The sequence below is a fragment of the Hetaerina americana genome, unplaced genomic scaffold (assembly GCF_022747635.1).
Source record: "Hetaerina americana unplaced genomic scaffold, ioHetAmer1.1.p SCAF_3, whole genome shotgun sequence".
Taxonomy (NCBI): domain Eukaryota; kingdom Metazoa; phylum Arthropoda; class Insecta; order Odonata; family Calopterygidae; genus Hetaerina; species Hetaerina americana.
This window is the reverse complement of record NW_027286874.1, coordinates 5168472-5382222: the sequence shown is the minus strand read 5'-3', so window position 1 is coordinate 5382222 and position 213751 is coordinate 5168472. Positions and strand designations below refer to the sequence as shown.

Sequence of the window (213751 nt, the reverse complement as noted above, 5' to 3'; positions counted from 1 at the left end):
TTCACTTTGGAAATTTCCCAACCTGCCATTTTTTGGTGTGTTTGAGGGAGGCTATACTAATTCATAACTAGGCAATTATCTGTTCGTAATGTGCGTTAGCCCAACTTGGTTCTTCGTTAGGAGAGGCTGGATTAAACTCTCACCCATGAAGGCTATGGTTCATGCTATGTATGAGAATAAGGGCCTAAGCATTTGGAACTCTGAACATTTTCATTTTGCTATAGAAGTTTTATTTTATGCTTATTTTAAATCTGGTAGCTATGATTGTGATTTTTGTTATTGTTGGGGGAAATGTCTCCATTTGCCCCTCACCATGTTGAATGTTGAAGAAGTGATTTTCTTGTATTTCTCTATTGGAGAAAAGAACTGTGTACTTACCTACTGCATCAAATTCTATGATCACTTCCAAGACTATTGGCAATTAGTCCATAAAAATTATGGAGTCAACTATCCTCTTGCGGTGAAAAGTAGTTAATAGCAGTAAAAGAAGGTTAGAAGTAATGGAATGTGGTGCTACAGAAGAATGTTAAAAAAATATAGAGATAAAAATCAAGTTATTGATTCAAAGGTAATTTGAAGAGGAAGGTTAGATACTAATTATGAGAAGAGAGAGACCATGTCCCTGAATTGGAAACACACCGACCCTCAATTGTTCACTGTAGGTCTTAATTGAGGCAATCACAGAAGGGAAGGTGAAGGATGAGTCATCAGGATCAAGTGATGGAAGAGGACAGCGCAAATAATTTGAAGGAATGAAGAAGCCAAAAGGGAAAGGGATGAATTGGAAGTGTGATGATAACCAGTCCATGAAAAGGTTACCAGGCATACCAGCCGTGCCAACCAAGTATAGCTTGAATAGGAGTTTCTATTATTTGTTGATATATTCAGATTTTCATTTCATACTCAGTTCAGGTATGAATATCCCTTTACTTTCCCTTCCAAGGAAGAAAGAACTAAAATTCAGAGATACATGGAGTAGATGCTCGTATTTTGTGGGCATGGCTGATTGCCAATACAATCTGAGATTCCACTTTTGACTTGTCATCAGGTTTTCAAGGGTTAAAACCATCAGAGCTTTTGCTACACCCATAATTGAGGTATATAGGATCCAGCAAACTTTGGGCCAGAAGGTGGGCATTTTAAGCACCTACAGAATATTGGTAGTCATGCTAGTCTTGCAATTGCTTCTGCCTGAAATTACCTTATCATTAAATATCACGATGGCAAATATTTCCATTACTCTCTTAACCGTTTCACAGCCATTTCTTGGTCACCCTACCCCTTCCTCTATCCACCCAGTCACTCTTCTCTGGTGTCTATGTTTGGCGATTCATCTCTCAATCATTCTCTGAACTTGGCTAAAGCCATTGTAGCACACTTATTTTGAACTTGTTTATCGCCAAACCACATTTTTTCTATACCAACTCATTACTCTGCCAACCTATCCTTTTTTTACTACAAATACTTCTCAAGTACCTCCAATACCCACCAAATTTAGTTGATACCTATACTTATCCTGAAATATGTGGTTGAAGAGGCTCTTGAGGTGAGGAATATTAGGAGTACCAGGCACTGAAGGGGTTATATGAAACATGAATGTGACAAATGTAAATGAAGTATACAAGGAGAGGGCAGTGCAGAATTCATTAGGAATAGGGCAAAATTTTCATTAGATAATTCAATATGCAGGTTAATTTTTACTTTGCCTACCCCAAAATGGAATGGTATGAATGAAATCTATGTCTTACATATTGAGTGGTATATTTTACTTTTTACTAGGTGATTTAAACTAACTCGTCTCTGTGGCTACATCTCCAGACTTGATCCTTTCCATGTGGCTACACGGTTGTAGGTGTTGCCTCAGCATAACTGCTCTCAGGTAAGAAAATCTATCAATTTAAAATATCCACATCATTTTTTAAATAACATCTAAGAACATATTTTCAAAAGAACAAAGGTAAAATTGAATACACAGTCCTATCAGCAGAGAATACTGCAGCAATGTTGAAAGCAGGTGCAAAATGCTACTGTCTAATATGCACATTATAGCAATGTTGCAATGAATCAATATTTAGAAAATAAAATGTTTTGTATTCCTAGAATTGTGAAATATTCATAGCATTAACGATTGCAATAGCAATTAGATATTTCTTTCAAAATGTTTTTATGGTGTTTAGTTTGGATGATTGGATTTCTTCAAGTTAACATCATCTCGTGACTATCTCAGGGGCATTGCGATTTGAAGTTCCAGTTCTTCACATTGTTAAAGTGCTTTTATGTTCTAAATATGAAAATCCAGACACTATCCTACTAAACTACAGGCATCCTCAGGCCAGAATAAATTAACACTGAGTCATTTTCATCCTGCCCTGCAGGTAACTTCTTCATAGCAGGTGTAATGTCAGCATTGCAAAATGCTATTGAGGAGAAATCCCATAATCCATTCTTCCAAATATACAGCCATTAGTTATGAAAGAGCTATCCTTTTATCTGGTGCATACCAGCATCCTGCAAGAGCAAATATATTTTCAGATATTATGATGTTACATTGTGTAGTAGGAACTTTGTACGGCAAGTGCCTGTAACACTGTTTGCACCAATAACATTATTTGCACAACCAGCTCTTCCCATTGCCTGAAACACACTGGCAATATTCGCTGCTATGTAGGAGCAGTCTACCAAGGGGGCATGCAAATATATTCATGCCAGTGAATGAGTTCAGAAATGTCATTTCATCAAAAAAGACAAAAATTTTAATAGCGTGCTGGATGGAATTGGACTGAGGTTATTCTCTTGTTCTTGTATTTCTCCAAGAGGTACCGTCATAAAAAAACCTAACTGTCTGGGTAATTGGAGGAGATTTGAGTTGATCTTCATGGAGTAAAGGACGTTTATTGGATGGAAGATCTGGATTGAGAGTTCCTGATTAACTCTGGTTCTACAGAATTAAAATTGACTGTAGACACTTTCTGTAGCAAAGGGTCAATAAACAGTCCACTAATGGTTCTCATTTTTTCTCTGACATATGTCCACCTTGGTGGTGCAGTAAGACCTTTCCATGAAACTGTTGCATACACTATTTGAAGAATTGTTTCTGCTTGATGGGTGTCCTGTTCAATAGAAGCTGCTACTTTCCATTAAGCATCTCACTTGACTTACCATTTTTTAATATACATTTAGACTGGGGAATAGTTCATGGTACCATGTTTGTCATTTCCTCCTCATTGCCAATTTTTTCACACACATAAACATTCCATATTTTAGAAACAAACTTTCTTTTGACTTTATGGCATGGCTGGATAGATTCCGGACAGTCCTTGTAAATGTAGTAATTATTTTTGGGTGGGATTGAGACTATGGAGTCTCCATAGTGTCAATGTCGCCCTAAAATAAAGATGAACATCTAGTCATCTATGATCCTCATAATTCTCACACCACGTAGTTACTATGTACACAATGTCTGTCCGGAAGCTATCCAGACATGCAATATTTTGAGAAAAATAGCCTCCCTGGAACAATGAGGTCTTAGTCCCATTCAAATTACTTCCCTTGGGACCTCACCAACTTATCCCAGCATCTCTTATACTTTTCAAAACAATCAGAAAAGTCCTATTTCAGAATGGTCTTCAGCTGCCTCATTGCATTCTCTTTTATCTCATCAACCTACTGTTGGGAAGACTGGGCTGCTTTTGCTTCAGGGTCATATCTGTAGACCAATGACTCATTTCCAGTTATGAACTATTTTTACAAAATCTGGACCATCATTTGCCGCTTGGGGCATGTCCCCTGCAACTGCAGCACGAAATTCTTGACATTGACGAGGTAAAGGAGAATGCGACAAGGCAGCTAAATGACCATTCCAAAAAAGGACTTTGCCGATTATTTTGAAAATTGGAAGAGATGCTGGAATAAGTGTTTGAGGTCTCAAGGGGAGTACTTCGAAGGGGAAAACTAAGGCCTCCTCATTGTTCCTGGCAAGCTATTCTTCTCAAAATATTGCATTGCTGGATCCTTTCCAGATAGACCTCATATAATGTTTGAAAATTTAAAATAGCTACTTTGATAATGACAAAACCTTATACACTACCTCAGCCACGAGAGATCTTCGTGCTGACTAATAGTTAACTTAGGAAGAGGGCCCAGCCAAATTGATGCATTGGTTCCTATTAGAGCAACAAAGTTAAGCAATTTTGGTCCCAGACGAGGTTTGGATGGGTGTCTTTCATACCCTTGCTGTGGTACTCTGGTCCTCTGTCTGCATGTGGAAGGCAGGTTAAAGGAATGTGTTTGGACGATAAACTAAGAAGCCTTTTTGCCTAGGGCTCCTGTTTAGGCCTCCCTACAACAGAAATAAATACTTGAAAGGAAGACTTAATGAAAAGAGTTAAACTCCCAAGTAATATCAAGGACATCCTTGCATTCTCTCTAACATTCCAATAATGGGGTCGCTATAAAATTTGAGAGTTTTGTCAAATATGTACTTAACAGCAAATAAACTTTGACAAGAGCATATTCAACATTAAATGAAATGTGAAAAAAATCAAAAATATGTTTTGTCTGACTTGCCCTTCTCCCACACCCATTTTCCTAGTCTTACTTCTTGCTCTATATTCTTAAGGAATTTCTGATTTATAATTCATGATTGAAATGTCTTTGACAGGAAAACATTTCTACCCTTATAGTGAGCACATAAAGTTATGGGTGAAGGAAGACAGGCAAGAGAAAAACTCACTTATCTGAATGAAAAGAATATGTATTAATTTGATGTTCAGCAAATGAATAAGGAATTGAAATAGAACTCAATCAATATTTATTGGCCTCCAAAATGAAGAGTCTGTGAAACTGTTGGGTGTCTACGTTGATTGAAAACTGACATGGAATGTACATATACATAGCTCTACCATGCGTAACACCTCATGCAAAACTGTCGAACATTTCAGAAAGCTCAAGGCTAGATTGCTGAGTGATTACTCTTCTGGATGAGTTTTGATCTTCTCCAGAGCAAGTTACTCTATGTCTTTGTGTTTGGGGCAATGGTCTTGATGAGAGGACTTTTCTGCAAGTACAGAGAGTGTGCTAGGGATTTTAGCTAATGCCAAATCATTATGAACCTCTAACAATCAAAGAACAAGTACTGACTGTAATAAATTTCTACTCTCTGGAAGTACTAGTCTACATAAATACAGCTCATTGCAATAAGAGGAATGGCATCCACGATTACAAAACAAGAAAGATTCATTGCACTGACCCGTTCTCCTGTTGTTCGAAAGAAAGCAATGGACCAGCATCATGTAATTTGTATGAAATTATTTTTTGAAATGTCTGGTGATGCACAAAATGAGCTTTTAGTCTAGGCTCTCAAAATTAGAGTGACTACATGGCTTATTTGTTACCGATTTTGTACCCAAACTGAGAGTGGAACTAAACAAGTTGAATACAAAGCAAACTGGCATTTATACTAAGTATATAGCATTTGTAATGCTTCTGTGGCCAATAAAACTAGTTTTGTTATAAATATCTTAAAAATGGAAAAAGTTATATATTTTAGCAGTTGCTTTGTGCACCATTATGGGTGTTTCACATCTAAAAGTGAACATAAGTGTTTCTCATTCCAAGTGACACTTTAGTGAGGTGTTTGGGATATTTTATTTATCTATGCTTTTGGTCATTTAAATATTTAAGAAGATATATTTTTCTGATAATGACTCATTGGCTGATAAAACATTATTGGAAAATACAGCTAATTACTATAAAAAATTATAGAAATACTCCTGTAGCCGAAATAATTTAGCACCACTCATCCTGCAACAAAAACTAAGTTAGTTGTGATGGTTTGTGGGAAAAGAAAAAGAAATTCCATGACAGTGACCAACCACAACCTCTCAAACCAGAATACCCTTTGTAGTAATTTGCGGGAAAGTTGCTTCCTTGCCAGTGATCAACTACAGACTTTGTTAAGGATACTTGGGTTTATGAACACATGTACACTATCCGTGGCTGTTTATGGGAATAAATTTTGCACCAGGGACAACCATAGAGCTGACCCACTCACGAGAACTAAGGAAAACACACATTCAAAAAGGGCCTCACTACAGGGGGAATATTACTCAAATTGAGGAACATCAAGAGATAAACACCAAGCAGGGAATGACAAGGATGTGTGTCGGATAAGTGTACTTCAGCCACAAGGTGGCTCTCCTCAGTGAACTGAAGGGAAGTAAGCACTTGTAACAGGAAGTGAATCAGAAATTGCACTATGTTCATTGAAAATTTCAACAAAAGTTTCATTAGATAAATTTATTCATGAAGAATGTGATTGGTCCCATACTGTTGTTTTGGAGTTGGTACAGGGGGGGTAAAAGTTCTCAGGATATATTTTTCAATTGAGCAGCTAAAAAGAACTTTAATTTTTCAGATTTCCTTTTCATTTCTCTGGCCAGTTTGTCAGCCCTATCAATGGAATTGAGAAGCTCTGCAAACACCTGAAATGATACGAGAAAATATTTAATACCTAATATTCATTAATACAAATTTGAATCTCTTAAATAAGAAAAAAACAGAACCTTGGCCACTTCACATTTCTGCTTACTTGAGACTTTGGATTCATCTTCTTGATGTTACTTTTCATCGTGACCTCACTGGTTTCTTTGGCTGAATGATGTTCTATTCCACTGGCGCTGGGGGAAAGAAATGTTTTCATTCACAGTGCAGCCTTTGAAATAATCTATTTAGGAAAATCTGGGAGGTAGGAGCTGGTGACTGGAGCCACAAGCCAAAATGTAAAGAAAAGATAAATATGGAGAGCAATATTATACAGCACGGAGAGCTGGTTGTTATGGGGAGATGACAGCTATCTTTTTGGAACCTTTTAAAATGCAGATGTGGAGAAGGATTGCAAATGTGAAAACGGGGGAAAGGAAAGCAAATGAGGAAGTGACAGGTATGTTGAGAGGGATAGAGAGAGGGGATTGCTGATAGAAATTCAAAGGAAGCAGGTGAAAGATGGGTGCAGAGTATCTTAATTGGCAATGGGATGTCAAAGACCATGATAGAGGGAATAAAATTAGGCAAGCAAGGTACAGGAAGAAGTTTCAAGATTTTAGCAATAACTTTTCTGTATCACAAATTCCTTCTATTTTGTTTGAAAAAATTGCTAAAATTTCTCATGCGTAAGCATGACACCAGAGGTTAATATCATAAATGATGTGGGTTGCTTGTACATCAATACTACTTATGTAGACCTAGTGCAGTTCAAACTCGCTCATGTACAAGGAGGAAGGAGAGGAGAGCATTTTCCCAAAAGAGTCATTTTGAGAGTCAATAGGGATAAAGAGGGACGTGTCTGAGCTAAAAGAAAACTCAGTCATGCACTGACCAGTGTTTTGTCAACTTCAGCTCCCTATGCGCCGTACTTCCAAGTGAATTGAAAGTTTATGAAGGACTTGTGCCCCTAGCCTCATGATTTTAATGAGAAATGGTGACTCTCAAGTTGAAGGAACTGATCCCCTCGCCATTTCAGCTTACTACTTAAAGAACTCCAAGTTTTCTCAAGGGGTCAGTCATAAAGGCATTCTAAATGAATAGTAGCCATTGAGATATCTTGATCATTGAGGTTTTATTCCAACCTTTGCCATGCACATGCATCATTTCAGGGAAAATACCTTCAAAGATTATCTTGGTAATTTTAATGTTATAACAGTTTGAGACACGGGGCTGCGATGTCTCAAAGCATAAATGAATGCTCAAATTATTGTTAATTCAATGGTTTAACCAAAAAAAGCTTACTCATGGTTAATATAAAACAAGAAATAAGTTATATAAGATAATGAAAGAGACAATCATTTTTATAAAAAGACAGATTGATAATGGCAGTTAAAAACTCACTATCCTAATATGTCAAATGGATAATGCTGCTCATTTTTTCATTAGCAATTCAAATCAAATGAAAACATAAACTTCCATTTACTGGATGTGATAAAATTAAAACATACTTGACTTTAACTGTGTCTTCTGCCATTACATCTTCAGCCAGAGTCCTGCTGGAAGTTGACTCGAGGGAGGAGAGGGTGTCACTGCCCTTAGAACTGAGCATTTCCGATGGTTCTACATGAAAGGAAGAGTGGAAGAAGTGATGACATCATTGCCTTGAGAGGGGAATATGGTGAATTATCTTTTATAATTAAGGTTTAATTTTGAAATTTGAATTTCCTAAACTCTACTCAGTCAATGCTGACCTTGCATGTCATCCTTCAGACCATCTCCAAGCATTATCCTACCAGAGGAAATATTAATGAAGGCATGGGAATGAAATTGGGTAGCAAGATGAATGAATTAATTAGGTTTGCAGATAGCAACCAATATTTAATCAGGCAACCAAGGGTTTTAAGTTATTATTGAGTGGAGCAATGTGAGAGGTATGGGATGAAGATTAACTACGAGAAAATGAAATCAATGAGATTCTCAAGGATTACTTGAGAAAGCTAAGTTGAATATTAAAGCTGGGGGGAGTAAAAACTAGAGTAGCAAGGAGCAGTTAATGTATTTGAGTAGTGTTTAAAATGAAAATGGGGAATGTTGTGGGGATATTATATGGAGAAATGAGGTATCAAAAGAAGCTTTTCCAAGAAGAGAGTTGTAGATAAGTATTATTAATTATAGATATAAAGATATCAGCACAAACCTCGATATGGAACGCAGCACTTAATTACGAGGGTCATCCGGAAAGTAGTACCCGTTCGTGCCGTATGAAGTGCTGACGACGCGAGTAGCCGCTGGACGAGGTCAGATAGCTTCAGTGGCTTGTCTGCCTTCTCTGAGCCAAGTTGCGTGACGCTAGCATTGCCTGTGTTGTTTCTGTGATTGTTTACAATGTTTAAAAAAATTGAGAACGCCGCCAGTTGTGAAGTGAGGGCAGTGATTAAATTCCTCAATGCAAGAAACGTTCGCCCATGTGATATTCATCGCCAATTAAAGGAGGTGTATGGAGACAATGTAATGGACGAGTCGTCTGTTCGGCGGTGGTGTCGCAACTTCAACATGGGGAGGGGGAACACACACGACGATGAGCGTTCGGAGAGACCGTCTGTCATTACAGACCAACTGGTGAGCTCAGTTGACGAATTCGTGAGGAACGATCGGCGCGTCACAATTGATGACATCTGTGAGCATTTTCCCAATGTTTCTCGAACAATTGTTCATGAAATTGTTAAACACCATCTGCATTATGCAAAAATTTGTGCAAGATGGGTCCCTCGCGTATCTCAATGAGCTGGCGGCGAAGGACTATGCAGCAGGAATACAGAAACTTGTCACACGTTATGACAAATGCCTTAATTTGCTTGGAGATTATGTTGAGAAGTAGTTTAAAGTATCCTCTTTCAAATAAAATTTTTTATGTTTGATAATATATACTTTTGTCTTTTTATTTCACGAACGGGTACTACTTTCCGGATGACCCTCGTAGATCTGAAACCTGGTTTTTGAGGCCGGATCATAAATTGGCGATTCAAGAAATCTGGCTCTTGAGGATGAGCATAGATGGTAAGTTTTTGAGATGTGTGAAGAATGGAAAAAAAAGATTGGACAGAGAAGAAGACAAATACTGAGGTTTAAAATAGGGTGGGCAAGGAGAGGAAGCTGCTCGGGGAAATCTGATAAAGGCAGAGAAAATGGGGGAAGAAAATATTGAAAGGTGGTGATTGTGCTGGGATAAAAGGGAGAATCTTGGGTAAGCACAGAAGAGGAAGGAAGAGAAGAGATATTTTAGACAGGCTGAAGTCAAGCAGAAGTTACAAAGAAATGGAGGAGGAAACAATGCTGGGCAAACAAAAGGAAGGTCTTTGCTATTTGTAGAAGATAGTTGTTGTTATGGACTGTTCGAAAACTACCCTTAATTAAGTAGAATATCTTGCATGACATCTTACTGCTTGCCATGAAAAAATTGTAAAATAAGAGCAATACCCTTAAAAAACTTCAAAACAGTAGTGAAGTATTAAGTGAATGTGGTCCTGCAAAATGACTGTGCTTTTAATATTTTATGGTGCAGTGATGATGAATTTTGTGTTGTGTTACATGTCAAGGAAAAAAGCAGAAGTTTAATGGAAATATTACAGAATAATATCCAGATTTTCAAAAGGGAAATATGCAGGAAAAAGTCATGCATTGAAAAATCATATACCCATGTGGTAGTTTCTATTACAAATGAATAACAAAGTAATTTAAAGTAATATTTGAAGGCAGATAGGCATACTGTTTGAATTAAAAAAGAATTTTGATTGAAAGATCTTAATATTCCATTTCTTATTTCATACTTACACCCACTTTTGTACTTGTTAAGTCTTAATTTTCCCTTTTCAGTCCTTTTCTATGGTAATAGAAATATGGTCACTCTAACCATGGAGCAATGGCATAGCCAGGGTGAAGTTCAGGGTGCAAACCAATCTGATGTGATACATCCCCCAAAACATTTAATTCTGTTATTAGCAACATGCTAGTAACAGGAATACCTTGCTAAAACTTCACCACTGATACCCTAGCATTATTCATTAAATTGAAAGCATAGGCACCTTTTAAGGAGTGGATCCTGAGAGCCCATTAGTTTAAGGAAAGGAGCAGAAGTTAAAAAAAAATCAACTTTGAAAAGAACTTTTGTTGAAATATTTTCCCAAAATGAACTCAATTAATGACATGCAATAGTAGAATAGCAATAATACAATTAAATATGTCAGAATTAAAAGTCATTACTTGTTAAACATAATGATGATTATTTCATACCTCTTGATTAAGGTTCACATTTTCAAATATATCTTTTGGGAAAGCTAATGGATAAAGTTTAAAAAGTTTGCATTCACAAAATCTTTTAAATCGTCAATTCCACTACACAAATACAGCAGATTTGGGAATCCACCTACCTTTGGAAGGCATGAAATATTTTTTAAAAGGTCATTTATAATATCAGTACCTGTATGATGCTTTATCAAATAGGATAGCACTTTTTTATTTGACATGTGAGTTACGAGGGTTATTTAAAAAGTTTTCGGAATGGAATAAAAATAAATGACTAACATTAGTGAAATTTTTTTATTTTTCAATGAAGACTCCGTGTACACTAATGCAATTGGTCCAGAGGTGTTCCAATGTCTTAATCCCATCTCAAAAATTAGATTCCTTCAGACCTTTAAAATAACAGTTTAGTTTGACTGTTAGGTCTTTGTTTGAAGAGAATCTCCATCCACTTAGGAAAATTTGAGCTAGGGGAAGAGATGAAAATCTAATTGAGCCTAATCCGTCAGAGAAGGCAGATGTGGCAACAATTCATATCTTAGTTAATGTATTTTTGCCATGCAACAAAACTTGTGAGTGGGCGTGCATTGTCCTAATGAAAGATGACTTTCTTCCTCGCCAAACCTGGCCTTTTTTCATTTATCTTCTTCTGTAGTTGGTCTAGGAGTTTATCATATTAAAGATAATCTATCAGCAGAATCCCTTTCACATACCAGAAAACTGAAACCATCACATTTCCCCCCGACCATATTGCCTTTGTTTCCTTTTGGTGGTTAATCAATGTGTTTCTACTGCTTTGACTGCTATTATGTCTCTGGGCTATGTTGGAGGACCAAAGTTTCATCTGTGGTCATAAACCAGCACAGAAAATCTTGGTTGTTCCTCTAAAAATGGGTCAAACATTTTCTGATGCATTTGTGATCCTGCATCTAGAGTCGCAGTGGCACCCATTTAGCAGATAATTTACTCATATCCAATTCCACTCTTAAAATAAGATATGCCTGTTCTGATGACACCTTAACAATTTCAGCGATTTCTCACACTTGTAGTCGGCGATCCTCCATGACCATTTTATTCACTTTTGCAATCATTTGTGGGGTAGAGACACATTTTGGCCAACCACTATGCGGATCATCATCTAAGCTGTCCCAACCAAACTTAAACTTGCTTGTCCGCTTGACAGCAGTTGAAGGAGCAGAGTCCCTTAGTGTGTTCTGAAAGTCAGCATGAATTTCCTTAGCTTTCATGCCTTTCTTCACCAAGTATTTAATCACTGCTGGAATCTCAATTACTTCATTCTTTACAACATGACAATCATAACAGAGTGGCATCAGCAGATCAGATCTCTTCCCAGGGCAGTGACGAATTATGTTTTTACTCATAAAGGATTACCTATTACTATGCAGGAAACTCATTGTGCTGGCCCTGACATCTGGTACATGCTGGCATCTCAAACTACCCTCGTATATGCCAAACTCCTATGTGAAGGCTACAGTATCAGTGCTGAATGATCAGTTTGCATTACCTAAAATCATTTACGTATAATTAAACAGTTTGTCGAATGATGGAATGATGTTCATGGGGAGAATGCCCCAATTGCCTGTGTTGATGAGAGGGGAATATGGTCATATGGCAAGCAAACGTAGGGGAGGGCATATGGCAGGTGTTGAAGAATTTCAAAAGGAGTTTTGGAGGGAGAGTTTGGTTTAGTTATTGGACAGAATACAAATAAATTACGCCTTGCGTATAGGGTAGAGAATTTGGTTTAATTGTTTCCCGGGTCCTAAATGTTCCCTTAAAGGCTTTGTGTTCTTCATCAAAGGGGAATATTAAGCAGCTATTGTAGTCACCCTTGATACAATTATTAGGTCAAGACATCTACACTCCTACCATCTCTCCCCTTCCCAAAATTAATATTGAACATCATTCCAACCATTAGAAAATTAGATCAATGTTGAGTAGAATCAAGCGTGATGTGGTTGTGTTTAAGCATACTGAATGACTAAAAGGCAAACACTGCAAAAAATGCACATTAACTCGGGATAAAATAGATCATTCTATTCAGCAAAAAAGCACATATTTTGATAACTCAGCAAAAATAGAGAGCTTACCGGAACAAGTTTCAAATTGGCTTCCGTCTGCAGGAGTTTCATCATCTTTGGTCTCAAAGTGTATTGGCCACAAAAGGGCATATCTGTAGTTTGAAGGATTCTCCCCTATTTGATGATTATTAGTCATCAAAATAGTTTCATCCCTTCCATAGATAGATTCAAAGCACAAATCACTCAAAGCTAATTTTGGACTGAGAGCTCCAATCAATTTGTTCGAAGAGTCAGTCTCTGTGATTTCCAAATTACTCAAGGTCCTTCTCCCATTTTGAGGTTTGAAGCCATCTGCAGAATGTAATTCTTTCAAATGAACTGTTCCTTCTATGTGGGAGTTGCCATGTGAAGTGTTTTTAATAGGTTTCAAGTTGTAAGTAGTCTCTGTGACGTCTGTGAAACTTGGTCTCACAGTCTGCGGGATATCTTCACTTTCTCCTCTTCCTTTCACTAAAACACCATTTTGATTCTCAATTATTTGAAAGATATCTCCATTGTCCTCCTTCAAAAGGTCCTCATTGAAGTGCATAGGCTTCCAGATATCTCTCCCGCTTGCGTCCAAGGGCACGTCAGCCAGTTTTAGAGACTTGAAACAGAAAAGGCAAGCAATTTATACTGATATCCAGTAAGAAAAGCCCCTGAGATAAAACTTCAAAGTGTGAGCTAATGAGGAATGCCTAGAATATTAATGATTCATAAATGTTGGCATTAATTTTCTTTTTAGCCACATGCCTACATTTCTGATTACTTGATGTTTTGCTTTTTGCCTCCTGGAATACTCTATTGATTTCCCACCCTATTGACTACAACCCCAATTTGTTGCAAGGACAGGCATATTTCGATTCCCCCTAGATTTGCATTGCCTAGAGAAGTTATTGTTGCCGCTCATAAAAATGCTGCCACTCATAATTGAAGCACTCTTAGTATTACTGTGGTGGCAATTTACTGACCCCAAATTTTTTTTTCCATTTCATTTATTTTATTGCAATGTAGCTGATTTTAATGATGAATTATGTGAAGTTTGGCAATATTAAAAAAATATATTATTTATTTCGCTTGGTCCAACAATACATATCTCATTACGATACAAGGTTAATGCTAAGGCAGTTAAAATTTTTAAAACTCCCATCAAATACTCTATTCCCATCATTTGGGATATTAGATTCGGTAGCATGATACCAATAATAATTGTGACTGTTTAAATTTTGATGTTTATCATGTTTGTGCTAGCTGGGTAACTATAGGAATATAAGATTTGCAAGTAGTTTTATCATGTGAATAGACAATTTTTTGTTTGATTTTTATTTCTAAAAGCATTCTCGCTAAATTAACCTAATTCAAAGAGGTGCAATGGGGAGAAATTGGGGATTTAAAATTATGTTTAGTCCTCAATAGGTAACTGTTGCTGGAAGTGGATTGTAGTTGTAGTTTGTGCCTATATAAAATTTACCTTTTGTGATATGCTACTGGTAGATATGGAATCAATGGATGATATCATTTCTTCATTTGAAAACAAATCCAGAAATGGAGCGGGCTTTGCGTTGGTCCCAATATCATTCTTGGTGATGATGACTGAGCTGCTCTCATGAGCCAGAAGACTAATTTTGTGGTCGACCTTCCCCAAGTCTGTTTCTTCTGTTCCGCAGTTATTTCCATAGCCTATTGCTTTTAAGGGAAGTTCAGCAACATCATGCTGCAGAGGCTCAAATTCATGCGCAAAGCCCAGCTTCATTCTGTCAATTGTGTTCTCTGCTTCTGCATATTTGAGGAGCAATTTCTGATAGCTCTTTTGTAGCTCACACAATAATAAATCTTTTTCACTTGCAGCACACCTTTCCATATGCAGTCTGTTAATGAGCATTTTAATGAAAATATTTTCAGAATTGTTGTTTTCTAGACGAAGCAAAACAGAGTTCTTAGGGGATTTTTCACTCTTAAAGCTTCCTTGGGTTCAACCATTAAGTCATATCATTTCTTGATTTTTGTCTTGCAAACCTAATTCTTGCCATTCAAACAAATATTTGGCAGACTTGAAAATCTCATGGGCCTGACTAATATCACAGTGCTGAAAGAATTAAAACTATCATAAAATGAACCGAATGGTAATACCCGATATTCATTGGGAGGAATTTTGAAAATGGAGCTCTGTAAACTGGCCAAAGGAATTGGAGAAACTCTGCTGAGATTATGTTTATCATTCCTTTCGGCGTTAATTTTGTATTTGACGGCCAAAATGAACCTGACCATATAGTTCCCCAAAATCTAGCAATGTCCCGTAGAATCCTCGCATAGGTGCTTCTCAACAATTATAACCCATTCTGCCACGTAGTCACACTTTCGTCTCCCACCTTCCTCAATCACGGTTTCAAAGAGTATCATTTCTTCTTATTTGGAGTCAGCTAACATTTCTGTTGGTCAGGTGTCATCAAGGTTAGCAGTGGTAAATTGATTAGAGCCATCACACAAATATAATACTTAGCTGTACGTTTTCTTGACTGAAAAATTGGCCTGAATTCCCGCAAAATGCTCCTTTCAGATCAAATTATCATGCATCTCGCATAAGAAGTGGCATTAACCACTTTTCTCGCGATAATTTGGATGAACCAACGATTTGAACACTGGAAAACTTCTCTGTTGCATATTCCTCGAATGGAATTCGTAGGCGTGTTACGTCAGAGACGTCAAAGTGTCGACGTGTTTCCATATATTCTTGCTAGATGGCAAAACCTTCGTTGCCGCTATGCTGTTTCACACATTAAGTTAAATAACCTGGCGGTAGATGCCACTACAAGTCTCGATCTTTCTGGACAGGTGTGATTATTGGAGTGATTCACCTGTTGAGCGTCGACTGGAATCCGATTAATCGAGCTGTCAGTTTCAGTAGGGATATCGTGTCGGCCGTGAGCGGTCGTGTTGTGTCGGTCACTAGAAGAAACGGACTTAGGCAAACAATATTGTTGAAAGCGAATGGTACCAGCTTCATTGGAAAACGTTGTCATCTTTTTTTAAGAAATTGAATGGATTTGATTTCGTGACCGTTCGATTTTCTGTGTTGTGAACAATGTGAATAAGTGAGAGTTAGTTGACATGAAATTCTAAACCTGATTGTGTTTGTGTTATGTTGCTGTTACCCAATGATAAAGCAGTCATTGTTTCCGGTTATTCCTGTCGTCAATTGCGAGAGTGAAATACATTGTAAGTTTGAATTTCTTCAGGCACCTTGATTTTATGACTAGTGAATTTTTTGGTCCATTCAATACGAATCGCGAAAACTTCAATGTGGTGTGGCGGTAATCGAGGAAAGTCTTCAAAAGCAATTGTTCTGTTCGATGGCAAATACCTCTGGTTTGAATTTAAATTGTTATTGAATTTTGGGTGACTTATCGCTGGTGATGTGCATAGTGATCTCATAGCGATCTGGGCCCGGCTTAGTTAAGCACTGGGGGGCAATGACCCCGCCCACTATGACCATTCATTCAAACCTTTACATTGGATGTTTTGATACAATGGCCTTCAATTCCGGTGGTAGATTTGATGGTATTTTATTCCTCTTCTTGGCTTTATCACCATAAGTGTTACCCCTGCGGTCTTTCTCAAAATATTCTTTTTTTGTATTCTCCAAAAGACTTTCTTTGATGCACGAGCGGGCTCTTGATTGATACGCCAAGCACCATTGCAAGTAACATGTTCTTCGAACGCAGTTACTTTCAATTTGTAAGATTGGTATTAACCAAGTTTGGTCCCTCACCAAGGGCCATCATGACCTGCAGTTGTTACGTGAATATTTCGACATTTCATTAGTGCACGTGCAATTCGGAGCCGACTCCGAGTGATTGAACCGCAATTTTGACGCCGTTGTGCTTTCTGTGTTTATTTATTAATGCGATCTTTTTTTTGTTTCTCCAACAGGAATAACAAATGTCGGATTACGAGCGCATCAAGCGTTCGTGCGTGAAACGGGGAGAGCTATGGGAAGATCCCGACTTCCCGGCCGTGCAGGCATCCGTCTTCTACCACCAGACACCCCCGTTTCAGTTCGTCTGGAAGAGGCCTAAGGCAAGAATCACTCACTCGACAAATACCCATGGTCTTTTAATCGTGCCTCCCACTTGTTTTCCTTAATTTCCGTTTGCCATGTAATCGTTGGTGTACCATGGTATACGGGGACGCAGTGTGTCGACCTTTAATCTCTTAAACCAATCCGCCAGTGCACTAATCCGTACCTTTTGAAATCCTTATATCGGAATTCACCCTCTGTTAACATCTTCAATGATTTCCCCTCACCCGCCATGGACATATTGGGTTCAGCATTGTTTTTGAAACGGAGACGACCTCGCCACTCCCATCCAAAGGGTGTAGATTCGCTAAAATCAGTATACTAGTAAGTCAGTGTGGTACATTTACGTACTGTAGATATGATCGCTCTACTGTTGTTGATTTCTACATTTAGAGATAGGTATGTTGATTGACGAGCAATTGACGACTTAGCAGTCGTGGGATTGAAGCACTTGAATTCATGCATGTATTGTCTCCGAGAGGCTTGCTCACCATGATTAATTCGTCGTCCACAGAAGTTGGACCTGCCTCTAATTCGTCGTTCATTTCAACGCTCTCAACTTACCAAACAGGTGAATAGAAAAAAACGTCTACCCTTTATTAATCCTGTTATGACAATGTGGAGTCTTGGGTCGCGGTAGCCTAGTGAGTGGATCGGAGGACACGGGTTCGGTTCTCGATGAATTTGGAAACCCCAGCTTCATGACCCAAGCTGTGATGTTGAGAATGATGGATCTTTCTGGGAAACCGTATGTCTGCAAATGGGAATGGAACTGAACTCCCCGATTATTGCGTCAGGGTGTGGATTTCACACACACTGTGTAAGGGTTTGAATACAAGAGAGAGGCACCAGCCAACCTCCCAAATCTCAAAAACAACCTACGCGTTGATTTTGTTTTTTTTTTGTTTTTTTGTAGAACTTAGCAAATTATTGTAGAACCAAGGTGGTAAAGTTCGCTGCTCCATTCCAAGGAGAGGCGGAATTACTGCCCTGGCCAGGACAATTACATGGCCGTGATTGCACCCAAAATAGCCGCAGTAGGTGATCAGATTATAAACATAGAGGCCCCTGGTCATGGGTTAGTGTTCGATGGTACAAACGGCGGTAATTTTCCCCTTCATTCATTCATCTTCCGAACCTTTATTCCAGTTTCCATGCCTTACTTTCTTATTATAGTTCCTCCCCCTGCATCCTGAAAGCCCCCCGAAGTACCTCTCTTCTGCCTCCCTCACCTTTATCCCTCTGTCGCCGGCTTCGCCCTTATTCTGCCTCTAGATACAATGGACCCCGCCCTCTCTCTGTTTCTGCCGTATTCTAATTCCTCCCGACACCTCCTCCCCCACCATGTGTAACACTGTATTTCGTTTTTCCTCTGAAACGAGATTATTTCGTCGTGCTGTCGGTAAATCCACACATTACAAAAGATTCCCCATATTGCGCTCATCTTCATTCAATGAAGACGAAATTCAGCAGAATATTGGCAATGACGTCCGAAACTTTCTATTAAATTCATAATCAAGTCGGCCCTTGGTTTATTAAAATATCAATTTAGATTCGGAGGATAATTCGTGTAATCACATTCAATGTCGTTTCCCAACGTCTCCCTTCCCAACAATCACCCCATCACAAAACAAGAAACCATCGCAACTGATAAACAATTTGGAAAAAAATCAACTCATAATTGGAAAGAGAAGTCTTGAAGTGCAGAATAGCCATAAAATAATTAAAAACTAAGTGAATTCGGTGGCTTAATGTGTAAATGTGCTCCACGCCTGGATTCTTCCTTTGCTCTCTGCTGTGGACGCGCACCTTGATCTATTTAACACTTGTATTGCTGTATTTTTAATCGATTTTATTGCATATTAACTCAGTGCTACGTTCATATGTCCCTCCTCTTGTAGAGGCTTATTTTGCCAAAGCACTTCTTCCATTACTATCCACGCTTGTTTTCTCCCGCAATGCTGGCAGAATATGTGAACTATTATTCATAAAATCTGATTTGTTCGCTTCCTATTGAAACGTTCAATTTATCTTTCCGACATGGGATTCAAATGTTTCGTCAAACTACGATCGATACCACCCTCACTTCACACATTGATTCCAATAATGAACTCAAAATGATCATTCGTGACGGAAAAAAACGTCACTGGCTTGCTTTGACAGAAACTTGAACTCGGCATAAGTATACGTAGCTACTCTCGTCGACAATAAACGTTCAAGAAGTCACAAGGTTGGTTCATCGTACCATCCGACGGAACATCCGATGGAGTGACTTAATTGCCTGTTGTTAATTTTAATCCGACAAAAATAGTACTCGTCTTAAGAACCTGTTTGGGAATTAATGAGTTGAGATCTTGGTGTCTTGATGATTGCACACATTGGTCCTTATTCTAAGAGGTCGTGAGATCGCAAAAGTAGCTGTCACCAGAAGTTCTCGACGGTCGTTCAAATCCCCACGATCGATGCAAGTCGCGGGATGTGGATTTCGTGCGTTTGCTCGGGCCATCAATCAGAATCCCGTGGTCACCCTTTCGTTTGTGAGTGTCTCAGGTATACCACAAAGTAGGAATACAAAAATCGTTCGCCTTGACCGGGATTCGAACCCGAATCCCTCGATGTCCGCGGCATCTTCCGCAATTTCTTGGAATTTGTTAGTGGTGAAACACTCCTAGGGCTTAAATTTGGCTCTAACCTCGTGGATTGTGGCACATGGTGCACGGCTACGAATGTACGGTATTTCGTGACAACATCTTGTTCCTTTAGAAGCCTCCCCAAATCTCTGGGTCTAAGAGAACGTCTCGGTAGCTTAATTGGGTTAAGCACTCGGTCGGACATCGAGGGATCCGGGTTCGAATTCCAGTCAAGGCCTATTACTTTTACGCACTGAAATTTTCGTATCATGATGCACGTTTAGCGGATGACTCCGCCAAATGTTTATGTTGAACTGGCACAGGTTCGTAATGTTACTGGCGCAGGTCTTCGTAATTACTCCGAGGCATGCATTAGTGCAGACCACTTGTTGCAGTGGATTTGCATATCCTTCGTACGAACATTTTATTGCTGGTCGACTAATCTGATAGAATTAATGAATGTGTATATCAGAAAATGGGAGTCGATTAGAGGGATAGGGGACTTCTATGTGAGATTTTTAATTGCCTATCCTAAAGTAAATGAGTGATTTATTTTTTCGAGGTAAAATATCTTTTCCCTTCCCGTGCGACAATGTCTCTGTCTTGCCTCGAGACTGCATTTTTTCCTTTTATCGGATATTTGCACCTATGTTAAAATGGTGCGAAAGAAAAACCGTTAGTTGCAGTTTCTTTAGTGTAGTACATGTTCGTTGGGTTGCCTAACCTGACTATTGTTAGGATACTCGTTTGGAATCTGGATTTTGATATGAAACTTGCGAATTTGTGGATGAGAACGATGTTCCTTTTGTTTGAGACTTCAGCTCGCGTTTGCTTCTTCGCCATCGCACCAGATTAAGTCTAAACCGTACTATTTACACATTTTCAAGGCGACTAAAACAATGCTGCCCTCAGCCTCCACCGATGGCGTTTTCGTTGAGGTGTGGCGCGTTGGTGATAGAGAACGTCATCATTTTCCGAGGATATTCGTTTCATTTTCCATGAATTGCATGTTCCGCCAAGGGAGGGTTCACTCTAATTATACTCGCGCGATTACAGGAGAATGTAAAGACACTACCGTTCCTTTCATTTCTGTAATCTGCCATCAATTTTATCGACACGTAACCAATATTTACCCAAATATAAACTTGAATTGAGATGTGAAACTCCCTATAAAACTGAATGTACAAGTATTTACAGAAAAAAAAACAGGAAAACTCGGGGAATATATTGATAGTTGGAACACATTCTAACCGAATGTTGAATAACAGACTTAAGGTCTTTTTTGTGTCAAATGAATTGTAAATCAAGAAATTTTCTCTAGTATTGTTTAATTTCCTGGTGTCTCGAAGGTCTCTTATTAAGTATTTGGATTTAAATCAGGAGGTGCCTATATCTAATAATGGTTCTAGCCAAATCGTACCTCGTATATTCTCCTGATCCAGGAGTTCCGCCTTGGCATGAGTAGAAACTTCTCGAAATCTTCCCCATCGGTGCTCTTGGGTGTTCAGCGACATTTTGTTTCAAATCTAGAATTCACTCTTGAGTGCTTCGACACGTCTTTTTTCCGGGGGAGCGCAAGAATGACTGCAATGAGGCGTGTCCGTTGCACGAATGGAGCGTGGCTCCACTTACAGTTAACCATCTATTTCAAGTAAGAATCACTCGTGTTCTCACTTTCATCACTCGGCGCCGTTAATCACAGGAAAAAATCGGTTTTTAGCGAAGAAACCCATCGATGCGTCGATAAAGAAAGATCAGAGAAGATTGTCTACTGCAGAAACAGTCGATGGTCAGGCGGGAATCGCAAGTTTACCACGAGCTACGAGTATTTGAACGAACGTTGTTGTGTATCCATTTGTTTACGAGTTCGATTGCTAAGTGTCTGAAACAATAGTCCGTTTAGGAAAAGGAATGATTCAAATGCATTAGATCGAATGAATATGTTGGAACCTATGACCCCCTCTCCCAAGGTTTGTCAAGGAGTACGATCTCATTTAATCCAGCACTGCCTCCTTCCCAAAGACACGTGCAATCTTTGACCCCGTTGTTTCCGCTTGCAGGACGCAGAAATGCTGGAGAGCATAAATAGAAATGTTTGCGTTCTACACGAGAAACCATTATAACCTCACATGTTTTCATTAGCTCGAGACTTAAGGAGAAAAATGTGAACAAATAGCTCCAAGAAAAAGTGCCATACCTATCTAATTTTCCACAGTCATCATTGGCAAATTTACCTCGCGCAGCTTTATTGAGGACTCGTCAACTCAAGTATGTATGCTTGCATTTAAATGACGCTTTTTTCGTCTTTTTATTGAGATTTTATTAAGAACGATTTTCTTGCATTTAAATCATGCTTTATTCGTCTTTTTATTGAGATTTTAATGAGAACCGTCTTTTGTTATGGCAAATTGACAATATACGAGATTATTCCTGGAAATTTTATCGTTTTATGGTGGTCCACTTGGCATGTTTTCGTAATTATCCGCACTGAAAGAAATGGCTCCCTCATTCCATTACGATGTTTTTAAACATTGAGATAGGAGAAAAAAAATTACATTCTGATCGTTCGGAACTTCTTATTTCGGGACGGCGATAGTGAAATGATTGTTTTAGCTGGCAACAAAAATTACCGTAATGGAGAATGTGATTACTCAAAAGACAAAAAATTCGGAAGAAACCAATATCTTAGTTTCAGTTTTAAACTCCTTGCGGCTTTTAACGGCAAACAGTGCTAGGTTGGAAATACGGAGGGTAGTAAGTACATAAAAACCTACGTACTATGTTCGCTTTTTCACCTACGTGTTCCGAGGTTTATGTACTAACCTGCGCTTGAGAACTTCGGAACGCAGCTAAGACAGAGAAAATGAGTAGAAGCGATTTAAATATGGTGCTAAAGAAGGAATGAAAGACTGAGTCTTATGTAGCAATCGAGGAAATACTCTTCGAAGAGTGGGTGAAGAATCATGACTCCGGATAAGGAGTACCCTGGATACATTTCGAGATACGATAGTTGATTGAGGACTTAAATGATGAGGAACTTCACAGGAGAGTAAGAGCCAAGGAGGAAGGCCTGGGTTGCATTGCGATAAGCAGACCAACGCCTTGAAACTGTTTATGAATAAAGATATTAGCAGCGAACGGAATAGCTTGATGGGAGACATCTATTTTGGTCGTAAACGCGATCAATTAATCTAAATAATGTATGTAAATAATTTATCCTACTTCCCAAGTAGCGAACAGTGAAAAAAGCATTGTTGAGTCACTGGTAATTTGACAAAGATAATTACGTATGAAAATGTGGGATTCGGCCTCACGCAATACCGTAACGATGACCTTCCGCTACCGTATGTTTAAAAAACAAGTTGGCCCTAGTAATATGGTTCAAAAATTAATATTACTCTCATTCGATTTAAAGGCATACTCTATAATTATTTCGGCATAGTTCACCGACATTAGGAATGGGAGTTCATAGCATTACGCACTTCCGGTATTTGTAGAGTACCTGACTGAGGTTACTAACGTATTGCTTTCCAAATAAATATCGATCCAATTTTAAATGTGTATAACTCGTTACGAGACGTCAAAATGCAATTTTGTTCATGGTTTACTCTGTGGCATAATGAAATCTTTCTCCTTATTTTTGTGCATGAATTAATTATTGTCCGATTGGCGATGATAAATGCATTCTCATCAACTCATATTGATTTAATTAAGTACTAAAGCAACAAATGATTAACTTACTATTCTACATGATGTTGACTACTAGAGTAATCAGATAACATTGATACTTTAAGAGGTTCTCATTAAGCATTCACTCATTTTGATTCCTTTAGTTTCTTTACGACGGTAAATTCATTCCGAAGCGCAGGTTTTCCTTTCAAAGAGGACGACTGTAAACTGTTGTTGTCGTAAACATGACGCGATGAAAGAAGATCGAAGGGAAGAGCGCGCAACCGAGAAATGCACGTGCTGTGCAATGGAACGGCTGGGAGACGACGCGAGAGATTTTACCGCGAAATTGGCGGGTGTCCCGCGAATCGGTTTCAAGTGAGTCAACTGTTCCACGTACACGCGACTGTGCGGTTTTCGAGGTAATGGTTCGCGGTATGACGTGTAATGTGATTGGGTCGCTTGCTCGCCCCGAGGCGTTGCGGCCTTGAGCCACGTGATCTCCCCCACACCCTACCTTCGCGATTACTCGAGTGGGCGGCGTGTTGAACTCTCTTCCTCGAGAAAAAAAGACGAATGAAATTCGAGAGAGGTGGGGGAGGGGACGCTAACATACATTCCCGACGGTCTAAAAAGGTAGCTTTGAAGTTTTTCTCTCGGTCGTAAAACGCGGCGAAAGAGGAAAATGGACGTATAATCGGCGAAATGGACCCCGGAATCACTTTATTGTATCCGAATTGAATGGAACTAATCGAGGTCCGTCTTATACAGCGGTCGATTTAGCGCCCTTGTTTCCGATTCGAATTTGACGATTTTTTAATGTCACCTTCACGTTCGACTGCGAGTTGTGCGTAGAAATTACTGTAATTTCGTGTTCTTCTAAGATGCTGGTTTTTTTACGTAATAGTGTGAGTTTGGCATGACACCACCTAATAACGAAGGATTGGTATGGTCCCCTTCTTGCGAGTGTCGGGTCAAACACGGACGCCTCCACTGACTCGACCCGTCGTCCCAGACCATCCAGAAGATATCTGCGACCATCATCGATTTGTCATAGTCGAGTCGCACGGCGATGGGGCATTTGACATTCAACCTATTCTGGTCTTTGGGTTCTAATTGAATGGGAGCCTTTCATGGTTGTGTGCATCTGTTCTTTCTTTGAATCTCATTTTCTTCTTCGATTGATTTCTTAGATATAAATTATTAGCAACCATATAAGTATGTTGCTAGGTGTGTGCCGTGTTGAATGGTAAAGACGGCAATGCCTACTCCTGGGAATGGACGCAAATTAGTGTGAAATTGTCCGAAGTGTCGCGTGAAAATGAATATTTTTCCAGATTTGGATAGAATTTTGAATGCTTTTTTGGCTCTGCGCGGCCCATAATTTATGTTTTGATTTCGTTTAAATTTTAGGAAGAAATGAGTGCATGATACTAATGCAGTAATGAGGTAACTAATAGAGAGGAACATAAAATACAATCCGGATCCATTTGTCTGTTTCGTAGATTTCGAGAAGGCGTTTGATAGAGTGAATTTTGAAATATTAATCAATGTATTGCAGAAAAGAGGAGTAGATTCGAGGGATAGGAGTCTTATCCTCAACCTGTATATGTCTCAGACTGCTCAGGTACGAGTAGCGGATGGATATTCCAGATGGGCAGTGTTAGAACGAGGTGTAAGTCAGGATGGTCCGTTATCACCTGTACTGTTAAACTTATATGTGGAGGAAATGGCTAAAGAGGTATGGAAAAAACTGCAGAAGGGAATGAAAGTCGATGGGAACTTAATAAAATAAGTTAGGTATGCAGATGATCAAGTATTACTTTGTTAGTCAGCCGTTAGGAGTTTCAGGCATTCCAAAGCGAATTGATTAGATCGGAGGGATATCCGCAAGCTGTGCATGTCTCAGACTGATCAAGTGCGATTGGGGGTTCGGAAGAAGGCAGTTGAAAGATTGATGCAGAGTATATTGATCGGCAGCAGGATGTTGAAGATTGTGATAGACAGAAGATGTTAGGCAAGCGAGGGAAGGACAGGAATAGGATAGGGATTTTGGACTGAATGATGGGAGGAAGGAAGTATTCGGAATTAAAGTAGGGCTTATTGTGCGACTCGTAATGTCGGATGTAGGGTTGTGTTTTGAAATATGGAATGAAGATCACCGTCTATACGCAGTCGTGTATTGGTGGACCTTTAAATACAAAATTTCAATGAAAAAATCAAGGGTTGACTTGTGCACGAGAGGTATTTATAGTTATTTAAAAGAAAGTGTTATTTGAGATGCGAATTCAAATTCTAAAAGGTCGCATTCCGAAATTCACCACCGTTACCGCCATGTAATAATAACCTCAGAGCTACTATGACTTTCCTTCTCACAAAAATTACTGCGGCCTCCTAATTGCAAAAGTTAAACACGGTAAAAGCAAACAATTCTATCAGCAGTTCTCACGGCAATGGCGGTGACTTCCGGAACGAATTCAAAATATCACTATCGACGAAATTTGAAAAATAAGAACTTACGAAGTTTTTATTTATCAAATTTCATTATGAAGTTGAATAAAATTAAGTTGACTACCATTGTACTCCTCAATATCAATGATATTGGTCCATAAAATGAAACAATCGAAATAAATATGGATTATTTACAACTTCATAACTACCGTTTAAGTTAAATTTTAGCACTTGATCACTTAAAAATATGCATCTAACAAAAGTTCACTCGTTATAATTATAATTTATTCGCCGGAATTAACTTAGGAACATTAAATAATTACGAAAAAAACTAGTGATAGATCGTAAAGATTTGCGTATTTAACGGGATGCAGAGCATCTTTAATTTTGAACTCTCCGTTGGATTAAGGGGAAGCGCAAAATACTTGCACAATATTGATAGAAATGAGCTCTTACGGCGATTAATATTGAATGAATGTAAAACTCCAATAGCCGTAAAAACTTGCACAATGCGTGAACTCTCCGACACTGTCGTGTGCGATGCCAAGTAAGGGATACTTAATTAGTTGTAGGATAGGCGACTGACAGCCAAGGTCATTTGCGCCATTAGGGATGGGTGGGAAAGGAGAAAGGGTGGACAGAAACCCGGCGTTGGTATTAGCCGACTCTTATCGAACGGCGCCCGAGGGGTCCGCAGCTTAACGTCCCATCCGAGGGACGGCTTACTCGCTTAAAGTACTCCCCACGAAGAACCTCAAGTAGGAATCGGGATACCTCTGAAAAATATTCAACACAGCAATGCATAAAAAAAATGAACACTGGACTGAAATGAGCGACCCTACAATGTAAAGAACGTAGATAAGTGGAGAGTACCCTCCCAATTGTTGTCATCAGGACGTATTAATTGCCTCTCTGCGATGGGAGAGAAGTTCGCGCCTTCGAATTAGTGGCTATTCTCGGACATTTATATCACTTATCGCCGATACCCGAATCTGGGACTCTCGGATGCCTCGCAATGATGATTGAGGAGCAAATGCCTTTTCCACTTAAAATTGTCCTTCTTCCGTTTTTTCCTCTGATATAAAAAAATTTGGTTTTTCTATGATTTTTTTCGGTGAATAATTTGGTTCTGCCTTCGAGAGGAATAATCACATAGTATATATTTTGAATATTTCACCGCAGTCCATCAAAGTACGACATAGCTTTCTTCAGTGGAATTACAGATATTTACGCTTCGGAAGTTACCTGTCTCATAATTTTCCTTCACAAAGGGTGTTTACACGTTGACCTTAATGTTTGATCGTGGTTTAATCATAAAAACATAATTTCTCATGCGAAGGAATAGCCCAGTTTTTTGAAAGAGTGGAATTTGTCAATTTTATTAGAATATTATCATTTTCGTGAAAAACGACACGATTACTCGCGTCGAAAATAAATTCTTAATATTTTATGAGTTATCGTCGTGGCTGGGAAAATGGCGCCTTGACTCGAATACTGTCAGCAATTATTGTTGAAAGCTATCCGTTAATTGTACAATTTATTTGGCGCTGTTATTGTTACTATTAAGATGTATCTGTGACGAGTAATAATTTGATTAATGTAATATTCTATGATGCTATTTGTATTCAATTCTATAAAGCGTTTGCTGTCGAGCCGCATATATATTAATGGCATTATTTTCGTTATTTATTTAATTACAGTAACTTATAATTGAAGACTTGCCGATCAAAAAGTATTCGATCGCCATCATTGGCTCATAGCTGACGGAATTTATAACTAGTTACTTTTTTAAATCTATGCCCTCCCTATTTTTTCTGAGTGCCATTTTAGCTGTTTTTTGCAATATCATGGACAGTTACGTCACTTTTAGCTGTCTGATGGGCCGATTTTGAAAACTACCGGAACAAATGGGGGTTCTCTCTCCATGGAAGGAGAAGCATTTAGAAGAAAGGAGTTCCTGAGGAGGCGGGTGATTTGGGCGTCGGGTCTTACCCAAGCGGCACATCGACAGGGATGCTGGCGCACACTACCGATGTTTTTTTTCTTTACCCCCTTCATGCCTCGTGTGCGACGAGACGACAGTGATCTCGTGGGGTTTTTTTAAAAGTGATTTTTTTTGTCGTGATGGTACGATGGTCTTCCGCCCTTTCGGTAGTTTAGAATGGAGGAAATTCCGGGTTCACACCCCGGTCAAGATGAATCATTTTTTTTCTCTTGGCGACGATTTACGCCCATCTTTGTGTGTTAACCGTTTCATTGCATTCTTCTGCGCGCAGTGTACTGTCCACGCTTCTGCGTCCATTTTCACAGCTGCACCGCAAATGCATATTGGAATTAATTTCCAAGGAAGCTGACTGTATTGCATAATTTTTCCTTAAGCCGTAAAGGGGTTTATAAGCTACTGTAGAAGGAAAAAAGGAGGGGATTATTAAGATTGGTGTGATGATTGGCGGGGAATTTAATCCCTCGCCAGTAATCAGACACACATTCAAAATCGTAAGACGCTCGTATATAAGGAGGGGTTTCCCGAATAGGTTTACAAGGGAACTAATCCTATCGCCAGGGATCGTATTTGGGAACTTACATATACGCACTCAGTAGTAGTAGATATAGGGAAGGCGACCGACAGCTGAGGTCATTTGCGCCGGTAGGGATGGATGGGAAAGGATGAAGGGTGGAGAGAAACCCGGCGTCGGAATTAGCCTACTCTTAATGAAAGGTGCCAAGGGGTCAGCAGTTTAACGTCCCATCTGCTGGACGGCATACTCACTCAAATTGATCTCCTCTAGCACCTCAATTAGCGAAAAATATCTGCCGTCTCCAGGATTCTAACCCGGGCCCTCAGAGTGGGAAGTCAGTACGCCAGGCGCTGCTCCATCAAGATCCCCTTACACTCTTAGCCACACTGGTTAGCCTTAAAGTGGTTTTTGGGGAAATATTCCCAGCGCCAGGGACCGGATCTGAGCTACCATAGCCACTTACGCGTTAACTAGGAAGAGACCGAGTTGGTTTGTGAATAAATTAATCCAGACGCCAGGGACCTACTTCAGCGAATTTAATAATTCACACACTCACGCATTAACTCTTACTTACTCCGTTATTACAGAAAAGCGATACCAGCCCTAGGGACTATGACGTGGACAAAATATTTGATGCCCTCATGGCGTTGTCGGACACGAAAATGGTAGGGAACTAAGCGCTTCAGTTCAAGAAACAAATTGTTAATAAAGGAAGAAGGCAAAATAACATAAACCTTCAGCTAGGCCGTGATAGGCACTTGTAGATTGAAACATATCGTATATTTATAAGCCCCTGTTTGATTTACTCTTCTTTTTTGAGCTTCCCTCGTTACCTCGGGGTAATGGCCTCGTCTGTTTGCCCAAAGGCGTGGCTTTGAATCCCTCCTTATTGAACTTTTCCTCCTCCAATTCCGGTTTTGGTGTTGGTGATTGTCTTTGTCGTCTATTTATAGTCCAGTGCTTGTCGTAGAAAGACCAACTTTAAGATTTTATAGTGTTGGAATTACTCCGCATACATAGGTCAGGCTCACTTGTTGGCGTGATCGGTCGTTGAGGAGGTGGGGACGGAAGGGGAGCAGAGGGTACAAGTGCCGAGGTACCTAGGATATGTGTACCATATATACCGGTAGCAAGGTGCATAGGATATGTGTACCATATATACCGGTAGCGAGGTGCCAATGTCTAGCTTTATCTGAAGATCAATATATTTATAAGGAAACTGTGGTAGATTGCAATGGGTTTCCTTGGTGGGAGTCCTGGGTGGTGGGCACTTAACGGGTGTGACGGTGCCCTGGGAATCGAGGTGTAGGGAGGAGTCCGATGGTCTCGCGCCGTTTTCGTGAACATTCCCGCGGTCGTCTCCGTTTAAAAAAAAGCTTCTTCGCTCAGTTTTTTCTTCCGCCCCAGCATCAGGCGACCGATTCCTTTCGTTGGTCATTTATTTATAAACGTTTTGTTGTTTCACGTAACTGTATAATAAAAGGAAAGAGGTACGTACGGCTTAAGGATTTTGAGGCGAGGGAGGGTTGTGCCATTTCATCAGGTTTCCTTGCCATCGGGGGTTTGGGAGAGATGGAATATAGGAGGACTCTCACCTAAGATTTATCGTTGAATTGTTGTCAGCGATTTTTTGTTAAGAAGCACTTTTAATTAGTATTGACACAAGTAAACATTTGACAAATATGCACTCACTCTTAAAACTGTCGTTTTAGAAGCATATAAGAATTTATTGACCGATTCAACAATTTTAGAGTCTAAAAAATCATTTCTCATGACCGGGATTCGAACCCTGATCCCTTAATGTCCTTCCGAGTGCTTGTGTCCGAATTCCAGCCTAGGCGAATGATTTTTACTCTCTGAAATTGCTGTATTGCAATTCATATAAGCGGATGACCATCAAAATTACTGTCGCGACATCTCCCGCCGTTTCTTGCAATTTATCGACCGATTTGAAGGTTAGAAACGTTTGCTTAATTTCACTGTGTGTGCCTATTATGAAACCACTAAAATAACAAATGTCATCTTTCAAGGTTTTGTTTTCTCAGTACTAACACCTAACCGAACTGGTCAGTAGTTACACTGTAAAACGTTTTCTTTAAACAGAAATGCGCTTCTTTTCCCGTAAAAAATGGTACCTGTTTGATATTAAGGAGGGTGCCGATAATTACTCAAGGGACGGGGAGGTAGAGTTCCTTACGGTGCCTTGTAAGAAGGTGGGGTGAGGTAAAAAGCGCCGAAAATTGCCTTGGGTAATTGAAGAACTGCCCCGTTAAGACGACCGACGTCCCGAAGTTCATCATCTACTCCATTAGGGATCAAATGCGGTTATTGGGGGGATGGCGAAGGTTGCTTGGCAACGGTAGTTGAGTAAGGTTGAAGAATGAAGTCTCATCCGCGATATATATTGACGTAGGCTTTTTAACACTTGATTTTCCTTCGTTTGCACCGTTGTAGAAAGGTTCTACTCAAGTTTAACTGAAATCCATAGAAATACGATAAACATGGAGTTTCTTTGCCGTTTTCTGAATTTTTACATACATATTTGATAGATTTCAAAGGGAGTTCATGGCCTCTGGAGTGATTTACTTATGACGGCGTTGGAGAGGAATGGAAATAATAAATTGGACGGAAAGCAAGGCTAGCGAAGAAGTTTTGAATGTGGTGAGAGAAGGAGAGAGGAGTGTTGCTTGAGAAACTTGGGGAAAGTGGTTGCAGGTACGAGCAATAATATAAGGTAGTATTGGGGTGTTTTAAGACCATGATGGCAGTGAGAATGTTGGGTAAGCAAAAGGAAGCGGAAGGGATAGGGGTTATGCTCATTGGTCGGCGTGAAGGCATGTAGAGTCACGAAGAACTGGTGATGGGAATAACCCAGGGGTAACAAGGGGATGTTCTCGTGTTAAATGAGAGGATAATAATCATGGTGGACCGTCCATACCCTACTTTTGATCTATACGGGATACAGGAAGCCTCTAAAGGAGGCGGTGGCATTAAATTTGAAACGGAAGAATTTTCGATCCGTTTTCGTAGATAGAAAGTCGAAAATCGGTTTAATTTGCTAAACTTTGAACCGATTCAGTGGCCACAATTCACTCTGCTATAGAATACTGTGTGTTCAGGAGGCAACAAGAATTCGAAAGTGGTGTCGGCCAAATATGTAAGTAGTGATCATTTAGAATTTTATTGAAGCAAAAATAATATCACTAAGCGTGAAGGAGGGGAGCAAAGATCACATAGCCCGCCATTGAATCCGCCCCTGTCTTTGATTGGCAGATAATCTTTTAATAGATGTAACGGTCCGAGGAGGACGTTCTCTAGGAATCGAACGCGTCGAGAGGGAAGAGGAGGGACATCCTGTGGAACTTTCGGGTGGCATTCCCGCGGTCGTCTCCGTTGAAAAAAGTTTCCGCGTGTTTTTTTTACGTTTCGTCTCCTCCGCGGGCGACCAATTCCTTTCGGTACGGTTCGATGCGGTTTGGTGGCTTTGCTCGTGGACTTCCGCGATTGCAGCGTCGCCCGTCGAGATCTCCCCGTCGCCCGACCGCGGCAGCCGCTTCCGGTCGGCCGGCGCCTACATCAATGCCCGCCACGCCCCCTCCAGCGGCGGCAGGGGGGCGGACGGGACCCCCTCCCCCCGGTGTTTGATGAGTCGTGACTCCGCGGCGTGTCCGGCCCCCCGCTTCCCTCCCCCTCGTGCACCTGTTCGTCCCGACGGGTGCTGTTTCGTTGTAAGAGGAGCACCACCGATTCCCACCGCCGTGGGTGTGCGAGACCCATCCATAGGATGTGATCGGGACGTGACATCTTCCGCGAACCCTCTCCCATTAACCCCGCCACCCCTTTCCGAGTTGGCCCTCAATGTAGCCAGAGTTTTCAGTTGAACTGAACTGCAAAATCATATGCAATATATTTTTAACGGAGCCAAGTCATAAGTTAAACGCCTGGCAGTTTTACGGGGTGATCCATAGGTCGAGGATTGGAGTCTCGTCCTGGTTTTTCCGTAAACTTTGGTGGCTTCTCATCTCGGACACCAGATGGCAAACCAAGAATGGCTTGCTGAGATCGCATGGAGGTATAAGGACCACCAGAGGCGTCAGGAGAGCCCGAATGTAGTCCCTATGGAATTACTTTGTAATGCTAAATCGGAATTGCCTATGAAGTTGATTCTACAGTTAAATAAACAAAAACTATTCCATCATGTCGAAAAATCGTCTAAAAATGCTTATATTTCTCAAGGCAAATTTGAATCATTATGAAAGCCATGAGGGGATTTGCCTTTATCTGGAGGTAGAAGTCTGTCTTCTCTTTCTCTCCGCTTGTGTCTCTCACTGTTGCACTCATTTTTGGTGGTTGATTCCAAAAGGCACCAAAACTTGGAAAATTTATGAAAGTGAATTTCCGCTGGCCCAAATACGGATTTTATATTTTCTTTCGCCTGGTAACTGGAATAACATCCCATCCCCGGGATAAGCGCCACTACTCACCAGGGAAATTCAAATATTCCACTCAAGGTATCGCCCAACAAGCACCATTGTCGTCTATTTTTTAAAAAATATTGTTGTTGGCACCTAATTTTTGGAAACAAGCTCCATATTTTGAGCCTCTTGTGCGTCCAAATTGCGACGGGAAGGGAAAGCGAGATCTTTACCTGCCAGCTCACAAAGTGAAGCAACCCTCGATTTAAGTACCGGCCAAGTTGCTAACGTCAAGAGGATTGGCTTCATCTTTTGTGATCCTTATTTACGTAAGGCCGCTTATCCCTGCATTCCTACCTATTCAGCACGCATAGCGATTGAAATCCTCTGGTAATCCTTCAGCAATGATGAAAGACTCTTCCACATCTTTTAAAAATGTAATGAAAACTTTTTCTGCCATAACTCGATCATTTATCGCTGATTTTTCCAATCGAATGATTTAATTTCCCTATCAATAAATAAATATATATATATATATATAAATATAGGTAGGGAAATTAATTATTAATAATATATCGTAATATATCATAATATATACTATATATATAATATATCATAATATATATTATATATATATAATATATCATAACATACTGTACGTACAGTGATGGAGCTGGATGGATAGTTTATAAAGCACTCGGCTATAATCTCGGTTAAGAAGACCACAGGCAAAAACGATTCCGCCCCGAATAGCACTTCTGCATCGCTTGAATTGTACCGGACGATGTGGTCCCTGTTGGATGGAAAAAACATGGCAGACAATGAGTGAAATTGATTTAGAAGAACTTGGTTTAACCCAATGAGTGATTGCATTAAATTAAAGTCCTAGCGGATGGAAGCGTAACAATTAATGACTCGTAGTTCATGAAATAAACATGATCCAAGTGAAATCAACAATTTTTTTCTGAAGAAAAAGGCATATCTGAACGTCGCGCTCTAATAATGAGAACTAGAAGCTGGGACCAATTATTGTAAGTGGGCCCAATAACTGCTTTTCATCCGTAAGCTAGATAATCTTTTGAAAATAGTCCTGATTTTCGTGATAGTTCGGTGTTATTTCATTCACCTCGGGAACTGTCTTTATCCAGCCGGCGATTCCTTCTATTATGTGGAAGAGGACGTGTTTGACTCCTCTCTCTAACCTAAGGATGAATATTAATAGTGTAAATTTTTTTTGAAACTTTATTTCGTCTCATACACTACTGAAAATGGTGATTCCGAAGTGAATGCATACGTATATCAATATAATAACCGGAAAGTTGTTCTTGTTGCATTCGAGGAACAGAAATGCTGTTCCGCAAACACGCCATCTTGTTTATTTGGAATATATATTTTTTTACGTTGCTGTCATGGATATATAGCTGGGAGTATTTTTATAACAAAGTACTAAAAATAATTTATTAATAGAGAAAACACCCAAATAATGAATGTTCCATAAATGAAACAAGACAACCGCATTTTTGGGAAATTCTCATAAGTTTATTTTCACATCCCTCGATAAAATAAATGTGTACATATACAAAATGCCTTTTTTCATAAACACCATCTTAGCTGGAAATCACTAATAGTTACTATTGTTGCCATCAACTGAGACTTGTCTCTCATATGCTTCCAAGCCTGAAATAGATGCACGTCAAAAATAAGATCAAACAAATACACAGCACCACTAATATGCCCACTACCTGGCGACGTCGAATATTCAGGAGCCCGGAAAAACGGGAAAAATTCACGAAAATGCGTTCCTCCCATCCTTTTGTACACGAGTAGTAGGTTGAAGTGTTGATCTCATTGCAAACCGAGAATTGGATAGAGAGATCCACACATTGTGACAGGACAATAAGAATCAGTTGCATTTCTAGTGGCGTCTGCGGTTTTTGAAGATGATGTGGCTCTCAAAAAATCTTGTGCAAATTTGTTCATGTCCAAAATTACTAGGGATCGACCCCGGGTTCTCTGATCAATAGGCGATCTACCTCGACTACCATGTCCATATAATTAATAATAATTTAAATATATGTGCCAAAAATAATTTACCAAAGAAGGTACTGCCCTCATTTTGTAACAAGAGCATGGTAAAGTAAACGTTCGCGAGGTCTGGTCTTTTGGACTGGTCAGAACTAAGAAATGATTAGACCACACTGCCCATCCTCGTGCCGAAATTGCGAGATACTGGCTCAGGAATTATCATTTGGAGGTGACTTACACCATGCGATGTTCAGTAATCATAATTACCGGTATATACAGGTACTGTATTAGTTCTGTAATTTCCCTCTTGTGATCTCAGATATCGAAAATTGTTATCAAGAAAAATTTCGTGGTAGTGCATTTTTTTGGTTGATGGATGATACTAGGCAAGGAAATACTGTTGAGACAACGAACTGCTCTGCTCTACGCAGACAACACTACGTATATTCTCGAGATATACGAAGCGTGGAAACCTTCGTATTTGTATTCGGGTTTTCTCGTGCGCGCGTGAGAATTTGCGTGTATTTCTGGCCGTTCATTCTGAAGGGGGAAGTTTTAAACTGGTGTGAGAGCATGTGTTGGCCTTCACTGCGAGTATGCCTGTGTCTCTCCGCCACCACTCGTTCCAATCGTCCTTAGCCGGGAAACCTTCGGGACGGGACTCGTCGCTCCGGAGAGAAATTTCGGTATTCGTCCGAGAAAAGTGCTCGGGGCGAGGCGGTTTGAATGGCTGTCGGCTACTGGTTATTGTAGGCGGGGGGAGGGAGTGGTAAGGGTGCTGGAGGGAAGGCGTTTGTAGGCACCGCTGCTGTTTGAGGTGGGGCAAGGTCGGAGCGGTGGCAACAGCTGTGTCTGCTCACGACGCGGCAGAGCTACGGACGTAGAAATGTCAGCGCGGATTTCAGTGAAAGGGTGGATACTTCCCCCCTCCCTTGATCAGCGTTTCTATGACGATTAAAAAAATGTACCGCCGTTCCTCCCAGGTTTTAAATTTCACGACCTGAAATGAAGAGTGTAAAAGCATTAAACGACTTTTTTTCAGGTTCGGGCAGCTCTTAAACCCATATCCGCTCTCTTTTGAAAAGGAAGATGTCCTCCATGTGCCAAACTTTCTTTTTCGTTCATCCTCGTGGTGGGGGGTGCGATGGGATTCCTTGGGAAGAAGACAATTTCATTCCAGTTCCTTCATTGCGGTTCCAAACCTGCTCTCTCCATGTTTGTTCTACTCCACCGTTCCGGTTGATTTACTCAATGGTATATTTCGTGATGAACATTAAATGAACTGCTCCATGTGCACCTAAAATAATTACTTGGAACAGTTAGAAGTAAATGAAGGGCTCCATTTGGCACGCAGAACATCCCTAGTGAAGGCTAGGCCACCCTCGAGAGAGTTTTAGGGTCCGAAAGTTATTTCGATGCTATTGCTACACCAGTACCTATACACAATATGAACTGTCCAATGTGACGTCAGAATATCAGATAAATTTTCATGAAAGCTAACTCTTGGAAAAGGCATGAAATGTTGCATTTGAATTATTGTCGATGAATTATGTTTAGTATCTATCAAATTATGGGTCGCGGTAGTCCAGGGGTAGAGCGTTGGACTGCTGACCGGAGGGTCCCGGGTTCAATTTCCGGGCAAGGCACTCTGGGCACCTGCTGCTCCACCCAATCTAAAGTGATTTTTCGGGTACTAGATCTTCCTGGGAAACCATAACCGGCACAGGGAAAGGAACTGGCCCCCCTACCCTGATGTGTGAATTTCACACGCCGTATAGGGCTTAGTACTGGGTGAACTCTACCATCACCTACTAAACCGACCTTCGGGTTGATTACTGTGTTTATGATTTTTTATCTATCTAGTTAAACCTCCAACAAGGACTGCGACACCTTCCAGAGAATTTTATCCTATAAAATGATTGAATAGCGGCATTTTGTTGGTCCCTCGGTGATATTTTTAACGTTTTAATAGATCTGTTAATACCGTAAAGAATTTTATCCAGTTTATTAAAGAGCGGAAATATGGTTGCACATGTTTTCAGTGTATTCAAGGCTCACACTTTTGAGTTGTTTTATAATTTTGCATTTCTCACCTTTACTCAATGATGGGAAAGATAATTTTCGTATAAATTGCCTTTATTTTAGTGGCACTCTAATAATATTTCTCTCTCGCCGATTGGTGTTCTTACAGGAACTGTGCAGTCATCCGGTCTTCGTCCACGATGCCCCGGCGCAGTTCGACATCATCCCAGGCAAGATGGGTGAGTCTGGTATTTCCAATAATCCTTTCGTGTCCCTCGGGGATTTTAACGAGCGAAATGACCTATTTTTCATTTCTTGACCAAGACAAATTTCTGATCATGCTCTCTCTCATTCCGTGGGAATTCACTTTATAACCTCTTGCAATTCTGACTTACTCTTACCCTCGAATCATTGTTTATTCGTCTCATCCAGAGCCTACTTATTAGGAGACTTCAACGCGCCTTTTGCATCGTACATAACTGGGGCTCGATTATGGACCCTCAGGATTCTAGCGTGTTGTCACTATGTTTGATTTCGCGAAACCCAAGATAACGCGATTCATGGCGCGAACTAGCCACCGTTGGAGCGGGTCGCAATACATGCATGCGTTGAACAGGACAGAAATTAGCGAAAGTCATAAAAATGAAAGAGAAAATATCGCCGCTCTAATTTTTATTGGGTGGTTTTACCAGGCACTGCTTGATAATATATTTATGCGCAAATTTTGACCCAATTCTAATTTTCTGCTTAAGGGCTCGTATCTTTTTGCCTGCTAATCCAGGAGAGAGTTGTGATCGCATCGTTTTTTTATGCGTCCGCGAAGGCCTTGAGATTTTCTAAAAGTTTTTCATAGGCGTTTTACGTAAACTGTGTTTTTATAGTAGTTGATTGAAAATATTTTGAGGCATTGATTTACCGTCATTGTAGCTACGCTCTGCAAAATCGCAATTAGCTCCACGCAATGATAAATAGAAGCACAATGGGACACTAAATTATAGGTAGACAATATTTGAGAGCTGGTTGAGGCTGATACTTTGTGGAAATCATTTGTAAAGGACGAAGAAAGAATCGAATACTTTGTTTCTACAGGAAAGAATTTATTGTTGCCGACTAGCGAGTGTAGCGAAACTTGTCGGAAATAATTAATTCTTTTCTGTAGAAACACAAAGTCTTTGATTCTTTCTTCGTGCTTTTTATAGATATACCACATTATTTACAAAACAATAGAGTAATGTTTCCCTGGTTATGAATTTGGGACGTCATTTTCAATCGATTCGTCTCTTTCATGGTGTATTCATTTTATCTGGATAGTAAGTATTAGCGTAACGTCCGTTCCTCAAAACTGCTGCTTTTTCAATAGTTTGGAATGCAAGCCACTCCCCTGCCTGGCGACTTGGCCTCCTCAGTTTTCTTTCCCCATTCTACTGCGTTGTTTCCTTGTCATCCTTGAGTCCCCCCCATGGGGCAATCTGCATACTCCTATCTTTTCCTTCTTTGGTTTGCCCTCCTGTTCTTTTTATTCCTTTCAATCAGGCCATATGAAAGCATTATTTTGATCCAATGATTACGCATATGCCTTGCGTGCGTGTCATGTCCTGCTCAATAAATAACGCATTGTCTGAAAAGAGACCAAGAATCAGTACCTATTGACTCCATTTCGCCGTGTGGAGGATCATCTTGGCGATGTCCGAAATGTTTTGAATCGCTAGGACGACTTGGGCTCGCGTTGGAATGGGATTTTAAATCCTCGAATTTCAGTCGATCTCTCGAGTAATATCTGACAATTACATTTCAGGACTTCCTTTAAATGATCGACGTTTGCCAAAAATAATGCAATATTTATCGATCCATAACTCAAGTCCGGCTCTTTGATTTTGTTCCCACATTTCCTAGAAATTACAATTGACATGTATGCGTGCTGCCGTCGACATTAGTTTATGGCAAAATTGATTACTACTAACATTTTTACAAATAAATGGATGATTCCGATTTCGTGTGATTTCAATCGTCAGCCAAACTTTTGATAATCCTTCGTTAGATATCTATGCAAAAATAAAACACTCAATTTTAAATGTTTTGCGTACATCCAATCTGCTGTCGTTGCCATTTCGATTTCTGTTAGAAATTTAAATAAAGAACCAGTGGCTTCCTCTTTTTCACGGATGGCGGCAGTCTCCTGGCAGCCACGCTTTCATAAAATTTGGTTTCTTCTACGCGCATGCGCAAAATCAAAGAAGTTCTTAATATGGTCTCTCTTTGGGTTTAGTTTGTTTTGAGAATGTCACTATTTAGTTTCTTAGGTTAGAATGAGATCGTGTTTGTTTTTGGGACAAATTAATTTTTCTGTGAACAACGCAACAAAGCAGACGCCTTCCTACAAACGGCTTGAATAGTTTAAGTGCAGCGTGTTCCAATTCAGGAGGAAAGGGATTAAACCGTGGACCGCATGCTAATACGTCTTGATTTCAGCCGTAGGCCGCATGTGCCATTCCCGACCCACTCCCTCCCTCCCAACCTCTCTCTCCCCCTACCAGACGCCGTCTCCCGCCGCCTCATCTGGGCTAAGGGCACGAGGGAGACCCAGACGATGTCACCTCAACGGCACCATTGACCTTCATCTTCCCTTTATAAGTCGGAAGTCGCGTGGGAATCGTTAATGGATGGATGGGGAGGATTCCGCCTCGTCGACTTCAAGTCGGCGTTCACGCGTTGGAGTTACGTAACGAATCGATTTTTTATCTGCTTGATCGATTTCCAAGTCGACCGTACGTACTTGCAAGGCGAATAATATTGATCGCGCGCGCAGAAATATCGTGGAAAACGTTACCATGGTAATCATGGTTAATCAAGCGCACACTCGTGAAATGAACGAATATAGATAAATACATTTTCAATATGATATTTATCGATGATGATTGCTAACTTATCAATTCAATCAATGATAAAAGCAAAAAATAATATCATGTTTAAGAGTATGGAATGGCAATCTCACCTCTTATGATCTCTAAATTGTGGTATTAGTGCGATCCGAAAGGTTTGGTTCGAATTAGGGGATCGGGATGGTGGCTAATGTATTTGCTTCCCACCCAGAGAACCCGGGTTCGATTTCTGGGTGCAGCAGATATTTTTCAGTGGTATCCCGATCCCTACTTGAGGTGCTTTGTGGAGGGCACTTTTGAGTGTTACGCCGTCTGTCGGATGGGACGTTAAGCTGCGGACCCCTTGGCGCCTTTCGTTTAGAGTAGGGTAATGCCGACGCCGGGTTTCTCTCCACCATTCCTCCTTTCCCGTACATCCCTGATGGCGCAATTGACCTCAGCTGTCGGTCGCCTCACCTTAAACTACTACTACTAGGACGGCTGGATGCCACTCGTATTGAAGTATCGAAGCCGACCGTGGTCGATATTGAACTCGTATATCTACAGGACAGTGGGCATATGCGATCGAAGTCGATTGTACTCCTTTCCGAGTGAACTCATCCGTTGGGTCGCAGATTGATGTACAGGGCTTCGATCTGTGCGCTATCAAAAGTCTTCTATCGCCATCTAATTTCGTACGCCTTTGATGCCTATGTATGCAACCCGGATTCGGATAAAACGACGTTTCTGATGCGACGCGGATTCGCACACACCGTGCGCCTTACTCCCTCGCGATGTTGCAGCGAGAGGGTTTTCGAGTTAAATATTGTTCCACTGTCGTGTCTGTTCGTATTCCGTTCGCAGGAAAAATTTCACTTCCTTGTAACTACTACATACACGTCGCAAACGGGAGAAGTTATCGTTATGTCACCTTTTAGGCAACGCGAGGTTTTCCCCTAAACTATACTCATGCTAAAAACGAGGAAGGGCTGGACATGGGGGGGGGGAAGAGGAAAGATGATTGTTGGGAGAAATGAAAAAGAGGCAGGGCGGATGAATGCTGAGCGTTTTAATTGGCAGTGGGATGTTGAAGACTGTGATAGATCGTGACATGATTCGTGTACAGTGACAACGCAGGAAAATGATTTTCAGGTTCCTAGAAAATCTGCGAGATGCTGAAAAATTTTCGGCATCATTTATCACAAGCGGACATTCTGATAACGCGTATTTCCACGCGAAACCCCGCGGCATACGCAGGGAGTGGTGCAGGCGGGGTGGGCGGGGAATGGTTCGTTCGCTGCGGTGGTTATTTCTGTGAGTTCCACCCCAACGACCGTGTGCGAATCTCCAAGGTTACTGGTTCTTTTGTTTTCACCTTTCGGAATTTCCATGCTCATTAGTCTTGCTGTGGTAACTGAAACGAGAAGCGGACCACCTCGCACTTTCTCCTGGCGACTCCAGGGAGTCTTGAAGGCCGTGGAAAAACAAATGAGACCTATGAATAGCAAATAGAGAGTGTATCATTAGTTGATTGAATCTGTAGCTTATGATTTCTTTGGAGGAAAACACTGATATCTCTCTCATAGCCTGATTTATGAAAGTCTCTTCCCTTAATCATGGATCAATTTTTGTAGATTTTACCTCCGTGAGAGGCTCAAGATGCAACCCGGAATATGGAGCGTGCTTGAATGGCCGTCGCAGAGCGGGAATATGATTCCTAAGATGGCCGTAATTCTCGACTTCATGCATTATTCGCGAATCGGGTCGCAGTAGGAAACTGATCACGGATAAATCACGTTCCTTACGAAGACTTAAAAGAAATGCTTCTAATATTATTGTGATTTTTTTCACTTAAGGGGTCTGCTATTGTTAAGTCGGTTCGTTCCCGAGGCTACGGATCTACAGATATGTGTGAAAAATAGCATTGAACCCAAAGTTGATTTTTGTGCCTTTAGTTTTGCAATTAAGACCGGCCTGAGTGAATGAAGAACATTACTCAACTCACAGCTAACGTAAACTCCACATCCTTTATCGCTCACGACGGCGGCGTGTGTTTATTAAGCTCGACCAATTATAAACCTACCTCCTTACAAGTTATTGTCAAATATGGAGGCTCCAACTACTTCTGTTTTGTCCCTCGTTAATGGTTAACTTAAACCATGATTGGATGACTCAGATCCGTAACAGATGAGCATTGATACTGTCATATAATAGGATGCGGGCTGACGTATTCCGATTCCATGCTGATCTATACTCGTAATGGGTCTGTGGTCCCTAGTCATAAGTCCCAAGACTATTACGTATTTCATAACTGCGGGAATGAAGTCGTAAGTCTCGACATAATATGGTTATATTTTATTTCCTACTGATATTTAATGTTCTTTATTTTTTTGGAAATGGCTGCGGAACTAAGATTTATTTGCTATTTTTTATACGTTTATCAGTTTAATATAAATGCCATCTGTTAGCTATTAGCGGCTAAAGGATTACTTTGAATTTTCTGCTCAGTTATACAAGGCTAATTGTGAACGTTTTTGGGCTAGCCTCAAAAATATTGTAATAGGTATATAATATTGCTAATGAATTTTTCCATAAACGGATATTTCTTTCGGCGTTTCAAACAATTAAAAACAATCGCCAGCAGCGGTAAGTAAATCGATCGATAATTTTATTAATAATCTTTCAGCAATTGATTACTTACTAATATCATTAATCAGTAAATTTATTAGCACATCACTGCAATTTTGAACGAGGATAAATTAACTAATTTGGTTTAATTAGGTTTTTTGGGTCTAAATTGTGCTGATGAAATGAATTCCAGCGGTAGCACGTAATCAATCGCGAAACTCTTCGAGAAGAAGATGACAAATGAAGCCGGAAGAGCGAAGTAAGACGCGTTCGCCGCTGTTTTTGTAATGAGTGGCACTTTTCAGCATTCACGAGACCATGTCGCACTTCTTTTGTTTACGCAAATCATGATTTGCCGAATGTTTCCCCTGATTAGTACGGAATGAGATTATGTGGGGCACCATCGAATCCAGTGCGTCTTACCAGCGTGCCGGGTCGGCGGGTTGGACTATTTCACCGAATGTGTTTGAATACATTATAAAATTATCTGTAATTTAAACATCAGAGCATGAGCAGTCCACCTCTCAATGCGATTATCGCATCGTTTCGAGATGCTATCATGGATGGTTCGTTAAGCGGCCCAAAATGTTAGAGTAGTTGCCATATCGGGGATTATAGCCAGAAATCACGCCACCCAGTGTTCTCTCGCGTTCTAAATTTAGCGTGCAACAGTTTGACTTCAATCTAGATACAAAATATTTTCATATACAAGAGTATTTTGGTTCTCCGTTGCGAATGAAGAAACCTCCGCTTCGGTAATAGCATGGCCACTTGTCGTTTCCGAAACAAATGGCGATCGATATGGAAAGTTGTTGCCATCTGCGCGTGGAGAGTCGTTCAGATGTCTGAGACGTGAAATGATTTTTTCGAGTTGAGCGTAATGTGTGGCTTGCTTGTTTCTAAATTAAACTCATGAATACATCACGATTTTCAGCATTTAATAAGTACGTATATCGGTGTCAAGATCCATTTCGCGCCCATCTTTGGGAGATTTTGTGGTTATACATTTAATAAATGCCGAATCTTAATTTCATTCCCTGAAATGAAAGCCATGGTCACGCCACAAGTGCGATTGTACTCATAATTGTGACTTATCAATTTTAAGCGAATCGGTGGTCGGTATTCTCGTGGTACACGACAGTTAATAATGAGTGTGTGAGTATGTAGACGTGAAAAGTGTTATAAATTGATAATTTTTTATCACAGTAGTATAAAAACGATTTTATCGTTAAATAAATATGATCTAGGTGGCAAATATAACAAAGCATATTTACTTGATTCATAATTTGACTCTATTAACGTTTTACTTATCACGAAGATAATGTCTTCATAACATCTTCGCTTCTGTTTTTTATCCTTCACTTCTTCTCTGCAGAATAACTCGTTAGTATTGCGTCTTAGGTCTTATGAAAGGCGTGCGGCCTCTCTTTGAATTGTGTTTAATTTAAAATGTCATTTCTTTTGCATGTATAATATTGTAGAAATCCTTTACAAGCATGTCGTCTATGATGAGGAGGATCTGTTAATTTATTATTTTGTTTCAATAAACAACGCAACAAAACAAAGGTTGTTACTATGAACGCAGTTAATACGCAGAAATTAACTAACTCATCATAGGTGATAGATTGCGGCTGTGCTGGTACGACACAGACACCGAGTCGAATGCATAATCGACTTAATTTGGAAGGTAAATCTTGTTTCAAGGTCAATGTTATCGTTAAGCAATGTTACTATGGCAGCTTTGGTGAAACTACCGTCGCCTTCAAGCATTAGACGTACTATTATGAATGGACCAAATATTCTGCAAATTAATTACTCGTTAACAATTAATGCCTCATTAATTTATGTAGTGGTCGAAGCAAAAGGGGGATCGAGATGGTGCGGGGGCTGACGTACTGGCTTCCCACCCGGAGGGCGTGGGTTCAAATCCCGGCGGTGTTGAATATTTTTCAGAGGTATCTCGATCCCTACTTGAGGTGCTTTGTGGAGGGCACTTTGAGTAAGTACGCCGTCCGTCGGATGGGACGTTAAGCTACAGACCCCTTGGCGCCTTTCGTAAAGAGTAGGGTTATGCCGACGCCGGGTTTCTCTCCACCCTTCATCCTGTCCATCCCCTATGGCGCAAATGACCTCAGTTGTCGGTCGCCTCCCCTCAAAACTACTACTACTACTCGAAGCAAAAGAATAAGTGAAAAGTTCGAAATGTTTTCAATTGGAACGATTCGATCCGAACAAATCGGCCGAATCAGTCAATCGTTCGATTGATCGAACTCATTTGATTGCATTGCGCATAGAAGCGTGACCTCATGCGATACGCGTAGCAGCCCTTAGTGCCTTGTATACTAGTACACCAGCCATTTTAATGTAACTTTAAAGAAACATGTCACGACGTCGGTCATCCATAGAAACTCACGACGTGGTCCCAATTAAATAGAGCGCACTTACTCTTGTTTTAAACAATATGGCCACGGTGCTCTTTTTGTTTAAAGACTCGTTTTTTTCTTGTTCCTCGTTCTTCGTAGAAGTAGCAATGTGTGTTCAAACACAATAAATGTCTAAAGTGATGAATAACAATTTCTAATTTTTTTGTCAATGCTGAGTATTTTTGAGTGTATGCATACTGTGAACTCGGTAAAGAAAATGGTGAAAACTCGATCGCTATTGCATTGGAGTGTGATATATCTTCAGATAAGCTGCATAAATCCACCACGGAAAGTTTAAATGCAAAGATTATTTTCGTAAATACAAAAGTCTCAAGGAATAGATTGGTTAATGTGGTTCGTGCTTCTCAAATGTTTTCGAATTTATCTTTGTTTTGACTGCCGTAACATTTTTAGTGCGCTGGTGTAGAAGCACATTTTTTATTGAAATATAGTATTATGGGATGTATCTGAATAGAGCGTGCATTTAATTAGATCGGTGACGAAGGCAGGGCAATGGCTGATGGCAGAGAAAAGGTCGTCAGTTTCGTCGCGAATGAAATGAAATCGCTAGCGGCTCGTTTCATGATGTTGTTGAGATTCGGACCTGTTTATTCAATGCCTCCACCCCTTTTTGTGTGCGTGCGAGTGTGTTTAAAGCCGTCTGTTGTTCATTCCCTGGGGGAGCTTTCGGCTTAGAAAGTGAATCGCGCTCTTTGGGTTAGACAAAACAAGGTCAATGTGTACGTAAACCGGTCTATTCCTCCCGTGGCTCCCCGTTGGCGATTTCCAATCCATTTCGAAAAACCAGGTTAGAGCTCCCTCGAGTGTTTGGCGCGCCCAGGAATTCGTACTCGGAAGGGGTCAGTCAGTCTAGTGCACTATCTCCCCCCCCCATTTTTAAATTCCTCTGCGATTATATTATACGCCTTCTCGTCATTATTTCGTTCCCCTTCCCTTCCCAAATACATCCTCCATTTCGGGGGCGACCCAATCTCCGTGGAATTCCGTGGAGTGTTAAAAATTCTCCCCCTCTCTCCCGTATCGGATGATTTGAGACATTTAAATTGAAGAAATAACCATTCCGATAGATTAATTTGGTAGGTGAGGGTTAGAGCTAACCTTACACTAAGCCCTATCCGGGATGTGATATTCACTCATTGACAGGGTCATAATCGGGTTCAGTTCCTTATTCCATGCGCCAAGTTCTAGTACCCCAAAAATTCAGGTACAACTTGGGTGAAGAAGGGCTGAGTGTGTCCAGAGTCGAACAACCTAGAATCGAACCGGTCAGTAGTAGCCCAGCACTCTACCCACCAGGGAAATATAATTTCACTTAAAAAATGTTATTATCTCATGTTGTTAGCCATCCTTAGATATTTCTTAAGAGTATTTATTGGTTCGGAGGTGCATTCTGATTGGTTCATGAGTTATGGTATGTATATTTTTTTCAATGTTGAGATTGTGAAAATCGTGACAAATTTCGAGAAGAGTTTTCACTATTCAATTGTTAATTTTTTAAACATTTTTGTTCTATTTTCATGAGGATTATTATGATATTGTCGAAGTAGCCGCCGAGAGATATGAACGAACAAGTGCAAGTCCAGAGCCGAGGTGGCCCCCTTTGCCGGAATGCAAACCGTTTAACGTGAATTAAAAACGAAGCGTGATTCGTCAAATACGTATCTTCAGGTCGGCGTAGATTATAATAATCCCCCACCACCTCCATTATGGAGGTTTCTTCCGGGCTGGTTTCAAGCCTGTTGTTAATTCTTCATTTGCATTCCCTTGCGTTCCTTTGGTTGGGGGTCACCATTTGCATGACAATTAAGTCCAGATAGGGCCCCGTATGTATTATTATTATTCAATGCGAGACAGGAGAACTGGATATGCTCGAGAAAGAATCAGAACCGACTTTTTAGCCTTGACCGTTCAATTATGTGGGTGTACGAATGTCTCTAATTTGCCGACGTTTATTTTTTTTAGGTATTTTCATCTATTTTTCGGCAGCAATTTTGATTTTCTCGGTTGCCTGTCTCTCCGCACAGCACTTTTACGGATATGTCGTCGGGTACTATGCATAAAGCGGAGGAGCGTCAAGTTTTTTTCCAAGAGCACATTTTGTCCCTTTTTACATGCACATATATCGGTGTTTATCAAAAGAAGATTTTAAGTACCGTGGCTTGTTTAGATTTCCATTTTCATTCGAATTTTTTTCCGCTTATTTTCGTGAAAATATTAGGCATAACGGTCCCTCGTGCACCTAACATGTTTGTGGTAGCCGCGGATTTGAGGAGTAGTTAAGCTATCTCGGGTCATTCTGGATTATGATTTATCGCAATTTAAATTAACGGAAAAGTAAGATGGGTTATATTGGGTCTTGCGTTGATGCATATTTTTTAATATTCCATCGTATATACAGTAAGCAACCTTAATATAAGACTTAAATTCATGGAGGTATTTGATAGGCGCGAAGAAAATGGCCTTTCCGATTATGTTGATTTTCGATGTGAATAACTTGAAGGTGTTTGCTCGGTGTCGCAACCGAATGCCGGGATAAAGTTAGATTAGATTAGATAAAAAAAATCAAAATTGGAATTAACTCGACGGTTTTCACGAGAGGCTATGTTTTTTAGCTCGCCAAATGAGTCCTTTGGAAATATTCTGCCTCCATGCAATTGTCCCACCTGTCCTCTATTACGCTAATGGCCTCGGCTGTAGTACCCACGACGGAATATGTAAATACGCACGGACTCAGCACACACGGGCCCAAAATCATTCATTCCCTCGGCCACTCTAGGATGAGGAGGGGAGCTCGAGAGTATGAGATGTGGTATGCGTTCCAAGAGGTCCCAGAGGGGCTTTTTAAGGGTATTCGGAGAGCGGACAGGAATGCGCGGGAGGGCAATAATACGTCGGATCGGAAGTTGGGTGGGGAAGGGGAGGAAGAATGCTGGAGGCCCCCGAAGAAGACCGTCCATCGCCTCCCGCTCGACTGACCTCGAGACGCTGATTGTTTGCCCCCGCGGAGGAGAGGAGTGGAGTGAAGGGGGGGAGAGAGATGAATACGCTTCGATGCTCCCTTCCACAACCCACCCCGCAGCGAATTCCTGAACGAAACGGTCTTCCCTCCTCTCCACCCCCGTTCCCGTTCCCCAACTCCCTAGGGCGCTGCATTCCTCGTTGGAATAGGGATGAAGAGATGGATGGATGCCTGTGCACGCAACCTTCGATTGTTTCGGAGGACACACAATTGACGTGTCGGATGTGTTCGACGTGGCGTCACAATGCGAGTGAAATTGAAGCCCGTTGTTGGGGATGATAGCGCCCAGCGACGGCGCCATTGTTGATCGAACCCCTCGAGGAACTACCACTTTTATTTTGTTTAGATTAAATATCTTTTACCAGTGATGATGATTTGTACGATTAAAACGAGTATAGGCAATTGGGAATACTGTTTTGAATGTCGATCACTGGATTCATCGAATCAAGTGATCGATAATCTCGTTTTTGTTTTCTCATCTTTCCTCTTTGAAATATACTGTAAATATAAAGTTTTGATTTAAGTCGTTTGATGCATTAATTCCTTGTTCCATTCAGTACAGTTTTATATCACTTCATAATTGCATAACGTTTATTTATTTCGTTAATTTTCATGCCTTTTTCTGTGTAATCATTTTCACTTTGCCACAAGGTTTTCCCATATTTTATCTCTGCCTTTCTGACCAGCATTATCCGAGGGCAATAAGTACATAACATAATATCTAAAGGTTGGACGATAGAGCGGGTCTAGGATATGGCATTTTCTCTTAAACAGTTCTCAAGGGATGTGACATAATGATGCGCGGTGTAATTGAAGTGTCGATTGCGAATGACGTTAGCCTAGGAAGACCTTCATCTTGTATAGGGTACTGTGTACGATATAGGTAAGTAAAAATGGTCAAAGTGGTAGGGATTTAAGGAGAAGAATTGCACTTGGGTAAGGGACTTTCCCATGGAGGAGGGTGTAGTTGACAGGGACGCTGAGTAAAGATGTTAGCTCGTCGAAACCTTGGTATGGAGCGTGGTTTTGTACGGCGCGGAAACATGGTCATTGAAGCGGGATGACATAAATAAATTGGAGGCTTTTGAAATTTGGGTGTGGATTGGGTTAAATGGACGGAAAGTAAAACAATTGACTAAGTTCTAGGAATGGTGGGGAAGAAGAAGTGATTATTGAAAGAAATCATTGAGAGAGCCAGGAAATATGGATGCAGATGCATTTCGATTGGCTATGGGATGTTGAAGACTGTAATATAGGGGAGAATAGTTGGCGAATGAGGAAAGGGTATGAATGGGATAGGGAATTTAGACGGAATGAAAGGAAGGGATTATTCGCAATTGAAGAGGGGCTTAATGTAAGGTTGTGTTTTGTTAAGAGAGAGAAGACAATTGTCGCTGTATGGTTTGGTTGCGTGTGTCCATCATATATATATATATATATACACCTACCGTAACCGGTAGATTACCGATAATAATAATAGGGAGGACATAGGATGGTGCGGTGGCTAACGTACAGGCTTCCCACCGTGAGGGCCCGGGTTCGTCGTCCTGGAGGCGGCAGATTTTTTTTCAGTAGTATCCAGATCCTTCTTGAGGTGCTTCGTGGAGAGCACTTTGAGTGAGTACGGCGTCCTTCGGATGGGACGTTAAACTGTGGACCCCATGGCGCCTTTCGACAAGAGTAGGCCGATGCCGACGTCGGGTTTCTCCCCACCCTTCCTTTCCCGTCTCTTCTATCCATCTCTAATGGCGTGAATGGCATTAGCTGTCGGTCGCCTCCCCTAAAACTAATACTACTATAATAATAGGTGAGTTTTATCCAAACTGTCGTGAATTATGCGGCTATTGATTGGTGACCAGCTCAGTTTTGATTTGCGCGTGTTGAAAAAAAAGCTTCCTCCTTCTGGAAACGATCTTCTTACCGAAGAAAATACGGGAAGAATCTTTATATTTCTATTTTCAAACCGGACTAATCTCGAGCGGATGCCCATTCTTTATTGAGCGGCTGAAAATCCGATTTACGGCGTTGGTCACCGACGGGTAGTGCTGTCGGGAAAAGGACAGTCATGCCGTACTCAAAGAGTGGCGTCCGATGAATAGCTCTTTACTGAACGTTGTTATTATATTATACTGTACATCGTCACAGTCCGTTAATCCGCTTGCTTAATTATTCCTTTCCGTTAATTATGATTTCCCGTTGGATTTTACAGTGTCGGCAATACGTTAAATGCTTATAAACCTCTTTTACTTTCCCGTCGCATTTCCAAAAAAGTCATTTAAGGGCCCGTATATGCCCGGCCGGACATATACGACCCTTCTCAACGAATGTGACTCCCCCCCCACCATTTCTACTTATCTCCACTTTCGCCTGAGGTTATTTTACAATCTCCGTTTAAGGATTGTGGTGACGCGCTTGTCGTTCAGATGGCGCGCATTATTGCGTATATTTACCATTCGGGTCTGTCACTAAGCTAAGTTTATTTTTGCCACGGTCGTCGCTGTCTATTCAGCAGGTAGAATGTGAGAAGATGAGTGGAGAAGGTTTGGCTCTAGAAACGCGGGGATGAGAAAATAACTGGTGTAACTAGGAGAGGTAACACCGCGAGAGACCATCTATTTGCTGTAACTTGGGTGACTGGGACTTCGGATAAACAGTTAAAGGCCTTTCTGGAAAACTGCAGGCGACACAGGGGAAAGATTACTTCATTCCTCTTATTGTGGTGTGAGTGTGTGAAATATTCACGGCTTAACAGGGTTGCGGTTCACCTCCGCGTATCGAAACCAACCTTTCGGGTTGATTACTGTGGTCAGAGTGGTATGTCAAGCTGCCCGCTGGCTCTTCAAAGGATTTTTCTTTTCCTCTTTTTCCCGATACTCAAGAGAAGTGGCGGGGGATTTAGCAATGGCTATAATTTAGTGTGGTCGCCAGCTGTTTTTCGCGTAAAATTTAGAATTTTCATGATTTAACGAAAAAAAATTCACCCAGACCGGGATTCGAACTTGGACCGCCTTCGATTTTTCTTGGAGTGCTTTCAAGACAGTAGAAATCGCTAAGGCGTTCTTGTGCAGCCTCGCGCAACCAGGGTTTTCTATCGAATTACCTTGCAACAATGTCGTCCTTAACAACAATGATGTCAATAATGCGTTCAACAGTCCAGAAATGTCAAATGCCGCACTCAACTATAACGGGCGGTAAATCGTCGGGATAGTTTTTTCCTTTCAGAGACCTTTGGATGGATGATTGGATGTGGTAATTTACGGCTAGTCAGCAATAAGTCATTTGGTGTCGACGCCATTGTACTTTATATTGTTTTTTTATCAATGAATGAATGAAACCCAAGTGGAAAAGCTACCTAACGTTAAATTCAGCGGTACCAATTTTATAGAAACATTTCCAACTTGGTCACTGTCGTGTGCGATTAATAATATGGGCATTCGAGTAAAATTCGAAAAACGTTAAATATCAAAGCTTGTTTATTTCATTTATCAGATGGTCAAGTTTACCATGGGAATCTGATTTGTTAATTGTTCGTCCTTCTGAGAAAGAAAAGTAGATCAAACTTTCAAGCTGTCATAAAGGAATTTCATGAAGGAAGGAATTAAGGAAGAAATAAAACGAGTTTTGCAAAAAAAATCATTGATTCGAATTTTATGGCTTCGAAGAGTAGAGCCCAGAATACAGCTGTCAGAATTAGCGTTATCGGTGCAGGTATAGAAATAATTTCTTGAGTAATCAGCGCACTATCATCATGTAAAGTAAAAATTTGAATCCTAAATATACTATTAAGCCTGAGTTTCCGACGCCTTGGTCCGGAGTGAGTGTAGTCGGTTGATGGTGGGACTTTCTTTTTTTTTTGCGGAAGTTTTACCATCGAACTGACTGCATTTCGAACTGCATGCACGTCCGTTGTTTGCAATGCCCCGAGTAACGAAAAGGCGTGCGTCCGCGCGGCGGCGTCTGGATGCCATCACGCTCCGGTTTTGAGTAAAAGTGGGGCTAATTGGGAAAAGCTCGTCTCGCGATGCGACGACGGTTTCTTCTTTTCGAAGATCTTCCGGCGAAAGTTAACGCACCTGTCGTCCTCGTGTCACTCTGAAAGGACGCCCCTGGGCCGAGCAAACGGTTCCGCGTGGAAAGTAAACTCAAGGAAACCGAAGAGGGTAAGAGGAGACTCAGCAGCAAGGATACGTGTGGGGAATGCTTCGAAATACTACATACATGATGCAAAAAAATGTCAGTTTGCGAGTTAAATAGTCCTAATGAGATTTTTTCAATATAACCCTTATCTGATTTCCCTATTTGATATAATCATACAGAATAATGGGCTAGACACAGGTTCCCAATTGCTATTTCAAAGCAAGATGGTCTTAGCTTGAATTCAGTAGTAGTAGTGGGTACACAGTTGCCTTTTTAAAAAAAATCAAATGCATAAATATGAACTATTAATGATAAAGTTTGGAATATGTTGCCTTGTAGAATGTTAAAATGTGTTTTTTCTTCCATTTCGATTCAAGAATGGGAAACAATCGGATTGGTACTCGATTGGAAACCTTGGTTACCTCTCGTTAGACACTCGATTAGATTCGGTGTCATTTCAACTCCAAATACTTTTGCGATGTTATTTCGGTAATCTCAGCTGAAAAAATATACACACAGTGCCTTTGACATCGAATGTAAGTAATATATATTTCTGTGAAATATTGATCGGCCCAAAATTTTCTTATCATCATGTCAATAGACGATTTGAGGCTGAGTTCTAGCATTTTACAAAGTCTTTTTTTTCATTTTTACGTGATCTAAATTATTATTAATATTTATCATTATTTTTTCAACTCTTATCTTGGAGAAAGCCATTATCAATAATGGCATACAATGCCTTTACAAAAAGATGTGACTGGTCGTTCTACGTACGAACTGCTTGACGTATCACAAATATTGGTATCTCGACTTCAAGCGGCGTCTGTGAGAAGTAAAACACCGCTTTGGTCGTGGCCTTATCTCGACTTGTCTCCGCACAACAACGATTCTTGTCTGAGATTGCACTCGCTTGCTGTACAAATTCATGTGTAGGTAAGAATGAAGATGTTGGAGTAACAGTGCGTGTGAATTGAATTTTGTTTGAACCCCGGGAAAAGTGCAACTGGAACTTATGCAATGATTCAATAGGCATTCGGTAATGAATCTTATGAGTCGGGCACAGTCTTTTCGTCGAAACAGCCACTTCCAGCATGTATATTTAACTTAAAACTAATCGCACATGCGTGAAGTCGAGATGTTTCCTTTATATTTTGTACAATTGCTAGACGCGTGGGGTCCTGTCCAGATCGTCAGTTATAGGGGGAGAAAGTTAGGAAAGCGAGGGAGGGGTAGAAATATTGGACGAAATGTGAAGGGAAATAGGGCTTCGTATGGGGTATTGAAGAACGTTTTAATGCAGCGGCGGAAGTCAGGTTGTGTTTGGTTGGGAGAGGCTAGTAAACGTAATGTTGTTCTGTCCTGTGACCACACAAAGTGAACCTCGATTGGCATATTAACGATAATAATAATTAAAATGATGGACAACTCTCCTCAGTCATCATTCAAGTATTTTGTCTGGTAATGCGGATTCCCAATCAGAAACGGCCAATCGCCAAAGGGAAGCCATGAAGCCGACCACGGAGTAGAGAGAAAATGGACGATGCGATCTTTCAAAAATCACGTCGCATCGCGATTTCGTGTTGTTTGCATCTCCTTAAGTGATATTTTCCTATCTTATTTTTTTGGAAACTAGAAGCATCCGTTCGAGGTGTTTTATGGCCGTGAAAGGCATTTGCGATTAGGGGCATGCGTGGTTATCCCCTAAGGGATCTGCCAGCGACGACGCCCGCAGATGTGTTTACAGGGATCCATGGATGTCCCCAAGCTGACATTCTAATATTCCCTGCTTCTCATCCTGGACCGCTAGACTTGTCTAAGTTCCACAAGTTTTCTGCAAGCGGGTTTGAAAATGTTGCGCGCCAACATTTTCCCCGAATGATCGAAACCACCACCTTAAATTCAAAACGGTGCAATTTTCACGGTCGCTGAAACTTGGATGGGAAACAAAATATTGATTGGGAAAGGATGTGATAAGTCTCAGTTTAACGCGCACCAATAGTAACTATTATAGAGTTCCTAATAAACAAAATGGCTTGTATCAGAAAAGGCATTATATCTTCGTATGTATTTAAATTATCGAAATCTGTGAAATTAAGCTTATAAAAACTTCCCAAAAATTCGGTTTCCCTTTTTCATGAACGGAATTAGAGTTGTTCCTCCATTATTATAACTATTTTTAGTTGTTTACAATTGCTCTTAGTTATATCCATGGCAATGATGAAAACAAATATAGAATTCGAAATCAACGAGATGGCGTGTTCAATGGAACGGCATTTTCCATACACACGCGCTAAACTCGTTAGCCCTGCTATCACGTGAATTAAAACCGAACATAAAATCAAAAAACATGTGAATTTAACTAAGAAAAGCAAAAAAATGAAATAGGCAGTGAGACTAGAAGTGGAAGCAGTAGAGACAAAATAAAAAAGCAAAAAATAGATATATTAACTAGAACCTTTTAAAGAAATAGTTCTTCTCTCCGTAATTGAATCCTTAGTAGAATTAAGTCAAACCAAAAATATAAAACCATACAAGGCTAGATTAAACCAACAGTAAAAAGCTGACGTTCAAGGTATGCGACTAGAAAACCGTCCAATGAAACAAATCTCTTAGTGGTCATCAATATTGTGAATAAAAACGCCATTACTTGCGGTGAGATGTTGCAGTCGCCTAATTGGGTTTAGGCCTTGGCGGTCGAATTCCACCCTCACTTAAATAAAATCGGAATTCGGATTTATACTATGGTCTTTCCGTTTGGCTCAGATCGCATATTCAATGTCATTTCGCAGACGTGTGGCGTAAGTGAAAATACCTTTTTTCTGCTTTTACTTACCTTCCGCAATTCAGGAGAGAGAGAGTGGGTGAATATGGTCAGAGATGTTCTGCGTGGAAGTGGATGAAAATCGTATAAAAATGTATGCCAAAAAATAATGAATGGCGCACTCTTTTTAATTTCCTTTCAAATTGTACACAAGTCCCTATCAGAATTGAGCTTGGCGTGGAGGCGTGATTGTTGATGACAAAAGAGCGCAGCAGCGCGAACTGTAACAGAGGCAGCAATACCACACGAATCTAAATACGACGGTTTTTTTACTAAAGTTTGAACAAATTTTTTTAAAGTTCCATTATGCATTGCTCAAATATTTAATTTTGTTTCACTGTTAGCCTAATGTGTGATGCATATGTGGCTCAAGCTTATCTGTATTTACTCCATTATTGCGTCAGCGATAGTCGTTGCAAGTTGAAACAAATTCAGTTCATCTACGACAGCACACTGATTAGGTTTATACTAGCATAACAAATAATAAAATTAAATTGTTGAACAATGAATGGTGGGGTTTTTAAATTATGATCACTCCTTATTGAAATCGGAACTAACACGACTCGAAAATATTCATCCGCAAGTGGGAGGCGATTATATCCATTCTTTGAAATATCATCGATGAGATCTGTTGCAATAATCCCTTCAAAGGCGTCCTGTTCGATTCCTTCAAAGTTGAATCGTGTTAGAGGACGTTGAAGTCGCAATCGATACGAGTCAGGCTTTATTCCTCGGAGCAAAAGCCGTAAAGAAACTTGCGACCGGGTGGCAGATACGGTTTTATTTCTGGAAAATCTTCGAAGAGTAAAGTGTGCGATGATCTGATTGTTCCGAATGGAGACGGAAGGGCCTGTCTGATTCATGTCGCATCGTCGACCAAGGCCCCGCAAAATACTTATTCCATTCGCGCAATCTCCCATTGAGGTAGTTCGCTGAGGAGTGAGCTTGAAAAAAATGCTTCTGGCTGTGGGGCGAACGAAATCGGAACAGGATACGGGAATACTCGGAATTGATTCCCGGGTAACAGGGGCGCCGAATTCCCTTTTGACTTCCAGTGCCCTCCGGCGAGGGTTGGGGTTGGAGTGGGGGGTTGGTCGGCGAGGGGATTGGGGGGAACCACTCAGGAGACCGGTCTTAATCACACCATTTTTCGGCCGTGTTAGGCTTCTGAGGAGAGGAAGTCGTGTTTACATTACGCGTCCCAGATTCCACAACTGCCGCGCCTCTTGTGTCTCTGGTTTTTTTTTATTTTTTACGTTTTCTTTTTTTTTAATGGTTTTTTCTTCACCGCCACGGGGCGACTTCCCGGCAGCGCGCCACTCTCCCTAGGTCAAATTGCCGATTCGCTGTTCTCCCGTGCGACCGACTTCGATTCACCGCTTCGCTTTTTTTCGGCATCTCCTTGCTTTCGCCGTCGGAGGAGATTAGTTTCGGCTAAAGCGATGAGTTCCTTCCGCGGAAATTTCGCCTTTCGCTGGGTGACAGACTATTGCCTCGGGAAAGGAATTGGGTCACTGTTCTTGGGAGAGAAAACGAGAAGTTGGCGATTTTACGAGTATTAATGGGGAGAAAAATCGCCATTCCCAGGCGAGAGGTTTTTCATGTTGCCAGGAAGAATGCATGTTATTGTTGGAGTATGCATGCGCAAAGTCATTGCATAATAGGTGTGACGTGCTTCAATTATGCGGCATTGCCAAGCGTTGCACATTCCCGAAATACGAGTTTTCATCTAAGCGGCGAGGAATTCAATTCGATGTTGGTATTTATTAGATCGGCAATATTATGCAATATATTGAAATGTCTAACATTAAACATAGAACACAAAAAATGATACAATCTCACACATTGCTTGACGACACCCCGAACTGTCTTCATCAATGGAGTAAATTACCCCCCTCTTCTGAGAAAGATAATTCTCGTTGTCGAAACGTCTAGCGTTAGTGTCCTCTTTTTGAACGCTGTTAAATATATATATATATATATATATATATATATATATATACATATATAATATATAAATATATATATGTATGTATGTGTATATATATATATATATATATATATATATATATATATATATATATTTATATTTATATATATATATAGTGTGTGTATGTACGAGGGTGGTCTGAAAAGTTTCCGACCTAACAAAGATACTAGACATTTTTTCTGAAATTTTCTACTTACAGGTGTGTGTGTTTGTATGTGTATAGAACTTCCCAATTAGGGAAGGATTCCTGCATGGAAAAGTGAAAAAATGGTGGTCGATCTTGGTGAGAAAATTACATGCGTAGGGTTAGAAAACATTCGAAAAATGGTGCAGCGTATTTAATTAGCGGAAAATCAGATTTAAAATAGCTAGTGAAACAATTACCGTCGTTAAGCATAAACTGAATCTCCACTTCGCAAATAACTGAAATTTGGTGTTGGAAGCATTTTTCATTGATCTATTTAGCTGAAGATATTCAGCTTTTCGTTTTATTGATTTACTTTGGGGGAAATCTTGTTGGCTTTTCCTCGTGATAGAGAAAACTTTTCCTCCACTGGCCACAGTCGACGAGTCGGAGACCGTTTGTATATCTTTTCTCTAAGAGGGAAAATTTAACAATTATGTTTCGGTACGCGAGTGTGTTTTAGGCCATGAATATGGCGTCGACCCGCAGTTTGTCTCTCATATTTCGTGCGAGAAGGCTTTTGAGTATTTGCTGTTAATTTCGTTAATTAAGGAAGGCGAAACGGCATGTTCGTCCTACGGAGCTCTCTTGTCACCTTGGCACTCGCGGTCGACTGTCTTCGTTTGTTTCTCCAAATGTTTTGCCCTGCCTCACGAAGAGACGGCAAATCCCCTTCGGAGGCTCGCGGATCGATACTACCACGTCACAATCTACGCTTTGGCGCAAAACTTGATATTCCACCACGACGGTATCGTGAGCGAACAGAAAACACTCGCGGAAGCACTGGAAATCCTGAATCGGAAGCCACTGGAAGCGCGCGAAGATCACATATTTACGACCTAAACTTCTGGATAAGTACCAGTCGTGTGTGTGGAATTTATGCTGAGGGGAATAATTCTGTCCCCGATACATTAAATTGTTGGAGAAACAACGACGATGGGATGCTTAGGAACACTGACCATAGGACCATTTAGGAAAATTGGCCGTAATATAAGCCCAACATTGGCCAATTTTTCCTCCCCAAAACTTCGTCACCACAAAGGCAGGGAAGGTCACGACGATGACTCCTATCATGGAAAATTAAATTATAAGGAAAGCCTAATGACCGCCGATTATCCCTTTAGCCCGCCCCCTTGTGTCCTGATTTCAGGTTAATAATAATTTCAGGAGCAGGTTTTAGTAAGACGTCCTATTGGCTCGTGATTTGGACTTCCAGATGTTTGGTCATATTTGTTTGTCGAACTCTGTTCACCGCTTACTCCAGTGGTTGTATTTCCAATGACCTGCAACGCTAAAGACTCATCATATCGAGTTTCCCCTTCGCTGGAATGGACACTGCCTTTGGACCAAGGCAGCGTCGAAAAAAAATCAACTTTCGCGTCCCCGACAGGAAGAGGAGAGAGCCTTTCTTCGAATGAGCGATTCGGAAGGAGAAAGGAGTCTGACGGGCGAGTTAAGTTTCATCTCAGCGCGACACTGAAATTTTGGGGCTTTTAAAGGAACTAGATGTTATGACGAAATACCGTACATACAATGTCACATGCATTCGGAGTTTAAGACGACGCCTCGGTAGCTTAAGTGGCTAAAGCACTCGACCGGATATTGAGGGATCTGGGTTCGAGTCCCAGTCAAGGCGAATGATTTTTACGCTCTGAAATTGTTGCATTGAAATGCACATTAGCGGATGACTCCGTTAAAAGTTACTGTTGCGGCATCTCCCGCAGTTTCTTTGGAATTTGTCAAAGGGAAAACACCATACGTGTTTAAAGTTGGGTTTAACCTCGTGGACAGTGGCGCCTCGCGCACGACTACGAATGCATGTTATGTACGGTATTTCGTCATAACATCTAGTTCCTTTAAAGGGTGTGATGTGGGTTAGTCTCTCTCAGCACTTTCCCACATTTTATTTCGCGTTCTGTTTCACCAATCAGCCTGCCTGAGATCCATCGACCTTACCTAATGATTCGATCGTGGTTCATCCACGTCAAATTTTGATCAGTGAACATAAAATCGTGAAAGAAAATCGATCGCCCAAACCAGGAACTCTGCATTCTATCCAATTGATAATTCCATTGCACCATCATTGCCAAAATTCTGCAGGCAGTCAAGACCACGCCGTAAATTGGGCAAAGGGTGAAGTTTTCGTTATGTTGGTATTCTTTGGCTGACGGGTACACCGGTCTCTATAAGAGACGTATAACAATCTTTTGCTTCAAATACCCGCTACTAAATAGCCAACATGACGAAGAACATATTTGCCTTTCTTAAAGTATCTTGTACGCCGTTGACTTCTTACAGAAGCTTGTTAATGGATGTACGCCCTCCTAGCTGCTACTCATCAGTCTTGCATTCCATTTTACTTTGCCCGACCGTATATTTGTCTTTCGGCATTCCTCCTGCAACCTTCTCGGATGATTTATATTCATAAAAAGTCTGCATCTTTCCCTGCAGGATTGCGAGGCAGGAGATGTTAGGTTGCCGTTCAGTTGGGGTAATTGATAATCAATAGCATTTTGGATCAGTTTACTATCTGGTATTCTGCATTTTTGATGAATCCTGATTGATTGCAGCCTTCTGCTCATCCCTTTATTTATTATGACTCCCTTGCTGTCCCCGATGGCTCCTCTTCTGTCCAACATGTCACTCTTTACCATTCCTTCGCTCATGAATATCTCTTTCGTTTTCTTATTTTTATGATTTTTTTGTAAAAACTCGCGTCTTCTATTTGAGACTTCTGACATTTATCGTCACGAGAGTCTATTTTGGCGCATCAATCAATCTGTTAACAAATCTAAACATTTGACAACCAAAGTTTTTTGATTTCGTTATTTGTCGACCTGTAATTCGACTCGCTGATCGGAATTCGCAAATTAAATAGATGCTTCAACTTGATTAATGCGTGCATATGTTTGAAACAAACTAAATTTAAATTAATTGCGTATGCGCCAGTATTTATGGAAATGACCATACGCACCTGGAGGAATAGCTTTTTTCTTGGAGGTCACTTTCAATCGAACTTGCGTCCAATTATTTACTGCGTTAACGGAATTTTTTCCTAGTACACTGCCTCTCTCTGATGGATTCTCATTCTGAGCTTCTTTCACAATAGATAAGGAATTTCGGAGTAAATATGGGCAGTTCAAGTAAGTAATCTCAAGGGATATGTGTAAAACGAAGGCGTAGACAATAATGAAAGGGGAAAGTTTTTTTGATGGCAGGGAAATAATTTAGTCCAATAAGTCTAAAGCAAAACCTGTTGGCAGCCGTCTACGTGTAATAAGACGTTATGCGAAAACTATTTTAATCTTGGAACGTGACTTAACAATGGGATAGTTTCCAGGATTTTTTTATTTTCCTTAAACAGACCAATATGAATAGGGACGAAAAAAGTTAGTTATTTTTTGCAAAATTTGCTACGTTTCGAAATGAATATTTTACCTACTCAGAGAGAGGCTTAATAGACAGCACCTTTGCTGGGAACTGAACACATAAAATGGCGTACGCTGGTACAGGATTCTTGCGTACGGTATCATAGGCTTGGATTTTCGATTTTCTGATATTTTCGTTTGAAATATACAATGGTGGCAAATTACTGGTTATTCTAAGCGGATTTGCATGGTTCCATGCGCGGTCCTTATTTCGGATGTCTTCAATTACAATCAGATCGTGGCGTAAGTTGACAATATTTCTTGGGAATACAAAACTACGCGATGAATGGTGGTAATGTAAGTAAATATATAGTTGTAAATTTATTTTACAAGATTGACGTGTCCACGAAAAATTCGATATAAAGAGTATCATACAAATTTGGCACGCAGGTGGCTCGTATTGTGCAGAAGTCACCACCGAATTTGAAAGCTTCAGCTCTAACCTATAGATTACGAATTTCTTAATCGCCTCATTAAATTTCAAATTATTATTGTTTTAGCGATGATCAGTAATGCCAAAACATGGTTGTAACCATTGATCTGGGAAAGGTTAATCCATTAAATTACTTCGCTTCGATTTTCAGTAGTTTTGCCCACTGGATTCAAACCTGGAATGCTTCATCTAGAATCCGTAAGTCAAGCTCTCACTCTGCCCCTCCCTTTCTGGCAAGGTCGCTGCGCCACCCAAAAAAATATGAGTGTCTAACCGCGCGGTTCTCTCACGTTGTGTGGAGGACGGTGGAAGGGAGTCACGATCGTGATTTTGCGACTGTGCCATTCGCAAGACGGGACGATTCGAAGCAGATGGGATAGGGAGGGTGGGGTGGGGTTATTGGAACGCACTTTCTGATTTTTAAGACGGCCGATAAATTCCGCCCCACTTTTTTGTGTGTACAGAGAACGTCTCACATTAATATTTTTTGTAATCGGCTGCGTCTTCAAGGAATGAGCTGGATTTTCCTTTTTTAGGTGCTCTTCTTTCAATCTCGTGATAACGACAGGTTCCGGCGAGGTGTGGGGGAGGAGGAGGGGGGGAAATACAATCTGCCATAGGGAGAGGAAATGAGCGTAGATTAAGGATCTTTTAAAGATATGGATTTGAATAAGAAGTGATCGAAATTAGTTGGAGAGAGAGGAAAATTGTCGAAGATGTTTTAAATTGGATGGCAGAAGAGTAGAAATATCTCAGTAAATTTGAAGAGGCTAGAAAAAAGCGTATTAGTGAAAATATTAGAAGATGGTTTGAGCAAGCAGGGAATTGGGAAGGATAGAGCATGTCTTTTTGAGCGAAATGGAGGCAGGCAGAAGGTATGATTAAGGAGGTTGGAAATAATATAGGGAAAAACGAGAGGAAGCTCCAGTATACCTGAGGATGGCCCAAAATTTGCTTTTGATGGGTAGACTAACTATGATGACGTAGGTTTGAGGAGTGGGGTTAAAGAGCTCGGTTGCTGACCTGAGGGCTCGAGTTTATAGTCGGATTTCGCCGCTGGACCTCCTCAGTTTCATCTACAAGCTGTGTGATTTCTCCCTGCTTAACTACAGTGTGCGGCATAGGGGAGGGAACGTTTCCCCTCCATCCCCTCATTAACTTATTAATGCGTGAATTTCACACGCCGTAAAGGGCTTACTATATAGCGCGAGGACGAGCTCTTCCGACATTCATCAAAACGGGCTATCGGGGTTGATTGCCCCCCGTGGTGATGGCAGATCACCAATAAGGATGACTACAGACGCTTAAGTCGGTTTGAAACCACAGAAAAACCTGTTAGAAGCAACATCTGCATAGCGGGGAATCGTGCAAAAGTTGGAAATATCCGGATATAAATCCGTTTTTCGCAACATGATTGGCCCTCTCAACGGTGACATCGGAAAGACATGTACGACGGGCATTTTTTGAAAATTCCAAGAAACTGCGGAAAATGCCGCAACAGTAGCTTTTAACGGATAGATTGGATGCAACCTCCACCCACCAAATTTCAGGGTTTAAGAGGACGCCTCGGTAGCTTACATGGCTAAAGCACTCGGCCGGTCATCGAAGGAGAAGGTTTCGAATCCCGATTAAGGCGAATGATTTATTCTGTGAAGTTGTTACACTGAAAGCATTTTTTTTGGTGTGAATAATTATAATTTTTGTCTTTGACCGCGGAAGCAAAATTTCAGGCGAGAAATATATTGTTTATTGTATTAGGCGATCTAGTTTGGGTTTGGAATTTTTCAACTTTCAATCTTCACCTGCAGTCACCCAAACTCATTTCCATTTAAGTTACCAGGGCCTCTTTACGTGTCGTTTTTGAAGAGAAAAGGTGTAATTAAAAATAGTCCCACTTATTTCTTTTTATTTTTGTCCGATATATCCAAATCCATACGCCTACTGTAATTTCAATGGAAACGCTATCTATCCCAAACTTAATTTGGAAACTGACGTCCGCACTTTTCGTGTTCATATTAATAAATTTGAAATTACAAGGGTGCAGTATCAGAGGACTGCAGAGAAAATCATGATTGAGAGAAACGATCTGAGTACTATTGAGTAAACATAGAAATATATAAAAAATGATAAGGAACGCCCAAAAAAACTATTGAAACTGTTAATAGGCAAATGAGGAGGAAACCATGAATCGCGGATGGGTAAGGGAATGATAGGTAAGGGAAGGAAATGGAAGAATGTAATCTGAGAGTTACGTAGAAAGAAGTAGAAAGAGTTAATAATAAATTGAAAGGGGTGACAAATAGAGCAAACGAAGCGTGGTGAAAGACGCAGTGAGAAGATGTCAAAAATGCTTTTGATAGAGTGAATAGGGGAAAACTGATGAGTAAATAGGAGAAAATTGGAATAGATTGGAGGGACAGGAGGCTAATCCGCAACCTGTGCATGTCTCAGACTGCTCAGGTGCGGTTGGGGAACGGGGAGTCCGGATGGGCAGTGTTAGGAAGTGGTGTAAGGCAGGGTTGTCCATTATCACCGTTGCTGTTCAACCTGTATGCAGAGGAAATGATTAAAGAGGCATGGGAAGAACTGGAGGTAGGAATGAAAGTGGGCGGGGAATTCGTAAAATCAGTTAGGTTTGCTGATGACCAAGCTTTAGTTTGTCAGTCAGCCAAGGGGCTGCAAGCATTGCTGAGTGAATTGGAAATTCAGTGCGACAGGTATGGGATGAAAATCAATATTAGTAAAACGAAATTTATACGATTTTCCAAAAAGAAAAAGGCTAAACTAAACATTAAAATAGGAGAGCAAAACTTAGAGCAGGTGGAACAGTTAATGTATCTCGGAAGTGTTTTGGACCAACACGGTCAAAGTAGTAAGGACGTAAGGAGAATAATTGCGCTGAGCAAAGAGGCTTTCACAAGGAGGAAGGAGTTGATGAGAAGGACGTTGAGTAAAGATATTAAGAAAAAAATCGTAAAAACTTAGATATGGAGCGTAGTTATGTACGGAAGGGAAGCATGGTCACTGAAGCAGGATGATAGAAATAGATTGAAGGCTTTTGAAATATGGGTGTGGAGAAGGTGAAGTGGTCACAAAGGAAAACAAATGAGAAAGTGCTAAGAATGGTGGAGGAGGAGAGGGGATTGCTGGTAGAAATCATAAGGAAGCAGGAAAAGTGGTATAAAGCATATTCATCGGCAGTGGGATGTTGAAGACTGTGATATAGGGGAAAATTTTGGGCAAGTGAGGAAGGGGCAGGCATAGGATACGGATGTTGGACGGGATGAATTGAGGAAAGAAGCACACAGAGATGAAGAGGGTCCTGTTGTAGATTATGATGTTGGGTTGTGTATAATTGGCAGAAACACACATTACCTTATACGAGGGTCATCCGGAAAGTAGTACCCGTTCGTGCCGCATGAAGTGCTGACGACGCGAGTAGCCGCTGGACGAGGTCAGATAGCTTCAGTGGCTTGTCTGCCTTCTCTGAGCCAAGTTGCGTGACGCTAGCATTGCCTGTGTTGTTTCTGTGATTGTTTACAATGTTTAAAAAAATTGAGAACGCCGCCAGTTGTGAAGTGAGGGCAGTGATTAAATTCCTCAATGCAAGAAACGTTCGCCCATGTGATATTCATCGCCAATTAAAGGAGGTGTATGGAGACAATGTAATGGACGAGTCGTCTGTTCGGCGGTGGTGTCGCAACTTCAACATGGGGAGGGGGAACACACACGACGATGAGCGTTCGGGGAGACCGTCTGTCATTACAGACCAACTGGTGAGCTCAGTTGACGAATTCGTGAGGAACGATCGGCGCGTCACAATTGATGACATCTGTGAGCATTTTCCCAATGTTTCTCGAACAATTGTTCATGAAATTGCTAAACACCATCTGCATTATGCAAAAATTTGTGCAAGATGGGTCCCTCGCGTATCTCAATGAGCTGGCGACGAAGGACTATGCAGCAGGAATACAGAAACTTGTCACACGTTATGACAAATGCCTTAATTTGCTTGGAGATTATGTTGAGAAGTAGTTTAAAGTATCCTCTTTCAAATAAAATTTTTTATGTTTGTTAATATTTACTTTTGTGTCTTTATTTCACGAACGGGTACTACTTTCCGGATGACCCTCGTATATTGAAATGTACTCGTATATCTACTTGTATATAAAAAAAATGGGGCTCTCGGTTAAGTGTCCGAATGCATAAGAATAGGTAATAGCTAACCAGAGTTAACTATTACATATCCTTATGTTTTCATGTTGTGTGAAAAGGCGCACATTGTTGTCGAAACCAGTAACACAAGGTATCTGGATCGTGGATCCTTTCAGTGTTACCGTGGAAGTTAATGGCAGACTAAATTCCTTCATTTGGTTTGCAACGATCAATCAGGAGCAATCGTAACTTGAAGGTGTGGTCAATAATTAGAAAAAATTGCTGCAGTGGAAAATGACAGTTAGGTGGCTAAATCCGAATTTGCTAAAAAATATATCTAGAAGTTTGGAAAACAGCAAAGAAATATTAAATCCCCAAGTGGAGGAGGAATTTTCACGCCTTTTTTACATCAAATACAAGAATATATACCTTGAGCCGTTGTATGCCATTTGCTCCAAGATTTTTCGTCTGATATGGCGTCTCGAGAAAAGTTGCATACGGATCGCCTGGAACGCTTTCTCGGGCGAAACTTTGTGCAGCAACTTGCCTCCCCTCCCCCCAGTGTTACGAGGCTTCAGCGGACGCCCCCGTTGTGTACTCGACCGATCGACCGACGCGCCCATGCACGTGACGCCGGCCAAGTCGACTCCGGCATTGACCGCGCCCCTTCCTCCCCCTCCCAGAACCCACCCCTGCCCCGCCGACATTCTCACGCTGCCGACTGGCTGAAGCGAATGTTTATGCATGTACATAAACGCATAATTATGTATGTGCCTGTGTGTGTATACGTATACATATGTATCTATATACCTGTATGTGTATGTGGGTCGCGGTAGTCCAGGGGTAGAGCGTTGGACTGCTGACCGGAGGGTCCCGGGTTCAATTTCCGGGCAAGGCACTCTGGGCACCTGCTGCTCCACCCAATCTAAAGTGATTTTTCGGGTACTAGATCTTCCTGGGAAACCATAACCGGCACAGGGAAAGGAACTGGACCCCCTACCCTGATGTGTGAATTTTCACACGCCGTATAGGGCCTAGTACTGGGTGAACTCTACCATCACCTACTAAACCGACCTTCGGGTTGATTACTGTGTTTATGTTTATGGTTAATAAACATATAAACATATAAATAAATATATAAATATATATTTATATATTTATATATATATATATATATATATATATATATATATATATATAAAATATGTGCGTGTATGGGTACATGTGTGCGTGTGTGCGTATATTATATATATATATATATATATATATATATATATATATATATATATATATATATATATATATATATATATATATATAATATACGCACACACGCACACATGTACCCATACACGCACGAGCTCAGTATCAACCTGACGGTCGGTTTTGTGGGTGATGGTAGAGTTCACCCAGTACACTACCATCACCCTGTTCACCCTGTACCACGTCCGACGGCGTGTGAAATTCACACACTAGGGTGGGGGAGTTCTTTTCCTTGTGGCGGTAGTGATTTCCCTGGAAGATCTGATACCCGAAAAATCATACAGCTTGTGTGGCGCTGAGGTTACCTAGGGAGGCTTGCGGAATCGAAACCCGGCCTCCGCTCAGTAGTCCAACTCTATACCCCTGGACTGCCTTTACCCATAATTATACGTGTGTATATATATATGGTATGGATATATATATATATATATATATATATATATATATATATATATATATATATATATATATATATATATATATATATATATATGTGTGTGTGTGTGTGTGTGTGTGTGTATATATGTATATGTGTGTATATATATATATGCATATGTATATGTTTATACACACACACGCATCTTTTCCGTTCTCAAGGTCTCACCGTCTCCAGCTGAGAGAGAAGCGAAAGCCGGTTAATTAGACGGACGGAGGCGATTGCCGATTCCCTCCCAATCTTCTCTCCCACCTGTAGACATCGCTATCTTTCATCCCCCTCCCCATTTCCCATCCCCTCTCCCCTTCCCTCCCCCAGTAGTCCATTGCAAGGGCGGAGGGCGGTTTTTGTAAACCCGATCTGGTGAGCAACCAGGAGTGTCCGGGGAGAAAGTGCCGACTAGAGTGAGGAAGAGGAGTGATTCGATTTATTAATGCGCTCTTTTTTTTCCTAATTCAATTGTCCGGGAAGGAAGATATTCGTTTTGCTATATCTTCCCTTGGCGAGAGAGAAGAGAGAGCGGGCGAGGAATGGAAAGGAGCGTTTGCTTTGAATCGATCCTAGCCCGGGAATAGTATGTGCAATTGTGTATGGCGCCAACATCCCTCGCCGAGCGCAGAGAAGACGTGCATACTTGAAGCACGCGGTTCTAACGAGCTCAACACGACGGTGAAAGCTCTGCAATAAAAAAATAAATTAAATTTTCTTTGATCGCACCAACTAAATGGTGGTTGATTCGAGGATGCTTTCGATTCATTAGAAAAGGAAACCGTTTATGATCCGGCTCTGACGTATTTACATTGGAGGTTCAAAGTTACGACCACCAATTAAAAGAGAAACCGAGTTAGTTTTCTCCAGTATACTTAATATGAAGGGTGATTTTCGAATAATTCAACCAGCATTATTCCTCGATGCGTTTTCATTTGATCCGGAAACCGAAACTGGTAGTGGTGAAATCTGACTTTAATGTTATCCTAGAAATAACAAAAAGTCAACTCCTTTTATCAATGTGGAGATCTTTGGTTGTTAATGTTCCAGATGAATAAAGAGAGTTGATTTTGAATTTCCAGTGTCTGAAAATAAATGAGAAAAAAGAATGCAGCGGACGACAGTGGATGGGAGGTGGTAGTTGGATGTGAAAGCTGAGATCGCAATGCAGACAATTGGTTACTAGTATCATCACGCACGGATGGGCAATTGGTTTCTTTTTTCTAGGCGCCCTAGGCCGAGCGGTGATGGTGGCCCAGTGGGTTGCTTGCTTACTTACGTATTTTACTTGGCTCCGGGGGGCAGAACACCAGGAGTCGAGAGTATTTCTCCTTGGCACGCAGCAATCGCTCCGCGCTCCTTGGGTATAGGCTTTCCTTGGCAACGAAAGCACCGATTTTAATCTTTTGTGTAGTTTCGACCATTGAAATCACCGTGACAATTCTCATGCAGTGCAGATTCGGCCGTTGAAATCACCTTGATAATTCTGCTCTTCCAGTCGAGTTACAGTACATTTCGTCCGAGGAAACTTTCCATCGGATTTGCCTGCAACTTATCTCGGATTATCATAAATAAGATACAACTTTGAGAAAATTGCGTTCCACTTGCCTCTTCACTGGCAGATCTAATAATACGTATTTTTATGGAAGTGTCCCCCTATGTCAACTTGTGGACAATTGACAAGCGTGGCAGAGATCAGAGGTCAGTCGTTATTAGCTATCACGCTTTTGTGGCATTATCGCTTCTGATTGGAAGTGGCATACAATTCGTGGGGAAAATGTGAGTATGCCCTATACGTACTCATTCTCACACAACGTCTCGCACTGGTAGCATGCGAGTAATGTAGAATTCGACCATTCTATGGGGTTGTGAGTGGGATGAGAACTTGGCCTTTAGGCGTGAGGTAGGCGTTTTATCCCATTCATCGCTGAAGGGAGTGGCACTAGGAGTCTCCTCGCGACATTTCATCCGGGAAAATGACCGATCCGATCTCCCCTTACTGGCATGCCCTCGCAAGATGCGAGTCGACTGCAAATAGTTTTCAATTACTGGAAGCATCTTTAGCTAAAGATTTCATTTTGCGTAGGTGGTAAAGACAAGACTATTTGACCCCGTTTGGCGATCAAAGCTTACTTTTAGTCCTTCCTCAAAATTACTGAGCGTGTCCCATTGCCTCTTAGCGCCGTCGGGGATTTTTTTATCACTGTTTTTTTTAAGGTTTCCTTTAGTTATTTCGGGATTTACTGTCCGAAGTAATATTTTTGAGTTAATCAAGCTCTTTTAATTTTAATAATTGCATTATCATAGATTTTCTTGCTCAGAGTTGCATTTCAATCCAGTATTCATTCGTATTTGGAGTGGTGTTTTCGTATCCACCTCTTTATTGCGAAGCTCTTTTGTTGCTATTCGCCGTTATGCCTTTTCTTGAGGCTCTTGTCTGATTAGTTGTTTCCTTGTAGGGTGCTTAAACTTCAGTTTTGTGCAACTTCCGGCACAATTTAGCGTTCGAGTGATTCTTTGATGCTGGTTGTATGAAAATTAGCCAGATTGCCCATCCCTAAAGTGTTAATCGTGAAAATGAAACTTTTTAGTTTACGCAGACGACAGGACGAGGTCATTTATCTCGGTCATCATCTTATGAGTGGCGAGAAAATGATCTGAGAGTTTGACTCGTTGCTGTTGGATGATTTTCTTATTATTAGACAGTTTGGAACACCTTCGCAACTGACTAACTTCATCTTTAACGCTGCCGCCATCGTCGAGGCTAAAAAAATCGAGGCTCGTAAAATGGTTCCCATGTATAACCCCGTCAACAAGGTTGTCCGCCCAAAATAGAGAAACAAAGCGATATTATTTCACGCACTCAATCTCTCTGCGCATTCTTAGGGCTCATCTTCTCAGCACCCACATCATGGGCACGCCAGGATCCTGCCGTTCTCAACAGTCGTCGTTGAGCTAGAACGTCGAAGGTATCGATTATCTTATTTTTCCGCGAAAATTTCGCGGTGATTACGCGATAGTAAGTGAACTTTTTCCTTCCTTTCGCAACGATGGCATAATCAGCAGAGCACGCTGCACGAATTTTCCGACTCTCTAAAAAAATCACGATCCATGGTGGAAGTTGCAACTCTTGAAATCGATCGAATTGTGGGCGGAACCTTATCTTTTGTAATGGACATTCGAGGCGGCCTTCCATGTCGGAGAGGAGAAACGTATGTTAAAGCTTGTCCGGTGGTTGCATGTCTCAATTTCCGACCGTTGATATTCCTGATAGTGAAAAATTCTCTCGATCGTGAAGATGCTTTGATAACTGTTACGATTCGACTTCGATTTTCCGTAATCGATTTCGAATGGACAGAATCATACGAAGAGAATGGAGGACGATAAATTTCTTAACGGTGTGCATGCCTCGCGTTTCCACGGATTCGAGGAAAGCCTCTGTGTTGATTGTTTAATATTGTATTTACGAACTTTCGTGTTCCTCCGAATTAATTCCAATTTCTCCCATAGGCCGAGAAGCATTTTCGCGTAGTTATTTGCGCAATATATGTACACTTGGTGTATGTTTACTCTCCCTCTCTCTGTGGCAAACATGGCACAGAATGTCTCTCTCGTAACGGCCTGTTCCGTTTCCGACTACGGCATGGAATGGTTCCTAAATATGGAAGGGAGTTGCGGAAGAGGAAGCGGCGATTAAAAATGGACCAGTCGACTAGTGAAGGGACCCACCAAAAAGGTCGACTATGGCGTTCACCGCACACCCACTAGACATTCCTCAATATCTTTTCCACCCTCCATGATCGACACGGCCTAGTGGGACGAGTCCCATAGTTGCTAGGATTCATTGTCTACTTGTTGCAGTCCGTATTATTATCATTGGAAAATAGTTGGTGTTTTTTTCTTTTTCTTTCGTCAATGGTATTTTTAAGGTGGCTTCATTAATTTTAAATGGCCACCTCAGAGAGGCACAAACGCTTCGTGGACTCGTCTGATTCCTACCCTGGCATCTTGTGCATACCTGGAAGGATTATCAGTCCTCATTTCGGTGCAGCTCAAGGCATTATCAGAACTCGCTGGACCTTGTGCCCTTACAAGGCCGTGGTCCACAGGAGTCTCTTTGAGTATCGTATTAAAGATTAGTGTACTCTAAAAGGCCGTAATTAAAGGGAAAATTTAAGGTAAAGAGGCAGAGGAAAAAAGAGAACAGGGAGTTTAGACGACATGATGGCAGGGAGAAAGTACGGAGACCTATAGAAGGAAATAATTGGGTAAACTAGAGTACGCTCTCGTGAGAATAAAATAGTCGCGAGAGACCGTCCAAAACCTACCCTCTATTGGGAGATTTCCCGTGCGAGTTCGATACCAACCACGGTCTAGTTTGATACTTTGACTCTATAAAACTTCAGTCCTGGTGGGCAACCACTGAGTAAATCTTCGGTTATGTATACCAGGAAAAGTATTGTGTGTCAGAAGTAGCCTGGGGTGTGTGTCATCGCCTCCTGCCACGCACCCTACCGGTGGCTTGTACGGTACCGTGTATGTGTGCATGTAAATCGTTAGGTAAATAAGAAACTAATTTTTTGCTCTGGACTAAAATTTATCTAATAATTTAAATAAAAATATTAGAAAGTCTTTAACTCTCGCTGATGTTTTGAGCTGGTTCCATCGTAGTTACCATGGCGAATTTTTAAGATATTTTTTACGTGTAGTTGCTGACCACTTTCCAATTTCATTGCTCGATTTTGGCATTCGATTCGATAAAAATAAATGTATTAAAAATTCGTCTCCTGCGTGTGCATCTGGGATCTTGTGTTAAAAATGCTAAAGGATTCACAAAGAGATGCCATCAATTAAAAAATCATAACTCTGGGGGTGTAATTAGAAAGAATATCTCATTTTGGAAAGCATTTCGTTTATGAACGTCGTGGTTGTCAGTGGCCTTGAAGAAAGCCATGATTCTCCGGGTAAGTCGAGTTCATCCGGCATGATATTCGCGAATCGGGGCTGGAGAGTGGGCATGAATGAGGTCAGCGCCGCTGTTGTTTGCATTTGGTTACCGAAGCGGCGTGACCATTGGCCTGGGGGCCCTTGGATGAACTCCGCGGAATGCCTCTGGGCACAAATCAGCTGAAATCGAAGCAGTCTGGTTTGATTTGGAGTATAAGATACGTATCTTCCTAGAGAACCGCATGCGGTCCAAGGAGAGCCTTGTACAGTGAATGCCCTGCACCCTACCCTAAGGAAGTAGACACCATTTTTGGGGAACACTCCGCAAACTGTTTGCGTTCAACGATGTAATCACCAGGTTTTTATTTTTCAATACGATGCTGCTCTACATTCTGCAACAGAGAACATATATTACCTATTTTATAACACTCCCCTTGATTTTTTTATTCTGAATATCTCTTGAGAATAAGATTTCCGACGTAATGAGAAAAAATCTATTAGTCGGTGTTTAAAAAAATTGAATTCCTTAAATTGTGATAATTTCATTTTTTTATCTGTTCTAAAATTTCACGATTCAAAGAATTTCTGTCGGATCAAAAGTTTTGTCGCAGTGGTAGAACGGGAAATTAATATGATTAAAATGTACCATTTTTACTTTCAATTTCGTTACATACGTAGTTAGTTAAAACGAGAACCATGTTTTTCACGTTGGGGGTTTTCTCAGTCACGTCTGGTAAATTCGTCCACGAACTGAGCGCATACAGTTCATCTGGGATATGTAGGTTTTTATTTATTCTTTCATTGAAAACCACTAGAGTGTCGTTAACGGTGAGATTTAAAAAAATATCCCTTGGGAATTGATCGTTGTCTTTAGACAAAATATCCGTAAACGCATTACAAGTGTCCATCAATTCCTCTCAAATGTACGTGTCCTCTGCAGATGTCTCCAACGCAGAGTGTCGCGCGCCAATCGGCACTCGTCTTGGCAATAAGCGCCGTTCTTTGCGCCCTGTTTACCTCCCCGTGTCTGAATCGTAACAGTCTGTTTCCTTCAGGGAGGCAATTACCGAAACAGTCTCTGCCTTTTCATCCCAACCTCTCTCCGGTTAGTTCCCCTCGACGGGCACAGCTCGTAGCATTCGCTGGCCGCCTCCCTCCTCGCAGCGGTGGATTGCCAATGGATGCGTGGACCATGCATCCATTTTCTCTTTGTTACAATTACGCTGTACCGTTTTACATCTTCAAGTGCGGGTGTCATCCTTGGAATTAATCTTACAATTTTATCCAAACCCGTATAAGAATTATGGGAATGAATACAGCTGAAATGGCTAAAATATATATTTCTCTAGAATAACCACCACGCCTTTGAATCTCTTGCTTTGCCTCAGCTTCTTCAAGTGGCCATACCCTGGAGTTATCTCGTTCAGTTACGTCCGCGAGGACTCTTCGCTCTAATTGTTCGTGCAAAACAGCACCACCCTCGCAAAACTCATTCCAAATAAATTCTTTTGGCAACTTGGCGAAAGTTATATCATTGAAGCTTTTCAGTAATTTGTCTACCGTCAAATTTTAGCGTGCTAAAAATATTTTTTCCGATGTTATTACTTTCAACTTACCCACCTTTATCTGCCATCGTCTGCTATAGGGGCTATTTCTTGTGAAGACTGCAAGGACAAAAGACGTAAGACCCCCGCGTTTTATGTTTCTGCGTGTATTCTTATTTTTTTCTCACTTTCTCCGAGACTTTTCTGGAGAATCGGACGTCACGTCTGTCAATAAGTGTCTCCGACCGGGTGACAAGTACACTGGCTGTAAGACTTGAGGCAAGGCTTCCACACTTGGATTTATCCTCAGTCAGTGTTGGCATCCATTCTTTTTGTCCGGAAGTTCAATTTGATTGCGGAGTTGCGCAAGTATCTGGTCGTGGTGAGCTTTGCGCTTCAGCTTCAGACATATGAATGCAGCGTAATTCTCTTCTTATGTGGATTTTATAATTTATTTTTTTATTATTACATTTTATCCAGCAAGTCACTGCTAGGGTGTGTGGCAGGGGGGGGGGGTGATTACAGATCAGACTACTTTTGATTCAAAATACTTCCCCCTCGCCCTAGCACGGCCGGACAATGCTATTCCAATCCCTTAGTCGTTCGTGGTGGAAGATTGACATCTTAAATCTATCTGTTCTGCAATTGATCTTTCTAATTTTATTAAGATGATATCTTCTACCGTATTTACGATCTGACCATTGCTAAATTTCCAGCATCAATACTTTGACGAATTAATGCAATCTTCATGCTGTAATTTGTGGAATTTCCATTCATTTGATCCATTGTCCCAATAAGTTTAAAGGGTAGTGGCGCCAAAGTGAAAGCGCAATACCTGTGGCAAGTATGGATGTGAATAATAGCTCCTTGAGTTGTTCATTGCGTCTAAGCCGTTTCAGGATTTACCAGAATCGTCCAAAATATACGCCACATGGCCGAATGATCTAGGGATTTATATAGACAAGGTAGTTTTCATGGCGTCTTATTATTTCGATTCAATGCCAAGGTTAGGTTTTCCTTCTAGATTCGACGTGGATTCATTCTGAGCAGTATTCTATAATGTGCCTATCTTGGCCTTCGTGCCTGTCTTTTTCCATCTTATTATGCCCCAGTTTCCAATATGCAAACTTAATTACATTTAAAGATAGATATTCGCTCGCTACCGTTGAAATATATTCGTCCGATCCAAGCGAGCGTGTAATGAATCGATGAATTGATTACCCTAAAGGCGTCATGTGACTTATTTTTTGCTAGGAACGGATAGAAACATTTTCCGTTTGCTAAATGCCTTCTTTGTTCGCTTCGGAAAGTCCCCTTCACCCTTCACAACCTTGTCCTGGGAAATGGGCAAATGTCCGTGCTAGAATATGCTCTAGTAAATTACATAACATTTTTCCTTTCGCTTAAGAATTATGGAAAATCTACTTTGGATTGCGAAATGCATATACGTATCAAACTGGCAATGGATGTAACTAATGCCACAGTAACCTTTTAATTTGTTTGTTTCTTAAACAAGTGAACAATTTAGTGGGAATTACTGGTTAATTAAAGTCAGAAGTATTTGTTTTCAAAGTTTAAATCGAGTATTACGTAATTCTTGCCAATATGGTGGCGTATTCTGTCAATCATTTCTCTGTGAATTGGAAGGTACACTCTTTGGAAGTTCAGACGAGAGGAAATCTGAATCAGAAGTGCGCATTTTCAGAACGCTATTTGACACGGAGTTTGTTTTGACACGCGAGGGTAGACTTCACTCCAATCGGCCCCACGCCCTTCGCGGCATGTGAAATTCATTGAAAGGCACTGAGAGGGGAGGGGAGCTCCTTCCCCCCGTACTGCCATTATTATTCCTCGGGGAATATTATTTTCTGCCGAGAAAATAAATGAACTAATAAAAAAATCGCTCAAGTCATTAAAATGCTCATTTTGAACCTCTCCTTGGTGAAGTATATACGTGGAAAATGTGGACAAGATAACAATAAACTAGGATTTATTAGAAGAGTGCTGGGTAAATGTGACGAAAACGTTAAAAAGAAACGTTATTGTTTCGTTAGTTTGGCCTCATTTAGAATATGCTGCTAGTATATGATGAAATCCTTATGAAGTTGGATTGATTGCCGAATTGGATCACATGCAGCGTAGAGGAGCTAGATTGGTAAACCTTGGTTACGATAATGTAATTAGTTGCGTCCGATGATTATTAGAGGATTTACGCTGGGAATCATTCAAGGAGCGAAGGTTAAGCTACAGATTAAATCTCTGGCATAAATTAGAATGATGTCTGTTTAGCGATGATGTTGAAAATATATTATGACCCCTAATGTATTACGGTAGGAGAGACCATGTCGATAAAATAAAATAGAACAACATAGAGAGATTAAGTGCAAAACAGATTTAAAATGTCGTTTTTCCCACAAACGATAAGGGATCAGAGTAAGGACATCCGACCGTGATGGTGGAAAATGTATTTTGGGTCAAAAGTAGTCTGGAGTGTAATCATCCCTTGCCGCACACCCCTAGCGGTGGCTTGCGGGGTGCAAATTATGTAAATACTCGGATGTACGCTTCTCTCGAAACTATTGGAAAAACTCGAGTTTTTCCAATATTTCATATATGTTAATGTAATGATAAGAATATTTATATTCAACCAAAGTTAAATATAAACATTCTTGTCCAATCATTAAACCATTGTAGCCACCATAGTTACAAAAACCCGAATAGAATTAATGATAATTGAATTTCAAATATAACGAAAAATATAGCGATAAAATATGTCACACCTTAAAAAAATCAACACTTTCTCATAAATAGTTAACATTTAAATATTCTATTTGTCGTCAAAATAGGATATGACTTCATTTGCAACCACTCATGATTTAAATAGGTACTAGAAACACATTTTGGAAATATAATTGGGCACCTAGTTTGCTAATAGGACTCTCAGATAATATTGATGGGTAATATAAGTGGGCTTTACCAAACCAAAATTCGCTCGTATACCACTGACCGTTGTTGTGTTCGTGAATATGTGCATGCATTGGGCATTTCAAATCGCACGTCGCCCATACAAATGCATGGTGGGAAGAGGGGGGAAAACGGCTTATGCAGAAATCATTTCAAAAATATAAGAATATGTTATTGGCCGTGAAAAGAGACGCGGGTAAGGGGGGAGAGTCACGTACTGTTGCCGCTCGCTTTCCGCGCACGCGAGGTCGAGCTGCAAAAGCACGCGTGCCCCCGGCCCTCCGCTGCCTCTCCGCGTCCCTCCACCCCTCTTCCCTCTCTCCCTTTCGCCGACCGCTTCCGCGTTCGCACGCTCTGCTGTGTATCGTTGACCCACTCGGACACGAGAGGGAGAGAGAGGAAGGGAGGGAGGGAAGGTGGAGCTGCTCATTCCTTCCGAGGACAACTCACGGGGCGAAGGCTTAGGCGGAGTTTAGGGCTGCTCGCCTCGAGAGAGGCGTGGAATCAGAAGACTCAACGGAGCCCGCCTTTTTTTACTGTTACGTGATAATGAGCTCTTTTGTTGCGCGACATTCCGCTCTGTTGTTTGCCCGTATAATTGGGAATGCATTTTGTGTATGCTAGTTCATGTGGGTTGTTTTATTTAAATAATTGTCATACATACTTTAATAAAATTGAACCAGCATGATTAAAATACGAGACTAAAACATCGCGCAACATCTAGCTTCCATCTTTGATAAAAAATCAAAGGAAAACTCATATAGTCGTAATAAGTTAGCGCCACTCGTCCAAAAAAGAAAACTAATTTTTTTGTGATGTTTAGTGGGAATTTCTTTTCCCACAAATCGTCACAGCAATTTTAGTTGTCTTTTTGGGACAAGTGGTGCTAACTTATTACGACCATAGGACTTTTCCTTTAATTTGCTATTCAACAAGGTCGTAGAGCTTAAGTTTCCTAGATTTCCATCTTGATATGTTTAGTTTTCTTTGAACAGATAGATAATCGCTATTGTCCAGGAAGGAGTAGAACCGGAAAGAGAGATAACTGAAGGAGAAGTACAGGTTCTTAATAGTTTATTGTTAGGTCACAATATCCATGCAAAATGTTGTTTTGGACCGTTGAGCGTGGGCGTGGGAACCAGTTACTTTCCCTGCTGGGAAATTATTCGTCCTGATGATCTGATGGACTGAGAGTCTCGCCGTTTTAATTTTCATGGATGCGGTTGCCCGAGGGCATTTGAGGCGGGGATTTAAACCAGACATCATTACTCACTTTATCCGCACACTGCTCACTAGGCTGCTGCTGCCCTTTAATTCGCTTATGCTAGATGGTTTAATTACTGCGTCTGCTACCATATTCCGCCTCAGCGAAAAAATATGAATTTTTATGAGGTTGGACAATACCGCATTATCAGTTTATCAATTTGTTTCGTTATCTGTGAATACCTTACGCCCGCTGAATCACTATCTATGCAATGCTTTCGATGATTGTGAGGTTCAAAACAACAGCTCTCCTTATGCACCAGCTCTCCATATGACCTCTTCAATTAGTGATCGTCACGTGTCCTGGTAGCGCGTGGAAATCTCCGATCCGTATCGAATGTCTCCAGTGTCATTGGAAGGATTGCTGAGAGCGTTGTTTAGCCGCTTGTCGAGACGATGACTGCACATCGAAAAGGGCTTGCTGGAATGTTGATTTGGCGAATCAGTGTCAGGACGACGTCATCGCATTCCCCATTGTTGTCCACGGCGTGTCAAAACGGGTGGTTCTGGCAATGTTTCTCCTCTGAAAATGGACGGCATCGAAAACTTGTAAGAGCTCTGTTATAATTTCAGTCTGGAAAGAAGACTTTTTGAGGGAGCAGACAGCAAAACTTCTGAGTTTAATTCCAAAAGAAGGATTCAAGGAGAGGAGTATAGTGGAAGGATATTGTAAGGACATAGTATATAAAGTAAACAGACATATTTGTTAACATAGTAGGTAGAGACTTCGCAGGGTGTCCCCAAAAGCCTGAAGTATCTGGCAATGTCCTGGAAAGCTACGCAAATGCCCTGAAATTCCATGTGCAATTGAGGTGGCGTGTTTTGGGTCATTCGCTAGAAAATCGGAATTGTATATCGCCGGGCGCGCTTTCCATTTTTCGCGTTAGAATAATTCGCGGGCGAAGCCTTGCACTAACCTTTGGTTCAAGTTCTATATGTTTTTCATTAATTCAATTTTTTCTTAATATTATGAAGAAACCTTTTTCTGAACTTCACAAGAAATTTCAAGCTTCGTTTTTTTTTAAGAAAACGCCTCCAACTGAAATCTAAACCCTGTTTCACTATAGGGCAATGCTTTTCTTATGTTCTTTTATAATCTTATTTTTAGTATTAATCTATTGAGTTAAGGAAATCCTTGAAAAGTTAGTATCCTTTTCTGAAAAACATGGGAATGTCCTTGAAATATGTTCTAAGAAATTTGTGGCCACCCTTGTATTGCCACTAATCGGAGGGCCCGAGTTCGATTTTTAATGATTTTGGACACCCCCTCCAGCTTAATGAAGGTGTTTCTGTGATGTATTTCGGGTACAAGATATTCTTGGGAAGGAGCAGATGGCACTGGATGACGGCGAGCAGGAACTGATTTTCCCCTTTTTTCTGTTCACGTGTGACTTTCTCACGCCGTAGGGTTCAGGACCTCTGCTAGCAAACAAACCTTCGGCGTGATCACCGTGTTCCTTTTGGTGATTTATTGATGCTGCCATCCGTAGTTATTATAATTACCGTTAGGGTTTGCTTTTTCTGTTTCGATCAGTCTTGTGTACCTCGTGCAGTGTTTTAATCATTCTCTGCACATGTCACAAGATTATCATCTTCGAAGAAAATACCTTTCGCTTCCAACACCTTCTAACTATAGAAAGACACACACAAGTCTGCGGAAGGAGTGGTCGAAACGTTGAAAATGAATCGAGCGCCAGCAGTTCGGGCATCAGCAGTTCCCAAATACCGTGGCTGAAGGAAGATTTGGATGGGAAGGCTCGTATTACGAAGGCCAAGGTCGATTCGAACGCTGGGAATGGTCATTGGGGGAGACGTTTTATTTTTTTTTACCCGAGGACCACCGTCGACTCCGTAGTTGCTGGAACGGAGAAATCTGGGGGGCGGGGGAGGAGGAGTCGATCGTGGCTCAGAATGGAAAGCTGGACCAATCGAGCGATGCCCTGTGATGACGCAAGTGAGGTATTCGCATGGCCGTGCGCATCATTTTGGGGGGGCGGGCAAGTCGCCCTGAAGGAGGTCGGCGACCTACGACACGAGGAGAAGGCGGACTGGGAGGAATCTGTGTCCGCCGCAGCGAGCGTGCTTCTGAAGAGTCGTGATTCTCGAGTTGTGTTGCTGGGCCTCCTCTTTTTCTTTTTTTTTCTTTCTGCTTAGAGGTCAACTAGGATGAACCGCTCTCTTCTTCTCCTTAGCATCGTGACCGGGAATCGAACGTGGTGACCTCCCTCTCCGCGATCCATCTACACGCGGCCGCGTTATCCAGTTGAAAGTGGTTGCTCTCAATGGACCAGAAATATATACAATCCTTATATTTTCAGTGCTGATCAGCAGCCCAACGCTCTACCCACTGGACTACCGCGACCCACACATATGTATGTATATATATATATATATATATATATATATATATATATATATATATATATATATATATATATATATTATATAATGGTAGGTAATGTATCAACTTTGATAGTGACGGAAAAACTGTTTTTGATTGAACAAGTAAATTTATTGCTTTAATAAAAAATTAATGCACTCCTTCTTGCGTGCAATGAACGTCTTTTGAGATGGAGCTTGAAATTCGCCGTAAAATCCAAGATCGAAGAAAGCTTTCCCTCATTTCGTCAAAATTTTAAGTTAAAGAAATAATTCTTTGAAATATTGGCAGACAATTAAATTTACTTTCCAATGATAGCGGAAAAGCGCTTCTCACTCTTTCCAGTGTTCACCAAAGTGTACTGAACCTGAAATAGTTGGGGACTTTCATTAATCAGCATAAGGAAGTTAAGTGGCTGTACAAGTGATGTAGGTTAATAATCATTTGCCAATGGTCTGAGCGATTGAGGATTTTGTCCTGGTGTCAGAGCTATTTCCCGTCATTCAATGGGAGTGGCATTTAAATCAATAAAGCGTGCGTTGCTTTCCAATTTCGCCCCTCACGTATTTTCTTTCAGAGAGCAGATCGTAGAGTACCGTAGGAATGGTAAAACAGTGTCAGGAATATCCTGCGACGTCTATGCGACTGTATGCGTTCCTTAATAGCAGAAAATTAAGTTCATTCACGTATTTTTAATGCATAACTGAGTTGTGTATGATCCCATTGGTCTCTGTTGCATATTTCTTATTTTACCAATTTATTGATTAATGACCACAGTTCTTACCCGTGTGCCGCTTTCACACCGTGGTCACACTGCTGGGGCCTGTTGAATTAGCTACCTCCGTATCACTTACGTTCACGAATGATTTACTTTCTCAACAAGCAGAGGAATAAGTAATAGGCCCTAAATTCGGATGGCAATATTATTGCTGGTGGGAAAAGTGATAAAAGTAAAACAATATAAGGAAAAGTATTCAAATGACTGCGAGAGATGCCGCCATGACAGTTACTATAACGGTGTTATCCGCTAATATGGATCTAAATGGTAGAATTTCACAGTTTAAGAATAATTCGCCTCGAACGGATCTCGAACCTGGATCAAAATCACGCCTTGATAGCTTTAATGTTTGTCGAACTTGGACAGGAATCGACGGTTTCCAGTTCGAGACCCGGTCATATCGTATTATATTTACACTCTGAAATTCCTGCCTTTTCAATGGTCATCAACGGATGACTCCTTGAAAGTAAAATCCGCGTAAACTTCCGTATTTTTTTAAATGTATCTAAAGAAAAACACCTCGCGTTTTTATGTTTCGTAGTAAAGAAGGTAAGGGTTAGAAAACAATGCTAATAATGGGCCATATAGTGTTTTACGCTTCCGGGACACGGTATTTGGAGGTGGTAAAGGATGAGGAAATGCTGAGATGTGACTGTGAAGGAGGATTGATAATATATTAGGGATTAAGTGGAAGACGAAGAGAAGAGCTCTCACACATGGCGAAGGAAAGTTGTCTGGGAGAATTGGAGAAAGCGGACAGAGGAAGGCGATGTGCGTATGTATTCGTGAAGTAATTGGGACGGAGATTAGTCCGTAATATAAGGACAAAGGTTGGGCAAGTTGGCCTAGGAAGAAAATTTGCGGACGTGCTGCTGGAAATGAGTTTTTTTTATAACCGAGAAAGCTTTCCAATTGGACTGTGCGATGTATCGATTTTCGATTTTGTCTTCATCGAAAAGATCGGTGTGGATGATTTTCGATATGAATGATGCTGACGAGATGAACTATACGTAAATTGGGTGGTATATTGCAGGTACTACGTGCTCACAAATGGAAGGGAGAGAGAGTTAGCGAAAACAGTTTGATAACAAAAGAGAAGCTATCCTTGTAGTAATAGCATTGCAATACTTTCGATATTCGATAAAATGTAATGCGGTAATGAATCAACGAATGAGTCTTATTCGCCCTCTTCCGAGGTCGTCAGTCTTTCAAATTTCACTCCCACCTTGAGGTCATTTTCCATTTTGCGATAAAATGAAAGTAAAATGGCAAAGTGATCCAGGATTGATTCGAAGACGTGGTAGAGAATAAACTGTAGCTGTTATGTGTAGAATAATATCAATTTTGTCACAATGGATCAAGTTTTCGATAATTTTCGATGTATCGCCACGTCGGAATATAGCGTCACTGCTATTAATAGGCAATTACTGGATAGATAAGTTAGGGTGCAGATTCCATGCTCTGCGGGAGAGAGATGGTGGAAGAGGGGGCGTGGTAGGAAGCGGTACAAGCATAGTCATGTGACAATGATGTGTCTCGCGGACGGTTCGCAAAATTACAAACATTTAAAAGTGATTTCACGCCCAAGTTCCGATCATCAGTTCAGCTGAATCTTCGCGAAAAGCATTCGTTATTTGTCAAATTGATAGTTTCCTAGAAGCCCAATTTCAAAAACTAGACAGACATAATTAGAATACTGTAATACTGCGATTTTAAGAAAATAGTTGTGTTATTGTTTTATGTCTGCCGACCCTATCTTGGCCCTGTTATCGAGCATGTCAAACGTTGTCCATCCCTCAATTCGCCAGTACTCGCAATCAACTTAAGTGCAATGAAGAGGCACCAATATCCTATAAGTAAGAGAATTAATCTGAAATATTTGATGCAGTTCCTAGCGCCTCGTCTTAACTCTTCTTGTCTTTAATGAATTTCTCGTACATCGACGGTCTATGCTGAAAAATGAACCTCGCACAGCCCTGGTTACTATAAAACCTTTTCGGATTCATCCATCCCTGTTTCCGAATCGTATTTTGCGTAATATTGTAATTGGTAGGCGGGGGGGGGGGGGGGAGGGAGATTATTTTCCTTGGCCCCATCGAGTCCCCTTTGATGTATTGGACGCGGCAAGGAGGAAATGAAAGAGCGGAAAAGTGTCGAATTACCGAGAGTGCCGCCTCATCATTTTTCCATCTTCCTTTCAAAACCAGCCACGCCCTGAGACGAATCGAAGGGACCCGTTTTTTTCAGAATTTCTCCATTCCGTCCCAAGTGTGAATGTGTGTGTGGTGCGTTATTTACAGTTAAGGAGGGGGGCGAAGGGGCGTGTTAAAGGAATGACCCCTTCCCCCCCACCCTATAGCCTCGACCCTCCCGGAATCCGATCACGTGAATGTGGAATGGTGACAGTGGGTGAGTGGTGGTCCAGCCGGCACACTGGAAATACAAGTATTCGCGCCGTCGCTCTCGGGCCGTAACGGAAAATGTAAGCATGTGAGGGTGTGTCTGTAAAATTATATGTGCATATGCAAGTACATTAACAAACACACACGCACACAAGCGCTATATATATATATATATATATATATATATATTTATATATATATTTATATATATATATATTTATATATATACTTATATATATATTTATATATATATATTTATATATATATATATATATATATATATATACTTATATATATATATATATTTATATATATATTTATATATATATAGCTATGTGATTTTTCGGGTACCAGGTCTTCCTGGGAAACCATAACCGGCACAGGGAAAGGAACTGCTGGCCCCCCTACCCTGATGTGTGAATATTCACATGCCGTATAGGGCCGTACTGGGTGAACTCTACCATCACCTACCAAACCGACCTTCGGGTTGATTACTGTGTTTATGGTTATATATATATATATATATATATATATATATATATATATATATATATATATATATATATACACACACACACATCTGATGACGACGGTCGTGCCGTCGAAACGTCAACACTACATGTGTCATTTCTTTGTGTTTCTATGATTTTACAATCTACATCTGTGTTTTTATATATTTGTGCGTCGCCGAAGAGCGTTCCATTTCGATATATAGATAATTTTTTAAATTATATACATATATATAATGATATATTTATATACCACACATACCATGGTATATACTATATACCATGGTATATATACCATATATACCATGGTATGTATGAGATATATACCATATATATGTCGCTCGTTTTAATTATATACATAATTAAAACGAGCGGGATGTACTTGGCCAATAAGTACGAGAAAAACACTGAAGCGTTTATAGCGGACAGAACGAACTGAGGAGCCGGATGTAAGAATTTGTATACAGTTTTTTTATAAACTGTGTATGTGTTTGTGTTACTATTATTTATTGGTCCGTGGAGAAGCAAAGGTTACAAGATTATTTTTTGTTTAATCGTCAAGTATTTTTTGGAAAAGAATCGTGTTCACCGGAGCGGCTGCTCAGGGATAGTTTGCTCTCAGGGGATTGAGATCGCGGCTCATAATCTTCTCTCCTGCCGCTCCTTCCGTGGCGAAGGAAAGCACACCGGGGTGATAACGCCCGCGGTGGCTCGACAACGATCTCACTGACCCGATGATAGCAGCATAGACGATGTCCCTCTCTCCCGTGCCCTCGTAAAAGGCTATTCGTTCAGTGCCGAGACCCAAAACGTCTACAGGTAAAATCTCGGCGATTAAAAGAAAGATTCAGCCATATGGGTGCGCGATAATGATGAGAGTGGAGCGGCGAGGAAAGGAGTAGGTTAGTGAATAGTGTGAGAGTGATGAGGTTAAAAACCTCAAGGCATAAATAAATAAATGAGGAATAAGGTTATATTAATACTTTCCATTAGGTAACACTATGTAAGACAAAAATATGCGCCCTGGGTCACCGTGCCCAGGGCGCGATGCGGCGACGAGGGCGCTCTCTCATTCACCTCATAGGAATGCGGGTCAGAGAGATCCCTGAAATAATATTCATCGACTCATTTTTATGAGAAAAACTCGTTTTGTGATATTTTAACCTGATGAAGTTGACGGAGGTAAAAGGACGGAATTGGATTTGTTCTAAATAGAGACTGGAAGGAATGTTTGCGCTGTGGTGGACTTGGATTTACCTTTTGAAACACGATGTGCCTACTAGTACAAGTTTAATACAGTGGGGTGCAAATAAATACAGAAACATCCTTGCCGTGGGCACAATATGTTTTACAGCGAAAACGTTGGTTTAATTGAACAGTAAATGTACCTATTTTCCAATTCTCAAAATATAGTGAACTCTCTCCATTGGATACATGGTAAACTCGGATAACCGAAAAATATACCCTGAAAATATGGTTGTGATGGAAATGGAACTCAGAACACTTCAGAAAAAATGTCTTGTATCAATGTTAGGTCGGAAACTTTTCAGACCATCCATGAATATTTATGTATGTATATGTATATATATGTATATGTATATATACATATATATATATATATGTATATATATATATATATATATATATATATACACACCCACACATATGCATACATACATACCGCAAAGCGAATGATGCACTTACGGATTATCGAGAGTTAAATGCTGTTACTTATTTCTTATCCATGGAATTTAATTGCGAATGATACGATGAAAAAATTACTTTCGATATAAGTGCCTTCAACGGTTTCCAGCTTCCGCCTAGAAACACACTCAATAAAGGGCGACAATTTTTTTATTGAAGTGCAATCTCCAAGCGAATCGACAAGGCTTCAGCCGTTTAACCCTTGACGTTTTGGAAAAAAATTGAAGCGCTATCTTCGTCACTATAAGCGGATTTGATATGTTCAGTTTTTGCAGCTTTCACAACTCAGCTACTAATGACTTTAAGGACATGTTAATTAGAGTACAAAAGAGCTAAAAAATTGAAAAGTCTTAAAAAAAATTTTCCGGCGCCTTTCATGCACACATAATCTAATTTATTTATTCGCCCACATCTACGAACACTTTAAATTTCGAAAAATTGTGTAAATATAACAAGTTAAGACTATGGCCACTCATTCATTAGGTCCCATCATGTTAATTAATTGCTATTCGACCGGTGTAATGAGGCAATCTTTAAGCTGAATCTCGAAACATATCGTCATCCATTTTAAGTTTTAGTAGTTTCCACTCCCCGCTGTTTACCCCGTATTTCTTCCATCAAAACAGTACGTTTTATAAGCTCACAAGTGCGTTTCGTATTGATAAAGTAAAAATGTAATGTGAAGGAGTGGCTGGCTGAAAAAAAAACAATATTTAACGGTATAAGAAAATGTTTTCGTTATTTTGTCAAATGAAAATATTTTTGCCTCCCCAAGTTAACATGGGAATGTGTGCGCATTGACTCATATACACGACGCATTTGTTAAGTTAAATTCGGCCGGAAGCTAGCTGTTGGTTATTACTTGATTAATATTCATTTGAATTATTATATGAATTGTAAAAAAGGTAGAAGGTACTTTTTTTAGAATTAACTTCTGTCACACTATAATGTAATTCAGTAATCGATGTTCACGAAACGCTGAATTATTTCTGTCCGCCTAAGAATGAGCATTGCATTCTTCCCAAGCGAATAAATAATCAAAGTTAAGTCAAATGTTACATATCTCCACTATTTTAGTCGTGTCTCGTTAAATAGCAGCGACGTTGTTATCATATAAACTGGAAGGTTTGGGGAATATAATTAGGTGAAAATAAAGTCAATCTCCGGGCTCATTATCAAAGCATATACAGGTTCTTCCTTTGCGTGAGATTAAATTACTATGGAACTAATATTTTATGAAACCATTACTTCACTTTAATATGAGCATCGATTTTCCTTGCAAGTATTGTGATTTTGGAAGATGGTCGAGTCGCGCCAAAATGTGTAGGGTAGGTTCGCTGCGCGGGCAATTCCACGCCTGGAATTGCCCTCGCTGCGAAGTCATTGGTGCATAGTTTCTGGCTAGATAGGTGTGCCGAGGGTTCGCGACCTCGACCCTACTCCCCCTTCGGGATGGGATTGGGTTACCCCCCCCCCCGTCCTTCAGTGGGGGGTGGGATCAATAGCCGTAGGGGGATGGGGGCGTGAGTCATGGGAGCTGGGAAATTTCTCTTCCTAGCCATCCCCACTTGTGCCACTTTATATATCGGCGCGGGGATCTCAGATGCGCACCGCGCATGCCAAGATATTTTCGTCGGCGAAAAATCGCCCCATTTCACTATATGGTTAATAATATTTTACTAAATTGCAATCGATCGAGTTTTCCCGAAATTGTATATATTTTCCCCTAATTTCTCAGATCATTAATGAGAGGTGACTACATGGAGAAGGGATACGGACGCACAGCGAATAAAAGAAATGTTGTCAACGTTTTCCTAAAACTGAGTGAATCTCGCAAAAATATGAAAAACTCAAATGCATGAGGTAAAGCGTAATCTCGAGGATTCTCGTTCTGTTCTGGCCTAAACTGTCGTAATTAGGTCAGCGGGTAGCGGGCGTATCAAAGGAATCTTTGACGGAGGTCTGGTACTTAGGTCGGATCGTTGTTTTCCTCTCCAATGCTTTAGATTTGTTCATTTTTTTAATTTTGGTTGTTGCATGGAGTGTGAGAGATGTTGAATAAGTTTGCTATATTGCATCCATGGAGTGTCATTATTCATAATGGGCTGCTTGAAGAGTCTGGCGAAATATTAGTTGGTGTGTTCCGAAATTCATAGCCATTACTGCACCATAAAAGAATAGCCAGAGCACATTTCGGAGTGTCGGGCGTTGTGGTTATGCCTGTTAGCTTCGACTTCACTTTTTGCGGGAATTTTAACATTGCCATTTTTAAAACACTCGAGATATGAGTGGGGGAATCAAATTTTGACAGCATAAGTTGTGTAAAAAAACGAATTAAATGGTTAAATGATCATGCATTTATGAAATGTTATTCATTGGCTTAATATTATTCGAAACTATTAAATATAATCATTTTACAATTAATAACAGGCTTATTTTAACCTTTTGCAGAGATATATTTCGTTTCTTTAAGAAATTGCCCTCGACATATTTTCATATTTATGATTTATAACGTGGCATATTTACATCATCATATTATTCTCTTAGATCACAGTAGCAACGTTTAATATTTCGGCTGTTTTAACTCTCATTTTTTAATTCGAGATGTTGGAGAAAAAAAATCACTGGTTTAATTTGGAATTTAGTTCAAGACGATGGAAAGTGTTGAGATCGGGTGGAGATGCTATGATATTCAAGGTTTTAAAAGCCAGGTTTTTAAAATCTTAAATGGGAGATAACCTTACATGTGACCTGCAATCATGAATACAAGTTGTTATGCTGCAGAATGGTCTTTAATAGAGATCGGAATAGGCAATAAAAGCCTATTGCCTAAGCTCAGAACATTCTATTTCTTTGTGATTTCGCCTTTATGTTGTGAGTTGCCGTAGTGCTTAACCACAACAGATTTTTAAGGCCCATAAAATTTTATTTAATTTTTGCAGGTTACACGAAGAAGCCATTACGTACAAATTATTATTTTACTAGTATTCTTAATATTTTTTTGTAAAATTAAGGTGTCGATATTTAAATATTGAGACCGATATTGCTTGAAAAATTATTTCAAGCATAAATACCAAAAAATGATAAATGGTTCATATAGTCGTTGCTATGGTCGCTATTTTATAATTATCCTTCTCGTACCTTTACAGAAAAATCACAGAAAATTGGCCGCAGTAAAGGCGACATATTTCGTAGAATGAAACGTCATGATAAGTACTTCGTATTCATTGATCGCACTGTACCGTCATCGTTGTGTTCGGTGCGAACATGTAGCACTGGCGGCGGTTATATTCGGAACTTTATTTGTTTAATGCTCGAAGCGTTTACTTTCCATTATTATGACCCATTGCATTGATACGCATAAATTGAGAGAATTTAAAGGGTTTGGTGTACTTTTTCATGTGTAGGATGTTGAATCAATTGAATAATTCCAAATATCTCGTATAATATTCTCTGTATGTTTACTCGTAATTAATGCCGTGTCATATTCGTTAATCATCGTAGTTTTTTAAGTACAATATCTGGTCCATACGCAATACTGTGCAGTTTATTGGTTATCGCCAACCTCAGCTTCTGGCTCGTGTTTCATCTTCCATCGTTCATTAAATAAATCCTCATGATTTCGACACTGTTTAAGCGATGTGTGCGCAGCTGCTCAATTTATTCCGTCTTCAGGAAGTAGCAGCCATTATGCAAGGCGAATCCGACGGTCGGGAGTGATTTTTAAAAAATATTTACTTCGAGTTTCCCTCGCGCCCACCCGCTTTGATAAACAATTGCGAGCGCGTGGGAATAACGCCGGGATGGAAGCGTGCGAATCTATTTAATGCAAATCGAAGAGAGATTCTCGTTGATATGCGGTTTAAAAGTATTGTGGGACGTGTGCAGGGAATTTCAAAATACTGAAAAGACAAAGTCGTGAAACACAAATTGCATATTCATAGAAGGTTGAGAAACCCAGCCATGTAGTAATATCCTCTTTACACACTTGGGACTGACTTCACTCGGAATTGTTGCGTGAGTCGTTCAATCTGAGACAAAAATTCTAATTTGTTTTGTCATCCGCGTCGTTTGTCTTTTTGTTTACTTGTAATACATGATAAGTAGCAGCACCCCTTGCCTCTATTAGGTCTCTAATTATATTAAGGTTGTTTATTCAATCGTGTTCTTGTCCAACTAAAAACAATCAACTCGTTAATTGAATCAACGTCAATATAAACAAATTAAACTTGAAATCGATATTTTTTTTAAATTCACCACAATTGATTCGAAATGTGCACATATTGCTATTTAGTGGTCAAGATAGAAAAAAAAGAAATACAGGCCGTTTTACACGATGCTTATTTCAGTTCTTGTAATCTGACATTCATTTTGAGTTAAATTTTTGATAAAAAGGCGATGCTAAGTCTCGGATGGACCACTTCTAAATGATTCAACGCTCCAGTTTTGCGCATGCGCAAACGATTTGTTTTGGATTCGCCAACGGCAGTTACGCTTGAATTCAGATAAGCATGTAGTAGGTGTCATGTCAGATCATACCCATCGTTCTGACGAGGAAATGGCGGTCGTTAATGGGGCTGTCTTAATTGCCCATCAATTTTGAATTCCGAAGACGGGAAAGAGAGATGTGAACAAAAATAATTGCATTTTCTGATTAATTACTCCATCCACATACATCCTGCCAATACTTTTTGAAACTTGGCGTTCATTCTTTATCTCTCTCCGCCCAAATCCGTTCTCCACCTCACCGATATATATTAGAAGCCTCCGATCTACGCTCATCCTCTTTTTGCCTCAGTGGACCAAGGGCGCAATCGTGGTTCTTCTCAATGCGCGTGCGCGAGTTTATACTAATTTACGCAATTGATAACGGATATTCTGCCACTGCTCTTCAAATTCTGCATTCATTGTGTGACTCCGGGCGCTACCATGCATCTTTGGAACCGCGGGTCATAATATCTACCATTGCCAACTGATCTGAGGTGGACTGAATCGTATTGCGGATAGCGATAACTGGCAAAAGAACTTATTTGAACAGTGGCTTCCTCTTAGTGCCTCTTTGATGAAAATATTGAACATTTCTACGACACCGTATATTATCTTTTCAGGTCACTATTATCATTGTGTTCTGTTAGTTGGTGCATTCAATGAATGGGGAGACAGAATACTCGCAGTAGCAGAAAACTTATTCGCCTCTCTTCGATTTTATCAAAATTCTAGCATTCATTCGGACTGCCTGTAGTTCACGTGGAAAATAATTTCCTGAGTTTCGCAATCAGCCTCCTTTCGTCCGTTGGAGATGGTTTGGAGGTGGGATTCGTAAGAAAGAAGTTAACTAAATCGAACCCATCAGTCCCTCCGCGTCCCAGATGAAACGATGTGACAGTTGGCAGGCAATCGTGGTTCGCGTAATGATTTGCTGTTTATGTTTTCGCGATTTTTTCCCGGTTACCATGGCAAAGAAATAGAATAAACCATGATTATCATTTTGGGTAAATGGCGCGATGCTTGTGGTATTTATCCTTACTTGATGCCGGGCTATCTATCGACTATGCTATGCGCTCTTCTGATCAGTCTTCCCGCGTTGAGTAATGTTTCTGTCGTCATCAAATCCGTGGCGTCACTTCAAGTAAGGAAATACAGGGTGCAGCAACATAACTTCCTTTTTTCAAACGCATACGCTTTCAAAAAGGAAGTTATGTTGCCGCACCCTACTTACCTTCTAATCATTGTCATTGCGGCATTCAGCGAATTTTCGTTATACTGTTTGCGTTCGCTTATTTTCGTTATTCCTCTTTTCGTTGTTTCTCGACTCTCCCGGAAAAATGCTCTTGTGAAACAACCAAACATGTTTTTATCAGCGTGGGAATTTACGGTATTTTAATTGCATTCCGCCATTTGAATGGACTCCTTTATTTTTGCGCGGTCAGTGACCACCATCCCATTATCTCATTCTTAAAGATAATTGCGGTCCCTAGTCATTTAAACTCCAGCACGCTCATTCTCTGCGGGAATACGTATAATTCACTAATTCCTTATGAAATTAAAGAATATTTTACGCGGTATCTTCTCTCGCCATCATCATGAACTGTTTGCGTTGCCATGGGAGCTCCAATGAAACGGACGTAGAGCAAAGGAGGAAGACATTTTACAACGGAGAACGTCTCCCATGTGTGGAATTATCTTAATCGTATTAAAATTCAACGAAAAGTTTTACGAAAATTATTTTAGGGCAAACTTTACTTTTCCCTGCAATACTCATTCAACTACAGATTAGAAACAAGCATGGCGTAGAGTGATAGTTAATAGAAAAGAGCGTCGCTGCGCGAGCTGTAATCAAGGTTGACGATGGGCGACAATGTCACGATAGCGTAATTAGAAAATGGAATGGTTGTTAGCTTTTCCAAGTCGTTTAGGGCGATTTTCTTGAATCGGGAGGAAAGACACCACAAGGTTTGTGAAAATCGAGTGTCAGATAGGAAGTTTTCTCATGAGGAAATATTACGTGTAGACTTGGTCAATGTAACGTTTGCCTTAAATTGGATGCTAAATCTGGAGTGCAGTGCTACTCATCTCCTTTTAGACGGCGACTGGCGGTCGCCTTGATTCAAATCTAGACCAGTCCATTTCTAAGCATAACAGGTTCAGGTTTAGCTTTGTGGAATTCCTTCATTATGAGGGTAAAAAGGAAACTTTACACTTCCACAATAGAGATTTAATATTTCACGACCATGGTTTCGATACTGCGCATCATCATCAGGTCGTGAAATATTAAATGTTTATTGTGGAAGTGTAAAGTTTCTTTTTTACTCTCAGTCCATTGGAGCACCGAAGGATTCTGGCTACCGGCCAATAAGGCGAGATGGAAGACGATATTCAATGAAGTTTTAAAACTACTATGCTCATAACGTACTCCATGAAAAACGTACTAGCGAATTTCATTCGAAGGATTAATTAATGTAAATATTTTTCGTTATCAATGCGCGTAAAAATCATGGTCATAATTTTGTGTAAACTAAATTCACTGTCAAACGAATTTTATCATCAAGTTGTTACTGTTGCCATTACATGTGTCGGTATTATAAGTAGCAATTGAAATTAAATATACAAAATTATTACATATTCGTGGAATTAAACCCAAGTTTTAGAAAATCTTCGTGCATTATTACAACGTAGGTATGTATTAAATATATAAATATAACGCTTGGCAACATCTATTCGTTTGCACGGGTGTCACGATACTCGTATCTACGAATATTATCATTACCTAATATTGAGCATAATTATCTCCATGGATTGGTTTGTATAACATAATAAATTAGTGGAATTGGACTATGCAACAGATTTTAAATGTGCGAATACCCTGTGGATTACCAAATTTTCCATCCGCATGAAAAATTAATCCTTGCATTGTTGCCATGCGTCTACCGCATGTTTCAGTCATTGACTTGCTCAAAGAATCGCATAATTTGAAATAGTAACGTGACTATATATTTTGATATATCGATTTAAAATGTTGAAAATATTTCTAAATACCCTTTAATGATAATTTTCGCCTTATGTCAGTTCTTGAAAACGAATACCCTAACTATATCTCAGGATATACAGGACTGGCGAAGGAAGAATAGCATTCCTCGATGCTAGCCTTATAATCCCCGACGAATGTGAGTTCCCGTCAACCATAAATATCTTCATCAAATCATCGGTTTCGTCATAGAAACTTAAAGCCATCGGATAGAGGAGGCTTCAGTGCATTATGAGTTCAGAGTTGTTCGCTCCTCGCGGTAGGCCATAGCGTCGAAGACCTTAGGACTCGGGGCGATGAGGGGGGGGGGAATGGACGTGACCCTGATCGCTAGTGACCACCCCTTGGTGTCGCCATGGAGAACCTGATTTCTCCCCTCCCTTCCTCCTTCCGTCTCGAACTGCCCACCCACGCCTTCCCAGCTGCCGGAGGGGCGCTGGAAGCTGCGCCCCACTTGCGTAGAATGCACATGGTGAGGTCGTCCTTCCCGATTCCAAAGGGGGCAGTGGTGATGATATTTACCTGGTCGGGGAAGCACAGCCTTCATTGATAATATTGATGCCACACCAGGGAAGGCCGCATTAAACAAATTAATTGGTTCTGTAAACGCATTCATATTAGTTTTATTCTCCGACTTGAGGTAGGTTCTCGATGGACCCAGGGTTTGGGCACTACTACAGTTCTAAGCACCATCTGACACGGCTATGAATAACCTTTATAAAAACATTTGACAATAAATCGCTCGTTTAACCCCACATACTTCCAAACTCCCTTTTTTCCGTCCAACATGCCTTATGTTTTCCTAACTCTATCTCGTTCTCCCAATATTCCCCCCTCCAACGCAAGATTTTCAACAACCCATCGACAATCAACATGCCCCGCTTCTTCTCCTGCCTCCTTCCCTCGAATTTCTCCCGACTATCCTCGCTCCTCTCCCTCAATCTCCGTCGATTTTTTATTTCCTCCATTCTTCTCCATAGTCACATCTCAATAGTGTCCAATTCTGTTGCCTCAACTGTCACCACTTTTTAGGCAACCCACTATTTCCATATTCACTTCATAATTACATGAACGAAGAGAACTCATTGAATATCAACTCTTAAGGACTTCTTATTGACGATATTCACTTAGAGACGAGGTAAAAAGGACATTTTGATTAAGTAGTTGGAGTCATGACATCTGTTCGAGTTCTTACGCAATATACAGGGTTCGTCCGGAAAATAAGTGTACTGAGCTCAGGAAAAAAAATTTATTACACTTTTACATATCTTAAGCTAATATTCCTCAAAATAGAACCCTTGTGAGTCGATACACTTGTTCCAGCGGCGTTCCCATTCCTGGAACGCTCCCGCGAAGGCATCATCGGGAACCTCTCGAAGACTCGTCGTCGACCTCTTCTCTGCCCTCCACGAACATCTTGTGCCACCGAAAGATCATGTTTCTGGACATGGCTGACTCCCCGTAAGCCTGGTTAATCATACCGACAGTTTCGGTAGACGATTTCCCAAGCTTTACCGCAAATTTGATGGAATAACGCTGCTCCAAAAACTTCGGCATCGCGTTCCGTGACGTGGGTCGAAGCGTGGAGGTTCGCGTTAACAGAGCTCCTCACTACACCACAGCTCAGAGCCGACTGCCTTTTTCAGCGTCGCTTGCCAACATACCCCCCTCCAATCGCAGCCCGTCAGAGCGGTGCTGGGCGCGCCTGGAGCGGCGGGAAAAAATCAGTAGTCAGTACACTTATTTTCCGGACGAACCCTGTATGTACATGGAAACGTTCAATTAAATAATTCATTTTCAGTTCATTACTTTGTAGTTCGCTACATTTTTACGATCCTTGACGTGAAATGCATTCGTCCCTGCGTAATAAAGTAGTATCAGCGTATTTAAACTTTTTTCATCGGACCTTTGACGTGCGGGGTTAATTCTTTTTCGTGTTCAACAACCGCGCTCGTATTTGAAATGCAGTTCACCTAAGAGAGAGTGTGCTTACTAATGACTGTGTATGAAAGTTATTTTGTAACTCTTCGTCTCCGGTGTGATTGGTGGAATTGATTAGTTCATTATACTTTGAAAAGACACAAATACTTCTTTATTTTTCACATTTGACTTTGAATACCTGGTGCTCCGTCACATACTGTGCGATAGAACAAGAATCTTAAAGAATAACCACAACGTGATGACAAAACTATGGACGTTTTACCCGATAACCTGAATCTTCTTCAATAATAATAATTAGATTTAGCATAGGAAAGCTTTTTTTAATTCAAATTTTTTTTACCTTCACATTTTACATTCACAATTTTATATTAACGTTGAAAGGAAGTCGTGAGCGTGTTAATGAGTGCATATTTTTGACGTTTTGTCATCGTAGTCGTTCTTTTAGATTAAAAATCGTCACATCGTGAGTGTTATCTTTTATTATTTCTCGCGAATTTCGTTCGTTTTAGAATCCGTCCTCGAGCGAAGTAAATTCACCAGGACGGAGATTAAGATGTGGATTCCAAGGCTGTGTGCAAATTTCAAGCTTCGTGATCGGAGCAGGTGGTTCGAACGCCTCTTATTAAGCCATTCTTTTGTTTGCGATTATTGTGCAATCTAACGATTCCGAGTGCGTGGATCGAATCGCAGTCACAACAAATCGAATCGATCGCGATTGCTGCTTGCATAATCGATTTTCATTACCATTATACTGTACATTTTGGGATTCTTCGCATTTGCGATCGCCAATAGGCCTGCAGAATCCATCGGTGGATTGGCTATATATGGCCGCCCGAAGGTTATTTAACCTAGAGCTGAGTAATTGAACTAATCACATAAGACGACAATTCGACAAAAACGACGAATATCGTTTCTATTTCTACAGAGTACACTGCATGTCACCACTTGGGTGTGTGGCAGAGGGTGATTATACGCCATGCATTCAACATCAAAAATTAATTTTTCTTAATTTTTAGTGACAGCGTATTTCTGCAAAATAATTCAAATGAGGAAGATCATTAAAACTAGAGGTATATTCGCTACGGTATATAAGTGAGGTACACTGCTCTACGTATGCGAGAGGAAGTGTATGTAACAATCCAAGTTATATATTGTTGGATAATATTAGAAACCATGGTAGTATATAGTCACTTTTATTTGGTTTCAATGTTTGCATTTTGCGGATTTTTAGATTTCAGATAAAGTAATTAAAATGTTATAATGATTCAATATCGACATGTCACATAAATACCTGTAAATTGTCTTTTAAAATCATTATCCTGAGCGATATAGGAGGGGCAGGTGAATTTTTTTCGTGGAGTTAATTGCAGGAAATCCCGTTATTTTTTTATATCTGTGATTTCATTTTTCGTGACCGCTTTCACCAAACAGGCTCGCGCGGTGGGAACCACTCACGCGTATCCACATGGCCGCCTTGGGAACTGTCGGTGCAATGTCAACAGTCCGAATTTTAAAAGAAAAGTGAAGAAAGTCGTTTTATGTGGACACATTTTGAAACCGAGACGACCGACGACATATGTCTTTTCCCCACTCGTATGGGCCCTGCGACTTTCACCCTGGCGTCTTAGTAATAGTCAGTCATTTAGCCGGAGGAGACAAGACTGCTGAGGTCGTTTGTGCAATTATATACAACTAGGGGTAAGCTAAAAAGAGGTAAGATATTAAGGGAATTGGGTAAAAATGGGTGGAAGGAAACCTTGCCTAGGTATTATTAGTCTAATCTTAAAGAGAAAGACTAAGACTCACAATTTCCCGAACCCGGTGTACTTCACTTGAAGTGCTCTCACCGCATGTCACCCACCCCAAGTAGGGATCGGAATACCAATGAAGAAAACTGCCACCACCAGGATTGCAGTATTGGGGAATCTCAGTTCCCATATTTTTCATAAATGGGTTTTCTAGCACAGCCATCATCCTCAGTATTTCAATCCTAAGATTGGTCTGAACGACAGCCCATCACTCCTCATATCCAATGCCAATTAACGCCCGGTTATCTTATTTTCGCCCCAGCATCCCTCTCCACTTTTCCTTTACTTATTCGCTTCGGCAATCCTCGCTGGCGCCTTTCCTCCTCTGATGTTCTGGTGACAAATCCATCGCGTAGATCCCCATCCACATATTTCCCCGTCAAAGAAGGATCTGGATTCTACCGAGAACTGCGCCGAGCGTTGAGATCACTACACCGCGCTTTGAGGTCCATGCTCCGCGCGTTGAGTTAAAAAAAGTAGAATGCCATCGCCTTGGAGACGGGAAACACCTCGCGAAACGTGCGCCACCAGCCACGCTGGCCGTGTTGCCCCCCCCCCACCACACACACCACGGGTAATTTTTCCCTCGCGAAATGAATTCCGGGCTCGTCCATGCCTAATGCTTCCTTGCTCCACTCACTTGATTCGAAGAAGCAGGCGAAGTCGGAGGCAAGGGGAACGGAATCGCCTCCCGAGTTGGCGACACCGATTCAACCTTGGGGATCATTAAGTAAACGGAGACGGTGCTCCCTTAACCTTATGTGTCACAGCTCCCGCCGTTCCGAACATGGTGCTGACCACCCACCCCAAGTAGAAGTCGCGTTTCTGTCTCGCTAAACGCGGGGCCAGCCAGCCCTTTCCATCACGTGGTCGGCAGTTACCAAAGATTGTTCACTTTCAGCTCGAACATCGACGCCCTCGTTCAATATCTATTGCTTGTCGATATGAAGTTACGAAGTTAAAGTTACGAAGAGGTAAGTAGCATGATAAATCTGCGGAAAAAAACGATTATAGGCTTAACATTGCGTATGACTGGACTGACATTGCATATGAAGACATTTCCATCCCTGAGGTAAATGAGAGGACGGCGAGAGACCATTCGCATTCGCCGGAGGGTGGGAGGGAGGCTGCGCTGCCGCTCGCTTCCTTCCTATCCGCGCGTCTTTCTTGACGGCGCGTACGAAAAGTTGCTCACTCCCCCTCCACCCCATTTCCCCTCCAACTCTCTCTCTAGGTGGGGCGGAGGAGGGGGATCGAATGACCCTTTTCCCTTCCCCCACACCCCCTGTCCTCCTCGCCCCGTTGCCCACTTACCCATTTCCATCTCCATCGGCCGCCTTTTGTCTCTCTCTCCTTCCATCTCCCGCTCTGCATTTCCAGCCGGCTGGCGCCGCAGCCGGCGGACGGTGTACGCGATAGCGCTGCGTGCCCTATTCCACGCCAACCATCCATTTAAACATCGCATTAAAATGAATACTCAGGTTAAAATAGATACCAATGTAGAAGAGATGTCTACGTGGGGTTTCAATCGTGAGTGCGTTTAAACTTAGCTTTCTATATCAAACTGAGCGCAGTCACTTTTTTCCATCAGTATGACCGTCGTGCGCGCTTTGCTAATGAAATGTTGGTTGCTACATGTTCTTTGGCATTGTATCGTGTGCAGATTGAGCGCGTGTAAAAAGTAGACAAAGAGGTTGTTAATTTTTCTGCATCCTTCATAAATGATTTTTGAGAAAATATTGCGAGGAGGAAGGGACATCCAGTAAGGATAACTTCAGGCTTGGACGACTGTGTAGGTTAGTTTAGGGTGGTTCTTACTTGCGTACGACTTGGGAACAGTCATTGAAGCAAAATGATAGGCTTAGATTGGATGCTTTTAAAATGTGGGTGTGGAGAGGGATGGTATTGGTGAAATAGGTAAAAAGGAAACGAGGAAGTACCAGGCATGGTGGGAGGGGAAGAGAGGAGATTGTGGGTAGAGAAGCAAAGGTGGCTGGAAAAACATGGATGCAGAGCATTCTGATTGGCAATGGGATGTTGAAGACTGTGATAGAGGGGAGAATGTTTGGCAAACGAAGAAGGGTTAGGAGTTGGATGGTGGTGTGGGATGGAATAAAGGTAGGGAGGAAGTATACGGAGTTGAAGAGGGACTTAATGTTGTGTTGTATGTCATATTATGTTTCATTAGGAGAGGCAAGGAAATTTAGCGGTTTTGAGGTGGTGTCCAGTTTGTGTCTATCCAAACCCTATCTCAAAATGGTAGACTACAAAGTAATTATAAAAGCGAGAACAAAATTAGTAAATGAATGAAATCTGACCAATTTCACAGAATTTATTATGAATATAGTTAAAAGGTAAACGCATCTAAAAAAAATTAATTTCTTTTTTTCTAATATACTAGTCTAAAAAACTCAATTATTCTTCACTTCTGATTTCATCGGTGGCCCCTTCCGTGAGTTTGAGGCGTAGGTGTGGAAAGCACTCTGACTTAAATGCACGTTTAAATAATGTGCCCATTCAAACTTTTTTGTAAGGTGGATAAGGTGATAGAGAGCCCTGGGGATACCTGGAGGGGCAACACCCCGCTCCTGTTCACTTCCTTCTCTCTCCCAACCACCGTCGTTCTTCTCTACCTCCCCGTCCCACCCCTCACCCTCCTCCCAGCCGAATGGACCGCCCTAGAAGCTCCAACTGCCCGCCCGCTCGCCGTCCCTTGCGGTCCTCGACTCTCTCTCTTGTTATTAAAAGCGCCACCCGTCCGACCGACCTTCTTTCTAACCTCAATCTTTATTATGCTTCTATCGGAATTCCAGAGGGCGAACCCTTCTCTGTCGTGGGAATTCCTGGCGTGACGCACCATGCTCTCTGACCCGGAGCGCACTTTTCGTATAGTCTCGATCGCGCTTTTTCAGGATGAACGAGCACAGGCGCGCAATTATGCCGACGAGTGGGTGTTCCACGAAAAAAGTGGTCGTTAAGAAATTCAATAGCATCGAATAAACCTGATGATGACGAAGACTGTGTATGTCTTCCTTCCTCATAAATACACGTGTGTGTGTGTGTATGTACTCGCGTGTATGTACAAGGTCTGTCCGGAAAGGTCCCAGCCATGCAATATTTTGAGAAGAATAGACTACCTAGAACAATGAGACCTGAGTCCCCTTCGAAGTACTCCCATTGGGACCTCGCGCATGTATCCCAGCGTCTCTTCCACTTCAAAACAATCGTCAAAGTCCGTTTTATGAATGGTATCAGCTGCCTCGTCGAATTCTCTTTCATCTCATCAACAAATTTGGTACCGCAGTTGCAGGAGACATGCTTCCAGTCGCAAACGGTGACCCAGGTGTCTAAAAAGGGTCATAACTGGAAATGAGGAAACAAAACCCCAGTTTTCCCAAGAGTTGACTGACGAGATTAGGGAGGATGCGACGTGGAAGCTGACGACCATTCCGAAATATGTCTTTACTGAATGTTTTGAGAAGTGAAAGAGACGCTAGGATAAGTGTATGAGGTCGCAAGAGGGCTGACGCCTCATTGTTCTAAATAGGCTATTTTTCTCAAAATATTGCATGGCTAAATCCTCTCCAGACAGACTTCGTGTGTGTATATACTTATGTATACGAGGTCTGTTCAAAAAGCATCGCGAATTTTGAATCTTCGATTTTTTTGTGGCGTTATGTTGGTACTTATGTCTCTCACTTATGCCGAAACGTTCAGCCATTTTGAATGTTCTGTTAATTGTTGACAGCTGTTTTGCTTGCTTGTTTGGCTTGTCTTCGATTTTGCCAGTTCCAAACAATGGATGAAAGAAGCTATATGTAATTCTGTGTGAAAAACGAAATAAAATGCGCGGACGCATTCCAAATGTTGAATGTGGCATATAGAGAAGCTACCTTGGACCGAAGCAACGTTTATTAGTGGTACAAAATGTTCTCAGAGGGCCGAGAAGATGTGAACGACGAAGAGCGTGCCGTACGCCCGAGCAGGTCAACAACAGACGAAAACATTGATGAAGTGAAGAAAATATTACTGGCTAATCGTCGAATCACCATTCTATTTTTACCAATGACTTGGGCATGGCGGTCGCAACGAAATTCCTGCCAAAATTGCTCAATTTTGACCGAAAACAGCAACGCATCAACATTGCTAATGAGGTGTTGGACTCAATCCGCGAAAATCCAAATGTGCTTCCGAAGGTCTTAACTGTTGACGAGTCATGGGTTTATAGTTATGACGTAGAAACTAGGGCTCAATCATCCCAATGGAAGCTGCAGCACGAGCCAAGACCGAAAAAATTGCGCCAAGTTCGGTCGAATGTGACAGTTTGCTTACAGTTTTCTTCAGTTGCAGGGGCGTTTTTAATCATGAGTTCTTGCCACAGAGCAGAGCGGTAAATAAGGAATATCACCAGCAAGGCATGCGCAATTTGCGCGAAGCAATCCGGCACAAACACCCGGATTTGTGGAAGAACAAAAATTGGCTTTTGCACCATGACAACACCCCTGCTCACACATCGTTACTTGTGCCATCATTACTTTTTGCCCAAAAACAACACACTAATGATGCCGCAGGCGCCGTATTCCCCAGTAACTTTTTCTTTTTCCCGAAACTGAAGAGGCCCGTGGGAGGGCGACGCTACGCTACGGTTGACGAGATAAAAGACTATCGAAGGAGGATCTGAACAAGATCACAAAAAATGATTTTTTTGACCTGCTTCGAGGATTGGAAAAAGCGTAGGCACAAGTGTATAATAACTAATGGGGATTACTTTGAAGGGGACAAAATAGATATTCATGAATAAATAAATAATTTTTGAAAAAACACAAACGTCATTATACTTCTATGAACAGACCTCTTGTACACACGCAAGTGCATATGATATAAAAAAAATATATATATTTACATTTATATGCTTCAATATGTACACACGCACACATTGTATTGCATTTTGCCCTCTTGTCTGTCATGTAGCATTGAGTAAGATTTTGGTCCTGATAATGGTTTAATAATGAGCACGTGACGAGGTAATTGTCTTCTCTTTCCACTTTCTGAATTTTCATCCATAAATCTGTTTGGAATAAGGCTTTTCAGGTTAATATTCAATCGCCCTGCAACAGCATTAGAAAGTTGGCGAAAAGCTCACCGCGAGTGTATTTACACGAAGTGGGCAGGAATTCCGCTTTTCCTTTTCTCACGAATCGTTACTATGAATCAATGGCTAACATTAAGTCTTTTGATTTATTGAACACCTAGCCTATAACTTGATTCCGTGAAGTTGCTAAAATTGGATAAATAGCGAAATATATACGTAGGGTTCAGCATTGATAAACTTACGAGCTCCCCTAACTGGTAACTAGATATATTAAGAGCTATCATTTCAATGAACCATTTTTCTGCTAAGCATCTTTTACCTACATTGAACTTTCTACCACTTTCACTTGTCGAATATGGAACATTTCAACAGAGGTAAACCCAAATCAATTTGCTGCACAATTCTCCCATTACTGTCACTGAATTCAGAATTGGAGTTGCATGTGAATATCTGGTGAATTCACTTTTCCTAAGTTCTTCAAATCACAGCAATTTTCCTCCTGTCTTCCTCTGCAGCAATCCGAAAAGCACTACGTGTGACGGTGTGGACTTCACGATTTGTTAAACGGAACCAGGAAGCTAGTAATTACTAACTATCCCAATCATTAATTTCCAGTGCTTGATGATGTTACCATCCCTGCCATACGCAAACGTGGAATTTGTAGAGTGCCTTGGCAGCAACAGCCTTAGTAGTTTTGTTTTTTGTTCATCTTCCTTTCCAATTTTTTTAGTGCGGGTGTCTAGTGGCGGATCGGACTAACGGGCGTTTGACGCGCTGTCTGCCCTAGAGATAGCAGAAAATGTTTTAAACACATTCTTCGTATATTTTACATTTATGTACACTTTTAGCGCATCATCAGAACATTTATCATATTTCTTGCCCCAGCTTTACTGTCCAGCAGATAAGACAAGAATTTTCGTAATCTCTAGTCTTAGCTCGAGCCTGGGCCCACCGTAAGTACAGAGCATTTAATACCCACCTCATTGAAATATCTCACTAATGCTCCTCTTCCACAGAAACCTGTCTAGGAGTCCTCGATCTAAATGTTCTCTTGGAAATTCTCTGTGTAGATCGCTGTGATATCCCGCATTGTTATCCATAGCTGAGTTCTGGTGATCCCGTCTATGAAAAATGGCGAAACAAGAGATTATGGCGTGTGCGATAAACCTTGATTCCTCGACGTCTTCCATCTTGTGAGTGTTCAGTCATAATATTATATGGCATCGTTGCTGCTATAAAATCTTCGGGAATTACAATATATGATTTCCTAATGCTCCGAGATTATCGCCCATCTTGAAGGTTGCAATGCCTTGGGACTGAGGGCGAGAAAAGTGAATGTGAGGACGGTTTCTGGGCAATATTTTTTTATCCATTGTTCTTACCTGGCTAATAACCTTATGAGGTCGGACCTACACTTTATCGTCGTTCGGTCTCTTGGCCAACCCTCCATTACATCAGCGCCCATTATCGTCTAAGTTAGCCGCGGTGGAATTGGTGTTTGGCAGTTTTCCATTCAATTTCGAGAGTATTTACTTCATTGCCTTCATTTCTTCCTGGGGTCTTTTTTTCAGGTGATTATTTTCCAGAGACTTATTTCACCTCACTTGTGTTGTTTTTCGCTTATTTAAAAGTCGCTTATGTATCCTGATAATTCAAAAATCTCATTAGTTTCTCTAATTTTCATCTTTAAATGATGAGTCGATAGCTCCACCGTGTGCTTCTCTGTGTACTCATTCTTCCAAGAGCTACTAAAATAGCAGCTCGTGAAAGTTAGTAGCAAAGTGTTGCTTCAAGTAGCAAAGTAGTCCTTCAAGGGTTGCTTTGAAATCGTATTAGGATAATGCAACTGTAGAACGGATCAAAGTATAAAAGCAGATAGATTTTAGATAGGATAGATAGCGTAGTTTGAAGAAATGTTTGCATGCGATACTGAAGATACTGAAAATAATTCTTACCTTCCTGTGAAAATGCGGTGTTGGACCGCATGACCCGCACGCCCGAATAGAAAGATGACTATAAATTTAAAAATAATTTCGTTTATTAATATAATAAATTGCGTTTTTTCAGCTGAAGTACGAGGCGTATTACCCTTCGTTATTAATCCAAGTGGTAAAGGCATTCGGTTTCCGATCGAAGGGTCCGAGTTCGATTTGCTGGGACTCCTCTAGGCGCCCTCAACTTTACCCGAGCCGTGTTACTTTTCGGATACCAGGCATATCAGGGAAACAAACGGATTAAACAGGAACCTCCCCCCTTATTACCTTGCCAAAGTGTGAATTTTCACGCGCCGCATAGGACTAGTATTGAGCCCTCGCCTGCCAATTCAAGCCTTAGGATTGATTTCCGTGGTTTGGTAGCTAGTTGCTGACTGTCTATGGGTGTTTCGAGGCGGATGATACGTGAGTAGTGTGGAAGCAGTGGTAGGGTATCATGTAAATGTGGAAGGAAATAAGTTACTCTAAATTATAATTTGGGCCTCCTAATAATACGTGCGTTGCGGAACCCACTTCCCAATGGCTCTCGATATCATTGCTCTCTTGTGTCGCTCACACCCTCACCTCGCCTTTTCTGTGCAAATCAACTCGGTGTATGCCTTCTCCTGTCCGATGACCGACGGTGGCCAGTTTAACTGAGTCGCGAAATATTTTCCACGTGTCTCATCGGTTTCCTCTCCTTTTTTTCATCATTTAAATGTCTTGCCTTTATCAACTACAACACGCTAAGAATTCGTCTGCTGTTTCTTGAAATTGAAAATTAAGATTTTTAAATACTTTATACTCTTCCTTCGACTAGTGTAGGTAGTCTACTCTGGGTACTACATGTTTAAGTAAGTTACAGGAGGGAATAAAAAAATCTACTAGATCCAGGTGGAAAGTTCTACCGTTAATTTTAATAAAAGGAATATCCTCCTCAACCCTCTTTTCAAACAAAGGCAATTATTACCTTTGTTGGGTAAAAGAAATATTGCTAAGGGCAAGTTAAGTGTTCCACATCATATTCATGTTTCAGTTCTCGGGCTTTCAAATTTTTTAAATCTCATCGGACAAGAAGTGAAACGTCCGCCGTTCAACGTTTGTTCAATGCAATCAGAAGGCAGAAGAAATGAGTGAGGGCGTCTGGAATTTCCTCTAGATGGGTGACAGCAGGAACTTGAATTTGGAATTGTCATCACGGCTTCATAATTTCATGTAGTTGAAGTTCATTGTAAATCGTAGTGGTAGTATTTAGGGAAGGCGACCGACATCTGAGGTCATTTGCGCCATTAGGGATGGACAGGAAAGGATGAAGGGTGGAGAGAAACCCGGCGTTGGCATTAGCCTGCTCTTTACGAAAGGTACCGAAGGGTCCGCAGCTTAACGACCCATCCGACGGACGGCGAACTCACTCAAATTGCTCTCCACAAAGCATCTCGAGTAGGGATCGAGATACCTCTGAAAAATATTCAACACCGCCGGGATTTGAACCCGGGCCTTCTGGGTGGGAAGCCAGTACGGTCATTGTAAATCTAAACCGATGCCTAATAATGACCTTTTGGAAATACAATTGATGTGGAAGACGTCATCGAAATTGTCCGATATAGAAAAATGGATTTTGCATCTCGAAACAGGTCCAGTACGTACTTATGAGTCACCATTATGCCCAATCAAATGTCGTGGGTTCGCACCCATTTGGTAGATATGTGGATTCGTCCGTGAAATACCTCGCGTCAAAATACCTGGTGGGTGAATGTAATGAAAAAGTAAAGGGAAAGTGTTAAATTGCGCCTGAGGTAGGTGACTTCATGCCAGTTATACCAAATTCTTCGTATACGACAAGTTTTTGGCATCAATATGATAAACTTGAAATAAGGAATTGGTTGTATTTCAAATTTGGATTCGCTAGGTTTGGGTAATGTTCTACGAGAAGAAAGTAAACATGACAGACTTAAAGTAAGGGCTCTCAAATTTACTACTTTCACCGGGTTAAGAGTGAATACCCTATCCCTACCTCTCCTACAGCCTATGAGACCGGTTGGATTAGGTATATGAATAAAACAAACCCAGAGTACTAGTAGATTTAGACACGCGTTCACCTTCCCTTGTACCAATCGAAATTATGGCAGAATGAAGACTGAGCTCCCCTATGGAATTTCAGTAGAAAAGAAAAATCTGTCGAGGAAATTCATTCCTTGTAGGAACGCTTTGTATTCATTCAGATTTGATGATAATTTAACTCTAGTGTGTTCAGAGACCCTCTGCCACAATCTCTCGTGGTGGCTTTGGAGGGTATGACTTATCGTAAGCCACATCCGTTGTGGAGGTGCATGCAAAAATGCCGAGGAAACAGGACGCCCATGATTCGTCACGCATTACTTGCACGTGGCAATCGCAGGCGAAGGCGATCGCAGCACCCGATTGGTCCCTCCCTTCCCCTCCCTGTCCCCCGCCCCAATCAAAGCGTTAGGAAGCTTGACGCCGATGGAGACTTAACGACTGCGCGACAATTTGAATCGGAGCGCGCGGATTGCGTCAATCGGACCGTATCAAAAGAGTGGGACCAGCTTGCTTCATTACCCAGGGGTGTCTCGAGGCTTTGAGTTCCGTCACGTCATGTCCGTTTCCTCGCTGGAGGCTGATGCAACTTACGGTGCGAATATTCACCTTCGTTCGAAGAACTTCGGGTGCCGACTAACGAAATAAAATGTTGCTACTCACTAAAGAAAACCCACCGGTTAGCGTCACTGTTGCCACGTTTTTATGAACTTTGGCGTAAAACAGAAATAGAAAACATGCCAATTTGTATTACCCAATTTCATTATTATATAATACACCTTTTCTCTTCGTGAAATGCACCGTTTCGCTCATTGTGAAATAGGAGGCATTTAAGTGAGTACCCAGCAAAAGAAGTGAAAGTGTTAATTGTGGAGAGTAAGTGACGACAGGCGAGCTGTTGGAATACCTTTTCGTTTCAGCGACTACGTAGAGATGAGAATGGAATGGCTCGCTTTCAATTTCCGCTTTCGCGAACCGAATTCCTCTTAATTAAATTGATATAATTAACTCCTTAAGTGTAACAATAAAAAGTCCTTCGTGTTCTAGACTTTTGAGGATTAATCATTTATAAGTATTACTAAATAATAATGATTTATATTTAATTATAAACAATTATTCCTTATCCATTGTCCTACATTAGAAAACAAGCTTTCCTTACCTTCGCAGTCGGTTCTCCTGTTGGCTGTCGCTGTCAGTTCTCCTCTAGCACTCCCCAAATTCACGACTCCAATTACCTGTTTAAAGTTTCCCTTCATTGACCGCCCTCTTACACTGCTTTCCGTTCAATCTTCTGTCTATTACTGTCTATGAGAGTGCATGTTGTCTCAGAGGTGTCTTGTTATTTTTTCCTCCGTGGGTTTCAGCACCCATCTTTCTTCTCATTCGCTTCTCATTATTAATCCGCTGGTGAATGACTCGCCGCATTTAATCTTCATCATTTTTCATCTTCATCATGTTTCCATTTCTCAATTCTAGTCTTCTCTTGATATCATCCATTCCTCAGTCCAATTGAAAAGTTTTTATAAGTTTTCTCCTTCCTCCGTCTGGGTCCCTGAAAATTTCTATAGTTTGATGGAATCCTCAGTATAAGCTGATTGATGACAAAGCTTATATCGGTGATACTCCTTTAATATTGATTAAAGCGTCTATGTTCAACTACCAGCTGTTTTCCTTGGGGCTTGACAATCGTTCTTTGATCGATCTATGTCACTCCTGGGTTCAAACAGGTATTGGGCATACTGTTTCAATGGATGCTGTCAAATTTGTTATCCAAATAGACGAATACCATAAAAGTCTCACTTAGGTTTTCAACCTATTTCCTGTGAGGCTCGATACGATTAGGATGTTCCTGTGCTTTAAGACTACTCTACTGGAGTAACCATATGCCATGGAAATGTGTTAATTCCCTGGGCCTTACAGCCATCCTGCCTTCACTGGCGCGTCATATCCAATGTACAATATCCCTTTCGTCTTCATCAATACTCTATACTCTTTTCCACTAATTCATTTCCTCGTTGGAGGTCTTACAGCTATCGAACCTAAATTGTTATTTCGTGTAGTTAACCGATGTACCCGATCTTTCCAGAAGTTCCCTCGCATCCAAATATCCTAGGGAGTGAAGAACTCGCAAATATTTTATTAGTGAGTGCGTCTCGTTTCTGAGTTAAGAAAAATACTAGCTGGGGGAGTTTGACGAACTACTGCTGTCCTTCGATAATTTGGAGGCTTTCCGCTGTCCAGCGCATCGTAGCACTATCGCCTTTAAAGCGATTTTTGATAATAAGTTGCTTGCTCCGTTTTCAGATGATTGTTTTACTTTTAACAAACCGTATTGTTTATACGAAATTTCACCATGTTATGTTTAGGGGAACATTTTTATCGATGCCTGAACATTCGTTGTTGTTGGCGCTACTGATCTCTCTCATCATCATCTGTGTGTTGCTTTACATTCGCATCTGTTCCTAATGGTTTTCTCGATGTATTTTGGAGCTGCCATGTCTCGATGTATTTTGGTGCACAAGGCATTGTCGGTGTTGCCATTCAAATGCATTTTACGAGGGTCATCCGGAAAGTAGTACCCGTTCGTGCCGCATGAAGTGCTGACGACGCGAGTAGCCGCTGGACGAGGTCAGATAGCTTCAGTGGCTTGTCTGCCTTCTCTGAGCCAAGTTGCGTGACGCTAGCATTGCCTGTGTTGTTTCTGTGATTGTTTACAATGTTTAAAAAAATTGAGAACGCCGCCAGTTGTGAAGTGAGGGCAGTGATTAAATTCCTCAATGCAAGAAACGTTCGCCCATGTGATATTCATCGCCAATTAAAGGAGGTGTATGGAGACAATGTAATGGACGAGTCGTCTGTTCGGCGGTGGTGTCGCAACTTCAACATGGGGAGGGGGAACACACACGACGATGAGCGTTCGGGGAGACCGTCTGTCATTACAGACCAACTGGTGAGCTCAGTTGACGAATTCGTGAGGAACGATCGGCGCGTCACAATTGATGACATCTGTGAGCATTTTCCCAATGTTTCTCGAACAATTGTTCATGAAATTGTTAAACACCATCTGCATTATGCAAAAATTTGTGCAAGATGGGTCCCTCGCGTATCTCAATGAGCTGGCGGCGAAGGACTATGCAGCAGGAATACAGAAACTTGTCACACGTTATGACAAATGCCTTAATTTGCTTGGAGATTATGTTGAGAAGTAGTTTAAAGTACCCTCTTTCAAATAAAATTTTTTATGTTTGTTAATATTTACTTTTGTGTCTTTATTTCACGAACGGGTACTACTTTCCGGATGACCCTCGTATAATCTCCACTCGTCGCATGTAGTATGTGCTCGGCGTCAGGGAAACACCAATCACATCGAAACTACATCGTATTTCTCCCTCTCTCACTACGGAGTGAAGAGATGCGGACTCAGGAACTTAGCTTTCGCCCACGCCAATGTCTCCTTCGCGTCCTTTGGTCGTCTCCCTCAAGGTCGCACCCGCCGTGCTTTGCGCAGGTCGTGGGTTGCCCCCATGGCTGGGCGGGGCGAAAGGAAGTGGGGGCAAGGGGGATACCTTGCCCCTCCAACATCACTCGGCGAATGGAAAGTAAGCAAAGGTGTTTGCTTGGAAGAATGGTTTGGTTTTCGATGGACTATTACCGCTTGTTTGGCTCCGTGCCAAATTATCCCCCATAAAATATTCAAGTTTGTTTAGAGTCTTCGGCATCATCGTATTTTTGGCAAAAGAACCGTTCGGTTTATTAAATAAAATATTGGCCTATTAGGTCGCAGAAGGTAGATTCGGTCGGGTAGGGGAAGCTCGTCAAATAGTTTTGAGATGTCTAACGGGAAAGCGTTAAGTGACATTTCCTTTTATACAGTTTTATCGTTTCCGTCCGAGCGCTTTCCTTAAAAAAGAAAACGAAAGTCGTTCATTTTTTGTCTCGTTTGAGCGTTAAAATGTTTGGCGATGGTTTTTCTGATGATGGTTCTGCTTTGTGAGAATAATAGATTCATAGCATCGATTCTTAGTGGTCGAACAGAAATCCTAGAACTGTTGCTGGTATACTTTGCCGCAATGAAGCTTTTCAGAGCATTTGCAAGCCCATTAGTGTTTCGCCTGTGAATGGCATGGCACGTTCCATAATGGATTCACCAGCTGTTTGTCAATTTGGACAGTTCACTTTTAAGTTGGCATAGCGATTTTGAGGGTGCGCAAACACTTTTTTAGGTGCCTTTTCCCTTAGAAGAGGTTTATTCGGACTTCACATCGCAGATATTTGGCGTAAACATTTCGTTCAATCTAAATGAAAAAGATGAAGGGAATTTGCAAACTTGTTCCCCATGACTTTCTTCCATCATTAGTGTTCCTATAATGTTAATTTTCTGCCCGCATTGTCTGTCACGGAAACTCTCGAAAATGCCAACCGTGGTTGCCGATCCTACAAGTTTTGTGTTGCCTTGGTAACTCGCTTACACTGGTAGCATTTTTGTGAAGGGAACGCAAGAAAGGTTAAGATCTTGGTAGCGAGGGACAATGGGAAACAATTGAGTCGAGAAGTGAGCTGATGGGTCGCGTGGTGGTTTCTAGAGAGAAAGTCAGGTGTGTTGTGTTGAGTGGTGAGAGTGAGGGAATAGCAATTTACTTTGTTATTTCCTACATCTTGTCTCGTCGATCCAAAGGAATTGTCTATTTTAATTGTGGAATTCGTTTGAGGAGGAATACCACCATCACTGGTATGTTTAATTTAATCAAGTGTAGAAAAAGGAAATATTCACGAAATAAGTATGCGTAAGGTGGAAATACTATATGTAACTTAAGATGATAATTATCGTTTGTCGATATTTTCTATTGAGTGGAAACATTGGCTATTTTTAAGCCAAAGAAACAATTTGGTAACTTAGAACGTTGATAGTTGAATTGCAGGGAGGTTAAGAGAGCAAATCTCGCCGTTATAAGTCGAGTACATACTGGAAACAAGACATTCGGGAGGGAGGGCGTTGGCTGCCAATTCGTGCCGAGTTCTTGCCGTTACCGTGCATACATTGGGGAGAGAGAGAGAGCCCACCACCGCTCCCCGCTCGTTGTGTCCCTGCCTCCACCCGGCGGTGGTTGCTGGGCGAAGTTCTCCCTCGCGCCTGCGCTGGGATCCTCCCCGCCCTCGTGTGTCGGCTCCAAGTGAACGAGACGACTGGTGGGAGGTGCGCCGCGCGTTGAAATCACCGTTGCCAAAAAAACTCGTTTTTCCGCTTTCGGGCTCTTTTAACCCGTAACAATGGATTTTTTTTGCTGTTAAGTTTTTGAAATTAAAATTATGAAGAGCTCTTCGAACGGTGATAAAAGCAAAGGGGATAGTTATTTCGGTATCAAAGGGACCTTGGTCTGCCGGTAGTTCATCTGTACTCCAGATTTAAAATACGAATGCTCTCTGCAGGCAGTAAACAGGGTTTGAAACATTTCCTTTCGTCTAACTTATCAATCGGTTAAGGATCCGTTACATATTTGACGATGTTACCCGGAAAAACTTGCTTCGGCCACCTGTTCCGGAACCTACTACGCGCTCAGTGGTATGCGTCGAAATGTCAGGATATAAATATATGGCGATGTGAAAAATCCATTGCTTCTGTACATCTACTTTCAAATTGTTTCCTGGGCTCGAATTTTTTTTAAGATCGAGGTTCCCATTTTTTTGCTAAATTCCCTCGTGTGGAACGATCGCTACAGCTCAGAATTACGGATCTTCGATATTGCGTCGGGATTGCGTGCGGAATGCAATTTGAGCGTTCAATGCTCTGTTGAACGCCTCCGGTGATTTTTTCCTCGATATTATGTCTGTTATGTTTTTTTAGTATCATCCAGTAGTGTGAATATGGACAATTAAACTCGGAAATGGATGATTTATGTTAACCGACATAAAATTCCATTTATCCTCGGGAATCAGACCCAAACCATTTGGGGGTCATGAGGTCAGTATTTCGTCCAATCACTCCGACGGTGCGACACCTATGCTTGGTGAGGGACAGTATGATCATTAACGCAGTTCACTTCGTTATGGCGAGGGAGGGCAATAGCGATGCACGAAGAGGTTTTTAAATAACTCCATAAGTGGAGTGCCTTGAAAATAAATTGAATTAGTTATAAAATGTCGCCGGCGGTCATTTGATCCCTATAGTTACATAATATCCAGCGAGCCGAGGGAAGGGTAATACATAGACCTAATATCACAACGCATAGGCTCTTTCCCGATTCTTTGGAGTTCACAGACTCATCCGACTAATGGATGGGCAATGTATTAGGCTTTTCGTGTTTTTATCGATGTCCACAATTACATTGGGATCCTTTTGCCGGTGCTTGAAGCCAATATAAATACCATGACAATCATCCTTCCTCTTAATACGAAGGCGAATTATGATCATATTTTGTATGTTATAATTAAAAAACTGATGAGATCTACAGTACCTGTTGTTGAATAAATGTGTAGTATTGAATTTTTTGGTAAAGAAAACGCTCTTCCACAAACGTTAACACAAAATCCAATACTTAACTTTGCACTAACCTTTGGACAAGTTAAAAGTAGCGCGTTAACTACTTCATGGGTAATTTTCATTTGAAATTATGTCAAATATCCCAGAAAGAATAAAGTGATTTAAATAACTCGAGTCAAAAAAATGTCTTTTACAATGGAATCATTAAATTTGGAGGTATGCCCTTTTCTCAAAGTTGCAATTCACTCTGTAGGTAATTGTAACTTGCACATACGGAGTCTGCTGATGTTTATAAACGACTCAGCATTTGATGAAGGCACAAGCTGTCGAAACCAAGGACGTTTAAGTTAAATTAAAGTGTAAAATATCACCTGTTGGTGTTTTATTTGAGCAACACTTGTTACTTGCCTGCATCCGTAAAATATGCGAATTTGAAAGTTTTATTATTACGCCCAAGACTTTTCTTGGAAACAAGTAAATAGACTTTTAGCATCGAGAAGTGGGCTTTAGGCCACCACCTGATACTTTCTGCCATATACCCGCGTGGTGGCATGCATGATAAGGGGTAGATGTAGACATTAGAACCGCGTAGGTATGCATATTTTTCATGATTGCTGGAGAGTGTTTCTCTCCATTGTTGCCCCCCCCCCCTCTTTCGTTGGTTCTTGGGAGAGGGCTTGGAGCGAGGACGTTGCGCCCGAAAGGGAGCGCGTGGGGGCGTGAAACCGGCTCTCTTGCCATGAGTTGCGGGGGCGTAGGAGGGGGAGTGGGGGGCAGCACCCTAGCAGAGAAGGCGCTGAACCCGTTTTGCAGGGAGACTGGCAGCTTTCCCGCCGGTGACCATCGACTCCCCCCTCCCCCTGGTGTTGCACGCGGAGGCGCCAGGGTCGGCAAAGAAGAAAACCCTTGACGAGAAACCCCGGAGTCTTCTACTCCTAAGCATAATAAACAATTTCAGGGAGCCGCGGTGAAGTAATCACTGTTTTTTAATACTTTGCAAATAGTACGAAACTTGAAAATGGAGAAAAAAGGAATTCACCGTTGCGTCGAGTCTTAAAGAGACATGTGAACACTTTCTTTGTATGTGTTGGCATTCAATGGCTGGCAGTTAGTCCTTAAAGAGCTCATTTCATCTGGTCTTTCAGAGCGACGTACCTATATCTTTTCCCGCCCAAGTGCCTGCCTACCACTAAAAGCCACTACGCGACGAACATACCATTCACCTTTCCCAAGATTCTTGGTGCGCCGGTGAATGCCCAAAGACATTGGGTGAATATAAATTATTTTTGTTGTAACTACACCGAGCCAGTTCAATTCAGACAAACCCACGAAGAAAGTCTGAAACGGATATTTGAAGCAAAAAATTAAATTAGGCGCAGGAAAAATGGTTTTTCCACGAAATAATTATTTTCAAGTATTAAAATTTAAGGCGACAAAGAATTTAAATACTTTACCCGTTGATAACATTCGGACGTAACCCTGCCGTTTAACCCAAGGTGACCTCAGTCCTCTTTTACATATATTTTAAGGTTGACCCCTCGGTCGTGAAAGTTGAGAAATCGGGAAAAAGTCTAGTTTCACTCAAATTAAAATTTACTCAGCATCTTCGAAGAGAGCGGAATATGTATATTTCAATGTCGGGAATATGAACCAGGAATCGGGAATTCACGGTGGGAATGGATTTCCGTTTGTGAGTTGCGAGTTCAGGTGGTGTTTGCCGTGGGCCATCGCGCGCTCAGGCCTTTGCCAAGACTGGAAACTTAAGTTAAAAGATGACTTCGGTGATACCAGCGAAAATCAATGATGGTTGATCCGAGTAAAAAAATACGTAATCAGATTCGAAACGGTAAGGAAAAAAATAGAATACATTTTTGTCGTGAAACTCGATAAAATGCCGTGAATGCGAATATCTCAAAAAATGAATCATCTTCCTGTAAGTTTAAGTGATCAGAACATATTCGTGGGGAGGAGGGTGGTAAGTGAACAAGTGGTGGGGAGGGGAGTCACTCGGCTTCAGCGACCGATCCATCTACATCTACACAATACGCCGAAGGTCGCTGTAAAGGTGGTATAGGTCATGGCACCAATCATTAATGCACACACATGCATCTATGCAGAGCTATGAGAGTATATTTACCCATGAATATAAGCTCAGGCACAATTTAACAAATATATGCCTATTTACATTGTGCAATAATGGGGATGTTCAATTGAAGCTTTAAAATTATCTCCCTTGAATTAAAAATGGTGGATTATGGTAGTTTGATTTTGTTTAAGTTTGTTCATTTGAGTTTAATTTTGCTCATCTACATCTACAGAATACCCCGTGAGCCGCTACGTCGTGTGACGGGGGGTGTTGATATACTGTCAACTTAAGGTCAAATATTGGCTTGTATGTGCATTTAAATTATTATTATTATTATTGGTAGTCTATCGGTTAGGATAGGTTTTGGATGGACACAGGATAAACAGCGGTACAACGATAATTCGCGTGCATTTCCTAATGAAACACAACCTGACATGCAACCCTGAAAGTAAGCCCCCTCTTCAATACCGCACATTTACTTCCTCCCATCATTCGTCCAACATCCCTATCCTATTCTTGGTTCTTCCTTATCTGCCTAAAATTCTCCCTTCTGTATCGCAGTCTTCAATATCCCATCGCCAATCAAAACGCTCTGCATTCATCTTTCCTGCCTCTTTTGGATTTATCTCTCTCACAATGTCTAGCACTTCCTTGTTTGTTTTCCTTTTTTAAACATTTGAATAAAAAATATATACATATATATACATACATATATATACATATTACATATATATACACATATTACATATATATATATATGTATATATATATATTATTATTATTATTATTAGAAATACACATGTGCTGATAGACATTGTCAGGTGGCACACAAGTCCCAAATAATTGCAAAAGATAATACATAAAACTAGACTTCAAAACACAAATCTCTTTAACAAAAAAAGTGAATCCCCATCCCATTTACAACCATTTATCAGCAAGAAAAAAAAGATAAATTAAAAAAAAATTAAGCTATTACATATAATACCATACACCACACATCAATCAAATTATTACGTATATGCCTTACATCTATTCTTAAAAGTATACACTCTGTTAGGAAAGGGCTCGAATATATATATATATACACACACATATATATACACACGCCCAAACACAAAAATATACATGGAAAACACGTAAAATGACTGACATTTAAGATAGTTTCAGCTTTCGGCCCTGTCCTAAGCTTCGGTAGCTGAGGATGACACTGATTCGTTGAAACTAGTCATACCTTATAAAATTAGTAGAAAGATACATTGTGTTTTTTTACTTCAGAGACCTGGCTTCTTAAAGGCTGACATGTATATTCTTCTGATGTGTGTGCACACCACGAAAGGTATTTATATGAGTGTAACAGCCAAGTATTTGATCTGTTTTGAGACGCGGTAGCCTATAAATATGTATATATGCTTAAATACTACCTTGATCAAAAAGTTCCCGGAATAACCACCGTGTGGCGCTCCCATCGTTCCGATTTGAGTTCTGTTTTTTTTGTTAAATTGGTACATCTGTCGTTGATATTCCCTTTAAATCTTAGTGTCATAACTTGACATTTGCAAAAGTTACGTAGCCAAGAGTACATCTATCTCTGTGTGTGTTGGCGATTTTTTACAATTGCAGAAATGGATTTAAATTTGCAACAACGAACTTGTATTAAATTTTGCGTAAAAAACGGATTTAGTGGCGCACGGACGTTGGAAATGTTGGAAAAGTGTTTCGGCAACGATTCTCTAAAAAAAACGGTCGTTTACCAGTGGCACGAGCGGTTCAGAAGTGGTCGTGAGTCAATCGAAGATGATGAACGCAGTGGCAGACCATCGACATCGAAAGTCGGTGAAAAAATTGATAAAGTAAAAGAAATGTTGGTCAATAACCGCAAATTAACCATCAGAGAAATAGCGGAGGACTTGAACATTGCCTATGGATCCGCCCAAGACATTGTGGTTAATGATTTGGGTTTCCGTCGTGTAGCAGCAAAGTTGGTGCCAAAAGACCTCAATTTCATGCAAAAAAGAGACCGTGTTGACGTCGCAAAAGACATGATTTGCGAGGCTGAATCCGATCCCACATTCATCAAAAGGATCATTACTGGAGACGAGACGTGGGTTTATGAGTACGACACGCAATCCAGACATCAGGCAAGTGAATGGCGTTCACCAAATGAGCCGAGACCAAAAAAACCACGTCGTTTTCAGTCAAAAAAGAAGGCAATGCTGACGGTTTTCATGGATTACAACGGTGTAGTGCATCATGAATTTTTGCCAGAAGGCCAGACAGTAAACAAAGAGTATTATTTGGGCGTTATGAGACGTTTGCGTGAAGCAATTCGCCGAAAGAGACCAGAAATGTGGGCAGAAAACTCGTGGATTTTGCACCATGATAACGCACCGTCGCACAGTGCTATCATTATTCGTAATTTTTTGACGAAAAATGCAACAAATACCATCCAACAGCCACCGAATTCACCTGATTTGGCTCCCTGTGACTTCTTTCTGTTCAATCGAGTTAAAAAACCATTACGGGGAACGCGTTTTAGCAGCCGAGAGGAAGTAATGGAAAAATCGCAGGAAGCACTGATGGACATACCGAAAACCGAATATAAAAAATGTTTCGAGGATTGGATCAAGCGCTGGCATAAGTGTGTTGCAGTCGATGGGGATTACTTTGAAGGGGACAATATAGATTTAGATGAATAAACTTGTATTTTTCTGAATAAATTCCGGGAAATTTTTGATCAAGGTAGTATGTTTTGTACGTACTTGACTAGGGCGTGGTGACGTCTAAACGCGTCGTACGTACCTTGTAATGAAATTTTAGAGGAAACGTACGAAGCGTCATAATTAAGTCATCATGAATTTTAGGAAACTAGAGTATCCCACAGTATCCGAGACAAGGTAGCCTAGTGGGTTGCGTCTTACTTCTGGGTCCTGGGTTCTATTCCCGAGGGAAGCCTTTGGACAAGTTTGATTTTCTTTATCGTAGAACCTCATTAGGAATCCCAACGGTCACGTAGTAAAAGGACCAACCAATGCCATTACTACCCTGTTAATCTGCGAACCTCGCTAGTTTTCAGGATTTAAGTTCGAGGTGGGCTCTGACCTTCGCCTATTCCAAATCAACCTACCATTTGATTATTTTCATTGGCAATGGCCGTTCAATATTCGTGAGGGAGAATGCACTCACTAACTCAGCGACTCTTTCGTCTCAGTTCGTGGAATTGGGCTTTGCTCTCATGGAATATCTCCTTGCGTAAGAAACCAAATACCATTCGTCGCGAAGGTGGAGCAACTTATTTTGATCAAGTTTTGCGGATCTCATTAATATGTTCTCTTAGAATCGTGGAGGGAGAAAATTTAATTAATTTTTATTAAGAAAGTAAATTGTGTGGTTTCCTACTACTCACTTGGTTCTTTTTCAAAATCGGTTAGATTGGCTAATTTCAGTGGACTTTAGAAAGTTGCCTCTCGGAATTTTGTGTGTGTGTGTGCCGATCGATGTGAAACCAAGTGGAAACTAGGGAAAAAGCGAAAATGAAATTAGCTAATTCCATCTCCGTGTCTTTTTTTGTCGTGCCTGTGGCTAAGGCGCCACTGTGCTCTCAGTCTGTAGAGGACCACGTGACCTGAGGGTTATGGTACCATGCACCTTGAAATGTTGAGCGTTAGTTAAAAAAGTGAATTTTGCACAAATTTATTCGAAATAACAGTATAAATGTCAATTCAGGATGCGGTTACCCTGTAAAATATAATCCTTAGCTGTTCGTAAGAAAATAATTCTCTCTAAAATGACGCGCTGCGTTTTTCTATTGTTTGTGGAAGCACGCATATGTTTCTTTGCCTAGTTAATGTAAAAAATCGATACAAGATTGTGGACTTCTTACGCCTAATATTGTACAAACGGAAGAAACGGCATAATAAAAAAATTTCAATTAAAATCACAGAACCTATGCATTGTCCAATTGCTCACGACTTACTGGGGCGGAGGGAGATGTTGGAGTAATATTAGCACTCATTCTGGGAGACGACCTACTGCAGAGATCGTCTGCGCCATTTGGGATAGATAGGAGTTATTTGGTAGGGGTACTAGGGTGCGCAGGAAATAGGGAAAGAAGGGTGGAGGGAAACCCGGAGTCGGCATTCTAAATAACGAAAGACGCGAACGGGTCACATAGTTTTACGTCCCATATGATGGAGGGACGGCTTACTCACTTGAAGTGCCCTCTCCACATAGCCCCTTTCCCCATTTAGGAATCGGGATACCACTGAAAAATACTGCAACTTCCGGGATTGGAACAGGTCCCTGGGGATGGGAACACCAACCACCTCACCATCCCAATCCCATAGAAGTTGGAAGCTTAAGAAATGAAAACGAAACTCTTTGCGAGACATTTCTCCGAGATGTGCGACGAGTTTAGATGAGGTAATAACTCAAGTAAATAATACTTTAAATACTGAGTTTGTAAGACGTATTTACTCGGTTATAATATTATTGTTTATATTATTATCACAATCAATTCTATCTATTTGGCAGTAATAGACATTTCGTAATCGTATTATAAACTATTTCAGGCCGAATTAAAATTCGTAGACCGCATGTCAAGTGAATATCTGAGTAATACTACTTTTGCAAAGAAATAGAAGTATTAAAAGTTTTTATTTCTCTTCGTGATAACATAAATAGCACAACGGGGATGAAATGCAACTTATTTTACATTCGAGAGTCTGAAATTTATTTCGTACGATATAATTAAAATGAAAGCAGACCGAATTATGGACAGTAAGTAGGCTTTCGCATCGATTTCGTGACCAGCCACCAGCGCAGCAGAACTGAGTCGCAACGAACTAAGTGTTGCAATGTCGCCATTAAATAATTTTGTTTTGTTTCGCGTCTGAAGTAATTCTGTGTGCCGACGTGGTCGCGGAGATAGTTGCAATCGCCGCTTTCACCGCGTGGGTGTGCATCCTGTCTTCGCGGCGGCACCGGCGGACGTCAGTGGTCAGGAACTGTTTGGTCATCTGTGATAATATCATATCTAAACGTTCTTTTGTCTCTGGAAATATAGTTTGAATGTATTATCTTGGAGTACAGCTGTATATTTATAATTACGGTTGCCTCAGCGCAGGTATTGCCGATTGTGGAAACATAAAGTTTTCAAGTCCCAACGGAATATTATTATGTTTCTTATGAGCGTTCCAAGGAATTGATATGTTATAGTAAAAGGTGACCGCTCAGTTCTGGGATTTTTTTTAAGTTTGGGAAAGAACCGGCAAGAGGGGTTTTTTTTAATAAAGAGTAGGTACCGTGATCTAGACGATTTGAGAATGCTCGATGAGAAGGTTGTTCCATTTGTGCGGCATTCTCCCAACTCAATCACTAATGATACATCTATTCGGCGGGACCATGAAAACGGCATCGGATATGATTGGGCGAGACAAGTGACGGATTAATACTAGCCATTTTAGCATTTGCAGCAGCTAATGGTTTCGTAATTAGACATTTGCGGTGCGGGAGGTTGTTATTTGTTGGGCACAGTTTGCTAAATCCTTGGTCAGATAGAGAATATGAGATACAGGTAGTATGAGAATGGAATTGCATTGCCACTTAGCGGCAAAGAAGAGTGATAACAATGGATTCTATGATCACTGAAGCCACCCCATCCCTTCCTCCAAAGGCGACCATCATGTCTCCGTGTGTTGAGGATCTCCGGCAGAAAAAAAACATTTTGTCAACCGAGGGGTGAGATACGACCACTATCTTCAAGGAGCATCGAATTAGCCGAGGAGCCTCGCTAGGTTTTTTCTGCCCTGTGAATAATTGATCTACATCTACAACCTACCGCGTAAGCCGCCGCGACGATTTGCGGTGGTGGGTTTTTAGTGTATTAGCCATATACATACAGATACATGCACCTGTATGCAGACGAGACGGTCTTGAGTGAAGTTCACGAGGGTTGTCAGTCGCCCAATCACGAAAATTTTGCTTATTTACTGAGCCGGAGAGGTGAAATTGCGCTTCATCGCCCTCTTCAACCCTCCGCGTCGCCACCACGATATCATCGTTCTTAAAGAACGTTTCTGCGACAGAGCCTCGACGCTCACCAGACCACTGTATGGTGACTACTAAAAATGGCGTTGTTTCCCCCAGCTAACATCCCCAGCTAATATCTGGTCTAAATCGTTTGTGATCAAAGGTCGAGTGGCTGTAAGTGGTAAGTAGGATTCTTGTCAGTTTTGGTAAGATTAAATGTTTCCAACCAAGGGTATGACATTGTTTTTTTTACTTCAGTGAACATGGATTTCCACAAAGTTAAGCCTGAAAACATCGAATATATCTCTTAGGAATTTGTGTTGCATAGTGAGCTTGGTCCGATTAGAGTTGCCATAGTGATTTGCTCCGTTCCCTATCATGGTTCGCCGCCATGGGATTGTCTGTTAAAGTGTCGTTCGGATATAATTATTACTCTTGCTTTTGTGAGCTCATTCGCTCTTAATCTAAGCATATAACTCTATTGGAAGGTATATCGGGAATAAAAGGCTGTGGGAATATCGGTAATAGGGTTGGGGAAATGGGATGGATCCATCTCACAAATTAGTGGATACACCATTATATGGCTTCATGGACTTCCTTTGAACACTGTTGATCGCGTTTTATTACGTGCGTGATTGATCTTCCAGTTCTGGGAAGTCTCCTCCTCTGCGCGAAAAATTCCTGTGTGATATCCGATGCATAAAATTCCTTGGACGGGATTATTAACGTGGTCAATTGTGTGGAAAGTGGGCCGTTCGTAATTATTCCAAGTGTTCCGTTTTCTTCTCTCTCTCTCTGGTTAATTCAGGCAATGTAAACTCTTTATTTATCTGCGAGCGGATTATCTGTTTTGCGATTGAGACTCACTCCACCGGTGGGAGAGCTAGACTTACCTACCGGAGAGAACTGACCGAAATCTACACACACATATACATGTATGTATGTGTATACACGCACACACGCACGCAGGCATACATGTACGTTTACATGTGTGCGGCGCGGAAACGTGGACGTTGAAGCAGGAGAATAGACGTAGAATGGAGGCTTTTGAAATGTGAATGTGGAGAAGAATGGAGAAGGTGAAATGGACCAAGAAAAAAAATGAGGAAGTACTTTGTATGGTTGGTGTAGAGAGGGGTTTGTAGGGAGAAATCCAATGGAGGCAGGAAAAATGGATGAGGGGCGTATTGATCGGCAGTGGGATGTTGAAGACTGTGATAGAGGGGAGAATGTTGGGCAAACGAGGAAAGGGAAGGAACAGGATAGGAATGTTGGATGGGATGAAGGGGGGAAGAAAGTACACAGAGATGAAGAGGGACCTGTTGTAGACTAGGTTGCTGGATTTTGTGTTTTGTTAGGAGTAACAAAATATTTATTGGGTAGTTTTGTCCATCCAAAAACCTACCTTAACCGGTAGATTATCTAATAAAAATATATAGTATATCTTTATCTTTGAAAAATAACGTTCTTCAGCGACGACAAAAATATATAAAAACATTTGAACAGCCGAAGGACACTCACTCGGACATCATCATATATGTGTGTGTGTGCGTATCTTTGTATTCTAGTGATATTATCGATATTCGCGAGTAATTGCATCCACTTTTTATGCAATAAGTTATTACGGCATGTGTTCCCTAATTTCACGTTAATTTTTCATCGATTTTATTATTATTTTGGTTCTGTGTGCATGTCGAACTGTTATTCATCATCATCACGAATTCATTCATCTGTATTCAAATCCTAAGCTCACAGCAGCCCTCATTTTTTTTCCTTTTCAGTGTTTATTCTTTTACCACCACCCCTAATAGCTTCTCTGTTTTATGTCCTTTTATATTTGTCCCATTGGTACTTATCTCTTGGTCTTCATTTTCGGGTTCTCCCCTTCAACCCCCCCCCCACCTCTTTTTTGTGTCTGACTAATCAATCTTGCCTGAAGGTGAGTGTCCAATCTATCGAGTTCCTCTTCTCTTCTCTCTCTCACTCACTCACTCTCTCTCTCTCTCTCTCTCTCTCTCTCTCTCTCCATATGGCCATGTTCTCATCTTCTACATACGTGTCTGTTCAGAAAATGATGAAACTACTTTAAATATTTGATTTTAATAATTGCCCTTTAATCATGCCTATTGCCTTCAAAATACAGCCCTTGGCTGCCAATACAACGCTACCAACGTTTATTCAACGGCAAGCGTGCGCAAGCTCAGACAAGAATCGTTGTTTTGCGGAGACAAGTTTACTTCTCACAGACGCCGCTATAAGGCGACACCGTACCGATTGTGATCCGTTAAGCAGTTCGCGCGTAGAAAGATCTGTCTCATATTTATTTTGTACAGTCCTTGAACTTCCTCGTCTCTCACTTTGTCTGTCCATTTAATCCCAAGAATTCTCCGCAGCGCCATGTTTCAAGCGGATTTTCATTATGATTCAGTAGTTTTTGGTAATGGCCATGAAGAATTTTTCTTCGAATGCTCTCTTGTCATCGATTTTTCCCATTCCATTTCGCACTACGCCTGAATTTTAAAAACAATAATTACGTTTTCGAGGAATTGATTGGGATTTGCAATTATTTAAATCCGAGTTCCCTTGTGCTGCAGTCAATTCACTATTACCTTGTTGTAATGGATTCGGTTCTTTGGTTTTATGTATTTATTTATTTTTTTCACATGCATTTTCCTCTGAAAATCGAACTTGCATCTGCAGTGTAAAATCTCTTCCTAAAAAAATCTTCAGAATCCAGCTCGAGGCAACCTTTCGAGAACGCACTCTTTCTCGTGACAAAGGAGTAAGTCCCCAGGGTCCGCTTGCTTTCCCGCCCCGGGATAACGGTCAGCGGTCGCTGTAGGCCTCGTGGGAGAGGACGCGGCGTTTCTCGTGGGCATGGACGCGTGACTGAGATCAACCGACACTTACTGATCCCTGCGATCAATCAGTTTCGGACCTCTGGCTGACCGCATTTTTCTACTCCATTAGAATCGCGAGGCTCATTCCTTCATTTCTGCCATCTGCTTGGCCCTCTGTGAAGAATGGCAATCGCGTTATGAAATGGGTGAAGTGCGACGAATCGCCTCTCTCTCCCTCGGTGTCTACGTTCTCGAAAAAATCATCCATGAGACTTATTTTCAGAGTTCAGTATCTTGAGTTCATTTCTATCTCTATGAACTGAGAAAGCTAACTTAGAACTTTCCTGCATCATCCCTTTGAAAAGTTGTAAGGGTGGAGTTGTTGATGAGTTTTTCTCGGTAAAAGTTTAATAATTTCAAAAAATGATTTTCTTGAAGGCAGAAAAAGTGAGAGTGTATTAAGTTGTGCCCATCTCATCATTATTGTTTGGGCATCAAACTTTTGGGGAGGGGGGGCAGGCATGTACTTAAGTGCATGTGTGCCGCGATAAACATAAATGTCGAATAAATGCGTTGAGTATCAATGAATGCGTCTTAAGTATCAATGAAAATGTAAGAAACAAAAAATTTGGGCTGGGTTAACTCAAAATTTACTGTCAAAAATAAAATAAGGTCACCAAAAGCTGTTTTCTCTTGGAATCGTACTATTGACCTTTGGTATAGGAAGTGGGCGTGCCGTCACTGCACAGCTTCGCTTCCTTTGGGCGTACTTCGAAGTTAATCCTTGCTTGGATAATATCGCTGGTACTTTTCCATTCCCGAGTACGGACAAGTTTCTGATCACCAAACATGTGAGAGATTGTAGTGTAAAGGGTTTGAGAAAAAGAGATAGCAGAAGGGGTAGAACAAGAAAATCAATGGGAAAAAATGTGTGTGTGTGCATATATATATATATATATATATATATATATATATATATGCATACGAGGGTGGTCTGAAAAGTTTCCGACCTAGCAAAGGTACAAGACATTTTTTTCTGAAATTTCGTGAGTCGGAAACTGTTCAGACCACCCATGTGTGCCTATATATATATTTAAATGTTGCTATTCTATTTGTGTTATATTGTGCCAGCCCACTATATATATATATATATATATATATATATATATATATATATATATATATATATATATACAGAAACAGTTATAAGGAAAAGGGATAGGAACACATATAAAGGACGAACACAGTAAATTGTGTTCGTCCTTTATATGTGTTCCTATCCCTTTTCCTTATAACTGTTTCTGTATATATGAGTATTTATTCGCCGTTTGGCGGGATTTCGTGTTTGAATGTGTATTTGGCCAATGTGGCTCATCTCTATCTTCTGGCTATGCGTGCCACGAAACGCACTGTTCCTTTCCTGTATGATGTTGTATGAATTCTAACCCACTGTCCTTTCCTCTTGTGTATTGTCTATTTCTCCTTTGGTGGGTGAAACAGTCCCCTGACGCCATCTCTTGGCTAAAGAATCGGGACGCTTGGCGACATATTAGACCCACGGATCTCAGGGTAAATTACGTTTCCTCGATAGTGGTTAAGAGCATTCGCCCGACAAGTGGAAAGATCCGAGTAGTAGTAGTTTTGAGGGGAGGCGACCGACAGCTAAGGTCATTTGCGCCATAGGGGATGGATAGGAAAGGATGAAGGGTGGAGAGAAACCCGGCGTCGGCATTAGCCTACTCTTTACGAAAGGCGCCAAGGGGTCCGCAGTTTAACGTCCCATCCGACGGACGGCGTACTCACTCAAAGTGCCCTCCACAAAGCACCTCAAGTAGGGATCGAGATACCTCTGAAAAATATTCAACACCGCCGGGATTTGAACCCGCGCCCTCATGGTGGGAAGCCGGTCAAGGAAATATTTTTACTCTTGTGATCCGTTCGATTCCGCCTTCCCCACCTTTATTGTGTTCGTCCTTTATATGTGTTCCTATCCCTTTTCCTTATAACTGTTTCTGTATATATGAGTATTTATTCGCCGTTTGGCGGGATTCCGTCGGATATTCCTGTCTGTCATACTATTATAATTACCCTCAGTTCATGACCGGAGGAATTCGTGCTTTAAATAGACAAGTCTGTGTACAATCTTTGTGAGATGTTTTGAAATTTAAAATTAATGCATTTCGAAGTTCGGCTCCGGAAACTTTCCCCGAAAGGTACATAAAATTTGAAAGCAAGTGCTTTTGCCGCCTTTGCGACTCAATGGTGCCGTTCTCACCCCTCTCTCGCCATCTTACGCACCAAGGGCCCGGTGGCGATTTTTTTTTCTTTTTTTGATTGAAGGCAAGCGGCGTGGAACGCAATGCGCGGGTGACACCAGTTTCTCGCTTGGATGATGTCGCTGATACTTTTCCGTTGCATCATTGCCCCCGAATGATATAAGCGCTGCAGTTTGATGACGCGGTTGAATTAAAATTAGATCCGAATCCTCGGGAAAACACTATCAATTACGTCAACTTAAAAAAGCTGTTGAGAACTAATTTCAATCTCCCAATGCTATCAAATTTTCTTTTTTTTAATGGAAGAAGAAAAGAAAATTCAACGAATCATCAGATTCTTTCACTCTTTCTTGTGGTCATCTGAAACTCGAAATGTTGATATCTTTCTGTCGATAAAAAACTTTAAGGAAAAGGAATGTATTTTCCATCAGTCGCAGAAGACTTCTATGTACTCCATTTAAAAATATTTAACAAATATTAACTCAGTTCGACCAAATAGTGATGTAATCCGCCCAGCCGCTTCCGAAGACCAAATGCGGTTATATGCATGTGTGGTTATCTACTCCTAAAATCGAGGAGAATGAATTGAGGGATGTTCTGGCCGAAGTGGTTTTCGTCCAGGGGGAAAATATCGATCGTCAACTTGAGAGCTCACATGAGATTCCTCATCAGGACAAGTTGGGGTGTACTATATGTGACTGCCTCAGCTTCTCTAAGAAAAATCGAATCAAAACAATGGTCATAAACTGAACAGTTGGTTCGACAGTTGGGAGGACAAAGCTTATCTCTCACTAATCTCCTCAGTGTGTGTTAAAATTTACACATCAAGAGGATGGAAGGGGGAGTCCTTATTCCCCGTGGTTTCCCTTGATAGATCTGGTTCCCGGAAATAAACGGATAGTTTTTGGGTTTTTTTTTAGCTGAGGGTTTCCGTAGGTGACCCCGTGAATCGAACCCAGGTCCTCCGGTCAGCACTCCAGTGCCCTATCCACTGAACCACCACGACTCGCGTTAACCATAGCTTCAAGTCCTCCGAAGACAACTGTGAATGCTATGCGAAGTTTTCTCGACCGCGCATTCTCTGAAAAATGGCTGTAAAAAGTACTGGGACATGTTTCTTCCCACCAGAAGGTTATTCGCGGGCAAACTGACTACGATGACTGGTAAATTGGCATGTGGCTTTGAGAAACGGAGGGCAAAGAAAAATAGCTTGGCATCCCAAGAACCACTCTTTTCTCACAGAAGCCCGAAAAACAAATCGCTCCATACATTTTTTTGATCGACACCGCCATTGAATAGTATTATGCCCATTTTCCGATCGGTTGGCCGAACTCCCCAAAGCCGTGGGTCGATTCTGACCTCGTTTAAATCGACGATGGGAATGACCCGCGCCTCCTCGAGTTTTCTCTCTTTCCCACGCATTGTGTGTGTTTTTTTTATTTCCAATAAGACCGGCTGGGAGACTACTTGAAAGAAGAAAGCCCAAACCACTCCTCGCCCGGGGTGCGCGAGTTTTCTTTTGTCTCTGTTCGATCTGCTTTGGTGTACGAAAATGATCATTTCTTCGTGTGTTCGCTCACTTCAGAGCAACACTCAAACTCTTCAGAGGAATGCTCCAGGAATCGAGTTAAGCGTCACGAGGAAATGAGTAATGATAGATGTTCAGTGTGGGTTGTGAAACACCAAAGATTTTTGTACGTGAGCAGCTCTCCAAACTATTGCATAAGTTCTAGTCCCTGCCAATCATTCCTTCATGCTGATGGCCTCTAAAATCACTTTCTGGTTCTCCTGATCAATCCTCGTCCTCCTCTGTTCTTCCTTTAATTATTTTCTTCTTGAAATCCACCATTAAAATAATTCACTATCAATCAACAAGAAAGGAAAATTATATGAGATTAATTTGTTTTCAATCCATAGTTTCTCCCTGCAAATCTTTCTTTCCCATCTCTTTGTTTCCCTGACGGTGATTGGACAAGAGAGCTCTTTAGTTGATTTACAAAACCTTTAATAATCGATTGCAATTCATCCCAGTATTATCCATGTTAACAACTACAACTTTTATTGCAATCCAAATAAACAGCATGGTGTGTTTCAGAAACGGCATTTGCTAAACACACGCGCCATATTCGTTAAACTAAAAGTTGGCTGCGTGCGAAGATTTCCCATTATCCCACGTCGCATTTTCGGAAATGAAGACCGACGAAATATGGATCGGTGTGTACTATTTTTTCGCCTTAGTGGTCGAAAAAAATTAGACGCACTGAAGCCGTCAACTCGCACTGATAACGTGGCGTTCTTGGTATTGATTTATTTTCTGGGCCTCCTCTCTTTCTCTCTTGAGAGAGAGAGAAATATAGAGATTTATTTTGACCCTGGCGTGATTCGTCATTCTCTTTGCGGCCCACGAGTGAAGTTGCGCAATGGGGAGCCGCTTGGCATGGCGGACGCATTTAGTAGACTCTTCCTTCAAAACCATGTTCATTGATACTCCGAATCACGTGATCAACAGTCATAATTCGTCGTCAAATAATTATTCTCAATGAGTCATAATAGTCCACCGTATTCGCTGATTTTTTTATTTATGGATATTTTTTTGGACAGCAATTTGGGCACTTGACCGGTGATGGCTGTTTTTTTTAAGTTTTGAAAAGCAACTAGTCGTCAAGTAAGTCACAAATGAATCAGCGTCATCACATGCTTAATGTCGTGATTGCTGAATCTCAATCCATCATCAACCCGACCGTTACAAATTCCGAAGTAACAAGTTTTCACAGTCCACAGACGCTGGAGGAGTTCGAAGTCAGGTGATGGTAGGTACCTATTTTCATAGCAGTAAGCGTAGCAATATGCAGCGTGGAAATCTAGAAAAAAAACGAAACCTCTGGAGCATTAATTGCGCGTCTTTAGTCTTATGACCTCCTTAATAATTCAGCATATCCCCTCTTTAAAAGCTGTTGATAATTGACACGGATAGTATTTAGATAACTCTTTTTGCCATGTGCATTACATATATGAACAGTACTAAGCCATAGAGAGTCACCATTGTCATAAGACTCCTCCATTATGTTTTGTTTATATGTACGGGTATTTTTTTTGCTAGGTATCTATGGTGACACAATTATGTTTTACTTAAATGCGTTTCGTGCTCGTGACTTTTGATTATTTGATGAGTAGTCGTACAAAGAAAAGGCCGTGTTGATTGCAGGCTGACTTGAAAAGGTCCATTCTGGGTTAAACATGATTCAACGTGGTTAAATTTGTTACCAGCTTGTTGCGAATGCGGCATTGGGTAAGGCTCTCGCTATATCGCGTGGAGGCGGTGTGAACGCTGGGGGAAATGGAAACAATGTGTTCGGACGCTGTTTGGGAGGCCGTGGGCGGGCGCATCGCCTACCGCACACGCACATTCCTGGGGTGGTGGGTGGCGGCGGAGGGCACAGGGTGAGGCAACCGTACCCGGAGGGGGGCGTCATCGGCAGCGAGAGAACTCTCTTCTGGGAGCGCGAGATGGGGGCTGCTCTCATAAGCAAACATTAACCGAGTCATTACGTACAATTTCAATGATTAAGGCCTCCGGTTGTGTTCTTACATACCTCTCTTGACCCTCGTTTGTAGTTATGCCCCATTAATATTTGAATGCTCTCGCTTCTCTCCCGGAGGTGAGAACGTAAAGAGTGCCAAGTGTCCACTTCTTCTATTTCTTGCACTTTGTTGTTTCGCATCCGTGGTCGTAGTGATAGGGGCAATTTCGTGTATATGTGGTCTTGAAGTTTGTATGATTCCGTGAGTAGAGATACAAAGAACATGACTCCTCCCGCTTCATTTTGAATGTCATGATTGCCAAATCAGATCGTGTGAAGCGTAAATGAGATAGCTGTGAACAACTTAATATACTGATTGGCGTAGCAAAATTATTGGAGGATCTAGGTTAGGAATCACTCGCGGAGCGAAGTTTGAATAACAGAATTTATCTCCTGCATGATTGGAAATATATCTCTTCACGATGACGCTAAAGATGCATTATTAGCCCCGTCGTCCTACGGTAGGAGGGAATATGCCAATTGAATTCGAGATATTAAGTGTAGACCACATGAATTTAAGATGCCATTTTCCCCACAACCGATAAGTTATCAGAATAACGTTGTCCGACCGCGCTAGGAGGGAAGGGTAAGTATGTTAGGTTGGAAGTAGTCTTGTTTGTAATCACCCCCTGCCACACACCATAGTGGTGGCTTGCAAGGTACTATGTAATGTAAAACGAAATTTTGAGATGAATCAGTCTCAACTTCGATGCCAAAAAGAATGCGATTTCAACATCCTTCATTCAAATATGCATCAACAGTCTATCGCCTGTTTGTCTACAGTGAGCGCATCGCGGAAAAATGTAAAAGTACGTATGGAGTAGCGTGGCATACGTAGACCACTGATGTTCGGTTAAAGTGAATTAATTTTTCTAAATAAATAATTTAAAATATTTATGGTAGACAAGTTTGCAAGCAGTGCACTGAGTGAATCAATAAAATTAAAGTAATCGATCCGGGGATGGGGGGCGTCAATTCTTTCATCCCAGTGACACCTATGGTTTCCGCTGGAAAAACTGACACCCGGAAATGTGCACAGGCCTCTAGACGTGGGCTCTCCGGTCAGTAGTCCAACGCTCTACCCAGTGGACTACCACTATATACACGTACAGTGTAGTATAAGTGACATAAAATAGGAATAGTCTTCAATATTTTGTCGAGTAAAATGGTTTTTCCTCTCAAAGGGTGACTTCCGAATCCTGACAGTCGAGAACGGGCCTGAAAGTGTGTGTGAGGTAACCTTGAGCCCCCATTCCCCCAGAGTCGATGCAACCCACGAGACTAATTACCCCTGTTGCATTGCCTAACACATCACCGCTGCCGCAGGATCCATATCCTTTTCCCTCTTCCCCTTGATTTCGTACGCATGAAATCCTGGGAGCACTATTGTTCCCGCCACTGCACTTCCACGCGACCTGTTACGTTGGACCTGCAAGGTGAATAATGGGATATCTAATGTCTTGTTTGGAATCGTACGACCGGAAGATGTGAAGCTTTAGCTAGATGCCGCCAGGGTTAACGGAGTGCTTGTATTCTAGGACATATTTCGTTAATACATAATTGTGGCACGCTGATTCGTTTCTCTCGTCAAGAGTTCATTTTTAATTAGAGTTCTAACGTAAATAAATTTGTCAGAGGAATAATATTGTCGGCATAGATAAACTGTAAAGTCGGGGGACATAAACTAGAACAGTTCAACTTTTTAAGATAAGGATGGCGTTGGGTGAAAAAGCTTGTGCAAAGAGATGGGAGTTGATGGCAGGCACCTAAAGTGAAGATGCTGAGAAAAAACTAGCGAAGACTTTAATATGGAACGTATTTTTGTATGCTCCAGAAATTCAGTCGTTGAAATTTGGGGAAGCGTAGATTGAAGGCCTTCAAGATATCGCTGGGGAAAAGAAGAGAGAAATAAAATGGAAAAGAAAACAAACGAAGTTATAGGCATGGTAGATGAAGAAAGACGGGCGTTGGAAGAAATTTGACGGAGGCAGGACAAGTGGCTTCAAGAGACACTGAGAGGTTTCAGTGGGAAGCTCGAGACGGTGATATAGAGAGGGAAGAGTCTCAGCTCCTGGTACTCCCCCCAATCCGACCGTGACCACTAGCTCAAGCCTTGAAATGACCGTGATTTTCTTTGAAGAATCTTTTAAGAATACATACTATTGTCGAAAGGGGATACCAAAGAAGTAGTCTGAGTGTGTCCTTTACAAGACCCCGTTAAAAGTTAAGCAGAATTAATGTAAAGGACCACGTTTATTTCACTAGAGCTGTGATTGTTGTGTTGTTTACTAATGTGGCACTTCCGGTGTCGTTTCCGTTGACGCCCGATGGGGGGTGAAAGTGTGCAAGGCGGGGTGTGGGGGGAGGGGGGGAAGCGACGGCCGGAAGTGCGTGAAGGCTCGCGGGCGTGGGCGGTGGCGTAACTCCCACTGCTTGACGTCACCCTCCCCCCCTTCACGGAGGCGGGAGCATTGTTGCTGCAATTGTCGTGCTACGATGATTGTTGCACTCGAAATAAAGCATAGTTCCAGGATATCCCCCGCCACACACCCTTGCGGCGGCTTGCGGGGATTATGTAGATGTATGTAGATGTCTTGCCGTTTTGAGCGACTGCTAGTTCAGGATTCCCAACGATATAGATGAAGAATTTCCTCTCTCTGATTCACATTCAAACTATTATCGGTAATGGAAATAAATTCTCCTCTCTTATAAATGAAAACAGAGAGTTTCCATGGTGTGTCGATACGATGCTTGATCACGTGAGTTGGTCATGAAATAAGGTTTGTTTTGATTCAGCCAAATGGGAGGAGAGCTCATTAGACTCGCTTAAAGAAAATACTCAGAGGAAAACGTACTGAAACCCTTCTGATGAAACAGAAGGGTTCTGGTGGTCATCTTATGGGTCTTGGAAACAATAATCACAGAAAACTCTCATTTATGATTTTAGAAAGAAAATATATATTATCCAAGATCGTAAAATCTTTTCCGGTCAGTTTACATGAATTTTATTATGCATATAACGTGAATTCTTATAGCACGTGTGATTTAAAATGTGCATTTGTATTTAGAGTCCAGCGAATCGATTGTAAGATTCCCAATTGGAGGGTTATTATGCCAAATCTTTTTTCCCTGAGGAATACCGCTCCAAATACTAACAGTTGCCTCCCCCCCCTTTTTCTCTCTATCCCTCAGGAGACCGCTGGCTGGTGTCTTGCCTCGGCGTTCTCTACCTCAGCAAGGGCCTCTTCTACCGGGTCGTGCCAGCAGACCAATCCTTCGAAGATTCCGAAGGGGGCAGCTACTCGGGGGTCTTCCGCTTCCGGCTGTGGTGGTGTGGGGAGTGGACGGAGGTGCTCGTCGACGACAGACTCCCCACTGTCCACGGACGTCTGGCCTTCCTGCAGACGCATCTCTCTGATCAATTCTGGCCTGGCCTCCTCGAGAAGGCATATGCCAAGTGAGTGCTTAGATGAAGGGGAAAAACAAGATGAATAATCCAGGGCAACACTGAAGGAAAACTCCCTCTATTTCTCTCTAAAAATCCCCTGCAATTCATGCTATCAATTTTTTTATTCCAATGCTTTGTGGTTCAGGAAGTTATTTACAAAATTCATTACCTTTGAATTCATTGAATTTACTGCTGACAGGAAAATAAATATGTATGTATCTGCGTCCTAACAGAATGCCATGTTGTCTGTGAACTGTGTAATTAGTATGGGCTCAACAACTAGTCACTCATTGGGTGGAAGGGGAGTATGTGAATCAAAATCATTATAGAGTTAATGACTTGTGTTTTTGGGTTATTATCGTAAATACCGCTCAGTGTAGTTGTAAATTGCTATGAATTATTTATTATGCACTGTTTTGGAAAGTGAAAAATTCTTAGTTTTCATTCTGGATGTCCAATTTTTCTATGTCATCTAGCCTCAGCTACTGGTTCACTAATATCTGGTTGCAGTTTGATATATTTTACTTCTGATTAAGACTTTATTGTTCGTTTTAGTCTGTAGAAAATATATTTTGGCCACGAGTTAAATTGTGTAATTGTAGTAATGGAAAAAACTGGTCATTTTTTTATATGGAACCTGTATGTGCCGAAGTAGATGCCAGTTGTAGGAGGTTAGAATAGAGACCATGGTGAGAGCATCGCTCAAATGTTTTTGTTCACTTTAAATGGGGTAACCTTTGAAGAAATGAAGTATTCCATAGAATTAAAGAGGATTACAGATGTACCCCAATTTTTTTACATATATCACTTTGGTGTCAAAGCAATTGAAATTAAAAATAAATAGCTAAGAAAAAATTAATGGACAATTTTATTGAGGATTCATTTTATAGAAACATGCGAGTATGATGTAGTTATTTTCTTTATCAAGTTAATATATTTTACCGTGAATATTGTATTCTCCTCACCCACTTTACCTCCTCCGTTTGTATAAAATTTAGCATGTGTATACACACACATCAAGTAAGTATGTATATATTACTGGGTAATCTACCAGTTAAGGTAGGTTTTGGATGGACACAACTACCAAATAAATATTTCCTTATAAAACTTAACCCAACATCCTATTCTACAACAAGTCCATCTTCATCTCTGTGTACTTCCTTTGTTTGGCACTGAAATTTTATGTATGCCTTCTCCCATTTCTCAATGTGCATGAGCAAGGAGGTATGTGCTGCATTCTGATGATCTATTTCCACCTTTTGTGTGTGTTTTAAGGCTTCATGGATCGTATGAGGCACTCAAATATGGGACCATGCTGGATGGGTTGGCTGACTTGACGGGCGGAATAACGGAGAGTGTTGCCATAAGGAGGGATCCCACAACGTGTGGACGTCTTCTGGGGAAGTTGCTCGAAATGACATCCATTATAACGTGTGCTGTGCACCCAGCTTCTCAAACTCAAACGGTATGTTGCGATAGTCTCTGTAGCAGTTTAAGCAAGTTTCAGCAGCATTCCAAATGCTCTGTTCATAGTGAATGATGAAGTAGCTCATGATTTGAATTGAGAATATTTTTAAAATTTATGAATAGCATTCAAGTATTATCAATGCATAAGTTTAATTTATAACTTTTGTGTGACATTTTACATGATACAAATAGTATGACCATTGATCTTTTCTCTGTTCACAATTCATACCTTTGCTAAATCAATTAAAATTTACCCAGAGATGTTACTTCAACTAGCAACAAAACGTATTATAGTGTGCATGGATCTTTGGTATGTGATCTCAAAAAAAAGCTATACTGTATGTAATTAGTATGTCAGGAAATATAAAAGGCCTTAAGTTGATCTAAAAATAGAAGAGAGATAGATACATGCATAATTGCATTCTTCAAACTCTCTCTCCACAAATTTTTAATACCCCATCTTACGCTATGTAGTTGTGTGTGTTTGTGTATGATGGTAGTTGCCACTTAATGATTTCCATGTGTTTTACCACATAAAGGATTCAGTACCACTCAAGGACATATTTTTTTAATGCTTTAAGCATTACTTTTTTTATCGCCTCATGAGAGGATGATATAAAAATGAGTGAGGCCAAAATAAATACTTCATTTCTTTTTTGGATGTTTGGCATCCCTTATAGTCTACCATTCAATTCCATTTTGCTGCCAATTAAAATACAAAAGAATCTGTAAAAATACTTTCTAGTGCATTCTTAAAACATATTGTCTTGAGTTATAATTAGTTGATTTGACCCATGCAAGAATATTTATTTATTCAATGCTAAGAAATGTTTTTTGTTTATTTCCGACTGGTCTCTGTGTTTAAGTCTTGTTGTTTAATTTAGCTTTGCATTTTCTAATTTTGCAGCTGCGGAATCAGGTTGAAAAACTAGCAAATGGAATCCAGTTGGGCACAAATTACAGGCTCTATGCTGTTGAGAGGGTGAGTTTTCAATTTCACTCATTTTTATTATAGATTGCCTTTTAGATAGTATTATTAATTTCAAATGCTGAATTATTGAAATGTAAAGTGATAATTCATCTATTCTCTTTTTGTAAACTCATACGTATGGTAGAAAATTATTGTATCAGCGGTTTTTGTCATCATTGTATTGTGTTGTGTCATCTCAATGTTAATTATTCAACATATTAAGAGAGTACTTGATGCGGATACCAGGTTTTCATCTCTTCTTTTTATTTCTGGCAATAGGTGGAATCGTTTGGTGGGGAGCCAGTTCAGTTGGTCCGCCTGAGGAATCCTATTGGCAGTGGGTCGGAATATGTTGGCGCTTGGTCCAGGGGCTCGCCCGATTGGGATGAGGTTCCAGGAAGGGAGAAGGATCGTTTGGCTATTCGACACATGAGTGATTCTGAGTTTTGGTAATTTTGATTATGCTTTAACTCTATGGTCATCATGTCAGGAGAAATCATGGAGTGCTTTTGGAGATTCTCAAAATGCACATGGATTGTCTTATTTTAGAGCAGTGATAATGAGGGACTACTTATACACAAGATATATGATGGTAAAAAATGGAAATTCTAAGTAAAAATTGTCCAAGCTAAAATTTGGGGATTAATCTTCTAGAAATGAGATCAACTTGTACATGAATGTACATAGTAAATAAAATTTACCATACTAGCATTAATTCTATGATAAATAATTGTTTTTATAAATTATTAATAAGAATATTATATTTGTGTTGTGAGATGTTGCCCAAGATTAATGATACCTTCCTGTATTCTTCTTCTATTACAGATACTCTTAAATGAACAAAGGCTTGAATCTGAAATTCAGTTTATTTGTTGAATTTGAACAATTTTTTTGTGTAACTCAAAATAATAAGATTATGCTAAATTTTCCAATGAAAATCTTTACTAAATATATTTTTTTTCCTTCATTTTAGGATGTCGTATTCAGATTTTGTGAAAACGTTTACTCATCTGGAGGCAGTTCATCTGGATAGCGACACAAGCCGTGATGAACCGTCTCTGCACCACAAGAGCACCTGGCAGATGAGGATATACCAGGGCTGTTGGCAGAGGGGAGTGTCTGCCGGTGGCTGTCGAAATAATGTTGGTGAGTTTTGGTACAGTCTGCAAACTTCCTCTCCTTTCCACCCATCCAGTGACGCTTGCTTCAGTGCTGATGTATTTTCAGTGATGATTGACTCAAACGAGTTAAAGCTTCTTGCATTGTAAATGAACAATTTTATTGCTGCAACCGAATCATCAACATGAACCCTCATGCTGGTGTTCTATCTTCCCAAATAATACCTTATCTAAGTTCCTGTTTTCTTTATTGATTCAGAATTTCTGTATTTTTATCGAACTTTACAATGTGTGAAAACATTTCCCTTAATTGACCTCCCAAAATTAGTTTTATGCATCAATTATTATTGCTACTTACCAAGTAATCATACTAATCACACTTGGCAATATAACAGATGAAGAAGTTAGCTATTAGAGCTTGCTTTAGATTTTCCCTCTAACTTAATAATGCATAAAAATACTGCTAGATGAGGATTTTTTTATGGAGCACAGTAATCACAAAAATATGTAGATTTTGTGGAAAGTTCCATTCCTCCATTCCATCATTATTTTCTACTATAATGAACGAATTGTTATTACATTGTTCTGATTTAGCCAACAGTTTTGTCTCTCTTTACTTGTATGATTGCTATGTTGTAGCATCAAACACCTTCATGGCGATTCCAGATGGATTATTTATCAAGTTATAGCTGGTGTTGTATGAAAACCTTCTCAAAGTCAGCTTTATTCAAGGCATTTTTCTCCAAAGAAAACAAAAAAAATTACAATAGAATGCTATTTTCAAATAATTACACCAAATCAGTCATGGCACAGCATTTTAAATATTTTCATTAAAAAGACAAGATCAGACTTTTATATCCTTTTGTGTTTTAGTCCATTCTAGGCAATTCTAGGCAATAGGAATTATTTATTGATATGAGAGTAACCTAAAATTACTGATGACATTTTTTTCAATAATTAATCTCTGTTCATCTTCCACTCAGCTCTTGTTTTGGTGGAATTGTTTGGGATGCTTTGAGTGTACAGTGTTCTCTTTGCACACTGTCCAAGTGCTTCCCCTCGATATACTTTTTCAGCGTAATTGGTGCTCTGCCTCAAATGGAGCGTACCTTAAGTAATTTAAAGCCACCAAACTCCTAAAGATATGCTGTTCAGTTAGCCAAACCAGTTGGATCATTATTAGACTCCATTGATAAATGCTCTCATATGCATGTAAATTCATACAAAAAAATACCTGTTAACATGCTCTGAGGGTACCACTCCAAAGTCAAATCTCACTCAAAGGATTCTACAGAGGGTGGTGCTTCCAAAATGGACAAACTTTTATTTGGACTTACAAATGAATGTGCCACTACTAGGAGGCGAGTGGGTCTTTACCTAGCATTCAGACAGTTGGATCGGAGGAAATAAATTGTACCACTTGGAGAACCAACATACTTCCACTACTTATTCATTTGTCAATGGCTCAAAAAACTGAATGAAATCATGGAAATTATTCTTGAATGAAGTTATTCTGTCCCATGACAAATTGTGACAAATGACAACTTCACATTAAAAATCAAGGAAAGCAGTTCTTCCATGGACACTTTGCCAAAAGGCTACATTTCTCAAATGATTGATAAGTCTGTTATCCCTTTGCTCTTGCTCATTGTGCTGTAGCAGATATAGTCATTTGATTCTCAACCATCTAAAATCAATTTTCAGCCACGAGTTTATCACAGAGCTAATTTCATGCACAAGATCCTTCCTCGTAGCTTTTCTCCAATTCCATGAATTTTGAATGGAGGGACTATTTTCTTTCCCTCTATTTTTCACCTCTTTCTCAGAATCATCTTGCAGCCAGGAGAATGATTTCCTTGAAACTGTTTGCCTTGACAAGGTGGCCAGCATTCGGGTTGATGTTAACAGAATCCAGGTGTCTCCCAGAGGTTTTCAAGGGTGAAAATTCAAATTCATTTCTCAAGGTTTTTATGCCAATATTTTAAGTACCATGCCTCTCCCGTATGTCATCCAATGGAGACTGATTAATTTGCATGTGGAAATATTTCAGGATTTTCCCCTGCAGCTTGGACATTCATGAGGTTGTATGATTGAATTGATTAAAATAGCCTGAAAAATTGAATGACTCACTCCAAATGTGTAACCCCCTTATGATAGATAAACATGCTAGTAGTTATGGAGTCCTAAAGTGGAGTTTTAGACTTTCTTTGAATGTATAGATGAATTTCAGATGTGCCAAAACACCTTTTTGCATTTTTATTGTTTGAATTTGGGAAGTATAAATTTGTAAGCAAGTGATAATATGGGAGAATATTAGTAAGTACTAAATATTAGTAGAAAAACATCAATCCTATTAAAGAGAATTAATCTACTGTGATATTTTCACTCCAATAAGTAAGTACATATGTGAATTTCAATGCAACAATTTCAGGGTGTAAAAATCATTCGCCTTGACTGGGATTCGAACCCAGATCCCTCAATATCCGGTCGAGTGCTTTAGCCACTTAAGCTATCGAGGCGTCCTCTTAAACTCTGAAATTGTTGCATTGAAATGCACATTAGTGGATGACTCCGTTAAAAGTTACTGTTGCGGCATCTCCCGCACTTTCTTTGAAGTACATATATGAAGTTTAATACTTAGTTATAGTTAATCAGTGTACATGTATAGGTAATTGTTTTGTAGTCATTGTTTTTGACATGTAGTTAGCGCACTCAACTACATGAATGCTTATTCAGTGGGCTCATAAGAGATGGGATGCACGATCCTTTACCATCTTCTCGCAGAATACATAAGTCATCGAAAGTGGCTAGTTAAAAAATTTTAGCTACATAACCTATTCCTATCAAATTACACATTCATCCTTATGCAACCCACCACCTATTTTCCATTAAAATAACCTTATTTCTCCAAAATTCCAGGTTGTAATGCTTAATTCTAGTTTTTTTTTTTAGTTTTTCCCTTTCCTTGTTTTTGTACCAGCTTTCAAAGATGGCTGACCCCTCTGATTGAGAAAGGCACGGTCATAGCTTTTCACTCTGGGATCCGAATTCCAAAGATGTCTGTTTGCCCAGCGTAGTTTGGGCTAGGTACACCGCTCACCGTTTGATCTGGTACACCGCTACCAAACTATGCTGGGCAAACAGACATTTATGGAATTGGGGTTCCCGAGTGAAAAACTATGACTGTGCCTTGGGATCTCTGTTGTGATGACTGTGATTTCCCATTGCATGTAAAAAATATACTGAATGTTGTTGTTGAGTCATTATCCTCGAATTTGTGTTAGATGGTAACATTTTTTTTTTTTGGTCTTTGAAAATTTAAAACCTTTTGAAATAAAAAAATAGAATATATTCGATAGAAGTATATATTTAAAGCATATAAATTTCACATTTAGCGTTCATGTGTTCACTTTTATCTTTTCAGACACCTTTCATATAAACCCACAACTCCAGCTCATCCTGAGTGAAATGGAAGAAGTGATAGTCTCTCTTAATCAACACAGCATCATGGAACCCAAGGTATTATTAAATACTTAGCAACTTTTTTTAAAAATTGTTTCTCACTTGCTTTAATAATACACTGAGAGATACATATGCCCATCGGACCTTACGATTATTGGTAAAATGGCAGTTTCAAGCCATATGCAGGCTGTGAAAATATCTCTTTGCCTTTGGGCATTCTACAGAGATGTCTCACTGGGCCATGATCATTCCTCTCATATGTTACCGTAGTTCTGTGCTTAAGTGTTCCCATATTTTCATGACATGCCCTGTGTGCTTGGTTAATCTGAGTAATTCCCACTGATGCACAGCCAGAAATGGTCTTGCTGGCACTCTGTAGTCCTCTGCTTTGAAGTTGCTGATTGGGAATCATTAAATATTTGTAATCCCAAGTTGACTTAAATTGTAATTTTAAGTTGTACGAGATTTTGGACTTCACCTTAAACACTAAATCTTCAATCTTGCTGCTAAGGTTGTGGATGAAATGGTGACATCCTGAGATGTTGCTCTTCATAACAGCACTCAGTATCTAGTGGTTAAAACATCATTGAGCTGCCAAATAATAAACATGAGTAAATTTTGAATTTAGTCTATCACTCAATCAATACTTTTTATCTTATAACAATCAAATATCAAAGAATTTGCACCACCAATAGATAATGTTAATGTCAGCATTCTGCCAGCCATATCTTTTCCTAGAATTGCATAATCCACTCCCTTGTGTCAAACGTTTTGTCTCATGAAATATTTTTAACTGTTTCAGGTTATTGGATTCACTGTTTACTCATTGCCAAAGAACAATAATGAAAATATAGGAAAGACATTTTTCAAAAAGAATAAGTCTCTGGTTAATTCACAATATACCAACAGTCGGCAGGTAATTATTGAAATGGTTTTAGTGACCTTTTATGGCTTTATCCCTTTCCTTTTGTATCAAAGGTAATATCACTTTCTCATCCCCAGGTGAGCCATCGGTGTCAGCTTGAGCAAGGAGGCTGCCTCATCCTGCCCACAACATTTGACCCTGGGCAGGAATCAGGCTTCACCCTTCGTGTTTTCTCTAGCAAGCCCTTGAAGTTGAAGTAAGCAATCCCCAAGGCATTTCAAATGTTTTTATTAAGTAATCTTTGAGGTCGACATGGGTTACGTGTAAATGCAGTGTCCTTCTAGTCAATTGTATACTTCAATGAAGGAGTTAGTCGATATGATCACTGCAGTTGAACTGGTTCATTTAATCAATTGTAGCATTAGACATAGAGATGTAGTTTGCCTTCTTTTAGCATTGGCGTATAACAAGAGTCATGATTATTTCCAACCCATTGTGTCTACATATCTTTGATTCTCTGTAGATATTTTTAAAATCAGAGAGGCATAACTAATTGGAAATTACTGAACATTTTAAGGAAGCATTTGTTGATGCCTTCCATGTTAAAATTTCAGTACTTAACAATTTCATAATTGTCTGTAACTGCCAAAATAATAATTTTGAAGAACTGAGTTGATGTGTTCAGTATAAATTAATTATTTAAACTAAAAGTGTAAAATAACAAGAGTAAATATTAAAAGGTTGATGAAAAACATCCATGGAGTAGAAATTTAAACTTAAATATTAGAGAAAAGTCATGAACTTAAATTGATGTAAGGTGATGGATAGAGGAGATTGGATTTATGGATTGTAGACTTGTTGAGCCACATTGTGACTCAATGGAGATAGCAAGTGTTTGTTTTTTTCGGAAGCTTCCTCAATGATTCAAGTGATCTGGTGATTGATCTTGTAAAAGAAATTCCTTCATATGCCCCTGGATGTAGCCACAAAGCCTATCGGTTGTTTTTATTCCAGTAATGGTAATTGTTTTGCCAAAGCTTTTGTATGTAACTGCTTTTCACTATCATTATAAGAATTGTGCATATATTTACCTCAGTACTTGTACACTGATGTTACCGATTAAACATTTACAGATTACTGGATACTCAACCAACACTGGTCAAATCTGCAATAATGAAGGTATATCCAAGTGCAAAAATATTTGTTGATTATTGCAGCAGTGATTAATGATTAAGCTAATAATTTTGATAAACATTTGTGTTTTAATAGGCTCCAGCAACCTTGGATGGTAAAAGCTTTGGACAATATGAAGCTGTGTTTTTACAGCTTGCTGATGAACATCGAACTGTCAATGCTTTTGAGCTGCAGGAATTGCTTGATGCATGTCTTCCCAATGGTAATTTAATTTCATAAAATTCCACAGAGCCAATGATTTTGCAGAGCTTGCTTAGTTTTCATTGCCTTCAATGTCCTAGGGTCTGTGCTTTTTTATGTGCATGTGTACATGATTAGCTTATTGGCCTCTTTCAAATATTGACTCTAGAACAATACTAGTGATGCCTTTTAATTAAATTTATACTTTCTGCTGGTGCAAATTGTAAATCTGGTATGTTTGCGCAGAGGGATATGTGAACTTCCCTTGTTATGTTCAGTCAATTGGGAATCGTCTCTTCAACTTACTTTTCTCCAGAGACACACCTACCCGTCTATATTCCCATCTGTGCCTGATGGATGCATGATTATTCATCAGTGATGCACCCAAGCATTCTCTTGAGATTAATTACCTTGGCAGAAACAATGTGGAACAGGAAAAGGAGGGATGTTAACTTTGTCATTTTGGCAAAAATGCTGTAAACATAAAGTCTCACCTTCTGTTATAAGGTGGATTTTTATCCCAGTCGTTTAAACATTTTGCTACTGACTGGAGTAGCTTTGGTCTCCTCACCACTGACTGGGGTCCAGTTTCCTAAGATGTGGGAAAATGAAAACAAATGACAAAAAAGCATTTGGCTCCCATTTTAATTTCTAAATGTTTTTGATTTTGTTTTTCTGCTATGGCTGCATCCATCCATTCCTTCCTTCCTTCATGGATTGCATTATACAGTAAGTCAATACTGAAAACATGTATAGCATGCGTATTGCCAAATTATCAATTTTAAACTCAACGGTTGTTATGATAAGTTATGATCGAGTTTAGCCTGTACTACCAATACTCAAGAACATTAGTCCATCCATCAGAACAGGTGTTAAATTGTGGATGCATTGGGGTCTTTCCCCAAGTGTAGGGTAATACCAGTGCTGGGTTTTTTATCCTACAAATTCTCAATTTAGATAATTACCAACCTATACCCAATGGCACTAATGATGACAGCTATTGGTTGCCTCCTCTGATAACTACTACTAAATTTGTGAAAGTCACTTAAGAACAGGGTAGTAAGAGGTGCCAGCTTCTTTTCCTGTGCTAGATTCAGTTTGTTAAGATGATATGGTTGCCCAGAAAATCTTGCAGCAGGACTTTAGCTCAGGATGTCCAGAGATATCACTTGGATTTGACCCTGGAATCCTCCAGCTAGAAGGCAAAAACTCTACCATCTAACATAACATGCCTTGGTAATACCAAACACTAAATGTAAACTTTTAGCTTACTGGCTGAAAAAATATGGGAGCAGAGGTCTGTCTGCCCAACGTTATGATTATTTAAGAGGGATTTCACCAGAGGGACATGCTTTGTGGGGAGGATCATAGTAATGAGATTTAATTTAGGAACCACATCATATTTTTATTATACATGCAATATATGGGTGATGACATCCATATTTTGAGTTGGAATTTAAGGGAAATACTCTATGTAATTGAATCAGTTTGAAAAATCATTCATGATTAGATATAGTCAGTTGATACTTTCGTTTTCTCTGTTTCAGATTACATCAAGAGTTGTGCTTGTATTGAAGTTTGCAGACAAGTGGTACTGGCAATGGATGTATCCTTTTTGGAAATAATGTGAAAGAGTTACAATCTTACTTTTCCTTCTCTCTGTACTTTTTTGTCTTATAGGTACTCCAGTAACAAGTTGACTTGTAATCTAATGTAATTTTATTATATGCCACAGTATTTTTTTAAATGTCAATGGTTAGAGTGAAACAGCCAACTGCCCTTGGTTATGCCACCATCCACTAGTTTATTTTTATATTAAATTCATGGTGCATCATACTGCAACGGGGACTTTTCAAATAATTTAACATGGATTTCCTATGAGAGATCTTTTCTTCATGTATTGCCCTTAATGAAATGATAGATATCTGGCTCTGGTCGTCTAAAATTCTCTGATTTTAAAGATCTAATGTGCAGCTTAAAATACTGGCAAACAGCATTTAAAAATCACACGAGAGAAAAAACCGGTATTTTAAAAGCTGAAAGGCTAAGAGATGCACTTCTTGAAATAGGTGAGTAAATATTTTTGTCATTACCTAGGTAATTTACTGGGTAAGCATGATGCAAAATATAGAATATGATAAAAAATCTAAAAGTCAAACAGGCCAAAGTTGAAATTATCATAATACCTTATTCTTATAAAAATAAGCCATTTCTTATGCTTAAACTGAATCCTTCATTTGTGAAGTAAAAGTCATTCTATGTGTAAAGATGAAACATGGGAGCCTTCTTGATTATTTAATTTTAAAATTTTAACTAACCAATACTCATTGAATATTTTCCCTTGAATCTCTGTATTATAGGTATATCAGTCTATATCTTAATAACGTAGTTGTACTTTATTAATTAGATAGTGGTAGTAGAAAATAATTTATCATTTTCTTTATTTACAGGTTTCCAATTGAGTACAGATGTTCTTTCCATTCTCATTCTGAGGTACATGAGGAAAGATGGCACACTCCGTTTTGGTGACTTTGTATCAGTTATACTTCATTTGAGTGTAGCCTTTAGTAAGTTATACGCCATATCAATCCATGCTCATGGATCTATTTTGAATAGAAAAGTATACCTATATTTTTTTAACCAGAAATTTAAAAATATATCCATGAATTTTTTATTTAGCTAAAATCTTTCTCTTTCAGATATATTTGATTCCAAGGACCCACTGCAGAATGGCAGCATCAAACTCACATTATCCGAAGTAAGTCCAAATATCTGGTGCTATGATAAAGGTGTATAAAATGACAGGAATTAATGGCTCATGGAAAATTCTATTGTGCCAGTATTATTAGTAGAGAACAATTACTGATAAGTATATTGCCTCTTTATGTGCTAAGTGAATTTCTTAAAGAATATGGGATTATATTGGAGGAAGGGAGTCCTCTAAGTAATATTGAATTAAATTTTTGTTTCAGTGGTTGAAATCATCGCTCAGTTGCTGATGGGACATCGTTAGCCCTGATCACTAAAAAGAGATCAAGATGAAAGAGGGACTCAGTTGCTCAAAAACTCCCATACTATGCTAAAATGCTCACCTCGAGGGCAGTGACATTTTTCATGTTTGTTGACTTTTGTACATTTAATTAAGAAGTAATCTTTGATTGTTATTTGAACTCAAGTGTGTATGATCAAATTGCAGAGGATACTTCAAGGCATAAATCAATTTCAGTAATGGATGTACATATTCCCTTGAAGCAAACTCTAAGGCTGAAAACCACTTTTGTACAAATTTATTGTATAAATAAAAGTATATATATTATTATTATATGAACATATATACATGATGATTTTTGCCATCCCAATGTTATTAGTTCAGAAAAAAATGGGCAAACCTGGCTTCTTGCGTTCAGTGTTACTATTTTAGATGTAAAATAAAAAGAGCAGGGAAATTTGGATGTTCCTGGACTAACGAGTTCATAAAAAATGGTGAGCTAGTATGCATTTGAGGGGTTCCAAATTAATCCTAGCCCCCCGAGTTCCATAAAACTGTACTCTGCAATTGGATGTGCCCTTTAACTACAAGAAGAGCAATACAAGCATAATGTTGGGGGGAGTAGAGGATAACCTTGCCAGGTCATAATTTTTTGATTCTTTAATCCTCACATCAGGCATGCTTTCCTAGGGTTGATTCTGTTCATGCAACTATAAACCTTGGATCAAACATTAGACCACGAACTGCATTTTCCAGCAAAAGTCATATGAGAAATAGCAGATCACACTGTTAACTGATTTAAGAAATTGTGAGCCACCCAATGATGTGCAGGACACAATTATGAGATTTTTCACTGTGCAGAAATCAATCACACAGACCAGGATTCAAACCTAGATACCTTGATTTATGGCATTGCTTTAGCCAGATAAACTACTTGTGTATCCTTTTATACATTGTGAATATATGAGGGTACAAGGAAACCTCAGTAGCTCATTCACTTTTAAGTTGACATAACTGGTTTTGAATCCAAACCTAGGAAAATGATTTTTGTATGGCAAAATTTCTCACCTCACAGTAGATAAAAATGCAAAAAGTGGCTCAAATGTTTTATGCCCATTTTTTTAAGCTAATACCAGGAATTTGAATAGCATAGGTTCTCATCTTTCTCTGCCTTGTCTTACATATGTAATACTTTCATGCATATTTATTTCACCTTGTTTGACCGCATCATCTTACACATACTCTACAATTGTTTATCAGATAGTCTTGCCCCCACTGGATATTTTCTATCACAAAAATTACAATATTAAATAACAGCCTTAAAAAAGTGAAATCCCTGTAAGGTCATTTAGTCATGGAGGCTAAGAATTCAATTTGGAGGAAAATCTTACCAGATGACTCCATCATCACCAACGACTGAGCAATAAAATACACTAACACTAGCAGGGTGCAACACTGAACTTAAAAAAAAAAACAGTATCTACCTACCCATTCACTCAAATATCACGTCTCGATTGCAAAATGATAAATTTCACAGGATCTATGGCCTTAATAAAACAATATAACAGAAGTTAATCAAAACAGTAATTTATTTTAGTACAAAATATAAATGCTTTTATTTTGAAAAGTAGATATCAAAGTCACAAATACTAACTCCGTATTTGAGAAAACAAGCTAACTTTCATATAGTACATCTTACTCGTACAATCAGAAATAGATAAGAGGGTGGGTTTTTCTTGGCAAGCTAGGCTGAGCTGCACTGACAAGATATTTACAATACAATGATTATGTAATGCATATTGATTGATAAGAAAACATCCAATCGTGCTACATAAGTTTTAAACCATACAATTAAGTGATAAGTTAGAATATTATGCATCAGGAAATACAAATCAATAGATTGTAAGAGATTCACTACACACACCTTAGTTTTGTGTTAAAATAGCTATGCTACAGGAGTGCTCATAAAATATCATATATAAACATAAACAGACTTGAATTTTTGGATAGAACAATGCCAGTTGGCACATGAAGCGACAGATTTCCATGAAAATATTATATACGAGGGTCATCCGGAAAGTAGTACCCGTTCGTGAAATAAAGAGAGACAAGTAAATATTAACAAACATAAAAAATTTTATTTGAAAGAGGATACTTTAAACTACTTCTCAACATAATCTCCAAGCAAATTAAGGCATTTGTCATAACGTGTGACAAGTTTCTGTATTCCTGCTGCATAGTCCTTCGCCGCCAGCTCATTGAGATACGCGAGGGACCCATCTTGCACAAATTTTTGCATAATGCAGATGGTGTTTAACAATTTCATGGACAATTGTTCGAGAAACATTGGGAAAATGCTCACAGATGTCATCAATTGTGACGCACCGATCGTTCCTTACGAATTCGTCAACTGAGCTCACCAGTTGGTCTGTAATGACAGACGGTCTCCCCGAACGCTCATCGTCGTGTGTGTTCCCCCTCCCCATGTTGAAGTTGCGACACCACCGCCGAACAGACGACTCGTCCATTACATTGTCTCCATACACCTCCTTTAATTGGCGATGAATATCACATGGGCGAACGTTTCTTGCATTGAGGAATTTAATCACTGCCCTCACTTCACAACTGGCGGCGTTCTCAATTTTTTTAAACATTGTAAACAATCACAGAAACAACACAGGCAATGCTAGCGTCACGCAACTTGGCTCAGAGAAGGCAGACAAGCCACTGAAGCTATCTGACCTCGTCCAGCGGCTACTCGCGTCGTCAGCACTTCATGCGGCACGAACGGGTACTACTTTCCGGATGACCCTCGTAAATACAATTTCTAAATTGAGCACAATGGTAAAATTTTTTATACCTAAAAAAATATATCAAATTATGGCCCATTAATAAATGGCCACATAACAATATTTTAGAGTAATTATACATGGTAATGGCTTATTCAGGTGATCACGAAGTTTTATTGCATATATATATATATATACCCTTTATAATTTCAACGGCTGGATTAAGACAAGGATCTCAATCCTGGAAAATGAACTGGGAATTTGTATTGAGCTCAGACAGCAATTTGTTGCTAGTCAGCCTTTTAGTAACCTTGAGCTTAAAATTCTTGTTGGGGTTGGCCCATTTGTGGGTCATTTTCCTTCTTACACCCCTTGCCTGCAGACTATTTTTAATTCTTGAAAAACAAAGGTTTGTGCTTTAGAAAATTTCTTATAGTCCACTCCAATGAAAAACCAGAGGCACTTGAGTTTGAGAGGTTATATCTCGACAATGAATGAATCTATTCTGATGAAATAACCTTTTCCCCAGACTTTAATTCAATAACAGTATTTAGGCTATTCTAATTTTTAAATTGCCACCATAGAGGTCAATCTGAAGATTGGTTTTCATACGTAAATAGTTTGCATAGTACTACACCCAAAAACTCCTCTGCCACTTATGATTTCTTGCTTAAGCTCTATTACATGAATCTTATCAGGGTACGATCACAGTAATTGAGGATGGCTTCAAGTATTTCCTCACTTATACCAGCTTAGAAGTATTTTCCATTAATATCAATGATCAGAGGACCAAATTTGACCATTGGGCCCTTAACTCTGGAGCCTAATGCCCTTGACCACTGGCAACTGTTAAAATTATGCTGCAATATTTTTATAGGGTTGTCTGAAAATGCATTTTTTCATTCAAAGACAAAATGCATAAATTGAGTGCTTAATGGCATTACATAACATTAAATTAGATCAACCTATTTCAGGTAAGTATAATTTCATTGCTGCCAAATTAGTATCAAATTTTGTCAGATATTTCACACTGCTATCTTCATTATAGATTGATGCAAGATGTTAAAAGAGTATTTAATGCTGTATAGGTAGGAAGAAGGGCTTAGAGAGTATCAGTCCTTAAGATCCTGTATCCATTAATAACCTGCACCTCCACTGATAGACTACCCTTAGTAATTATTATCATTTGTTATAGTATCTTAGTCTTTGGAAAGGAACCACTATTACTAATATGAAAGAAAATCCTCTTAAAGATAGTTTCCCATTTAATAATGATATTTATTTTTTCCCTGGAATCTATGGCAGCTTCTTCTTATGAAAGCACAGGAGGAGAGATGAATACATTCACATGACTGTCACTTCTCACACACAGTACAGACATGTGATGAGAAGTCCCCTCTCCTCCGGAAGAAAAGCTGTTGCTTAAATGAATTTCATCCTAGGGTTCCGCAATTGAACTTATCATTCTATACCACACCTTTATGTGACAGAAAATCATTGTCAAACATAAATGAAAAGGGAAATCCCAAATGATCAATTACTACTTATCATATTTTCCACTGAGATTGTACGAGTCTCGTATATTAAATATAATTATTGGAGAAGGTGCATTGGGAAAGTATCACACAAGTCCTTGTTACAAAAAAGCTTACTTTGAAAAATTACTTGTTATTTACACTCCTGAAGTCACAATTCTGAATACAAAATAAAGATATCAAATAATAAATAACAATTGATATTGGGTGGAGCTGAAGATGCCCGGGAATCAAACCCATGCCCTCCAGTCAGTAGTCCCACAACTGCCCCCCCTATACTATGCTTGAATTTAACATTTCATCTGCCTTAGCATTGGCTCTCTGGCCTTAGTATTGGCCATCACCTATCAAACCAACCTTCGGGCTGATAGCTGTGTTTATGTTGGTTATTGGTATTAAGTGGGAAAGCTAATTAAAAATGTATTCCCTTCTATATATGCATAACACAGGCTTCCATCTATTGACTAAGGTACCAACACATTCGATATCAACACATAATTTACAAAATTTACTGATTTAAGATGTTTAAAAAATGGAACATTACTTTAATAGTGGAAATATCATGCCTACAGCTAATTAAAATTTTAACGTTATCTACTTAATTAATCTGCTCTTTTCAAACAAGGTCACAAAAAATATGACATTTGTTTTCATTGTACCTACTCTGGAAGAGATTTTCCGCAGATTTTCTTTCAATTTCCCCAATCATTCATCATCACAATAATCTCAACTCAAGCACCTGGACTTTCTGCCTGCACAGCCTTCACCATTTGAAGCATGAATGAAACCAGAAGCAGTTCTGTCTTCAAGAGGGCCATGAATTTCCCAATTTTAGCACCAATGGAAATCAACTTCCTACTCATTGTTTCCTCCCAGAGAGACAGCTGCCCTTGAACTTGTGCTCTTTCGTTCTGCCACAACACAAGGTAGACTGAAAAGACAAAAAAAAAGAAACTGGTCAACACTTAACAGAGGTCATAATACAATCCATTTTCCCACATTAGGTGAAATACAGAAGAAGCCAATTCCAATAATTTTCACAAAATATAAACTCCCTCCTAATTAATTCCAAGCCATTTAGCTGCTGATAATAATCTATGCCATTTGTAACATATGATATATATATATGTCATGCGTACCCCTTAATCCATCTTACACTTTTCAAACTGGTAACAATATTTTCAAACATACAGGTTACTGCCATCTTTTACATTTATCATGCAACATTTTAGTGCTTTCATTACATGCCAACCCCCATGTAACTCCCCCCTTCCACATTCCACCTTCCAGGACCCCATTTCTTTCTTCAGATGTGACATAATACATGGGATGTGCATTTGGCTTCCATCAGAGTAACTTAGTGGCATGGTGGATCCCCAGACATATACATAATTTCTTTATTCTTGCACTCTATTGACGAGCCTGCTAGTAGGACAGAATGGAGAAAATCATTCCCATTCAACTACTATATCTTCTTTTAGGAAATGGAAAATGTTTTGCACAAATTCTTTGCAAGCTACTTTTGGTTTATCAAATTTATTTTTTTTAACTTACATGGATGCAAATATACCAATTTAAGTCATTTCAGCAGAAGAGGACAACTGAAAAATTATCATTAAAAATTAGTAGTTCATAATAATTAATTATTTGTACCGATAATAGAAAATATTAAGTGACATTTAAATGCAGGAGGCTGACGTTCCGTGCAGGGCAGGGCAGATGGGAAGCAGGGCTCCTCTTGACTACTCCTGGGCCAATTTGAGCATGAAGGTGACACAATCACCCAAAGAGATTATGTTATATCATGGTGAAATACATTGTAAAAAAACCAAATTAATTCTGCGGAAAAGCACATTCTCTATTTCATTTGATGGATACACAATGGAGTGGACCAGTAAGGTTTAGATGGACTCATCATTCACAGCACTAGTGCCGAAATGCATCTCACGTGATCATCTAACACATGGGAGTATCAACTCCAAACATATGGCAGTTTGTTCAACATTATTTCTTTTAAGTTAGAAAATTGTGGCATCAGGAAGACAAAGTGCATTTTTTTTACAGAGGTTTCTTGATATAAGCAACCATCTCTGATTACAGTGACCAACTAGGAGATATCAGATAATATTGAGATCTATGTTCAATGAAAGAAATTGTTATTTACTGATTAAAGCTTTTGAAGCATATTTTGTATTTATTTTTGCGAGTGAAATGGATGCAGGGACTAGTATTTCTTTGCCAATTATTAGAATACATATACCTAGTTATTTTGTTGAACAAATATCCATTCAAAACTATGTGCAGGGAATTTTTAACTATCAAAAACTCAAATTCTTCCGTAAGTTTGGAAGAAGATTTCCGTCTTAGTACTGGAGGAAAAAATTAAATAAAATAAGATGACATGTGGAACAATAAAAATACAGCATGACTGTAAAGAGAAGTATACAGGGTGCCTGTAGGTATGAGAATATTGTTCAGAAAGAGCACTGAAATGGGTGTGAAGACTTATGTATGTTTGGTAGGACTTGTGGATACTGATGGGTTAAGATGAATAATGCATCCATGAAAGCCTTACAGGTGCACATGATCGACTATGAAGATGAAAAAACAGAAAAACATCTTGTCTCAAAGAAGTGATGAAAAAACAAAGATAAGAAAATTTAATAATCCGATGATACTGGAGTGCCATCATTGGAGAAGGCCAAAAAGGAAAGACTACTGAAAAATATGGAATAAGAAGTGGGAGAAGGCTGATGGAATTCTGTATGCAAAATAAATTAATAGAGGCAAGTGAAGAGCTCAAAAACCCCCAATCAAACAAATATGCATTTGGAAAATTTCAGGAGACAGTAGAAAATGTTTGCCTAAATGATTAATGTTAGTTAAGCAGAAATTTATAAACTAAAACCACACACTGCAAAACCTTCTCAGACACGTCTATCCACAATTATCATAATTTAGAAGTGCACCACACTACATTCAAGAAACTGAAAATAAGCCAGACAGAAAAGGTGACAGAGAGAAATATTAAAATAAACTCAACTGAGTCAAGCCTTTCAAATCATCTTGGAAGAAAATTTGGAAAACCAAGTCACCAGAGAATATGACAATAATAATAGATCAACACTTACTAGTATAAAACCAGGGAAACTGCTATCCTTCAGGCATCTGATGCAGTAATTTGTAATTTCTCCATCAATTCCGATAACTTCTGAGCCTTTCTCAATTCATTCTGTTCTATTATAGTGCATAAATGTGCTGTAAGTAGTTCTTTTCTCTCCAGTTTGCCTGTGAGTATCAATTTAGCATCAAGGTATTCCTTTTCAGCTCTGTCAAATCGTTTCCTGTGAATGAGTGAAAGACAACCTGAATCCATGATTGAAACAAAAATATTTCTCCTGTATTATACGCTAGCTTTTTAATTGGGGCATTTTATGAATGAGAATTCCCATAAATATAATTTGCATTTACTGTGCCACAGTGTACTCCAAACTAGCTGCTTCTATCTGATCTCGAAGGATTGAAACATCATTGCTAAGTAAATTATCAAGCTTTTGAAGTTCCTCATTAATTTTGTGTAACCGGTTGGCTTCTTCGTAAGTCCTCTTCTTCCTAATGAAGGGAAACAAAAATATCATATACAATTCTGTGACTTAAGGGAGAAAAAATCATAATGAAGAAATTCAACACTCAGTCTTGAGATGGTTATAATAGCCATGCAATAATCCCAAATGGTATCAAAGCCTTTCTGTTGAATAAAAAATACAAGCTCCAAAATGTGACCTCCATCCAGTTTACTCATTTACACACCTGACACCATTTCTCAATTAAATGTGTTTGAGCATCATACCTTTCGGCAAGGGCCTGAGCGAGTAACTCCTTCTTTTTCCGATTTTGTTCCTCCATCATTTTCTGTCGGAAATGGAATTCTGTGAGATCTTCACTCTTTATTTTACCCTCATTCCGCAAAACTTCATAAGCTACATCATTTTTTATTTTAAGGCACACGGTGCTCATATTTGGACTGTCTGCTTTCTGTTCAGACTTGACTATACTGGCTTCCACACCATTTGGTTTCACTCTTTCGACAGTATCATTCTTCTCTCCAAGTGGTTGAATGGCATTGTCATCCTTTGACTGAGTCTGAAAGAAATCAATCACATAATTTCTAATGGAAAAGTATCCATAAAAAAACGAAACAGAAGGAATGTGCCCATTTGTAATGTATGTGACCATACTAAGTATATATTATTACTGATCATTTCACAGCAGTGAAGTACACGAATATCAACATAGGTAAACTGGACTGGTTATGTAGTAAACAGTGTGCCAACTTCCCTTTTTGTGGAACTGCTAATGATTAGTGGAGGTGGTGGAATAAATAATTCTCGGATGCCGCAATCGCAGTAGCGAATATGCATAAAATAGTTGATGGGAAACATACATACTTCCAAAGTATGGTGTCTGAACGATCTAGGTAGTGATATATACATGTAGTTACGATCAGTTCCAAACTCTAAAAATGTTCTTCTCCCTATTACTCAAAATTTTTAACATTAATGAGGAACACAAAGAACGCAAACTATTTCCTAAATTATTAATTATGTGCAGGGGCTACGAGCGCAAGGACGTTTCATAAGATTTATTGAAATCTTGAATTGAGAGAATAATTTCCATTTATCTTTCTAAGAAGTACAGGGAAAGGAACTGGCCCCCCTACCCTAATGTAAGAATTTCACACGCCGTCGGGCTAGGTATTAGGTGAAATTTACCATCACCTACCAAACCGACCTACGGGTTGATTACAGTGTTCACGGTTTACAGTTTTTATAAGACTTGCAGGTGGACTTAAAAATGTGAAACTGACACTAACCTGAATGTTGGCCGGTTTGATTACTTTCACCCGTTCTTCTTTATTTCTTCTCTGTGCATTGCCATTATGACGCTGTGAAGCTTAAAATCAACCGTCAAGTTAATCTTTGCCATGATAAACTCAGTAATCTAAGGTAAATAGTGCCTATGTAAAATCACCAGTAAACTTTATTTCAACGACATTTTACCGTTACTGGATGCAGATATATCACTCTCACTCATGGATTGCAAATCTTCATCCGTAAAACCCTCCCATTTCCCTTGCATGTTAGGTCTTTATTTGAACGATTGAGTTTCACGATTTTATAATTGTGTAGTGTATCCTTGGATTGCGCATTGCGATATTTACATTTGATTTGTTGTGTTGGTTGAACTTTTTAAGTATTCAGTTGTTTTAGATGCTTCGTTGGCGGTGTTGTGGCGCATTTTACAAACATTAAGATTTGCATTCCGGGTCTGACGCCCTTATAATATTCACAGCTATTGCTCAGAATCAGTGTATTAACCTGAAGTAGTATTATACTTAATGGCTGATGCAGATCTTATCTGTAATTTCAAAAAATGCCGAAAACGACTTAATTCTTCCATATGGGTAACTAGCTGCTCACATGCTTTTTGTGAAGAAGATGGTGCGAGGGAATTTTCTCGAGATCCCGAACATAATTCCTGCCCTGCATGTAATACTCCATTGTCTGCGAAATACGACGTCGTCAAAACTAATTTAAATCCAACCGAACAATTTAAATCGGTAAACTCAATATTCATAAATTTCATAAAACTAGTAGTATATTGGTACGAATAACAAATACAATCCATATTGCAATTTATAGTTATTTGATCAAAATTCATTTATTTTTACTGGAAAATTCTCTAAATTCGTCTTTAAAGCGCTTAAGATATTTTATTTAGATGGTTTTGGCAGGCCTGAGGCCAGAGACAATACTCGACATTGCCACTAGAGCTATTTCGTTCTGGAGCTATCAAGTTCATCAGGAAAGAATATATCAAGAAAATTCTGCTAGCAAGATAAGAGAAAGGCAACATCAACTAGAAGAGTTTTATGAGTCAGCCCTTGCTCAATTAAAAAGTGAAGTAACAGGCTTGAAGAGGCAACTGGAAAGTAAATGCACACACTTTAAAATAGCTTTCAGTTTAATTTTTTTGGACGGCCCCTAATTTGTTTTCATTTATAGGTACCAAAAAGGAGTTGGAAAACCAGACACAACGTGCAGAAGAAACAGCAGAACAGCTCCGGGAGAAGATCCAACAATATCAAAAGTTACAGGTGATCATTATCGACTTGGCATATTTTCTAAACACTAAATCAGTAACAGAAAAATAGTCAAACTCTTATAAAAGTTTAAGACACTTCGTCATTTTTCACATCTATGAATCTTTTTCTTTCAATCTCATGGCATTCCAATTAAAATCTCATGTCAATTGGCCTTGTTAGTGTGACGAAAAGTCTTAATCAGTGACACTTGATTATGATATTTATTTGACATTAGGCTTGCACAAACAAATATTAATCATCATTAAAAAATAAAATACTTATGAAGTTAGCATGAAATAATTCCATCAACATTACTTTTGAATAACATGTACATAGTTGTAAATGAGATTAAAATTTAGAATTAAAAGTCCAGTGTATTACTCTGAGAGAATTTCTTTGATGAGTGGAGAGATTTACTGGTTAGCCAAGTTTGTATAAGAGTTTGATCCTTGCATGAATTACATTTGAGGAATTGTGATTTATCTACCTGGCTGATTCAATAGCTGTATCACAGGATTATCTAAAGTGTTGTGTAAATTTTAAAGTCTACATCTAGGTACATATCAGCCAGAGCTTGATTCACATATCTTGGTCAAGTATCATGTATGAAAGCATCAAAATATAAGAAATTACTGAGATTTCTCTTCACATGGTACATACATTTAAAGGTAGATAGTGATTGATTGGGAAGAATATCCAATCATCTGAAAAGAGATCTCCAAAAATATTCTTTTGCTCTACATTGTTAATGCATTTTTTGGCTTTTTGCAAAATTGTGATTTCTTAGGCTCCAGTAGAATGCCCCTGAGTCTGAGGCTGTCTATAGTTTTAGAATGAAAGATTGCATAGCATGCTGGCAGTATTTTCCCCCTGGAATAAGGAATTTATTTTCTGAACTTATCAAGAGTAGTTGCCAGCATTATACTCGCTAAAGAATGGTAGCTTTCTGGTTCTCTCTTTTATCCAGCACGAAGCCTCAATGAAAGCCCAGGAGAAATTGGATACAGAAAGTTCTGTAACTTGATACGGAAGGTCTTATTTGCATACAGGATTTCTGTCTCATTTGTTCGTGTCATGTATTTCATTATACTAATCTCTATGCCATAGTATGTGTGGCCTGTATTACATACAAAGTCTTGCATGATTTAGAGCTGTGTATTAGAGGTGCATGTCCTGTATCTCATGATACAAGCACACATATATCATAGTTATGCAGTCAGTATCTATTGGGACTGTTGATACAAAAGCACATCTTTGAATTTCCAGAATGTAAATAGAGTTTGGTAGAAGAAAATGCGAACAGTTGAATAAAAAACTGAAGCGTGAAACAAAGAGGGCAAAAGAAGAATGGTGAACTGAGTGAAAAAAATGTCGAAGACACACTTTATTATTATTATTATTATTACTTTTTATTTGCCCAGAGATCACAATACAAAAATACCAGGTGGGTGAAGTATGTACATGATATAAGGCACGTCAATGAGGAGCAAAGACACAGGCTCAGTTAAGATACATAAAAGAATAGATGCTCATAGTTACATAAGTGTTTGGTACAAACCCATGAACATCGGCTGTAACATGCACATACAATATCAAATTCAGAAAAATCATTGATCACAAACATGAATCAGACCATCACCATTGCTAGAAACTAAAAGTATGAACTTACTGGTCGGGAATATTGTTGAGATATTCATCAACCGAGTAAAACATATTGCATTGTAGATATCTTTTTAGTTTATGCCTGAATACGGCAGTTCCCTGTGTATCCTTGATACTTTTGGGTAGTTTGTTAAATAATCTGATGCCCATTTCATTGGGTCCTAATTTCAATGCTTTAGTTCTTATATTCCCATAATGGAAGTCATTCCTGCCTCTGGTGTAATGATGATGATAGGCAGAGTTAAGAGAATAGTTGCCGATGTTATTTTTTATATATAGAATTAAAAACATAATGTAGATGCATGGGAGAGGTAGCAAATTTAATTCATGGAAAATAGGCCTTGATGGAGCATTGTAAGGTTTCCTGGCGATGATTCTAATAGCTTTCTTTTGCATTTTAAAGATGGTTTGAGAAATAGCAGCTGATCCCCATAATATTATACTGTAGGTTATATTTGAGTAAATTTCCCCATAGTACAAATTGAGTAGTACAGTTTTACTTGTAGTTTCATACAGGTGTCTTAATAAGTAGCAAGTTGAACTGAGCTTGTGTTGGAGGGCTTTTACATGAGTATCCCAAGAAATATTTGCACATAGAGAAATACCTAGAAATTTGCATTCTGTCACACGCTCAATTGATAGGTCATTGATTTTTACCAGCAGATCATCTGATATGTTCTTATTGTGTGTAAAGTTTACTATTTTACTTTTATTTACATTTAAGTCTAGAAGGTTGTCTGTACACCACTTGTTTATAGCAAGTGTGACAGACTTAGCTTTTTCCACAAGGCTGGGATATGTTTGTGTTGATATTATTATATTAGTGTCGTCAGCGTACAACACTGGTATTATTCCATCATTATTTGGTAAGCAGTTAGGTAGGTCATTGATGTAAATCAGAAAGAGGAGTGGCCCAAGGGTTGAGCCTTGTGGAACACCTTTGTTAACTTGGTATGCTTCGGATGAATATTTTGACCCATCAACTGATAACACTACTTTTTGAGTGCGATTATGAATAAAGGACTTCAACCAGTTTAAAGGACTTCCTCTAATTCCTATTCTATTGAGTTTAATTAGTAGTCTATTGTGGTTTACATTATCAAAAGCCTTTGACAAGTCAAAAAACATTCCAAGAGTTTTGCGTTTAGCATCTAATGAATTAAGTATGCTGTCGATTGCCTGACATATGGCAGTTGTGGTAGACCTTTCCGATCTAAATCCATGCTGAGAATTAGAAAGTAGGAAGTTTTTTTCGAGATAAGATGCTATTTGCATATACATGGCTTTTTCGAATATTTTAGCAAATGTATTTTGGACGGCTATTGGTCTGTAGTTATTCAAATCATTTACACAGCCATGGTTTTTATAAATGGGCACTACTTTTGATTCTTTTAATTGGGATGGGAAAATCCCTTGTATCAAAGATTCATTAATTAAAAATAAAAGGGGTGCTTTTATGGCTTCAAAACAATGAAGATATGGAAATTTAACAGAGAAAGGGTGGAATCGGTACTCTGTACTGGAAGGTGAAGGCACTGTCAAGAAGTAAGAAGGGAAAATTCATGCAAACAAACAAAGATTTGTCAGGAAATCGAACAATTCAACCAGAAAGGATTCAAGAGATATGGAAGAAATGCATTCTTTACTGTTGTGCAGTACAAGAAGACAAGGAAACATAAAATCTTCACAATTTGAATGGGGAGCCAATAGGTGAGAATGCAGGTGGTCTCCATGCGGCTAAGAGAACGACTTACATGTACATATGTCAATCGTTTGGCCAAAGAGGAAGTGACTGAGCATGCAAAAAGTAACTTCAATGTCATGAGCAAATCCTGCAAAACAATTGCGGGAAAAAGTGCCCACAGTGCCTTCAAGATTGGCATCGATTATGCCGATTACAACAAACTCGTTACTCCTCTGCTGTGGCCAAGTGGTATTATCGTAAATAATTTCTCAAGGCCAGAAATGAACAAGAGACTATGTGACTACATTCTGTGGACAGGAAAAGTGCCTTAAAAATTTTACATTTAAACATACCGTGTATACGTTCTAAAATGAATGTTCTCGAACTATTTTTAATCGATCACCAGCCCAATATTGTTTGCATTTCAGAGCATTGGCTGAACCCAAATGAAATTAAGATTGCCAGCATTGATGTATTCTACTTATTTTCATACTTCTGTTGATCGATTCACAAAAATGGTGGCGTATTGATTTTGTTAGAAATCACCTTAAGGTGCATAATATTCATGGTGAAAACCCTAGAAGGGATATTGATTTTAAGTTTTGTGGCTTGCACTTATCATTTGGTGACATAAGTGTGTCTATTATGTGCATATACAGGTCACCTCATGGTGACTTTTCTGTCTTTATGGACCGTTTTTTGCAAGACTCTACATGCCATCACTAAGAATTCAGATTATACCATTATCTGTGGTGACTTTAATGTTGACTTTGGTTCTTTCTATGCCTAGAAGAATCATTTATTGGATACAATAATGACTTTTGACAAAACCTCTTCCATAAGCAAGCCCACGAGGCTCACCAGTTCCTCCTCCACAATCATAGATAACATCTTCTCAAATATTGTGCCAAGTGAAAGTCTAACCTTGGATACTCATTTCTCAAACTATGAAATCCTGTTTTCAAAGTTCCTTTTCAAGGGAGACACCAGCTTTATGCATAATAGGATGCAATACAAGCGTTATTACTCTTCCTCAGCTCAATTGCATTTCCAATGCTTAGTAAAGGAGCAATCCTGGGAGTGTGTGTTTACAAATGACGTCGATGCCGATAAACACTCCTGTTCTCCATAAAACAAAATGTAATGGGGTAACTGAAGAAATTAAGGCTTCTTCTGCTATTCTAAAACAGGTTTTCCGTAATCTTAAATCAAATGATTCTGTGCCCTTGAGGGCATACTATTGGTCCATTAAGAAGGAACACAATAATTTGGTGGCAAAGACCAAATAAACTATATTATCTTAAAATCATCTAAAAATCATCTTAAAATACTCTAACAATTGTAGTAAATCTGTCTGGAATCTCATTAAAAAGATTACTCAGTCCTCAGAATTTCTAATGTCAAGTATAGATGCTGTTTCTCATAATAATGTTCTTGTTAACAACCAATACAATATTGCCAACCCATTCAATGAAAGTTTCCTCCATTCAATAACAAGACTGCTCAATAATACAAGTCACCAACTAAGACGCGCTTTTTCTAAGACGAGTTAGCGCTTTGGCTGGTGACTTAATGGTGAAACCAGACAAACTGAATTGTGTTGTCACTAAGGTAGATAGTGCTATGAAAGATAGTGCTAAGTCTATACAGCAGCCAGCAGCCGGTTCATTTATTGCATCAAATGCCCTTTCTGATTTGGTGGTGTTGCATCTTAACATCCAATGCCTACGTAACAAAGTTCCGGAACTCAAAGTGTTTTTAGATAGTCATAACCCAGATATTGTGTCTTTGTGAGCACTGGATGTCAAAGGAAGAAATCTCTTCTCTTAATATACCAGGTTTTTCTGTTGTAAATTCTTTCTGTCGCTCTGTACATAAAAATGGCGGTGTATTAATATTGGCTCGGGATGAAGTTACTTTCATGCTTGCTGATCACGGTTCTCATGTGACTTTTGATGATGTCAACACCGAGCGGGAATTTGAGTCAGCAGTTGCTGAGATTATTATTGGTGATCGGATGGTATCGCCTCAATTGTTTGAGGCGATTTAATACAATAAATATAGATGTGTTTATAGATCGCCTTTTGGTAATTTCCAGCTATGTCTAAACAAATTGGGTAGTATTTTGGACATACTTGTTGGCTCTTGTGAGTCTTCACGGATTATTCTCACAGGCGACTTTAATTGTGATATGCTATCGAATAGTCGCAATAGAGAGGACATTTTTAATCTTTTGAGATCTTTTAATCTTCTTAATAATGTATCTTTGCCAACTCGGTGTACTAACCACACCAGAACCCTATTAGATGATATTATTTCCAACCTTGATCGAAAGTTAACTACCACTAAAGTTATTTCCTCTGACATATCTGATCACTATCCAGTCCTGTCAAAATTTTCTATTATCCAAAATACCACTGTTAAATTTTGCACCATGCGTTATTATACTGAATCTAACATAGCTAGTTTTCTCAGTTCTCTCAGTATTGATTCCTGGACAGATGATCTTTCTGCACCTGATTTTAATGAGATATTCAATCTTTTTCACGATAAATTTTTGTATTATTTTGATATTTCTTTTCCTTTAAAGTCTAAGAAACTTTCTCCTAATAAAACTAGCAATAATTGGATTACTAATGAAATTCGTGAAATGTCAACTATCCTAAGAGACTTAGCTGCTTCTTGCAAGCAAAATCAAAACCCTGAACTGAAGCTTAGATACAATGTATTGAAAGCTTATTATCGTAAGATTATCAATACAGCGAAACGCACGTATAATGATTCTAGAGTCCTTAATAACAACAAAAAGTCACGTGAAATTTGGAGGATTATTAATAGTTACAAAAGTAATTCTCACCTCAACTCGTCTTTTACATCTTTGGATGGGTCTGGCAAAGTAATTTCAGATATGACCGTGTTAGCATCTAGATTCAACGATCACTTTGCCAAGGATCTAAGCAGTAGAAATATTCCTACTAGTACCAACTACCCCTCTGCCTCTATTTGCAATTCCCTTTTCCTGTTTCCTTGTACAGAAAAAGAACTTATATCTATTGTTAATCAACTGGGTTCTAAGATGAGTTCAGGAATAGATGATATTCCTAACTTCTTGGTAACATGCTGTACTGAAGTAATTAAAGTTATACTTCTATTCCTAATTAAAGAGTCATTAAGAATGGGTTTATTTCCTGAACGGTTAAAAACATCAAAAGTGATTCCTCTTTATAAGTCTAAAGGTAATACTTCAGATCTAAATTCTTATCGCCCAGTATCAATCCAATCTGTGTTTTCTAAAATATTTGAAAAGGTTTTTTACAATAGACTCGTATCATTCTTGGAAAGGAACAACCTCTTGTCTTCTAATCAACATGGTTTCCGTCGAGGGAAGTCCACAATCTCTGCTGTTTGTGATGTAATTAATCATATTCTGTTTGCTTTGCACAGTAAATTAAAAATTGCTGCTATGTTCTTTGACCTCAGCAAGGCTTTTGATACTGTGAATCACCCTCTGCTCTTAAAAAAACTTTATTGTCTTGTTATTCGTGGTGGAGCTAATAATTGGATTCAATCATACCTGAGCAATAGATCCCAGCAAGTTGTTATCAAATTAAATGGTTGCTCACTTAAAAAAGGGGTAACTCAGGGTGTCCCACAGGGTTCTGTTTTGGGGCCCATTTTGTTTCTAATCTATGTTAATGACTTATCTCATATTCTCTAAAATATTCTTGGTGCCCTTCCTGTTCTGTATGCAGATGATACTAATGTCCTTGTTTCATCAACTGACTTAGACACTGTGTCCAACCAATGCAATTTAGTTTCTGATAATTTAAGTAACTGGTGCACCAACAACCTCCTTGATCTTAATGTTGAGAAGTCCCAAATTATCTATTTTAATAATAAGAACAAAACAAGCAACTCTATTAGTGTTCAAGTTAAACAAAAGCCAATTCCCCAGGTGGGTAGTGTGAAATTTCTTGGGCTACACCTTGATGCTTCATTGACATGGGAATTGCATATTAATAATCTGTCTAACAAGCTAAGTGCCAAATGCTTCTTAATTCGATCCTTAAGGTCCACGGTATCTCAAGATGTGCTGTTGACTTTGTATTATGGGCAGTTTTATTCCCACTTAACATATGGTATCTTGTTCTTGGGTTCATCACCCCATGCATCCAGAATTTTTTAAATGCAAAAAAGAGCTGTGAGGTTAATAACTAATTCCCATTATCTTGCCCCTTGTAAACCCATTTTTAGAAAGCTGGGCCTTTTACCTTTTTCTTGTGTATATATTTTATATGTGTTATTGTATACTTACAATAATTTTACCAAATTTTATAAAAACAGTGCTGTACACAGCCACTTCACAAGAAGTTCTAATGACCTTCATATCCCATATGTACGCACTACAAGTTCTTTGTGTGGTCCAAACTCAATGGGTTTAAAACTTTACAATGAGTTAAAGTGTATCAATAGTTTTTCCGTTTTTAAATCCAAAATTAAAGCAATGTTACTAAAGAAAATGTATTACAAGGTTGTGGATTTCATTAATGATGGAGTGTAATATTGTTATAGTGTGCTTGCCATCTTCTATTCTACTATCTTCTGACTTGTCCTATATCATGTACTTGATCGCTGGACCAATACAATTATTATTATTATTAAGACCTAATACACTATTACAGGGTATGCCCCATCGTGCTCCAACAATCTTTCTTCATCCTTCTGATAACAAAGAAATTAGCAGTGTTATTAAAAAATAAGTAATCAACACTCAGAAGTTTATGTTAATTTGCAATGCTATCTATTGAAAGGAATGATAAATCCTTCAGTAATCCATGTTGTTACTCATCCTAATCCATCTCTATCCTAAGGCATATTCCCCAATAGGCTAAAGGCAGCCAAAGCCATCCCAATATTTAAAGATGATCCACAAAATATGAATAACTATAGACCTATTTCTATCCTATCTGTGTTCTCCAAGTTACTTGAATAAGAAATGTGTAAAAGATTACTGTACTTCTTAAGTAAATTCAATATCTTCTCTTATTCTCATTTGGTTTCGTGAAAAAAAATCCACTGAAACTGCTATAAATAAATTCATTCATGATATCCTACTTGAGCTTGATAAAAAGAATAATGTAATTTATGTTTTCTTTGACTTTAACAAGGCTTTTGACTCAGTCAGTCACTTGGTATTACTGAGGAAACTTGAAAAAAATGGCATCTCTAGGATAGCCAACCAAGGGGTAAAATCTCTTTTAACAGTAAGGTCACAAGTAGTTTAATTGTACTCAGCGGAATCAAAATCGTTCACAAACTCAAATTCCTTGATGATCGAGCGGTGATCGAGGTAGGAGACTCAGTATAGATCCTCAAGGATATATATTGGGTCCTTTACTTTTCCTTTTATATATCAACAACCTCCCTAATTATTTTGTCAATGGGTCGATGCATATATATATGCAGATGATACAACTCACCTAACCTCCTCCAAAAACCTAAACCATGTCATAGTCTGGAGAAACATTGACACGATGAGTAAATGGTGTGAAGACAACTTGGTTTTTATTAACAATGAGAAAACAAAACTTATTCAATTTCATCCCCACCAAAGGAAAATTACAGCCTCCCCTTTTTTTAGTATAAATGGGTCATGTATTAAGGGCTCTACTGTAACAAAGTGTCTAAGGATACATATTCATGAGTCCCTATCCTGGGAATCTCATGTTGATCAACTATGCCCTAAAGTTACAGCAGGATGCTACCTCCTGAGAAAAATAGTTACCCTGGTTGACAATTCTACTGCTCCCTCAGTCTATTATGCATTTTTTCACAGTAGACTGAAATATGGCATTGCTGTATGGGGGCATTCATATCATTCCATGTGCCTCTTTAGACTACAGAAATGGGCAGTAAGAATCCTAGGAAAAGTTCCAAGGGCAAGCAGTTGTAGACCTTACTTTAAAAAATTTAACATTCTAACTATTCCTCGTTTGTATATATTTTATATTATAATCTTAGTGCAGCAAAACAAAGTCATGTTCACTCTGAAAACCAATACTGATGTACATAGTTATAGCACAAGAGGTTATGATGACCTTAGAATAACTGCCCATAACTCAGCCATGTTTGCCAAGAACCCTTGATATGATTGTGTGAAATTCTTGGAAATACAACCTAGAAAATTAAGGGAAGTAGATAATTTTTTGTTACTTAAGTCTAAGCTATATCAATTCCTTGATAAGCATCAATGCTCTACAGTTGATGAATTCATGTCCCTTTCTCTAGGCAAATGATTTTAATCACAAATAACTCAACGAAGATACTCCTGTATTAACTGCTTGTTCTTTTTTTGGTTTTTTACTCTGTCAATTTACATTTTTATTTTGAGAATATGCTGATGCAGTATTATCCACACTGCGATGTTTGCAAAGAATATGAGCAAACAATTTGCTGTGTTCCATGTGTATTAAAAAAATGTCTTATAGGAACCAATAAAGATTATTATTATTATTAAGGAACTGTAAGTTAAAGATATTAGGCCAGACAGGTGGACATGGAAAAATAATATAATATACAAGTAGATGAGGATAGCTTAGGTTCAGGCATATCTGATGGTGAGATTGAAAAAGAATTGAAATAAAATAAGGCTGTGGGGGTAGACAACATTCCCTTGGAACTGTTTCAAAGTTTTGTTAAACGTGGTAGGAAGAATTTTAATGGACTAATTCATGACATTTATGAAGGAAGGATTTGACTGGCAAACTTCGTCAGATCAGGGCTAGTCACTATTATAAAAAGGGAAAGGCAGCCAAATGTGAGGACTGCAGAACAATAGGCCTGATTTTGCAGGCATCTTAAGTGGTTTTCAGGATCATCAACGAGCGAATGGAGAGCAGGACAAATGTTTACATAGGGGATGATCACTTTGGACTCGGGAAGGGGAGGGCCATTGCGGTAATGAGGTCACCAATAGAGAGGAACATTGATTACAATCAAGATTTTTAAGTGGTTTGTTGATTTCAAAAAGGTGTTACATAGAGTAAACTGGGTAGAATCAATTAATGTACTGCAGAAAATAGAGTAGATTGGAGGGATAGGAGACTTGGCTGCAATCTGTACATATCTCTATCTACTCAGGTGGAGGATGGAGAGTCTGGGTGGACAGAGTTAGGAGAAGAGGTGAGAAAAGGGCATCCATGACAATGAATTTTACTCACTATAGGACTAAGCACAATGTGAGATCCATCCTTGCCTATCAAATTAATCTTTTGGTTGATGTCCATTTGGTATTGACTTACAAAGAGATGACGGAGTGGTTTCCCAGTTTTCCATAGGTAGACCTTATGCTTTGACTGACGTGTCTCATACTGTGATGGAATAAGTGGTGCTAAATCCACCTTGGCATTAGGCAAATCGAAGACAATCTCCCAAGTATAACATGAGGCCAATCTAGAAGCAGCCAAATAGCTAGCTGGGTAGTTGACCAAACCAAATGTTATGGAGTTTAATACCACTCAGCTGGAAGAAATCCTATTTCCATTGAATTTTCAGACTAGTACCTGTTGAAAACATTAAAATCCAATTGTGACTGGCTTCTCTTATTGTCATGTTTTTTTGGATTGCACCTAATGCAATTGAAGATTCTGATTTACGGTTCCCAAAATTTTTGTTAGATAACATTAATTTTGTTTCAGAAAAAGATTATTAAAATGCTAAGAAACAGGAAAGTCGCACAGTCAGAAAATCATCTCAAAGGGTTTGCAAGATAAAAGCTTACAAGCACTCTTTTCAAAATTTCCCGTTTGATTTTATTTGAGAGGAAATATGGACGTTCACAATATTAATAGTCTCAAATTTGACCTGTGACATCAATAGACCTATGTTCTAATCCTAGAATGTCCAATTCCAACCTCGAATCAAGTACACCTATTCAAACTTTTTCAGGGAGTTTGCAGTAGCTTAAGAAGGGCGGCATTGGCTTCGTCACTAAGTGAGCACCAGAGAGGTGGAACCGCTCAGCATATGGCTAAAGACTTTGTCCTGGGACCCAAAACTCTATCAGAAGCAATAAATGCACCAAATGCAGTTCAGAGACAAATGGCTCATACTGAGAGTCAAGGTAAACTGTGCATCGATTTTCTAAAATATTTCAAATGTAGTAATATTTTCTACGTAAATGTTTCTTGTGTCACAGGATTTAATTTTCAACCAGTAACTCCAGGATCATCAGGAGCTAATGGCAACAGACCCACTCCTCTGTGGGGGGGCAGAAAATGACAATTTACTTGTTTAAAATGCTTCTTGGTATATGGTTTCACAAAATCATTATGAGGATTTATCTAATCATTTTGGCAGTAAAGGTGATATTACGTTTGTCTCTTTCAACAAATCTTTGTCTTTCTGTTCCGATGTTATCTCTAAATAAACATTCATTATTTTTAGGAATAGTGTGCTATACCTACTTTGAACAGCTAATGATAAGTACCTAATACTTAGTTTAGTTTATAATTTTTTGTGACCTAAATAAAGCGTTTTTCTGCTAAGGAATTTTCACAAAAATCTCTTAATAAAACTTGCAATGTGCTAGTAGGTGATACTAAAATGAAAATTAACAGTGGAACTGAAAAATATAATTAATCTTTACCCACTAGCATGATTTCTATTCACACACCTCATACAAAAACTCAAGCTACATGACACTTAAAAGTATTACTTGAAGTTCTTGCTTGATTTCTTCCTTTAAATATGAAACACCTTAGTATACTGTCACATATAATAAAACAACATGTGATAACCACATAAATTTATTTAAATACATAATTAACAATAATAAATTGACTTGTAAGATAAATAATTGCAATAATGACTAAGGTACAATCAGAGGTTTAATATTCAATTCATTTAATATCTCTTCCATTGGCTGTTCCCATCTTTTTTCATAATAAACATTCATAAGAAATTTTGCTTCAAATCCGGTTTGGATAGCCCACGGTAGATAATGGCTTAAATATTTTTTTCTCTGCCTGAAATGGAAACATTTTGTGATCAATTTGCCGTTGGGTTAACTTTTGGTCCTCTATTAAAACTGTAAGACACTTGATCAGTGATCTTAAAATTCTAATCTACCCGTTGCAAAATTAAACCACTTTAATGAAAATTCATTTAAGATGTGCTCAAGAAACTAAATCATTTTATTAAAAGAAGCACATCTCTTTAAGCATATGCCTGTTGTTGCATTACAAGGTTTGTATAAAAAAGTATCGATAACAATTTTTTCCTGATGTGTGCATGAAGTGCTGAATTCGGACCATCTGCTAAGTGTGCGCATGATCGCAGATCATGTTGGTATTGATAAGAAGACAGCATACACCATTATCACTGAAAATTTGTCCATGCGAAAGATCTGTGTAAACTGTTCCTGAAAATCTTGACGGATGATCAACAGCAGAGTTGAGTGTCTGCTTGCAAAGACCTTCTGCAACAGCATTGTGACGATTCTCCAACCCCCTTACTGTCCCAACTTGGCACCAGCAGACTTATCCTATTCCCAAAAGTAGAATCCTCCCTCAAAGGACACTACCATGGGACCCTAAGTACCGTCAAAGAAGCTTGCATGAATACCCTTAAGGATCTCCTGAAATCCACTCACTAGGGAGCCTTCAAGTCATGGTAAAGCCACTGGCAAAAGTGTGTCAATGCTCAAGGGATGTACTTTGAAGGATTTTGAGGCATTGAAGCAATATCAAACATAAATCTATTTTTATAAAACCTTTCCTGATAATTTTTATACAAACCTTGTATGTACTCGAAAAGGTCTCGGCACAGAGGAGATTATAAAGTGTTCAGCTATTCCTTCCCTAATTTATTATTACTTATATGAGCAGCTCACATGCGATTGTCATTTTCAGGCTTTTGACTAGTTGATGGTCTTCCAGAACACAATTGCTTTCTATAGATTTGTGACCATCTTTTAAGCATTGAGTAATTTGAGTATCACCCATAAAGTCCTCCCCGAAGGCTGAGTTAATCATACAAATGGTTTCTGTAGATAAATATCAAAGTTTGAAGCAAAACTTGATAGAAATTTGCTGATCTATTTTCTCAGTCATTGTGAATGCAATGGTAAGACAATATATAAGCTTACTCAATGGTATCTCACTACTGAATGAGTCAGATGGCAGTCTTGACTTTTCATGCATGCGTGGTAAAGTCTCTTGTGATTGTCTACTCAGTTTTGTGAAGGTCACACTGTGCGTTATCAAGATATTCGAAATGGCTGGATACTTTCTGGAAATACCTCATATGAACAGAGAGGGAGCTTACTTGCGGCTAAGTTGAAGTGGGCCGAAAACTCCTCCAACCACACACATCGGCAGACCAGTCTGTATGCCTTCAATCCACTTCACAGACACTTCACCTGAAATTACAAAAAAAAATCATTGAATATGGATTGAAAAATAATGCCTAAGTCGTATCCTGCATTCAGACACTAATTTGCCATCTAGTCATTGAAATAAATAGATAACTTAATTTTGACAATTCACGAATATTGACCGTGCATTTTCCTTAGAGAAGTGAGGAATAACTAGAGCCAGGAAGAGAAATGGCTTCATTAATAAAACTACATGGGCAGCTCATTACAGAATGCCTCTGAGTGACAAAGGTGAGCCAGAATAAAGAGTAATGGTACATTTGCACAACACACTGATGAAGGTTAAGCCCTCATTTTCCATTACTGCCGTTTTATGTATTCAATAAAATGAGAGAGGCACAAAGAGAAAGGAATATTTAATTTCTGGAAAAGTGTAATCCTTCAAAAATATGTTTTACCAGTGATTCCATTTCTCTTGCAATTGAAGATGCTGTACAGCATTTCGGTTACTTTACAAAAATATGATCTTATTTGGAATATGTTAGGGTAAGACACTCATGAATCTCTTCTAAGAAAATCAATCCTAACTACAAACATTTATTTACTCATTAGAAAAGGTGTGACCATTAGGGACACCCATACTGATTTTATCTCTGTGTAAACATTTTTCCCTATGGAAGACTGTCTGCAAGTGAACTAGTATGGTCTGCCAACATGGTTTTGTGGTTAAGTTGGGATTCTGCAGGTTTTAAAGGTAGAAATATAAAAGATAAATGCACTTTGTTCAAGTACCTTTATTTCTAATAGAACATTGTAAATAACATTTTACAGTAAATAGCACTAGTACATTTAAAATCTCATATAAGAATAATATTAACATTGGTAAATAGGAGACCACTGGAAATCCATTAAGTAGAAGAATTGTTGAAATGTAATCATTCGAACTTCAGGGCATAAAATACACACAGCAAAATAAGCTTTTTCGCTGAATTACTGTTAACTTGTAGCATTGAATATACGTAGTAGGAACCAGAATAGGGTAGACCTAATTCCCATACTCAGAGCTGGTTATCTAAGGCTACAAATTAACTTGTACTAGTAAGAAAAGAGATGTGGACGACTGATCACTTGTGTAATGCCCTTGTTAAATTCAAATTTCTTACTGAATTTGGGGTCATGGTAGTCCAGGAGTTAGAGTGCTGGGCTACTGACTGGAGGGTTTGATTCCACCATATTGGGTTTAGGTGAGTAGATTTATGTGGTCAGTTGGAGATGAGTTGATAACCAATTTTACCATTCACATCCATTAAGCCAGAAGATTTTATTTCAGTGCATAATTTGTTATTATCAATTGGATTGTAAAATAATATAAAATAACTAGGGCAAAACCAGAGGTTTTATGTTTAATTCATTCAATATCTCTTCCACAGGCTGTTCCCATCTCTTTTCATAATAAATGTTCATAAAAAATTTAGCTTCAAATCCAGTTTTGATAACCCATGGTAAGTAATTGTTCAGATATTTTTTCCTCTGCCTGTAATGGAAATATGTTGAAATCAATTAGTATTGGAGTGAGATAGATATTTTATTTTGGGCGAAACAAAATGACAAACAGATCAACCATTCAACTTGCACTGTCCTATTGTCATTTATTCATGAGAATTAAGGACGGAATTAAGTTAATTCCATTTCTTTGTGCATTATGGAGCAATTACTCAAGGGCATTTATTTTAAACCAGAAGGTTCAATTCAATTATAGTTTATCAGGCTTTAACAGAATAACACCTAAGGTGCATTCACTACTTCAATGAAAAATCCCTATAGATGAAAGTATATATTCGGAAAAAGTTATAGCCGAAGAAGGGATAATATATGAGGAATCTAGGTTTCCGGAATATCTAAATCATGGGCAATTACATTTTACCAAACACTTATGGAAAATGAGCTATAATAAGGTAGTGGTAGCTACATGACACATTTTCAATTTCTATCATGTTCAAATATATTTCTCTAAATTATAAGACATCTTAAAAGTCCTGGTCATTGTCTCATGTAGAGCTTTCCGAAGAATTCATACTAATATTTATCATGCTGACCTAAAGGATATGTTGTTTAGAATGTTGTATACTGCATTTAAATTTTAGAGCACTTTTAAAATTATAGAAATAGCCCCTAGAATTCAAAATAAAATCTCTTCTCTAGTGTGTATTCCAGTAGTTACATTACATACTTGCAACGGTGCTGGCACAAGGAAGACTATAAGGTGTTCAGTTGTTTTGATTCTACTTCATCCATACCTATAAGCACAGAAAGAGCTTACTTGTGACTAAGTTGAAGGGGACCCAAAAGTCCTGCAGCCATACACACCGGCAGACCAGTCTGTATCCCTTCAAACCACTTCAAAGAAATTTCACCTGGAATTATAAAAAAAATGAGTCATTGAAGTCAATCAGAGGCCTCAGTTTTGAAGAAGGAAGAAAATATCATACTGGCTACATATTTCTCTGAGAAGGATAGCTAGGGCCAGGAAGAGGAATAACTTGACTAATCAGGTTGTCTGGTTCAATGGTTTCGTAAAATTTTCAGCTTTTTCTAAGAGTCCTTAGATATAGTCCTAGTATTTTAGGATTGGTAAATTGTCACATTCTACAACATAACCCTGATAACTTGTATCTCACTGCAAACAAAAGCTTGCCATATTTCATATTTGCCTCATTTAGTTAGCATAACCTTTACCCCACAGATATACTCAATATGTTGCACAGTACATATCAAAATTATTCTAGTAATTTTGACCCTTGCGTAACTCATTTATGCTTTCACTTGAACACTTAACTTTTTCCATAAATAATGGACAACAATTGCATCATCCCATCATATTGTAAAACATCTGAAGGTGAGACACACCTAAATATCTTCAATGAAAATCAATGCTCTCTCCCTTTTAACTAATTATATTTCTCCATGCAATGGCCATTAGTGACAACTAAATGGTCTGAAGGTTTTAAGAGTAGAAATAGAAAATATACATGTGCATATTAATTTGTTCTAGGATATAAATGTCTGTCAGGCATTTAAAAATAAGCATTGTAATCCTTAGCACTTGTGAGTTTGTGATTGCAAACAAGAATAATCTTTATATTCATTAACAGGAGTTCTTAAGGTACTAATGATTTAATAAGCAGAACTTACTCACATAAACTTTAAAACTTCTGCGGGGAATAGTTGGTTACATATTATGAAATTATCCATCCATATACAATTAAGTTGCTTTAAAAACTATTTAATCCCAGTACATAGATTCCATGCATAAGTACTTGTTAATTTAAACACCAAACTAATATATATATTAAGGATCAGATATGATTTTTTACAATCAAATGCTATTTTTTGCATTATTAAAAGGACACAATTATATACTAGAAGTTCCATATTTAAAATAGCTATTGAAATAGGAGAATTAGAACCAGAGGTCATAAGCAATTATATGTAGATATACAATTGAATAATCACATACATATAAAGTTTTGCTAATCTGTTATCATCATCACAATCATAAAGTTATGACTACTTGTGGTCTTCTAAAATGTCCATTCAAAACAAAATAATATGTTTAATTGACACTACTCCAGCATAATGAACACCCAACTACATATGTAATTCATTCAGATGTTAGTTGAAAAATAATGCACAAATCTTATTCATAATATGTATAATTATAAAATGAAATAGGGCAACAGCTGTTTTAAATTAATCTTTAAGTGCAGCACAACCTCATTTCCCAATATGGAAACATAACCTCTGGTATGATCTTAAGAGGAAATTGAAAATTTACAGCCAGCAAATTAACTTATTAAAATTTATATTTATCATTTTGTGAGATTAAATGAATGAAAGAAGACACACAAAGACGTGAATGTGAATATTAGCAATTACTGGAACACAGGGTAGACATAAGGCCATGTTGTGAGCAAGGCGGTGGGAGGTGAAAGGGGGGGGGGGTTGGCATGCCCCACCCTTGAATATCCAACCCCAATACATATATTGCTCAGAATTTTGTGTTGTACATAGTTGCAGTTAAAACTTAAGCACTACCCATCTCAAACACTCAAGTAAAGCATTATTCATCTTAATAGTATTAATTAATAATGTGCAGGAAATACCCTAAAAAGTAAATAACTTTTTTTCATTAGAAGCAATCTAAAATTCAGATTAGAAAATTAATGTAAAATAAAAATCAAATTCAGCAACAATTTGAGTATTTTTATTTAAGTGCAAACACAAAATTTAAGAAATCACCAATTCCAACAATAAATTCCAAAAAAGTGGTTACAGAGGTCAAAAGCACATAGGGAAAGAAAAAACATGGTGAGTCTGATTGGGGGAAAGCACAAATCCAGAACAGGACAGATCAAATTAGCCACAAGGATGTTAGGCACAGTGAAGCACAATTTATAAAATCATAGCAGAGAGGTATAGGACCAGAGGGAGAGAAAATGAATATCCAGTCCAGAGTTGGCCATGGAACTCATTGATCCACAATCATGCTCACACATCCACAGGCACAAGCAGGTGAGGGAAAGTCCCGGAAGCCAGTAGGGCAGGAGAAGCAGGGAGGATGAAAGAAGTTGGGAGGCACAACAAGAGAAGCTATTTACCTTGGATAAAAAGAGATAAGAGCTCAATGACTATAGATAATATATTTATAATACCTCATCAAAGTTTATTATTAAAACTGAATTGAACATTATTTCAATATGACATCCTTTTCAACTATGTGTTCCATATCTTAGCATTGTGTTACAGGTAGAGATAGTTACGCAACTGAAATTTTCCTTGCTACCAAAGGCATAATCTTACTAAAGCAATAGTTTCATTTGCCACATGCTGATTTCATACACTTCTGGACAAAATTATTATTCATAATTTCCACAGTTCCCAAAAGTTGAAGGTTCAAAAGAATTGTGGTTTAAAAATTTACCTTGGGGCATCATTTTTTGTGTTTAATGACAAGAACACAATCCAAACAATTGTTCAGAGTAGTAGAGTTAGTGCACCAAAGGCAAGGTACACATTTCACAATTCAACTGCTTTGATTTGTTATATAAATTACAAGCCCAGGTCTTAATTTTGCCTAATTTTGGAAAAGCGTTTCCTAAATAAATTAATATATATCCACATCTTATACTTAGTTACACAAAGAAGTGTGAAGAGTTGATATACAAGAAATAACCCGGTGCTTACTTAACCCACATCTCTGTATGTGACAGGTGGGCATATTAAGCCCCTCAAACATTTTCTTTCTTAATATTTTTCTTCACTTTTTTGTCCATTCCTGTCTTCTCTCAGTTTTCCATCGTTACCACATCTCTCCATTTCATTCTAGTCTATGTCTCAGCTGCTTGTTTCGCAGTTTCAAAGAATACATACAAGGTACTTTTGAATTCTTTGGTAGTCTATTCTCATTCACCCTTCATATATGTCCAAATCAAATCAGCCTGGTTTGTTTCCATTCTTTCTTGCAGCTTTCTGACCTGTATCTTATTCCTTATTTTGTCTTGCCTTCCCTGCCATACCATGGGCAAATCTCACCTATACTACATGGCTCCTTTCTCATTACCCAAGTTTCAAATCCAAAGGTTAGTGAGGAATTATGTAATACCAAATACTACCGCAATACCTCCTACCACATTCACTTCCATTTCGAGGTTCCTTAAGGAAATCTACACACTATCCCTGATAATCGAATAATAGGCTTTCTTGATATCCAAGAAAGTCATCCACTATTCCTTATTGTGTGCAGAATAGTTTTCCATCAGCTGACATACACTGTAAAATCAATCTATGTGGTCTGTGGAATAAATGCGCAAACTGGCGGCCATAACACGGACTATAGCCCTGCCCACTAGTGACGCTAGTTGCCTGAGACCCAATGGCCGTCTGCGCTTGGTGGATCGTCAAGCTGTGCGTATGGTGCCAGTTAGGTCGCACTTCTGTTGTCCTAGTTTTTACTATTTGTCTAAAATGGAAATTGACGAAATCATGGTGCAACAAATAAGTATCAAGTTTTTTGGTGGCCGACAAGACACCACGGATGATGCAATGCTAGGACGACCTTCAACCACCTGTGCTGACAACAACCTTGATTGTGTGCGGTCCATTGTCCTTACCGATCGTCGAAAAACTGTCCGAATGATAGCTATTTTAATCGAATATGATGGATGAATCATTCACCATGACAACACACCTGCACATTCTGCATTGATTGTTCGCCAGTTTCAGGCAAAATATTTAATCACCATCCTTGATCAACCTCCTTATTCACCAGATCTCACCCCCTGCAACTTTATCCTATCCGAAAATGCAAAAATGTGATGAGGGAACATCACTGGGAACATGTGGATACAATAAAGCTAGGATCGATGAGAAAACTAAAAAAAACCTAACTGCCGAGGACTTCCAAGGGTTCCAAAGAAATTGCGGGAGATGCACACTTCCAAGGGTGCATCTCCCGCAAACAGTGGAAAAGAAGATGGAATAAGTAAATAGCAACGAATGGAGAGTACTTTGAAGGGGACAAAATCGATGTAGACTAAATTTTGCAAAATAAAGTTTTTACGGCCTCAATTTGCATATTTATTGGACAGAGTAGGATCTTGCTTCATGGAATCTATATGCAATGAACTTATTTTTTTTAAATTTACAAATATGTACCACTAAAATAAACATGACACACGACCTGGGTTTCAACGATTGATTGTCATCATCAGTTGCTTGAGTCACTGAAAATATCTCCATTTATATGCTTTGAACTACATATATTGTTCTTCTGCCGATTTCCCTTCTGTCACAGGTCTGACTTTCCTTTCTATTTCTCAGTTTTCAATTTTCTGACTCCTAACGTCAATGAGATATCGCAGTAGTGATTGAAACATTTCTTTCTACCACCTATCCTGGGGTACTGGTATAATGAGTGATACCCTCTTTCCATTATTTTAGAATTTCCTTCTCCTCTCAGATACTATTATGGAATGGCCTATGACCAGTGGATCCACTGTTTCCCCTGCATCCCTGCAGTCTTTATCATCTCACCAATGAATTAATTAGTATGAAACAACCTCAAATGCAGATGAATATTCTTGAAAATTATGGTAACGTTTAGAGTATGCAGTAATTTTCAGACTGGCCCATCTTTCAGTATGCATGGGCCCAGGCTAAAATGATGAACCAAGAGCCAATAAATTCACCAAGAAAAGGAGTTATACCTCCATTTTCCTCAACTCCATTGGTAAAATATCTTCTCTTTGAATTCAAACTTGCTCTTTTTCCTGGCAAGTTCATCCTCTTTCAACCTAAACACCCACCTCTTATACCCTCTGGTGAGAACATACCTGTAGGTGTCATTTTACCCCTGAGATTAACTTTCTAAGTTCCCAACCCTGACTTCCATCTCCTCCTATAACACTTCCTCTTGAAATAGGCACAGGCCAAGGCTATTATCTTCTAGTAAATGCCATACTTAACACATATTTCGCATTAGACTACATTTACCAGATGTCCACTTTTTCTCAGGCATCTGGTAAAAATTATTCAACAGGAGATGACCAGTTAGAACTTTCATTATAGCCCAGAATTTTCCATACAGAGAAGAAATGTAACTATTAATATGTTTTATGCATTAAGGGTGGGTAAATGTGAACAATTATTTGGCATTCTCTTTTTAGGATACAAATTCCTCGTTTTGTCTGTATATCAAAAGATCAGATAATCCAATAGACTATTATAAAACTCATCACCACATTTGTAAATGAATTTGATTCTTCTAATTGTGTATGTGGACATGCAAAAACATATGTAATAAAAGAAAAAAGTCATGCTACATTCATTTAAAAAAATGTAGTTAATAATCCATGCACATTTTTATATACCTTTCAAGCTGATGGGGTAACCAAAACCCATATTTTCCACTTTGGGGCCATTGGTGACAGTGCAATAATCATCATTGTCACAGATATATACGTCCTCTGGATAGGGCAACAATGGAAATGCAATGTTCAAATATGGATTTGCACCTTCCCATGAGAGACCCGTATGTGCCCCACTGATGTCCTGGGGCCATCTTCCTTTGGGTTTCCCATGTCCACATCCTCTTCCTTTTGGTTTTTTGCTGTCTTAAGCCTCTTAAAACAGTTTCCAAGTGTGCTGTACAAATATCAAATATAGTTAATGCATTGGTACATTTCTGAAGGTAGAACTAATGATTGCTTGGCCAAAGAGCTGATATAATCTACTGCTTCATTATATGTATTTATTTCTTCCACCACAACATTAATATTTTGACTCTAGATTTCAATAGATTCAAAGTATGGCATCTTTTTATCATTACAGAACTTTCTTACTAACCTCTGTCATATTCTCATGGCTGTTGAAGACTGTCCCAATTCTGGCCCAACACTTCACCATTGACACCGATGAATAAGAAGCAGTGTTTCTGTTTTCCAGTGGGCTTCTGTTCCGAGTAATTAGTTTTACCAGCTATTCCTACTCTGGGATCACCATTCGTGATACTGTCATTATAACAACATACACGCTATGTTTATCATATAACCATAGTGCAATGCACAAAGTGCATTTAGTGGAACGAACACAAGGAAAAAGTCTCCTTTTATTAGATTCCTTGGATGAAGGGACCTTGCTGAATCTTTTACAGATATCTTTTCTTCCTCCATACCTACTATACCATTCCTGAGGATACCTTCAAAGAAACAACTCTCAGTATGGGTCCATGTCTTTCATGTTGTACTTGCCTAACATGTTGATGGGCATACCAAGTATGGTATGAACTAGATCATGCACTTCCCGGTATCTTTGCATGACATAGGCCAGTTCTGGATCATCTACAAATTGGACAGTACGTCGAGAATCTGGAGTTATTTTCTGTAAATAATTGAAAATATAAAGCAGAAAGATTAATACCATATAAATGTTACATTATTTAATATAACACAATTTTCCAACAGGAGAATTGCAGCAGAACAGCTTCATAAATAGGCATCAATTTTTTTCAACGTCCACATGTATCAACCCAAAGGTTGCTTTGAGAGGTGAGGGTAAGCCTCACCCAGCTATGTAAATATACATTAACTTCAGGATTCTTGGAAAAATTTTTGTAGGAATAGAGAAGGGGAGGTGGCTAATTTGCTGGCTTCCCACCCCAAGGGGAGGGGTCGAATTTCAGAGGAGGCAAGATTATTCAGTAGTATTTAGATCCCTGCTTGTGGTGCTATGTAGAGATAGTACTTCAATTGGAGTATACTGCCTGTCAGATGGGTCATTAATTTGTGGACCCCTGGGTGCTTTTGTCTAAGAGTAAGCTGATGCCAATACAGTGTTTCTCTCCACCCTTCTAAACATCCGACCCCTAAATGAATTACCCACCTATACCTAAAAATGACCTCAGCTAACATTCGCCCACCTCAATGACTACTACAACTAGGTATGAAGAAAAGGTGTATGATATACACAAAGGATGAAGATGGGCGGTAAGGGAGGCTGCGGATTCATAGGGTCAATATTTTTACATACATAAATGTCACATATTTGAAAGTTGTTGATGTTGGTCTACTTCTTATTGTGCTTGAGTTTTTGGTATTTTTTATCATTCTATCCATTTTTTTAATCTCTATGCAATACCATGAGAGGACATGATTGCTACTGGGAGTAGTTTCATTAATAATGGTTTTTTGTGATGCATGCAGAGCAGTAGGATTATGCAAAAATTCATTCCTAGTTAACCTATGGAATTGTCTTCTAGGGCAGCTCTAAATGAAGGTATTTTCCATGCAAAAAAGGTTTGTAAAAGCAATGTCGATTGCTCCCATGAGGACCCCAGGAAGGCCACTATTTAAGGAACTGAACTTAATGACCCTACCATTCATATACATCCTTCATTTCTCTTTACTTGTAAGAAAGAATTAGTTTGTTTTTACCAAATTCCACTGTGCATGATCACTTGACAAGTGGACGGAAGAATGTACACCTGAAAAATCAACAACTCACTATATCGAGGAAAGGCCTGCATCATGCAGCCTCACTTATTTATAATAAACTGCCAATGAACATAAAAAATAAGTCCATTGTGACTGCCTTTAAATTTGAAGTTAAAAAGTTATTACTACTCAAGTGTCACTACAGTATTGATGAATTCTTAGTTGACATATTGTAAATAGAATGATGTTTTTTGTGTGCTGTTATGTTCTGTGTTGTATTTTTTTTGTGTATTATTACTATTTTATATCTTTCCTTACCTTGCCGACCATGTTCTATGTCATGCACTTGATCAACAGGCAAATAAAGTTATTAATATAATTAGGAACTCCACTTAACTTACATGATCATTCAGAAAGTCACTATAAATTCTTCCAAGAGTTCCAGCTGGCATTCTACCCAATGATTCCAAATCCACAGTTCCTGAGTTGATTCGAGGCTGATCCCTATAATTGTAAGACAGCCTGTAAAATTTCTGCAATACATGCCCCTTGAAAACTTTCCAACAAAGAGATTGTAATTTGAGACTCTAGCAAGTTTTTGAGAGACAATCAACTTTTTTCTAGGAATCATCAGACTTTACCAAATCAAAAGCATTATATTTTCATGATTTTGTGTTTAATATTAATAATGAGTACAGATTATTTGATTTCAGCATTTTCTAAATTTTACAGGCAAAAATAATGTTTTTGGACCCTTTTCTTTATATTTTAACTTGAAATCCCCATTGATTCACTGCATCCAAGTGCTATTGCCTTAAACAATATACATTCATATGCATGCATACATATGAACTTTCCAGTTTATTATGGGCAAATTAAAACTTAAATTGATAATAACTAATAAACAATAGGTACTTTAGTAAAGAAGTAATACATTTGCTTTCCTGTTTTAAGTATGAATCCTTATTTGATATTTTAGTAATCTGCAAGTTACAGCTAGGATGTGAATACACACATAGTATCCCATACACTAGCAGCATATTCTAAATGATGCCTAACCACCAAAAGAAAAAATTTCTTTGACCAATTCATTACATTTACCCCGTACTCTTCTAATAAATCGTAATTTTTTGTTAGCTTGTCCACATATTCCCCATATGTGTTTCATCCAGGAGAGGTCTTGAGTCAGGGAAATGCCCAAGTATTGAATTTAGTCTACACATTCGATTGGTGTTCCCGATGCAGGTGTTTGGGAGGGAATTGCTCTTTTTCCACAAAATCATCACTACACACTTCTATAGCTTTAATTTATTTATTTAGCCTTAGTCCGAAAACAGCACTTTTTGGCATTTTACATTGGACAATTAACAGTGGAAATGATTACCAACACCCAAGCCCTAGGTGGAGAAAAACCCACCCGGGCAGGAATCAAACCCTTGGATTGGTAGACAAAGACATTACCCTGCCACCACCGGGGCCAACCCAATTCTAATCGCCAAGTGTCACACCAGCGTTGTATATCATTAATGTCATTTGATACAGCCGCTGTGTCCTCCAGAATTACGGATATCATGAAAAACCACTACATCATTGGTTAAATAAACGTATCTTCATAGTGAACAGTCAAGGTGGTTAACGTAAAGTAGGAATAAAAGAAGTTCGATCATACTTCCCTGGGGAACATCTGAAACAACTTCTACTACATTTGAGCTGACTTTATTTATGACTACTCTTTGTACCTAACTATTCAAAAAGTTTGATGACCTGATGATGCCGCAAGTCGGTGAAACGCGTCGTGCCGTATAATAAAATCTGTGGAAAAGTACGAGTCTTTCTTTCTATTTCAATAATGGATATTCAAAAAGTCTTTAATTCAACCCATGATATATTTATCTACGCCATATGCTTCTAGCTTTGAGTGGTTTGCTATGAGGTACTTTGTTGAAGCCTTTCTTAAAATCTAGAAAAATCACGTACACTGGAATACATTGCCCTCTCCTGAATGAAGAATATCATGAACAAAAAACACAAGGTATCTCGCGGGATCTACCCTTTCGGAAACTGAGCTGAGTTTTCATCAATAACTGCTGACTATTAAGGCGTCGGTCACGATCGAACTGACAACTGCATGTTCCATGACCTTGAAGGAAATGGATGTGAGGGAGATAGGCCTGCAATTGCTCGGTTCCACCTAGTCTTCGTTTTTAAGTATACAAGTTACGTAAGCCATGTTCCAATCTCTGGGAAGCTTGTGATCTACTAGTGACTTCTTAAATATGATTTCTAAATGCAATGCAATTTCCAAACCTATTTCCTTAATTATAAGAGCGAGTACTTGATTGGGCCTGTAGTATTTATTAGGCTTAATATTTTTCGGCAAGCCTTCAATTCCATTTTATGAGAATTGGCACAATTTGATAAGCTATCAGAGACATTGGTAAAGATGCTTTGAAAGAAGGAATTTAATAAGTGTACCATTTCCAAAGTGCTGGTTACTCTTTCACCTTTATCATTCATTGCAATGCTTTTCTTGCTTCCGTGTAGTAACATCTGGGTTGTGTTATCTTTTGTAAATTTACTGAGAATCAATTTGTTGACTGTGGAGCGTGTGATCTCAAAGAAGTGATTCCACATATCCTCAGTATTTCGGTGATCACTATCATGCTTAAAACTTGCCAATTGACTGTAGGCCATTTTAGGCCATTATAGCCCCCTTCTTTAAAAAAGAAAAAATTTTTCTTTTAGGTTTCTCATTTCAGACCCCATGCAGTAAAAACTGAGCATTTTCTGCACTGTGGTCTCTAATTCCATCTATAGTTTCAATATTTAAAACTTGTTCGGGTATGTTCGTTGCTAACAAATCAAGAACATTTTTGCCACTATATTGTGAAGTGACAAGTTGATGCAATGAATTCTTTCTATTCATCAAAGTTGCACTAATTGTCTCAACAAAAATAGAAATTTTACATTGTCAAAATCATTCTGTTCGCAGCATTCCTTCCGAGTTTTATAGAACTCAAACCAGAGGTGAGCATTGATCTTCCAACTTTTAGTAAGCACCATATCTATTTAAGCAAGTAATAACTAACCTTCACAATTTTGTTCTTAAAATAAAGTACATGAGTTCATCTTTCCAAGTTCAATGGATGACTTCACACAAAGATACCCAAGTAGTGTCCTTATTCAAGTGAAGAAACTTTATACTGCAAATACACTAATCACCAGTTTATTCCCAATTATGTGATAGCACTTACATTTGACAATCCCTGATTACACATCGGCTAAAGGAAGTCTTTTTCATTAATTTCATTTGTATTTAGAGAGATGAACTGGCAAAACCCTTCAAAAATCAATTCAATTTCCTTAAATTAACTACAGAAATAAAGGGAGGCTAAATTTCTTAATCATAAATTGTATTTGTATGAACCAAAACTGGAAAACAAACAACAATAACGGACTGAATGTGTCATGGTTACGAATGTAGGCACATGTAAATAAAACAATAACTGGAAGTTCAAATTCAAAATAGTTATTTAAACTCACTGTAGCATCATATTTTCTACTACAATTTATACCTGATGATGCCTCAATGTAGTGAAGCATGGTAAATAAAATATCTCTCTATATAGTGGAATGCCACGGTCTTCCCTCATCAGTACGAACTCCCACTGTATCAGTTTCAACCATCAACTACTCAAAAGCCCCTGCTTTTTCTGCTGTCCATATAGGTGAGAGCCCTAACTAATCCTGATGAGTCATCACATAAAATGTGCAAATAGCAATTAATTATAGCATTAGGGAGACAATTTATGGATATAAACTGAGGACTTATTTTACTCATTGGGAAAATTAAAAGGTGACCATTAATATGATCTTAACTGTGGCATGAATACTTAGTTGCATGACTCTTGGAGAAGAGACAACTTACAATTGAATAAGTAAAATTAAAATGCATATCTCTTTGAATACATTGTCATAATCCACTGAAATAATAAAATGTAGAATTACCACTGAAGACTTTTAACACCAATGCTAGGGTTACTATCTTTTATCATTGTACAAGATACATAAAATGCATTACATTAGAATATAAATGATAACCGGGTAATCTAGTAACAAGGTTTTACATCTTAAAGAGATTGAGAAAAAAACTAGTCGTCCATAAGTTGAAAACTAACGCATCACAAAAGAACATTTGTGATAATAATTATAAGTGGGTAAGTTTGGGTTACTCTTTGTTATTCCTTATTGGTACTCAAATTTATTTATTTAATGATAAAGAATCTGTATTTGCTGTTGTTAACCAAATGAGGACTATGTACTAAAAATCAATAAGAATAGAGCAGCTAAAGAAGAGCAAAGTCATTTGCAGAAGTGTTAATGGGGATAAAAAGCAAGGAATGACAAGTGCTTAATAAAATCCAGAGTGAGGGCAAAGGGATGGCAAATATAAGGGAAAGGTATGGATACCTTGAATGGAATTGTAAGGGTACAACTAAAGCAAAAGGGCTATAACTTGAAAAACAATCAAGGGAATTCCACATTGTAAAAAAATAATGCAGTGGCAAAACATCCTCATATCTCTGATGTCATCGATAGACTTCTCTCTCTGAAGAAGAGTTAATTCAACTCACTTCTGCGTGGTGAGGAAGATTGAAGACATTTCCCATGTAGTGATAGGTATCTTTTCTCCACTTGTGTGAGGAGAAAGGGTGGAAGTGGAAACTTCCATTTAAAGAATAAAAAATAATTTTCTGGTCTAGTCATACCGATCATAAATAGGGAAGCACTACCTTAGTATCTGTGATCCTTCTTCATCAGCCTTCATTTTCATGTGCATAGACTTCAGGGCCACATGCCCAGTTGTTTCACCAAAAACAGCAATCATGTCTGTAAAAATATACATACATATACTATATGGGTGGGAATGATTAAAAGCGTTTATCCCATCCATTATTCTACAAAAGAAACTAAAAGAACGTGTGTACGTCCAAAAGTCTAGAAAGGTAATTTTTTATTGACAGACATTTCAAGAAAAATGATTGATGAATTGTTAAGAGGCAAATTCATGCCTTTACAGAAAACCAGTTGGTCTGAATTATTATTCAATGTTTAGAGATTGTGATATCAATATTTTCGTGTATTTGCCCTTATGTGATTAATCGTATCGTATACACGCAATCGCTCATTATACTCTTCAATCAAGTTAAGCTTGGCACCCTTTATATTAAATAAATATAGCATAGTTGTGAATCCATGGTTGAAAGTCACGAGACGATCTGTCATTCAGCAGTGATCCACATACTTCAGTAAAGCCACTGAAAATTTTGGATACCGAAATCAACACGTATTAGGTCTCGGATCAATGGGAGTTAGGAGGGCATTCGTAGAAACTTAAGATCTAATGCTTTGAAAATGATGAGAGAGACTAATACGCTTTGAAATTCAATGGGAAATACCCACCACCCGGGCGAGAGTAACTTTCAACAATAAGAAAAAATGCATACACACGTTTTTGGAACTTCCAGCTAAGGAATTATCTTTTCCGTCAAAGCCAATAGAAAATTCATTTTATTTCTAGTAAAAAGATCATAAACGATTTATCCGTACCAAAATCCAATCAACTCTTATTATACCGCTTGGACGATTACAAAGAATTAAAACGGGTTGGTTTTACATCACAACATATAGTATCAATATGATGCAAATTATTCTCAGGGTTATAAATATATATATATATATATTTTTTTTTAATTTTCCAGTATCCTCACCAGGTCGTGTGGCTGCATGCGCTAAGCACATATATGCTGAGCCCGCTGTGAGTAGTAACTTTTGGAAAACATTTGTTATGTGACTGCTTCGCAGATTACTTGAAATATCCAAAGGAGTAGAATCATGATTTGGTTTAAGTTCAACCCACGATGTTTTAAACGTCCTTCCTTGTTGTATACACTGAGAAATTTCAATAAACGAACGGCTATTAAATATAGGTCCTCCTAAAAGGTTGAGAAGATCGGAATTAGTTGCAATTGAATGGTTAACAATGATTCCACGATTTATTTTTTATAGCATATAAATAATATTGAAGCAAAGCGGTTAATTTTAACGCTTTAAAGGGTTAAATAATATACTGTGTGACTTACGAAGACTACACAATTTTAGTCGGACCGCCATTGCAAAAGATATCGCGGACATCCTTCCGTATCTCCCTCGCAGCGAGATCGGGCGAGATCTGTAGCGGTTGACATCACTTCTCACCCCCCTTGTTGCCCCCACCCAATTGGTGAATATTCAGGGTTGTTTTGTTTATCTTGAAAGTGGGTTCCCTCGATGTTATCAGTTCCCTCTAAAATTATATTCTGCTCTTTTGTGGAGCAGTGTGGGGAAGTACTTCGTAACATTTGTTTGAAGTTTTGATCACAACATTTGTGAGTTTAGTGCACCAACTGATTTCTACCGCCAGCATTTGTATGATGGTCGGATACCCACATCAACCTTCGTTTTCTTGTTTAATTTAGAGAATGTGGAGTTAATTCAAACGCAAAATAATGTCGTCAGTGAGTACAGAGAAACTTTCCTGTGGAATTGGGGTAAGTTCTCGCAATGAATGCCTGACTCTCATCTTCAATTTGTTGGTATTCAAACTTCACATCGTTTGTTTTATTTGGGACAAATGTTTGTGCCTTTAATTTTTCTGTCGTTGAATGCATCGCTAAAATGACGGAGGATTAGCTTTGTACTTTCTTACAATGCATGAAATGGTTTCTCTTTTGTTCGTGTAGAGCGGAGTTGACGGCACTGCGTGCCTTGAATTGGCTTTAGAAGGAGAAAGATTATGTAAAGCTGGGGATTGCCGAGCCGGAGTGGCGTATTTTGAAGCTGCTATTTCGGCGGGCACTGATGATTTAAGGACTTTAAGTGCAATTTATAGCCAATTGGGAAATGCTTACTTTTACCTGGGTGACTATGTCAAAGCAATGCAATACCACAAACATGATCTCACCTTGGCGAGGTATGTGAATGCTCGTTAATCTTGTGTTATCATCTATTTTTCTGTGTTAGTTAAACACTGTGTACATTTATCTTTCTATCATGTCCCAGAACAATGGGAGATAAATTGGGAGAAGCAAAGGCTAGTGGCAACCTTGGAAATACCCTGAAAGTAATGGGAAAGTTCGATGAAGCTATGATTTGCTGCAAGAGGCATTTGGAGATTTCACAAGATCTGAATGATAAGGTATAAGAAATAGGTTTAATTTTGAGCAATAGAGTAGCTTGATTGGAGAATATTGTATTATAGTGAACAATTTTATTCTAGGTCGGTGAAGGTAGAGCGCTCTATAATTTAGGAAATGTATACCATGCCAAAGGGAAACACATAGGAAGACTAGGCCAACAAGATCCTGGTGAATTTCCAGAAGAAGTTAGATCATGTCTACAACAAGCTGTTTATTATTATGAGTAAGATACTGTCTGTCTGTGGCTTAAAATACCTTCAGGCCCCTCGATAAGTTTGCTGCTATAACTTTTAAGAAAGAGTTCGCTGTTATTTCATGTTAATTCTGTGTATGGAAACGGAAGGGAGTTTAGCTCAACTAATTTTTTTTCATTTACAGGGAAAATTTGCGTTTGATGAGAGAACTAGGTGATACCGCTGCTCAGGGTCGTGCTTGTGGGAATTTAGGCAACACTCATTATTTGTTGGGTAACTTCAGCCAATCCATCAGCTACCATGATGAGGTGGGTGTTTTTTTCTGTTACTGGAAAAATTTACTGTTGCCCCATGAAAATATCTTGTAATTACATGTGTATTCATATTGACTTACAGAGATTAAAGATTGCTCGAGAATTTGGGGACAAGGCTGCCGAACGTCGTGCGCACAGCAACTTAGGAAATGCCAATATATTTCTTGGAGAATTTGAAAATGCCGCTGAGCACTACAAGTAAGAGCAAACATTATAATTGTGTATGTACCATTTATACTGTGAAATAAGTGTTAAGGAAAACTTCCACTAAGGTGAGAGCCTAACATTTCTTGTTGCCTAGGGTGCATCCAAACCACAATTATCAAATCATTGATTATATATAGTTATGAAGTAATATCAACTGTTTTTAAGTTTGGTTGTTGTTGACAGATGGTTTAACTTTAACAGACATGAATGAAACAAGGATGTGCCCCATTTTTAGTATGCCCATCAAAATTTCCGTAGTGACTAAGTTTAAGCCTTGAGTGAGCATAACTCTCATTTTCTGAGTGACATTGGGCTCTCCCAACATTTCTGCGCCACTTATCCATCGAAAAAATGCTCTCATAGTGTGTACATGTCCAGTGAGGGAATTAAAGAGTTAAATTTGTGTAGTTCACTTGCTATTTATTAAGACATCTGCATCAGACAACAAGCAAAACAGCAATGCTTAATTTATACTATGGAGAAATGCATTCAAATATAACCTATGGTATATATTTTGGGGCTCAGCTGCCATTTGCTTAACCATGTATAAAATTCAAAAGAAAGCCATCAAAATAATCACTGGGAAACCTCATAATGCTAATAAAAATAATGTGGAAGGTGTGTAGATACTTCCTTCTGAGTAATAATGAATGTACTTTGATTTCTTGGATAAATTATTGCCGACATTAGAGGGAAATCATCAGATATTATTCACCAAAGTTGTTGGTTCTTGATATATTTCAGGAGAACTCTAGTACTTGCCCAGGACTTAGGGGATCGTGCAGTTGAGGCTCAAGCATGTTACAGTCTTGGGAACACTTACACTCTACTTCGTGACTATCCAACTGCAGTTGATTATCACTTGCGACACCTGCGAATTGCTCAAGAACTAATGGACCGTGTTGGAGAAGGTAAATGTCTAAGCTGCAGTTTTATAAATCCTAGTGTAACCTATCAGTAAACCTGATTCAACTTACAGCACAATTTATTCGGTTCTTACTTTTAAATTTTTAAGGACGGGCATGTTGGAGTTTAGGAAATGCACATTCAGCAATGGGAAACCATGAGAAGGCTCTCTATTTTGCTTCCAAACATTTAGAAATATCCAAAGAGGTATGTGATCCATTTTCTTTATCTAAGTATTTTATTTTAAACTTGCATGTGATGGTGTATTATCCGTATCTACCGTCAAACTGCCACTGTCGTGCTGAAATTAGAGTTACCAGTGTAATATAAGGATAATTGCACTCAACCAATAGTCTGTTGAGATTTTGTTAATTTCTATGTTGGTTGAATTATACCCTAAACAAAGACAAATATAATAGGATTGCAGATAAATAATTTTTGCATAGTTTATGAGATTTTGAGCTTCATGTTTTTTAGATAATATCTCATTGTCGTAGACTACATCAGCTGTTATGTTAGCAAAGTCAGTACATTCATATAATTAGGTAATGGGGGTGGTGATTTTTATGTAATTCTCAAAAATCATGAAATGTCATCTGCTTTCAGTTATTCACCTTAAACTTACTTTCACAGGGAACAGAGTACATTGTGTCCAGTGATGTATAATGAATGCCATAGTCTATAATTGGTTAATTATTTTCTTTTGTGAAACATCATTGAACTGATTCAGTGGTATTTAGTAATTTACAATGTAGTCATATAATTTGAAATGATTGAGATTTTATGAAATTGGAGGCACATCATATTTGAATTTTCTGTAAGTTAGCGTACAAATTGTGGGAGTAACATATTTTAACTTGCCAAAATGAATTAAAATTGTTTTTTCTACCATTCTGGATTCTGTTGGTGACCTATTTAGTAATTCACTCATATTGATGTTAATATGTGCTGAGTTCCTTGAAGGTCCTGAACTCCTTTGGTTTTCCACAAGTTCCAGTTGAACTTCTTAAATTATTTTTGTCTCAATTAAAATGCTGTTGCTTAAGTCTGAAAGATAAAAATCTTCCTAGTAGAGTGATTTATGGAGGCTTTTGCCATAACTAACAAACTATATATATTTTTTACTAAGTATGCTTTTTTTTAAATAAATAGTAATAACTAGTATATGTATGCTATTTTTCTCGTAAATGTTTACAATTTTGTACCATATTATTTCTGTGAGGGAATTGGAGTCATAGTGACCAAATACATCTAGTCATAACTTATTTTCCCCTTAAAAAGTTTTGTTTATCCACCCCACCCCTTCTTGAGTTAGGTAAGTTTATAAAAGTGAAAAGGATAATCCTTAGAGCATGCTTGTTTTCAATTCCATTGGCAACCTAAAGATACTGTAATACTATTTTACTTCCTTGAATTACTGACATTGTCAATTAAATAAAATGTATAATACTGTATATTAGTGATATACTAACAACAATAACTTTTGAAAGGACTAAAATTCACTTTTGAAACTTTTTTCAGTCAAGGCCCTGGGATTTCTCTGTATTCTTTTATGTGTACACATTTGTAATTTCTGTTATTCTTCTCAACCATTTTATTGATCTTTACCCAATATTTTTTGTGGAGGTTTTGTTTACTAACAGAGGAGTCCCCTAACCCAAAGAAGGTTTGATAAAATGATTCCATTAAAACAAATTAAGGCTCATATAAAGCAATATAATTGATATTAATTTCAGAATCATTTGGAACTTATAAATAACTTCTGCAAAGTCTTCTCTGGTACAGTCTGAACATTTCTTGTTTCTAAACTAATTTTTCAAGTATCTTTTTCAAAATGCTTTTAATTTCTATCTTCTGTATTTTGTAAGTAATTTAATTCAACAAACTACCACCAACCACAGTTATCCAATGGAAGGTTGGTTTAATAGGTGAGGATAGAGCCTACCCAAAACTAAGCCATATTACATGTAAAACTCACAAGTCACAGTAGTAGTGGTATGAGTTCCTTATTCATTATGCCTTCTATAGTTTCCCACGATGATCTGGTACCCAAAAAATCACTCGACTTGAGTGAAGCTGAGGGTGCTCCTAGGCATTCCTGGGAATAAAACCCTGGCCCTCTGGGGGTTAGCCCAGCACTATTCCTCCAAATTCATCAATTAGGGAAAGATATTCCTTGCTGACTATAATTATCACAGTCATACGAGTACATTTAACAAGGCAAACAGATTATCACAAAGGTCAGCACCTGCAGTACTCCTGCAAATACGCCCTTTGTTATGATTGCTTGTAAATTAAAAAAATGTATTTTTAGGAATGGGAAAAGTGACTATTTAAATGACACCAAGGAGCAGGGATAAAGATTCCTATCATTGTCACTGTCCCTCAAAATGACCCCATCATGCTTACAACCATCAAGGGGAATTTCCTGTGAATTACCCTTGAAAGTGTTAGCTAATGGAATTTTTGTAAATTATGCTCAACTGGAAGTTATTGTGAAATTGCATGTACATATTGTTTTGGATCACATATGGTATTGATTTTAGAATACTGGGGGTCAATGCTAGGTTCATGGACTAAGGCATATTAGGTTAATCATCTAATCCCAAATAGCAGTGGTCTGTAATAACAACTTTTTCCTGCACCAAGGGCCTTTCATTGTTCAGTTTTCTCAAACAATCGTAAATTAAATAATTATTTAATGTTGCATTTACCCTTTGTACATTTTTTCATTGATTTATTATTTTCTATAAGATATCTTGTCTGGAGATACCTGTGTTTAGATAGTAAAGCCTAAAAACAATTGATCAATTTTACTAATAAATCTGAATAAGTTTAAAATTATGTAACACAGCTTGCTTGCATCAGAACTCATCTATTTTATGCTGATACGGTCAGATTTGACATTTATGTTACCAGTAATGTTAAGAAAACTTCAGTGTAATGATGAAAATGTCATTTTTCAAGTGAATCTCCAGTTAATCTAACTCACCAATCTACGCATGTTGGTCATACAAGTTTAACGCTATCTTATTTCAGATAAAAAGTGTCAAATTTTGTGTTGAAAGATTGCCATCCACTAATTATTGTCAATGAACAGGAGGTGGAGAGTTTGAATCAAAGGGTGTAGAAAATTTGAATCCTCTGTCTCCAAACCTGCTATTGCTCCCTTCATTGTGTGAGAGCATCCCACCATTTTTTAGTCTAGAATATATTTGAGGTCTTTGCCATTATTATTATATCTTCCAGCTCCATCAACTTTTAATTGGTAAATTCTCTTGGGTGGAATTGAAATAATTCAAACATCATTTGCTTTGACTTTTAATTCTAATGTTCTAACTATTTTCACCAGTCCGCATATATTTGCTCTGTGTATTTTACTCACCAAATCCTGTGCTGTCCTGAGTACCTCTATAACACAGCAGTATGCTTTTTATTGCCATCATCTCTATTAAGAAGATGTGTGAGCTAATGGATGTGAATGTGAAGTTTGGTAAATTCCTGTTTGATGTCAAGTCAGTGCTACAGCACTGATGCCATCTTGCTGTCAAGCCCTTGCCTCTCTGTTGATTGTCATTGGCTGACTGAAAGAATGGTATTGGAGCTTTCTATATTTCTTATTATTGGCTCTAGGAATTTACCTAACATCACATCATCTCTATTAGATTATTGGCATCATCTATTGAGTTTGATCTATAATGATGCAGATTGATGCAGATGCAGAATGATTCAGATGATGCCAATAATCTATAGATTATTGGCATCATCTGAATTTGCCAATGACTTGAACAGTGAGGTCAGACTACAACATAAGCATACTAATGTCATATGGCCATTGGAGCTGTGTAAGTCAAATACTTAGACAAAGTATTCTTGCTTGGAAAAAGAATGAGAAAAAGAGACAAAGTATTCCTTCCCAATCTATTTTTGTATCAATAAGCAACTTAATAGGGTTCAACATACTAGCCCAAGGGTGCAGTTTTGTTAATTACATAAACAGGTTCTTTTTTTTATTCACATCCTTCCATGAATGGACAGATAGCAAATGCCTTATCCCTTTAAATAAGAGCCTTATGCCTCCTTCCCTTATGTCTAATTTGAAGAAGCAGTTACTGAGAAATGATCCATTTCAGATTGGGGACCAAATGGGCCAGGCCACTGCTCAAATGAACGTTGGTGATCTTCGGAAAGTGCTCGGTCTTCCTCCAGGAGCTGGAGTGTTGGATTGCTCCACGCCACCCAGTGACTCCAGTGTGGACCAGGGAGATGGTGGGGGCGTGGCAACAGAGCAGGAGTGCGCTCCTGGGCGCTCCCCCTCCTCCTCCTCGGACTGGAGGAACAGGGTGAGGCGAAAGAGCATGGAACAGCTGGATTTGATTAAGGTCTGGTAGTTATTTGACCCCTCCCATCCTCGCCCATCCCAATCATCCATAATGTCCTCCTCTCGACGGGAGAAATGCACTGAAAGTGATGGTAATTCCATTATTATTCAAGACTCTGCATGCATAGAGATGAATCACTTTCCTTTGATGCCCAAATATAAACATCCTTCAGAATCTTAAATGTTTTAGGAAATTCAATTAAAAGATCGAAAAATGTCAATCAGTGTTGTATGTATTATTGAACTTTATGTAAACAATATCATCAGTATGCTGAAAAAACTCGCACCATTTTCATAAGCAAAAACTGCATTTCACTTTTCGTATGGAAATAGTCATATGACATTTTGAGGGTTAAGGAATGTATTCATATAATTTTCAATTGCAAGATGAATCTAATTTTCATTACAAATTGGTGGTATAGGAGCATAACATGGGAGTTAGAAAATGCATCTCTTTTTGTTGCATACTATGATGTATCGTTTTATTTTTTTAATAATGGGTTATAGAAGAATTGGATGTACCAGAAATGGGAACAATTTTAAAATTTATTTATTTTCCCGAATAACCTTAACCTTGCTGCCATCGAACAAATCATACTACCCTCATCTGTCTCAACGGTCTCTATGCTCTCCTTTTTTCTCTCCCTTCCTCAAGGTCCATGGATCACAAAATTAAATCAGAATATTTTAAACACCGCATTGACAATTCTCTTACTCATCTCTAGCTAAAATCTGCTGCACACCAAGCTTTTTTTCATATTTAAAACTTTCTTTTACCGCGTCTTTTCTTATAGAATCTCTGAATAACTTTCCTAATGCTCGTTTACCGTCCTTCTTAGATATCTCTCCCCTTTCACTCACTCCATTTTTCATTACGCATTCCACATGCGTGTCCTCTCTGACATTTATTTTCGTTTCCTCTCAATCTCGGACACAATTCTCGTTAGTTTTACGAACATATCTGTCAGTTTATATAAGGTCCATAGGTCTCAATCGAAATAAATTCACATAAACTGTTTACTTTTTGATTTGGTAATCCTTATCTGGGAGATTTCCATTTGTGCTATTGACTCATCGATTTTCAACCTATTTTTATAAGTTGGCAGCTTTTTTAGTGAGACTCCATCATCATCAGCCGTTGCCAGCATTTTTTGCGATTGGTTTATGGCGTTGCGCTACAATGGAGTTTCTTCTTCAGTCATGATATCCTTCACTGAAAACAAAAGAAAATGAAGGTTTATACTACCTTGATCAAAATATTCCCGGAATAACCACCGTGTGGCGCTCCCATCGTTCCGATTTGAGTTCTGTTTTTTTTGTTAAATTGGTACATCTGTTGTTGATATTCCCTTTAAATCTTAGTGTCATAACTTGACATTTGCAAAAGTTACGTAGCCAAGAGTACATCTATCTCTGTGTGTGTTGGCGATTTTTTACAATTTCAGAAATGGATTTAAATTTGCAACAACGAACTTGTATTAAATTTTGCGTAAAAAACGGATTTAGTGGCGCACGGACGTTGGAAATGTTGGAAAAGTGTTTCGGCAACGATTCTCTAAAAAAAACGGTCGTTTACCAGTGGCACGAGCGGTTCGGAAGTGGTCGTGGGTCAATCGAAGATGATGAACGCAGTGGCAGACCATCGACGTCGAAAGTCGGTGAAAAAATTGATAAAGTAAAAGAAATGTTGGTCAATAACCGCAAATTAACCATCAGAGAAATAGTGGAGGACTTGAACATTGCCTATGGATCCGCCCAAGACATTGTGGTTAATGATTTGGGTTTCCGTCGTGTAGCAGCAAAAGACCTCAATTTCATGCAAAAAAGAGACCGTGTTGACGTCGCAAAAGACATGATTTGCGAGGCTGAATCCGATCCCACATTCATCAAAAGGATCATTACTGGAGACGAGACGTGGGTTTATGAGTACGACACGCAATCCAGACATCAGGCAAGTGAATGGCGTTCACCAAATGAGCCGAGACCAAAAAAACCACGTCGTTTTCAGTCAAAAAAGAAGGCAATGCTGACGGTTTTCATGGATTACAACGGTGTAGTGCATCATGAATTTTTGCCAGAAGGCCAGACAGTAAACAAAGAGTATTATTTGGGCGTTATGAGACGTTTGCGTGAAGCAATTCGCCGAAAGAGACCAGAAATGTGGGCAGAAAACTCGTGGATTTTGCACCATGATAACGCACCGTCGCACAGTGCTATCATTATTCGTAATTTTTTGACGAAAACTGCAACAAATACCATCCAACAGCCACCGAATTCACCTGATTTGGCTCCCTGTGACTTCTTTCTGTTCAATCGAGTTAAAAAACCATTACGGGGAACGCGTTTTAGCAGCCGAGAGGAAGTAATGGAAAAATCGCAGGAAGCACTGATGGACATACCGAAAACCGAATATAAAAAATGTTTCGAGGATTGGATCAAGCGCTGGCATAAGTGTGTTGCAGTCGATGGGGATTACTTTGAAGGGGACAATATAGATTTAGATGAATAAACTTGTATTTTTAATTTTCTGAATAAATTCCGGGAAATTTTTGATCAAGGTAGTAGAATGTATTTCACAGTTGGCAGGATGATCAATTGTTTTAAACATCTTTAACAGACCCTGTAAGCAGCAATACCAATCCAAATGGCGTTTTTTAATGCTCAAGGCATGCCAGGAGTCCATGCGCATGGAGTTTGTGTTCGCTCAACAATCAATTAGCTATGGCAATTCGGACCTTACTTTCTGATTATCCCTCATAGTAGTGAAACAGAGACAATATTTTTCACGGGGGTGTCATAAGTCACATGATGTAGGTCTGTCATTCATTTGTTGACTGTATATAGTCAATAGTGGATCGAGAGCACCCTTTCACTCAAAGTGAGAGGTAAGAAAGGGATTAGTAACGCTGTATCATGAGATGAGGGAGGAGGATATTGGAAAATATCTAGTGCAGGGTTTTCGGTATGTTCTTTGCTCTTCTAATCTCAGTTTTTAGAAGAATAGCCGTTTCTTTCCTCAAAAATGAGAGTATGTTAATTGACCCAGAAAGGTATGCTTTGTATTTGTTTCAATTTTAGGTATAAATTATTACATTTTTATTCACTGGGTATCCAAAATATTAGTTGGTCTCCTAGTAGAATTCTACTGGAAAACCATTGTTTATTTTTGGGCAAACGTGGTAGTTTTTATTTATTGTGAATGATTGTGTCCTGGAATGCTTATTGTTGTCATTTTTACACTTGGTCTTGGAATTATTATGGATTGCAAGCTTGCATTTGGCTGTTATATGTTGTTATTACTTCAATTTTAAATTTTTGCCCTTTAAAGGAGTACTCTAACTGTCGGAACAAAATCCAAGCAAATCTAAAACCTAAGCAAACAGAAATTATGGATTACACTGTTCACCCAGTGTATGCACGTTACCGTGCAATTGAAAAGTTGCGGATTGTGTGTCTACCTGGATTTTGGGAGTCAATTTCTTCCTAGAGGCAAACCTGGGAATTTTACTTCTTGTAACTAATCTCACTTTGTTATTGCTTGTTTTTAAGAGTAATAGTTCATTTAATCTTGACACCCTTTAATTGGCTTTAATTAAAATGTTCTATCATTTACAAAAGTGTGTTTCTAGTTTGATAGTCTCATGTATTTCATTCTCTCCTAAGATTTTAAAGATTTTACTTCAAATAATTGTACTCATGGTGGAATCCTGATATAATGATTCTGGCATGTAATGAAAATTTCTTATAGATTAATTCCCAAGTTTTGCAATACAGCAAATGATTTATCTGTAATGTAAATCGATGGACTATATGGCCTGAGTATTATATCTTAAGTGGCCATTTGATGTTATGATTGTTGCAGCACCAGCATAAAAATTGAAAGCATAAAATTGCATTAATTTTTTATGTTCAAGTGCTAATTTTCCACTGTCTCTTAGCCCATTGAGAATTCTTGGATATATGCATTTTTCATGACTCCTGATTTATGTGGGACTTGACAATTTCATTCAAACCATGGCCCTGCCATGCATTGTCAAAGGATTCAGTTTAAAATTCAGAAATTTGCACCCTCTGCCTTTTCTATTGATGTTGCTGGCAGATGTGATGTAAGACGTCAATTTAATATTGAGTTCATCATCTTTCCAGTCTTTTTTCATGTGGAAAGGTACTTCTAAGGTAAAAGGCTGAATTATTTTTCAAAATATCATCGTCATCCAAAATGTGATGTACATTCAAGTCAATGTGTGTGATATGAAACAAGTGCTGTCACCAAAATAGAGCATTCAAATTTTTATGCATATTATTCAACTACAAGAAATGCCATGAAAATGGCATTGTATAAGTTTGCAATATACAATTTTTAAGAGTCACCTATTTCATATACTAATAAATATGATGTGTAATTCCCACATTGATGAATATCCTATCCAAAAAGTTATAGGAATTAGCTAATTATGTAATTTTAAAATTGCCACTCATAAGAATAAGGTTTGATATAAACTATAGTCATCAACCCGAAGGTTGGTTTGATAGGTGAGGGTAGAGCTCACCTAGTACCAAGCCCAACAGCCTGTGAAATTCTAATGTCAGGAAGGTCAGGTACTTGAAAAATAACATAGCTTAGGTGTAGGCGAGGATGCCCAGAAAGGCATGTCTGAGTTTTAAACTGGGTGCCCTCCCTCAATTTGATATATTAGGTGTTGTTTGTATGGTTTATGAAATCTCATTATATCAAGAATCCACTTAATTTGTACAGCATTATGGAAATGCCAAATTTTAAAAAAATTCATCAGAGCTTAATGTATTCCATTTTATACTGAAGGTCCCATAGTTCTGCTGCTTATGTGGCTGGGAGTAATTAACTGATGACAAGAATAGGAATCTAAAATATTATGTTTAATTTTCAATTATTGTGCTTATAATTATGGATTGAAGCTGCATTAAATGTAGAATGCACACTAGAGAATTTTTAATACATGACAAGTTGTTTTTTCAATCACGCTTTTGCTTAACATTGAAATGATTCACAAGTGTTAAAAACATTTTATGCCTTCCATTTGTATGTTTATGTTTTTCTTGTTCCTGCCATAATAACAGGTCTTCTCACTGTCATACAAATGCATATTTGAATCTTATATTGTTGCTTTAACTTTTATGGAAAGCTTATTAAGGTGTTAAAAGAATAGTTTTCAGTTTTGAGCATTTTTGCCTGTGAATAGTTTAGTTGCTAAGATATGCCTGTCATAGTTTATAGTCCTTCACTCATGCCAGCCGCACAAGTGTCTCTCATTGTAAATGTAAAAGTTTACGTAAAAATTCTGTTATTTCATCAATGCACCATCATTGTGTACATCATCCATCAGGCCTGTCATATACAACACCAGGAGTAAGACTAATCCTGACAGGGATGTGGGTGTTCTGGGTCTTGAACTGACATTTCTATGATTAAAACACTCATAAAATTCTGCCACATAATACTTGTGTATATATTATATGAATTTCATGAGCATTACAAATTATTATTCCATTTAGTGTTTTTCTGCAAAAAATGCTTCATAATTCACTAAATTCAATCCTCCTTAAAGGTGTAATGGATATTTAGTCATTCCCTTTCACATTCATTGCAAATTTTATCACTTCCTTCCCAATGCCCGAAGGAAAAAAAGATTTTCTATTCCAGTGGCGTACCAGATCTACAGCATCACATCTACCATTTACCACATCTAAACTTATACCCTTCTTTCCTGCTCCCATTAAAATTATTTTAGTAATTTTTTTATCTAAATGTGTTGGAATATCAACTATTGAAAAAGCATCATGGAGGCAGTGGGATGGGAAACTGCTTAATGAGGAAATAACAGTTTTCTGGAAATAAAAAAAATATCTTGTGAAGCAAGAACAGCTATATTATAAAATCTCAGAACAGCCTTACACTTAGGAAATATTGTGATAATTGCATAATTTATATAACTTTGTACAGGGTTTTATTAATTTTATCTTTTATTTGATGATTTTTATCAAATTTGAAATTAGTTGGACAACTTTTCACTCTTCTTCAATGAATTAATTAATGTTAGAAAATGGGGAAATGCAAGTATTGCTACCGTGGTTTGGTGGCTGGAGGGATGGGATCAGAGTTACAATTAGCCTCCAAGCTACATATATTTGAAAAGGATCAAAGCAGGAAGGGTGAAAAAGAATGCAGTGGCAGCATAGTTATGTATTCAATCATATGTTAAGGCTTATCAATTGTCATAATTGGTTCGTTTTCAATAGATTTAAATAATTTGTTTTGAAGTTTTCATTGCTATCTGAATAGATCATTACCAAATAGTTTGTGTAATGGGGAGTGGTAGTGGAGAGAGTAGATGGACAAATGCATTTTGGGAATTGTACTGGACAATTTAATTATGTTGACTTACCTTATTCTAAATCAAAACAGACTCAGCATTTTATTTGCTTTATGAACTCAGCCAGTCCATATCCAAATTTCTTCATATGGTAAACACACCAAGGCATTATTAGCAGTGGAATGTAGCTATTCACAAACTCATTACACAATATTTAATTTATATCACAGAGCTAACACATTTTCACAGAGCTATAACAGGGTGGCCCAGCAATCTGCTTCATTCCTTGAGAACTAGAAAAAGAGTGGGAATGGGAAAAGACCTTGAAAGAAGTCATGGAAAAAATCTGGGATTGTGCATTAAAACGATGAAGGATGAATGTTATTATATTGGAAAATATGTAGTGGCGAGTTGATGGAGAAATAGCTTTACAATCACTCTTTAAAAAATAGGCCTCTTGTTTTCTTCATTTAAATTTAATATGAATGACTAATTCAGTAATTTTTTTGAAGCAGCGGCTTTATTTTTATTCTGCAGGAGGGCATAGAATTGTATGTCACATAAGTATTCTTTGTTTAAGTATTTTTACAATTAACTGGGTGCCTTGCTATGAAACAATTGCATACCTTCCGCTGGACTACAACTGAGTAATATTTGTAATGGTTCTTACTTCTTTGAGTGAGAATGCCACAGTAGTTAGTTCAACACATCATGAATGATTTTTTCCAGTGACTGTAGGCACCCACTAATTTTCTCCCCTAGTAGGTATACATTATGTCTCGATAAATGATCAACATTTCTAGTTCCATTTTAACAGTTCTCAAGGAAAAATCAATTTTTGGTAGGTTTATTGTGACCTCCTACTTAAAGCCATAATGAGCTTGAATTTATATTTATTTTCGTATTTGTTTTTCCCAGAATGTTGGAAATAAAAAATTTAAAACTGTGTCACATGTAAACATGGTTACATTCTATTAAATGTGATAAATTGTTTCAGGCATAACTTGTGCAATTTTTTCATGGTGAATAGCATCAAAATAGAACTTTGTAATTCCACGTAGAAAACATATACTGTGACACGACCTGGGATTCACTGTGCTGCAGGTCTGATGATGCTGCATCCCAGTGAAACCTAGATCACGTCAAATTGTATTTTCTGTGTGGAATTACAAAGTTTTATACTCATGTAATAAATACTTCTCAGCTAGGTGCTTAAAAAAAGCTAGACTAAATAACTACGAGTTAGATAAACTGTCCACTTATAAGTAAGATGTTTATTTAGGTGAGCAACAATTTTTAACAATTATTTTTATTAATTCATTATATGCCCATAAGTTTCTGTGCGACAGGGAAAAATGATGCAATATATAAACATGTAAATTTAGCAGTATCCTTTCGATTAATCAGGGAAATTTTCGTAAAAATTATGGCACAATCTTTCATTCAAATACTTTTCATTCTTGAAAACCTAAAGAACCCAGGAATCTAAAAACCATCTTATTTGGCTGGGCACTCTGTGTAACGTGTGAAATATGTGGCACACCTTTTTCTACAGTTTATGATTTTCCATGTCATTTTAACTTTAACAAAAGTATTGACTTCCTATTGAAAGTGAGATCAATTCGTTTCCTTTTCTGTTGTCCAGCTTACTCCAGATGGGAAACAGAGGAGTGTTGGTGCAGCAGTTGCATTGCAGGCTGCCTCTTCTGGTTCCCTTCCCCCGCCATCTCCAGTTGATGGGAAGGTATGTCATTGAATTGTGCTCTTCTGCCTATGAACATAATCTTTAGAAATTTCCAGCAAATGCAGCTGAGACAAAATAAAACCCAAAGAAAGTAAATCATTTTGATGTGTTTCGGCTCTTGTTATGAAGTGTCTTCCTATTTCACTTGTATTCAAACTAAAATACAATGTTGTCCTATCCCTTTTACCATTTTGTAGGGAAAGGCTCAACTTGCCTGAGTTTGAAAGAATTAACTTTGTTTGTAAAAGATTAGTAAGTTTCAATTTGTCTTGTTTTGTTTGATTCATGTTTTATAGTGTATTCACTTTATCATTGAAGTGCAGTGTTCAAAATTATCAATGCTTTCGTTTTATGATTAGGGAGAATTTTGAAGTGGCCCATGATGGATAAAGATTAAATTAATTTGGCATGAGGATTAAATATAAATATATTTCAAATGCTGAGTCATTATAGAATATAAAATACTTTTGCATTGAAAAGGTAGAACTTTAATTAGAAATAGCATGTCTAAATTAACACAGTGATATTTGTTCCTTGTTAATTGTTTCTTCGGGATTTATGAATCCTGCTGAATGATATTGAATTTTGTAGCAAACAACTTAGCATATCCATTTCTCCCATGTTTACCTTCTATGCCCATTGGCCAAAATTGTTTTCATGGAAGAAACTACAATTATTTGAAATTTTGAAATGCTTGGGAACTATCTCATTTTTGATTATTCCATCATCTCTTCCTCTCTTTCTGTTTGCCACAATTACACTTAAATCTTAATAGGTTGTTCTTGGTATCACTAGAAGTTTAAATAGTTAGAATTGCATTTTATACACTACAGGAAAATCAATGGTACATTTCACCATTTTAATTCATAATTATTCTTCCTATTGTTCGACTCTATTGAGAAAAGAATAATTTTCTGAATGTTTGTCAACTAGAGTGATTGACCTAGGCATTTATGATGATCACACCTTTTTCAGGCTAGCTCAGGTCACCTGGATGATGAGGAGTCATTTTTTGAGCTGCTCTCCAGGTTTCAATCAAAGAGGATGGACGACCAACGTTGCTCGCTCAATGTGGCTGAGAACAACAAAGAGAACAATGTTCATTTGGCCCAAACATCGAACCTTGTCAAAAACAACTTTGCTCTGAGCAATAATAATAATGTTACCAATCTTGCTGGAGGAAATCTGGGTGCTGACAAAGTCACAGTCCTCAATAACAGCACCGCTCACAAGAGTGCTCTGAATAATGCCAATGGGAACAATAAAGCACCAGTGATAACAAGCAATGGTGAGTTGGCCAGTGGATTAGTATTGGTGCCCTTTTTTTGACTACACCTGTCATATAATGATGGGCATTGGTGGTGGAATTGTCCAAATTTAAAGCTTCAAGCTCATATGAGATGTATTCATTGCTATAAAATCAAGTGGTAATTTATTAATTATTTATTTTTGTCATCTACTGTTTTAAGTGAGGTTTTTGGGTGAATACTTGCTCACTTAAAACTCCTGTTTTTCTTAAGCTAGCATAACAAGACGAGGCCTGACACCTGACACTACAGTAAATCCTTCTTCAATTCCACATGTCATCCCTATTCTTTCCCCTTCCTTTCTTGCCTAACATTCTCACTTCTATCGCAGTCTTTAATATCCTATTCCCAATCAAATGAATCCATCTTTCTCCTGCCTCCTTTGGATTTCTTCCAGCAATTTTCTCTCCTGCCTCACCATACAGAGCACTTACTCATTTGTTTTCCTTTCTGCCCACTTCACCTCTTTCATCCTACCCTACACCCACATCTCAAAAGCCTCTAATCTGTACCTGTTCCTATATTTTGCTTGTATATCTTCTTGTCTGTTTTATGTATCTTTTTTCAGCGACCAAGTTTCTGAGCCAGCCAAAACCATGTTCCATACCAAAATTTTCACTAGTATTTCTTAACCTCTTTACTTAGCATCCATGTCATCTCTTCCCTCCTCTTTGTGGAAACTCCTTTGCTGATGCAATTCTTCATTTTATATCCCAACTACTGTGGCAATCTCCGACCATGGAAATTTTAAAATATATAAACTGTTCCACCTGCTCTAGTTTTTGCTGTCGGTGATAGCTTACTGATTAATTCTGTGTTCCTTGCTTTGTTAACACCAGATGGTTGTGAAATATAATTTGATTCCAAATGGTAGCAGAGATGGTATTGTTTTTGTTGTGACTTTCTAGCAAACTTAGTAGTAGCATTTAGGGGAGGCGACCAGCAGCCGAGGTCATTTGCGCCTTAGGGGATGGACAGGAAAGGATGAAGGGTGGAGAGAAACCCGGCGTCGGCATTAGCCTACTCTTAACGAAAGGCACCAAGGGGTCCACAGCTTAACATCCCGTCTGACGGACGGCTTACTCACTCAAAGTGCCCTCCACAAAGCACCTCAAGGAGGGATCAAGATACCACTGAAAATATTCAACACCATCGGGATTTGAACCCGGGCCCTCAGGGTGGGAAGCCAGTGCGTTAGCCCCCACACCATCTCGATCCCCTCCGGCAAATTTTCATCATTAATTAGCTACTCTTGTGTTCCATGTTCCAGAGTTGGGTCTTTTCTTCTTTCATCTTGACTACTACAGGTCTTTTGGCAATGAAGCACTTAAGTGCATACTGTGTGATCCAGCAAGGTATGAAAATTGCTGTTAGATAGGTGTTCAGGATGCACATATTGAGAATGCATGCATAATGTAACAGCAATGTTCAAAACTGTCTCCTAATAAACAAATCAAGGCAAATGTATATGACCTGTGAACTGTTTTCTTCATTTGTATATATGTGCATCCTGTTTGCCTTATAGATATGGTAAATTTATATATTGTACAGTTTCAGGCTTCACTTGAGGGAAGTATTTAGTATCCATATTAAAAGAAATTTGTACTAATCCAAATAACATCTGTGGAAATACACAGAATATTTTAATATGAATACTCTTATTTTCCTGTAATAAATTATTTACATATTCCAACTGGACACATGAACATTAGGCTGAAAAAGTGTACAAATGACACAGAAAAGTTAGTTCAGAAATTCGTAGTTTTGGGAGATGCCATGGCAGTTACTTAGTCATACACTGATCGTGCATGCAGGAAATTCACAGTGTACAAATTAATTGCCTTGACGACCAGGATTTAAACCCTGGTTCCCTCGATTTCCATCCTATGCTTTACCCAATTAAGATGTGCTCTTAGAATGTGAATTTGATAGGGCATTGACAGCCTGTACTTCTTGTTATTTTAAAAATCATAGATATTTTCAGTGTAAGTTGACACCTTGATAGCTCAATTTGTTGAAGCACTTGGCTGAAAATCGAGGGAATTAGGGTTCAAGTCAAAGTTAAGGCAAATGATTTTGTACCCTGTGAAATTTGTGCATTTCAATTGATTCTGTAAAGCAAGAGGTACAGGAGATGAGCTGATCTATAGAAATATCAATTTCAGTTTTCACCTTGCCCGTTCTAAAAGAAAGACATTTATTACTATCCACGCAGGTTGTTACTTGAATTCTCTCTCCTTTTATTGCCAGACTTGTCATCCGTGGGAGTGGGGAACAACGGAGGGGGGGAAGCCGCGGGTAGGTTGCAGGATGACCTCCTGGATCTGATTGCAGGCATGCAGAGCAAGAGAATGGATGAGCAGAGAGTCGCCCTGCCTCATCTCCCTGGGCTGCACCCCCCCAGGGCCCAGGCCAATAACACGTCTTCCTCGGTGGTGCACAGCCATCCTGCCCTGCAGCACCTCACCAGCAACAACACGCTGGCTTGCAACCCAAGTGATGTCTCCACAACTGCCCCACCTGACGACTCATTCTTTGAAATGCTCATGCGCTGCCAGGTGAGTTGATTCATTCTGAAAGCAGCCATTTCTGCAATGTGACCATTGTGCAGAGTGTTGAATATTGAAATATGCATGGAGCAACTGTAAGTTACCATCTTAATGCAGTGCAGCCCATTTTTGCGACATTGAGAGAGTAAAGGCAAGCTCAAGTTTGCAACATGGAGGATTGTAGCTGTCCTCAAGGCATTAGAAGTCAGAAGAGGAAAATGTTACTATTATTCCATAGGATTAAATGATTATCTGGGAACTATAGTATGCTCTATATCAGTGCAAATCAAAATTAACTTTTTCTATGAAACTAAAGCAGACCTTTCATTTCATATGGATTTTACAGTTAAATTTTGTTGTGGTACACTTACAGTTCTTGCATAGCATAAGGGTGATCTCTGTTACACTTGTATTTCAGTTGATAAGTGCTAGTTCACGGAATGCATTGTTCATATAAGATTCAAATCTCAGTTTGTATTTGTAACCCTTTTATTGGGCTCTTGCTCATATGGTTTTTTGGTGCCATAGTTGTTATATTTTCCAGAATTTTGTTTTAAATCTATGTGCAATGATTGAGATTGAGTCATGAATAGAGTAATTATTGACATTTTATTTTAATTTTACATTCCCAGCTAAGTTACAAAAGGAATTTAAAGCTAACCAATATTTTTTGCAAACAAAAAGAATTCTTAACCAAAGTCTAGAATTGCTAAGGGTTACAGATATAATGTAATATTTAAACCTTGCTGACCTGTGCATTGGCAATAACATGATATTTGAAATAAATTGTATGTAGGTGCAATGCAATGATTTCAAAGTGTAAAAATCATTTGCCTTGACTGCGATCCCATTCAAGGCAAATGATTTTCATATTTTGAAATAGTTTCATTGAAATGTGATTAGTATATGTCTCCATTAAAAGTTAATGCAGCATCTCCCACTGTATTTTAAAATATATTCAAGTATTTTTCTTATTATATATTCATGGAAGAAGAAAAAATATTGCTAAATTGTTATGACCCACAAATCTGAAGTGCAATATACACCCTATAAACTTGCATTTCAAATTAATGTAACTCTCATAAATTTTTAATTAGTTAAGAGACTTTGTGTTGTTCATAAGTTGTCATCATAAATAAGCAATGATGTTGCTTTCATGATCACAAAACTTTCTTGTATGTTCTCCAAGAAGTAGTCAGTAAATTGCCAACTCATGTGGATATGAGGTGGGCTGCACCAATGATCCACTTTAAAATATGTTACTTACTTATCTGAGAGAAATCAGATGTTGTTCGTGAATTGCTATCATGCATAAATGGTGTCTTTGTTGCAGTCACAGTCACACAACTTTCTTTGAATTCTCCAGGGTGCAGTCAGTAAATATTTCAATGAAATGATATGGTACCCTTCATAATAATGCTCATTAAAAATTAGTATTTTTTGCATAATAAACCTTTGATTAATAAAAAGAAAAAAATTGCTGTTAATGTGTTATCATAGATTAGACACATGCTATTGCAATCACCAAACTTTCTCCAATGTGTATATCATTGATCATCATTTTAACAATATTGTGCTATATCCAAAAGAGGAAAAGAATACCAGCTTGTATGAAATGAAGATTAGTTCCCCAGCAAGCTTGTAAGTGGTACTTTTGAATGGCGATTTACTTATGGGATACTGAGTTGTATAAAAGTAACTGGAAAACATATATTAAATGGGTCTTAAAGAAATATTGTAGGTAATTATTTCACGTTACGGAAATGCCATGAACATTTTTGCAATTCAAGATTTTTTGTAAAGGAAGGGCTTGTATCTTTTCTTAGCAATGATTAAATTTAATGTTTGATAATCTGATGTTAATTGTAGCTTTATTAATGCTGGTTCATATTTTTTCTTTTTATGGCTTAATAGAATGACATTATTTTCATAAGTGCTCTGATATGCAGGGTATGAAATACATAATGTGCTTATTAAATTGGTTATTTTTGAGATTAATGGAAGTGGTCATCTTCCATGGACACAATACCTGTGTGTTATTTTTTCTTGTTCCTTAGGAGTTGGGACACAAAGGACAAACTTGTTTCTTCCAAGTCAAAATTGTTTGTAGAATTTAAATGAAATTTTACTTCACATATGTGTCTGTGGCACATTTTTCATCCGCCTCAGATCCAGCAAAGGTTTTATTGTTGTCTGTCAAATGTCAGATGACTCTCTGAGATATTTAGTAAAATCTTTTTTTTTTAATTAATGAATTACTGATTGTAGCCCGACCGGGTTTCTATGTATTAAATCATCATCAGGTAACAAACTGAAGTTGTGTGCCATCTTATAGACATTTAAGTTTCCCGAAGGAGGGGAGATGATGTGGCAGGAAACGAAGGGGGGAGGGAGAGACTTCAGTTTGTTACCTGATGATGGTTTAATACATCAAAACCCGGTCGTAAAATAAAAATTTTATCAAGTGGACAAGTGCTAAATCAGTCATTCATTATGTTCGACTTCCACCACATGAAGCCCAAAGCTACTCAATTTGTTTTTTGTAATTGCTGTAAGTTGATTACAGAGGTGTAAGTATTACCAAAACTTTAGATTGACCAGTCCGTCAAAATAAACAACAAGACTGTGAACTTTGGCGCAAACAGAATAGGCAACTTGTTAAACAGTTTTAATAGTGCATGTATTGAAAATTGCTGATTTTTGAGCCCTAAAATGATGAGGTTATATTGGATACAAACCTCTGTTGTACTTCAATTTTTTTCACTCTTGAATTTGAGAAAAAAGTAATGTACTTGGTCACTTGAGGAAGCATCTTGGTTCGTGTGTCAGCTGTATGTCATAGAGCTGATGTTTTTTTGGCATCCCATCAGAGCACGAGGCTTGAGGATCAGCGCAGCACTCTGCCTGCCAATGGTGAGGAGGCCTCACCACCCCTGCCAGCCCCATCAAGAGGCCCGACGGTGCCTGACGAGGACTTCTTCTCCCTCATCATGCGCCTTCAGTCAGGGCGTATGGAAGACCAAAGGGCCGCAGTGCCTCCCCTGCACAGCAACTCGGTGCAGCAGGGCCCCTCGTCATCCACAGGGGGTCGTCGAGGAGAGGATTCAAGGTTCAAAGTGCTCCCGTCTTCCAGCAACCAGCAGTCGTCGCAGCAGGGCCACAGTGGGAAGGGGAGTGGGTCATATTCGCGGAAGGATAAGAAGAAGTGATAAAAAAGTAGGGGGGAGGTGAATGGGGGGGAGGGAGGAAGAATGTGCGTAGGGCAGGAGGTGAAGAGGAGAATCATCTTGATTCCAGGAGAGAAAGGGTAAGGAGGAGTGAGGAAGACAAATGATTTGCACCCTCCTAATACTCCATGGCATGTACTACTTCTTCCACGTGATGACCAACATCCTGTTTGGTTAATTAACTTGCAGCTTCCTCTCGATAAATGAATAAGTGATGGGTCCCAATTGGGTTGGTGGTGTTTTGGGATCAGTGACCTTTGTGAGTCAATAAGGAAACAGCTGATTGGCCACATATCGAAACCACAATAATAAAATTTGGATGAATAGTTGTTTGCCTACAAAAATATTGAACTTAAAATGAGTGCCAAATGAGATTTAGTCATCTCTGGTAATGAGGTACATGTGGTTCGCCTTGGTTGGTAATTTTCCTGCCAAAATGGTCTAATTATTTTTTTAAAAAGAGGTGGAGACTTTGTTTCCCTGTATATTTCGAAAATTTGAACAAATTTTTTCAATATCTTCTTCTCTCTTCTTATATTTGATCTTCATCTTCTGTTGGGTTTATTTAATGCCCATAGCAGTTCTTTTATTTCGTGAATTGTAGAGGAATCTATGAAGTAGGTCAAAAAAATACACTTTCCTCTAATAAAAACCTCATTTTAAATATGTTATGTATTCACTTCCAGTTGTGGCCAATCTAATTGTGAAATGTGTGTCAGTGAAAAATTTGAAATCTTCCCCTGAAAATTTCCTTGAAATTGCTAAAGTTTCTTCAATAAGTCGTAAAAAAAAGTTTCCATTGAGTCCTGTCATAAATATTTTTGAGTTGAGAATAGATTATAGTTTATGAATTTCCTGTCTCCATATACATAAGTCATTGCTTTCCTAATATGAGAAAGAAATAGAGCCCTATAATGTGTGCATTATAAGTAGTTGAAATATCTCAGATAGTCTATTTGTCTTTATTTTTAAATACAAAATAAGAATAAAAGCCATGCTAAAATTTATGGTAATTGTTCTCAAGACCTGAGTAATTGAATCCATTCATATTTAATAGGTTATTCACCACCTCCATAAAACACTGTAGTTTTGTATTTATTTGGGAGAATTTATTAATTATTTAGTGTTGTGTAAGCATTAACAGCCCACCTTCTAATCAAATGTGATTTTGACCTTGTTTCAGGATATTAAGCCAATCTATTTTAGCTAGCTCATATGAATATTTAGCTGACATATTCAGTCATACCCAGTTATTCAACGGGCTAGTTTTTCAGGTAAACTTTTTAACAAGTTATTTCTTGTAATTGAGTGTACTTGCATTTAGTCTGCTGATTGACAGAATTATGATGTTTGAATTAGATTTCTCCTCTTCGGAGGAAGCAATTGATTTCAAACCGTCCAAATCTAATTCCATCATTGTGCTTATCATCAGTATGTTTTCCTTTCTTTAACTAATTGCCCACGGCACTGTGTGTCGGTCTGGTTGTGCTTGTGCATTTACTCAATCTGATTTCCCGTGGAATTATGAACTGTGCATTTATCCGCATTTTCAATTTGCAAGCCTACCCAAAGAAGTGTATATATTCAGTTGAAGAACTGTACAATTTGTTAACTGACTAAATATTTTCTTGCACTCTTAGCGTGAATTATTTTTTATATTTTGTGCACTGCAATCGTATGTTTCGTTAAGGCCCGAAGTCATGTAAACATTGTCGGGGGAAAACTGACAAACTGATGAGCTGATTATTGGTGTGCTTTATTCTGATAATCAGGCCATTCACTTCTCAAAAAAATATTAAGCATTTTTTTAAAAGCTACATTATTCTGGTTTTCAGCTTTTGATATAGTATGGAAAGTATTTGGAAACAATGCTTTATCTATCTTCATTGATGCCTGCCTGATTGAAATTGTTAGCCAATAGATGAAACGTGCATGTGGTCAATGGTAAACATTGTTTGGAATGGTAATGTGATTTCAAGAACAAGCCGACTGTTCAGATTACTCCATGTGTGCCACATAGAGGAATATTTAACAAGTCATTAATGCTTCACGTGCTTGTGGAATTTCTACATTTTTTCTACCCTCACTCCAGGCTACCTGGGCTATTAAATTTGTACAGGTGAACTACTTTTCTCTTTTTGACTCTTTCTTTTGATAATATTTAAAGGTCAGCAGTGTGTTTTCCTTAGCTACACTTATTATGTAATAATCAGCCCTTAGTTTATGGTAATGATGGTGGATAGGAACTCATTTCCATGCACTCTTTAGGAAACTTTAACTCTTTATAACTTTTCAATTGTATGCTGCAAACTAAAATCCTTGGCTAAAGATTGTGGTAATGTTCTCAAAGCTCTTGAATGCCATGTTGAAATGGGTCCGAGAGAAGTTAATAATCGTGGTCAATATAACAAATTCGTGGAATATTTAAGGAATTTAAATCCATAATTCAGCACGAATGGGGATTTTTTTGTGATCTGGATCATGAAATAAATTATTAAGGCCTGAAGAGTCTTGAAAGAAAGTCTCCAGGTATTTACTTCTGAATCACAGCAGTGGCAGCCAACCTTAGCTTGAATGTCTATCTAGTCATATATTCATCATGGAATATTAGAAGAGGGACTGTGAATACGCTCATTTAAAAAATAATTACTATCCCGTGGATTTCTTTAATTTCTAAAAAACATTTAATTTTACCAATATAGAAATAATAAAGGTGTCTTTGATTTTAGCTGTCCTATTTTGGTAATATTTTGTAGTTGTAAATACCACATATCTTTGTGCCTAATTTGGGGTTTGAAGCCATTAGAGTAACGGGAAAATTTCATGTGAATATACACGTAGTCCAAAAATGAAAGTACAGTAAACTCTCGGGTCGTCATTTTGTGGATTTTCTTAGCTGTTATTCTCTATTCACAAAACCTTGAAATTTTAATGTACAAGTTTGAAATACCTGGGATTTCTTAAAAGTTTTTAATTTAGCAAATTTAGAAGTTGTCAATAGTATTTAATTTTTAAATTCAAAAATTTTTGTGCTATTCGTACTTTCCCATTATTGATTCCCTCAGAACCATATTTTATTTTGTCTTGATCATATTTTCTGCGTATTTATTTTGGTTATTTGTGTTTTTCGATTATTCTTGCTTCATCGTGCATCCATTAACTCTCAAATTATCAAGAGTTTACTGTATAGAAAAACAGATTATGCCAAAGTCCTGCCAATACTAATTTCCTTTTAACTTGTGTGAAGCAGCTTAGTTACAATAATGCAGATACTCATTAGGACAATAACGTATTTAGTTTGCTTTAATTTATATCAGTAGGCAGTGAATGCACTTTCATGTGGCCCCACTTGGGACCCGACTTGTGTGTCAGGGCAACTTCATTTTTTAGTCTGCTCCACAGTTGATAGTGAAATGGATCAGAAGCACTGGGATCAAATATAGTTGATGTTGAAAATAGTATTTTATTTGCAGCCCTCGAATTCCGTCTAAATTGTATTTCAGAAAAACAATTGTTCATGTAACTCGATTAATGTGTGTGTGTTCACCCAGCATATTTTCTGAAAAGGTACATGGTAGTGGAAAATAATTCAGGAAATATCATGCTATATTTTCAAATATATTTGAGCATTATGTACCAAATAGGTATCATTTTCTGCATCATTTCTTGATAAAAGGTGTGGATTTTCAAAGCTGGGAAGGATTAAGGTATTATTTAATAATAATCTCTCTGGGATGTGTGTGTGTATGTGGAATGGTAGCCTAGTAGGCCTGTAGAGAGTGCTCATCTACGGGTTGTTGGTTCACATCCCAGGCAGGGTGCCCTTGCATTAGTCCACTGAAAAATCCAAGTGTAATTATAATTTATTGGATGCTACAACTCCTGAGGAAACCAAATGATGGCACTGGGAAAAAACTGGCCATTCGTTTTACCCTGAATGTGACAATTTCGCATCTTTAGTTTCAGTGTTTTTCTCTTTAAGGGTATAGTTCAGGATGTGCACTACTCTTGGCTATGAAAGCCAACCTCCCAAGTTTCATGGTGGGGTTTTTAGCAGAATATTTTTGGAAGCTAGTGCTAAAATAGCAAATGTGAGCGTTATTGTTATGTGAAGAAATAATGTATTGTTGCAGACAAATGCTTTGTCATGCTTTCAGAGTAGTTATCAGAGCATTAAGTTGGTTTACAAGGAGAAACTGACATATTTCTCAGTTTTCAGGATAAATATTTTAATTGCCGAAGTACTGATTTACCAGTTGAACACACTATGATGTAACATACGTTATTGGACTATGCTGAGTTCGTTATGAACCACAGGAGGGAACCTTTTAGTCGAGTTGATCAGCAAGCTTACCTTTTACTGAGTCCTTTACAACATGGGAAATTTCCACATTAACATGGTAATAAAAGGCAGGGTAATTCATGTCGCTATGTGGCTCACAGTTCATCAGGCAGATCGGATACCCAAAATATCTCAGCCTTGATTATGCCGAGGATGTTCAAAATTACCAGGAAGCAAACTTGGGCCCTTCAGCTGATAGATGAACTCTGTACCACTATGCTACCATGACTCTGCAAGTTTTGTCTTACATGCTGCAAAATGTGTAGCACACAAAGAATGCAATGAACAGCACAGTGCCTACCCTTTTCCTCCCTTATTTAAAAAAACATTTTATGGTTAGACCTATATTTATGTGCATTGTGCAACCTTACAGATATTTTTCTATGGTTGAATATTCTTTCCCAAAAGGATTTTACAAATCTAAGATCAGAGTCACAAGGTCTTTCAAAAATAAATTACCCTAATGATAGAAACTAAAAAATGCTGTGACTTGATAGAATTTGGGATCTAAATTCATTTCTAATTAATTATTATGCAAAATTCATTTAGGAAAGAATTTATGACCATTAAAATTTTTTAAGCTAGGGCACATATTTATTTTGATGTAATGTTAAGAAAGAGGCAGCTGTGTGTCTTTATCATTTGACATGAGATGATTTCTTCAGTTCTTGGTTGTCAAGTACCATTGAGTGAGATACAAACCCCCTTTTTGTTCACTTCAATTGATTGATGAGGTGAATAATTAGTGCAAGATGCTGACTCTTGTATTATTTCATTTGATCTCTTTCTTCATCGTCTTCTTCCCGTTGTAACACCTTGTCAGATGTCTTCTATCCCAGGTTTTCACAATGAGCTCTCCTGTCAAAGTTTTTATTTCATGGAATTTCACAGGTATCATGAAGTGCTAGTGGTGCTGTATTTGAAGTAGGTTTCACAATCAATCTTTTTATTGTGTGCAGAAATATAAATGCACCAAGGAAACTTAGAAATATATCATGAATATTTTATTCATATATGTTATGGAGAGAAAATCCTTGATGTCTGTATGAGTAATAGCTTGTACATAATTATCATTAGTGTAATTTCTTTGAAAATCACTTCCATGATAAACAATACAAACCTACTATTTGCCAAGGCTATGGAACTTACTGAACTGACTTGATCAATGTCTTGGGCTAAAATGTTATGGCTGGTTCTTTGAATTGCATTTCTGATGAAAGAGATCTCAAGTATAGAGGGAAACCAGGTGATAATTAAACTTTGAGAGACAATTACGTACAATTCTTAGTAAGCTGGGAGCTAATAAGGTATCACAATTGATTTAAAAATTTGAGTGGTAAATTCTGAGCAGGGGCATTGCATTAAAAGGTGGTGTGGATAAAGTCTCAGCTAACAGAGCTTGTTCTTCTTTGCCATAATTTCTGCTGCCTTCTATCAATTTGTTTGCATGCCCTACTAACAATTGCCAAAATCAATTTGGGCAAGAATTTTGGTATTTTTTTAATGATTTTCCTATCCCATTCTATTCATCCACTCAAATGCCTCTTTTGCAGTTCTGACCTTTGGAATATTGGTACTACCTCACTTTTTGTTGAGATAGCAATATCACTGACAGTGATTAAAGTAGCCAATTATGCTCAAGAGTGAAGATGGTGTTGGTCATTGACACTTGTTAATCATGCTTCCTCAACATATTCTATCAGGTCAGAAAAATGCTTTTTTGAGAGGAACATGCCGGGTGATCTAAAAATCATAGCCTGGAAACCACAGCATAGGAATAGATGCTCCTCGAGGACACCCCCTTTTTTTAAAAGTGTGGTATGTTATCACTATTATTAATAAACTGTTATCAACTTTTAACGTGGATGCCATTATGTGTGTATGTGTCCATGCCCTCAATGATGATGTCCCTCTGAGGTTGAATCATCTCTGCCCACTGTGTGGGCAGGGCATCATCATGAGGAGTCTTGAACCCTGAAGGCTTTGGGCCCATGATGGGCTTTCATAAAATAACAGCTATCAGGCTTAAAAGTGAGCATGCGTTCCTGATGGAAACCTTTCCAAAGTAATAGGTTAGCATTAAAAGTGAAATCCACCATTGCCTACTGAAATTTTGTACTTAGATGTGATGGTGGTAAATTGATTATGTGATAATACCAAAAAAAAGAGATTGTTTGTTATAGAGCTTATCATTTACGTTTCATCAATTGGTTGATATTTGAGTATGGTACGTACTGGCATTGGTTTTATTGGCTGAATATGATATTAAGTTTAATGGAATCAACAAGATGGTTCAATTCAAGATGTTTTCTTACAATAGATGAATTTCACTTGGCTTACCTTATGAAAGGGTATATTATCCTTGCTATTTGTCCTGACACATTACTTACATGCCCTTATATTGCTCCATAATGTTGTTCCGTGTCAAATTTGTTTGTTTTGTAATATCAATCGATGGAACCAGAATTATCGTTTCCAAAAGTTCAAA

At 38.9% G+C, this 213751-nt stretch overlaps 6 protein-coding genes across 9 annotated transcripts; 2 read left to right on the top strand and 4 right to left on the bottom strand.

The window, feature by feature from the left end:
- The first annotated feature begins 1806 nt into the window (after window positions 1–1806).
- Window positions 1807–144597, top strand: CalpC (calpain C). 2 transcript variants are annotated; one of them, XM_071588410.1, is made up of 19 exons: window positions 1807–1879; window positions 8029–8161; window positions 16794–16940; window positions 36842–36911; window positions 131825–132089; window positions 133356–133545; window positions 134455–134529; window positions 134797–134966; window positions 135491–135663; window positions 139060–139154; window positions 139900–140013; window positions 140100–140218; window positions 141096–141141; window positions 141232–141358; window positions 142884–142942; window positions 143258–143405; window positions 143787–143903; window positions 144036–144094; window positions 144309–144597. In XM_071588410.1, the coding sequence occupies exons 3-19, from the start codon at window positions 16803–16805 to the stop codon at window positions 144333–144335; spliced, it is 1992 nt and encodes a 663-aa protein (XP_071444511.1). In that variant the 5' UTR covers window positions 1807–1879; window positions 8029–8161; window positions 16794–16802; the 3' UTR covers window positions 144336–144597. The 2 variants fall into 2 exon arrangements, with proteins under 2 accessions (XP_071444511.1, XP_071444510.1); XM_071588409.1 differs by lacking the exons at window positions 1807–1879; window positions 8029–8161 and adding an exon at window positions 15783–16079.
- Window positions 6319–15533, bottom strand: LOC139690825 (uncharacterized). 2 transcript variants are annotated; one of them, XM_071588412.1, is made up of 5 exons: window positions 14335–15533; window positions 12894–13470; window positions 7992–8103; window positions 6590–6677; window positions 6319–6482 (listed from the first exon to the last, which is right to left on the bottom strand). In XM_071588412.1, exons 1-5 carry the CDS (start codon window positions 14743–14745, stop codon window positions 6366–6368), a joined length of 1305 nt encoding a protein of 434 aa, XP_071444513.1. In that variant the 5' UTR covers window positions 14746–15533; the 3' UTR covers window positions 6319–6365. The 2 variants fall into 2 exon arrangements, with proteins under 2 accessions (XP_071444513.1, XP_071444514.1); XM_071588413.1 differs by lacking the exons at window positions 6319–6482; window positions 6590–6677 and adding an exon at window positions 6711–6759.
- A 4098-nt stretch (window positions 144598–148695) lies between the features above and the next one.
- Window positions 148696–153858, bottom strand: Gorab (Golgin, RAB6 interacting). The gene is made up of 6 exons (XM_071587588.1): window positions 153710–153858; window positions 153523–153602; window positions 152500–152792; window positions 152121–152261; window positions 151781–151993; window positions 148696–149580 (listed from the first exon to the last, which is right to left on the bottom strand). Exons 1-5 carry the CDS (start codon window positions 153786–153788, stop codon window positions 151810–151812), a joined length of 777 nt encoding a protein of 258 aa, XP_071443689.1. The 5' UTR covers window positions 153789–153858; the 3' UTR covers window positions 148696–149580; window positions 151781–151809.
- Window positions 153859–166947: 13089 nt separating this feature from the next.
- On the bottom strand, window positions 166948–184718 carry Coq4 (Coenzyme Q4). Its single transcript, XM_071588534.1, has 7 exons — window positions 184648–184718; window positions 184276–184500; window positions 183298–183394; window positions 178906–179008; window positions 177323–177452; window positions 168467–168560; window positions 166948–167166 (listed from the first exon to the last, which is right to left on the bottom strand). The coding sequence occupies exons 1-7, from the start codon at window positions 184697–184699 to the stop codon at window positions 167010–167012; spliced, it is 858 nt and encodes a 285-aa protein (XP_071444635.1). The 5' UTR covers window positions 184700–184718; the 3' UTR covers window positions 166948–167009.
- On the bottom strand, window positions 169378–177309 carry LOC139690912 (ubiquinone biosynthesis protein COQ4 homolog, mitochondrial-like). Its single transcript, XM_071588535.1, has 4 exons — window positions 176919–177309; window positions 176444–176717; window positions 170836–170929; window positions 169378–170049 (listed from the first exon to the last, which is right to left on the bottom strand). The coding sequence occupies exons 2-4, from the start codon at window positions 176472–176474 to the stop codon at window positions 169893–169895; spliced, it is 282 nt and encodes a 93-aa protein (XP_071444636.1). The 5' UTR covers window positions 176475–176717; window positions 176919–177309; the 3' UTR covers window positions 169378–169892.
- Window positions 184719–184785: 67 nt separating the features above from the next.
- On the top strand, window positions 184786–206918 carry pins (G-protein-signaling modulator pins). 2 transcript variants are annotated; one of them, XM_071588533.1, is made up of 13 exons: window positions 184786–185094; window positions 185287–185516; window positions 185606–185741; window positions 185823–185965; window positions 186121–186244; window positions 186333–186448; window positions 187202–187368; window positions 187473–187570; window positions 191497–191706; window positions 199740–199838; window positions 200814–201126; window positions 203396–203703; window positions 206565–206918. In XM_071588533.1, the coding sequence occupies exons 1-13, from the start codon at window positions 185053–185055 to the stop codon at window positions 206901–206903; spliced, it is 2325 nt and encodes a 774-aa protein (XP_071444634.1). In that variant the 5' UTR covers window positions 184786–185052; the 3' UTR covers window positions 206904–206918. The 2 variants fall into 2 exon arrangements, with proteins under 2 accessions (XP_071444634.1, XP_071444633.1); XM_071588532.1 differs by having other exon boundaries at window positions 191497–191745.
- The last annotated feature ends 6833 nt before the right edge of the window (window positions 206919–213751 follow it).

Coding starts and splice junctions, on each gene's coding strand:
- LOC139690912 (XM_071588535.1), bottom strand. CDS start 176,474: ATGGGTTTTGGTTACCCCATCAGCTTGAAAG. Junction 170,930..176,443: donor TTACCCCATCAGCTTGAAAG/GTATATAAAAAT, acceptor TTATAATTCCAG/GTGAAATTTCTTTGAAGTGG. Junction 170,050..170,835: donor CCCCTTCAACTTAGTCACAA/GTAAGCTCTTTC, acceptor TTTCCATTACAG/GCAGAGGAAAAAATATCTGA.
- pins (XM_071588532.1), top strand. CDS start 185,053: ATGTCGTCAGTGAGTACAGAGAAACTTTCCTGTGGAATTGGG. Junction 185,966..186,120: donor CAAGCTGTTTATTATTATGA/GTAAGATACTGT, acceptor TTTCATTTACAG/GGAAAATTTGCGTTTGATGA. Junction 187,369..187,472: donor AATGGACCGTGTTGGAGAAG/GTAAATGTCTAA, acceptor TAAATTTTTAAG/GACGGGCATGTTGGAGTTTA.
- LOC139690825 (XM_071588412.1), bottom strand. CDS start 14,745: ATGCTCATTAACAGACTGCATATGGAAAGGTGTGCTGCAAGTGAAAAA. Junction 13,471..14,334: donor CCAGTAGCATATCACAAAAG/GTAAATTTTATA, acceptor TTCTGTTTCAAG/TCTCTAAAACTGGCTGACGT. Junction 8,104..12,893: donor CCAATTTGAAACTTGTTCCG/GTAAGCTCTCTA, acceptor CCTTTCATGTAG/AACCATCGGAAATGCTCAGT.
- Gorab (XM_071587588.1), bottom strand. CDS start 153,788: ATGCAAGGGAAATGGGAGGGTTTTACGGATGAAGATTTGCAATCCATG. Junction 152,793..153,522: donor TCAAACCGGCCAACATTCAG/GTTAGTGTCAGT, acceptor GATTTCTTTCAG/ACTCAGTCAAAGGATGACAA. Junction 151,994..152,120: donor TTGGAGTACACTGTGGCACA/GTAAATGCAAAT, acceptor ACTCATTCACAG/GAAACGATTTGACAGAGCTG.
- Coq4 (XM_071588534.1), bottom strand. CDS start 184,699: ATGTCCGCGATATCTTTTGCAATGGCGGTCCGACTAAAATTGTGTAGT. Junction 179,009..183,297: donor GAAGGATCACAGATACTAAG/GTAGTGCTTCCC, acceptor TTACAATTATAG/GGATCAGCCTCGAATCAACT. Junction 167,167..168,466: donor CCACTTCAACTTAGCCGCAA/GTAAGCTCCCTC, acceptor TTTCCATTTCAG/GCAGAGAAAAAAATATTTAA.
- CalpC (XM_071588410.1), top strand. CDS start 16,803: ATGTCGGATTACGAGCGCATCAAGCGTTCGTGCGTGAAACGGGGAGAG. Junction 134,530..134,796: donor GGCTCTATGCTGTTGAGAGG/GTGAGTTTTCAA, acceptor TTCTGGCAATAG/GTGGAATCGTTTGGTGGGGA. Junction 135,664..139,059: donor TGGCTGTCGAAATAATGTTG/GTGAGTTTTGGT, acceptor TTATCTTTTCAG/ACACCTTTCATATAAACCCA.